General features: G+C 54.5%; 18 protein-coding genes, 1 long non-coding RNA gene and 1 pseudogene across 34 annotated transcripts; 10 read left to right on the top strand and 10 right to left on the bottom strand.

The window, feature by feature from the left end:
- Positions 1-4676: 4676 nt before the first annotated feature.
- EIF4E1B (eukaryotic translation initiation factor 4E family member 1B) lies at positions 4677-6929 on the bottom strand. Its single transcript, XM_005231871.4, has 6 exons — positions 5953-6929; positions 5750-5845; positions 5549-5612; positions 5233-5346; positions 4983-5122; positions 4677-4858 (listed from the first exon to the last, which is right to left on the bottom strand). The coding sequence occupies exons 1-6, from the start codon at positions 6087-6089 to the stop codon at positions 4744-4746; spliced, it is 666 nt and encodes a 221-aa protein (XP_005231928.4). The 5' UTR covers positions 6090-6929; the 3' UTR covers positions 4677-4743.
- A 165-nt stretch (positions 6930-7094) lies between these two features.
- SNCB (synuclein beta) lies at positions 7095-11413 on the top strand. The gene is made up of 6 exons (XM_055813124.1): positions 7095-7245; positions 7384-7511; positions 8997-9035; positions 9384-9502; positions 10339-10428; positions 10658-11413. The coding sequence occupies exons 2-6, from the start codon at positions 7391-7393 to the stop codon at positions 10688-10690; spliced, it is 402 nt and encodes a 133-aa protein (XP_055669099.1). The 5' UTR covers positions 7095-7245; positions 7384-7390; the 3' UTR covers positions 10691-11413.
- A 106-nt stretch (positions 11414-11519) lies between these two features.
- Positions 11520-18581, bottom strand: LOC101916852 (glutamate dehydrogenase 1, mitochondrial-like; annotated as a pseudogene).
- A 3782-nt stretch (positions 18582-22363) lies between these two features.
- Positions 22364-25500, top strand: GPRIN1 (G protein regulated inducer of neurite outgrowth 1). The gene is given in 4 exon segments (XM_055813110.1): positions 22364-22608; positions 23767-23861; positions 24065-25445; positions 25447-25500. Coding segments are annotated over 4 exon segments (1740 nt in total). The 5' UTR covers positions 22364-22383; the 3' UTR covers positions 25486-25500.
- Positions 25501-27611: 2111 nt separating this feature from the next.
- CDHR2 (cadherin related family member 2) lies at positions 27612-38783 on the bottom strand. Of its 3 annotated transcripts, none has more exons than XM_055813193.1 (33): positions 38471-38783; positions 38030-38108; positions 37510-37568; positions 37021-37086; positions 36792-36931; positions 36470-36523; positions 36145-36234; positions 35462-35551; positions 34999-35121; positions 34778-34921; positions 34561-34636; positions 34251-34357; positions 33941-34171; positions 33694-33849; positions 33301-33468; positions 32971-33032; positions 32637-32877; positions 32296-32532; positions 31948-32017; positions 31246-31860; positions 30911-30982; positions 30577-30626; positions 30311-30462; positions 29986-30088; positions 29817-29905; positions 29526-29600; positions 29054-29131; positions 28908-28968; positions 28678-28802; positions 28432-28545; positions 28186-28263; positions 28022-28082; positions 27612-27813 (listed from the first exon to the last, which is right to left on the bottom strand). In XM_055813193.1, exons 3-33 carry the CDS (start codon positions 37553-37555, stop codon positions 27697-27699), a joined length of 3891 nt encoding a protein of 1296 aa, XP_055669168.1. In that variant the 5' UTR covers positions 37556-37568; positions 38030-38108; positions 38471-38783; the 3' UTR covers positions 27612-27696. The 3 variants fall into 3 exon arrangements, with proteins under 3 accessions (XP_055669168.1, XP_055669166.1, XP_055669167.1); XM_055813191.1 differs by having other exon boundaries at positions 27612-27816; XM_055813192.1 differs by lacking the exon at positions 38471-38783 and adding an exon at positions 38293-38419 and having other exon boundaries at positions 27612-27816.
- Positions 38784-48503: 9720 nt separating this feature from the next.
- RNF44 (ring finger protein 44) lies at positions 48504-58129 on the top strand. Its single transcript, XM_055812562.1, is given in 13 exon segments — positions 48504-48812; positions 51857-52037; positions 52429-52645; positions 53172-53339; positions 53522-53572; positions 53574-53699; positions 53897-54058; positions 54140-54196; positions 54198-54265; positions 54433-54520; positions 54649-54770; positions 54886-54985; positions 55097-58129. Coding segments are annotated over 12 exon segments (1329 nt in total). The 5' UTR covers positions 48504-48812; positions 51857-51930; the 3' UTR covers positions 55160-58129.
- A 1220-nt stretch (positions 58130-59349) lies between these two features.
- FAF2 (Fas associated factor family member 2) lies at positions 59350-75795 on the bottom strand. 2 transcript variants are annotated; one of them, XM_005231836.2, is made up of 11 exons: positions 75031-75795; positions 67759-67827; positions 67196-67330; positions 66434-66510; positions 65200-65338; positions 63813-63898; positions 63641-63732; positions 62031-62208; positions 60953-61124; positions 60585-60728; positions 59350-60115 (listed from the first exon to the last, which is right to left on the bottom strand). In XM_005231836.2, the coding sequence occupies exons 1-11, from the start codon at positions 75091-75093 to the stop codon at positions 59933-59935; spliced, it is 1338 nt and encodes a 445-aa protein (XP_005231893.2). In that variant the 5' UTR covers positions 75094-75795; the 3' UTR covers positions 59350-59932. The 2 variants fall into 2 exon arrangements, with proteins under 2 accessions (XP_005231893.2, XP_055667685.1); XM_055811710.1 differs by lacking the exon at positions 75031-75795 and adding an exon at positions 74579-74715.
- A 3-nt stretch (positions 75796-75798) lies between these two features.
- Positions 75799-81424, top strand: CLTB (clathrin light chain B). 2 transcript variants are annotated; one of them, XM_055811711.1, is made up of 6 exons: positions 75799-76122; positions 77765-77811; positions 79102-79219; positions 79523-79634; positions 80531-80584; positions 81066-81424. In XM_055811711.1, the coding sequence occupies exons 1-6, from the start codon at positions 75939-75941 to the stop codon at positions 81235-81237; spliced, it is 687 nt and encodes a 228-aa protein (XP_055667686.1). In that variant the 5' UTR covers positions 75799-75938; the 3' UTR covers positions 81238-81424. The 2 variants fall into 2 exon arrangements, with proteins under 2 accessions (XP_055667686.1, XP_055667687.1); XM_055811712.1 differs by lacking the exon at positions 80531-80584.
- Positions 81425-84851: 3427 nt separating this feature from the next.
- HIGD2A (HIG1 hypoxia inducible domain family member 2A) lies at positions 84852-85665 on the bottom strand. Its single transcript, XM_027778892.2, has 2 exons — positions 85493-85665; positions 84852-85213 (listed from the first exon to the last, which is right to left on the bottom strand). The coding sequence occupies exons 1-2, from the start codon at positions 85605-85607 to the stop codon at positions 85047-85049; spliced, it is 282 nt and encodes a 93-aa protein (XP_027634693.2). The 5' UTR covers positions 85608-85665; the 3' UTR covers positions 84852-85046.
- A 156-nt stretch (positions 85666-85821) lies between these two features.
- NOP16 (NOP16 nucleolar protein) lies at positions 85822-88544 on the top strand. The gene is made up of 5 exons (XM_055811713.1): positions 85822-85981; positions 86159-86273; positions 86952-87021; positions 87743-87849; positions 88110-88544. Exons 1-5 carry the CDS (start codon positions 85875-85877, stop codon positions 88251-88253), a joined length of 543 nt encoding a protein of 180 aa, XP_055667688.1. The 5' UTR covers positions 85822-85874; the 3' UTR covers positions 88254-88544.
- A 281-nt stretch (positions 88545-88825) lies between these two features.
- ARL10 (ADP ribosylation factor like GTPase 10) lies at positions 88826-92378 on the bottom strand. The gene is made up of 4 exons (XM_027778891.2): positions 91532-92378; positions 90764-90926; positions 90392-90567; positions 88826-89939 (listed from the first exon to the last, which is right to left on the bottom strand). The coding sequence occupies exons 1-4, from the start codon at positions 91715-91717 to the stop codon at positions 89763-89765; spliced, it is 702 nt and encodes a 233-aa protein (XP_027634692.2). The 5' UTR covers positions 91718-92378; the 3' UTR covers positions 88826-89762.
- Positions 92379-92563: 185 nt separating this feature from the next.
- Positions 92564-100350, top strand: KIAA1191 (KIAA1191 ortholog). The gene is made up of 7 exons (XM_055812167.1): positions 92564-92723; positions 92805-92995; positions 94318-94444; positions 96119-96243; positions 97507-97613; positions 97939-98075; positions 98537-100350. The coding sequence occupies exons 1-7, from the start codon at positions 92696-92698 to the stop codon at positions 98743-98745; spliced, it is 924 nt and encodes a 307-aa protein (XP_055668142.1). The 5' UTR covers positions 92564-92695; the 3' UTR covers positions 98746-100350.
- A 1820-nt stretch (positions 100351-102170) lies between these two features.
- On the bottom strand, positions 102171-110329 carry SIMC1 (SUMO interacting motifs containing 1). 8 transcript variants are annotated; one of them, XM_055812159.1, is made up of 11 exons: positions 110198-110314; positions 109229-109360; positions 107844-108587; positions 107384-107604; positions 106687-106756; positions 106107-106252; positions 105487-105684; positions 104863-104991; positions 103724-103880; positions 103559-103643; positions 102171-102645 (listed from the first exon to the last, which is right to left on the bottom strand). In XM_055812159.1, exons 1-11 carry the CDS (start codon positions 110264-110266, stop codon positions 102410-102412), a joined length of 2187 nt encoding a protein of 728 aa, XP_055668134.1. In that variant the 5' UTR covers positions 110267-110314; the 3' UTR covers positions 102171-102409. The 8 variants fall into 8 exon arrangements, with proteins under 8 accessions (XP_055668134.1, XP_055668137.1, XP_055668136.1 ...); XM_055812162.1 differs by having other exon boundaries at positions 102171-102630; positions 105487-105666; positions 109229-109363; positions 110198-110307; XM_055812161.1 differs by having other exon boundaries at positions 105487-105666; positions 109229-109363; positions 110198-110307.
- Positions 110330-110362: 33 nt separating this feature from the next.
- On the top strand, positions 110363-113600 carry THOC3 (THO complex subunit 3). The gene is made up of 6 exons (XM_055812166.1): positions 110363-110604; positions 111016-111172; positions 112025-112229; positions 112580-112741; positions 112832-112932; positions 113285-113600. The coding sequence occupies exons 1-6, from the start codon at positions 110422-110424 to the stop codon at positions 113446-113448; spliced, it is 972 nt and encodes a 323-aa protein (XP_055668141.1). The 5' UTR covers positions 110363-110421; the 3' UTR covers positions 113449-113600.
- A 1619-nt stretch (positions 113601-115219) lies between these two features.
- Positions 115220-131526, bottom strand: CPLX2 (complexin 2). 4 transcript variants are annotated; one of them, XM_055813233.1, is made up of 5 exons: positions 131393-131526; positions 126580-126678; positions 117516-117623; positions 116845-117020; positions 115220-116672 (listed from the first exon to the last, which is right to left on the bottom strand). In XM_055813233.1, the coding sequence occupies exons 3-5, from the start codon at positions 117544-117546 to the stop codon at positions 116475-116477; spliced, it is 405 nt and encodes a 134-aa protein (XP_055669208.1). In that variant the 5' UTR covers positions 117547-117623; positions 126580-126678; positions 131393-131526; the 3' UTR covers positions 115220-116474. The 4 variants fall into 4 exon arrangements, with proteins under 4 accessions (XP_055669208.1, XP_005231891.1, XP_055669210.1 ...); XM_005231834.3 differs by lacking the exon at positions 131393-131526 and adding an exon at positions 131194-131287; XM_055813235.1 differs by lacking the exon at positions 126580-126678 and having other exon boundaries at positions 131393-131500.
- Positions 131527-151659: 20133 nt separating this feature from the next.
- On the bottom strand, positions 151660-162573 carry HRH2 (histamine receptor H2). The gene is made up of 3 exons (XM_005231863.4): positions 162435-162573; positions 155154-156680; positions 151660-151805 (listed from the first exon to the last, which is right to left on the bottom strand). Exons 2-3 carry the CDS (start codon positions 156248-156250, stop codon positions 151787-151789), a joined length of 1116 nt encoding a protein of 371 aa, XP_005231920.2. The 5' UTR covers positions 156251-156680; positions 162435-162573; the 3' UTR covers positions 151660-151786.
- A 25783-nt stretch (positions 162574-188356) lies between these two features.
- On the top strand, positions 188357-194124 carry LOC129785050 (uncharacterized). The gene is made up of 3 exons (XR_008748524.1): positions 188357-188627; positions 192702-193391; positions 193867-194124. It is a non-coding gene; the product is annotated as an uncharacterized LOC129785050 (long non-coding RNA).
- Positions 194125-195023: 899 nt separating this feature from the next.
- Positions 195024-200151, bottom strand: SPINK1 (serine peptidase inhibitor Kazal type 1). Its single transcript, XM_013294714.3, has 4 exons — positions 200054-200151; positions 198552-198592; positions 197842-197954; positions 195024-195183 (listed from the first exon to the last, which is right to left on the bottom strand). The coding sequence occupies exons 1-4, from the start codon at positions 200106-200108 to the stop codon at positions 195102-195104; spliced, it is 291 nt and encodes a 96-aa protein (XP_013150168.1). The 5' UTR covers positions 200109-200151; the 3' UTR covers positions 195024-195101.
- Positions 200152-240978: 40827 nt separating this feature from the next.
- Positions 240979-260644, top strand: LOC114010592 (serine protease inhibitor Kazal-type 5-like). Its single transcript, XM_027778867.2, has 12 exons — positions 240979-241168; positions 241674-241740; positions 243404-243531; positions 243704-243755; positions 246058-246188; positions 246785-246866; positions 247387-247454; positions 248322-248412; positions 250148-250275; positions 250643-250706; positions 253812-253864; positions 254319-260644. Exons 1-11 carry the CDS (start codon positions 241050-241052, stop codon positions 253815-253817), a joined length of 936 nt encoding a protein of 311 aa, XP_027634668.1. The 5' UTR covers positions 240979-241049; the 3' UTR covers positions 253818-253864; positions 254319-260644.
- A 92-nt stretch (positions 260645-260736) lies between these two features.
- LOC101910279 (ovoinhibitor-like) lies at positions 260737-271632 on the top strand. 2 transcript variants are annotated; one of them, XM_027778865.2, is made up of 16 exons: positions 260737-260855; positions 261660-261679; positions 262530-262663; positions 262844-262904; positions 263409-263542; positions 263990-264041; positions 265076-265212; positions 265646-265706; positions 266504-266640; positions 267094-267154; positions 268342-268475; positions 268552-268612; positions 269882-270018; positions 270403-270490; positions 270830-270945; positions 271445-271632. In XM_027778865.2, exons 1-16 carry the CDS (start codon positions 260801-260803, stop codon positions 271488-271490), a joined length of 1434 nt encoding a protein of 477 aa, XP_027634666.2. In that variant the 5' UTR covers positions 260737-260800; the 3' UTR covers positions 271491-271632. The 2 variants fall into 2 exon arrangements, with proteins under 2 accessions (XP_027634666.2, XP_027634667.2); XM_027778866.2 differs by having other exon boundaries at positions 270403-270463.
- Positions 271633-271739: the final 107 nt, after the last annotated feature.

Consider the following 271739-nt stretch of genomic DNA (forward strand, 5'->3'; position numbering starts at 1 on the left):
ATCGATGGACGCATCGACCGCCCGGGAAACACCAGCCCTCCCAGCCAGAGATGTGGCACTGGGGTGGGCAATCAGGGAGCCAGGCAGGGAACCAGGTAGGGAGCCTGGCAGCCCTCCCGACCCCACAGCTGGGTGCTGGCGGGGGGGGGGGGGGGGCTGTGGGCTGCAGCATCACCAGCCCACTCCAAGGGAACACCAGGGTTCACAGGGCCAGGAGGGGAAGGACAGGCACCGGTGGCACTGCCTGCTGTGTGCCCTGTGCCCCAGCAGCTCTGGGGATTGCAGCTGCTCCCCCCGAGCCAGGAGAGTGAGCGGTCCCTTTGCCACGCTGGGAGGACCTGGGGGTGTTAATGAAGCCGGGGTGGGGGGGCTCAATTAGCAGCTGTTGGGATGCATCTGTGTTGAGGGAGGTGCAAGCTGGTCCCTTAGAGCTGGCTGCATTGGCCGGTGCAGGCAAGGGACAGGGCTGCACCGTGCCTGTGCTGAAGGCTTGGGGACAGCATGGGCACGGTGCCTGGGAGGGGACAAAACCCTGTGGGCGTGTGCCACACAGACGAGGGGCACCCAGGCCATAGTACAGGGCCAGCAGAGCAAATCCCAAAGGGGTCATGGGCAAGGGACACAGGGCAGGGTGGTGGGGACAGCTCTGCCAGCAGCAGGGCGCTGCCTGCAGCTTGCTACAGCACTGTGCTGCAGCCATACCTGCAGGTCTGATGCCTGCAGGTCTGTGGCCACACATGTCCTGTCCCTGTCCCCATGCCTATCCCTGTCCCCATCCCACCTTCCCACTCCCCTCGCCTGCCTCTGCCAAGCAGGACGTGCCAGTCCGTCCCCGCGGGGAAGGAGAGTGCTCAGCCATGTTGCAGGAGCCTGGTTGTCATCCAGATGAGAACTGACAGCAAGGGGCTCTTCTCAGGTACAGGCTCCCTGCAGCACAGGGCAGGATTTAATGTTCCCTCTCCACCTCCTCTGCTGCTGGCACTGGGGATGGCCCTGCAGGCACTTAACCCCTTCCCGACCGTGCCAACCTCTCCACACAAAGCCCACCATGTCAACCCCACCGTGCAAACCCAGCTGTGCAAACTGTGCTCTGCAGCCCTCTGTGCAAACCAGCTGTCGGAGGGCAGCAGCCCAGCATGGGCAGGCAGCACCAGCCCTGCCATGCCTGCCTGCTCCACACTGCAGGGACAGCAGGCAGGGAACAGGATCAGCAGGCAGAGCCCGAGACCAGGAGCAAGACCCATGGGTGCAGCCCCTCTGCTGCACCCTGCTGTGTCCTGCCTGGTGCGGGAGACCAAGCATGAAGGGGTCCATGGGCCCCTTGCCTCCCACATCTCCCACACTGACTGCTGTCTCCATGGAGGTTGTCATGGGAACGCTGTGCTGTAGGTGCCCCTCACCCTGGGTACCCCTCCTCACACGCCATGCTGATTCTGGATGGAGGACAAGCTCAGCCTGCACCCTCACCAGGGCCTGGCAGGGTGGGCAGAGAAGGCATGGGGCACCTCATGGGGGCTTGTCCCCCCAGGAGTGCTCAGAGGATGCTAGTGGTACCCAGGGATGGAGGTCCCCTGCATGCCCATGTCCCCCCTACCAGGGCCCAGAGCACCCTCATGGCCCCAGGAGGGTGATGGGGCAGGAAGGTGGGCACAGACACCATGGGAACAGTGTGGCGCAGCCCCAGCGCCAGCAGCCGCGCTGCCTGCCCACTCCCACAGTGAGCCAGCGCTGCCTGTTCTTCCCGGCCCACGCGCCAGCCACGGAGCCAGCAGCTCCTTCCCCAGTTACTTCGGGGGATTTTAACCCTGCAGCACCCACTGGTTGCAACGGGATGGGTGTCTGCACCCATCCTGGCACCAGGTGCGTGCCCGGGGAAGGATCTGTCCTTGCTGCCGGAGCTGCCAGAGCCGGTGGCATAGGAAGAGGCTGTGCTGGCAGCCTGCCGAGCTGAGTCGTGGGCCAGCGGCGCCTGGCCCTGGCTGCACGCCAGCTGCCGGCAAGGTGACCCTGCATGGGCACCCAGCACCACATACCTGCACCGCCTGCCTGGAGAAGGGGACACGGGTCACCATCCCTGCACCAGCCCAGCGCCATGCTGCCGTGCCCACCCCTGCTGTGCCCCACAGCGACCCTGGCCCCACATTCCCCATCCCTGCGGTGCCATGCATGTCTCTGACCCCGCATCCTCCCCAGCCCCACATTCCCCATCCCTGTGGTGCCACGTATATCCCTGACCCCGCATCCTCCCCAGCCCCACTGGGTGCCACAGCACCCTGACCTGTATCTCCTGCCCAACGCAACCCCTGGTCCCCCAGCTCTGTCCTTGCCAGCCCTCATGCCTTCACTGCCCCCTGCCCCCACCTGCAGCCCTGCCGCATGTCTGCTGCCATCTGCCTCTCCCTTTTGATTAGTATTAATTTTTAATTATGATTATTGACAGGGCTGCCAGCTTGGCTGCCAGCTGGGACAGCTGCCCAGCGTGAAACAGGCTGGGGGCAGCCCTGGCACTGCTGTGCTCGCTCAGTGGCTCCTGGCAACTGCTGTCCCTATCTGGGGGGTCCCCGAGTGCCTCCCACCCCCCTTTGTCCCCCAAGTAGGGACCCTGAAGTGCAGGAGCTGAGGATGGAGGCCATCATGTCACCAAAGGATGGGCTCTAGGGGGGCACTGCCAGCCCCCCAGCTGGCTGGGCTGCTTTGAGCCCATAAAGCCGTGGAGATAGATGGCCCCTATTACTTTTCCAATCAAACAAAACCCCACCGCGGCTGCACGTGAATGGCAATGAACCTCGGCACTGCGCCACAGCCTCTGCCACCAGCCCCCCTGCCTGCCCCAGGTAACCTTGGCCTCCCGGCATGGCGGGGCACAGGGCACCCCATTGCACCCAGGACGGCAGTGAGGGGACAGGGACAGCATGCCAGCCTGGCCTGGGGGGCAGCCCCCGGTGGGAGCCGGGCCAGGCAGTGGAGCAGGTTGAAGGGACAGAGGGACAGGCAGCCCCCGGCCCTCACCCACTTCACGCTGCCACTGCTGGGGTGGTGGCACAAACAGGTGCCATTAACAGTGCGGTGGATGGGGGGTCCCGGCACCCCACGTGCCTCCAGCCCCCGGCCCCAGCTTCAGCCGGGGCAGCCCGTGCCCCACTCTCTCCTGCCTGCCCCTCTCCGGGGGGTGGGGGCAGCTCTGCGGGCCCACCGCCAGGGCCGGCTGCCAGCGCTGCCGTGCCGAGCTGGCCAAGGCCGGGCGAGCGGCACCATCGCGTGGCGAGGGGCCGGCAGTGCAGGGCGCAGGCAGCGCAGGCAGCGCAGGCAGCGCAGGCAGCGCCCCGCCCGCCTTCTCTCTTCAGTGCCCCCGACCCCCCCCGCCTGCAGACACCTCAGCCGTGCCCCCTCGGTCCTGCTGCCGGCCGTGGGGTGGGTGCTGCCTGCAGCACCCCTGGCCTGGGTGCCCTACAGGGGAGGGCAGCAGGGTCCTGTCCCCTTTGTCCTGCGCAGAAAGGCAGCTCAGGGCCAGCACATGATGCAAGGACATGGGGATGCTGCCTGGCATGCTGCGTGCCAGGGACGAGCTCCCCCCTCCCTGCTCTGGCAGCATCTCTTGGCTGGCACAGGGGGCAACACGGGGTGGTGGAGGGCAGGCAGAGCCCTGGCACAGCTGCCCCTGTGGCCCCAGAGAAGGGCAGCCAAGTCCCAGGGACACAGCTATGTGCAGCCATGGTAGTGGCCCAGAGCACGGCAGGGCTCAGCATCTCCATGAAAGCTGGTGGGGCTTCACTGCAGACAGCCACGGTCCCAGGGTGCCATGGCCACACTGTCAGGAGGTGAGCAGGCACCTCCACCTCAAAAACCTGAATGGAGGAGAGGGGGAGGATGGAAGTCAGACCCAGTGATCAAAAACACAAATAGAAAATTAAAGGACAGGGCATGGGCTGGAGCAGGAAGGAGAGGAGTAAGGGAGCCCTTCTGCAGCCAGTGCCAGGACAGGCAGGAGGGACAACAGGGGGTAAGGGCCATGGAAAGGAGGAACCAGCAAACTCCCAGGGCTCAACGGACTGGGGCTGTGAGCCAGCGGGTCTGATACCAATAAACCCTTGGGAAGCAAATAAGCTTCATACCACCTGGGCTGCAGGTGCCTGTGGCAGGGATGTGAGCAAACAGCATGAGGAGGATGCTGTGCCACAGCCCCAGCACCAACTCTGCGAGGACACTGGGCTGCCCGCAGCTAGGGAGCTGGTCTTCCCAAAAAGGCAGACCCATGTCCCACCAATGTGCAGGGGCTTGGGAAAGATGGGGACCAGCTCCCCAGGCTGAGCTGACCCAGAGAAGTTGGGCTCTGGTACCCCCTTCCCACACCCAGGCTCACAGGGCAGCGAGCTGTGCCCATGCCTGGGCCAGGGGAGGACAGAGCCCAGCATCCTCCTGAGGGCTACCCAGGGCCCCCAGAGCAAAGGGACACCCCCACAGCCCCAGGGAGAGGGGCACTGGGACACACACAGTGCCCCAAGCCCACAGTGATGCCAACTCTGTGCTCCCAGCCCTGTTCACCCAGCAGGTGGGTACAGGATATGGCATTGCATTGTCCCCCCTCCCAGGACCCCCCCCCCCCCCCCCCCCCCCAAGAAAAAGCCAACCCAGGGTGCCAGAACCCTGGCCCAGCCCTGGACACACAGACCATGCTCAGCTGCAGGCATTCATTGTGGAATAGGACAGGAGGACCCTGTGGGCAGTGCCCTGCTCCCCCCACAGTCACACCACAAACTTGGTCTTTGTGAGGGAACTGCTCTTGGTGGCTGTGTCTGCATGGGCCTGGTATCCGATGGACACCTTCTGTGACAAGCCCAGGTGCTCCTTGTAGACACGCCTGGAGGAGGGAAGGGGTTGTGTGAATGGGGCAGCATCACTTCTCCCACAGGGTCCCTGCCCAGGGACTCCAATCCCCCCAAACCTGGCCCTGCGCAGCCCCCCCCGCCCCAAAGCTGCATTACCCGATGTGGGTGACCCCTTCCCGGTTCTCTGCTTCCCGAGTCCAAATGGCTATCTTGTCCCCCTTGGCACGGATGTTGATGACTGCTCCGCACACCTCATCGCTGTACTCGTCAAACATCTCTCCAATGAGGCACAGCAACTGCCGGGAGAAGGGGAGCCCAGGACAGTCCCCACTAGGGCTCAACACTGCGACAGGGGAAGCACCGCTGCCAGGACCCAGCGGGGCAGCCCAAGCAGGACCACACTCACCGTCTCCAGCCAGAAACGGTCCAGCTCGGTGTGCCGCTGCTGCTTGGCCAGGGTGATGAGCCAGCGCCCGCCACGCTTGTTCTGGCTGTCCTCCCACATGGGCTCAATGCCGTCCTAGGGATGGGCAAGGGGATGGTCAGGGGCACCAAGTACCTGGCCAGAGCTAGCTCAGGGAGCTGTGAGCACCCAGCCAGCCTTCCCCTCCCACCCTATGGCCAGGACACCCTGCCAGCCCCACTGGCACCCAGTGTGGCCCCATAATGCTGGGTGCTGCAGGGAGCTCTGAGGAGGGACTGCAGTGGCGGGGGTGTCACACCTTGAAGAGGGAGTAGTCACAGCCAGATGTGAGCTTGCTGGCAAGCTGGATGTGGTTGTACAGCCTGTGCCGGGTGGAGACAAGACACAGAAGCAGGTGAGAAGAGGTGCCTCAGGGACCCCTAAGCACTCTCCTCTAGCCCAGACCCCCTCATCAGGGCCTCTCCAGAGGGAGCATATTGCCCACTTGTGGCTCACTCACGCCCAGAAGTCCTCTACAGTGCTGAACTTGGTGACGAGACGCAGGTTTGCCTGCCACATCTTGCTCTTGTCATTCTTGAAGAACCACAGTGCCCACCTGGGGAGGGGGGATGTCAGCCATGCTGGAGCCCCCATCCAGCCCTGGGACCTCCCTCCCAGCACCAGGAGGGGCTGCCCATGGCCAGACCCCCCGCCCCCCCCTACCTGTTTTGCAGAGGGTGCTTGCCCAGGCTTTCTGCCAGGAGCAGTTCTCGCTGCTGAGCCCTCTGCCGCTGACGCCGCTCATCTTGCCTCCTCTGGGGAAGGAGGGACAGCCCCGAGGAGCCCCACAGGCACTCCATCAGGGAGCCTGCAGCCCCCCAGCCCCCCCCCCGATGACACAGATCCCACAGCTGGGAGCCCCAAGGAGACAGCAGGGCTGCCTAGACTCTGCTGCCAGGTCCAGCCCACAGGGAGAGCACTCACCTGCTCCCCCGTAGCCATCCTGGCTAGCACAGGCTCCCCTGAGCTGCCCTGGCTCTTAAGTGGCCACAGGTGGGCGGGATGAGGCAGCCATCCCAGCTGCAGCTGGTGGGGTGGGAGGGTGGTGTGCTGGGGAGGGGGTACCAGGCCTGCCTCTCCCGGGGAGCAGGGAGATTGGGGGATCCCCCCCTAGGGCAGGGAGCTGGGGGATGAGAGCAGGAGATCAGGGTGGGATGGGATCAGGATGGGGGGCAGGACGAGGTAAGGTGGGGACAATGTGGCATGGAATCAAGATGGTGTGGCACAAGGCACGTATGTGAGATAGCATCGGGATGGGGGTTTGGGATGGGATGTGGTGGAGAGGATGGGATCAGGGTAGGATGGGATGGGAACAACAGGGGATGGGAGTGGAATGGGATGGGGAGAGGGTGGGATGTGATGGGGAGCGGATGGGATCAAAATTGGATGGGGTGGGGACAGGGTGGGATGAGGTGGGAAGAGGCCATGAGGAGGGGATGGGATCAAAATTGGATGGGGACGGGAATAGCGTAGGGACAGGGTAGAACATGGAGGGGACAGAGATGGGGACAGCCTGTAGAGGGGAGAGGATGATATCAGGACGAGATGGGATCAGGATCGGGAGGAGATGGGATGGGGAGAGTGTGGGGTGGGAACGGGACGTGATGGGGACCGGGGCACGACAGCGTGGGAAGGGATCAGGACAGGTGGGGATGGGGAGAAGGCTCGGCGCGATGGGCCCGTCCCGGGGGTGCCGAGCCGTGCGGGCAGGAGCCGGCGCAGGGCCGGGGATGCCGCTGCCGTGCGGGGCGGGGACGGCGGGGCACGGCTCCGCACGGCCCCGCACGGCCGGGACAGCTCAGCCCGGCTCAGCCCGGCGCGGCGCGGTCCCCCCCGCGCATCACGGCGCAGCGCGGCGCAGCGCAGCGCGGCCCCGGCACAGCCGCACTGAGCCCGCCCCGCCGCAGCCCGGCCCGGCCCGGCCCGGCCCGCCCGTCCCCGCCGCCAGCGAGCCAGGTCGGGCGGGCAGCGGGGCCGGGGCCGGGGGCGGGCGGGCGGCGGGGCCGGGGGCGCGGGGATGCGCGGGGCGGGCGGGAGCGGGGCCGGGCCGGGGGGGGCCGGGGCGGGGTGAAGCCGTGCGGCCTCTCCCCGCAGAGCCGCCATGGAGGTGTTCATGAAGGGCTTGTCCAAGGCCAAGGAGGGGGTGGTCGCCGCCGCCGAGAAGACCAAGCAGGGGGTGGCCGAGGCCGCCGAGAAGACCAAGGAGGGGGTCCTCTATGTCGGTAAGGGCCGGCTCGGCCTGCCTGCCCCCTGCCTGCCCCCTGCCTGCCCCCTCCTGCCTCCCGGCTAATCCCTGCCCGTCCCCCTGCATGCCCCGCCGGCCCCTCTGCCTGCCCTTGCCAGCTCCTGCGTTTGCCCTTGCGTCCTCCTGCCCGTCTGCCCGCCGGCCCCCCCGTCCCTGTCCCCGGCCCCGCTCCCCGCCCCCGCCTGTCACTGCCCCACCGGGACCCCCCTGCGGCGGGGTGCCCCGGGGCAGCGGGCCGGTGGCTGCAGTGCTCTGCCCGCGGGGCATCTGCGGGGGGGGGGAGGACTGGGCCCCGCGGGCAGGGGCAGGACCTGGCAAGTCCCCAGGCTGAGGGGATGGCACCCCCGGGGACCGGACCCCCTGGGGCTTCCGGTGGTCTGAGCCCGAGTGCCCCGTGGCTCCCTGCCGGGGATGCTCTGGGGCAGGAGCGTGGAGGGACCATGATGGAGGAGGGGACCGCCGTGCTGGGATGTGCCCGGCTCAGACCAGCGGGGCTGGGGACACGTTTGTTCCCCTTGGAGAGGTCGTGCCCAGGAGCACATCCCACACCGCGGCTCTGCTGGCATCTCCCCTACAGCCAGCCTGGTGGCTGGGGGGTCCCTCTGCGCTGCCCCTCGGGGCTGGGGTCCATTCGGGGCCAAATCCTAGAAGGTGCCGCTGGCAGGGAGGAGGCAGCCCCCGGGCAGGCTGCGTTCTGGGCTGTGGCGTTGGGCTGCTTGGGCAGGGCGCTGTGGCCGCTCCTGCCTGCAGCAGGAGGGAAGGCGCAGGGCTGGGGCTCCATCCTGCTCCGGAGGGCACCAGCTCTGCGGGAGGGCTGAGGCCCTGGAGCTGTTGCCCTGGGTGGTGGTGGTGGGTGCTTGCCCTGGACCCCCACTCTGCCCAGGAGTGCGTGCTCTGGATGGGCATCCAGCGGCTCAAGAAGCTCCCCGAGGCCCCATCCTGCAGGAGCTAGCCAGCCTCTGCTATTCCCCCTGTCGCAGGCACCCTGCACCCATCCCGTGGGGTGTCCTGTCATCTGCGGGTGGTGTTGCTCTGCCTGAAGCAGCCTGGCAGGGTCGGCATGGCCAGCGGCGGCACCTGGCCCCAGGCTGTGCCAGCTGTGGGGCTGCCCGTGCCGTGCTGGCACCAGCTCTGGGTGTGGATGCCAGCTCCCGTGGGAGGCTTTGCTCAGCGGCATGGCCGGTGTTCACCCCGTGGGGCTGTGCCCCAGCATGGCGCTGGGCCCCAGGGTCTCTGCCCTCGTGGCATGTGGTGGTGGCCCCAATGCTGCCCAGCTCGGGCTCCTGCAGGGACCGGAGCCGTGTGGGTGCTTGGCCCCCCAGCTGCCCTGGCGCGGCTGGGCTGGGCCGTGGGCAGGATGTTGCCCCAGCTCACAATGCCCTGCCAGGGTCCCAGGCACAGCGCGTGGCACCGCCTGGCCGCTGGCCCCTCTAACCCCATCTCTGTCTCTTTCTACCCCCAGGGAGTAAAACCCAAGGTGTGGTGCAAGGCGTCACCTCAGGTACGGTTCCCTCCAGCTCCCCACCACCGTACCCCTCTGGCCCCAAGAGTGCTGCGGTGCTAACGAGATCAGAGGCTAATTGAGGGGCTGATGTCACCCAGCCAAAGCCTCTTACATAATAGGGCCCGCAACAAAGGATTTGTGGAGGCTGCTCACACTCCCTGCCCAGCTGCAGAGCAGCATCCTGACCCCCTCCCCTCCCCAGCGCCCTGGCAGGGAGATGGGGAGGGTCTGATCCTGCCCAGCAACAACCTGCTAGCCCCCCGTGTGGCGTGGGGCATGGGGCAGTGGCCGGGCACCCCTCCCTGGCACGGGGGGGGCACTGACAGGCACCCGTGGCTCTTCCAGTGGCTGAGAAAGCGAAGGAGCAGGCGTCCCAGCTGGGCGAAGCTGCGTTCTCGGGCGCTGGCAACATTGCAGCAGCCACTGGGCTGGTGAAGAAGGAGGAGTTCCCTGCGGACCTGAAGGTGAGACACCCCCGCCCCAGGCCACTGCCATGCCCACGGGGAGGCCCACGGGGAGGCTGGGACGTCCCCAGGCTTGGTGGGGAGCCCCTTGGCTACTCCCCAGCCCCATGGGAGGGATCCTGCAGATCCCCAGCTGCCCTGCCTGTGCCCAGGGCAGGGACATGTCGCTGCCCCGAGCGTGCTGGCTGCATGCGTGGCCGCTGCGGACGTGTGCATGCGTGGGCTCCTGCATGGCAGCCTGGAGCGCGGGGCCGCGATGCATCGCTCCAGCAGCTGCGAGGTGACCTGACAGCTGCGGGAGTGGAGGGACGGGGAGGGGCAGCGGGTTCGCATCTCACCGCCCCCATGAGCTGTTGGCTTCCAGCTTAGCCCAAAATAGCATCAGCTGAAGAAATGAGGCCACCGCTGCTGCTGCACGGGGGGGATCGGCTGTCCCCCTTTCCCTCCCGCCAGCCACTCTGCCAGCCCCGGGGAGGGGTTACCCAGCACCGCCCTCCCCAGCTAGGGATGCAGGATGCTCCCACAGGCCTGCCAGCAACTGGAGCCCCCATGTGCCAGCAGCCATGGCCTGCCTGGGGCTGAGGCTGGGAGTGGGGCAGGGATGCGCACACCCACGCTCTGCTCCCACGGACCCCTGCCTGTCATCCCCCAGCTAGGTGGGCTGGTGTGTGGCCAGGGTGCCCACTGGGTCCCACTGGTGCCCCCCACATGGAGCCCCCAGTGTCCTGGGTGTGTTGCTGGTCTCTGCCATGTCCCCCCAGTCTGGCAGGGGCAGGGAATGTGGATGCTTTGTGGGGGGCTGGGTGCGTTGGACTGACCCCCTGGTTCACCCCCAGCCAGAGGAGGTGGCCCAGGAGGCTGTTGAGGAGCCGCTGGTCGAGCCGCTGCTGGAGCCAGAGGGGGAGAACTACGAGGAGCCCCCACAGGTGAGGAGACAGGGGGGCACAGGGCACCACAGAGGGCACGGTGTGCCAGCGCTCAGCGCACCGGTGGCCACTGCTGTCCAGAGCAAAGCCCGGAGCCTACCTGCTCTCAGGTGCCCCATGCACTTAGCCCTGCAGCCTTACAGGCAGGCTGGCATGGGGCTGGGGGGAACAGGGGCTCTGTGCCCCACCTGAGCTCTCTCACTGGCTTTTTTTTCCCCCCATCCCACAGGAGGAATACCAGGAATACGAGCCAGAGGCATAATGGACCCTCGTCCTTGCCTCTTCCACCAGCAGCACAACGAACCGCCGGTAGCTCCCTGCTCCTCCCCAGCCGGCCCTGGCCAGTGCTTGCGTGCCAGGGAGGAGCAGGGGTGCCCCTGCCCCGTTCGCTCACGAGTTCTTCCTCCAGTTCCGTTCCAAGGGACCGTGTCTGTGTCGCTGTACCATGTCTAGCAGTGAGAAAAACCTGCCGTGTCTAAGCCCCCGAGCCCTAGCGTGTGCCCAAGCCGTGGGTGCTGCCTGCAGGGGCTGGTGTGTGTGCGTGCGTGCGTGCGTGCGTCTGTGAAGCCCGGGTTTATCGCTCTGTATCCCTCCCAGCGCCATAAACCCTGGCTGCGTCCTGATGTGTCTGTGTCTGTACAAAGCATGTTTACCTGCTCGCGGGCTGCTGTACATTTTGCTTGCACGCATGTCCCTGTGGTTCTGCTCTGGTCATCGTGGAACTATTTTTTTTTTTATATATATATCTCTATCTATGTGTGGACGGGTCTTTTGCCTTTGTGAACCCTTGGCGCCCAAACCCGCTCCCCAGCCTGCTGGATGGTGACGGTGCCTGCGCCCCCCCTGAGGTCCCATAGTGCCGACGCTGTGTTGTGACGTGGCATGGATATCCCCCCCACCCCCATTGCTGGATGTGCAATACGAGGGCAGCTGCCAGTGACACAGCTGCCCCCGTTTCTGTGAATAAAGCCAACTCTTGTCTGTAGCCCCCTGGTCCTGGTTGTGGGTTCCCTGGGGAGAGGGGTGGTCCTGCGCTTTGGTGACAGGGCTCGTTTGGGAAGAGGAATGAGGGGCTGGGGCAGACTAGTTGGCCCCTTCTGGCTGCGGCAGCGGGCAGGACTGGGTCCTTGTTAGGACAAGATGCCTTCCTGTCTGCTTGCTGCTGTGTCAGCAGCAGGTCACTGTGTCCTGGGCCTCCAGCTGCGCTATAGCTGAGGCTGGGACATGGGCAGTGTCCCTGTGCCACCTGTCTGTGTGCTGGCTGCGGTGCTTTGCATCTGAAGGTGAATGCAGGGGGCCTTTGGGGCTGAGGACCGCAAGCCAGAACAAGGCTAGACATAGTCCTGGGCTTCAGCACGGGTTCCCTGCCAGGAGATGCTGGCTGTGCTAGCAGAGGGGGTTCAGGTGCTGGGCACCGGCTTCCCCCGTCCTCCCTGCAGCAGGATGTGCTGCTGTTCATGAGGCACCTCCCAGAGGTGCACCCTGGTCTTGTGCTAGAAGCGCAGAGCAAAGGGGAGCCTCTCCTCTGCTGTCCCTACTTTCTGATGTAACCTTGCTCCCCTCAGGGGGCCAGGGACATGGCTAGCACCCACAGCTCGCTCGGCTGCAGTGTGACAACCTCAAGGGAAGATGACTGCCACACAGCACTACATGATGTCCACCACAGCAGTGGGTCCTGTGCCCACCCGAGTGCAGTCCTTGGGCCTTCAGCTCCCCCAGGACGGGTCCACCAACCCAGCCTGAGTACCCAGCCAGCCTCTAGCCCCTTGACTGCAGCACAGGCTGGGGTGAGAGGCTGGGCTGAGTCTCCCTCCCATGAATATCAGATTAAATCCCCATCAGTGCTAGCTCACCAGCTTTGCCAGCAAAGAGTGAAGCTGCAGCAGTCAGCATGGACACACAACAGGTTTGCTGATGCCTGCAAATCCCCACCCTGGCTCTGCTGTCTCTGTATGCGCCAGTTGCAGCAGTGCTCGCAGCGCCCAGCGTGTGTTACTAAATGGACCAAGACAGCTGTTCCTGGGGCTGGCTGTGCCATGGGTTGTCCCCTCCTCTACAGCTAATTGCGTTTTCTTCTTCCCTTGTCCAGTTCTGCCAATCATGGGCAAACAGACCCAAACGAGCATCAGCACAGCTTCCCCCAGTGCCCAGGGGGCTGTAAAGGGGCTGGGGCAGAGGGGGTGTGAGGGAAGACAGCCCCCTGCCCAGGAGAGCTCAGAGTCCGGCAGCAGGGAGAGAATGTGCCCAAGCCAACCATTTATACAGACAAGGATGTCCCCTCTGTGCAGCACACAGTGTCCTGAGCACCCCCTGCACTGCAGGACTGTGACCCTCACCGTGCGGCTGGCAGTGATGCCGGGGCAGCCCTACCAGGTGCTGTGTCAGTAGGTGAAGCTGGCCTGGTTGTACACGGTGAGCACCTTCTCCAGAGCACACAGGTAGGCAGCAGTTCTCCGGTCCAGGCCCAGGTTGTACCTTGCAGCCACAGTCATAATTTTCTGGAGAGAGAGGAGAGCTGGTGTGTGCTGGGAGGCTCTGGGGGCAAGGGGGGGGGCGGGCAGAGGACCTAGGGAGGAGGGTGCAGGCAGTGCCACACATGCAAGCACAGGCCAGGACCTGGGAGCACCCAAGAGGGGAGAGGTCACCTCTGCACCAAATGACCAAGGGGACTGTTCTGTAAGACCTGGACCCCCCTACAAGGGGCTCTGGAGATGTTCTCTCACTGCTCCCCCACAGCACTCCCCTGGGAACAGACCCTGCACCCACGGGTGGGCTCCACACACACCACTCTCACTGCTGAGCGTGGCACATAGCCACCTCCGTGAGGGGTGGCATGAAAACCCCCCACCCAGCACTGCACCCCTGGCTCGTGTAAGCAGCCCTGGAAACGGGGCACAGAGGTTGGTGGGAACATGGATTGGTGGGAACAGGGAGTGGGACAGGGACCCAGTAACAACAAGGGATGCTGCTGAGCACGAGGCTTTACCCAAAGTGTGGATATGAAGATGAACCCAGGCCTCAAGCTGACCTGCCAGGAGTAGTGATGGGGTGCTGTGGGTGGGCAACCTTCAAATACAGCCCAGAGCCTCTGCAGTGAGGAAAGGGACCCAAGAGCAGGGATGGGTGGGGAAAGAGCCCTTGGAGGTACCTTGGCTGACTGCTCCATGGTGTAGGCTAGTCCCGAATACACAATGTCCTTCTCTGAGGCAACCTGATGGAAAGAACAAGTAAATCCTTTGTGAGAAGGGCTAGAGGTTGCCCCCCCAAACCCATTTATCAAACACATCCCCTCTGCTTGGTGCAGCAGCACCACAGGTGGTGCAAGCTTGGCTTGCCACCTCTGCAGCTGGTTCCAGGCTCCTAAGGGACTCCCCGAAGCAGCCAGCAGCACCCTCAGATGGTGGGGCTGTACCACCACACATGGCATCTCCACCCCATCCCCTCCATCAGTGGGATAAGAGCATGGGGAGCTTTGTGTGTGACACAAGCTCAGCTTTCAGCACTGGGGCAGCAGACAGGAGCATCTGGGAATGTGAAACAAGTGAGCCAGGACAAACCTCCACAGTTAGAGGCACTTACCGTCACAGGAGACTGGATCCCTGGGGATGGAATGATGGGGATCTCCCCTCTGGCCTTGCCAAACCACTGCTCCAGCTGTGCTGAACTGACTGCAGGAGGTGGTAGCTGGATTCCTACTCGTACTTGAAGCTGAAGCAGCTGTAGCTAACGTGGTTCAGGTTCTTCAGCCACTCAAAGAAGGATGCAGTCACACCACCTGCATTCACATACAAATCCTGCCAAGGGCAGTACACGCTTTTCAGATTTGCAGCTTAGGGTGACCCTGAGAGCCACAGTTGATCTGGAGATCTCTCCTCCTCTACCTTGGGTCCCTCCCCATACCCTTGGGCCAGAGCCCAATGTCCTGAGGTCACTTGGATGGCTGAATCTTAGAGCCACGCTGGCTCTGCAGTGTCACTAAGCAGAGACACCAGCTGCTGTGACTCCCCATGTGATGTGGCAGTTTGCTGTTGGCCCGTCAGCGACCACAGGATATCCTGGTGCTGGCCCGGAGCCCCCTGTTGTTGCTACAGCCAAGAACCAGGAGGGTTCAGGAGGGAAACCAGCACCTGAGGTGCTCAGGACCTGGGGGCAAGGCAGGGAACAGGCCGAGACAGCACCATCAATGCTGCCTGATCCCAGAGCCTGGCAAAGCCCAGCCTGATCCACACCAGTGCAGCTAATGCCATGTGGCCCTACCATCTCCCCATGTGTGTGTGTATGGTCATACCGGGATGACCAGGATGTTTCTTTGCAGGAATATCTCATGTGCTGCTGGTGTAGTGGGGCCATTGGCAGCTTCTGCAATGATCTGAGAGCACAAGCAAAGCAGAGAGGAGACAGGCAGAAGAAACAAAAGAAAAAAGCAGTGACGGGCTGCTTTCCCTGCTGCTGGGATCCTCCCCACCAGGCCAGTTCTGGTGGCAGGGATCTGGGCACTCGCCTCCCTACCAGAGCTGTTCAGGATAAGCAAAAGCTCAGACCTCATGTTTCACACGGAACACTTAACAGGACCGTGACACCTTGGTGGGCACCATGCAGCATCTAGGCACAATTTGAACAATCCTCCTGCACCTCACACTGAGGGGGAGCAGTCAGCTGCCATGGCACGGCACAGGGCAGGGCCATGGGTGTAGCTCAGCCCTTCTTACAGGAACAGATGATTTTGCACTGTCTGCCCCAAAGCGCTTGCCAGCTTGGTACAGCTCCTAATGGCACCCCTGGTTCCTGAGACCTCAAAACCAGTCTCCAAACACAGCAAAATTATACACACAATAGCCAAGGACTTTAGCCTTCTCACTCTCTGCCGTACCAGTGAAGCAGAAAGATGTGTGGAAAGGAAAGGGATGAGCAAAGGCAGGGCCATTCCCGAGGGCACTGTGGGCAGCAGCTCCAGGTGCAGCTTCAGTTCAAAGCCTCTTCCCCGCGGCAGGGAGCTGCGCTGGGGAGCGAGTGCTCGCAGAAAGCGCGGATTGCCGGCTGCAGGCAAGGCTTCAGCTGTGCCGTTTCCAGATTTATTTCTGCCTTGCAGAGAACAGCGGCCGGAACAGCAGGAAACAGGCAGCTGTGGGCAGAGCGGGCAGTGGATTGGGGCAGCAGTGCGTGGCAGAGAGCAGGAGCTCCTGGAGCTACAGCAGGGGGAAGCACCTCACCACAGTTGTGAGCAGGGAAGGGTAGGTCCTTCCTGGGAGAAGAAGGGAAAAGGCATGGCTGGCACCCTCAGAGTCCCAGCGAGCTCCCAGGCTGCTGGGCAAGGCAAAGCTAAGGCGGGCCAGACCCACAGAGCACCCAGAAGTGATGGGGGGTGCACCCACAAGCAGGACCTTCACCACAGGTAACATCACCGCTCTCTGTGGCTGGTTTGGAGGTGACAGAAACGTGAAGTTGTCATTGGGGTCGGCTCTTTCTATCTGGTCTGGCAGAGCCCCCTGTGTTGTGCCACCCCTCCGCTCTGCCAGATGCACAGGTGAAGGTCAGTCGCAGCTTCTATTTTATGAGTGACTGGGTGGCTACAGAGAAGCCTTGAGAGTGAGCAGCACAGTGCCCCTGGGCTGCTGGTTTGAGTTTCTAAGGGATCAGCTCTTAGAAAATGATCCACACACAGCAGGTCTGAAACACTGCTCAAATGAGTGCCAGCTGTCACAGAGTGTGGAGAGCTCTGGGAAGTCATGTCCAGGCAGCACTGCAGGAGCTGAGACTGCAAGCTTTCCTGGAAAGGGGGGGCAGAAAGGTCCTGAGGAATTGTCCTCTTCAAAGCTCTAGCTAGGCTGAGCACTCATCTGCAGCACAAAGGTCTTGCCAGGGAAGCCAGGGCTCAGGCCGATGCAGTCCATGTAGTCTGTGTTGGTGATGTAGTTCTCAATGCCATGCAGGACCCCGTGCCCGGTGGCAGGGTGTCACCTATGGATGCCACCCTGGCTGATGGGCTTTCCTGTCACACGCACCTGGGCATTTATGTCCTGCAAGGCTGGGATGGGAAGAGAGAAGGTTAAGGTCTCATCTGGTGCAAGTCCTCTAGAGAGGACTTTCCCCAAGCCTCAGCTTCCCTCACGCTCCCCTAAGCCACAGCTAAACCTAAAGCAACTTGCTGGCATGGGCCTCTCGGTACAAACCCTCACAGTGCTCATGGCATTCCAGGCTCCAAACCAGCACTTTCAGAGCTCACCCGGTACCCCAGTGTGTGGATGTATGTGTCAGTTATCCAGGACATCTCCCACTACCCAGTACTGACATCAGGGACCAGCACGTCAATCCCAGGCCCTGTGGAGGTAAAAAAATCTGTCAAATCCTGTCTTTGCAATTCAATTGATCTGCTCCAACCAATGGCATGTTACAGCCAGGTGGTTTCAGCAGGCTGGTCATGGCCTTGGGCACACCAGGGAGTCCCTTGACCAAAGTGTGGTGCTGCCCATGTCCCAGGGTGTCCCCAGGTTCTCTCAGGCATGAACAGCTTTGGCTTTCACGGAGTCTTTGCTTTGTCCTTTCCCAATATTTTCAAGTAAAGAGAGAATGTAAAGGTCGTTGCCTTGTGACCAGCACCCACTGAGCTCTCTATCACACACTGAGGCAGGAGAAACTTTCACTCCTCCCTGTGGCTGCGCTCGCTGGTGGGGATGGAGGATAACTCCCAGGTGAGACCCCAGCTCATCAGTAGCTGGGTGGCAGCCTGGGCCAGCCCTGCCATGCTTGGCACTGCACGAGGCTCCCTCTGCTCCAAATTCACAGCACGGGCAGAGCAAAGCAGTGAACGGACAGCAGAGCACAGGGGTGTGAGTGCTGTGGACAGGCAGCGAGGCAGTGGCAGCCTCTGTGCTTGCCCAGCCAGGCAGCTGCTGCCTGCTCCCCTGCCTGCAAGCCACACACCGCTTACAGACCTGGGACAAAACCACCCTCCCCTGTAAATCCCTTCTTGGCCTTTTCTACAGTAAAATGCCTCATTATTTCCTCCAGCTAATGTTCCTGTGCAAGAACAACAAAACACAGCTGTTACTACAGGCCCCAAGAAAAATCACAGAGCCATGGTACAGCATCCGGCAGCTGCCCTGCCCTGCCTGTACAGGGCACACCCTTACGTCTCCAGGGAGTTAATTACAGCAGCTGGGGTCCCTGGGTTGAAAAAAAGAGATGTGTGAACTCCTAGTCCCTTTGCTCACTGCCCTTCCAACCCCTTGGTGATTTGCACCTTCCCCCAGCACAGCAGGCAGCAGCAGGAACGTCTCTACTCCAGGCTCCTTCAGCGTGCCTCTGGTCACATGCACTGACCCATAAACCAGAGTTTGCCACCCCTCTCCCCCCTCCAAGCTGCTTTTCGCAGTTGCTGGGTGAGTGTTACTCACTACAAACGTCTCCCCCCACTTGCCAGAGTGCATTGCTGTGATGCGCACAGAGAGGGAGGGCTGTGCAAATGGAGCGTGAGTTATGGGCTGTCGGCGGGGGAAGGAGAGGAGTGAACTCACCGACTATTTCCTCGGATTGATCCTCACACCCGCCATGGCACCACCAAAAAGAACGTCTGGAAAAGACAGGGTAAGGCAGAAATGTTCTCTGCCAGCTCACCTGCTACAGCAACCGTGACCTTGTTGGTGAATCCAGGCAAGGGGCCACTGCTTCCCCACGCCACACACAGCCCCCCCTGCAACGCCATGCAGCCTCTGCAGAGCAGAGCTGAAGGCAGGACAGGATATAGACCCTGAGCCTGCCACAAACGCCACCAGCCAGAGCTGAATCCATGACAACCCAGGCACAGAGACTGCATCTGAGAAGCACGATGCTTGACGCTCCCTGATTAACACGAACAATCCCAGACTGCCAGTGGTGTATTCTGCAGCCACAGCAAGCCCTGCCCTCGCACATCCGTGCCCAGGGGAACATCCTGCACTTCTAGAGCACTTCTGATTTTCAAAGCATCTAATGAGCTTTTCTGACTCACTGTATCACGGCCCCATCCCATGTCCAAGTCACCACATGCTTTACATTCCCCTTGTACTTACCCACTGCAGCGCATTTGTATGTCATTAATGCAGCCAGGGCTTTTACTTCATTGACACCGATTGAACTGCTGAAACAAACCCCTGGGAAAGGAGAGGAGAAGTGAAGAGTCCCTGCCTTTTTGCCACAAATGGCACAGAGGCACTGTAGGAAAGGCTCTGACTCTTCTGAAACAACAGCATCTAGTTGCAATAGGCGATCAGCATTCAGCTAGACCTGTTTCTCCAGATCGCCACAGAATGGAAAGCAGGTTCCTACCAGCAGACACAGGCCTTTGCTGTGGCGAGAACCTCAAAGAGTGCAGCCGCAGCACAGGTGAAAGCCTCAGGCTAAGGGTGAGGGGACAGGAGGCTGGGACCCCTCAGGCTCAGAACAACTGTTGTTGCTTTGAGGTGTGTTTAGGGCAGCAAGTATATGGTGTTTAGGATAAGGAGATGAATGCACACAGGGGTACCAGCCAGCCACGCTGCTCCTGTGCTCTGCTATGAGCAGCTGGGCTGCAGATCAGGTTGGCAAAGCCACCTGCCTCAGTCATCCTTCATTCTTCTTAGGGATGCATCCATGGATGGCATCCTCCTGGGCACAACTGTATGCATCCCAACCACCACCGTGTTAATGTAGACACCCTCTATGTCAGGCTCCCCATGCCCTGAGCCGGGCGGGGGCAGCCCAGCAGAGCCCCACATGCAAGGCTGGGTAAGGATGGAGAAGCATGTAGTGGGGCTGCAGCTCGCTGCCTCACCCCTTTTGCAGGGCAGGCAGTGCTGGCTGTGCTGGGCATGCCAACCCCACACCACCTCCCAGGCACTGCTGTCCCTGCACAGGGGGAAGGCCACCTCCAGGACATGGCTGCAGCACTGGATGGTCTCCAGGAGCCCTTGCACCCAGGGCAGCCCACCCCGCTGGGCTGCTCCCACCTCCACCATGGACAGCTAGGAGGCATCGGGGCTGCCCGCTGCCAGGCTGGCCGTGCCCTAGCACTGCCCCACCACTGCCATGGTGCCCCCGCGGCCCAGCCACCGCCCTGCTGACCCTAACGTGGCTGCCCCCATCCGCCACCCTGGCAGCAGCCAATAAGACCTGCCCTGGGTGGCTGAAGGCACTCCCTTCAGCAAATGGCTCTCTGATTGGCTGATCCCCACGCAGATGGCCATGAGGGGGCGCTGTGGAGAGTGGGCTGGGCGGGGTGGGTACTTCAGGGCTCTTCTGATTGGCTGATTCTCTGGCCAATGAGAGGTGGGAAGATGGGGCTGGGGTCTGCGCAGGGAGAAGATGGACCAAAGGGGCGAGGCCAGCTCCGGGGTGTGGCCAGCCGGGACATGGTGTGGGGTCAGGGGCACCAGCTGGGGCCATGGGGCTGTGGGGTGCCCATCCTGCTCCCGGGGCCTGCACAGCCCCACACTGCCATCCCAGCAGTGGGGACTGTGCCTCCCTGTGTCCCTGTCCTTGGCTGTGCCCCCCCGCTGGCCCCGGGGCCAGGTCCTTGCCTGTACCCAGGGGCATCCAGGGCAATGTGCTCAGCCTCAGGGCTGTGGTGCCCTCCCTCCCTGCAGGGCTGGGGCAGGCCAACCCCAGCCATGGGCTGTGTTTTGGGGCACCCAGGGCAGAGGGTACTGGCAGGGATCAGGTCCCCTCCCCAGCACCTCTGTGCCAAGGCCGCTGGGGAGGCAGCACTATTTTTAGGGTGCTCAGTGCCTTTGGATCTCCAGGTAACCAAGTCATCCCAAAGCACTGGCAGCTCTGGGCACGCTGAGGATCCTCCTGCTGGCAGCGCTTCCCCTGGAAAGGGGAGCCTGGGGGGCAGCATGGGATGTGCAGCTTTGGTCTGCCATGGGATCCTGGTGCCTCTGGGCATCCCCTGCCGCTCCCATTTGCCAGCACCCCATCAGCTCCGGAGTGGCCTCCAGGCCTGCAATTAATGTGGGCAGCCGCGCGTGAAGATGGCGTGGCTGCGAGTGGCCATGAAAAACCCATCGCCTTCCTGCCGGGCAGCCCCGGAGGGGACACGTTCCCCTGCCAGGCGCTGTGGGCTGCGTGCCACCACACAACCGGGCACCAGCCGGCCAGCCGGCACGGAACCAGGCCTGGGCCACGCTGTGTGCCGGCTGCATGTACCTGCTTGCACCAGCGTGTGCAGGCGCCGGCAGCATGCTGGTGGCTGTGGGGGAGCCCACCGTGTTCACGTGGCGCTGCCCGTGCCGGCGTGGGAGGTGGGCCGTGGCGCCGAGGGAGGGGGCTGCCATGCTACCTGTGCCGGCAGCCCCCTCCACCAAGGGAGAATGCGCTTTTCAGGCAGCTGCCTGAGTCCTCGCGCGCTGGTAGCGCGGGAGTGTGTTGCCAAGGCAATGGGGACCATTTTACTCATCCTCCTCGCTATTGTTCTCCTGCCAGCCCCGAGGTGCCCAGGCAGGGAGAAGAGGAGGCGGAGGCAGCTGGCCTGGGATGAAGGCTGCCTGTGGGACAGGGAAGGATGCTCCCTGTGACCCCCCCAGCCAGCCCTGGTGGGGATGGGGACTTGCTGGGTGCTGAGATGCCAATGGGAATGGGGAGAGTGGCTGCCAGCAGAGCTGAGAGCAGCAGGTGGAAGCAAATGCCAGCAGGATGTGACCCCACAGCTCCCTGTAGCCCCCTGCCCTGCGGCAAAGTCCCAGCCAGGGGATGGGGGGCAGTTTGGTCTCCTCCTCTGCCAGGACTTGATCCTGCCCATGTTGTCCCTTATCCCTCCCAGGGTCTGTGCCCAGGCTTGAGTCTGATCCCACACAGGGCAGCATGGGATGTAAACCCATACTGATGCCCCACACTGCGCTTCCCCATGCTGCAGATGGGCAACTGGGCCCAGTCAATGCTGTGGGACTGGGATGAGCACACAGGACCATGGGCAGGGACAAGCACCTTGAGGGGGGGACACGTTGATGGGTGCAGCAATACACCCCCACACCATCCACCGTGGCCACACGTTGGGGTGCCCAGCAGTGAGATGGGGGTGCCCTGCTCTGCCCTGGCGTGGGGGGGGAAGACAAGGCTTTTTATTATATTTCCATATCCTGCCTCCCTATTTTTAGCCTTCGGGGTTTTGTTCCAGCCTGGCTGTTTACTGGAAGGAGCATTTCCAACCTCCCTTGTCTCCAAGCAACCAGGTGTGTGTCAGCTCCCATTGTGCTGGCCTCACCCTATAGATCTATAGGGTCCATGTGTGTGTGCCAATGTTAGCCCCAAGACGGGGAACCCCATCTTGGGGTTAATGCTAGCACCCCCCGCCCTGCCCCTATAGATTTGTAGCTCCTGCCCCAATGCTGACATCCCCAGGGCAGGGAGGGGATCCTGACCCTATAGGGTGAGGAGGGGCAGCTGGGGGGGTTTCAGGGGGGTGCTGGAGGGTTTGGGGGGGGGATGCAGGCAAGGCAAGCAGGCCGCCTTCCCCCCCGCAGCGCGAGCGGGAATGCGTGGGAAGGAGTTAGACAAAGCCTGAGCCCGGGAGCAGAGGCAGGCGCTGCCAGGAGGGAGACGGGGACGTTCTCCCCTCCCCGTCCCCCCCCACCCTTGGGCGAGGGGTACGCGGGAGCCCACCTCCATCCCTGCCGTGGTGGCACGTCGTCCCTGTCCCTCGGGCTGGTGGGGGTGCAGCCCCCCCCGGTGATGCCTGGGAGGGAAGCGGCCGTCTCCATCACCAGGTAGGAGAGGGACCGGGCTCTGTGTCGCTGTCACACCCGCCCACGGGACCCACGCTAAGGGCTGAGGACCCCTTGACCGGGCCGGTGCCGACCATGTGCCCTGCTGTGGCCCGGCGCACCGGGGGGTGTCGGGGTGACCGTCCCCGGGGGATACGGGGCGGGATGCTAGTGGGTGATGGGTGCTCCCAGGGCGGGCCGGCGGGGTGACACCGATGGCACCGGGGGGTGTGGGGGAGGTATGCCGGGACCCCACGCTCCCCGCGGCAGCCGGCCCTCCCTCGCCTCCCCACCGCTGCCCGGGGGCGCCGGGGCGGGCGGCAGCCGGGGGGAGCGGCCCGGGGCGCGGTACCGCCCCCGCCGCCACCGCCCCACGCATGCTCGCCGCCGCTGCCGCCGCCGCGCCGGAGCCGAGCGGAGCGGGACGGGACGGGGCGGGAGCGGACTGGAGGACCCGCCGCCGCAGGTAACGGCGGCCCCGGGGCGCACGTGGCGGGGCTCGGCCGGGCACTGCGGCCGCCGCCCGCCCGGTACCGGCACCCCCGGGGCGGGGGGCGGCTATGGCGGCGGCACGGGCCCCGGGGCGGGGGCGGCCTCCCCCGGGCTGGGGCTGCCGCGGGGGCGGCTTTGTCCGGGACCCGGCCGGGGAAGCGGGGCCGGGGCGTGCACACGCGTGTTCGTGCGTGCGGGTGTGCCCGTAGCCATGTGCTGGCGTGTGCACGCCTGTGCGTGTGCACGTGCCTGTGCCTGTGCACACGCGTGTCTGTGCGTGTGCACGTGCCGGTGCGTGTGCACACGCGTGTCTGCACACGCGCGTGCCGGGGTTCGCAGCTCCTCCGTGGAGCAACAGCACCGGGGCAGCACCCCAGCCCCCGGGCCGGGCACCCCAGCCCCCCCGCAGGACGTGGGGTGCTGTCAGGGCGGGGGGGGGCTGTGGGGCGGTGCGGCCCCCCCGGGAACGGGGTGCTGCGTGGGAAGATGGGGGCGGGGGGCTCACAGCCTCCGGGCCCCAGCGCTGCCGGCGGGAGTGGGTGCCAGCCTGGTCCCCGCTCCTGCCTCTTCCCTTGGCGGGGACTGACTCGGTGCCAGCCATGTCTGCTCGGCTCTGCCTGCCGTGGGACCCACGAGTGGCCGTGGCCGGAGGTGTGGGACACATGTGCTCCCAGCTCCGGAGGGACTCAGAGCACTGGCAGAGCTGGGGGCTTCCTGCCATGCTCCTGCTGCCGGGCTGCCCCACGGGGCTGGGTAGGGTTTGGGGCCACTTGGGTGACACCAGCCTGTGTCCCCCTGCTGTGGCGGGGTGCCTGCCTGCAGCCAGCTCCACATGGTGTGGCTGGGAGCTCAACACACCCTGACATGGGGCGTAGGCGCCTAGCCGGGTTCCCACGGCCGGGGGACACATCACTGCCAGCTCTGGGATGCTGGTCCCAGTGAGCACAGGGAAGGGTTTCGGCTGCCCCGCACCCCTGCCGTGCCCTGCAGCCCCCCCGACGCCCATGGGCCTGGCTGGCTCTCACCCCGCACTGTGCCCAGCTCCTCACTGGCAGGTGGGGGTGCTGAGCCCACTCTCCAGGCTCTCAGCCTTGTGCCCAGGGCTATACTTCAGCTGCTGCTCTCTCCACAGGGCTGCCCGGACCACTTCCCCCGGCTCCAGCAGCTGCAGCAGCGCCTGGAACCTGCTCCCGGTCTGGCTGTGCCGGGGGAAGGCTGGCTTTTACGGTAGGTAACCGATGCTGTTCCTCCCTTCCCGTGGGGCTGGGCACTGGGTGCCACCACGCTGGCTGTACAGGGGCTGGTGGATGCTCTGGGTGGCCACCCAACCTGTTGTCATGGGTGGCATGGAAAAAAAATACTTGGCAACTGAGGGGGGCTGGGAGTCTGTGCGCTGCTCCCCTCTCACTGCCCTGTCCGCTCTCTTGCAGACCTGTGGCGGGACTAGCATGGGAGAAGCCCTCCCTGGGCATGGGCAGCGCTAAGGAGCCTGAGGGGCTGCGGCTACTGAGCCGCCAGGCTGGAGCTGAGGACACCTGCGAGCCTGGTGCCAGCTCCCCTGGCTGCCCACCTGCTGGCGAGTGCCTGCCCGGCTCCGGCTGTGCCGTGGGGGGCCGTGCCATGAGGACCTGCTGCGTGGCTGAGCCGGAGGCCCAGGGCACCACGGCTGGCCCAGCAGCAGAGAAGAAGGTGCCATCACCGACGGGACTGGCTCCCAGCACGCTTCTCCCAGATGACAATGTGGAGCCGAGCGTGACGGCAGCAACAGGGAGCTGTGGGGGACCAAGTGGCCCTGTGCTTGCCTGTGGTCCCATGGGCATGGGGGTCCCTGGCACCCAGAAGGACAACGTGGCCCCTGCTCCCACCCTGCCCGAGCCCTGCCTCAAGGCACCCAGCGAGGACATGGGGAACGCGCCAGGTCCTGCCAAACACGTGGCGTTCTTGGAGCCTGCCGCAGGTGCCAGAGCAGCTGAGCTTCCAAGCCAGGAGCAGCCCCAGGGTGGTGCAGGGACATCGTTGGGTGCTGTGCCCCAGCTGAGGGGCGACGAGGCTCCCGAGCAGCCCCAGGGGGACATGGAGGACCCACCCAGCGCCGGCACTGTGGCGAGTGGCGGCCGGAGCGAGGCAGGGCCGAGCCCCACCGCCCTGGGCCAGGGCAGGGCTGAGGGGAGCCCAGCCCAGGCTGTGGGCGCCGGGAGCAGCCAGCAGCCCCAGGCAGCCAAGCTGCTCTGCGAGTCCTACTCCTTTGAGGTGACCCCACCGCAGGACGCCGGGACACAGGACATGGGGACGCAAGTGGACAGCCGGGCGTCCCTGGTGTCGGTGGCTTTGAGCCCCATGAGCCCCCCCGGCGGTGCTGCTGCCTTCACCTTCCCCAAGAGGGAGCTGGGCTCTGCTGTCGCCCCACGCCTGGAGCCCTCCAAGAAGGACGCAGAGATGCAGGTGTCCATGCCCGTGGAGACCCGCTCGGTGGCCACTGGGCCCATGACACCAGTAGCCAAGTCCCCGCAAGCCTCATACCCTGAGGTGCATGTGAAGGGGACGGTGGCAGAGGAGGCTCCAGAGCCCATCCGGGAGGTGAGCTGGGATGAGAAGGGGATGACGTGGGAGGTGTATGGGGCCTCCATGGAGGTGGAGGTGCTGGGCATGGCCATCCAGAAGCACCTGGAGAAGCAGATCGAGGAGCATGGGCGGCAGGTGGTGATGACCCCGCAGAGCACCCGCACCGGCTCTGTCAAGGGAGCCCCCCGCAAAGGCGAGGCCAAGAGGCAGCCCAGCGTCTTCCGCGCTCTGCTGCAAAATGTCCGGCGGCCCCCGGTGCTGCTCCCGCGCCGGCCCCGCCATGGAGTGAGTCGCTGCCTGTGCCGGTGGGGTGGGGGTGTCACTGGGCTTCTTGGGGAGGTGGGGAGGGGGCCTTGCCCCGGCGTCCTGAGACACCTGCTACCAGTGTGCAGGGCTCCTGGGGCTGGGGCGGTGACGGAGCACAGCACGCTGGGGCAAGGCATGTCCTTGCTGGGGGTCCCCCTGCCAGCCCAGGGTCCCTCCTGCCAGCCTAGCCCTGTGGAGGTGCCCTGGGACGTGAGGCTGGTACCCTGTCTGTGCTTGGTGGCTTTTTCCAGTGCAAGGAAGCATGTGGCTCCTTCCAGCTGGAGGCAGCTGCTCCCGGGCATCTCTTGCTGGTGGCACAGGTCCGGAGGTGGCTCAGGGTGGGCACGGGTAGGTCACTGCTGGCTGTCCTGAACTCTGACCTCGCTCAAACGCCAGGCAGCAGCATTGCTCCCCATGCTGGAGAGATGCTGGTGCATTGCCGTGCCACCGCTTTGCCTGCCCAGGGCTCTGCCATGCTCTGAGCAGCCCACGGCCACGCACGCGCAGGTCCCCATGGCTGCGCAGGGCAGGGACGTTCAGCCCAGCCCGCTACAGCCCTGTTCTCTCTGCCCCGCTGCCGTGCCATGGGTGCCCCGGAGCTGGGAGGATGTGGCCACGTGGGCCACCAGGACAGATCTCAAATGGGAAAGACTGGGGCCACGCTTGTGGTGGAGAGCTGCTCGTTCCTGTCACCGTGGCTGGAGGCGCTTGTGGAGACTGTCCCCGTGGCCCCCAGCTCCCCCTACCCGGGAGCAGCCACCAGAGCCCAGGGCAGACTCTTACCACAGCTGGCAGTGGAGATGAAGCCTGCCCTGCCACTGGGCACGTCCAGCCACCTCGGTGCCAGAGAGCCCCCACGCACCGGGGATGTGGGTGCGTGTCCCGACATGGGTCCTTCCAGCCCGCTGACTGCTCTCCTCTGACAGCAGCCCGGGATGCAGCTGCAAAGCGCTACCACTTTTTACAGCAGGGGTTTTACAGGGTGGGGGGAGGGGGGCTTTTATCGAACTGTGTTTGCATTTTTGGAGCTTTTTAAGAGACACTTTCAGCCGTGCACATCCTACCTGGAGCCACCTCCTCCCTGGTGGCCTGCAGGGCCGTGACCCTCTTTTCAAACATTTTTCCTACGTTGCCTGCACCCTGTAAGGCTGGAGAGAATTGGGAGTGAAGGGCTGGCATGCAGCGGGGTGAGCATCCCTGTGGCCAGCAGCACTGCTGCATCCTGCCAAAACGTGGGTCCTGGCCTCTCCAGCCTGGCCCCATGCAGAGGACCGGCCCCATGCAGAGGACCAGCCCCACAGTGCCACAGCGAGCAGGGGCCCAGGCCTGTGCCCAGTGCCTGATAGAGGGATGCAAACAGGTGATGCTTGGGGAGCTGCACCATCCCCTCTGGGCAGAGGTGCAGTAGGGCTCGAGGTGCTGCGGTCACCAGTGCAGCCGCCTCCCCTGCCTAAGGGGCAAGTCTTGCCCCACCCCCACCCCCCCAAATCCCCGTTGTACATCCTGGGCTGTCTCTTGCCCTGTGGGGGGCTGCGAAGGGCTCGCTGAAGCCGACAGCCAGTGCGGTGGCCAGTGCCTGCTCTGTGCTGCAGCACTCGCCCGGAGCTGGCTCTGCTCAGTGCCTTGGGGTGCTCAAGGGGTGCCGTGGCCACTTGGGGAAGACCTGGGGGCACCCCGCTGCTACCCTGCCCTGGGCTGTCTCACACCTCCAGCCCCACACTGTCGAGCTCCAGCCCACCGGTGCTGAGGCGTCATCACCTACTTCTTTTTTTTCCCTCTTCATTTCTTTTTTGGGGGTGTCAGGGAGGAAGGGGGTGGGAGGACCAACCTGTCAATGTGGATGTTGGGTAATAAAACCTTGCACAAACCTCTGCACTGGGCTGCCTGCACCTCCCTCCCCTGAGTCTGAGCAGGGTTAGTGGACAGTGGGACAGCCCAGGGAAGGGTCCTGGGGACAAGAAGCCAGGCTGAACCCCATGGTGGCACTCGCCTGCCCTCTGGCACCAGCCTGGCCTGAAACTGGCACCTTGTGCTGGGAGGGATGACTCCAAGCTGGCTGAGCCCCCAGGCAGATGGGCTGATGGCTACAGGACACCATGACCCCTGTGGGACAGATTTATTGCCAGCCTCTGAACACATCATCAAAGTAGCTGCCCGAGTCCTGCTCTGGCCCTGCTGCACCCCTTGTGCCTGCTCACAAGTCCGTGGTGGTGAAGGTAATGTTGGTGTATGCTGTTTTGGTGGGCTCCTTCAGGTTCAGGGCGGCCACCAGCACCTCCTTGTCAGTGGGTTCCTTCAGCTGCGCTTCGTCCTGCTGCAGGGGGAGAGCATGGTCAGAGGGGATGGGGACAGAGATGGGGGACAGGGATATTCCTGTCCTTCCCAGGAGCTGAGGGCTGTCAAGGGGATGGGGTGGAAGGGACACAAAGTGTCCAGGAGCCCAGAGACCACAGCAGAGAGGATGTGGCATGCAGTGGCAGGACTCCCTGCTGGGCATCAGCAGCTCTTTGCAAACTTACCTTGGCACTGATGTTGTCATCCCTGGGTGCGTTTACTGTGTTTTCATCCAGGGAATTCACGCTGGAGAGCAGAGGATGGGGGGTAGAAGAGGGTCCAAGCACTGGCAGAGTGGGTATGGAGGGTGATGGCCCCCTGGTCTTTGGGACCTGACTGCAGAGCTTACCTGGTCACAGAGCTGGAGTCCTCGTGGAAGCCGAGGTCGTGGGAGGGATCGAGCGAGAGGTTCAGCATGGGGTTGGCCCTGGCCAGGGATGGGTGGCAGGTGAGTGACCATCCCATGGGGCTGCAGGGGTAGCCTCGGGCAGCCATGTCCCCCGGGCATGAGGGGTGTGATAGCAAGCCCTGCAGCCCCTGGGGGGGGGGACGTGCCTGGGCTCCTCCCTTCTGCCGCAGGGAGCCCCCCACTCACCCCTCTGCGTTGTACTGGTTGGTGCCAGGGATGCCGGCTCCCTGCTGGGCAGTGGCAGGGCTGTATGTTGTGGCCACCTTCAGAGCTTTCATCGCACTCAGCTTCCTCTTGTAGCTGCAAAGCCCCAGGAATGCGGTGGGTGGGAAGGGCAGGGGGAGCTGGGCCATGCGATGGGGCAGGCAGGAGGGGGATGGAGGGTGGGTCTGTGTCTGGGGGGACCGGTGAGGATGAGGGCAGTGCAGTTACCTCCTGGTAGTGAGAACCAAGACCAGGGTCATGATGAGGATGAAGACGAGCAGGAACACTGCCAGTCCTGCGATGATACCAATGAACTCTGTCTCCCTGGTGGGCTTTGCCACCTCGCCGGGGCCCTGGCACAGAGCAGGGGTGAGGGCACAGCCCCAGCCAGGAGACTCCCCTCCCCCCAGCCCCACATTGGAGCCCTCTCCCTGTGCCCCTTGCCCAGCCCCACTCACGATGACAGCCAGGCCCAAGTTCACCAGCTCAGCCAGGACCAGCGGGTCAGACTGTATGAGCCTGCCAAGGAAAGTGGAGGCATGAGCGGCAGCGCCAGTGCGGGCACGTGGCAGTGCCTGTGCATGGCCCCCGTCCCAGCACACACATGCTCAGCTGGTTGACGTCCAGGGCAGTGCCATTGCTGTAGACGAAGTATGCCTCCATCACCGACTTGGCTTCCACCCTGTGGGATCAAAGAGATGGGGTGAGCAGGTTGCGGTGGTGCAGCTGGAAAGCAGCTGCACCCCCTGCAGCCCCCAGCTGTGGTGGGGACCTGCCTGCCCTGTCCCATCCATGGGATGGGGGCACCCTCCCTCCATTGCCAAACCACCTGGCTCCTGCCCTACTCCCCACAGCTCCTCCTGGGAGGTGGGAGAGGCAGGTCCCACCACCCACCATGCCCAGTGGTGGTGCCAGGAGCAGGGCGTGGGTGCCATACTGTTCTGGCTGTGGCGGTTGCCCTTCTCGGTGTACAGGTCTTGCCTGTACACCTTGTACGTGGTGCCCTGCCCCTGGGTGATCCCCCCGCAATGCCACCAGCGCATCTCCTTCCCCACCACCTGCAGAGCCCAACTCACTGGGAGGTGCGGGTGTCCTCCATGCTCCGGATGGCCACCACGTAGACCCCTGCCTTGGTCGCAGTGGTCAGTGCCCTAGGAACAGGAGGGATAGAGGGAGGCTGGGCCTGGCATCCTGCTGCTGTGCCCATGGGTGTAGAAAGCAGCTGGACCCCCTGCAACCCCCAGCTGTGGTGGGGACCTGCCTCCCCTGTCCCATCCATGGTTCATGAAGCTGGGAGACACGGCCACCGTGCTTGTGTCCCCTGCTGCGCAGCCGTGCACCCCCAGCCCCGGCCTGGCAGCCCTTACACTTTGATCTTTTCAGAGTTACTCTGGACTTGATCCACTGCTGCCAGAAACTGGAGGCGAACACGGTAGCTCTGATCCACTGTGAAGATCTGCATGTGGAAAGCGGGAGTGAGTGGGGCTGGGCAGGGTGCAGCGTGTCCCCAGATGGGGGGATGGGGGTGACACTCACATTCAGCGTGGTCTGTGCTCTGTGCACTGGTGCCTCACAGTCCTGAGCTTCCACTGTCACCTGGTACTGCCCCTTCAGCGAGCCATCGAGGTTGCTGGCCACCCTGCAAGGACAGGAACATCAACAATTCCACTGGGCTGCACAGGATGTCCCCAGGATGGCACTGCCATCCCCCAAGCTCCACCCTGCCACCATGCCCAGGGCAGGACCCCAGGATAGCTTTGTCCCCTCTCCAGCCTGTGCTGGCCCTGCCTGAACGTCTGCCTCCCAGCAGGCAGGAGCCGAGCTGCTCTCCCCCAGCCCTGGCCTGGACCCATGGCCTCACTGGATGCTCCCGATGTAGCCGTCCTGCTCGGGCTTTGGCACCACCTTGAAGAGGTTCTCAAAGGGCCGGCTGGCCCCATTGCCCTCCACGAGCACCACGCTGACGATGGAGAAGGTGATGGTTCCTTTGAGCCCTGAGTCAGCGTCCGTGGCCTGCAGGGACAAAGTGTGGCAGGAGCACAGATGGGAAGAGCCACCACCTGCCCACGGTGCAGACAGGCAAGCCCAGCTCCGCAGACAGACAGACACATGCACACAGCTCCTCACCTTCACGGTAGCCACTTGAAGGTCCACGGGAGAGATTTCAGGGACAACCACTGCCGGGGAAAGACAGGCGGATAGCCTGGTCATGCTGGTGTGCAGCCAGGCTTGCTGCAGACCCCATGCCCATGCAGCCCCAGGGCTCAGCAGAGCTCCGAGCATCCCCCCACTGCCCTCAGCCCCACAGCCTTCATGGAAAGCATGGAGTAACCCCAGCCTGGCCCCTGCACCTCTCACAGCCCTGTCCTGGCTGGGGAAGGTCCCCACTGCTGAGCAGTGTGGCAGAGCATATGCGGGTGCAGAGAGGAGCCCACAGGACACACCAACCCCAGCTGCTCACCAAAGGTCTCCGAGATGGGCAGGAAGAGCGGCGTGTTGTCATTCACATCAGTGATGAGGATCTGCAGGGTTTCTGCAAATGCCCCAAAAGCAGAGCTCCAGTCACCAACAGAGCAGCCCTGCAGCACCCTCCTCCGCTTCCCATGGGAGCCCTGTCCTAGCAGGCACAGGTGTCTGGTGGCAGGGACCAAAAGTGCTGGGGGCACCCTCCCTCCATTGCCAAACCACCTGGCTCCTGCCCTACTCCCCACAGCTCCTCCTGGGAGGTGGGAAAGGCAGGTCCCACCACCCATCACGCCCAGTGGTGGTGGCAGGAGCAGGGAGTGGGTGTCATACCGTTCTGGCTGTAGCGGTTGCCCTTCTCAGTGTACAAATCTTCAGCCCGCAGCGTGAGCACCACCCTGTCACACAACTCATAGTCAATGTCCAAGCTGTTCACCAGCACCGAGCCATTGGGTGCCAGCACAAACCAGTCCCAGCACACCTCCCCAGCGCTGCTCGCCCCCTTGAAGCAGGCAACTGCCAGCTTCTTGAAGACCAGCGAGTGGTTGGTGTCTGGGTCAGAGACGAGCAGTGTGTGGACCAGACCCTGCTGCGTGCCGTTCTCGCTCACGCGTACATCCTGCAGCGAGGGCAGCAGGACAGTGGGGGGCTCGTCATTGATGTCTAGGATGTGGACCACCACCGAGACGTTGGCCTTGTCCCCCACATTGTCCGCAGCTGTGTTCTCTGCCAGCACCACCAAGGAGAAGGACTTCTGCTGCAGGGTGTCATAGTCCAGGGACATGTCAGGGTCTACGGACAGCTGCCCGCTGTAGTGCCCTGGCCCCAGGGAGGACGAGCGGATCAAGAAATTGCTGGAACCACTGCCCCTCTGAAGTAGGAAGGAAATGCGGGAATTTATCTCTGTTCGGTCGGCATCTGTGGCCTCCACCTCACCCACGAGGGATCCTGCAGATGGAGACAGACACTCAGCAGCCAGCAGGCACTGACTCTGGACCACTGCTGGTCCCATGAGCCTGGCCACGCAACTTCTACCTGGAGAGTCTTCAAAGACTGAGAAATTATAGGACTGGCTGAGGAACACGGGTGCATTGTCATTCATGTCCTGCAGAAGACAAAGCACACGGTTATAGCTGCTCCAGGAAACAGGGTCCCCAAGAGCTGGCTGGGGACAGGAGTATGGGCACCTGTCTGCCCACGGGCAGGAGGCACACAAACCCTCTCCTGCCTCCCTGGATCAGCTATTTCACCTGCCCTCACAGAGAGCCTGGGGACACGGTGCCTGTGCCACGGCCAGGGATCCCACATTCCCTCCCTGCCCGTTCATCCCGTCTCCAAGCCCTTGCCTGCCCCAGTGTGTCCCCGCTTGTGCCCAAGGCTCACCCCCACAGTGATGGTGACGTTCACTGAGGTGGTGTGCTGCGGCACGCCGTGGTCGTACACCTCCACCGTCACAACCATCTGCCCCCGCGCATCTTCCAAGGCCTCGCGGTCCAGCGGCTCCTTGCTGTGCATCTCACCTGTGGCCGCATTGATGGTGAAGTTGTCACTGAACGGTCCTGGCAAGATCTTGAAGCCTAATTTGCTGTTGTTATTGCCAGGCTCGTCGTTGTCAATGGCCTGAAAAGGTCAGCAGTTGGAATGGGGCTGTCTGGCACCTTGGGGACAATCTCTGCTCCTCTCCGACAACCCCCATCATCCCCTCCACTTCCATTGGTGCACACCTGGATCTGCGTTCTGACGTTCTGCCCCTCTTCCACTGAGATGAAGTAGGAGCCGGTGATGATGGGTGCTATGTCATTGTCATCCAGCACAGTGATCTCCAGCACTGTGGTGCCCACTAGGTTGCCCCCATCCTTGGCCTGGAGGTTGGCGTAGTAGATGGAACGAGTCTCCCGGTCCAGCAAGCTCCCATTCTGCACCAGCAGTGCCCCAGTCGTGGTGTTCACCATGAAGATTTTACGGCTACAGCATACACAGAACCGTCACTGGCGCTCAGGCCTGGAGCCCCCTCGCCAGGATGATGCCCCAGTCATGGATGGCTGTGCCCCTACGTACATGTTCTCTGGGAGCAGCTGGTAGGTGATCTGGCCCCAGGCACCACTGTCCGGATCATAGGCCTAAAAAAGAGAAGGAAGCATCTGGTCAATTTGTTTCAGCCCCCAGAGCAGTGATGATTCTGGGGCACTGGCTGCTGGCAGTGAGCACCCCAAAAACATGGCCCTGATGGGCACGAGGTCCCACACCCTGTGGGCCCACTGTCACTGTCTCCTTTCTGTGTGCATGGAGAGACCAGTGCCCTCAACACAAACTGCACTAGCAGCCAGGGGTGCCCAGCGTCCTGCTTGGGGGATGTAAACTGTGGCTGCTCCCTGCCCAGCGCCTGACCGTGATGTTTAGGGAGATGATGGTGCCAGCAGGGCTGTTCTCCATCACGCTCAGGCTGTAGGTGCTCTGGGGGAACTCAGGGATGTGGTCATTGCTGTCAGTGATGCTGATGGTCACGGTGGCTGTGGAGCAGCAGTTTGTGGGGTTCCCTGTGTCATTAGCAACGATCTGCAGGACAGAGAAGCGACAGTGTCTCCCATGGTTCCCCAAACATGAGAAAGAGACTTTTCACACTCCAGCCCAGCCCCCATGCACCAAACAAGTTGCCAGGGCAAAGGCGTGTTCTGCTTTGGCTTCTGAATCCTGCAGGAGAAGGGCTATGTGTCCCCTGTACCCTGGCATATGCAGGGAGCTGGGACTGTCCCCATGGCAAGCCAGCACTACAGGTCCCACCTGCACCACCATGAAATGGCTTATCTCGTAGTCCACAGAAGACGGGTCTTGCACCAGCAGCTGGACCTCCCCTGTGCCCACGATCTTTGTGGGGGAGACAGTGAAGGCGCTGGCATTCGGGCCCTGCAGGTACAGCCCATAATTGCTGTTGATGCTCTGCCAGGGAGAGAAACGCAGGAATGAGGGTGGGTAGTCCAGGCAGGACAGACACCTGCACCCTGGCCCAGGTCCCTGGGCAGGCTGCCACCTTGTCCGGGTCATGGGCAACGATGCTGAGGTTGGACACGGGCAGTCTGGAGGAGGAGTGCTCTATGATGTTGCCCCTGAAGTTGTTCTGGGCACCAGTGGAGAAGTTGCAGCTGGGGAGGGAGCAGTGGTAGAATTGGGGCTTGTTGTCATTGACATCGGTCACCATGACTGTCACCAGGGTGCTGGCCTGGGCCACCTTGAGGTGGATGTCCAGCTTCTTCTCACGTGCCTGGACAGGAGGAGAAAGCAGGTTGGAGGGGCTCGGGGAGAGGATGAAGATGGGGTTCCCCTTGCTGCCTCCTACTCACCACGACTTCCAGCAGCACTTCCTCGCCTGGCAGCTGCTCACGGTCCAGGGACCCGCTCACAGTGATGATGCCCGTTGTGTCATTGATAGCAAAGGGAATGCTGGCATCTAGGGCAAGGGGACAGCAGGAACCAGCTGCAGTCACCGAGAAACGCAGGCCTGGCCCTCTCTCTGCCAGAAAGGCAGGCTGGCGGCACCTGGGAGCCCAGAACCAGTCTCTGTGGTGCCCCTTGCTGCCTGATAACCCTGCCTACCCATCCCCCCCTGCTGCTGCTCACCCCCTGCCCATCCTGCCCTGCCCCATCACTCACTGGTGATGCTGTAGGAGATTTCATCATTCACCCCTGTGTCTCTGTCCATAGCGGTGACGGTCAGCACAGTGGTGCCCTGCAGGGACATGGCCATCAGGGCAGGACCTAGGATGTCTCCAGCAGCACCCATGCCTGGTGGTCCGGCACCCTGGGGTGTCAGAGCCCCCAGGGAGGGCCAGGGGTAGGGACATGCCACTGGGGTAGGTGGGCTCCTTACCAGGGCACAGTTCTCGGGCACAGAGCCGGAGTAGGGCTCATTGAGAAACCGTGGGTCCAGGTTGGGCAGGTCACGAATAGTCAGGGTCAGGTAGGTTGAGCTCTTCTGGAAGATCAACTCATTGTGCAGCATGCCCCCGCTGTCCTGGGGAGCAGAGTACCTGTTAGTCCCACAGCCCCCTTACCTGGCAGTCCCGCTCCCCCAGCCCAGCTGGCCCCCACCATGGCGAGGATCTTGAGCTGGTAGAAGGTGTTCTTGGCATAGTCCAGTGAGCCATTGAGCATCACACTCCCGTTGGACAGGATGTAGAAGAGCTGTTGATTCTTCATGCTGTCTGGGATCACCTGAGCAGGGGACATCAATTCATCACCCTGCCACCAAGGCAGGGAGCAGAGGTCCCCCAGCAGAGACGGGAGCTAAACCCCCACCCTTCTGCCGAGCTTGGCCCACGGACCGTGGGGACCCCCTATCACCTGGCTCATCCCCAGTTTGCAACTGTTCAGCACCTTGCACCCACCGCCCAGCGGGTGCAGAGCCAGCCCTCCTGACCCAACACGTACCCCTGCTCCTGCAGAGCCACGGGGCTGCCCCTGTCCGGGTCCCCCAGCACCTCTGTCCCACAGGGGTGGCTCAGGGGTGGCTTTGGGGTATGGCATGCCCCACTCTGCAATGAACTGTGCTCACCTCCTCGATGCTGTAGCTGACTTTGGAGGCGTTCCCTGTGTCGCTGTCATTGGCAAACACGGTGTAGATGGTGCTGTTGGGTTTCATGTTCTGGGCACACAGGAGGGTGGTTGTGGCATCACCCAGGAGAGCAGGGGGGTTGGTGCTGGGCCAGGCCCCTGACAGTCCTCCTGTGGGGTGGTCTGGCCCCACAGGGTTCCAGGGGCTGCCCAGTGCATCCCCACGCAGGAATGAGCTACTGCCCTTGCTCATGCTAGGCACGATCCCCCCTGCCACTCTCCCTGGGAGCAGAGCCTGCCCCCCAGCCCTGGGGGGGAGCTGGGATCAGCCCCACTCCCTGTCTGCACCCTGATCCTGCCTCACCCTGGCGTGGGCTGAGCGGCAGCTTGGGCACTCCCTGGTCAGAAACTCATCACAAGGGCAGAGTCCCATCCATGTGTCAGCGCCTTGGACTGTCACAGAGGCACCTGCCGGGAACTGCCCCGGCATGGAGCGCTCCCAGGTCAGCCGTGCGGGCTGCACCATTGCCCCATGCCCATGCCCACCATCACCACACACCCAGGTGTGGGGGTCACCCCCTTCCTGGTGCACTGTTGTCCTGCTACCAGCACACTCATGCCACAGGAGCCACCCAGCACCCCTATCCTGCTGCCCACAGGGGCCAGGAGGTCCCAGGGAGGTACCTCGGGGATGGATGTTTCATACGGCAGGTGCTGGAAGACCGGGGCGTTGTCATTACGGTCCTCCACGATGATTGTGAGTTTTCTGGAGACCTACCAGGGAGGACATGTGATGGGTGTGGGAGATGGTGCCTGGCAGAGTTGGGTGCAGTTTTGGCACCCTGTGGCCACCATGGCTCCGGAGCCAGCCAGCATCACCCACCCCTGGGCAAAGCCCACCTCCAACGCCCTTCCCTACCGAGCCTCATCCACAGTCCCACCGAGACCCTGCTCCCTTCCCTGTTCCCATCACCCACTTCAGCCACCCAGCCCATGCCCCAGCACTCACTGCATCGTTCATCCCATCAGACACCCTGACGGTGATGGTGAGCCTGGCATGGAGCTGGGGGAACACAAGGCAGGACTTGGTCAGGCCAGGTGAAGCTTAGTCCTTGGGCAGTTAAGCCTCAGTGCCCTCCCACATACCATCCCTGGGTGGGATGCTTCTCCCAAATGGCTTTCCCCCCACCAGAGCTGGGCTCCAGGGCCAGGGGGTGACCCACAGTAGCACTGTGAGCAGCTCTCCCACAGGGCTCGTGGCTCTGCCCTCTGTCCTCACCACCACAGGCTGCCCAGCTCAGGCAGGGACATCTGCCCTGGTCTCCTCTTACCTCACGGTCCAGGGTGTTCCTCAGCATCACGTTGCCTGTCTGGGCATCAACAGAGAAGTAGAAGGCCTCTGGCCCACTGATGCTGTAGGTGAGTGGGTCCCCGTCTATGTCAGTAGCTGTCAGCTGGAAAGCATGCTGGCCTGGGGGCACAGGCAGTGTCAGCCCCTGCCCAAGGACCCCCGGCCACTCCTCCTGCACCCCAGAGCTTCTGCGAGACTTCCCCACTCACCCAGCTCCAGGTCCTCAGGCACGTAGACAAAGGTCATGTTGAAGAAGGGAGCTGCGTTGCCTGAAACTACAAGGAGATGGGCTGAGCACCACCCCTGCACCGAGCTCCACCAGCACCCTGCACCCAGAAGCACCTACTGAGCTCCAACCCCAGCTCCCAGCTGTGGATTTGGTCTCCAGGTGAGGCAGGTGAACGAACCAGCCCTCACTTTCCCCGTGATCATCCCACACCTCCCACCTCCAGACCTCCAGCTGGAGGACAACTCCAGCTGCAGCACCCATGCCAGATGTGATCCACACTGCGGAGCCGCCTGCCTGCTCTGCCTGCCCTGGAGCAGCAAGGCTGTCATTGGGTCACCAAGGTGCCATTGGGGTGGGCAGCTGTTTTGGGGGTCCTAGCTGTCCTCAGGGAATTCAGAATGAATGCTGGGGGCTGAAAGCCTCCAAAGCCTCCCATCCACCCGTGCCAGCTGTCGAGCAAAGTCCTCACCTGTCACCAGGAGGAAGGGGAGCAGCACCAGTGAGTTCCATGCCATCCTGCCTGCACGCCTGTAGGAGAACAAGCACCTGAGGCTGACGGCTGCCTGCTGCCACCAGCCACCCCACATCCCTTCTGGGGGATGGCACAGGAGGAGCTGTGGGGGGGACAGTCCCCTCTGCTGAGCCAGGCTGGTGAGCAAGCACCAGGCTTTGTGCCACATCACCGAGCACAGGCTTCTTGGGGACGTGGCACAGGGGGACAGGGTTGGCCTCCAGGTGCCGGAGATCATAGGGGTGCTTGGGGACCCCAGGAGCCTCTTCTGGGCATGGCTGGAGGCTCCATTGTTTGGGCTCAACTGGGCCTCTCCAAGCAGCGCTTGGAGCCCAAGAGCAATCCATGACATCATGGTGGTGTCCCCCTCCTCATGTCACGGCCTGTGGGCAGCCCGACAGCCAACAGACACCCCCACCTCCCTCCAAGATGGACCCCAATGCCCATAGGGGCCAGGGCAGGGGCCGACATCCCTTACCTGTGGCTGCGTCACTTGGGATGCTGCTGGGCGGGCTGCTCTGCGCTCGCACCCTGACACCACCAGAGACCTTTGCCTCCTGCAGTAAACACATTCATCAATTATTAACTGCAATTAAGGGGTGAGAGATACCTCCCTCATCTTCCTTATTCCTTGTGTTCATCCCCCAGCTCCTGCCCAGTCCAGCTCGACGCTCGGTCCCCAGCCCCAGCCCCCCAGGTCCCCACACTGGGTGCCTTCCCCCATGATTCAGCCACCCCAACCTGCACCCATGGGACTCCGGCTCCCAGGAGGGATGCAGAGCCTGCAGGGATGCAGAGGGATCTTGAACCGCCCCAGGGGACTGGAGAGGGGCTGGGGAAATGCCCCACAGCCCCTGGGCTGGGGACACCAGGGTCCCACCGGGACAGGGGGTGGGCACCAACCCCGTGGTGCAGCTACCTGCGTGGGTGCCTGGGGCCCTCTGCACCCCTCTGCCACCCGCTCCCCTCTGCAGGGGCTTGGACCAGCCTCCCTGACCTACTTGGGACACACTGGGGACAAGGGTGGATTGTGCAGCTCCATTCAGGCAGAAGAAGGATGGGAGGTGGCGGGCGGTGAGAGGGGCATGGCCAGCCCTGGGCCTGTGGGACCCCCACCTCTGTGGCATCGGGCTCCCTTCACCCCTGTTCCCTGGGGAACCCACGGGGTCTGGATGGCCGGGAAGCTCTGGGATTCCCCCAGCCACCCACCCTGCTCCGAGGTCCCCATCTCACTGCACACCTGGGTCAGGGAGCCTGCAGAGAAGGGGCTACAGGGGCCCAGCCTGGGAGATCCCCCTCAGCAAGCCCCTCCAGGGCTGGTCGAGGACCCCCCCCAGCCCATGCAAAAGCTGCCTCGGGACACCCCCACAGACACCCCATGGGCTGCCTGGGGGTACTCCTGGAGACCCCTGGGCTGGCCCAGGATTAACCCGCTGAGCCCCCCGGGGCTGGTGCTGGACACCCCTCTACAAACTGCCTGTGGCTGTCCCGGAACGCCCCACTCCTCCGAAGGGCTGGCCCGGGATATCTTCCCCAGCACAGCCCCGGTCCGGCTTTGGTGTGCGCTGCCACTCGGAGCATTACGGCCGGAGCGCCCTACAGCGCGGTTTGGGTGGCGCCGCGCTTGGGCATAGTACGGCGGGAGGGGAGCGGGCGCGCCCATCGGCGCGGCGCGGGGTGGTGGTGGTGGCGCGGCCGGTTCCATCGGGGCGGCGGGCGCAGGGGCGCCATGAGGCGGGGCTGAGGCCGGGCCGAGGCCGGAGCGGGAGCGGCACCGGGACGGACACCGAGCCCGGCGGGCCCGGCCGCCGCGCCATGCGAGCGGGCTGAGCGGCAGGCAGGGCCGGGGCAGGCACCGAGCGGCCCGCGAGCGCTGGGGGCGCGCCTCCGGTAGGTACGGGGCGCGGCGGCGGCCGCGGGCCTGGGCTGCGCGGGGCAGGGCCGGTGCACCGGGAAAAGGCGGCGGGCTGGGCCCGGGGCTTGGGGAAGGAGGTAGGGAGAGCCCGTGCAGCGGGGTGGGGAGGCCGGCCCCGGGGCAGCGGGGAGGGCGGCAGGCAGAGCCCGTGCAGGGCGCAGGCCGGGCCCGGTGCTCGGGGGACGGATGCGCGGGCCGGCGAAGCCCGGTGCGACGGACGAAGAAGCAAGCGGGGCCCGGTGCGCGGCGGGGGGCAGCCGGGCCGGGCCGGGGTGGCTCGGAGGGGGCGGATGGCCGGGCAGGCGGGGGGGGGCGCGGCGTACCGGGGCCGGGGCCGAGCGCAGGGCCCGGTGCGCGGGGGCGGGGGCTGCGCTGAGTGCCGGGGCTCGGGGGAGGTGGCCGCAGAGGGCAGCGGGGCCCGGTGCACCGGCAGCCGCACGCCGGTGGGAGGAGCCCCCGGTTCTCGGGGAGCCCTTCGGGGGCGGGGGGCCCGCGGTGGCGCTGCCTGGGGCACCGGCCGGAGCCCTGCCGCCCCCGGGGCCTCCCTGGCAGCGCGGGGGCTGCCCCGGTCGGAGCGCCTCCTCGGGGGGCTCCCGCGGCCCCGGCTGGGCGTGAGCCGGTGGCTCCTGCCGAGGCCGCTGCTGCGCCCCCGCCTCGCCGGGCACCCCGCGGTGCTGCGGCCGCCGCTGCCGGAGCCCCCGGGCCCTGCTGCCCGACCCGGGGTCGGTGAGCGGGGCCCGGCTGAGGGCGAGCCCCCGGCGTGTGCGAGGGGAGCGGATGGAAAGCGGCAAAACTCTTCAGAAAGTTGTGAGTGGGGGAGAGGTAGGAGACAAATAAGCCCCAAGGGACGGGTGGGGTGGTGGCGGCTCCCGGGGCAGCGGGACGGGCCGTGGCACCGACCCTGCGGTGAGTGCGGGTGGTGCGTGGCGCCCGTGGCAGCCCTGTCCCGCAGAGGGTGCGTGGCGCCGGGCTGCGGGCAGCTGGGGCGTGCTCCATCCAGGTGGGATGTGCTCCAGGACTTGCTTTCCTGGGCGGGAGCTCAGCCCCGTGGGCAGCCCGAGGCCCCACGGGTGCTGTCCTGTCCCTCCACACGGGGACAGCCCCTCTTCCTGCGAGGCGCGGTTTTGCGCTGACATCTCGGCCCCAAGCTCGGTGCTGGTCCTGTGCTCCAGCCCAGCTGGCTGAGCCTGCCTGCAGATGTGGAGCTTGGCCCCGTGCTCGTCTCTTTGCCACCCTGTGTCACTGCCTCGCTCGGTCCCTCTGCCACCTGCACCCATTTCTGCTCCGCTGCCTGCACCCCAGGCCCCCTGCGCAGGGCAGGCCGTGCCCGGGGAGGTGTGCGGGGCTCTGCGGGGTGGGCAGCTCAGTCCCTGAGGCCGGGAGCCCGGGGAGGAGGAGCGGGCGCCGGCCTCGCTGGCTGTCAGAGGGGAGCGGGCTGCGTCTGATGTCACTGCGGTGCATGGTGGGTAATTATGCACGTTGCAATGAAAATAATAAGGCCGGCTCCATAGCGGTGTCTAAAAATACTGCTAATGCAGAGTGCCTGCTGGGTGCCTTTGTTTGTCACCTTTGGGTGTTTGCTTTGAGGCTGGCCAGGCAGTGGGAGCCGCGCTCTGCGGTGTCACGCCCCTTGGGCAGTGGGTTTGGTTTAGCAGGTGAGCCGCAGCCCCTCCGCACCCCTCTGTGCCCCTCTGCATCGGGTGGCGGTGCCAGTAGAGCCAGGGCAGGTGTTGGCATGGGAGGTGAGGCAGGAGTCACCTGGGTGCTTTTGGGAGGTTCTGGTGTCACCCTCCCTGCACACAGCCATGCAGGGACGGGGCTTTGTCCCCCCAGAGCTTGCTTGGAGCTGAGCACTCTGGCTGGCAGCTATTCCTGTGTCCCAGTGACGTACCCCTGGTAGGTACCAGTATGCTGGCCTGCCTGCAGGCAGGTTGGTGGAGATTGCAGTTTGGGCCCAGGCCTGTGGTCTGTCCATCACTGGCATTGTGTGGCTGGGGCTGCCTCCACGGTGTGTCCTGGCACCGGCAGGATGGGGACTGTGGCATCTTGCTGCTTTCTGGCTGAGCAAAGGCAGGAGGGAGGGATGTGTGTCTGAAGCAGAGGGAAACGGTGTGATAGGTGCTGGGTGGCACCTGGGTGCTGGCCCAGGGCAAGGACTGCCCAGTGTGCTGATCCATGGGCAGGCAGGTGCTCTGCCTGTCCACTGTCTGTGCGGCTCTCGCTGCTGCTGTGGTCCCTCCATCTGCTGCCAGGAGCTCCCCGCCGCAGCAGAGGGAGAGGCTTGCAGGGGTGGCGAGAACCATCTGGAGCCCCAGCTGCTCCAGCCACCGGCCTGGCACGTTGGCTGGGGGAAGGCGGCATGTGGCAGGGCAGCAGTGGAGGGCTGGGAAGGGCAGGAAATGGTGAGCCTGTGTGCTCAGGTCTCTGGGACAAGTCTTTTCTGCTTTGTGCGCAGGGAGGTTGGAGTAGTGGCGGCTGTTCTTGGTTCCTGGCTGGTGCTTGAGAAGGGCCCTGGCCCCAGTCATCAGCTGTGAGAGCTGAGTCTCGTCCTTCTTCACCTTGGAGTGAGTGGAGAGGCGTCACCCTGCCTCTGTGCTTGCTGAGCTGCCTCACCTTTAGGGTGTTGGGGCCCCGTGCTGGGCCCTCCCTTCACTGGAGGGGGAGCATCACTGCTGCCTCTACTAAATCTGACCTCGGAAGCCATGCATGGCAGTGATGTTCCCTTGAGTGGTGAAACGCGCTGTCCCTACCTGCCATGTTGTGTGGCTCCCCTTTGGTGAGCGAGGAACAAAGAACGGGGAGAGGAGACTGCGAATCCCCATTGATTTGCACCATGGAAGCTGCCCGCTGTGTGTTTATGTCTGCCTGCCTGGGACCGTGGCTCTGCGAGGGGAATTGATCAAGCTGTAAAACCCAGAGCCAGCTAATGAAATAGGGACTATAGATTTTTATTTTAAATGGAAGAGAGTTTAGGGGAGATTTAATTATCCCTGTTTTATGGACCTGTTAGAGGAATGAAATAACAGCTGGCAGGTAGGGCCTGGGGCTTCAGCTCACAGCATTTCTTCCAGGTGTCTGCAGAGCTGGTGAAGTCCTGCCACCCCAGAGCAGCAGCGGTGAGTGAAGCTGCTTGGAGCAGAGCAGGACAGGGCGAAGTCCTGCTTGTCCTGCCAGGTCTTCCTGCTTCCCCTGTGGGAGTATCTGTGCTGAAATAGCAGAGGGGCTGGCCCTGGGGAGGTGGGCTCCCAGCCTGAACAGGGGCTGGTGTAAGAAGAGCTCTCCAGGGGCTTGGTGTGGGGCTGTCCTCACACTGGTGGACACCAGAGAGTTCAGGAGCCCTGTGCTTGCTGGACTGCCTCCCTCCAGGTGTCATTTCCCTGGGCCTGTGGGCACTGAGCTCTCACTGAAGCCTGTGTACCTGCGCAGAGCGTGTGGGGTTTGTAAATGAGAGCTGCAGAGCGCTGGGATTTGCTGGGCTTAGCTGTGTGTCGGACACAAGCTGTAACGCTGTCACTACAGCCACTCCTACTGTGTGCATCCACTTCAACATCACGTGAGGCCAGCCGCGGGCACGGCTGGGGAGGTGGTGGTGAGGCAGCCAGCGGTGAGCAGCGCTGTGCTGATTTTCAGCAGAAAAGCATGGAGCTTTTGGGTGCTTATGGTTTTTCATCTCTGAATTGAGGAGCCAGTGCACAGCATTTTCCCACCATCCCCTGGCTCCCTGATCAGGGTGAGCTGGAGAAACGTGGTTTGTCACCTGTCCTGTACAGGTGAATAGTTGACCAAGGGGTTTGTGTACCTGCCAGGCAGGCACAGTCCATGCCAGTCTGATGTCTCCAGAGGCTGCTAAAATGTCTGAGAAAGCTGCTGGTGCTGGGGAGTCCTCCCACAGGCCCTCTGACATTGGCGTGGCAGGAACTCGGGAGAGCCAGGCCCTGAGTCCTGTGGTCACGGAGCTGCGTGAAGATGTTGCATGGCTCCCTGAGACAGGTCGGTTCTGGAGGGGAGCAGTATGGATCCATGCTGTCAGCTTGCAAGGGTGCTGGGGGAAGCCAGCCTGCCAACTCCCTGGGCAGCAGAGCCACCCCAGGGCGCGTATCCTTTCCTCCTTCACTCTTGTACCTGGCGAGTCCTCAGCATTTCAGGGCAGGAGCCGTTTCCTGGAGAGCACAAGCAGCTCATGGGGGCCTGTGTCCAATACGAGATGTCTGGGTTTTCTGGAGCGGGGTGGTTTGGGAAGGCTTTCCTGGCTTTTGCTGTGTGCATGGCAGAGGGCGAGGTGAGCAGTGTCCCCAGCAAGCAGCAGTCATGACAGGCCTTGGGAATATTATTTTCCAGCTGCAGCCCAGTCCCTGGAGACCTGGCCTCGCTGGCTGCAGAGCTATAGCTGTGGTCTTTCCTTGGCTACCCTGGAAAGCAGGATGAGGGAGCTCAGCTCGACCGTGCAGAATGGAGGGCTGGCCTGTGGTGCTGTGTGTTAGGAGCTGCTTTCCTCTCTGTTGAGCCTGTGTTGTGGTGACCCAGGGCTCTGTTGCCTCCTGGGGAGGGATGGCCCGTGCTCTGGCCCTTCCTCCCCCCAGCCTGGCAGTGCTGAGCTGCGGTCCCCTCCAGCAGGTTGTCTTTTCCCTGCTGTGCTGGTGGGGCTCCCTGACTGCTTTTGCATTTTGAGCCAAATGTCTTAGTTGCTTTTCTCTCCGTGCCTGCGCTTTGGGAGAGCGGTGAACAATAAAAATCCGTCGGCGAGAGCCATAGCAGAGGTCAGCCGGCTCCTGTGCCCCAGGCTGCTCTGTTGTCACCGCACAGTCGCGCTTTGTGCACAGGGGCTGTCAGCTTTGAAGTCGTGTTTTTGCTCTTAAAACCATCCCCAGGCGCTGGTGTGGGGTTCTCTGAGTGATGTACTGGGGAGGTATTGCAGCAAGCTGCCTTTACACTTAAGGCAGTGGTCGCTGCCTGTTTCGGTGCATCTTGTAAGCAGCCTCTTGGCAAATTTTAAATCAAGGACAAAAGAGGGTAAATGGTTGCTGAAAATCCTGAGTTTCTCTGAGCTTCTTTCTGAAAATGATCATTGTAGGTTGTTGGTGTCCCTGCAGGCTTCTTAAAATGCAAAACAAAACACCCAGCCCAACTTCCTGACTGTCACTAGCGCTTTCAAGAGACGCTTCGTTTTGCTGAGCGGTAACGAAATTGCTCTTTGCTGTCCACCAGCTTCTGGCTCTGCCCGTATCCTTTTGCTGGAGCTGCAACACCAGACAAAGCCGCTCTGCCTGAGCCCAGCCGGGAGCAGTGGGGAAGGTGTCTGGAGCCCAGCCTCTCCTGCCCTTGGCTGCTCACTTGGCAGACACTATTAACACTGTCCGCAGCATGTAGACAGCAGGCTGGACTCGGAGGGATGCTTGAGGAGAGGTGGAGGTGAGCTGGGGACTCCCAGGGACACTGGGGATGGGGAGGCGGGCTGAATCCCTGCTTCGTGGGCTGGCTCTGCCTGAGGAGAGATTGGGTCTGTTTTAGGAAAGAGCTGTCTGAAAGAACTAAAATGTGAAGGGTAGAGGAGTACAGAGTCCTGAACCACAGTGCCTCATGGTAGAAAGGAAGTGGAGGACCAGGGAGGCTGCCTGGGCAGCAGGTTGGGGACAGATGGGGTGACATTGGCTTTTCTCCCCTCACCCACGTGCAACTGAGCTGTGGAACTAGCTGCAGCAGGATGCCAGGACAGACACAGGTGAGCGTGGTTCAGCATGCTTCTGGCCGGGGAAGAAGAGTCCACCCAGCAGAGCAGAGGACACAACCCATTGCTTGATGCCACTGAGCTACAGAGGTACCTGAGCTGGACCCGGCTGCTGCACCAGCAGCCTTCTGGTCATGCTATTCAGGTTGTGCTGGTGTTTCTAGGACAAACAAAGGAAGGTGGAGATATCTCTGCAGATTATTTACCCTGTCCTGAAGGAAATGAAGGCTTGTGCAAGGTTACTGTTTATTTGTGAGTTGTCTTCTCTCTGCTTTGAACTTGCTGGATGGTGTCAGTTGTGGTAGGGGTCAAGTGTGGTAGCTGTCTCAAAGGTCTTGGCTTGCTACAGGCTTTGGCTCTCGGTGAGGAAGATGCTGCTAGTTCTCCATCTGCAGTGCAGCTCAGCTGTGCTACTAGACATCAGAGAATCCACATGGGAGAGATCGACAGGAAACTGAGCGTTATCAGTTCCGCTGCCTGTGCAGCTACTCGCTCCTCATGTTAGCATCCTCCACGTGTGTGTGTGGCTGGAGGCGTTTGACGGGAGTGCTGTCAGTCTGGGGGTGTGAGTGGGTGTTGCGTGATCGCGGCAGAGGCGTCCTGCCTCCGCTCCCAGCGAACTTGGCTCCACTGGGGTATGCAGAGCAGGGAGGGAGCTTGTCCCCCCGTCTACCCAGCGGAGAAGCACTTCACCCTGCGGTGGCTGCTGATGTTGGGGTGTCCCATGTCCCCTGGTGTTTGTGTCAGGCTTTGGGTAGAGAGGGGACACTCCTGCTGCCCTCCTGCAGTCTGGGAGCTTCTGGGTACTTAGTGCTGGTTTCTTCTCACTTGTTTTCCAGGTACTGGGGAGGGGAGAAAAGGGTGTAGGACCTCTTCCTCTCCCCAGACTTGGGGGAGAGGCCAGGGAGAGTGTGGGGACAAGCTGCTGGCACAGTGGGTGCTGGGGAGAGGGCAGGGTAGAGCATACCTCCAGTGGGAGACGCGCTCACACCACTCGAATCACCCCAGCTAATCTGGTGACAGACCTGACCTATATATGGGGCAAGGGAGGCGGCCCGTCTGTGGCAGCAGATGGTGTCTTAAAGAGCCTGGGCTCGGGGAGGCTTTGGTTCTGCCGGTCCCTGGCTCTCTTGAGGGACGTGATGGGCTGCCTGCTGGCTGCAGAGTAGATGGGTTCAGCCTGAGTAGCCCCCACAGGTAGAGCTTTCTAAGGCTGCTGCCTGGCACGTGGGGTTCCTGCTTACGTGGCGTGTCACAGATCCCTTGTCCTGGCCTAGAAGCACTGACCAGTGCTGCTGTCCATGGCCAGCCTTGCTGTAGCACCAGAGAGGGTGTCACTTGGGCTCCTCACATGGCCCTTCCAGGCAGAGCTCCGAGGCTGGGGCAGTGTGATGTTGGTGGCGGTGTGTGTGGCTGTGGTCCTGAGACGGCACAGGGCAGGTGTGGGCTGAGCCGCTTCCATGTGCTCTAACCCTGTGGCTGGATGTGCCTCATGGATGTGCGTGGATGTCCTCACAGGAGCTGGCTAGGCGGGCTCAGCACGGCTGTATATGGCGTGGCTGGACGTGGCTCTGCCACAGAAACAGTCCAGCCTGACTGGGCGGGGAGCATGACCAGTGCCTCACTGGTAAGCCATGCTCCATTGATGGCTTCTCCTGATGCTGTCCTGAGGACATCAATAGCTGCTGGCCATGGAGGAGCTGGTGATGCTGGAGCGGGTCCGAAGGGAGTGTCTGCACTGATCTCCACCATCTGTGGCCTCTGCCTGCTGTCGGTGCTCTGCCCAGGATCAGACTGTGTCCTGGCAGCCTTGTAAAGGTGCGGTGCTGCCTCTGCCTGCAAACAGTGACAAGGTCAAAGTGCAGAGTGCTGTTTTCCTCCTCTTCCCTCTAGTCCCCAGCTCTTGAAGCGAAGAGGCCATAGTGGAGCAGACCTTGAGGGGTGATCATTCAGATCTGAGCTGATGATTCACACCTTTGGCTGTTTCCTTCAAACGTGTTTGTCTGAGCACATGGCTCTGACCCTGTCATAGGGGTCTGCCATGCTGCTTTCTAGTCCTGTGTGTCCCCTGCCATGGGGACAGAAGCAGCTGGCTGTGGTGCCATTGACAGCTGTGGCAGAAGGAGCTTGCCCCAGGATGCTCCATGTCCCAGGGGGTCCTCGAGGCTGGTGCAGTTCGTCCTGTGCACTGGGATTCAGAGGTGAGAGCTGGTGAACTGGCCTTGAGAGGGGCCTGGAGGGGGCTGGGGCAAAACTGAATCCAACCGCTCGTTGCAATGATGAGCCTACTGAATCATTAAATCATTGCCACCGCTCTGAGGTTTCCTTTGAAAGGGGTGATGTTACAAATTAATCAGCTCCCTTTTGGTTGTCAGCACTTTAAAGCCCAGCTGTCAGGGGAGGGCTGGTTTACAGGCATTACATCAGGGCTGCCGGGTGGCTGACTCGCCTACCTGGGAATTTCTAAGTGTGCCTTGTAACCCGGGGAAGTTTGGCTTGGCTGCAGCATCTGGCTCTCAGCAGAGCCGCCGCGATGCGCTCTCTGGAGCACGGAGGTTTGACTGGTGCGGCCGGGGGCATGCGGGGGGCCGGCGGCACAGCCTCCCCGTGGCAGCGGCCAGCCGGGCGGCTTGCTCAGCAGACCTGCAGGCGGTGCTCCGAGGAGTTGCTGCTCCTTGTTGAGCCGAGGGGAGAGAGCTGGAGGCTTTTCTGAAGGAAAAGGGGCTTTTCCGGTGCCTGGAAGCTGGAACTGGGTAGAGATGCCCGGGGGGAGCCGCGTGTGCCCGGCAGGCCGCCGGTGCGGGCACAGGGCTCGGTCTTTGGGAGCCGGAGGGGAGCGGCTTCTCCATCCTGCCGCCCCTGCCCGGGAGGGCGGCGGGGAGCCCCATGCTCCTGCCGTCGCCTCCCCCCGCCCGGGCCTTCCGCCCACCTGGCAGCCAGAGCGCGGTGCCGGGGGCCGGCCGGGAGCGCACGGCGCTGCCGGCCCGCCGGAGTCACGTAGCTGCCAGCCCGTGGGGCCGGGAGCGGCGGGCGAGGCGCCCTCGGCGCGGCCCCGCGGGAGCCCGTCGCGGCGGGGTGCGGCGGCGCGGCCGGTACCGGGCCCGGGCCGTTGCTAGGACACGGCCCGCGGAGCCCGGCGCTGCCCCGCGTGGCGGCCCGGCCCCGCGCCTCCAAGATGGCTGCGGAGCGTGACACGCCTGGTCACGTGGGGCGCGCGCGCGCCGCACCGCTCCCCCCCCCCCCCCCCCCCCCCCCCCCCCGCCCGCCGCGCGCGCCCCCGGGGCCTCCGAGTGTTGTGACTCTTGTCCGGTGCGTCCCGCCGCCGCCGGTTCTTAAAGGGGCAGGCACCCCCCCTGCGCCCCATCCCCCCCCGGCCCGGCGGCGGCTGCCCTGGCCCGCCGTGGCCGCCCGGCCGCCCCGCGCCGCGGAAAACAAAGAGGCACCGGAAACAGCGGCGGCGGAGAGGGGGCCGGCCCGGCGGGGGGCGGGAGGCGGGAGGGAGGGCCGGCGGCGGGCGGGCGGAGGGGCAGGCCCGGGCCCGGCGTCGGCGAACAAAGAGCGGCGGGAGGGGGCGGGGGTGCCGCAGCGGCACCGGAGCGGCGGCCCAGGCCATCGGTGCAGGTAGGTGCGGGCGGGGGGGCAGGGGGGAGCGGGGGCCGCTCCCCGGACCCCCGGCGGCACCTGCCCCGGGCAACGGTGGCGGCGGCGGCGGGGCCCGGCGGCCGCCTTTGTTATTGCTTTTGTTTGGCGCCGAGCACATGGCCCCGGAGCGGCCGCTCTTAAAGCCACAGCTCCGCGCCCGGCACCAGCACCGGCGGGGCTCCGCTGCCGCGGCGGGGGGCGCGGGCTGCCGGCCGGGCGGCGCACCCCCGGGGCTGAAGGCTGGGGTGCGCTCCTGGGGTGCTGCGAGGTGGGGTGCCCCGCCGGGGCGCTCCGGGATGTGCCGCCCGCCCCGCCGCCGTCCCCGAGACCCCAGGGGCTGGGCTGGGGTTTGGGGTCGGGGTCGGCGGGGCGGCTTCCGAAGAGGCTGCCGGTGTGGTGGGGCCAGGGGTGACCCCGCTCCCGGGGGGAGTTGGCGGCGTTCGCGATGGGAACGGCGGGGAAGGGGCTGCGGGGGAGTCCGGGGTGCCGGGACGGAGCCGGTGACGGGTGGCACGGTGGTCGCAGGACCCCCGGAGAGGCGACGGCGGGCGGGCGGCTCCCCCGGCAGCCCCGGAGCCCGGCGCTGCCCGAGCAGATGGCACCGGGCGTGAGCGCTGGCGCGCTGCTAACTTTGTTCTCGGCGGGGCCCGGGAGCCGCCTCGCCCCCCGCCCCACCGAGGGGCTGCGGGGCCCGGGGTCCCCTTTGCTGCGGGGCGGCGGTGGCCTCCGCAGGGTCACGGTGACCCTGCCCGGGGTGGTCGCTGGCTCCCAGCCACGGGTGTGCGGGAGGGAGCCGGGTGTGCCTGCGTGGGACAGGAGGGTGGGTGCCTTGGGCGGGGGTTCCCGGTTGTGGCAGGGACGGGGGGCCATGCCAGCCCTGCGCCCCTCGGTCACCGCTGTCCCGGTGACTTGGGGACATCCTGCCTGCGGGAGATGTGTCCTGGGAGCCAGGGCAGCCGCCCTGCTCCGGGGGTCCTGCCACCAGGTGAGCCCCTGCGTGGATTTAGTGTCCCTGTGTGGAGGCGCTCCCTGTCCCCGAGCCCATCGCTGGGGTGTCTCGGCTGGAAGGTGCCCGTCAGGTCACGCAGGGCCTTTGTACCGCGTGTGCTCGGAACTGGAAGCAGCAACACCTCGGGGAGACTCCTGGGGAGCGGGGTTAGACCTGGGCCCCTGCGGCAGCCTGGTTCGCAGCCCCCCGGCAGGGTGCCTGGCACCTGGCACGAGGCTTGGGGACAGCATAAAACACCTGTGGGGCAAACCCCTGTCCTTGAGCACGGCCCCTTCCCCAGCGGCAGCCACAGACAGGCTCCTGGGGGGGGCCTCAGCTTGTGGCTTTTGGTTGTTAGTTTTTTGGTTTTTTTTTTTTCTTTTTCCCCTGAAACAGAGAGTAATTTGCTTTCAGCACTCAGAACGGTATAGAGATGGGGGTGAGGTTAAGAAGAGACTGGTGTGTGGCACAGGGCTTGCCCCAGTGACTTCCCGCATGAGTTGGTGATGCCTGTCACCCCAGGTGTGATATTGTAGCTTCGCTCTGCTGGTGTGAGACACCCCACCACCATCACCCATCTTCTCCTGGGGCTGAGCAGTGCTCCCTGGGCTCGGGGTGCCCTTCACGGCCCCAGCGTGCCTCTGCTATGAGCATGGAGGAGAAGGGTTGCAGAAGGATCTGTGTTGGGCGGGTGCACCACCAGCCTGCAGGCAAGCTGGATTTAAGGGCACGTGGGGTGCAGTGCCAAGGCCATGGCTACTCCCACTTGCTGGCCTTGGCTGTGGAGGCCGAGGGAGGCTGGCAGAGGAGCCTGCTGGGCAGTGGGAGGGTGCCCAGTGGAGGCCTCTCGGAGGGGGTTTGGACCCACATGGAGCCAGGGAAAGGCCCCTTTGGGACCAGGGGAACCAGAGCCTGGGGAAAAAGTAGCCCTGTGTGCAGATGCCTCCTCTGCAAAGTTCCAAGCTTCACTGGGGCTGTGCGGCTGAACTGTGTGGTGGGAGGGGGGCTCTGGCGTGGGGACACCACCCTGGGTGCAGGAAGGGAGGTGGGGCAGGGTCCGCATGGGCTGTGTTCCCACTGACCCCCCCTCCCTGCCTGTGGAGGTGGATGGCAGAGTGGAGCTGCCTGCCCGGCTTCAGCTGCAGCCCACGCATGTCCCCCTCTCCACGGGGATGTGCAGTTTCGCCCTGTGTGTGGCAGGGAGTTGACACACACAGACTGAGCCAGAGCAGGGCCGTGAGCTGCCGTGTCCCCTGCCAGTCCCCTGTGCCTGTCACCGGGGCAGCAGCATTGGTCCAGAGTAGGATGTGAAGGAGCCCGGCAAGAGAGAGCAGCCCCTAGAGCAGCACTGGAGCCTGTCTCGGCCAAGGACACACTGGACCACCCCCCGGTTCAGGCTCCCTGTTGGCCAGTGAGCAGCCTGGGGTGCTGCCGCAGCCACGGGGCCCTTCGCTGCTTGCTTTTTTTCTCTGTGCCAAAAACAAGTGCTTCTCTCTCATTTGGTGTCTGTGTCTTCCATGGGGAGGTGGCTCTGGCCATGCAGTGGAGGGACAGTAACTGGGCAACTGTGGGGGGTGAATGGGCTCTTCCTAGCCCCCGCTGCCCCCCCCCCAGAGACGCATTCGGCTCCAGGAGGTGGGGTGGGCACAGGTCTAGGTCCCAGAGCAGCAAGAGCTCCAGTCATTTGCATTACCATCCCTGAGGGGAGGGAGCAGCAGGCTGAGCTGTGCAGGGACAGTGGCTCTGGGGTGGCTCAGTCACTTGTGTGGTGTGGGTGGCAGGGCTCCCAGTGCGGAGGGGGCAGGAGCAGGAGCCAGGTGGGCTGCATCCCCCTCAGCTTGTCCACGCATGCAGTGGCTGCCCCAGCGTTGCCCTGTGCCTCTGTTCCCTTTCCTCTTCCCAAAGCAGGTGGTGGGGAAGTGGGCGGGGGGGGGGGGTTGCTGCTCGGACCTGGGGTGTGGGGAGGATCTGGGGCTTCTGCAGCCCTGCACAGCCCCAGGGGTCAGAGTGCTGTGACCCGCTGTCCTTCTCGCAGCATCCAAGGTGCTGGTGTCTTGCCCTACCTGGAGCCTGAGGTCCCGTGTGCCCATCCGCCTCCCGACGTCACCAATGCGACCATGGGAACTGGCAGTGAATAGGCGGCCGCCCTCTGCCCCTTTTAACCAGCGCCGTTTCTCGGGGGGACCCTGCAGCAGCCCCGACCATCTCCAGCGAAGGTACGGGGTGCAGGGTGGTGCGACGCCCTGTCACCCATGGTGTGTGGGCACGGTTCCGTGGTCCTGCTGCAGCAAGGCAGCGGCGCCTGGGGGGAGATCGCGGCAGGGAAGCACGTCCACCTGGCCCAGCCGATGGGTCCCCAGGGAGCTGGGGTCCCTTTTATCCCTTTTGTGCTGAGGACATGGCGAGGGGGGCATGTGCAGGGTGAGCAGAGGAGCTTTTTGGAGCTCCACAGGCAGACGAGGAGCCTGGCCTGGCACAACGCCCTGAGCATCTTGCTCCGGCAGCCGGGCTGGCACTGACCTGCCCACAGCCACCCTGCCCGGGGCTGTGGTGCCCCTGGCCAGGGGGTCACTCCTGCTCTGTTTCTCTCCTGCGGTGGCCCCGCAGCCCCCCTGCCAGGCGTCAGTGGGGACGACGCGACCGACCTCTGGCAACTCTGCTGGGCCAGGATGAGCCCCAGCTGCACCCTGCCTTCCCCCAGCAGCCGCACATCCCTGTAGATGAGCCCCGTGCCTACGCTCTCCCCAGCACGCCGCCACGAATGCTTCACCCAGCCGCTCACCCACCCCACCAGAACCCATTCATGGTGGATCTGCATGACCAGGTAGGTGCCGTAGCCCTCAGCCCCAGTGCTAAGGGGAGACCTTATGGTGACTCCACGCTGGTGTCTGGGGCAGCGGTCCTAAGACATGTCCCTGGGTCCCCTCTGACCAGTTGATTGCTGCTGGGAACACCCAACCCTGAGGCTGCTGGTGCTCTTGCCTGCTGAGCACTTAAACTCTGGGGTCCCCCTGCCACCTTGGGTGTGCCCAGGGCGGTCCCTGCTCCCAGGGGCTGGGGACAGTCCCCTCTTAGGGTTGTTCATATCAGAATGGTCACCATCATCTGCGGTGGCAGTCCTGGGTTAGAGGCTGTGCCAGCCTGTCTGTGGGGAGCGAAGAGGGGTCCAAAACCCACCTCAAACCCAGGCTGCACTCAGCCCCTCTCCTCTGGCTACACCCGTGGAACGGAGGTGCCGGGTGGTTGTGTCCCAGCGCTGGGTGCTCAGCACCCTGCTGCCACCCCCGCTGGGATGGGGACAGCTCAGTTGGATCTGTACCCTGACTGTGCCTTTGGCCCCTTGTCCTCAGGTGCACCAGGGACCTGTCCCTCTCTCCTATACGGTTACCACCGTCACGACGCAAGGCTTCCCCATCCACGCCGGCCAGCACATCCCTGGGTGCAGCACCCAGCAGCTCCCAGCATGCTCAGTGATGTTCAGTGGACAGCACTACCCGCTCTGCTGCCTCCCGCCCCCGGTGAGTCATGGCAGGGGACACCCACAGGGGATCTCTGGGGCCAGCCTGGGCTGTGGTGCCTGGAGGTTGTGTGGGTACCCAGCCGGGGCACAGGGTCTGTTGGAGGCCCTGGGGAGGGGGCAGGTGTGTAGCCATGCCCACAGCAGGTGTCTGACCCCTGTTTTTCTCTCTCACCCCCACAGCTGATCCAGGCATGTGCCATGCAACAGCTTCCCGTCTCCTACCAGACGTTCCCCCCCCATCATCTCCAGCGACCACTACATCCTGCACCCTCCGCCGCCGCCAGTGCCCCCACACCAGCCGCCCCACATGGCCCCCCTGGGGCAGTTTGTACCTCTCCAAGCCCAGCATCCGCGCATGGTGAGTTGGGGTGGGGGTGCAGGCTGGGGACACTCCGTACCCTGTGGCCCAACGAAGACCACCTTGGGGTCTTCTGCAGTCCCTGTGGGTCTCAGCTGGGGGTGATGGGTGGGATGCCCAGGGTGCCTTTATCCTGCTAGTGTCGGGGGCGGGGGGGTGTAATTTGGGACGCCCCTTCCAGCCTGTTTCCCCTACAGCCTCTGCAGAGGATAGACAATGACGTGGACCTGCGAGGGGAGCAGCACCCCATTGCGGGCTTCACGTACCCCCCGTCCCACCACGCTCCCACGCTGTCCCCCTCTGTGCCGCTGCATTACCTCCCCCACGACCCACTGCACCAAGAACTGCCATTTGGCGTGGTGAGTCCCTGTCTTGTGGAGGGGTGAGGGGGACACACCATGGGGCTGGCACAGCTCTGAGTGCCCCATCTCTCCCTGCAGCCATACCCCCACATGATGCCCCGGCGGCTGAACACCCAGCGGTACCGGCTGCAGCAGGCGCTGCCCCCCCCCGCCCCCCCCGCCGCCGCCCCCCCCGTACTACCCGAGCTTCCTGCCCTACTTCCTGTGAGTACTGGGGTGAGGGTACGGTGGGATGTGTGGGGTGGGGGTGACGCTGCGGATGGGGACGCGGCAGCCTGGCCTCTGCACAGGTGACTCCATCCCCCTAGGGATGCCAGGGTGGAGGTTGGGTTTTGCCGCCCCACGCTGACCACCCCGTCCTTCCCTGCCAGCTCTATGCTTCCTGTGTCGCCGACAGCCGTGGGGCCCACGATCAGCCTAGACCTGGACGTGGATGATGTGGAGATGGAGAATTACGAGGTGTGTCAGCTCTGCTTCCTGCGGGGTGATGGGACAGCGGAGCTGGGGAAGGTTGGGGATGGCTCTGCGAGGGTGGGTGCTGTGCCGGGGCACGAGCTGAGCTGAGCCGGCCTCTGCGTCTCCTTCAGGCGCTGCTGAACCTGGCCGAGCGGCTGGGGGAGGCCAAGCCGCGGGGACTCACCAAAGCAGACATCGAGCACCTCCCGTCCTACCGCTTCAACCCTGAGAGCCACCAGTCTGAGCAGACCCTGTGAGTGAGCCGAGGGCACAGATGGGGTGTCTGGTGGGGGAGCATGGGTGTGCCTGGCAGGGGGCTGGGGGCCGGGGCCGTGTGGCAGGGACATACTGATGGCTGCCTCCCCCAGGTGCGTCGTGTGCTTCAGCGACTTCGAGGCCCGGCAGCTTCTCCGCGTCCTGCCCTGCAACCACGAGTTCCACGCTAAGTGTGTCGACAAATGGTTAAAGGTACTGCCTGTGCTTCTCGGGTGCTGCGGGTGCAGATAGCTGCCTTTCGGCTGGCCTTGGTGCCATGGGGTGCCTGCTCACTTGCCCCTGTCTCTCCCTCCTCACCCGCAGGCAAACCGCACGTGCCCCATCTGCCGGGCAGACGCGTCGGAGGTGCAGCGGGAGGCGGACTGAGGCTGGCAGGCGCTGTGCCGCACAATTCGTTAGAGGATGAGGACACGCCGGGCCAGGGGCGGGGGCCGCTGCCCGCTGCTAGGGCCTGACCCTGCGCTTACCCCTCCTCCCCAAAGCCTCTCCTCGGATGTGGTGAGCATTGAGCAGTCCGGGCTCCCGGCCAGCCCTCCTCCTCCCCGCCGGGGCACGGACTCGACCCGGACGCCTGCCCGCTGCGCTCCCAGGGCCCCGAATCGTGTTGTGCTGGAGGCGGGAGGCACGTGGCCGTGCCCTCCCGTGCTCCAAAGACGCTGTTGTTCCTCCATCACTTTCCAGGTCTTTGTACTCTGCTAGGGAATTAGTGTTTTTTCCCTTTGTCACTCACTTTTTTTGGTTTTTTGTGGTAGGGTTCCCTCCCCTCCACCTCCGTTTCCTTTTCCATCACGTTTTTTGGTTCTGTGGCCGTTTGACCCAGTGATGTGCGGGCGGCTCCTCCCCTCGGCATTGCTTGCGGAGGATGCGGGGAGGAGAGAGGAGGGAGCGCTGCAGGTTTGGTGCCGGCAGCACCCTGAGCCGGGCAGCCGGAGGAGGTGGCTGGCAGAGCGTGGCCAAGGTGGGACACCAGCAGCCCCGCAGCGTGGCCGGAGCAGGAACGCCTCCAGCCCCGCTCCCGCACGCAGCCCGGCGCAGCCCCTCTCCCACCTCAGCTGCCCTGGGGAGCCCCGGAGGGTCCTGGCTGATTGGGGTCTTTCGCCGGTGGGAGGCCGGTGCTGGCACGGCCCCGGCCCCTCTCCCTGTTCATTCCCCATGGCCGGCCAGCACAGCGACCAGGACTGGGCCTGTGTGGCATCCCGCGAGGCAGCCAGGGCCTGGGGCAGGGGGGGGGGACCTGGCAGCCGTGGGCATGCAGTGTCCCCAGTGTGCCGCCTGGCCCCGGCTCCCGCTGTTGTTTCTCTGTCCCACCGCCATAAATCAAAATGGCCCCACGCCCCCGTCCTGCTGGCTGGACGGCACGGTGTGCTGGGCAGCGGGGGCCGTCTGGGCTGCGGTGGGTGCCCCCGGCCCCGCAGCAAGGGGGGGTGTTTATCTGTAACCTCATGGTGTATTTTCAGTGCTGCCCCGGCTGGCGCGGGGGGAGCTGTGAGTAGCCCCTGCCGCCGTATCCTCCCGGCCGCACGGGGCTGGCCGGGCGGGTGCCCCGTTGGTGCAGGCCCGGGGAGAGAAGCCACCGTCGCCCGGCTCCAGCAATCCCGCGTGGCCGTTGTTTTGCATGATTAATTAGCGAGGAGGGTGACGGGAGGCGGTGGCAGGCGGTGGCGGAGGGTAGCGGTGAGAGGCCCACCCTCCCCTCGCGGTGCGCGTTGCCGACGCCTGGGAGCCTCCGAGCGCGGACGCCAGCCCTATGTAAATGTTCACAAATATGCATGCATGTCTGACCAGCTTGGAACGTGGTCTTGGCTACGTCTAGCCGGCTGTGGGGTGAGGGGGGGTGGGGAGAGGGGTTTTCGTGCTCAGCTGATACTGCCATGCACTGTACTGCACATGTCCGCAACGCCACAGCAGGACCGTGAGACTTTCAGGGCCGTCCCCGTGGGGTCTGCGCCCCTCCGAGCGGGAGGCGGCGGCATGGGGGGCGCCCGCGGTGGCGGCGTGTGCAAGGGGACGGGGTGGGAAGGGGGGGCCGCTCCCCGCGGGGCGGGGGGCAGGCGGCGGGGCTGGCCCCCGGCATGGCCTTGGCCGCCTCGTCGGGGCTGGGTGTGAGGCGAGGGGCCGCGCCCAGCAGGTGGGTGGGCGGGACGGTTCTCCCTGCGCTGCCACGCCATAGGCCCGGGGAGCAGTGCCCGTCACTGCGCCGCTGAGGTAGGCCTGCTCCTGATTGGCAGAGGGCTGCGCGCCGCCTCCGCCAATCGCAGGCCACTCGCAGCACACTGGTGGGCTGGGCCCAGTCTCTACCCAGCCAGTCAGCTGCGCGGGGTCAGCGAGCGGCGTGTCGCTATTGGCTGGCTCCCCCTTGCCTCCCTTTTCACAGCCTCCCCGGCGGCCGCCCTCCGGTGCAAAATGTTGAGGCCGAGGGCCCTGGCCCGGCACCACCAGCTCCGCCGTGGCGTGGGCGCTGGCACCGCTGGGCTCGGTGCCCCTTGGGCAGGACCCCGGCCCCCTCCCCGTCCCTCACTCAGTGACAGATAACCAAAGGAGTCCCCGTGCCGCGCGGCGGCCTCGCGCCCCCGGAGACGCCCCCCTCCTCCCCTCCCGCCCTCGCGGTGCCCAGGGAGCCAGGAAAGCCTTACGGTCCTTTGACGGCGACTCGAAAGCTCACAGCTCGTGTGCTGCAGAATTTATTCCAATGAGCAGCTAAAAGTATCATTTAAAAAAAAATAACAAAAAGAAAAAATTACAAAAAAAATACTAAAAAACAATTATTTAGGGTGTTTGTGATTGCTGACTGCGCTGTAGATACCACTGTTTACCAATGATTTCCTGTGGTGGGATAGTGGACTGTTTACTGTTCTATTATACCAGTCCCTGGGCCCTCCGGTGGGACCCCCGCGGCCCCCGCGGCTCCCCGGAAGGTGCTAGGACGTGTGTTCTGTGTTAGAAAGTTTTTATATATATATATATATATATATAAATATATATATATAATTTTTTTTGCTCTGTTACTTGCACATTTTACAGTTACCTCATTTTTCCCATGTATGTATTTGAAAAAAGGCTAATATATAGAAAAAAAAAGGTTCTTAAAGCTCTAAAAGTGTTTGTTTTTTTTCCATTCCATTGGAATCATATTGGTTTTGTAGCATTTAACATAACTAGTATGTTGTATTATATATATGTGTATTATACTGATTGAAATTTTTAACAGATTTGTACTTTTTTTAAAATGAAAGTTGCTAGTTCTGCTTGACCAAGTAGTGCAATCATTATTTTTTTTAATGTTGTGGCTGATTTTGAGAGGGATATTCACTAATAAATGTATGATGTATACCAACACGCTGTGCCCCGGCTCTTGTCTCGGCCGTGGCTTGAGGGGGGCTGGGGGAGCCCGGCCCAGCCCTGCAGGGTCCCCCGGGGCGGCGGAGGCCAGGCCAACACGGTGGTCAGGGATGGGGGTCCCGAGGCAGTCACCGAGCAGGTGGAGGGAGGGTGCAGAGCCCCCCAGAGACGGGGCTCGTATGAGAGGCCAGGGGAGCCCAAGGGTGGGAGCAAGAGGGGTCTGTGACCCAGCACCACAGCCCCCCTCGTTCCCACGTGGAGATCTGTCACAGCTCGCACGGAGATGGAAAGTCCTCCCACTGCCATCCTGGGACAAGCGCATCTTCCTGGCTGGCTCCAGCAACACCAGGGGGGAGCAGCTTCCACTCTGGCAGCCCACCCCCAAGCATGCCCGCAGCAATCCCTGCGCTCCCTGCTGGGTGGGAAACCAGCCCAGCCCTGCCGGCCCCAGCACCCCAACAGCCACGTGCCCAGCACTTCTGGCTGAGCGGGGCAGACACGTTGCCCCCGCTGGAGCTCTGGCAGCCAAGGCTGGTAGCAAGGGTGCTGCCCCAGAGGGCTCTATGGCCAGAAAGGAAACAGCTCCTGCTTTGGGAGGAAAATGGTCAGTTCTCCGTTAAAAAGCCATGCCAGGCCCCAGAGCCACCAGGAGAGATGGCTGGTTTACTGCAGGTTGCAGGCCTCAGAAATGGGGGTGGAGAGACCTCCCTGCTCCCTCCAGGCACACGCACAGTTACCTGTCCAGAACAGGCAACCAGCAGGTAGAAAAGGAACAGGAACCACTTTCCTCTTGGAGCAGGAGCTGACAGGACCGCTCCACTGCTGTGACCAAGACTCTGGTGGGAGCAAAAGCCCCGAGGCTTACACCCCCCCTCACAAGTGGGGTTTTTTTCCCACCTCTAACTTGATCTAGGAGGGCTGACACAGCCCTCGAGCCAAGGAAGAGCCATCTCCCTCCCACCCAGCCTCAGCTCATGGCTCATGCCACAGGCAGGCAGCACTGTGGCTGCAGCTGTGCTGCCTGCCCCCATGGCACACGCTCCTGTTTGTGTCACACCAGCAGCTCTGCTGGCACAACATTACCAGTTCAAGGCCAGGAGTTAAGCGTGCCCGCCGTGCTGCAAGCAGCAACCTATTGTAGAGCCACAGCAGCTGGAACTCCCTCCCCAGTGCTCGGTTGTGGCAGAGGGCCCGGGCAGAAAGCATTGGCACAGACATGCTAGAGGCAGAGTTTATTATACTACACAGGCTAAGAACCCTGGGCAAGACCCCACACGGGTAAGAATTGAACCAGCTCTTTATCAAAAAGTTAATACTATAGTCAACCCCATTCTCCTTTGGTCATTACAAAGCAAGAGAAATATTAGAAGAAAGATATTTATACACAGAGGGAAGCTGAAGAGATTCTGTCCAGCCCTTCCCTCCCACCCCACTCCCAGCACATTCAGGTGCCTGGTCTTCTGGCTGTCAGGAGCAGCAGAGTATCAAATCTTCACAAGATGTCAGGTTCTTGGGGTTTTATTATTATTGTCGTCAATAAAAGCAATAATTACCGAGAGCTGCCATTCCTGTTCCTCCCCAGGGAGGGCGGAGGGGGCAACGCCAGCTCCCCTCCCTCTCTGCCCTCCAAGTGTAGGGGATGGCTGTGTACATGGGTGTGTGAGGGTGTGCACACACACAGCACAGCTGGCACAGGCGATGTGGTCTCTGATCCCTCATTTGTACGCAGTCTTTTAAAAAAAATATTGTATTATAATAATAATATGAATTTCTTTCCATTCTGTGTATTCTGGAAAAGTGTCAATCGTCCGTGAGGTCCTGCACAAAGAGGACTTCCGTGTGGCTGAGTCCAGCCTCCTGCAGCGTGGGTGGGTTGGGCCACTCCTCTGTGGGGAGGCAGGGCAGGACGCGGCGAGGGAAGTTGGCCTCAATCTGGAACTTTTCAGGGCTTTCTTTCAAGGAGAACAAGAAGTCATGGATCACCTGGGAAAGAAGCACAGAAATAACTGCCAACTGGGGGAGCAATGCCACAGCCAGATTGCATCCATGGCATCTCAGGGGGGACAGGGAGGGGGAGGAGGTTACCAAATTTGCACCATTGCTGCACTGTAGACACATGACAGCCATTTTCTTAGCATACATGAAACTGGACTTGTCACAGAGTACCTGGTTCTTTCTACACCATTATTTAATAAGGAACAACAAGAGTTTCAGCTTTTCAGGAAAAGGGGGGGGAGTTTTTTCCATTTTTTTCTCTAATCTCTCTTCTAAGCTGGTAGAACCAGACCCCATGACACCCTCCTTACCCAGGAACAACTCCACCTGCTAAGGCTCCCGACCAAACATCATCATTTGGCAAAGTCCAATGGAACCAAAGCTTTGCTGAACCACCTGGAGAATCTCTTGATCCTCTTTTACTCTGGGAAGACCATCAGCTCTGACCCAAGCTCACCGTCAATGACTGCGTGAAGTGGAATCGCCGCTCCACTCTGGAATCGTTAGGCAGCTTGAAAATAATCTTAACGCTCTCTGGGTCATCGGGATGTGGTTCGGGAGGAAGGCATTCGGACTTTCGCTCCTTCTCCTCCTGCAGCGTCTGCAAAGTAAGGAGGGACCAGGAGCAACAGGTGTGCACCAAACTGACCTTTATGCCTGTCCCTTGCGGCACAGCTGCCCCAAGAGGCTCAGAGGAGCCTCAAGTCCCAAGCAAGACAAGCAGCTCAAATCTGACAAGAACGCCCTACTGCAGGCACCGCTCCTACACACTGCGAGCATCCCACAAGGGCACAGCAGCCTCCCCAGCAGTCAGTTTGCTCTCACCTGTCGCCGCCTTTCCTCTGCTAGTTTTTGCTGCTGCACTTCCTCCTCCTTCTTCTTCTTCCTCTCCCGTTCCTCCTTCTTCTTGCGCTCCTTTTCCTGGTCTGCACGCAAGGATGCCAGATATGCCTCATCCTGCTGCTGTCTCAGAACTTGGGTTTGGTTCCTCTCTTCCCTGCAAACATGAGCAGGGAGTGGTCAGGGCTAGTAGGCCCTGCAGTGGGGGCATCAGAGCTGAGGGGACAGGTACAGCCTCAAACTCGTAGAGGCACACACATCAGGTAGTGCCTCATTCAGAGCACCACGAGCCCCTGAAAGGCAAGCCAAGTCTCCGCAGTCCCTAGCACACAAACTTTCCCTAGGCTGAGTGAAAATTAACTGAACACAAGAGACCTCTCACCCACTGCAGCTTGACAGTGGACAGACGGCACATAAGTATGACGCAGAAATCTTGAGCAGTGTTTGAGACTCTCCATAGTTTTATCTCCTTGCACATCAGAAACTGGAGGCATCAAAACATGTTACTGGGTCCCCACCAAGACTGCAGGGCAGAGGAGAGGCCCACAGAAGACGGCACCCTACTTTGGACACACGCTGTTAATCCCTACAGGGTTATCAGAGGCTGGAGCTCACTCTCATGAGGTGTTACCAGAAATACAGTCAGAATTCAGAACAGCCAGCCCAGGCAGCAGCACTTGCTCACTGACTGGCTGCAGACACCAGCTCTCCTCCTGCCTGCAATGCCTTTGCTCCCACTTGGCTCCTACTGGCTATTGTCCAAGCTTTACCTGCAAAGCTCCAGCACGCTAAGGGTGTGCTCCAACTGCAGAAAACAGTAGCACGCTCACACCCACCTTTCAGTAGCGGGCCTGTGTGGGCAACACATCTAGCTCCCTAGCTACAGGGTGGCCTGAATTTATGGACCAATGATCCCACTGGGAAGAGGAGAGCCCATGGGCTGTGCTACAGAATGGGAGATGCTGAGCTACCTGCCTACATGTGGTGTCGAGAGGGAGGAAGGGGGAAGAGCAGAGCCTGCCTCCACAAGGTTTGCGTTAATGGAGCTCAGCTCCCACCATACCTTTCTAGGCGTTCAGACACCAGGTATGTCTGGTTGGCTTCCATGATGAACATCAGTTGATTAATGAGGTCATCAGCCTGGATGAGGCCTTCTAGCCGCCCAACTACTGTCATTCTGCGATCCTTCAGCATAATCACGGCCAGGAATGGGTATGTGTTTTCTCGCAGAGCCTGGGAGACTGGGAAATGGGTACAACATCACGATAACTGCCCTATCCAGAAGGGTCAGCAAGGGGTACAGCAAACACTTTCCATCACCAAGGGCCTAGAAAAGCAGCTTCAACAGCCACTATCTCTTCCAGTGCAGAAAAGTCCCTCAGGCTCCACTTCATCAAACTAAACCCCATAGATTAGCAAAGCGAGGAAGTGGCTCAGTGCATAGAGACCAAGGGGAAAAAAAACAAGCTTTCAAGTAACCAAAAAGGTTCTTTAATGCAAGCAGTAAGTCAACTGCTCTGGGTGTCCATTCAGAATGGGACAAAAAGCCCTGGATTTAAACTGGAAAAAAACCAAAAAAAACCCAAAACACAGGTCAAGCACAGGGAAACACTTGCTGAGATGATTAAGAATGGCCAGACTCTGGAAGATACCATCATGGGGAAGATGGCAGAGTGTCCATCCTGGACCTTTCTGAGCAAAATTATGTTGTCTCTGCCAGAAGGGAATTGAGCAGATCAGGGGCTTTTAAGTTACTGTTCACACATGGCTGCTGACCACCTCTTCCTTAAAACATGCACAGCACATCATGCTATTTGGAGCTATCACTATCAATGGAGCCCTCCAAACTAAATCAGAGCACCCCGTGGATTAAATGAAAGGCAATGATTCTTCCCAGCTCTGCTTTCTAGGATGTGACTATAAAGCATTGCAGCAATGAAGCAGCAGTAAAGAAATGTTTCCGTGGAAAACCATTCTTTCAAGGTGTCTGTAACTGGTAGCTGGATTATGAAGCCAAAACCAACCCAGATTTAGCATCAGAACTCCTAGCCTCTCCTGCCATGAAACAGGAAGGGTCAGAAGTGACACAGGAGCCACGAACAGAACTTTGCAAAAAGGCTCCATTTGCAGCAAAACCCTACCAAAATGCTGGCAGGCCAGGTATCAACAGCTCTGAAAGACAGCACTTCAAAGGACCTCACTGTGGACTTTTGAGGACACAAAGACTGGGTGTGGAATAAAGATGACTCTCTTTGAAAGGGAAAGAATGCACCTAACAAGTCGCTCCTGGCCTCGGGCACAATACAAGCCGGTGTTAAGGGCACAGTGAGTTAGGTACTTTTTTCTGTACTCACGTTTAATCCTCAACACACCCCCAACTCCCATTAACAGCAGACTGAAAGCAGACTGAATGCCCGAAACAAAGAGTGCACAACCAGGGCTGCCCAGAAACATATGAAACAATGGAGGTGAAGAGCAGAAGGTATTTCCCTGGCATCCAAACAGGCTCTGAGATATCACAGGCCAACCAACATGTGTCTCCCCATGCAATCCTGAAGTTCCGCGTCTGCTTGCACAAAACCCAGTGTGTTTCTCACACACATTTTTCAAAGAGCTTTTGGCTTGTTCCAGAGTCGGGAAGGGGTAGGTAAAGCCCAGGAGGGACACACTCACCTCTGTATCCCTCTGGTTTATTGGTTGAGCAAGCCCAGAAGAGCATTCTAGTGTTTATGAGGGTGATCACCTCAGGTACACACAGTGTATTGCTAGGGGATGAGAAGAGATCATGTGAATGAAGCTGCATTTAAAGTACAGAGATAACTATTTGGAAAACTCTCCTACCTACCGGCAGAATTCATCTGTGTCTTGGTGGTCATCTCCATGAAGATAAACCAACAGGAAGCGCAGCTCCCGCTTTGCATCATTCAGTGCCTTGGCATAAGAGCAGAGGAGGTAAAGTTACAGGCAAGGGGAAAGCAGCAGCCACAGCACAATGTTTACCCGGGCCATTCCTCTGCCACCAGCGTGGTTTTAATGAAGGCAGCAGCGGAGGATGAACCTGTCAGACCTTCTGATTACATCCTCATTTAAGAGGGCTACAATGGTGTTCTTTCACATTCCTTTCAGGATGTGGTTTTGAGGGACATCCAGCTCTGAGCAAAGCCAGACAGGCAACTGCACAGATCGACACCCCCCACCCACCTCACCAAACTCAGCTGACAGTGAAGAACTCTCCATCCCTCAAACTCACAGCAGCCAGGGCTAAGCTTTCCACTCTAGCCTGTATAGGACAATCTTCAGACCACAGCAAATGAAAATGCTATTAAAAAGGTAACTTAATAATGCTGCAGTCCTCTCTCAACAAAATACAAGCAAAAAAGCCCCAGCCCCCTTTTTGCATCTACAGTCTCTGGGTTCTATCCACCCAAAATCATTTCTTAACAAGACTAGAGGATAAGTGCACAATAAGCTCCTTGTTTTACTGACACTGGGTTTTGGTAGCCCAACCATTCTGTGGTTATTTAAGTTAGGATTCCAGGCAAGACAGAGAAGCCTAGAAGAACTGTGGAGGCGGTGAGCTCCATTGCCGCGCAGTGTGGAGCAGATACAGACTCCACATTCTTCTCCAGCACTCAGGAAGCAGTGCTGGTCAACTGTCTGCTGGGACGCACTGCAGGAGGCCCTTCCCTTGGCTAGGCTGAGAGAAGCTGCAGAAGAGGCAGCACCCATTGGGATGTCCCTCTTTTACAGAGCGCACCATCAGCCCAAATCTAACACATGGAACTCTCACCTCCCATCATTTCTTCAGGGGCTCCCTCTCTCAATTTTGAAGTCCCACACCAAGTTCTGAAGTTGCATTATACTACAAGCTAAGACAGTCCATCCCGGTTTGGTGAACAGAAGGACAGACTCTGGTATACTGCATCAGTTTATAAAAACAAAGGCAGGATTACGAAGAATAGCTGCTGGCTACAGCACCACACAGACGGCTGAGGAACAGTCAGAGCAGCTTTGCTTTCCAACTCTGCAGGCTTGGCATATCAGCAAACCTGACAGACACTGGTTTTCCAGTACACTTGTTCACTAGCTCTCCATTACCATGTTAGAGAGTTTGGGGACAAATGCCGGGCTTTTAGATTAAAAGTGATTTTGCCAAGTAGGCCCTGATACCATCTGGCAAAATCCCCACTCTCCATCTCCCCAGGATCTATGCACCAACATGTGACACTGACCTGGCTGTAAGTTCCCTGGTAGAAGACAGGGTGTATCCTCCCATATTTTTCCTCAAACATATGAATAAATGAAATAATGTCACCCACTGGGTCAGTGACCCGACTACGAGGATCAGGGCGTATAAAACGCAGAGCAAACCTAGGAAGGAAGCAAAGGACACTGGAAATTCAGCTTACTGACTTTCTGAAGAACAGGTTTTCTTTGCCACAGACAGTCACTGGTATTCATATGACTGAAAAAAGTCACAGCTGAACCCCCTGAACATTTATAATCACAATCTAAACTGCCACCAGCTCCAAACTGGTACCATTGATACAGAAAATCCTCAAGCATCTCATGCCAAGCACCAACAAGTATCTGAATTCTGTGCAGTTAACAGTTTCTACTTCTGAAACATCAGGCATAAGCCACAACAGTATGAGGTTTGAGGAATCTAGTCAAGAGACAGGCTGTTAAAAGCCACAGTTCTGTCCAGGTAACTTTGAAAACTGCTTTTCTGCTAAACAGAACATTACACTAGGAGTCCAATGAAGATGGAAGAAAAAGTCATTTCTCTAAGGCTGAAAAAGCTTAACTGCAAGGCAGATACCAATGTTGTTTACTTCTATTGATGCACAGAAGTTACACTGAACTTTGGAAAAGTCTTTAAGGGGGGAGGGGGGAGGGGAGTAATACAACAAGGGAAACTGCCAAAACAATGCAGATAGCAGGACTGCTGGATATTTATCACCTTTCAACATTGCCTTTTCTCTCTATCAATGTTGTAAGGAGGCAAGATGAACTAGCCTTTTGGGGCAGTAAATGGAGAAAAGCAACAGACAAAGGGGAAAAATCAGACATTTACAGTTTGGGTTTTGCCAAATAACATACAGGGATTAGGGCAGGTTAACCTGTAGCCCAGCCCAATGGGACATGGCTCCAATCAAGCTGTTTGTCCAAGAATACCAGACAGCTCAACACCATTTTGCATCCCCTTAGCACGCACTCAAACTGCGAAGCTGCATGGAGTTAAAACTCCAATGAAGCATTTAATTTACAAGGCCTTTGAGATGCTCTTTTTCCTCATAATAAGATTTTTTTCTTGCTAAACTTTACAAGGCTCTAGATAATGAACATTGAACAAATAAATGGAAAGTTTGCCATTAAAGATTCAAGTGACAGCAGTACAACCAAACCTAAGCTAGTGTGCCTTGACACAGTCAATACATAAGTCAGCACAAAAAAAGTACTTACCTAAATATATCAAGTAATGTGTAATAGGTAAATCGGAATGGAAGCATTATGAAATAGTAACCCCATCCTAATAGGCCCTGTAATTGCAAACAAAGAATTAGAACAGGCCTGCTAAAGCAAAGTGTCCATCACCATCAAGCACACAGGCACACATGGGAGTATCAGTGCTCTAACCACTGCAAAAAAGCTCAGCAGTATTTCATGGCTTCAGACACATCAAATTTAAATGACTAGCACAGTTCATTCAGCATTCAATGTGACACCAGAAAACCAGTGTCACTGACTATTCAAGCAGCAATGCTTTTACTCTGTGCTAATTTTCTTAATGGTACAAAGGGATTAACAGTATTGAGTCCTACAGGTGCTCATGCAAATTTGTTTGCGAGACATTTATGTAAGTAATGGATACTGTATTCAAGTTAACGTACATTTTAAGGGGGCTCTAAAAAATACTATCACTGCCATAAGGAGGGGACAGTCCTTTGTTTCAACTGAACTGATCAAAAAGCTTTACTATGCCACAGCAAGACATTTTATGACACAAAGGCGGCCACCTCATACTGTGAATCACACCATGGAGAAAATATCCCCAGTAGCAACTGAGGCTGAAGGAACAGCTCCTACATTTTGTTTTCAGAAGATAAACTATTTAGAAAGGAGGTAAGAGCATACACAGAAAATAATTCCTTTCCCTGCTTACAAATTCTGTTTTTCACAGAGTCAAGCAAGAAGCAGGACAAAATCTGCTGTAAGGTAACTTGCCCTTGGCTGTGGCCTTGAGACAACGTAGCTGTAGATCCTCTGGTCAGCTGTATTGACCTGCAATGGCCGTGATGGAGGAGGATTAAAGACACTTGGGACACCCTCTTGCTCATTCAGTCGGTCCTGTACAGCTGCCTTTGACACAAAGAGCAAGAAGGGTGACTTCAGACATTTAAGGATACCATCAACTTTTTTTATACTTTGGACACAAACAGTAGGTATTATTTGTCCACAGCCCCACAGCACTAGACAAGCACAACTCATTACAAACCATAACCACCGATACTCTTTTCTGTAAGGAAAGCCTCCTCCACAGCAGCCTGCACACACGCACTGTGGGAAGTTACACAATGCGCCAGTCAAGTGGTTGTTCACAGGCATAACAACTCTGCTGTGTACCTCTGAAACCAGCTCTCCAGATGTATCAAGATACTGTTAGAAAGAGCTATTAGTGTAAATTCAGGAGTTGACAAATTAAATCTGGTAGGGCCCCACCTCCCCACAGAGTACACCATTTAATCCAGGTACTTCGAAATCTCTATAAATCTTATCTGCAGTGGTACCTCTATGTTCCAGTTGTGCTGCTCCAGTGTGTGACGACATTGGTCCATGGACTCTATGCCAGTCAAGTCCTAAAGAAGCAGAATAAAAGTAGATTAGTACCAGGGAAATGCTGTTATTACTATTTTTACTGTTCTTTGCAACACATGAGCACAGACAGGAGTTACCACAATACTCTCTTGAAAGTGCTCTGTCCTCTAAGAGCAGAGCAACCTGAGCCAACCCAAATTCATAAACACACAGGCGGCCTCCAACAGGCCTTTGCACTCTCCTGGCATCAGCCAGCTCTCAGCAGTGCCCAAGGTCTGTTACTGCAGCTGCACTCAGCCCAGTCAAGCATCTAACGTAATACTGCCCACAAGTTCACTCTGAAAGGATATGCCAAGGCAGTGCTCTCAAACATCACCTCAAAGCATCAACTTAAAAGACAGGCAAAGCATTTCTGAAAACACAAGATTACCATTACTTCACCCACTGCAAGCATAAACAGAGACTAAAACCAAAACGAGCCAGGCACTAATAAAGGTAGTGTTTTCCAGCATCATGGGGGATTCTATAGTAAAAAAAAAAATATTCCAGTCCACCACAGACAAGACTCAAAACAGACAGTTCAAACACACCAACAGGCCTCAAAGCCACTGGACCTCACATCAGAGTTTGGGAAGATGTATTTTAACCCCATGCCAATCAGGACTTCTGCACAAGAGATCAAACTATGGTATTTGTTACTGCAGGAAGGTATGTTAGCACCTCTTGAACGGAGACAATTCTTTGTTGACGCGAACATCCCTGTCACTGTGCCACAAACACCTCTCCCCACACCACGCACTGTGAAGCATTTGGACAGACATTTCAGGGTTGTATTACTGCACCTATCACCACGGAGCCAAAACACACACTTCCATAGGAAAGCATAAAGCCACAAATGTGCTGCCGCTGCCCTTTTAACAATCCTTTAAATCAGTTGGTGAAAGATCATTACAGGCGACACCACTAACCGTGCTGGCATTTTCGAAGGAAACTACTGTTATTTTAGAATTAAAAGGACTAAAAAGGGTTTGTTGTTGGTTGTGGGTTTTTTTTTTTTTTGTAACTGGGCTACAGAAAGCCAAAAAACCAGTTATACCTTCAGAAGCAGTTATTTAGCTTGGACCCAAGATGGAAGAAGCAATGACAAAAATCATCACATGCAGTGTAACAAATTAAACAAAAATGCGCTGGTGACATAAGGAAACAGTTGAAATATGGCAAGTTCTCCAGCAAGGTCATTCTTGACAAGAGAACTTCACAGATTCTTAATGCTTCATGTTCCCACCTGGTGGATTTCTCTTCAGACACCTCCCCAGCCAGCTGGTGTAACACTACAGAGGGTGCACCTCCCTTGGTGGCTCGGGGACCAAGCCGAGAAGTGCGGCAGGTGAAGCCTGTTGACCTACACAGGCTGTGTGAACTGAACTACACAAAAGCCTTGCCTGTCTTCTGCCTGCTGGTTCCACACACTCTTCTCTGCAGCACCTGAGATGATCTCAGCCATGCAGGAGTCTGGCAAAGAGCAGGGAACTTTTGCTCCCTGTGTCTGTCATGCAACAAAGCATTGCTTTTCTACAGAAGGCAACCTACAAAGACTGCCAACACAACACAGTGCCTCTATATAAATGCTTGTGCACAGTTTCTATTACACCTTGTGATCCAATCCATTGTTAACAATCCTATTAAATCCTGCTCATCATCTCCCCCATTCCTTGCTTCATTTAAAAGACCCTGAGGCAGTCTTGACAAGCTGACCATTTAAGAATGCACCAAATTGTTTTTTTACTGGAGAAGGATGGTGCATGTATTCCCTTCCCTGCCCCCATTCATGCATTCCACATGCTATTTCCACCCGAGTAACACTGTGGACAAATGCCCTATTCAATCTCCGGGCTCAGTTCAAACTTTTGAGCATTTTTTGGCTTCTTTCTCATGAAGTCTCCACAGGTCTCTACCTTCTCCTCAGTTTACTACGCAAAAATACTTGTTTCATTCTGCTGTACAGAACTGGACTGTTCAAAGCATTGCTGGCATTAACTAGGTAATTGCAGTTGCTCAGTCACTGCCCAGTAGTGTATAAATATTTATTAAAAAGTCTGCAACAAGCCTTGCAAAGGAACACTACAGAAGTGAATTTCATAGATGAAATAAAGCTCTGTGAATTCAGCTGTTGCTGCCAAAAAACTGCTATCAGCTTCACTATTTAGTGTTTTTGTTTAACTTTTAGATACATGCTTCACTGAGTAAAGTTTAGGTTTTGTATTCTGATTTTTTTACCCCAAGCTCCTACAGAATATACTTCATCTTTTAGAAGTACATCTTAACAGGCACCTGCCATTTACTCAATTATTTGATTTTTTTTTTAAACAATGGAGTCACAATGTGCATATTTCAAAGCCTTTAAAGTCTTCTGATCACCATTCCTTAACACCCTGGAAATTCTGCTGGTGTTTGCAAAATTTGCAAGATTCAGAAACTCATTCACACCTTTGTCTCTAAATGCCTGGATTATCGCTCAGCTCTAATAACATGGCTCCATGACTGAACATTCCATCCTTTTTAAATTATGCAAAATGCTTTAGCAGTTTTAGGTCAGAAAGCAGCACTGAAGTAACAGCCATGCAGAACTATCAACAAGCATTTAATGAGCACTGAATCACTGCAGTATTTGCAAAACCTGCCGAGCTCCACCGACACAACTAGGGGCCAGCTATCTTCACCCCTTCCCAACCATCAATACAAGGACAGGCACACTACACCTGTTGGTCAGGCCTCAATCTTCTACAACAGCCCTTCTCCACAGAGGTGGATCTACTTTTTTTCTTAGCATCTTAGTACAGTTGCTCTCAACACAAAATAGCAGTGAAAAACCCACCCCAGCAGCACCATGCCTAGCGCTCCCACCACTCTACTGATCCATGAAGCTGCACAACTAAACACTGCAGGAAAAAGAAATTGCCTCTGTAAAGGCAAGTTTTTTAAATGCTACTCTGATAAAATGCTCTGTAAGACAGACACAGTACAGCTCCAGGATGTTCTGGAGGACACATACGGGTTCAGAACAACTTGCACTCGATGTAAGGAACTGCAGGAAAACAGTTCAACTGTCAGTTTAGATGACACAGATGACACTTGCTGGTAAACACAGATACTGTTCATCATCACTCTCAACAACCATTTAGACTGTTATCTCCGTACCCTCTGTGGCCACCATTTCACCTTAGTCAAAGAAACAGATTAGAAACTTGAAACACCACATCATTTCCACTGCACCAGTTATAGCATTTCTGGTGAATCTCGTGGCTAACTGCAAACTGCATTATTCACGTGTCAGACAAACAAGCATGTTCTCAGTATAGTTAAGGGTAAGAGAACAAACATTATCTTCAAATCAGTCACTAACTGCTAGTTTCCTACTCACTGTAGTTTCTCATTAGCTTTCTCAAAGAGCATCTCTCACACAGACATAGTAAGTAATAAAAAAGAAGGCCCCCTGTAGTTAAAATTAACTCCATTAAACTAGCACCCTCAAACCTTCAAATAAGCATAGATCCAAGCTTAATACAGTGGATAATATTTACAAAAGAAGAAAAAAAATCAAGTACCATGAATGCCAGGGAAGTTCCAACACTGCCTTCTCAAACACCACTCAAAGAGTGCTATCCTAAAATATACTGAAGCTGCTGCTGGATATAATTATTTGCATCTCTCACCTCTGAGACTGATCAGAATGCTAAAATCTTCTCAACACTGAAGTAGTGGAAAGTGCAATTCCAGGATTCAAAAGCAGAAGGAATACCCCTGAGCGGACAAAGGTTGTAACTGGACTTATGAAACCGTTCCCTCTGCAGATACGCTTGTATGTGGAAATGCAGCGTAAGAGACAAATCCACAGAACTGTAACTGGCACTGCTCTTAATTCCCAACCCACTGCCAAATTCCAGAGAATTATGTTTCCAAGGGTAAAGAACATCTGACTTCAAGCAGTAAAAAAAAAAAAAGGCTTTACTGAGATAGTTTCTCTTTGCATATTACAGCAAATGCTTTTATGAGGGTTTTGATCAATACACAATGGAGTAGGAAAGATGCCTGGAGTTTCTTGTTTACTCCTTCCTCTTTAAATCAGAGATGTTTTCAGTCCTGAGCACTTTATTGTCCCCAGTTGAAGTTAGAGATGGTATCGTGAATGCTAACTTTCTTTGCGAATAACACTCCATTACTTTACATTAGCATATTATAACATTAGACATCAGCCCGAGTGTAATGGGCACAGATCAATAACAAGATCCTACAAAAGCTGCTCTGCTGTTTCTTCTGTTTCCCAAATGGAACTGTATCTCCACAGCTTTCTTAAACTGTTCACATCAAATTTCTCTCTACAGATGTCAAGACAGCCAAGTCTTGACAGATGAGAAATTTAGATGCTTTTATTCCTTTACATTAGTCAATGCTTTGGCAGTAAATGGGAAGCTGAAAGCGTGCAAGAGTGCTTTGTTGCTTTTATTTCAAGTTTATCCCAATTATCACTCCATATTGGTACTTTTTTTTTTACTCCATTAACCTGCCATACCAGGGTGGCAGACAACTGTCCCATTCCAGCCCTGTCCTTAGGAAGGAAGCTGATACTTGCACCATTCTGCCAGCAGAGCTGTTTATATGAGCACTGCCAAAACGCTTCAAGCAAACATCAGTGGAATTAATGCAAAGCATGTATTTAAACTGTAACCCTAATGGCCTGGGCCACAAACAGGACAGCAGGCATTCACTTCTACCTTGGAAGAAGCAGTTTCCAGCAGAATTAGGATAAACAGTGTTGGGCAACAGCATCTTCACCCAGAAAAGCTGTTTGTTGGGTGAATGGCATTCTACAGCTCTTGCTTAATGCTTCCTTTCTGGCTCTCCATTTAACTGTTAACACTGAGAGCCTTCTGCTACCACCTACCCCATCTTTGTTATCCCCACTCCCTTCTTTCCTAGTCTGCTCTCCTGCTTTACTCACATTGCAGTGGCATTGCACCTTCTGTGGAAATACAATGCCCTGCTACCACAGAATATTATGGAAATACAATTGCCTTGCCACAGAAATTACTTATGACAGTGCATCACAACAAAAGTGTGAAGTTACCTTTGAAAACCCTTAGATGCTCCCTGCAAAGACAGCAGGAATCCCTGAAAGGTTGACAAGCTAACTAGCAGTGTTCTGCAGTAATCACAATGTAAAAATTATTTTAGTGAGACAGCCATCCTCTCCAAAGGCATCTCCTCTCCAGGAAATGCTATTTAAAAGAGTCCATCTAAAGGAAACAAGGAAAAAAAATCTTTTCCAGGTGGACTGATTTACCTCATTTCATTTCAAAGAAAAAACAGGACTCCACACACCTGAGCCCCTTTCAGCCAGGTGCTAAGTACCAAGGGAGGAGGAATCACCAGTGAAGTCCTTCATTAGCAAAGCTCTGCTGAAAAGCTAATCCCATATACTCCAGGGGACAGAACAATGAGAATCCTGGTATTGAAGCTGCCTGCACTATGGCTTTCACATCAGGCTCTGGGCAGTAGCAGTCTTCAACTGAAAAATTTCTCCCCATTATACTCTAGAGAATATTTTCCTCCACTTTAACCAGGGCTCAACAGGAAGCTGGTCTAAAAACACAAATGCCTCCCTCCCCTTCAGCCCCCAGCCCACTGGCCATGGCAACACCAGGTAGCATTAGGAAACAGGATTCTTCAATTTCACAGCTGCCCACAGAGTTTTGAAAATAGCAACAGGGACACTGATGAGTGCAGCTGGTCCTATCTGTCCAGATTCAGTAGATTAATAAGTACTGCAGTATCTTAGAGCAACAGACTGGGAGCTGGAGGACATATATGCATGCAGCATAAGGCAATGGCTTAAACCTCATATACTTACCAGGGAAATTGTAACATTGCTTTGCCTCCTTTGCCTGTAACTTAAGATTGTCCAAACAGCTTAATTTGCAGCAAAGATTTAGAGGGTTTAGCTGTAAAAAAAGTTTCCTCATAGCTACAGTAATGGAAAAACACTGTTACACATTAATTCAGGACATTGTTGAATCCCCCTGGCTCAGTGGTAAAGGCTTGGCAAGTATTTGTATGGAACAACAAGGAACACCTGCACCTATCTCAGCTGTGGAAGGCAGGGCTGGATACCTATGAAGTTCCTTCAAACCCTATAATTCTACAGTTACATCACACCAAAAAATATGAAGCACAGTCTTAACAACTTAACATGAAGCAACAAAATCAGAAAAAAACCCACCTCTTAAAAGTAAATACTGTATTTGTAAAAGCACTCTGCAATCCCAGGGACACCACATGATGCCCTACAATTCAGAAACAAACCCAAGACACCTGGAGATAATTTTCATTGGCCAGCATGCTTAATTACTTCCCACCGAGCAACCCCAAGTATTTCAACTCTACAGCACTGTGTTCTCCCCAACAAACTACATCACCAGTTTGTTTTTGGTTGGTTTTTTTTTTTTTTAATTTTTCAGCTGCTGCACAGCCCTGAGGCCTTGGCAAACCAAGGGTTAAGTGACCCAGCCCACGTTATGCAGCAGACAGTGAGATTAGATCATTACAATCCCCAGCGGCCTCCCCTCAGTAGGCATTACCAAACCCTGATCATTAGAAACAATTTTCTGAGAAACCACATTCCATAGAAACCCACTGGCTAACCCTCCCATGATGCCAGGAAAGGTTCTCCCGTTCACCACTAACGACAAGAAAGGGAATTTTTCAGATTAGCCAATTAAAACGGCCGGGACTTACCCACGATTTTTTCACGCATGGAGTTAGTGGGGTTTATTCAGCAGTCGCTTCCTGTCTCCCCAATTAGCGATGACAGAACGACATTCCTGATGAAGCACTCGGGCCAGCATAGCACCGGCAGGCCCCTCAGCGAGGCCCCAGCCCGGGCGAGCCCAAGCCCTCCACAGGGGCTTCACTCGCCCCAGTGGGGAGCACCCTTGCCCTCATCGGGGCCGAGACCACGCGGGTCTCTCCTCTCGCCCCCAACTCGGGCCCGGTCCGACACCCCCACATGGCCGGACCCGCTCCAGGAGAGACCAGCCCCAGCTCTCTGCGAGCCTCGTACCGCCCGGCCCGGCACAGGCCGGACAGGACCCCAGCGCCGGCGGAACAAGCCCAATTCAGCCCATTCCGTGCCCGCACGCCGCCTCCATCGCTCCCGCCGGCCGGCACGGACCCCCGCCACACGGCACCTGGAACTGCAGCAGCTTCTCAGTCTGCTCCGCCGTCAGCTCCCGCTCCTCAGGCGCCGCCATTTTGCCGCCGCCTCTGACCCGCCGCTCCGTCACTCTCCGGAACTGACGTCTCCCGCCCGCACTTCCGTCCCGCCTCCCGGGGCGCGCGCGAGGCACCGCTACAACGCCGATGGCCGTTTATCGGCCGCAACCGGAAATGCCTGAGCGCGTCCCGGAGGAAGCCGAAGTGCTCTCGGACTTCTCCGGAAGTGCCCGAAGCTCATCAAGGGGGCTTGCCGCTCTCGGTTGTCCCCGGCGGGCGCACGAACAGTTCCGAAGTGTGCCGAAAGCCGCTCCGACGTTTCCGGAGCTGGCCGGGGAGGGGAGGCTGCCTCTGGCTGTGGGAGCGGGTCCCGCGGGTGGGGGCCTGGGGCCCGAGGCGGGATGTCAAGCCGGGGCCCCTCGGGAGCCGGTTGGGCGCCCGTCACCGCGGCGGCCTGTCAGCCGCCGGGTCGGTTCTGCCCGGGCACCTCCTGTCCCACTGGGTCGCCCGTCCGCCGGCGCTGGCTCCACCCAAGATGGCGGCCGCCAGTCAAGATGGTGGCTGCGAGGGGTCGCTCGCTCCCACCCCGGAGCTACGGGTGCGCGCGTGGGTGGGGACGGCGCCCTGGGGCCGCGGTCCTGCGAGCCCGGCGAGAGGCGGCCGAGCAGCCTCGGCCCCCCATGCCCGCGGTGGCGCCGTGCCCGGCCCGTACCGGTTCCGGGCGGCAGCGGGGAAGCGGGCTGCGGCTCGGCCTGGCGGTGCGCCCGGCGGGGCCGCCCCGCCGCTGATGTCAGCGCGGCCGCCCCGCCCGCCGCCGCAGTGACAGCTCCGCCCGGGCCCAGTCCAGCCCAGCCGGAGTGGGAGCGGGGCGGGCGGGCTGGCCATGGCCGACGACTTCGGCTTCTTTTCCTCGTCCGAGGGGGCCGGCGCCGAGGAGGACCCGGCCGCCGCCTTCCTGGCCCAACAGGAGAGCGAGATCGCGGGCATCGAGAACGACGAGGGCTTCGGGCCGACCGACGGCGAATCGGCCGCCGCCCCGGCCGGGCAGGCGGCCCCGCCGGAAACGGGTGAGCGCCGCGCTGAGCCGGGCGGGCACGGCCAGGGCCGGCGGGGCGCAGGGGGAGCTGCCACCCCCGAGGGCGTCAAGGGCTGCACCCCCCCGTGCCCTGAGGTTGCCCCCAGGCTGCACCCCCCGTGGGACCGGGGTTCCCCCGGGATGTGCACTGTCCCCAGTGAGTGATGGGGTCCATGCTGCACCTGCATGGGTGCAGGTGGTGGGGTTGCCCAGCGGACCAGCCCTGCATCCCAGCAAGGGCTCTCAGGGGCTTGTGCTTGGTCCCAAACCTGTTCGGGTTCCCTTTCAAACCTCAAGATGTGGTGTGAATCTTGAGCTGGGACTTGCCAGCAGCGGGGCAGTTTGTCCCCCATGTGCGCAGGCAGGGTTCCCTGGGTTGGATGGATCCCTGTCTCCATGTCTCGGTGCCCCCAGCTGGGGCAATGTGAGGGGCATCCAGGTGGAGCTGCGGCACAATGACAGCCCTGTCACTGTCCCTGCAGATAGGAAGGCGCTTTGGGGTGCGGAATGGAAAGCATTTCCATTGGGGATGTTGTGGTCCTAGGCCCTGCAGGTAGAAAGTGCTACTCCTGATCTCTTGCCTCCAGTCTGCAGGAGCAGGGCTCAGGGGTCTGCTCTCTGCATGGACATAGGGACGCTGCTGCCACAGTACTCTGGCTCCTTTCCCTAACACAGGCCCACAGGGCTTCCGTGTGCTGACTGCAGAGCAGTGGTTTCACCTCTCTGCACGCAGGGCTGTGGAGGCAGACCCGGGCCCGGAGAGGTGCTGGCAGCCGCAGTGATAAATGCAGTCAGACAGGCTGGAGCTGGGTGTAGCCGGAGCTGCACCGTGGGGGCGAGCGCTGTGGGGACAGCGCTTGCCTGAGCTGCCTGTGCCTGTGGCTAGCTATCTGGTGGAAGCCCTGTGCTTGTCACTGGGAAGCACTCAGGGTCTGGAGTATGCCTCCAAAGCCTCTTCTCTCCTGGCAGCGGAGACCCTGCATGCCGCTGGCATTGTGACCCTGTTGTGCAGCTCTAAGTGTTCTTTGAGGCTGGGAGGCAGATGGGGCTGTACCCCGGCTGTGTATATTGGTGGTGTCTCATTCCGAGCCCTAACTTTGCCGCTCGTCCCAGGGGCATCCCCCCAGGTGAGTTCTTGAGGGCCTCAGTACACATGCACGCCCTCCTCTTCTGTTGGAGCACATTGCAGTGTTTCTGTGGGCCCTGTCCCTGGCATGGTTGCCTTCCCTTTGCAGCCCTGCACTGCTGGGCGCTTGGCCGACTGCTTCTGGGTCAGCTGTCTGTGTCCATCGGCAGCCTCTGCCGGGCCGCTTGGAGGTTGGGGTTGGTTGTTGTGTCTTTAGCACCTGCCTGTGTCCAGCCTTGTGCCTGGAACCATTTCCCTAATCTTCAGATAAGATAAAAAAAACAGTGAAAACACTGAAATGACATAAATGCCCAGAGAGGCTTATCTGGGAGATAAAGAGATGCTGACTGTATCCCACCAAGGACAGGAGACTGTGGGTCCTGGCCCACATATGGGGGTGTGTGCTGGACTCCCAGGAACTGATTTGCTTCAGTTTCATGAACAACAGCCCTTCTGGGATCACCTGTAGCTGACATAGTTGTGTTTCTCTTTCTTCCCTTTTCTTTAGCTGGTTTCCAGAATGGAGGAGCCACTGTCAATGGAGATGTCTTTCAGGTGAGAGCTCAGACCCTTGCCCCAGCCCAGTGGTGCTAAAGGGGGATCGGGTGAGTATGGGGCCAGCACTCCACTGCTCTGCCCCCAGGGTTGACTGGAGTTTACTGTCCAGCTGCAGAACAGCTATGGTGCTCCTGGAAAGGTCTGGGTCTCATGAGGAAGTCCTGGCTGCTCAGTTCTCACCCCTCTTTGAAAAGAAGATTGGTCCCACCTGCCATGACTTGCCCCAAATCTGTTTGCAGGTGGCGTGTGCCCTGAAGGAGTGCCTGCACCCTGACAGCAGATGACAGATCCTCCATTCCCCACAAAAGCCTCCTCTTTCCAGCCTGGGTAGCTCCTGGGCGGCTCTGAGGCAGTCAGGAGCACCTCTTAGCAGAGGCCAGAGCAAAGCTGCTATGGGACACTTGCTTTGCTGACTTGCTAGCATCTCCCATTAAACCCACTTGTCCCATGGCCAAGAGTGTTTTGTGGGGGCCACCCACCTAGGTCTCGGCTCCCCCAAAGCCCAGCTCTGCTGGCTACAGGAGTAGCTGTGTCAGCATCTGGTAAGCCCTTTACCCCACTTGGTGCTCAGCAGTGTGGCATGTGCATTGCCCGTGCCTAGTTTACTGGATGGTAATCACATCAGAAACGGGACAGACTTAATTAGATTGGGGATCTTGGAGGAAAGCCGTAATCCCGTTGCTGAGCTCAGCGTCAGGCTGGGCATCTCAGCCAGCGGAAGGTATTAGGAGGGGTGCTGAGCCAGTGTGGTGCTGGGCCTGGCGGGAGCTGTGGAGGCAGCTGGGCTCGGAGGAGTGAGGGAGGGTCTTGCCTGTGGGCTGGTGTCCAAGCAGAGAGCAGCACCTCCCCTGAGCCCTGCCTCTCGCCTGGGCTCCCCATCTGTTGAGGCTAAGCCTGTGACAGCACTCAGTCCTGGGGCTGCCTCGGCCTGAGTTGGGGCCAGGGAAGCCTGGTGCTGGTGGGAAGCATGTCACAAAGCTTGTGGCCGTCCTCTGCTGTGGGGCTGCCCAGAGGATGTGAGAGGTGTGTTGGCAGTGAGCAGCAAGTCAAGGAGGGGAACGCTGGGAAGTCTTTCTGGGTGACAGGGCCTGGGGCTGGGAGAGCAGCTTGAGCAGCGCTTTGGGGATGCTGCCCCAGATACCCCAGGCTATCACCCCCCCTCTGTCCTATCTTGGCTTGTCTGAACGCTGGGAGTGTGGAGTCCTCCCCTGCTGCCAGTCCTTCAAGGTGGCTGGGCTGGGCTGTGGGAAGAGCTGGTGCTGATGGTGCGGTGCTCATGTCCTGTAGGAGTCCAATGGTCCCACGGATGCCTATGCAGCCATAGCCAAGGCTGACCGGCTGACCCAGGAACCTGAGAGCATCCGCAAGTGGAGGGAGGAGCAGAAGAAGCGCCTGGAAGAGCTGGGTGAGATCCAAGGCTGTGTGTGGCCATGCTCGTAGCACCTTGTGATGTGTCATTTGGAGCCTTTGGGGTCCCTCACCTGGCGGTGACCCTGCTGCATCCCAGAGAGATGTCTTGTGTCCCACGCCATGTGGGTGCCCCTGCCCAAGATGTGCTGTCCTGAGGGCAGTGATGCCTTTCAGACCGTACTAGTCGGGATTGAGAACAGGCCTGGGGGGCTGCAGCTGTCCTGCCTGCTGAGGGACTGCCCAGCAGACCCAGTGGGTGCCAGTCTGGCTGATGGAGTCTATCTTGCTCTGGCCTTAGATGCGGCATCGAAGGTGACTGAGCAGGAATGGCGTGAAAAGGCCAAGAAGGACCTGGAGGAGTGGAACCTGCGTCAGAATGAGCAGATGGAGAAGAACCGGGCAAACAACCGGTATGTTGGGGTCAGTGTGGACACGAGGGTTGTGACGGGAGCTGCTGTGCAGCCAGATCTGCCTTCCTGGGATGTCTGGGGGCCTTTTTTCATAGAATCATAGAATTATTTAGGTTGGAAAAGACCTTTGAGATCATCAAGTCCAACCATTAATGCAGGACTGCCAAGCCCATGTCCCTAAGCACTGCATCTACAGATGCTTTAAACACCTCCAGGGATGATGATTCCATCACCTTCCTGGGTAACCTGTTCCAATGCTTTGTCACCCTTTCTCTGAGAAATTTTTCCTAATATCCAATCTGAACTTCCCCTGGCTTAACTTGAGACTCTTTCCTCTTGTCCTGTCGCTTGTTATCTGGGAGAAGAGACTGACCCCCACATGCCTACAGCCTCCTTTCAGGTAATTGTAGAGAGCAAGAAGATCCCACTTGAGTCTCCTCCAGACTAAATGAGCCCAGTTCCCTCAGCTGCCCCTTATACTTGCTCTCTAGACCCTTCACCAGCTTTGTTGGTCCGCTCTGGACATAATCCAGCGCCTCTATGTCCCTCTTGAAGTGAGGGGCCAGCCCAGCCCTACAAGGATGGAGCTTTGCCAGGCAAGGGGAGAGGTCCCAGGCTTTGGGTGGCTCTGGTGGCTGTGCAGAGCTGCCGTGGCTGTGACCACCCTGGGATCTCCGTGCTTCCTGCCCACCTGTGTGGGCCTCGCATCAGGGCAGGGTTGGGGCACTGTCTGTGCAGCCCGGCTGTCACTGGCAGGTTTTCCTGATGCCATGTATGCGGTGATGAGTGCGTCATGCTCTGTGGGAGGATGCTAACCCCCTTTCTGTTTCTCTCTTTCTAACCCTCTGCCTGCCTGTCCGCTCTGTGCTCTCTCTCTGTCTGTGCCTCGGGGCTAGGATCGCTGACAAAGCCTTTTACCAGCAGCCGGACGCCGATGTGATTGGCTATGTGTATGTGCCTCTTACAGACTGTATCCTGCCCCACAGGGTCTGGGGGTCCTGGCCCCAGCACTGGCTGCCCAGCCAAAGGAAGGGGGTGGATGTGGGAGGTACTAGGCCCTGGTGAGCTCCCAGAGGGAGGATGATGCAGCTGAGCATCTCCAAATGGTGAAGTCTTAGGAGTCAAGTGGAGCTCCTGGAAATGCCCCTGTGGGGCCCCTGGTTGAAGAGGCAAAGCGGTGGGGTCTTGTGCCTTTTGGGAGATGGCTCTGGGAGTGGAGGAGTCTTGGGAGCAGGCAGACACCCCAGTGCCCCTGGATGAATGGTGTCTTGGGCGAGTGCAGCCAACAGCAGCCTTGAGATGGCAGAGGATGCTGAGCTCATCAGCTGGAACAAGGGGCCAGGAAGCGGGGACACAAGGGGTTTCCAGACAGAGGGGGGAGGGTCTCCTTGGAAGCAGTTCTGCCAGTGACAACCCTCAATGTCTCCACAGGGCCTCAGAGGAAGCATTCCTGAAGGAGTCCAAGGAGGAAACCCCAGGCTCCGAGTGGGAGAAGGTGGCCCAGCTCTGTGATTTCAACCCCAAGAGCAGCAAGCAGAGCAAGGATGTCTCGCGGATGCGCTCGGTGCTCATCTCCCTCAAACAGACACCCCTGTCCCGCTAGCTGCTGGCTGGCACGAGTGCAGCAGGGCAAAGCCAGGCTCACAGAGCCGGGTGGCTTCATGGGGCCAGCCCAGGAGGGGCCTCGCCCTGTCTGCCCCCTGCTCCCTGGTGTGCACCTCGGCTGTGCTCGAGTCACTGGTTGTAACTCTCCCCATGGTTTTCCTTTGCTTAAAAGGTGCATCGATCTCTTTTTACACTTATTTATTACTGTGGCATTTCCCCAGGAAGCTACACTGGGTGGCAGAGCTGAGTTAGCTGGGGAGCCCCTGGCCTGGGCTGTGGAGGTTGTTTCCAGGGGCCTGGCTGAGAGAGGGGGAACGCCGCGCCCCGTGTTCCCCACCTCACCCCTATGTTGGGAATAAACCTGCCTGCAACTGTCTTGGCACTGGGCAGCTGCAGGCATGGCAGCCCCGTGTCTGGGCCTGGGTCCTAACCCTGGGGCAGCGATCCTAGTCGGACCCTGGGCTGCTGTCTGCCTTTCCTATGGGGTTTAGGGCAGAGCTGGTGCGGGGCTGGGAGGGTGGAGGAACAGCTCTGACTCAGCTCCACACTGCTAGGTCCTCTGGGGGGTACGGCCGCAGCATGCTGCTGCCAGGCTAGCCGGGACCGAGGAGTGTCAGTGCAGATACCCAGGCTAGGCCAGACTTAAAGTAGTTGCCCCAAGCCCCGCAGAACTCTCCCCAGCCTGACTGTGCATCCCAAAAAGCTGGTAGGGCTCTGGGCAGCAGTTGCAGTGTCCAGTGTCCCATCTGTCCTGTGGGGCCACTGGTGCCTGGCAGCATGGTGGAGCAGGGCACTGGGAAGGGGCCATGGGGTGAGCATACAGGATGTTTTCTGTCCCTCCCCCAAGACCACCAGCAGCTGGGAATGTGAGGTGCTAGGCTCCGTGGGCCCTTGGCTCTGCTCCTTCCTCTGCTCCTAAGATGGGAGATGGAGGCTGTGTGGTTGCAGAGGAGCTAGGAAGGTCCAGCTGCTGTGGGGCAGGTCGAGCCCTTAGCTCCCCAAGGGCCCCGAGCAGGATTGGGCAGAGTTCTGGCACTAGGGCTTGTACTGTCTCTAGAGAGCAACCCAGGCATCTGTCTGCAGCTCTTCTGTGGCTTCTCTCTAGCCCCGGTTGGATTTGCATGCCTAAGGCAGCATGGTGAGATGCCTCAGTCTTGCTCCCCACCCAAGGCACACACTTCCCAGCCCAAACACCAGCTTTCTCTCCTCTGCTTGGCAGGGCCGGCACCAGCCCCTCTGGCTCAGAGGCCCAGCCCTTGAAGCCCACAGACCTCCTGGGTAGCCGGAGAGGGGCAGGCCTGCGCCCACCCTGCTGCGGGGCAGCCTTGAGCTTGTGCCTCAGGTCTGACCTGCCGGGGGCTTGGGAAGGGCTCGCAGCAGCAGGCCAGGGGGATGCGGAGCAGGGCCCACAAAACGTTTGCTTGAGCCCTGCTCAGTGGAAAAGCCAAGTCCGCAGAGCTCTCCTGCCCTGCAGCTATGGCTCCACGAGTCAGGAAGGTCACCTGCCCTGCTGCTGCAGCCCTTGTGTGACCAGGCACCCCTGGCTCTGGGGCATTGGCACGGGACATAGGTGTGGAGGGAGTCACTTGGTGGTGTGTGCTGGCATTGTGCCCCCTTGTCCGTAGGGCTGATCACTCCTACCCTGTCCCCCTACGCTCTGGCATGTGTAGGCAGCTCTGCCGCAGTGCAGACTAGACACCAATGCAGGATAGCAAGAGACCTTCGGACTCAGCTGTCTGCCTCTGCCTTTTACTGTAGAGCAGCAGAAAGCACCTCTGGCTGTTTCCTGGGGGCGGAGAGCCCCCTCGCCCTGTCTCTCCAGCCCCTGCAGGCAGCTAGGCCCCTGGGTCCCCAGCTGCTGTGCACCCCATGTCAGGCAGGGGCAGCCAGCTCCTGGGGAGCCGTGCCCACAGCTGTTCTACATCCCCTCAGCTTTGGTATCTGTGACTGTTCAAATTACCTGTTACAATAAACCTATTACCACCAGTCCTGCAAGGCACTGTTTTCTCTCTGCTTCAGCAACACGCATGTGTTTAGGAAAACCCACAGCTATAAAGCTTCCTGTGGAAAGAATGGGGCTGAAGGAGAACCATGTCCTACAGGAAAAAATAGGAGCAGGGGGAAGGGCCACAGGCTTTGCGTTAGGCCAGAGCAGCAGCAGCGGCAGCAGCATCAGATGGCTCTGCTCTTTGCCCAGGGAGCTGCCCCCCAGCCCACCGTGCCCATCTCCACGCTGCTGGGCACCACACTTGCAGCTCTGCCCCTCAGCAGCCTGTCACACCCCTGCCCCAAGCTGGCCAGGCTGGAAGTGCCATCAAGGCAGCCAAAAGTGGCTGCTTCTGGGAAAGATGTGCCAAGCAGGCACCCAACAAGGGAAGGTGGGCAGGGCCCCGGGCTCCCTGGTGCCAAGGTGGAGCTCACCCTGCTCCGAGCTGGCGATGGCTTGTGCCCCACCCTTGCATCTCAGAAGTCAGCTCTGCTGGGCAAGAGCCTTCCCTCTCTCCTTGCTGAGGCCCGCTGGCACAATTCCCTGGACAGAAGAATCAAAGTGCTTGTTTGCGGGCAGAAGCGGGTTTATCCCTCAGCCTGTCCTCCAGAGAAGCTTGTAAGGCCACAGTGTGCTCAGCAAAGCTGCAAAGCCACTGCAGGCCGGGGGCGCTGGGGTGCAGCACCAACATGGAGACACCCAGAAAGCAATGCCTGGAAACATCCCAGGCATCTCAATGTGAGGATGCACTGCAGCACGGTTAGGGGTGTCTGTGCTCCCTTCCCCTACAGAGATAGGCCCTGCCTACTGGTAGGTACAAACCACTGCAGCAAACAGAGCCAACAGCCCCATGTCCCCCTGGCTCTGTGGCCCTGACACAGAGGAGCACTGCCTCTTCACTCACCAAACACCCCCAGTACGATCTGAACGATCCAACGCCAACTGCAGGAACTGGAGCTACCCATGACAATGTTTGTGGTGACACAGGCAGTGCAGCTGCCTCTGGGAACAGGGCACTTCTCAGTAGCCAGGTCCAGCTCCCATGAAGCTGTGAGCTGCGCAGGAACCGACTCCCCAGCTGGAGCAGCAGTGTGTCCCAGAGAACGCGGCCAGGCCTTGTTCTGGAAATGTGAATTCCTAACTTGTTTTCACAGGGAGTTATATCTCTTGTGTACTGCTTGCATCATCACAGCTCCAAAGCAGCTGTGCCTGCTCCCTTTCCTTCCTACACTGTTTACTGTTCTGGCTTCTCAATGCTCTGCAAGCCAGTATCAGTCAGAATCTTGCTGCAATTCATTTTATTACTCACTGGTTATACCAAACAGATTATATATTCTCCCCAGACAACTCACCTCCTGCTTATGAACTCTGTCCTGCCAGGATCAAGCCATAAACAGACCTGTTCCTGCCTGCTTGGGCTGCTCATTTCTCAAATGCTGGTTCACTGTCCGACTAATGCCACACTTCAGTGCAGACTCTGACACACAGGACACAGTTTTAACAGACTGTGACAGCACCAAGCAGGGACAGGAGGCCTGATGGGAGTGGAGAGCCTCAGTGAGCCCCACCCTCCAGTGTCGTGGGAGCATAAGGTCTCATGGAATCAAAAAATGCCACAGCCCAAATTTCTGGTTAATCACTGAGGTGTATTAGCTGCGCTTCCAGTGCTCTGGAACACAGAGCCTCTCTGGCACTGGCTCCACCAAGACTGCACAACTGTCTCTCATAAAACTGCATCTGCAGCGAGAATCCATCCTGCCAGCTGGGGTACAGGTTGGTAGGTACACACCCGTGGGCCGCAGCTTCTGTCTTGTCCAACTTCACTTTCTAGATTTCATGGCTGTGACCACCATGCCTCCCAGGAGGGCCGCAAAGGTGAAGCCCTGGGCCAGTATACGTGCCCGCATCATCAGCTGAGAACGACGGGTGTTGCCTCTCTGGAAGCTGATCAGTCCGTAGGTCAGGACACCGAGCGTACAGAGGCAGCCTGTGGAGAAGGCCACGGGCACAGCTCAGCGGAGCAGGGCAGCGGCTGCGAGGAACAGCTCCCGCCTCCTTCCCACCTACCCCCCGACCTGAGCGCTGCTGGCTTGTCAGACAGCACCCGCAGCCAGGAGACGTGCCTCCCCAGAGGGCAGCCCCTTGGCTCTGGGCTCAGGAGGGGCCGCCCCACTGCTCACGGCCCTCCCAGTCACCGGGCTTCATCCCTCTGGCCCTTCCCCCCGCCTCAGCGCCCGCACCGGCACTCCCCGCCCGACCCCCTCACCCAGAGGCACCAGGGGGTTCTCGCGGGTCTTGCGCAGGAACTTGTCCCCGAAGCCCTCCTCCGTGAACACCGGCAGCGGGCTGGGCTCCAGCGGCGGGGGAGGCCCGGCCGCCATGCTGCGGCCCGCAGGGAAGGTGACCACCCGCCGCACTCCCCGGCAGCCGTAGCCCGGAAGCGGCTCTCCCGACGGCCAATGGGAACAGCGCTACGGGAAGGCCGCGCGCCCCGCCCCCGCCGCGGGGCATGCTGGGGGATGTAGTCCTCGACGAGTACCCGGCCGGGAGGCTCTGCGGGGGCGGGACTACACTTCCCGTGGTGCCCCGCGGCCCCGCCGCGCGCGGCTCGGCCCGGCGCTCGGTAGCGGCAGCAGCGTGGGGCCGCCATGCCGAAGGCGAAGGGGAAGAACCGGCGGCACAAATACTCCTACAACGTCAATCGCAAGCGGCTCTACCGCAGCGCCCGCCGCCGCGCCGCCCCGCGCATCGCCTGGTGAGAGCTGCGGGGCGGCCACGCGCGGGCCCGGGCTGTGGGCAGGGCGGTAGTGAGCCCGCCGCCGTGAGGCGGGGGGCCGGGTGCTGCATGGCTCGGTGGGCTCTTGGGGGACGATTGTGTGTGCGTGGGGTGGCGGTGGGCGCAGCCCCTGACGGCCGTGCCTGTCCCCCGCAGCTCGCATATCCGCCATGCCTGGGATCCGTCCAAGTCGGTGGCGCAGAACCTGGCCGAGATGGGCCTGGCCGAGGATCCCAACAAGGCCGTCCCCATCCCCAAGAAGAAGCTGCTGGTAAGTGTGGCCGTGCCCCGCTGGGGAAGGGCTAGGGGTTCGGCTGGGGCTGCTCCTTCGTGGGGGACGAAAGGTCAGGCCTCCCCCAGGACACGCAGCCGGGCTGGGGAACAGCAGTGTGGAGAGCAGCCTTGCCTGGGAGCGCGGGGCAGGTGGCCCTGGATCAGCCTCTGTAGGTGGATGGGTTTCTTATCCTTATTGGTATGCTTTTCTTGCCGGGATCCTGGCGTGGGAACAAACTACAATGATACGGAGAAATAATGGACTTTAACGTCAGTCAGTCTCCAGGGACTTGCCAGAGAGGTGGGGTTGGAAATCCGGTGGCTGAGATACTTCTGATAACAAAGCCTCCTCGTGCAGCAGCACCAGCTGGGTCTGCCTGCATTGGTGGGCAGTGCTTCCAGGCAAAAGGTGGCCCTGGGAAACATCACACTTATGAGAAGAACCACGAGTGACCTTGTTTGCCCCTTGTGTTTGTTCATGCAGTATTGTTTGGGCAACAGGCTTTCCCACGAGCTATCTTAGTGGTGCAAATAAGGCTCTGCTTAAGCCGGCTGAGATTTCCTGGTTCTTGCAGCCATTGTATAAGCATTTTGGAGTATTGGGAGCAATGGATTGTGACACAGCTCTCTTTCAAATGGGTTTTTCTTGAGTTACCTTGTCCCTCATTTAACACAGGGGATGGAAGTGGAAAGCGATGGACGGGAACAAGGAAAGAAAATAGTGCGGAAGCCCTACGTGGTGAACGGTCAGTGCTGCTTCTTTCCTCTCCAGGGAGCGCTTCACCACCTCCAGCCCTGGCAGGTTTCCTGCTGAACTGCACCACTGCCATTGGATTGGGGGTTCTTCCAAGGCCCTGTCCGCTATTTTGTCTCTCATCTCTGTGCTGTGCCAGGGGCAGGGAAGGGGGTTACTTATTCTCCAAGCTTGTGGAAGAGTACCCCCCTTGGCAGTCAGCTGGGGGTTCCAGCCAGGCCAGAGCTGAGCCAGGAGCCAGGACAGCAGCTCTGCTGTTCTTGTGTGTCCTCATCAATTTCCTTTTCATTCCTGTGCTGCCTTTTTTGCAGCATTTCCACCTGCAGCCCCAAGAGGGCTCTTGTCACTCTGAAATGGGCTGGCGTGTGGCACCAGGGTGAGAAGAAACTGCGGCTGCAGTACCCTGCGCCTTTTAGTGGTAGGCTGAGCAGCTCTGAACAGTCACCTTCTGCAGCTTGGGCAGAAAGGCTCCACTCCTTGTGGTGTGAGCTGGAAAGGAGTTGCAGCGCAGGCCTGGAGGCCTGCAGCCTATGCGGAGGGCTGTTGTCGTGTTCATTTTCCTACACAATCGTGCTGGGAAGCAGCCCTGTGTGTGCAAGCAGTTGAGCTGTGCTGCAGCAGCCACCAAGCTTGATCTTAGGAAGAGGCTGGGGACCTGTGAGGTGCTGCTTGCTTCCCTCCCCTGCTTCATGGTATCTCTGTCCTCTGCCTAGAGATGGAATATGAGGCCAGTCTACCTGAGAAGAAGTCAAACACGCTCTCACGAGACCTCATTGACTATGTGCGGTACATGATACAGAACCACGGTGAGAACTACAAGGTAAGTACTGGCTGTCCTGGAGTGAGGAGCACCCAGAGCGATTCACTCCAGGATCTTCTGCAGGATGGGAATTGCTCATCCTCTCTCCTGGATTCTGTTTTGCATTCAGCTGATTATTAAGGGGAAGTAGCACTTTGAACCTGGGCCAGATCCCCATCGGAGTCAAGCACTGGCCTGGGCGTGCCTTTGGAGCTTGGCTGGGCTGGTTTAATGTTTACTCTTGGGGCTGCTTCTCTGATTTACCCTCTCCTTTGTCACAGGAAATGGCTCGAGATGAGAAGAACTACTACCAGGATACTCCCAAGCAGATCAAGAGAAAGATCAACGTGTACAAGAATTTCTATCCTGAGGAGTACAAGGATTTCATTGCATCACTCAAGCAGGAAAAGATGGACGTGCAGTGACTGCCCTTTCCTATCAGGTTTACCTGCAAGCACAGGCTTGACGTGACCATTTTCTAAATCGAGCAGGGACTGACAGACAGGTGACAGTTACTTACAGGCTCAGTGCCTTTCAAGTTGAGCTATGCAAAGCTCTGGGGATGGAGGAAGGACCTTTATTAGAGGTAGTTATAACCAGGCATGAAAGACTTGGCTGTGGTTTGTGACATTGGAACTGAATGTGTTGTGCTGCTCCCTTTCTATGTGGTCAGCCCTTCTTTTGCCTTGTTAAAATAAATAACTCCTTCAAGCTGGTGTGAATGTCTGGCTCATGGGCTTTCGCTTGGTGCAGTCCAACTTTGCAGAGCTTCCGGTGCCAACCCGCAGGACATGGGTATTTGGCATGTCACCCTCTGCAGCAACAGGGGTGGGGGCCCACGGGGAGTGGACAGCAGATTTGCGGATTCCCCTGTAGGCAGCAGAGGCCGGAGCAAGGCCACATGCTGCTTCCTTCCCCTGCAAGTGACCTTCCTTCCTGCAGCCTGGGAGACCAGGCTGGGGATCCCTATCCTGGCAAGGAGCTGGAGGGCAGTGCGGAGTGATCAGCCTCTTTTATTGACAAAAGGAAAGAGCTACTGTACAAAAGGTTTCACAGCAGAGACGGGCCAGCAAGTGCCCCCCTTTCCCTGATGTACTCCCAAGCTTCCATGATCGGTTTTCCAGAAACCAGTGCCCTTAGCCTCACCTAGCAGCCTGCAGGCAGGGCTTCCTGTAGTCCCTGAGCCTGGCTCCTTTCCCTTCTCCCTGGGGCAGCTGAGAGGGAGGAGGGCCAGGCAGGGGGACAAATGCCTGCTGAGAGCAGCTCCTACCAAATGGTCTGTCTTTACCCCTGTTCAGGGTGTAGGGCTGGCCAAAACCTGCCTTCATCTTTCCTAAACGGGGTTTTAAATACAGAGTTGGGGGAATTAAGAACCATGCTCACCCCCGCAGGGTGAGGGACAGCCTCAGCTGGTGATTGCAGCCAGTGTGCGCCGTTCTGGTGGGGCAGCAGCGCAGGGCTGTGCCAGCAGTAACTCCTCATGTTTGTCAGGAAGGAGAGCCTACCTCCTGGGATGACGCATCTATGCCAGTGGGTGAGAGGGCTGCCTCACTTGTTCAGCCCCATTCATTTAATATCCTGCACGGCTGCCATGAAGATGTGGGGCTCTGCCCTGTGCTGCACGTTCCCACTCACCAGAAGGTAAGAGCTGTGCTCGTGCTTCCATCCCAAGGGAGATTTCATTCCCAGACTGGAGGAGGTGGTTGCCCTCTCCCTGCAGCAGAGAGCAGAGCCAACTGCTTGTGTTCCCCAAGGGCAGCCGTGCTGCAGCTCAACCCCAAACCATGTGGGGTGGAGCAAACACCCCAGGGCCAGCAGCCTGCTGCCAGCGAGTCCGAGCTCCAGGGCTCCCACCCAGCTGCCTCCATCCTCGCACTGCAGACATGGAAGAGGAGCAGTGCCAGGGGTGGGAGCCCATCTCCTCCCACGCAGGCTCAGGGCTGGGAGAGCAGGGTGATCAGCAGGCTTCTCACGCGGAGGACGCTGGTGGCAGTGCTCAGGCTGGCCCAGGTCGCGCTGGTGGGCAGGAGGAAGAACTCCCGCTGGCCGCTGAGTGTGTGCAGGGCCAGCTCCTCCTGCAGCTCTGCCGCGCTCAGGGCATTGCTCTTATCCTGAGAGGGAGAGAGGCAGCCGCTCAGGAGGGGAGCAGTGCCAGGAGCAGTGCTGCTAGCTGGCAGGAGCCCCGTCCCGCTTGTGCGGTCCTCGCAGGGATCGTGTGCAGGCAGGGCTGCCTTGCTCTTGCACTGGAGTCACTTTGGCACAAGCTAATGGAAAGCAGCACCAGGCATGAGTTGGTCACCTGCCTGGGGAATGTATTTCCCCTTGGGGATTTTGCATGCTGCTGCCTGGGTGCTTTCTTGAAACTTGTTAGCTGGGGCACTGGTAGCAGCAGCCACACCTCCTGATGAAGACTGGAGGAGACAGGCCCCAAGAAATCAGATTTTGCAAGAGCTGGTGGATTTAGGGTATTAGGATTTTGCCTCGGGGGCCCTGTGGAGGAACAGTTTCACTGGAAACAGCCCCGGGGCCAGCTGCAGGGATGGACGAATGGATGGACACCCACCTGCTTGTTGGCCAGCACAACCAGGGGCAGCTGGGGCTCTGCAGCTAGCAGTGCGTGCAGCTCCTGGCGTGCCACCAGCAGGCGTGACCTGTCCACCGAATCCACCACAAACACCAGCACGTGGGCCTGGCTCAGGTAGTGGGGCCAGTACGCCCTCAGGTTCTGGCTGCCACCCACTGTGGAAGACAGGCAGGGTTAGGCACCGGTATGGGGTAAAGCGGAGCTGCTACCTTCCCGTAGCACCCCAGGGAACCAGGCTTCCCATCACCTGGGATGCTCCCGCCACCCAGGATGGTGCTGGCAGGCAGAGCGACCCTCTGGGCTGTGAAGGCTCAGCCCCGGGGGGACACGGTGGGGCCAGGCCAGCCTTACCCTCCAGCAGGTCCATCTCCAGCCCCTCGACACAAAGCTGGGCAGAGTTGAAGCCGTGGGTGGGTGCGATGCGCTCCCTGGCTGTCTGGCTGCAGATGTAGTGCAGGACGCTGCTCTTGCCAGCCCCATCCAGCCCCAGCACCAGCACCTGCCGCCAGTCCAGCTGCGGGGGCACAGGAGGGTGTGGGGTGGGTGGGAGCCGGTGCCAGGACCCACAGCCTCATACTCAGGCAGCTGGGTGAGGGACCACCCTGAAGCAAGGGGTCCTGACAGCACACACACCCCCAGCCCCTGAGCCCTGTCTCCATCCCAGTGGGTTCCTTGGGTGGTCCAGACTGAGGGACCCCTTCCTCAGCAGGATGGGCTGCAGGAGGGTCCCCAAGGGCCATCATCCTGCCTAATATTCTGGAGAATCCAGTCTGACCTGCTCTGGGGGTTCCTGGTATGAGATCCCAGGGGGATCCTGACCCTGCATCCCCTTCCCCAGCCCCACATGATCAGAGGGATCCTGCTGGTGATCGGGAGCCTTCCAGGTCATCCCAGGGGCGATCCCGACCCCCCGCCCATTCCTCAGCTCGACGGTCTCGGGGGAGTGAGGAACCAGGAGGGATCCCGACCCCCTGCCCCATCCCCACCGTGCTGGGCTCGTGGAGGTCCCGGTGAGGGACTCCGGGTATCGGGGCTCCCGGGGAGATCCCGACCCTGTGCCCTTTCACCCCGCGATGGGCCGGGGGTCCCGGCCAGGATCCACGGTCCACCCTCCCTTACCGCGTCGCCGGGGGGAGATCGGTCCCGCAGCTCCTGCAGCTCCCGCTCCCACCAGCCGCTCCAGTCGGTGCCGGTGCCGGTGCCACGGAAGTAGATCTTCCAGGCGATGAAGAGGAGGGAGCCGAGGGCGGCCGCGACGGCTCCCAGGGCCAGCACCAGGTCCCGGAGGGCGCCGGGCGGAGCCATCCGGCGGCGGCACTGACAGCGGCACCGGCAGCGCGCGGCCGCGGCGCAGCTGTGCCCCGCCCCCCGCCAGCTGTGCCCGCGGGCCGAGCGCCAGCGCCAGCTGTGCCCGCCTCTGACGTCAGCGCCGCGCTTAAAGGGGCCGCTCCGACAGCGGGGGGGTGAGGGGGGGAGAGATGGACGGATGGATGGGGAGAGGGAGAAATGGTGGGGAGAAGGGACGCTGGGGAGAGGGAGGAAGAGAGGGAGGGGGCAGCGGGGGCGCTGACACGTGGGCCACCCCTAGGGCCCGCCCCTCCCAGCAGCCTGGCACCCAGCACAGCGGGCGCCCATGGGACTCGGCTGTCCTTAATCCTCCCCGGTGGCTCAAGGCGTCCCTGCCCCGGGCCAGGGCCCCTTCCCTGGAGCCCCCGCGGCCTTGTCTGCGGGGCAGTTGCAGCAGGCTGGGAAGGGCCCCCCAGCCCCGCTGCTGGCGCCATGGGTGGGCCAAGCACCCCTCCACCCCTCCGGCGGGTCGGTGCGCCGTTGGGCAGCGGGTGTGAGCGGGCAGGAGCGGGCGGCGGGTGCTCCTGAGCGGGCAGGGCCGGGCTCGCTGCCCCGGGCAGAACGCCCCACGCCACCGAGGACCCACGCCACCGAGGACCGGCAGGGCCCATCCCCGGCCCGGTTCCGCCACCCCAGGCCCCGCCTCCTGGCACTGGCCCTGCCCCCTGCCCCAGGCCCCGCCCCTCCTCCCGGCACCGCCCTGCCGGGTACCAACTACACGTCCCAGCGTGTCCCGCGCGCCGCGGCCAGCTCTCGCGAGATCTGCGCGCCTATAAGTTCGCCCCCGCGGCACCGCCCCCCGTCGCATCTCCTCTCAGGCGGCGGCGGTGGGAGCCAGCAGGCTCCGCCATGGCACCGCCCGGCCCGCTGCCCCCCGGCCCGCCGCCCCCCGGCCAGCCTCGCTAGCCTTAGCCGAGCCGCTGCGCCGCCGCCGCTATGACTTCGCGGCAGCCGGACGCTCCCGGTAAGGCCCCTCCCGCCCCCGCGCTCCCCGCCGGCCCGGGTAGGCCGCGGCGGCGCTGAGCGCTGCCCTCTCTGTTCGCAGCGCTGGAGCAGGGCGGCGGGGCCCGCCCGGGCAAGATGTCGCTGCCCATCGGCGTGCCGCGGCGGGCCTTCAGCTACGACGACGCTCTGGAGGACACGGCGCCCATGACGCCGCCGCCTGCTGACCTGTGCGCCAACGTCCTCTGGAAGCAGCCGGTCATCCCCGAGCGCAAGTACCAGGAGCTCTCGAAGGTGCGGGCCGGCCGGTTGGCCCGGGGCCTGGGCCTGGCGGGTGTCCCGGTGCCGCTGCAGCCCGGCCCTGGCAGCCCTCCGGTCCGGCTGCTGCTCCCTGCTCCCCGCAGCAGGGACCTGCTGGGCCCCGGAGGAGCTGGGGACAGGGCACGGTTCTGCTGCCAGGCCCTGTTGTGGGAATGCTGCAGTGTGGTTGAGGGAGGCATGCTGTGGGAGCCTCCTCGCTTATGGCAGGTGTGGATGGATGGGAAAAGCTGCAAGCTGTAACCTGGCGTAGTAAAACCAGAGCAAAAGGGTTGACTTAGGCTCGGTGTAAACTCTTTATGATGAGGGTGGTGAGGCACTGGAGCAGACTGTCCAGAGAAGCCATGGATGCCCCATCCCTGGAAGTGTTCAGAGTCACTTGCGATGAAGCTTTGAGCAACCTGGTCTAGTGAAGGGTGTCCCTGCCTGCACCAGGGTGGCTGGACTAGATGACCTTTGAAGGTCCCTTCTGACTCTAACTGTTCTATGGAATGACCGTGGGTATGCTTTGATTGCAAGACCGGCTCTTTCAAACTGAGGCTATTTTCTGAGCTTGAATTGAAGTTAAATGTTGTTGAATGGAAGTAGACAACTCTTGTGTCCATTTGAGTTTAACCTCTACTTTTACCTCACTTTGTTATAAAATCTTTCTTAGGGAAGAAAACCTTAAGTTGTGGTTTGGCACAAAAAGCAAACTGGCCAGTCAGGGAGCAGTAACTTGTGTTTTAGGAGGAGGAAGTCTGTATTTCACAGGATTACTTGTTTTCTAGTGTTTGTCTAGTCCTTTGTTGCTAGGGTCTTGTGATCAGTGGTAGAGATGTGACCACTAGACACACTGAGCAAGAAACTGATAAACGGAATAGGGTGGAAACCAGATCTGAACACCAGTGTCTAATCTGTGTGACTGCCATTCTGTAAATAGTTTGTGTTTCTGAGCTGTCTGTGGAAGAGTTCTTGCTCAGTTGACCTTGAAGTCCAATTTGCAGTTATGAGAACGGAAGTAGATACGTTAGGGTTTCTTTCCTGTTGACCTTTTTGTACTTCGACTGAAAAATTGCTGGCCCTGAGCCTGGTGGGTTTTCAAATGTGGGGTGAAGTTGCTTGTTCGTTGCTAAGAATTATGACGTTCAAGCTCTAAACATTCCTGGGCTGTAGTGAGAACAGTGCATGTGCTTGTTCCATGGGATGAAGGATAGCTGCTGGAGCACCTTGGCCTTGTCTCATTTGAGTAGTTAAGAGATGTGTCCTGTGATGAGATACTTTCTCATCTTAAACTGTACCCTGCTTCTTCTCCACAGGTTGAGGAGGGAGATGCCGACATGAATGCACCTGTCATAACTCCGTCATCATCCACTGAAAGTGTGAACAAGGTGCCTGTGGTGAAGGCCAAGGCCACTCATATCATCATGAACTCTCTCATTACAAGTAAGAGCTCTCATCTCTAATGTGGTGGCTAATGAGGTGTGGGCACATGAGTGTGCTGGCTTGCTAATGCCTCAGGGTAACTACCGGAGTTCCTGGATGGTTTGTGGATTCAGACCTACTTTGCTCTTGAGCTGTGTGAGGGTTCTTTGGAGGATGCTTCTAGAAGGAAGCAAGGAACTAGGGAATAGATCACATCTGACTGCCTCTGTGTTTCCAGGTGCTGGAGGTGGGTGATGAGGAAGGAGTGCAGGGTACATTATCTCCTGACAGGAGACTGCTGCAGTCCATGCCACCTTGTTGCTGGAGTGCAGAGGTGGCAGCTGCTGCTACTTCATGTTTGCTTATTAACTTGCTATTTCTGAATGACAGGTAAAGCTCTAAAATTAACCAAAGCAGTCTGGAGAGCTGACATACTGTGCTAATGGAGCACTTGCTAGCATTTATGTTAATAGCAGCAGCAGCTGCTGTCTTGCTAACAGTAACACTTAATTAAAAAAAAAACAAACCTCAAGTCATGATGCTTTAAAATCAAATTAGGTCAGTTATGTTTGTGGAGAAGACGTGCCCATTTGCAACAGGAAGAATTATTCATGTGTTAATCTGTTCCTGCTGCCTTTTCTTTTAGCAGCTGGGATCTGAGCTTTGTCTTTTCCTCCAAGCTGTGCATCCAGAGAGGTCTAGATCTTCAGACGAGCATTTTGGAATAGCTATACGTTTGAACTTGTTTCAGTCTTGGCTCAGAAATAACCAGTGCATCAGAAAAGAACATCCAGAATGTGGACTTTCTGGAAAGCATCTCCTGTTGTAGTCTAATGATAAAATGCTAATCTAGTTAAAACCATGATGGCCTAAAAATGTTTTTGTGCAGTAAATAAGCAGCACCATTCTATACCTCCCAGGAAGAACATTCAGTCAAAAGTTGGAAATAAACAAAGGTCCTCTAGATTTCTCATACATACAGTGCTATCCTTGCAAGTGATACTGACATGGGAAGTGTTACCTGTTTTAAAAAATACATTGGGCTTTTCTAGTAATCTTTCTGTGCTCTAATTAATTTTGACTTTTTTCTTATTCCATGAGGGAGTGAGCATCTTATGCTGGGAAGGGGCAGGGGTTGTGCATGGGAAGTACTTACATCTTTCAGAACTGAAGTTGATATCAGTGTATGGGATGTTGGCTCTGTATTTGGCTGAACAAGCTTTTTACCTAAACTAGAATCACTGGGAGTCTTTACTGCTCGTTCTGTAAGGCTGTGATTGTCAAATCAGCTAGCGTGGGCAGTCTTTCAGAAGACTTAATTTTTTTGTTGTTGTTGGCCAAAAAAACTCCCTTGAATCTAGGTGGCCACTTAAAATGTCCAGCCTATTGGGGTCTCCTAGATTTAGGAAACTGTGATTAGGAGTGATGTAGCTTCTTGGCTGAGCTGGGCTTAATGGCAAGTGTTGCATTTGTAATACGTCTAGTGATTTGGGGCAAATAGCTGTTCATCTGGCTTCACCCTATGACTCGGCATAGTTTTCAGATCTCATTAGCTTCATCTTGCTGCCTCTGTCAACTCATCACAACATGTATGTATGAATGATGAAAAAGCCTTGCATTTGGTTGCTTAACTTTGTTTGCTAGAACTGCTTGTGGTGGCATTTGTGTGTGAATATGTGCTCTTGTCCATTCCAGAGCAGACTCAGGAGAGCATTCAGCGCTTCGAGCAGCAGGCAGGGCTGAGAGATGCTGGCTACACTCCCCACAAAGGCCTCACTACTGAGGAGACCAAGTATCACAGAGTGGCTGAGGCAGTCCACGTAAGGCTTGTTTTGCATTGGCTTTTTTCATGTAGGTTGTGTACTAGTTTAACTGGCGACATAACTTTTGGAGCATGTTGCTAGGACTCTCCTTAAACTGCTTTCTTTGAAGGCTTTTAGCTCATTGTGTAAAAATTACCCACATATATTTTAAAGTTAGCATTAGCCTTTATAGTTTTGAAACTGAAAATCTATCATCCCACAGTCATGTCAATCACAGTTGTCTTTCCAAGTGAGCTTACACAGGCTCTGGTTTCTTGCTGTACCTTTGAATGGTGCCCTGCAGTTGACTGTTGTAACTGTTTGTCTGGAGAGAACTTGTAAACTGTGCATTTCTGATGGGGAAGTTAGCAGATGAGATTGGGCTTGCCTCGTACTGGAAATAAAGACAAAGGTCTTGAACCAGCATATTTCTGATGAGCTCAGTTGCCCACAGTAACCTTGTATTTGGAGTTTAATAGTGAACTTGCCAAGTGTACTCCCACAAGGTCAAAGTTTCAGTAACAGTCTTGGTGAATTGCGTTAGTGTGGCTTGGGCAGCCACAGGAAGCTTTCTGAGAAGGTGCCTGTGTAGCTGGTGTTTGAACTGTAACTGCCCTCAAGTGACTTCTTCAAAGTTCAGTTTGTGCTGTCTGACTTTTAATAACCTGGTTCACATACACCCGATTCCTGTTCATTTTATGGCCAGGGGTAGTCTTCACTTGCAGTTCATCTCAGAGTGGTGCTGCCATACTTTTGTATGTGGATTACTTCTCAAGGTCTAGTACTCCTAGACCTTGTACCTTCTGTGTGAGGTCTGGTCTCACCCTTACTAGAGAACTTGAGGTTCCAAAAAGCTTTGTTGCTCTGAAAAGTGCTGGAGACAAATGCTTGCTGTGGCATTTTGACTTACTAGGTAGCTGAACAGATGCATAAGCTAGCTCTGCTACGTCTGCAGCATCCCTGTGAATCTGGTATGGAAACAGTGCATTACTGTTGGGTAGTGAATTTGAATTGCAGTGTGAGCAATAGGTGTTATTTTACTTCTAGCCTGGAGAATGTGTCTGGAGTATAGTGGACTTCTAAAATGCTTATCTGATGTGGAAAGAAAGGGGTGTATGCAAGTATTGTAATACAGGGTATAGCTTTAGGTGAAGTGACACTTAAATCCTTATCACCTGTGATATAAACAATTGCCTAATTTTGACAATAAAACTGGCTGTTTGTTCCTTATGTCTTGTATTTAAGCTCTGTTGCTTCTGTTTCTCTTGCCTCTCCTAACAGAAGCTAAAAATGCAGACTGGAGAGATGACAAAAGATGACAGACAAACTTCTTCTGCTCAGTCTACTCCAAGCAGCACTCCCCACGCTTCTCCCAAGCATAAAAACAGGTACTCTGTTCCTGGCAGACACTGCCTCCGTTAGTTTCCTACAGGCTGCTGAGGTGGGAGCTGCTACAAATAACTTTCGTATCCAGTGAGGGATTGTCTAAGGGATGAAATTCAGAGCCTGCTGTGGATTGGTGTTGGACAGATCCAAATGCTGAAAGATTGTGCAACTTGGGCATACATATCTTCCTTTTGGGTTGTAACAAACCTATTCAAATTGTTTAAATTGCCCCCCTGATAACCACATGTAAAGTTCCTGGCATGGTGGGGCCACTTGAAGTATTTCATTCTCGTGCTCTGTACATCTCTATTATTTTTTTTTCTGTAGGGGCTGGTTTAGTCAGGGATCCTCTACTTCTATCACTGGCCCAGACTTTGGCATAGAAGCTGGTGGGGACAAATTGCCATCTGAAAGATGGAGCTTTTTTGGACCCAAAGCCATCCAGAAATCTGCCAATGATCCAGGTATGTTGCCTAAAATCTCCTGCCCTGCAAGATCTAGGGGAGACCTGTCATACAACAGACTTGCTAGATATTTCTGGAGCCTTATCCTGCTTGTCTTGTTACTTTCTAGGACCACCTTGTGAATGTGTGCTATTCATCTTTCTGTGCCTGAATATAAAGCAGTTAGGTAAAACCTATGCCAAGGATCTGAAAGTAGAAATAACTTGCACTGAGCTGCAGTAAAAGAGCAGGGTGTGAAGGTGACACTTTTTACTCTTCCTCTGATGTTTGGTGGAACCAGAACTGGAAGTGCCAGCCACTGATGTGGAATATACTTTTGATGACATGAAGCTGCTGGGTCTTGTGTGGGATTTCTGCAGTGTCAGGCATCTGTGACACTGCTTACTCCTGGCGGCAGTGGGAAAAAAAGCACTTGGCTAATTTTTCTAGCTCTTACTTCCTGTGATTTTTTTTTTTATCAGGAGGATTTACCATCCAATCGTATAAGGGTGCCCAGAAGCCATCCCCAATGGAGCTGATGCGTGCTCAGGCTACTAGGATGCCAGAGGATCCAGTTACCTTCAAGCCACCCAAAATGGACATTCCAGTCACAGAAGGGAGGAAACAATCTCCACGTTCCCATAATATCAAACCTCGGGATCTAAATGTGCTCACTCCCACCGGGTTCTAGGAAGAATGCTTCTGGTGTCTTTAGCAGGCTACAGGGTGTCTTAGGCTCTGCTTCTCTGTCCCATTGTGCTGCAGTAAAATATGGAAGTCTCCCTTCCAGCTCTTCATCTCAGAAAAGGAAACTGTTGTGACTGTCCTCCTAAAGCCAATCTTGGAAAATCTCCTGCACTAGTACTAAACCAATGTAAACCGTCCTGTCTGCTCTATCCCTACCAGTTAGGTCTGCTAGGCTGCACTAGATGTGCTTCCTTGTATACTACACCACCATAAAACCTTGAACCACGTTTTGTGGGACAGGACTGCATGTCATGTGCAAGCAGGCTGGCTTGTCTACCTGTAGTCTGGTTCTCTTGTCCTGCTCAGTGCTGAAGTACCCTCAGGAAGACAGTGATTATGTCTGGCATATACAGAACACCAGCAGAAAATGATGAAAACAAGCAAGGACTGAAAACTGGACTCTTAACTGCCAGAAGGAAGCTGTTCTGCAAATGGGGTGGGTCAGTTTTAAATGTGGCACTCCCTTACTGTCCAGTGTGACCTTATAGTTTGACACCTAGTACTTTGTTCTTGGAATTTTTTTTACAGGAAAAGTGAGCAGTGACCATTCTAAGATACTTTTAATGAAAGGCAGGGAGCAGAATCTAATGGGGTTTGGCAGTAATGAGGAAGAACGTCTTTTCCAGCTCCTTATGTTCCTCCAAAAAGATTGAAATGACCGGAGCTGGTGTAGCTTGAACCAAGTAATCATCCTCTTTTTTTTCTGTAAAACAACACTGCCCTACCTTCTCCTGGACAACAGGCTTACAGATGTTCTGGCACCCTGGGTGTTGCCTGATTTGTGGGGTTTTTTTCCTATCATCCTGTATGAAGTTTTAGATGTCAGGGGCACTTCTCAGTAGGGTTTTTTGTTTCGTCAGCATTAAAGGCATTTTGCAGGTCTGGGGGAGGACTGAGGACAGATCAAGGCTAAACATTCCTTCCTGCTATGATACAGATGTATGTAACTTTTGGCCTAGTTCAGAACTGGTTATTGGGAACAGCTAACACCTGCTTTCATGAAAAGTGGAAGGAACCCCTGGCTACCTTCTAATCCCTTAAGCATTATAGACAGTGTTGCTCTGCAGTCTTCACCTGTCCTGTAGCAAACCGGTCTCTCTCTTGATCTCATGATTGTGTTGCAGAGCTCCCTCAGCCAGCAGCAGGCTTTGTGTGGTGCAAAGTGGCAGCAGCAGCCTGGCATCTGGTACTGGAAGCTCCTCTGTTGCCAGGACATTACACAGGAGTTACTTAACAGCTGGTAACTGTTGAGCTCTGGAGTTTCTGCTGCCTTAAACATTCCTCCTGGCGAGAGAGGCAGGGTTGGCTCACTTGGCTAGCTGCTGTCCCCTCTGAAGAAACATGTTTTGTGGCTCTGCTTCCTCTCAAGCTTCAACAGCACTGCCAATGATGTGTTTAAAGTCTCCCACCCAACCAATTCTCAGTCACTACTCATTTGCACCTTGGCAATCAGTCTCTCATTTGACATTAATTTATTTGTCTGTATTCATGTCTGTGTGATTATTTTTTTGTTTGTTTGTTACTGGAAAATAAAATCCTTGTGAATGGAGGTCCTTGGTGTGTGTTAGCGCTGGCAAAGCACCTGTGGCAGAAATGTGGTGCTGTCCACTGAGTCAAGGTTCTGCCTAGTAAGGCTCTGGCAGCACTTGCAGTAGGATGAAATGTTTGCTTTGTAAAACTCCCTTTTGACAGGGGGAAATAGGTTTAAATCCAGACTTAGCCCTGTCCTGGGGCTTGTGCAGGTGAAACTAAACATGGAAGTCTTTTATGTTTTCTTGAGCTGTTCAAATGGTGATTCTTCATGTTGCAGAGATTGTGTGCTGTGTTTGCACCTGTACTATGTAGGAGCCAGGCTGGTATTTGCCTAGAGGTGCCCAGCTCTGTGGTGTGACCATCTCAGCTTTGCTGCCCTCTGAAAAGTTCTGGTTTGAGTGCTGTTACAGTATTTGTAGCTGTGAAAGTACTGCTGATAGAGCATGTGTTTCTCCTGTGCTGGGAATGTCTGAGCTGAATGCTGGTGTTTCCTGTGCTCCTAGAGTGTTAGCAGAAATAAAAGTGATTAAATAGATCCTGAATCACCCAGGTATTTCTGGTAGAGGCTGCTCCAGGGCTCTGTTACATAGGCTAATATCACAGTTTAGTTTGGGAAGGCTGGGGTTTTAACTGTGTCCTCTCAGAATATCATACTACTTTCTGTATTTTTACTTCAACACTGTTCTTGGGGATATGACCAACATATTGAAAAATATCATCCATAATTACAGCCCTCTTGTTGGAATGCTGATTCTTGTCTAATTATGGAAGTCTAATCCAGTTAGGTTCTTTTAACTGGAAAATACGCCTGAATGAACATACCATGCAGGAAGAGCAGCTTTCTAGAGCAGGGAGCACTTAAGGTTTTGCACTGTTGGGAATACTTCTGGCTACTACTCCCAAAACATTATTTCACTGTCCCCTGGATGGCTTATCCCTGGATTAGAGGGGCAATGCCATGTGAATGGTTAGTTTGTTCTGCACCTGGCAGTTGAAAAGTGGCTTCCTAAAGAACAAGGAGCAGATGTGAGCCCCAAGTCAGACCCTTTCAAGCAGTTCTGGGCTAACTAAAGCCAGTCTTTTGGGTGAGGCCCTGCTGTGTAGCAGGCACCACATCTTCAGTGTGTGCAGTGCTAATACCAGGACTACTGCATTCCTGGCTCTGCCTGTGCCGCCTGGTACTCCTAGGCTCTGCTTTCCTCATTAGGACACTGCCAAGGGTCCCCTGTCAGGGGGGGCAGCTAAAGGAGGCAGCTACAGGAGCATCTCCTGCTCCCAACCTCTGTTGCTGCTTGCTGAACTGTCTGAGGAGAGCTTCTGTAGGAATGCCCAATTGCTCTCTGACCTCAGCTGCGATTTGAGTGGATGGCAGTGGATTTTAATTCAATTTTCATCTCCATAATGTGCATGCTTGCCTGGACTGCAGACACTTCAGTGCTGGAAGAGAGAGGCACAGCCTTTTCAGCTGATGCTGCTATTCAGTCCTCCCTCTTGACATGCTAATCACCTTGGGCAAATTCATGTAGTTTGATTTGATTTGAAGCAGAAATGTTCCTTTCCTGAGGACTGACCAGCATGGCTTAGGGATCTCTGCACTGTGAATGCCCTCACTGCATCCCACATCTGGGTTGTTAGTGTTTTGGTGTTTGGGGTTTTTTTTTGTGTTAAGGATTATAATATCATCCTTAATATTGAACAGGTATTTTGGCATTTTGTTTGCTGTGCAAACTGCTGTCAAGAGTTTGTGGCTGCATCAGTCTAATGTCCCAAGGTACAAGCTGATGGAGCTCTGCACTTCCTTTGGGCAGGGCTGGCACCAAGATGGAAGAGTCCCAATAAATACAAAAATAATTTATTTTTTTAAAAATGTACAAAGTACCTAATAAAACTAGGATGAGGCAAGTTTGAGAGGAAGTGCTGAGACCATGTAAACCAGACATTTTTCCAAAGAAATGTATAAACAAACCCACGTGATGCGTGACACCTGAGACTGCAGCAGGAGATGGGAGTTTTGATCCGGTTTTATAGAGGAAACATAAAATTCTTTGCGTCTCCTGCTGCAGTGGTGGTCTCAATCAGGTAGCAGTGACAATGAGGAACAACTCCCGAAGCATGCACAATTTCTCTGTGATCTGCAGGGGAAAAGGCTGCCCCAGGACCTGCTGCATTCGGCTGATGGAGTCCTCTATTTTCAGTTGGATGTCCAGATGGCTGATGTCATCACCATCCTGGAGCTTGGGCTTGGCTTTCTGAATGACCAAATCCATCCGTTCGTTGAGTGAGCTCCGCAAGTGCTCTGCAAGAGGAAATGCTGGTGGGGAGAGGCAATGTATAATGGGCTGCCTGACCCGTACTGGGCAGACTGCAGCATCCTGCAGGCAGCACAGTGCTGTGGTGGAGGAACAGCTGGGAACTGTGCTCATCTTCTCATGGTTATCCTTGATGCTTCTGCACAAGACTAGCCTGGTGTAAGGAACTGTCCCCTCCCAGAGCTCAGTCTGCATCTGGAAAGAGCCCAAGAAGTGGGGACGGGGCAGGGCTTGTAGTATCCTTTTCTCCTGTGCTAGTGCCAGACTGAATAGCTGTCCAGCTGCAAAGGAGAGTCTCCAAAGAGCTTAACAACTGTAATCATCTAGGGCTTCAGGGAGAAAAAAACTCTATGCACATGTGATGGTGGGTTCCTAAGAGCCTTAACCCTAAGCTAAAGCAGCTGAAGTTGGAAAAAGACTTTAGGAATTTGAGGAGTTTTGTCCTGGGGTCAGAAATGCTGCTCCTTTCATGGCTACTGTGGGTGGTGCTCTCTGCCCAGTTTACTAAGTACGGAATATGTCCTGGCTTTACCATCTCTTTGCCTTAGGCTTTTCCTCCTAAACCACCCTATTCTTCCACTCAGACTAAGTGTGTGCAACTTAGACAACAGTGGGTACAGAGCACCCCCTTGTGTACTTCCCAGTGCTGGAGTTGATCCTTTAGGAAGCAGACTATTTCTTAGAGGCTAAACTTGACAAAGCAATTTGGGTGCTCTGCTTGGGGCAACACGACTTCTTTACTCTGACTTCTGGGAATAATTACTAGCATGGATGGAGGCACATTATCTTTCTAAGACTCAGTGTCTTAGCTGTGAGCTCAAGAGTGATGAGAAGAGAGGAGAAAGAGTACTTTGGCTGTTCCACTGCAGCCTCTTGATGAGATTGTGTCTATTAAGGCCAGAACAGGCTACGTACCCAGTACCACATTTTGGTAGCTCTGGAGCAGCAAACTCAAGTACTGCAGCATCTCATCCCATCTTTGCCACGTTGCTGTATCATCCTATGACAGGATACAATATTTGGTTATTAGAAGAGGTTTTCTCAGGAGAAAACAAAATGAAGGGAGGTTGGACTTCATACCTCGTATTTCAGCAGCACAGAGAAGTGGTTCAGAAAATACAGGATCTTGGCCAGAGACAAGGGCAAGGTTGTGGGTACATCACAACTATGCTGGAACACAAGTTCTAGTAGTCTGCAGCGCAGGAGCTGGCTCTCCATGGTGTTAAAGAAAGCTTCCCTGGAAGACAAAAGGGATTTACTTTGGGGGAGACAGCACAGCTTGACCAGGAACAACTGCTCCAGTATGCTCCCGGTGTCCCATTGGTGCTGATCTGGTACAGATGTGGGGTGACTGCCGGGGCTGCCCAGCAGTGCACTGGAAGGAAAACCACCAGATGTGATAGGGAGACCTTTGTTCTGCAGCTTGGCCATGGGCATGTTTTTGTCCTTAGGCCTGACCCGCGGCAATTTGGGGTCAGTATGGTCTGTCAAGCAAGCTTAGCTGCTTCACTTCACCCTGCCCAGCCGCCTGTGTAGAAGTTACCCATTCCTGCTGACTCGCAGGGAGCACAGCCAAGCAAGTGTGAAGTGGGGTCAGCAGCCAGATGGATCTAGGATATATCCTAGGAGCGATAGCTTGGTTAGATTCAGTTTGGCTTGATCAGACCTGGTGTGCTCAGAGACCCTGCTAAAAGGGTCTAAAAGAGCTGCCTGCTGGGGCTTGCCAACACAGGTTTGAAATGTCTGCAGGTCTGGTGCTCTCATGTCTACACTAGAGCCAGTCAGGCCCTTGTCCTTTGGCTTCAGATACTGCATTTCTTAGAGAAGCACACAAAACGCTGTCAAGGCAAAGCTGTAAGAACTGCATTGTATTTCTGATGAGCTACCCCATTGCTCCTGGGAATCAGTGATGTATTTACCAGTACCTGACTGTGCTGATGCAGAGTGCTGCATTTCAGACCCTCTTTACAGTTCTAAGGTCCTGCAACTTTTAAAAAGAGGGAGAATCATGTTCTTGGCAACACACCAGCTGAGTAGATGTATTCAACTGGTGATGTTTTATCTCCATGGGAGATACAGCCATACTCTTACTGGATGGGCCATAAATGAGCTTGTCTTTCTCTACCCTGTGGGACTTTATGCATCCAGACTTGGATGTAAATTGGGAGTAAGACTATTGCTCACACAGGCGGATGCTGCCTTGCACATGTTTGTCTCACCTTTGGCTCCGCAGGGGAATATGCAGTATAAACGGGAATATCACATCTGCGATCTTACAGGAGCTGCAGTTGGGAGATTTGTCCACTTCCACTGCAATGGACAACATCCGCTGGAGCAGGAGCATCACCCTAGGTTAAAGACACAGTCAGCACTACGAGATACTACCCCTCGGCTTGCAAAGTAAAGCAGTGGGGATGGCACCTAGTTCAGCCTCATGCCTTGCAGTGAGGGACACAGGGGAATGTAGCAGGCTACATTTAGTGCCTCTTGATGGCTTTTGAATCTGAAGCTCTTTGAAGCAGAGCTAATCCCCAGGTGGGCCCTCGGGAGGTCTCGGCAGCTGTACTGAGTGGTGGTGGAGCAGCTTGGGACAGCCTGAGCTGTGGGCAAAAAGCTCCAGCCTTACGCTATGTGCAAGCGCAGGATGCTTACTGAGCTGATTTCCCACCAGGTAAGGAAGTCTCTTGCTCACCAAGTCTATGGACACCCCAAAGGAGAACCAGCAAAACTGGTCACAGGTACAGCCTGGCTCCCCTGACTTGAGAGACTCTGGCTTGGGTGCTGGCTTCCTGACTTGGGCCCCAGGATAATGCCAGCAGGTAGACAGGACTTCTGGGGCTTACTTCTGAGCGAAGAAAGTTGGTGGAGCCACCTCTGCCTGGTCAGTGCTGGCCAGCCATGGTGCAGATGAACTGTGTTCAGTCTTTGCTTCTGCTGAAGAGGATGTAGTTTCTTGCGGCTGCTCTTGTGCCTGGAAGAACCCAGCTCCTGTAACTGCTGCGACCAACCATTTGACCACCTCCCTGGGACAGAAACAGGAACTTCAGTGGGAATAAGCCCGGTCTTGCTGCATTATGACTAGGTAGACTTGGAGCTTGAAGAAAGACCCCAAGGATGAAGAATATATCCCACCTGCTTGGACAGGTTAGGGAGTAGTTCTACTGAGCAGCAGATTTACATGCTTGTCAACAGGACTGCCACCTCAGTCCTGTCCTGAGCAATGCAAATCCAATCTCATTCCTGGGAAAAGCCCACTAGGTTGTGGCTGGAAATGCCTTGCACATCATCTCTGGTGGTTTGCTTCTGTAAACCTGCCATGGTTCTTTATACTTGGGCCTTACAATTCCCTCTGGCTCCCAAGCTTGTTTCCTGGAAAGTCTGACCTGGAATCTTAACAACTGTTCCCCGAGCCCCTGCCTCTAGGCATCTGGTTCAGAATAAGGGAGGAGGAGGCATCCCTTACTTGATATTGTTGAAGCACGTGTCACACGAAAGCACTTTCTTGGCAATCGACTTCTGCAGCAGGCGCAACCTCAGGTTCTCCTGGAAGTCATCCTCCAGGGTCTGCACCACATACTGCAGGAAAAGGAGCCAGCCAGGGGGCTTCTCCTGAGGGCAGATGGAAATGGTATGAGCCTGGTGGAACCACAGGGTGAGTTGCTCCAGGGAATTCGGCTGTCTTGGGAATGGGCTGATGTACCTCAGGACTAACTCCAGGAGGGTCTGCCTGGCTCAAGCAACGTCCTAAGGGCATTGCTGGACCTGTTCTACCATTGCACTACGGCTGTGACCCACAGAGGCTTTATCCTTTGCTGTGCCTTCTTCAGATGGGACAACCTGCCTACAGCTGTGCAGCAGGTAAGGGAGCACTGCAGGATACTCAACTGGTATTTACTGCCCTCAGTGACTGCAATAAAACTGCATGTTGGACTGGCCCATACTGCAGCAAAGCAGAGCCACGTGAGGCTCTGGGGCAACGCTTATCCTCAGGCGCCACGTACTGGATGATCCCTGCCTGATGTGACACATGCGGTGCCAAATACCTGGTCTTCCATAATGTATTTCAGCAGCGTCCAGTCCCATCCCACTGTGGCGGTGTTGGCTGGATGGAGCCTGCAAGGACAGCACTGTCCATTTGTGCTGAACTGCCCAACCATCTGCCTGGAGGCACAGCAGCCCCCGGCCCTTCCCCAGCCCTTCCCACCCCCATTTGTTCAGGGACCTTCCCTGCCTTCTCCTCTCCAGCTTCACCCTCTCCCTTTCTCCTCCCATGACCACGTTCATTTTTTGTAAGCACCTGACTGGGGCTGTACTCCATGGAAAAGCCCAGGACTCTTGGGCCTGTGGCATCACCAAACATTGTGCCCCTCTATGGGAACCCTGAGGGCAGTGGGGAAACTGCTCCAATCGCCTCCAGACAGCGGCCCCTGCTGCAGCCCAGGGAAGACATTTCTGCCATGTCACAGCAGTGAAGAAGGCGCTCTACGCTTCAGGAGGAAGGCAAACACGATCCTCTGTCACAGAGGGCTCCCCGGTGTCACAGGCTGTCCCTGACCCACTCTCAGACAGCCAGGGGTGTGCCTGTGCTGATAACAGGAGGCAGGAGGATCATCCTGGGTTATAGGGGAAATAGCTCCCTGTTCTGTGGGTGATGACCACGGAGAATATAACCTTTATGCTGAGCAGGCCCCCAGGAGCACCTAGCCAGTCCCAGGGCACCACGGCAAAGGGAACACGTACATTTGGATTTTCATCAGCAGCATGTAGGTGTCCTTCAGGATCTCCTCTTCTTGAGGGTCCAACAGGATCTGTCTGATCAGATGGGAGACGATTTCTTTGGGGGGACAGTGTTGGCGGGAGACGAAGTCACTCAGGAAATGCAAGGTGCCCTCCAGGAAGTTCTCCTCCATGGTGGTGTGCACCATGCTCAGCTTCCCGCTGGGGATGAGCTCAGGTTTCCACTGCGTACAAGGCAAGGCAATGGATAAAAGCCAGTTCCCCCCAACACAAAGGAACCCAGCTGTGATGTAGGCCCCACCGTGAAGGGAACTGCAATAACCAGAGATCCCAAATGCCTGGCAAAGCTCCCCTCAAAAGGGGAAGCAGAGCAGGAGCTGCCCCTGCTCCATCCTCTACCACAGGGGCTGCTCTGAGCAGGCTCCGGCTGGGCTTGGCAGCAGCTGCTCTAAACCCTGTTTACCTGCTGTGTTTCCCTGTCGGATGCTATGCCTTGGAGGAAGAGGTGCTGGACTCCACTCCTCCTGAAACACTGCAGTTTGTTCAGCCAGGCCTTGCTGTCAGCCTTGGTCCTGTCTGGCATCACTTGCTCGATTGCTTTGTGTGGTGATAAGTCACCTGCTCCCAGAAAAGGCCCCTGCGCCTTCCCTGGGGTTGTGGGGATGGCTGGGGCAGGGCTCAGTCTCGAGGGGAGCTCCCTTTGCTGGCACAGGTGGGGAGTCTCTTCCTCTGGGCCACCGGCTTTCCAGCTGCTGCTGCTGTCCAAGCTGGAGGGGGACAGAGACAGCAGGTCTGAGTCCAGCTGCATGCTAGCCAGGGAGCCCAAGTCACTGTTAAAAGTGGTAGTGCTGCAGTCCTTCTCCAGGCTGCAAGAGGAGCCGTGGTGGCTGGAGGTGATAGAGAGACAGCTCCATCTCTCTGTGCTTTCTGCTGTGTCCGTGATGGCACTGGGCTCTGCAGGAGAACTGTGCCAGGGTGCTGCTGGGCTCGGCCCCGCTGTTGCCTCTGTTTCTTGCGTGGTGGTGGAGCACAGCTGTGGGTGGGACATGTGTGCTGCCAGGGCAGCAGGCACCTGCTTGTGGTCCTGGTCAGCCCCGCCAGTGGTGTGTGGAGGGCTGCAAGTGTCCTCTGTCAGGTCAATGATGGTAAGAGTGCTCCAGGGCACCTGTTCTCTGCTTACATCCTCACAGGTCAGATCAATGATCTCCTGTAGGGACAGAGGGGACAGCACTGTCAGCGATGGCAGCCTCAGTCCTCCACTGCCAGGGACCTCTGCCATACCGGCACCGTTGCCCCAGCTCAGGAAGAGAAACCAGAGGCAAAGACCCCACCGCCTGGCCGAAGGGGACAGGGCAGCCTGCGGGGCAGTGGCACCGAGCTCTGGTGTCAACCTCCCCCAGTAACATGGCAGAGCCCCAGCCTGACCCAGGCTCTTCTTCCCTGCTCCTGGCAGAAAGAAACCCCCCTGCTCCCCCCAGGGCTCCTTATGGCAAACGCGTGCATCCTCCCCTCCAAACACCTCTCACATTATCCCAGAGTGAGCCTGGCTGCCTGCTCACCTCCCTCCCGGGATGGGGAAATGCCAGCCCTGCTGGGGTGCCCGGGGAGGGCACGGGGAATGCAGCGAGTGCTCCTGTCCCCCATCCCCAGGGGCTCCTGCTCAGCGCTGGCAGGAGCAGTGCAGGATCCAAACCTCAGCACCACCCCTGCAGCGTGACCTCACCCGCTACAGAGACAGAAGTGGTGGGCAACAGAGCTACCATCACATCTGTGGCACCAAGCCAGAGCTACAGCAGCCTTGAGACTCCGGGGATGGATTCCCACCCAGGACCTGCTGGGCCACAGCACCTGGAGCTCCAGGGACCGGCCGTCGGAGGGGCAGCAGGAGCAGGTGGGGGAGGCGGCTGTGCCCGCGCCGCTGGCAGGCGAGGCACGGCGCTTCCCCGGACCTGGACGTGCCTGGGAGGGGTCAGAGCCTGTCTGCTGTTGGAAAAAAAACCACCCTCAGCATCTCAAAGTGGGAACATGTTTTGCGGGCAGTTTAAACCCAGTTTTTTCCCCTGACTCAGACCTGCTGCCTTTCCCAAGGAGGGGCCGCAGGTGGCCTCGGGAAGAGGTGAAACCCAGCAGGCCCGGCGTGCTGCGGTGGAGCCGCGGAGGGACAGGGTGGCCGTGGCCCCCGCCAGCCCTGCCGCACCGGACACCGCGGAGCTGTCGGCGTCTGACCCCACACCGGGCCCGGGGCCTGCGGCAGCCGGTGGCGCGGTCAGCGCGCTGCCCCGTGCCCAGGGCCCTGCCTGGCCGCACCTCCCGCCCTGAGCCGCCGCCCCGGCCCGCTGTCCCCGCCTGCGGGGTGGCCCAGGTGACAGGATGGCGGCCGCCCCGCCACGGCCCGGGGCTAGAGCCGGCGGGGTGCCCGGGGGCTGAGCCCTGGAACGCGCCTGGAGGCGCGGCTGAGGGAACCGGGCCTCCCCATGGCTGCGGGCCGGGGCCTTCCCGGGGGGACGCGACCGAGGGGGCTGGGACCCCCGGGGTGACACGGCTGGGGACCGGGCCCCAGCTGGCGGGAGGTGGCCGAGGCCTGGGAGGCGGGGGAGGGGCGGTCCTCGGGGGATGCGAGGCCCGTGACCGAGGGGACCGGGCTCCCCGGGGACGCGCGGCGGGGCACGCCTCTCCACGGCCCCTGACGCTTCCTGACCTCCCGCGGCTCCCGTCCCGCCCGCGGCGGAAGCGCCGCCATGTTTGTGAGGGGCAGCGGCGCCGCTGCGGCGGGAGGCCCGGCCCGGCCCCGCCCCGCCCCACGGGCCGCCGACTCACCACGGGGAGCGGCGGCGGGCGGCTGCTCTCCGAGTCCGAGTCGCTAATGACGATGACGCTGTCGGCCATTTTGGCAGCGGGCGGCGGCTCCACCCCCCGCGGGCCGGCGGCGGCAGCGCTGGGGCCTCGGGCCGGGCCCGGCCGAGGCGGGCGGCGGAAGCTGCGTCAGCCGCGGCGGCGGGGCGGGGCGGCGGCGGGCCCGGTGACGGCGCGGCGCCGCCGCCATGGCGCTGTCGCCCTACGTGCAGGCCATGCAGGAGCTGTTCCGCGCCAACACGCGGAGCCGCGAGTTCCCGGCGCACGGCGCCAAGGTGCACTCGGTGGCCTGGAGCTGCTGCGGCCGCCGCCTCGCCTCCGGCTCCTTCGACAAGACCGCCAGCGTCTTCCTGCTGGAGAAGGACCGGCTGGTGAGCTCCTCCGGCACCGGGCGGGCGGGCCGCCGCCGGTGGGTACCGGACCCAGGGCCACCTGGTAGCGGGGCAGCCCGGCAGCCCTCGGGCCGGCACCGGTGGTTGGGGCCGGTACCGGGGACCCCGCCTGGGACGGGTGTCTCACACCGGGACTGGGCCCCGGTGGTGGGTTCCAGGCTTGGAAGCGGGTATGGGGTCCGTGCCGGGAGGGGGCCGGGGCCAGAGTCGGGGGCTGGAGCTGGTGCCCGGTTGGGGCGGCGGCAGGGTCCCTCCGGCTGTGGCGGGGGAGCGCGGCTGAAATAGCGCTGGGGCTATTGGGCTGTATGGGTGCAGCATACTGGGATCCGGGGCAGGAGCAGGAGCTGAGCCAGCCTCATCCTCCCATCAATGGCTGTCCTCTCCCTCCAGGTGAAGGAGAACAACTACCGAGGTCACGGGGACAGCGTGGATCAGCTCTGCTGGCATCCCAGCAACCCTGACCTCTTCGTCACAGCATCCGGGGACAAAACTATCCGCATCTGGGATGTCCGCACCACCAAGTGCATTGCCACTGTCAATACCAAAGGTGAGTCCCTACTGTTGGGTCCCGGCAGAACTTCGGCTGCGCTGGACCTGTCTGCAGTGGTACCGTGCTTTGGATGCGTCTTGTGGGTATTGGCAATCGGGGCATCTTTGCTGACTGCTTTTATCTTTGCGTTGCATTCATCCATAAGGAGCAGCAGTGAACATGAGGGCTGATTTACTCTGGGGTCAGGACTGGAGAAACTACTGAAATACAATGCTGGCTGTTAAAATGTCCTGTGTACTTGTCTCTCAAGTCTGTGGGCTGTGAGGCTGGAGACTGAGGAAAGGCACATCTGCAGAGAGGCATGATAGAAGTAAAAGTCTGAACAGATTCAGGAAAAAGTTACTTGAATTTGTGTACTGGTTAACTCTGATACCATCTCTGTTCTTGGAAATCTCCGATTTTGAGTTGCCAGGGCTGGAAATGGCATTGTAAGATAGCATAACTGCAATCTGCCTTGTTGCATCATAGGTATTTTTTGTGGGCTTCCACTTTTTCTGGATCTTGAGGATCACTGGATTCGGAGGATATTTGAGTGGACCTTGTTTGGTGGTTGCTCTGGTCCCATCTTGGCTGAAATGGGAAGGGCAGCGATGTAGTCTTGTTGGCTTGAAGCTGCAGTTCTGTTAAGTTTGATTGTCAAGAACTATACATACTTGCTGGACAGCTACTGTATAGGGTTTGTGTGTTGGAGTGCAGACCTGGCAGTTTGTTTCCCGTTTGGGAGTGATTTGGAGTTAGTGGAGCAGGTTATGGCCTTAGATCAGGAATAAAAGCTGCCTGTCTGCTTAACTCATGGCTGTTGTGGATTGTTGTGTGGAAATGGGGCCTGCTGCTTTTCTGTCCCTCCAGGGGAGAACATCAACATCTGTTGGAGCCCTGATGGACAGACCATTGCAGTGGGGAACAAGGATGATGTGGTAACTTTCATTGATGCCAAGACGCATCGCTCCAAAGCTGAGGAACAGTTCAAGTTTGAGGTGAATGAGATCTCCTGGAACAATGATAATAACATGTTCTTCCTCACTAACGGGAATGGCTGCATCAACATTCTCAGGTAGGTGCCTGTGGTGGCTGGTGGGCAGGGTAGCTGGGCTGGCTGCCGCAGACATCAGTCTGCAAGTCCTTCTGCTGCTTTTGGGGAACGCAAGTTCCCCACCCCAGTGATTCCCAACCCTTTGGTTGGAACACACTTGCCTGGAGCTGTGGTTGCCTCAGTTCTGGGCTGGGCTTCCCAAGAGTGACCCTGATGCTCTGCCTCGTTCACTCGGCACTCCAGGTTTCCAAGAGTGTGGCCTTGGACCAGTTGGTTTGCTTACAGTCCCGGTGTGCCTCATGCCAGCCCTGCTTGTAGACGAGCCCTATGCTTCTCTCACTGCTTCCTGCCCTCTCCCTTGATCTCTGCAGCTACCCAGAGCTGAAGCCTATTCAGTCCATCAACGCCCATCCTTCAAACTGCATCTGCATCAAGTTTGATCCCATGGGGAAGTACTTTGCTACGGGCAGTGCTGACGCGTTAGTCAGCCTCTGGGATGTGGATGAACTGGTGTGTGTGAGGTGCTTCTCGAGGTAGGTGGTGCTGTCCAGAAGCTGTTTGCCTCCCCTCTCTAGTGAGGGTGAGGCAGGTGGCTCACCGTGTGGTTCACTCTGTTGCTGCAGGCTTGACTGGCCTGTGCGGACACTGAGCTTTAGCCATGATGGCAAGATGCTGGCATCGGCATCAGAAGATCACTTCATTGACATTGCAGAGGTGGAGACAGGTAACAGTTTCCTTTTGGGAAACAGCAAGGGGGGAATGGGATGGAGAAGTGCTGGTGGAGCTGGGGTGGCGCTGGGGGAATCGGTCTGCTGCTGAAGAGCCTGGCTGCGTAGAGCAGAGCGCCGTGAGGGGGAGCCTCTGCCTCGTTGGTGTGTGGTAGACATGCACGTCATGTCTGTGCCTTGTCGCCAGGTGATTAAAAGGCGCCGAAGCAGTGTTTGTTCCTCCTCTGAAGCAGTGTTTGTTCCTCCTCTGCCTTGCGCGGGAGAGAAGAAGCAGGTGCTTGGCTCTGGGGCAGCGTGCAGCGGAGGGCCAGAGGCTCTCCAGGCTGACGTGGCCCCTTTTCCATGCAGGAGAGAAGCTCTGGGAGGTGCAGTGTGAGTCCCCCACCTTCACAGTGGCCTGGCACCCGAAGAGGCCGCTGCTGGCCTTCGCCTGTGACGACAAAGATGGCAAATACGACAGCAGCCGGGAGGCAGGCACCGTCAAGCTCTTTGGGCTCCCCAATGACTCCTAATGAAACCGTGCCGGGGGAGGCAATGCCTGCCTGCTCTCACGGGGATGGGAGAGTGCTTAGTTAGTGTAGGTTGGGGTGAGGAGATTGCCCCCCTCCTTGCCTGGTTGGCAGTGCTGCCACCTTTGGCTCAGCTCTGTGTGTACTGCTCTCGGGAACATTTGTAAAAAAGCAGCTTGTGTGCTGGGGAGGACAGGGGGGATGCTAGCAGGGCCCCCTTCGCCACCCAAGGGCTGCCGCCTCCTGTCTGGGGTGTGGGGGGCTTGTTCCACAGGCAAGTGGCCAAAGAAAGTCAGTCACTGAAGGTGACTGCTGAGGACCCTCCTTGTGAGAGAAGCTCTGCTCTGGCCAGGCTCCCCAGCAGTGATAAGCCGTGACTGTCCCCTTGCCCCCAGCGGCCTGCTGGTATGGGCGGCCCTGGGAGCAAAGCCTGCCCCTTCCCCTACCAGTGTCCCTTCCTTGCACTGGGGCAGTAAGGGGAGGGTAAGGGAATGCAAGTTAGGGGATGTTTCCCCAGCTGGGGCATTTATTTTTTTTTTGTACATGTGGTGGTTTTTTCTAATTTTGATAAATCCTCTTCCATAACGAAGGTGCCTGTGGCTGCTTTGGGGGCAGAAGTAGGGGAGAAAGCGGGTGCTGAGCTGCTGTCCTGGGAGCTCCTCTCCCTTCCCCTTGGCCGTGGCAAGGCCCTGACTAAGGGGTCTGTGTTGCGGGGCTGCCCCCGCTGTCCCCGCTGTCCCTGTCTCCTGTCCTGCGCTGTCACCCCGCCAGGGGGCGCTGCGCCCCCACACTGGGGACAGGCGACAGCAAGGACACTGCACAGAGGATGGGGACAGCCGCAGGGACCTGTCCCAGTCCTGTAACCCTGCTCCTTCTGGCAGCATCCTGGATGGATGGAGCAGGGCCGAGGCCCCAGAAGAAGATGCTGCCTGTTCCATGCCACGGTCACCAGCCCTGGGCAAAGCCCTTCCCTGTACCCCTGCCAGGGGTGACAAGGAGTGCCTGCCCCATCCCTGCTCCCTAGGAGAGCTGTGGGGCTGTCTTCCCACCTGTTCCCTGTGCCAGCACGCTGGGTCGCAGGGGAGATGGTTGCTGCAGAGGAGGTGCAGGCACAGCCTGCCTGTGATGGAGACCTTGCCTGCAAGATCTCTATCATTTCCTACCCTAATATTTTCTTCTGACACGAGCTTTTCCAGGTGGCTGCTCTGCTGATGCCGCCTGGGTAACGCCTGAGCTGTTTGCTGGTAAATGATGGCAAATCAGTCGAAGCTGAGGCTGGCTCCGGACAGAGGCTGTGCCACATCTGAGCACTGCCAGGGGCCCTGCCTTGCTGGGGGGCATGAGGTGCCCGATTGCCCAGGCCCTGCCTGTAGCCTTGTGCCCGTGTCCCACAAGAAACAGCCCTTGTACCCCAGGGTCAAGTCATCCTGTGAGGAGAGTCCCAGAGTCAGGGGGGAAGGGCCAGAAGCTCCTGTGCCATGTCTGTGGGACGGGGGTCCCACCAGTACCCATCCCTTTTACCTTGTCCCCAGCCCTGGAGAGGGCACCTGCAGGGTGGGCATGGGTGTGTGGGGAGGCAGCTGGACTGAGCAGGGCTCTGGGAGCCGTGTGTGGCTTCTCTCCACCTGTGGCTGGGCTTGAGTGCTGCCCAGGCTGGGCCCTGTGGCCTCTCCTTAAGTGATGAACTGCCAGGTCTCAGCTCTGGAGGGGAGATGGAGGGGCAAGGGAGCTGGTGTGGGGGCCCGGGGAAGCAATGGCTGAGCAGAGGCTGGAGCAATGTACAAATCCCTTTATTTTATTAGTTTGTCAAAGACTAGTTCGAGCAGGATGGTCACAGCATGTCTGTGGGGCCCCGAGCTGCCCGCCGCCTCCCAGGGAAGCCCCTGGTGAGCAGCTGGGGGCTGTGGCAGAGGAAGCACGGGGAAGAGGGAGCACGGTGCGGCAAGGGACGGACGGGGATGAGGGCATGCCCCCACGTCCCCCCGTTGGGGTGCAAGCAGCAGCTCCTGGGACATGCCCGGGCTGCTTGCCCAGGGATACCTTCCCAGGCCCCGGGGACCCGTGTGTGTCCAGCGTTGGGTGGGGGGCAGCCGGGCACTCCCAGCCCAGGACTGGCCCGGCAGCCCTCAGCCCCGTGCTGGCTTTATTGCAGGGGGCAGAGTGGGGGGCCCCGGCAGTGCGGCGGGGGCTCTCGGCTCAGCGCTGCGGGTGGCCCCAGGGACAGCAGGGACTCGGGGAGCGGGTGGGGAGTGTGAGCAGCGGACACGAGGACGCATGGAGCGACGGGGCGCACCCTGGCACAGAGACACTAATGCGAGAACGGGGGCCAGTGGGGCTGAGACACAGACGAGCGAGCGGTGGGGATGGTGGGGACGGGGTGGGGGGGACGAGGCAGGGGGGTCCCTGCCCCGCACGTGCCTTTGTACACGGTCGGCGGAGCGCGGTGCCCGCTCCTCCCGGTGCTGAAGTATTGCAGTCTAACTGATATGGCTTTAACTATGGGGCCAGAGATGCGGGGAGGGGGGTCCCCTCCAACCCCCCGATGCTGGGGCACACCGAGCAGCCCCGGGGGACCCCCGTTCCCGGGACCGGGGATGGGGGAGCTGCGGGCAGGGCGCCTGGCTTTGTGCTTTGGGCTTGGCCCAGGGCGGGACAGGGCAGGGGGATGGCAGTGCTGGGGACGAGGGCAGGCAAGCGAAAGCCTGCCGGGGTCCCCTGGGAGGGCAGGAGGGGCAGGGCAGGGGGCACAGGGAGCCACCCCGGGGGAGCCGGTAGGGCCTGGGGTGCCCCCAGCCTGCCACGAGGTTACATCAGTGCATTTGGTCCCTGTTCACCCTGTCCAGCCAGGGCCGCTCCCCTTTGGCACGGCGTGGTGGGGGGGCCCTGCCTAGACGGGACGGGGCAAAGGGGGAAAGGAATGGGGAGGGGGTGCAGGGACACCCCCCCCCGGGGCCAAGGGAACTGATGGAGGGGTTGGAGGGGAGAGGGCGCCCGTGCCCCAACACCCCATGGCAGGGTCGGCGGTGTTGTTACTTCTTGAACATATCCTGCAGCGGGCCAGGCAGGTACTTGAGGACGGTGTCCAGGATGCTCTCCTCCTCCTCCTCGTCCTCGTCCCCGCAGCCCGCCGGGATCGCCTTCTTGGGGCGCGTCAGGCTGCCCTCACACGGCTGCTCCAGTGCAGCTTTCTCCTCTGCTTCCTTCTCCTCCTTCTTCTTCAGCCCGTACTGCAAGGACACAGTTCCTCAGCAGGGCAGGTGGTGGGCACTGCCCATGCTCTGCCCTGTGCCCATCACCACCGCCTCAGGCCACCTTCCTCCCTGGCCATGCTGGCTCCCCGTCCCAGCCCTACCCCGGCTGCTGTGGGTAGGGGTGGGTGCAGGGGAGATGTGTGCCCACCTTGTCACGGATCTGCTGCCGGACTTTCTCCCGCTCAGCTTCCATGCGGGCGTGCTTGGCTTTCCGCTCCTCCTCCTGTTGGCGCAGGGCCTCCTGCCTCTCCTCCTCCTTCTTCTGCGCATCGGGGTCTTTCTCCTCCTCACCCCCCAGCATCTTTCCCATGTCCTTGGTGGCCCCTGCACAGCACAAGACCATTGGCTGGTCCCCAAGGGGTGCTGCAGCCCAGCGCCTGCTCCCCAAACCCCTGCAGAGGTAGGGAGGGCATGGAGCCCCCCAGCAAGGATGACCCAGGACATCCTCAGGGCCACCCGTGCCAGAGTTGGCTGCACACAGGCTCTGGAGGCTGCGGAGATGGGGAGTGCTGCAGGTTGGCTGTGCTGCCCTAGTTTGGCGTCAGTCGGGGGAGACACCAGCAGCTCTTTCGTTGCTGGCACCCAGGGGACCCGCCAGGGAATCCCACTTAGCAGCGGGAGAGCTGGGATTCCCCAGCCAGGCGCTGCTGGTGCTGGGAACAGGAGCCCCGGAGGGCTCCGGCAGCAGCTCCCTGCTGCTGGTGGCTCTCCCCGCAGCTCTGTACCCCTGCCATGTCCCTCCCAGCATGCTCCCTGGGGTGTGGAAGCCAGAATCACTCCCGGAGGGGGGGACCCTGAGGGGGGACAGCATCCACTCACCGCCCAGCGCTTGCTTCATGACAAAGTCCATGGTGCCGGTGTGTGCGTGCGGCTAGGCCAGTGCCCAGCGCTCATCCACTGCTGTCCGGGCTTGCCGACCAGCGCCACCTGCGTGGGCAGAGGGACACGGTCAGGGGTGCAGTGCTCAGGGTCCCCACCACCCAGGCATGAGGGATGGACTCCGCATCTCCAGCCCCAAATGCTTTCCAGGATGGGCAGAGGGAGCTTTTGGGGTCTGCAGGCAGAGGGTGGACAGATCTGCCTGGTGGCAGTGCCTGCTCCCCCCGGCCCCCTCCTCACATCCCTGCTGGCCTTGGGGACTTGTGGAGGGTCTGAGGCAGGGACTCTCCACCTCAGCACTGCCTCAGTGGGGCAGCAGGAGCCAGGGAGCCCTGGGGTGCTGCCTGGGGGCTGGCAGGATGGGGACCCACCATGCCACCACCTGCTGTGGGCCAGGACAACAGACCCTGCCTGGGGATGCCAGCGCAACACAACCGGACACGGGGTGCTGCATGTGTGCGCATGTGTCTATGGCAATGCATGTGCTCTGCAGAGGGATGGAGCAGAGGCTGTTGGCAGGTTGTGACAGTGTTTGGGGGCTGTCAGGGTTGCAAGCAGCAGCCTGTGACTCTGGGTGTGATCCCTGCGGGTGCTGGAGATGGTGTGTGACGCTGTGCAGGGACACTGCATGTGCAGGACGGTCTGTGCATGCGTGTGCTGTGTTTGCGTGCGGGGTGTGTGCGAGCTGCATGTGCAAGCTGTGTTTGGTCAAGAGGTGTGTTTGCGGGTGGCTGCAGGCTGTGTCTGCAGGGGGGAAGTAGGGGGGGTACACACCCATCTGTATATAAGTTTGTGGGGCTGCAAGCTGCATGTGCCCACACAGCGTGCGGGCTTGCAGCCTGTTTGCAAGCTTTGAGCGTGCGTGCGTGAGTTTCAGGGTTTGCAAGCTCTGCGGATGTGTGTGCAAGGGCTTGCATGGGCGAGTGTGTGCATACAGGTCTGCAGGCTGCGTTTGTGCGCCCTGTGTGTGTTTGTGCTGCATGTACGTGTTTGCACACTGTGTGAAGGGGTTGCAGGCTCTGTGTGTGGGGGGGGGCTGTATGTGCAGGTCCGTGGGTTTGCAGGCTGGATGGGGGGGGGGGGGGGGGGCTGTGTGCACACAAATTTGCAGACTGTGCCGCGTGTGTGTATGTGTGGGGGTGTTGCAGGCTGTTGGCATGCTCTGTGTGTGTATGCATGTGGCGGATTGCAGGCGGGGTGTGTGTGTGGGGGGGTGTGTGTGCCTGTGCCCCCTGCATGCCCTGTGTGTGCGTGTGGGGTTGCAGGCTGCGCTCACAGCCTGGGTGTGCAGTTTGCAGCGGGTAGGTGTATGTGTGCGTGTGCGTGCGTGTGCACTCACCCAGTGGGTGCCGCAGCCTCGAGGATGCCCCCACCCCAGCTCCCCGAGACCCCGCAGTGGGCTGTGGGAGGCACCACGAACGAGGACACGGGGAAGTTTGTTGTTCCCAGCCCTGTGGCACCTCGTGGCACCTGGCGGGGGGGGGGGGGGGGGGGGGGGGCGGGGGGAGGGCTCCAGACAGTACCGTGCTGAGCCCCGGGGATGCAGGGGGAGCTTGGGGTACACCGGAGATGCGGGAACACCGGGGGAGGCTGGGACATTGGGACCGCAGGGAGGGTGCAGGGGACACCAGGGCCGTTGGGACACGGGGGGCACCGGAATACCGGAGCCGCGGGGGGGGACGACGGACACCGTGGGAGGGGTGCAGGTTCACGAGCAGACGGGGGGGCACTGGCAGGCGCCGGGACCCCGGAGCCGCACGGGCTGCAGCGACGCAGGGGACACGGGGGGGCGCCGGGAAGGCGGGGGACAGCGGGGACACGGGACGTAGGGGACACCCGGCATGCGGGGGACACCGGCACCGCAGGGGGGTGCGGAACCCGGGGGACGCACCGCAGGTTTGGGGGGGGTGCGCCGGCAAGGAAGACGCGGGGGGACCCGGAACGAGGGACACGCAACGGCGGCGCAGGGGACAGCGGGGGACGCGGCGGAGAGGGGGGGGGCGCAGGGACACAGGGAGGGCGGGAGCCGCGGAGGGGGGGGGGGGGGGGGGGGGTCGCGCAGGGGACGCGGTGCCGCGGGGACCCGCCGCCCCCCCGGTGGATGCGGCGCGGGGCCCCGCCCGCCGCCCGGGGCCGCCCGGTGCCGCAGCGGCGGCGCTGTCCCTTCAGCACCGGCGCGGCACTCACCGGCTCCGCCGCCGCTCTCCGCTGCCGCCGCTCCGCCCTCCCGCCCCGCCCCGCCGCGGCCCGGCCCCTGCCCGCCCCCGGCGGCACGCGTGGGCCCGCCCGGGGCGACTCCCCCCGCCCCGGCACAGCGCGGCCCGGCCCCCCGCGGCGGGGGTACGCGGGACAGACCCTCGCCCTCCGCGAAACGCCGCACGACCCCCGGGGAAACATCCCGCGGCCCGGCGGGGCCTCCGGGAGCCCCGCACCGCTCCCGCACCGCTCCCCAGAATGCAGACGGGCCCCCCCCCCGACGACCCCCCTCCCCCGACGACACCCCCCCCCCGACGACCCCCCCCCAGCGGGGAGTGCGTTCTGCTCGAGGTCAATGATTCACCTCCGCGGCAATTAATGGGGGGAAACGAGGCATTAATCAGCCGGAGCTGCCCCCCGCCCCAGTCTGCCCCCCATGCTCCCTCCCCCAGCACCCCCAGCCGCAGAACCCCGTCCCCCTCCACAGTGCAGGGTGGCTGCGGGAGTTTAATTAAAGTCCCTGATAAATCATCACACACACCCCCCAACAGCCACCACTTGGAGGCCCCAGTTTTGGATTTTTGGTGCTGCTCCCCCGGGGGTGTCCCAAAGTGGGGCGGGGGGGCTGTATGGTGGCATCCAGGCTGTGATGCCCACAGAGCTCAGGACCCCCTTCAGCAGGGGATCCTCGGGCAGGGAATGGGGGGGCACTACCCTGCCCGCCCCCCTGCACCTGCCTAAAGGGAGACAGGCTCCTGCAGCCCCTCCTGTGTCCCCCCCGGCTGTGTGACAGGGCTCCCCCAGGTCTCCCATCCTCATCCCAGTGCAAGGAGAGGTGCTGGGGACAGGCATGTGCCCCACTGCCAACCCTGCCACTCCGCAGAGGTGCAGCCGGCGCCTCCTAATTAATCCAGCCCTGGGTTATTAGAAATAAGACGAGCCCTTTGCAAATCAGATTAGCAGCGCTCTGAGCCAGGCTGGTGTTTAATGGTGAGGCTCTGGAGGAGCAGCCCTGTGGGGAATCTCACAGCTACAGCCCAGAAAAGTGCTGGAGAGGGTCTGGGTGCGGGGTCGTTTGAGGGACCACCCGCCTCCACGTGTGGGAGGTTGCGGGGAGCTGGGACAGGCTGCAGCTGCCCCCACAAACCCGACAGTGCGGGCTGTGGAGATGCTGTCGGTGCTGCTGGGCACTGCCGGTGCTGCTGCTGGGAGGATGGGGCAATGCAGGATGGGGGGCAGCAGGGGGGAGCTATCCTGCAGCTGGGGGGGGGCACAAAACCAGCACACAAGTGCCAGCCCAGCACCTGCACAAGGATGCAGCACCGACAGACCCACGTGTGTGTACCCGCTGTCGGCTCCTGCCCTGCGCACAGCTGCTGCCACAAACAGGTCCCAGCATGGGGACACCACCACATCAAGGACATGGCCCTCTTGTTCACCTCCTTGCACTTGCTCCCCAAAGTACTCCCTGGAGCACCCCATCTCTGCCCGCCCTGAGCCCTCAGCCTCCTTCCACCATGGCGTTGACCACCAACTCCTTTTTCCACCTCCATGGAAAAAAATGCCTCCTGCCCTCGTGCCCAGTCCGGCTCTGCCCCTCTGCTGCTGGTGGGACAGGCGTGTGGGCAGCAGGACAGGCCTGCGCTTGGCCCGTCCATCTGTCCATCCGTCCATCCGTCCTGCAGCAGCCCTGCTCCGGGCACTGACGTCAGCGCTCCCGGCAGCCGGGCGGTGGGCGGGCAGCACCGCTCCTATTGTATTAAAAATAATACAGCAGAGCACAAATTCATTACAGATAAGTGTGACAGCCAGGAGGAATTAACAAGCCCGTCTCTCAGCGCCTGACAAACGCCTCCTTTTGTTCCTGGGATGGGTCCTTGAGTCTTTCAATCTTTGGAGATGCCTCGGCTCATTAAGCACATCCTCCCCCAGTAGCTCCCAGTGTGCCCAGGGATTGCTCCCAGTAAGAGCTGTGGCCAAGCTAACAGGCCGTCCCTTGTGCCAGCGCCCAGTGCTAAGCTGGGCATGCCCTCCTTGGGGCTCAGTGGCCTGGAGTGCTGTCCCCAAGCGTGGGGTGGCTGGGGGGAGGTGGGCGAAGCAGCCCCCGTCCCTGCTGCCACGGGAAGCATGAGGCTGACGTGAGCTGTGGCCAGCCGCCCTGGCACTCCAGCTGCTGGTGCCGGCAGCGTGACCACAGCTGATGGGCTGGCGAGTGCCCAACTCTGCCCTGTCAGCTGCGATCCCATGGGAAGGGCAGACGGGGGCTCATCACCAGCCCTGGGCATTGCTTCCATCCTCCTGCCCTGCGCACCCCTGTGGACACCCCTGCTCCTGGGATGGGGATGGGCCCAGGGGATCCCTGCAGTCCTTAGAGCCCAGGTGGCTCTGGCAGGTGTTTGGAAGATGCTCCCAGTGCTGGGAGACTGCTTGTGCCCAGCATGGACACTCCTCAGGCACAGCTGTCCCCCTGGCGTCATCCTGGGCAGTGTCACCTGCTGGGTGGCTGCCTGGAGCTGCTGGGGGAGACAGGATGGGAGGGATGGGGGGGCAGCACTATGGCCAGATGGAGGAGGAAGCTCTCAGTGCTGCCAAGTCCTGCAAGTCGCCTCCGTGCCGGCTTGCGGGGGCAGCGCGGCATGGACGGAGCCAGTGCGGGTGCCAGGGCCCCGGCAGTGCCTGTCCTGCTCCCCACTGGCACCCGGGGAAAGGGCACGGGACTGATTGTCACTGCCACATCAAAGCCTTGAGTGGCACCTGCCTGCCCCACTGCCAGCATCATCCCCAGGCCCCACAGCCGCACAGGGACCCTGCAAGGTCACAGCCTCTGCAGGCTCTTGCAAGGCTCCTGGGCAAGGGAAGCAGCTGCCCGAATACCTGCACCCATCCCTGCAGCACCGCCAGCCCAGCCTGCTGCCACCCATTAGCACAGGGCAGCTGTTTCACTTATCCACCCCCCATCTCCGCAGAAAATAATTATTGGTCCTTCTCATCGCACCAAGGGATTAAAAGTGGTTAACTCCATTTCCAAAGGCTTTGTTATGTTGGTTTTCCCTCAGCTGCCGCACAAGGCGATTTCCACAGTGCCACTTAGGCAGCTTTTATCAGGTTGTCTTCTGGAGGTAATTGGGTTTTTCAGGAGCCTGTTTAAAATTCGTAACCCAGCCTCTTAAACAAAACAAAAACAGCATCGGGGAGAAGGGGAAAAGGCAGCACAAAACATGTAGCAGCTGCAGCCTCTGAAGAGCAGCGTGGTCCCTTGGGGCTGGCACCTGGCAGGGACAGGGACAGGGACAGGCTGCAGCCGGACCCTCCAGCACAGTGGCTGAGCACAGGCTGCAGAGACAGCCCCTGCCACCCCTGCTGTCCCTCCCGCCGGTGACAACATGCCAGGCAAGGGGGACCCAGGGTCACTCCGTTATGCCGTGCTCAGTGCAAGCGTGTGGTGCTCAGAGCTGCCTGTGTCCAGCCCCTGGTGATGCTGGGGCCACTGCTCTGCCCCCACAGCAGGTCACAGCCCCCAAGCACACGTGGGTGCCCCCCCAGCACCCACTCCCTCATTATCCCCTCCATGCCAGGCATGGGGTGTGAACGCAGGTCTCACCCTGTGGCTGGCATGGGAGTGCCCCATGAGCCAGGGCTGGCAGGGAGGGAGGTGGGCTTGTGCCGTGGCTTGAGCCCAGCTCTGCCGCGATGCTCTGCTCTGTGGGAGCAGCACGGGGGCGGGGAGCTGGGGGTGGCAGGGCTCCTTGAGCACACCAGAGATGGACAGAGAAACCAGGCCAAATATGCCCGTGGAGCCTCCCTCACAGGGTGGCTTCTGCTGGCCCCATACCCTGAGGGTGTCCCTGGCTCCGGGCTTTGCTGGCCGGGCAGGGGAGGCTCCTACCTGCTGCCCTCTGTGTGCCCTGCTCTGCACGGGCACAGCAAAGCACCCCTGCAGACAGAGGGGCTCCGGGCTGATGCTGCGGCTTTTTCTGCTCTCCTGCATCACTATCATGGGTCCGCCTGCATCAATAACACAACACAGCCCCGCTGGCATCAGTATTGCAGACCCATCTGTATCACTACCACGGCCCCGTCAGCATTGCTCCCACAGACTCATCCGCCTGCTCCTGCCTGTGGGGTGGGGGGGCACCCTGGGCACCCCCAGCCTGTCCCTGCCCAGCTCCGTGCCACGGGGCGCAGCGTGGGCCAGGGAGTGGGTGGTGGGGAGCTGCTGCAGCAGATGGCTGGTGGGGCTGGATCACGGCACCACGCGCAATGAGGGATGTGTGCGTCCCCCAGGAGGGCATCTTGCAGGAGCTGGGTTTAAACGGGTGCCTGCAGGTCCCCAGCACACACTTGCTGGCTCTGGGCACGGCAGCCAGCATGCCAGCCGGGGTGGCTGTGGCTGCAGGAGGGGTGAGGCGAGGATTGGACCGAGCTCACATCTTCCAGCTGTTCCCAGCATGGTGGTGTCCCAGGAGGATGCCAGAGAGGGAGGGGTGCTCCCAGAGCTGCTCGGCCCTCCAGAGCTCCCCAAAAAGACCATCTATGCCTACATTCGTACAAGAGAGAGTGACGCAGGGGCTGAATCTCCCAGTGAGAGCACCCAAGGGGACAGCGACTCAGCCTCAGGCTCCAGCTAAGCATCCAGTGTGGCTGGGATGTCAGTCACTGAGTGACCAAGTGTCCTGGCTTCGCCATCACTGCTTTGTGCCCTGTGATGGCCAGCCCCAGTTTCAGGGCCACCCAGAGCCCCAAGGTGTCCACATTCCATGAGCACCAGGGGATACTGGGATGGACCCCGCCGGTCAAGTGCTGCAGTCCCAGCAGCTCCTGACTCCCGGCGTGCATCCAGTGCCTCTGTGCCATGCATTATTAAACAGAGGCACTGCAGCCCCTCGCTGTTTATCCTGGCATGGCTGTGCGGGGAGCGGGATGAGGGAGCCACAGTGGCTCACCGCAGTCTCAGCTGGAAGATTTAGGCTCGCTGTGGGTCTGGCTGATTCCCCAAACAGGTTTATGAGCCCTGGGGTTAGTCATCCAGCCGCTTCCCACCTTCCCACCCCATGCAGGATGGATCCCAACTCCCTATAAAAACCCACTGTGCATTCAGCCTCGGTGCTATCACCTGCATTAGCTTTCTCCTGCCCAGACATCAGGTCCTTACACCATTTACATCCCAACTGCTGTACATAAAGCCACACTTGCACTGAGTCCACCCTATCAATATTTATGGCAGGCACGCACACCTGCACAGCTCTGCAGGGGCCAGTACAGAGGGGGGCTGGTGCAGAGTGGAGCTGGGAGCAGCATGCCAGGGACTGCCTGGGGAGCAGACAAAAGCCCTGCCAAGCTCCTGTGCTGCCTCCCCATCCCTCCCCATCACCCCAGCCACCGCCTTTAGGGAAGGAGCCAGTCTGTGCACATACTGATTTCCATCCCCGCCGCCCTGGCAGGGACATGCAGGGCCTGTGCAGGCACAAACGACAGAGGTGGCTGGGACTGTGGATGCCCAAGGGGCCCCTCCTGGCTCTGTGTCAGGATGGGATTTGAGCACCTGCTCCCTGCAGAAAGCCTCAGAGGGGTTATACCCACCCTCATTTCACCACTGGGGGAAAGGCATGAAGGACAAGGGAACCATTAGCTCAAGACTACGCTTCTAGATCACAGCAGAGCAGCAGCAGCCCCTGTTCCCTCTCCAGTCAAAGTGCCCTCAAAAATGAGACCCTGGGTGCTGCACCCCAGGTGTTCAGCCTCGTGCTGATACAGGTGTTGGTCTTGCAAAGATCCTGCAAGATCTTTGGGGCTCCTGGAGGAGAGCAGAGAGCCTAGGGTGCTTTAACCCCTGCTGCACCACCAGGGCTGGGGAGCAGGAGGAAGAGAGGAGTGTGGATGCTGTCACGGCTGGTCCTGCTCTACCCGAACTCCCAGCCTGGCTCTGGGACAGCATCTGCCTTCCTGGGGGAGAAAGGCCCATCGCACCCCATCAGAGAGGAGGTTTGGGAGATAAGGTGCCCCGTGCCCCAGGCAACAGAACTGGCTGAGGGCCACAGCACTGGGGACACCCTGTCATCCGACAGCAGCAGATGGCTGCATGGTGGGGGGCTCTGTGGCAGCATGGGGGGGACATCTGGGTGTCTGGGGGCCAGCCAAGCTGCAGCTCGGTGGGAGCAGGATAAGCTTGTGCTGCCCTGGCTCAGGGCACTGGGGGGGGTGAGACCCCCACACTAGGGAGCAGCTGGGATGGGTGGGGGGCTCGCTGCCCACCCTGGCTGAGACCTCCCCCAGCCTGCCTGCACTTGGGGTTTCCGCTGCAGCGTGACGCTGGACAGGCACGGCGCCACTCCAAGAGCTGCTGGGGCTCTGGCCAGAAAATTCATTCTTGGCTGCTTTCAGTGGGGTTTGGCTCGTACCTTTCCCATCTGGGGGCTTTCAAAGGCAAAAAAAAAAAAAAAAAGAAAAAAAAGAAAAAAAAAAAACCCCAACCCTGGCCCTGTGCCAGCTCCACAGTCACCATCACCTGCCATGGTCCCCAGGCAGGACTGTGCACAGCATCCGCCTCAGAGCCTGAGCTGTTCCCCACTCCTGTGGCCTCAGCCTGTTCCTGAGCTGGTCCAAATGCCTCTTGCCCTGAACCAGGGTCTTGCCAGGATGCCCATGATGGACCCCCAATCCTGGGGGCTTGACTGTCCACTGAGGCAGCCCCAGGTGGTACCTCTGCACCTCCCCATCCATCTCATGGCTTCACTGTGCCCCCTACACTGTGGGGAGCGATATGGCCCCCCAGGAGCTGTGGCGGCGGAGCTGTGGCAGCGTTGCCTACCTTGGTGTGTGCAGTGCTGGGTGTCTGCAGGCTTCGGCACCTAACGCAGGGGGACGAGGACCTCGTGGGGACAGCTGGGCATCGCAGGGAGAGTAGGGCCTGCAGGAGACACCGACAGCAAGAGGATCAGCTCTATGGTGGGGCCCCAGGACCGGAGAGGGTGGACAAAACAGAATCACTTGATGGGTGATGGATGGAACACACCACTGCTTGCTGCCCTCTCCCCCCAGCTAGGAAAGGCCAGGGTGGGTCTATGCACTCTCCCGCATCCTGACCTCCAAGGGTGGCAGAAACCTGATGGCAAGAGCCACCATCTTCTCACAGGTGGGAGCCCAGCAGGGTGTGCAGAGGGTGACAGGCTGCAGGAGGTGGCAGCCCATCAGGGTCTTTGCTCCTCTTCTGGATCAGGGACACCACCTCTGCTGCTGGCAGAGGGCTCCTGGCCATCTCTGCAGACACCCGGCAGTTTGTATGCCGTTATTAAATATTTAGAGGGCTCTCAACTCTTTGAGGTTTTAAAATTTCACATTAACTCTGCCTTCCTCAACTTGCAGACGATGAATTTCTTTTTTAGAGAACATAATGGCAAGTTAAAACAAGCTACCAAACAAAAGCCCTTGCTCAGACCTTGCAATTTGGGAAAGCCTGGCCCCACTCTGGGCTCCCCACTTCTGCCAGACCTTGGGAAGCTTCTGCCCAGGGATCTTGTCCCTTCCCTGAATGTCCTTCTTTAGATGCCTCTCTGATGCTCCAGAAGATGCAGGGGGGGTGCTACTGGGGAGTGCTGGCCCAAGCATATGCTGTGCAGAGACCCAGGTACGAGTGTGCTGGGTACCACGCTGGCAGTTTCTGGCACGGTCTGTCCCCGCGGTGCAGCTGGTGCCACTGCGACGGGTGCTATGAGAGTGTTTTGTGCTCTGTGACTTGAGGAGCAGGTTCCTGGGGAAGCTACAAATTCACCCTGACTTTGAGCAAAGGCTTTTCCTCCACCCTGGGGAAGGAGGGAGGCTTTGGCAAATTGGAGATAAATATGTGACCCAAGGGAGCTGGGGGAAACACAGGCAAACAGTGACGCTGGAGAAGCAGGGGCTGGGATGGATGGAGCCTGCATTTTTAAAAGCATTGCAGAGCAGAGATGACTGGTCCTAGCCCCGGGGGCAGGAGACAATGCCAGCCCCTGGGCACAGTGCTGGGTTTGGGGAGGGTGCAGGCTCACCCTGGGGACCCTGAGCTCTGGGGGCTGTGGGAAAGGGGCAGAGGGTCCCCACTGGGGACCCTCGAGGAGACTCCAGAACAGCGCCTGCTTCCCTGGAAAATGCAGTGCTAAAAGCTCAGCCTGGAAAGGGCTCAGCAGCAGTGTGAAGGTGACCTTTGCTGGGGACAACCGCTGTCTCCTCCGGGCTGTGGGAAGGCTTGGGAGCAGGGTAAGACAGGCTGCAGAGTGTTGCAGGGATATGTGCCTGGGGGTGGCTGGTTTCCAGACAGCTCAGTGCCAAGGAGAAGGGCTGGGCTGAGGCTTGATCAGTCCCCTGCTTTGTTGGCCATGGCCTGGGGTGTAAATCAGCTGTTCTTTGCTGAAACCCCCGAGGGTGGGAAAAGCAGGGCTCCCCTGCTCAGGTACCTGAGAGGATGCAGAGGATCCTGGGATGTGCTGCTCAGATCCCTGCAGGGTTGGTTTTTTTTTCTGGCCCAGAGCAAAGTGGCTTTTTTTCCATGCTTTTGCAATGGGCAGAGCCTGCCAGTACCATGAAGATGCATCTCACCTGGACAGCTGCATTAGCTCAGTCTGTCTGTCCAGGCAACCAGACACCAACCACAGCCAAAAGTGGAGGGTAAGGAAGAGCAGGGCAGGATGATGGTGCCAGGACACCCCCAGCTCTGGGGACTGTGGTGCCTCCAGGCATTGGCAGGGATGCTTTATCCAGCTGAGGTCTGGACACAAGGCACAGTATTCAGGGAAAACTTAATGCTCAAGATGAGACCATTAACAAGTCCACAGCTCTTCTGCTTTGGTGCCTCCAGCTCTTGACACCCTGCTTTTATAGCTGAGCTTGTCCAAAAATCTGCAGAGGAAGGTGGGCTGGGGAAGGGGAGCAGTGGGGTGCACGGGCTGTGAAACACTGGGCCACATCTCAAAGTGTTTCTCCTGCCTAAGGGAGATGCTCTTGTGACCTGCCTCAGGGCTGGCATCAGCTTTGTGTCCAGGCACCGGCGGGAGAGGGAAGGCTCAGAGCCATGATGCTTGGGGAAAATATCTGCAAACAGGACTCGGTGCCAGCAGTGCACTGTCCTGGCTCTCACACAGGGATGCAAAGGGCTCGGGGTTCCATGCTGCACTGGGCAGCCCCCAGAGGCATATCCCTGTTGGGGTCCTGCACCTGAGCCAACCTGCCTTGCCTTCAAAAAGCAGACCCTCAGCCTCAAAAATCTCAACACCTCTTGCAGACTTCACCTTCCCACGGGCTGGGGCAGGTCTAGGTCACCCCATCATGGGGCTCTGGGATTTGGCTGAGATGAGCAATGTTTCTGAACCTCTGGTGACTGTTACAGCAGGAGCTGGTGGCACCAGCTAGGGAGGGATGGATCCGCTGACCTGGCTGCTTACAGGGGGAGCAGGCACCCGTGGTGCAGAGTGGCATGGAAAAGGTGACAGTGGCTCCTGGCTAGTCACTGGGTGACCTAGCATGACAGGAGAGCCTGGAGGCATGGCCCAGAGAGCCCACGGCTGGCCAAGGCAGACGGTCTGGGTCTCTGCAGCCAGGAAGGCTCTGTGGAGCCTGGAGAGGCGGAGGGAAAAGCTCCTGGGACGAGTGAGCAGAGAGCGCTCACGCGAGAGCAGCCCGCAGGAGCGCAGCTTGTTTACCCTGGCTGAGCAGGCCTGATTGCTCTCTATAAATACACCCAGCGAGTAAACACCAGGGAGGGAGAAGGATCATTTAAACTCGAGGATGATGCTGGCATAAGAACAAATGGGGAAGTCTGGCCATGAATGTGCGGAGGCTGTGGGCGACAGCAGAGATCCTCTGGCTGCTGGGAAGGTCCTGCTCTGGGCAGGGACATCCAGCCCTGGCTGTTCCAGCAGCACATGATGCCCGAGGGCTTGGACTTGGTGCTGGTGGGAAAGGCGGCAGCCTGGGCTGCAGTGACTATGCCCACCTCCCAGACCAGACCTCTGGAGCACCAGGCCATAGTGGTGAGAACAGAACTCTGCCATGCTGCCAGTGGTCACCATCTCTTCCCTGGAGGGTTTCCCTGCAGTACCGGACCTCTGCCAGGACCTCTCAGCCCTGGTACTTAAACTGTGCTGGGCAACTCAGCGTGGCTCCCCTTGGCTCCTGACACAGCTCCCCTCGGCTCCGACACAGCTCCTGCCAAGGAGCACCGGGCCTGGTGGGCTGTGCCTGGCAGAACCTCTGCAGAAACCCGGGGAAGAGCCAGAGTGTGAACCACAATCACCCTCCAGCCCTACAGAGGTGTTCATAGACCTGTCTGGATGGGGTCGTTTCAATACTAATGTTATCATGCGAGGCAATAAAAGAAACAAACACTCAGCCCATAGCCAAGGGAGACATAGAGACATTTTTCTGTGCCAGTGTGTCTCAGCTGAGCTGTCTGCAGTTTCCCCAGCATGGTGAGGGTTGGCCACCCATAGCAATGCTGCCAGCCAGGGGCTGAGCTCCTTGTTTTCCCTGGCCATGCTCCTGGCAACCCTCTGGGTCCTGCGACTTCAGGAGGACAAGGGCAGTTTTGGCAGGGAGGACACCTCTCTGCACCCTGAGCGCAGCTTACCCTTCCTCACCCTCTCTTTGCCAACCTGGCATCTTGGCTTGACTTGAATTGCTCCAGCTCCTTCACCAACCTCGGCCAGCAGCTGCCACCACCTGCAGAGCTCGGCTGGATGCACGGAGAAGCCCTGAGCCATCAGCCCTGTCCTGAGCAAAGGTGCCAGCCCTGCTTTTCTGCTCTGACTCACTGCACTGCCTGCCTCAGGCAGCAGCTGCCCGGTCACGGTTGTGCCATGCGGGTAGCAGTGCCATTGCGTGTTGCCAGGCCTGGATCACGGCAGCCACATGCCCCATGTGCTGCAGCCATGGCACTGGGGGCACGGTGGGGACAGGGGCTGGAGCATGGGGCATGGGAGGGATCTCGCAGGGAAAATACAGTGGGCAGAGAAGTTGGAGCACGGGGAACTGGGGACTATGCGGCTGGAATGCTCCACGAGTGGTTGGACTTAGCTGGAGAAGAGCAGGAGGGAGGAGGGAGCCGGTGATGGGGTGGCGTGGGAAGACCCTGGCGGGTACCACGAGCTCCCCACAGCAGAAGGCTGCGCGGAGCCTCCCCGGGTGCAGGCAGGGATGGTGGGGGGAGCAGGTGGCCTCCGCCCCCTGCCCACGGCCCCGCTCTGCAGACCCCCCCCCGCAGGGGATCGCCAGGCACGGAGGGGCTGGAGGGGGGGATGCAAAGCCTAGTCCGAGCGTGACAGCCCTTCTCCTGCCACCCCTCCACACCGGCATCCCCCCCGCCCCCCAGCTCCGCGGAAGGGCGGTCCGGGGGCGCGCCGCTCAGCCCCGCATCCTGCACCCGCAGCCCGCACCTGCATCCTGCATCCCGCACCTGCATCCTTCCGCGCATCCCGCACCTCATGCCGCATCCCGCATCCCCGCGGCCGCCGCCCCGTTACATAAGCCGGCGGCCCCGGGAGGCTCGGCGGGCCGATCCCCGTGCCCGTGCCCGGCCCCCCCCGGGCTCTGCGGCACGGCGGGCCCGCCCCCGGCCCCGGCCCCGGCACGGCACGGCCCGGCCCCGCACCCACCTGCCTGGGCTCGGCGCGGCTCCGGTCCGCCCCGTCCGCCCCCGGCGCAGGGAAGGAGCCGCCGCCGGAAGGGAGGCGGGAGCCGTAGCGGTACGGGGGGGCCCCGGTGCTGGCTCCCCCTCCGCCGCACGGCCTCCCGGGCGGGGCCGGCTCCGTGCCCGCCTCCGGCCCGCCCCGCGCCCCCGGCGGCAGCCCCCGGCCCCGGCCGCGCCGCAGGCAGCTCCTCTCCGGTATCCAGGCGATTGCCCCCCTGCACCTAGCTGCCCCGTTCCGTACCCCGCGGTTGCCCCCCCGCTAGCCAGCCAGCCTCTCCGGTACCCGGCTATGCGCCCCCCCAACCAGCAATTGCCCCGCAGTGCGCGGGCATCCCTCCCGGTACCGGGCTATGCCCCTGTGTCCCAGCAGCGGCATCACCAGCGCCTGTACAGCCACATTCCGGTACCCGGCCGTGCCTCCCGTTATCTCCCTATTTCTTGGCCACCCCCATTTCCCCAGTAATCATCGATTCCCCCCAGCACCTGGCCATCCCTCCCGAACCACCATCCAGCAATTCCCTCCAGTATTCACCCTCCTGCCCCAGGGCCCTGCACTTCTCTCCCTCAGTCACTGCTTCTTGTCCCATGGCACTGCCAGCCCCCCCGGAGGAGGGGTCTCCAGGCAGGACATCTCTGGGTCTCTTGAGATGCCAGAAGTGGTCCCCAAATCAGAGACCTCCCCTTGCACCTGACAAAGCCCTTGCCCAGCCTCTCTTGTGGGGTGTCCTGAGGATGGGGGGTGACAAAGAGCTGGAGCCTACTGGGCTCCACAGGGCTCACAGAGAAGCTGCGGGGAGCAGTGCAGATGGGGGGGGGGCTGGAGACGGGGTCTGCGCCGGGCACTGCAGAGCCTCGGGACAGGGGTGTGGGCAGGCTGGCTGGGTGCTGCTGCATGGAGCAAGGAATGGCAGGAGGGAGCAGGGCAAAGAGCAGGAACTTGTCCCCAGCAGTTTTAAGCAGCTAAAACCCCAGTTCAGGGTCTGGTCCTTGGTGCAGAGCATGGCCAAGAGGATTCCTGAGAGCCCCGCTGGCCTGAGGGACTGGGACTCATCCTTCCGCTGCCCAACCCCTCTCCGCAACCGGCTGCCCTTTGCTTCCTTGGCGGGCAGGCAAAGCGCTCCTTTCCCTGGGTTTTGCTTTGGGTTTGTAGGTGCGTGGAACAGCTTCCACCGAGCTTCCCCAGGGTTGCTCTGGGGTTGGTGCTTTCTGGGGTTGGCTCCTCGCTTTGCAACTTGTCTTTGCAATTGGTTCGGCCATCGGGATCTCTGATCGCCCTCTGAAAAACGAGGTCCTGCCTCTCCATCCTAAAAAGAGGGTGCAGGACGGCTGTGACTTAGTGCCTGAGAGGGGCTCAGCAGCATGGCCCTGGAGGAGCTTGCTGCTCAAGTTTTCCACCCCAGAGAGTCCCTCCTCTGCCAGGCATCATGGCAGGTGGGATGCAGGTCAGCCGGGTGCCACCTCCATGGTCAGCCCTCCCTGCTCCCTGCTGTGCTGCTTGTCACATCGCACAGCAGCTCACTGCACCACTCATTCTTGCAGGGCTGCTGCGGGATGGAGAAGCTGATGAATAAATCAATCCCCCTCAGTGCTGAGGCAGCAAAACTTGGATGTGAGCAGAGGAGCAGCGCCGAGGCTGGCGGCCTGATGGCTGGGGTGACACCATTTGTGAATTCCCCCCATGCAGCTGCTGCAGGCAGAGCTGCCTGCAGCCAAGTGGGCAGCACTGATTGCCTTCTTGCCATGTTTTATTTATCAAAGCATATGCAGGCTTGCTGTCCTGCATTCTTCCCAGGTTCTCCTGCCTGGAAATGGGAGCAGCGGGTTGGAGAGGGGCTGTCGGGTGCTGGTAGCTCGTCCTGCCCTTTGCAGGGCAGCGGCACTTTCGCCCTCCTGCAGTGGGCTTCTGCAAGCTGTTGGCATTGCCCTGCCATGTGGCTGTCACTCAGCCACCACTGTGGAGAGGAGATGGGGTCTCTTACTGTGAGCAAAAGGACAGCGCTGTGTGAATGACCTTTCCTGAGCTCAGGGAGCAATTTTAAGGAGCAGTCAGGCTTTCGCTGCTCCTTCTGTGCTTTGCCAAGAGCAGCAGTATCCCAGGCTGATGCCAGATGCTGGAGGAGGCTGTTGTGATGCTCCCATGCCTGACAGAGGCTGTTTTTGACCTGGCCCTGGCTGAACTGCAGCTGTGCCCACCATCACTTGCCTCATCCTGGCCCCCACTCGCTTTCCTCCATCGCCTCCAGCTGCCTGTGCCAGAGGAGAGGGAGCTGCAGGGTGCGTTTCTGCTGCCTCGCTGCTAATAAATAAGCCCCAGTAATGAGTTGGGCTCTGGCGTATGGGCAGGTAGTAGCAATAATCCCCCAATTAAGTGGACGAGGCAGACAGTTAAGTGCAGAAAACCACAAATACATAATAAGGAGAATAATTTAGGAGCAGGGAGGAGCTGGTGGCTGGGTCCCTCAGCCTTTCCCCTGGCGGCCGGCAGGGCCAGGAGCACTCTGGGAAGTGTAGTTCTACCTTCCCTGCTGAAATCCTCTTCTGGAGGGATGGAAATCTCTGATTTTCACCCTGTTCCTCCTGTTGTTGCCAGGGCTGGGTATCTTGTGAAGCACCAGGGCAGCCGGCCCTGGGGATGGGAGCGGGCTAGGAGCACGGCTCCGGTGGGAGCCTGTGTGCGCAGGGCATCCCTGGCTAAGAAGGGAGCCCACAGGCTCTGACACTGAGGAAGCCCTACCTGCCACCCCATTCCTCAGCGAAGGGTCCCTGGGGCTGTCTCCATGCCATCAGCGTGGGAGCCGAGGGGACAGAGAGGCTCTGGCCGTGGGATGGCTGCTTTGCCTGCTCACCCCTGCCATGCACGAGTGAGCATCCCTGCTCTTCTGCCTCCTATGGATGGAAATAGAGCTCGGAGAGCCCAGCAAAGGATGCACCCATGCAGAAGCCATGGTGGATAGATGGCATGTCACAGGCTTCCTCCTGGAACCCTGGATGGACACACAAACCACAGTGAGAGCAAGAGCAAGTGCCTACCTGGCACTATCGATTGCAGCCGTGCGCTGTGTGTGCCTTGTTGAACTCACAGGGACAATCCAGAATAATTTTTCCCCCCAGACTTCATCCTGCTAATGGGAACCACTGGCCCTGTCATTTCCCTGGAGTGGCCGGGAGGAGCTGGCCATGGGATGGCTGGAGCAAGACTTGCTTTTCCTTTGCATTTGCAGGACTATAGTCTCCAAGGGCCACAGTGCATACCGCAGACTGGAGTTTTTCAGCCAGGCACTGAGGAGCCAGTGCCTCAGCCGAGGCCACAGGGACAGCTGATGCTGGACCCTGGCTGGGGATGCTGGCCTTGGGGAGCTGCAATTAGTCATAAAAACACACTTCAAAGCAAAGGTCTGTGGGTTTGTGCTGTGCAGGAAATTTGCTCTCTGTCATGACAGGTTTCACCCTTTGGCAGTGGCTGCGTTGCGCGCAATGCAGGAGGAGATGCTCAGCTCCTCAGCTCTACCTGTGCCACCACAGGTGCCTGGGAGGACATACCCGCTATGAGTGGGTGGGAGAGGGAAGCCCGTGGTGCCAGGGGCTGGGCTGCAGTGCCAGGGGACACAGTCCCATCCTGCCTGGTGGCAGTGCTGCTGACAATGCCATCCCGGGGATTTTTCCTGTGCTGGCAGTGGGAGGGGGGGAACGACAACGACTCAAGACAAGCATAATAATCCCCACGTGAAGTATAAGAAAAGAAGCTATTTCAGTATTACCTCCTCCGCCTGGTGAGCCCATAGCCAGGCCCTTATCAGGAGAGGGAAGGCAGGCAGATAAATCAGCCATTCCCATTAGGCAGATGAGCTTAACCCTCACGTGACACCAAACCTTGTGTGAAAAGGTGCCAGTTTCTGGTGAGAAGGTGACGGAGGGGATTCTGGGGGCAGCCAGGATGGAGACTGCCCATGGTCCTGCCAGTGGCCAAACATGGGCAGTGAGTAGATGGGACCCCTGCCAGGAATTTCTCAGGGACAGCAGCAGTTCCTGGGGATTTTAATTTCTGCTTTTGTGCAGGCAGTACCTGGGAGCTGAACTCCTCCAGGGGAGGAGGGGGGAAAAAAAAAGAATGAAGGGAAATCAAAGACATCAGGGCTTTGATGCTTTTCCCTTTGAACCCAGGGACTTGCAGAGCTGAGTGGTTATGGGCTTTGGTGTGATGGCAGGGTCCTGCTGTGGGATGGAGCACGGACCAGGGTCCCTTCATTCCATTTGCATTTGGGAAAGCCAAACTGGGCCCCCATGTGCCTGCTGTCCCGTTCTGGAGGGCAGGCACTGCCCTTCATGGCAGGCTGCAGAAGATCAATATGTTTTTGAAGGCAAACGAGAGTTTTTGCCCTGAAACAGCATGGGCACCTGCTTCGAATGCTAAGCAGCTCCTTGGAAGGCAGTTTCAAAGCACAAAAGGCAGCAGGATGTGGGAGCAGAGAGCTCAGCCCCCTCCTATGGCCCCCAGGGACCACACTGTCCCTTCCTGAAAGTCACAACAGAGAATTAAATATGCAGGAAAAAAGCCCCTAAGGAGTCTGGCCCATGGGCCTGGGGGTCCAAGTGGTGGCATCCCCCCTTGGGAGGTCATTGTCTGTTTTGTGGTGGCCATGGTGGCATCTGCTGCTTGGGGGGCAGTGCTGCCAGATCCACTCTAGAAGGCTCATTCGGGGGGGCTGCAGCAGTGACTTTATTTTGCAGGCAGCTGCTGCCAGTGGGACCCATTGCACTAGTGGGAGAGCAAGCAGATAAGTGCAGGGGACCAGTCCCAGGGATGTCACCAGCTGTAGGCTCCCCAGCCTTGCTGCTGGCTGAGCCTGCACAGGGCAGAGCATTTTTGGGGTCTTCTGGCTGCTTTGCACCAGCTGCCCCCAAACTCCTGCAGCTTTGGCCCCAGCCTGAGTCCCCACATGGGGGTGGCACAACAGCATCTCCCGCACCCCCAGACTGCCACCCCATGCCCGGGGGTTTGCTGGGCAGGGGTCGGGACAGCAAAGTCAGCCCTGGAGTGCTCTCTACATAGATCCTCCCACCTGCCTCTGCCAGCTAATGGAGGTGATTTTCACCTCCTTTCATCTGGAAAACCAGCAGCAAAAATCATATAACAACTTCCCTGGCAGCAGGAGAGGTGAAGAGACGTGCTTGTACATTCACCGCAGGTGGCTCTCCATGCTGCTTGTCAGGGGAGGATCACTCTTGCTCAGGATGCGGAGCAGCAACTGGGCACCCTGATCCCCCACGTCACACCTAGCTGGTCACAGGGATGTGCAATCACCCACCCTCAGCTGCTGCTTCTCCTCTGCTCTTCCACATGCCTTTCCTGTGAGAGATGATGGGCAATGCAAAAACAGCCCAGCATCGTTCTTGAACTGCAAACATCCCAGCTGAGGGGAAAGAGGCCAGGGTGGTGCGTCCACAGGGATCCTCCCATACCGTGCCCGAGCACAGCCTCTTCCCATGGTAGAGATGCCTGGGAAAATCCAGCAATGGTAGTGCCTCCAGCTGTGGACGGGAGCGTCACCACGGTGAGGTGGATTCTGATATGGGCTCCTTGGGAGCCACTGTAATCTCATTCCAGGAGCAAATCACATTCCCAGCAGCCAAGGACATGTTTGGTCTTAATAAAAATGGTAATTCCCAGAAGACTGAGTTGGGAACAGGGAGAGTAGTTGTCGCTTCCCCTTGCAAGCCCTTGCCGGTGCCCGCGGGGAGCATGGCAGTGTCAGAAGAGGCAGAGGGCTGTGCCAAAGGATGCGGCTCCGGCTGGAAAGCAGGAGCATGGGGAGCTGCTGTAAAATCCCGGCTCCTCACATCCTCCAGGGTCTGGCCTCAGCTCCCTGACTGCCCGTTCCCTGCCCCAATGCTCGCCTGAGCCGCTCAGGCCTGAAAGCCAGAACTGTTTGTTTGCAGTTTCCTAGGAGAGAAATCACATTAAAAAAATTAATTACACACCTGACAACAAAATCTGGCTGCTCAAGTGCACATCAGGGATAAATGGTGTGCTCCAAATTAGACAATTTACAGCTTGGGTAAGTAATGAAGGAACCCAGCCGGGTGTGAAAGCAGAGGGGGAGAATGACCTTGGGGGGGCACAGGGCTTTCCTCTCCTGCCCCCCCCTAGTCACCCAGCCCCTCCATCCCTCTGACCCCCTCTTCATTGCCACTTGCTGAGAAACCCCAGTTTGCTCAGCACAGGTGGCTGGAGCACCTCCTTGTGGCCCCAAGCTAGGGAGTTCATCAGGGATTTTGGGGTGAGTTTGAGCCTTTTTAGAGCTTGGAGATGAGAATAGCCTCAGAGAATGGGGCAGATGGGGCAGGTAATGGAGCAGATGGATGTGCTGTGCATCCAGGGCGAAAGGGGCTGTGTGGGCCTCGCTACCCCTATGGAATCCTGGTGAGCAAGGGTGTCTGGCATGGGGGGGGCCCACTGCACCCTGGCCCCCGTGGCATCCCCCAGCCCATGCTGGCCTCTGCAGTCCTCCGCTGCGAGGTGCGTGGGAGGGCTGGCAGCACGCTGCTGAGGAATGGGCAGCTCTCCAGGCTCGCCAGAGAGAAGAAAATAATTTTCTTTGCCTTATTTTTCCCTTTACAGTGTCCCAGCCAGGTCTGCAAGTGTAGGGATTTAAAGGGGCTGTGCCCTGGTGCCATCGCCCTGGGTTAGTGGCAGTGGGAATGGTCGATGTGCTGGATCCGTGTGGCAGAGCTGAGCTCTCCTTCATGCATGGGCTGGTGGCTGTGGGTGACTCCTGGCTTGCCTGTGGAGAGGGACCAGCTATGGGGACTGTTGCTGCCCTGGGCACTCTCCTGGGCAAAGCTAGTGTGTGGGCAGCAGCCGCGAGAGGCAAGGAGATGCCCTGTCCCCCTCGCACTGCCCACAGGGGAGCTCGGAGAACAGCAGCACCCCAGGAGACCGTAGGAATGGACCCCCCCTTCACCCACACCCCGTCCCGGTCCCCCCCCGTGTGCTGCCCACCGGCTCCAGCAAGGGGCAGGATCCCCCCAAGCTCCCCAGGATGCTGGCATGTGGTGGCGCGCAGGGCTGGGACCAGCCTCCCTTCTCCCCTCTCTGCTCGACTCCCACCTCTGCTCAGAGCCGCCTCGGAAACCAGCCAGCTAATGATGCGAGATGCGGAGCAGATGGGGGACCTGACGCTATACTCCCCAGCAGCGGATTAAGCATGCAAATGGATGTATAGCGACGCGGTGTCTCTTGGCCTGTATCCTTTCCACCCCCACCACACGTATGGCATTTCAATTGGCAGCCCCCAGGCCCCTCGCTTGCAGCACCCCCGGGCCTGGCCTGGAGCCACACATGAAGGACAAGGACGGACAGACAGACAAGGGCTGGGGACGGTCCATGCAGCCCTGCCTGCATGTGGGATGGGCTCTGGTTTGCAAAAGCTCCTTGAATCGTAAATCCCCCTCTGCCGTGTCCCGGCAAGACAGTAGCAGGATGAACTGCATTTGCTGCATCATTTCCTCTGCCCCTTCTTGTGCTCCTTTTGCAGCTATGGTGGGTGCTGCTGCCCCATGCCCCATTTCCAGGGCAGATGCTGTGCAGAGGGGTGGGAGCAGGACTGGGACAAGGGACTCAGGTGCTGCACTTGTCCGGCTGTGTTGGTCTTGGGGGCATGGCTAGGCGCTGCAGTGGGGAAGCTCTGGACTGCTGGCAGAGCTGCTCGTGCACTGGGGAACACCAAGAGATAGCTGTTTAGCTCCTGCAACACCCGTGACCACTTCTTGGCCTCAGAAAGGCTGCAAAATGTGAGCTGACAGAGGCAGGATGGTCTGCCTGAGTCCTACTCCATCTCAAAAACCTGTGGAGAGTTGGAAGGTGCAGGGAGGGTTGGGCTTCATGCTGCCCAACCCCACCATGTGCCCTGGGGTGACTGGGGCAGCCTCTGGAGGGGACCAGTTCAGCTGGGAGTGGGAGCAGAAAGGATGCTCTGGTTCAGCCCAGCCCTGCAGTCATAAAACCAGCCTCCCCCTAAAAAGATGCAAAGTTTCCCCTTTCTGACATGGGAATGAAACTGCCTTCACTTGCAGCATTGCTCCTTCAGACCATCTCTGCCACCGCAGCACAGCACAGTGCAATGCCGTTATCTCTAATGCCTGGGAGCGGGGAACAGATTAATATTCATCACAAGGGAGCGGAGCATATGGAATATGAATAATGCTAATTGTGTCTGTATAGATTTAGCGTAAGAAGCTTCCATGCATTAAGAAAGGAGGGAATTAGTCGTTCTCCGAACCATTTCAGACTCATTTGTGGCAAAGGAGTGCCTGCCTGCCTGCAGGTTTTAGGACGGGGGTGAGGATAAAACTTATGTCCTGTGCCTGAGCGCAGGAGAGGCTCGGGGATGCAGGGCAGCTGTGCAGGTGGGTGCATATACCCTCTGCCTCTCAAAAAGCTGGGTGGTGGAGCAAATTCAGTCTCCGCAGATGTCAAGGAGGAAGAAGGGCTGCCTGCAGATACGTGAGCCCTGCTGCTGTGGGCTGCTGTGGCTGGAGAGCCCCCAAGCTGCCTGCACTGGAGGCAGCTCTGAGCCTGCCCTGCCTGGGCTGGTTTTCTATGCACATGACCCCACTGGGTTCCCAGTCCCTGGGGCCAAGGTGCAGCAGTGCAGGGCTGGCAGATGCATCGTGCTCTCACCTGGGTGAGTTTACCTGCACCTAGGTGTAGGCAGCTGCTACGCATGGCAGGGAGGGAGCTGGCAGGGGTGGCCTGTGTGCAGGGGGCTGGAGTGGTTAATGAGGTGCCAGGGGCAAGAAAACTTCATGCCTTAAACATTCACCCCCTTTGCCTTCTGGGGAAGTGGGTTGGTGCCCTGTTTTAATCGAATCAGCTCATGGCTTTAATAAGGTGAAGATGAGAAGGCTCATTTGCTTGACTGGGCAGTGGAGGCAGGTGGGCAGAGCAGCTGGGTGCCGCGGGGCCAGGGCTTTGGCAGACCCCTCCCCTGGCCCAGGCGAGCATGTCCTCTCCTTGTCTGGCATGGGCTGACACGAGGCAGTGTCACCTTGGTCATGGGGGACCCAGGAGGTGGAGTGGGACCTACCGCCTCCCTGCACTAAGCTTCCCCCTGTGCCCCAGTGCTGCAGTGGGGGGTGTAGGCTGGACACCCCTCTTCTGCCATGCTCTCCAGTGATGGCCCTGTGGCAGAGGGGAGTTTGAGAAGGGCTGAGGTCATCCCCCTCCTGAGGGCTAGAGCCGGCCAGGGAGGTTTTGCAGCCACAGGAGAAGATGGAAAACACCTGGGGTCTGGCTGCTCCCCAAGAGCACCCCTGGCATCCCTGCAGCTGCAGGGTGAGGAGCGCTCCATACCTTTCCCCAGGCTCTCTGGGGCCAGCAGCTACAATTGTCTCAGGCTTGACCATTGGCCTCTTTTTTTTTCCCTCCCCTCCCAAAGAACGTGGGATTCCTCTTTTTGCACTTTGATCTCTCCAATTTTTAGCTCATTCTGGCTGCCTTATAGGCACTAATCCCTCTGCAGGCATTGGGGAGAATCCACCTACACTCCATGCAGTCTTAAGTCTTATTGTGTAAACAAAATCTCAAACACAAAATCCCTAATCCTTAATGGTTGAAGCCTCTGATACCTAAGGTCAGTGCCATGTTTGCTCCCATCTTCAACCTCAGCCTGGATTAAACATCCATGCATGTTTTTAACCTTGGGTTTTTCCTTTCTTCCCGGCGGTCCACGCCGGTGAGCCGCCCCCAGCCCCCTCCCCGCTCCATTGCATTTGTTCAGCTTAGGGGATCAAACTGGGTGACATTTGGAATTGGGATATTTAAAATGCAAATCTCCCCTCGACAGATAAGTGGAATTTGCTCCCTCTTATGAAGGGAACCTCTGGGGAGAACCGAGAGCTGCAACCGGCCCGCTCTGAATATGAAATCCAGCCGGGGGTGGGGAATCACTGCCTCCCCCCCAGCCCAGCCCTTCCGGGCAAACACTCCTGCCATAACCATCCTCATCTCTGCGAAGGTTTCCGAATTCCCCCCAAACACAGCGGAGAGGTAAGAGCTGCGGGGCCAGCAGGGAAACCTGCGGCGTTTCTGGGTTACAGCCAGGGAGGGAGAAATCTTGGTGACCGCTGGTGTAATCCCAGAATTGATGTTTTCTTCCTTTGCACTCGGGGTGCTGCTGATGTATCGTTGTCTCTCCCTCCCAGCTCAGAAATTAAAGCTTTCGCCACTTTTTTTTTTTTTTTTTGCTGCAGAGGAACAAACGTGTGCCTGAGAGAGAGATTTACACTTTGCTTTTCCTTTTGGAAATGGAGAGTGATTTTCCAGCGACTGCAGAAGCTGGGCCTGTCCTGACACATTGAGATAGGCTGTTGAGGGCTGGAGAAGGAGCCCCCCACCTGCCCCCCTCCCAGCCTGCCTGCAGCAAACCGGGTGGGTTTACACCCCAAAGGGTTTGGCTGAGAGAAGCTGCGGTCCTGCGTTGCCTCCTCTCCCCTCCCTTAGGTGCTCATCCTTGTGCTCCCCACGCCTGCCCACCCCCCCCTGACCGTTAGTGCAGGCTCTAGGCTGAGCTGATTCACCTCCTGGCATGCCTGCGCTTGAAAACTGCTTAAACCCCGCGAAGGGAGGAGAACCAGAGCATCTTTAGGGAAAAACACTCGATTTGCTGCCAGCCCCATGCAGGATGTGACTGCACACACCAGACTGCAGCTGGTTTAGGGGATGGGGAGGGCTCAGGGGGTCGGGGGATAAACTGCAGCAGGGCTGGGATGGAGAGGAGCAGCACCTGGTGGGAAAGCCCTGGGAAAGCTGGGGGTGTGGGGGGGGAGTCAGTAGCCCTGCAGCCATGCACAGGCAGCAGCTTCTTCCCTGCCCGCTCTCAGCATCCCACTCACCCAGCAACAATTTAAGGGGAAAATCATAAACCAGAAAAAGTTCAGCTGGCTCTTTGAGCTGGTCCCAGGCTTCTGCACTGTCTGGGGGCATCCTGCAAACCACGATGTACCAAGGAATATCTGGAGCCTCATAAATATACTCTGGGAATGGAGGAAAAAGGGATTTGAATTTCAACTTTGATGCATAATGTGCTTTCTCTAAAAAACCAGCCTTCTTGGCAGGGACTAGACAACTTCCCACTAAATCTCCTGGAGGAGCACGTTGCCAGTTGCAGAGATAAAACCTCAATGAAACACAATTAGCTTCTACTTGGACTAGCCAAATTTGCCTCTCTCCTCCCATCTGGCTACCCCGGCCCGGCAGTGGGATGGGGACCACTCAGTGCCAACCCCCTGTGTCCCCAACCCTGCTGGGAGTGCGACAGCTCTGCCCGAGGGGGAGGATAACCCTCTTTTCACGGTTAAGGGGAACCGACGTGTGATGAATACATGAAAGCTGGAGCGCTGCAGGGCAGCCCCTGCCATCTCACCCAGAACAGCGGCTCATCACGGCTGGTTTGCTGTGGTTCTCTGTGGTTTGGAGGCTGGTAGGGAGCCTGGGGCAGAGTCCCCATGTTGTCCCCTATGGTCCAGCCAGTTCAGGGTCAGGGCATGGCACTGCTGCCTCCTTTCCCTGCTCAGTCCCAAAGCAGGGAGAAGGGGATAGAGGGGACCTGCCCACAGTGAAGGTTGCTGAGAGATTTTTTCTTTAGGCAGGAATATTTTGAATATTGATTTTTTTTTAAGGCTTATAAGTTGGGATGTTGTCTTGGAGTTTTTAGGCTTAAGCATTACTCATGGTGGGAATGTCTCACCCCTGTTTGCCCATGACTCCCCTAGTATTGCACTGAGCCCAGACATATGTCAGCCTCTCTTGTGTCCCAGGCACATTTTCTGGGCAGGGTCCTGCCTCCAGGCTGGGTCATGATGCCTCAGAGCCAGATGGGCAGGGAGAGAGTGCAGAGGAGGTGGGAAAAATTTCTTGGAGCCATCCCAGGGAAGGGGAGCGCTCCCCCAGCCCTGCTGCATCTGCCCTGCTGGGGAGCGGCTGCCAGAGGGACCAAGAGATGTTGGCAGAGCTCTGAGGGGAAACCAGCCTGTTAATTAAGAGCTTAATTACCCAATAAAAACCGGTGGACTTAGTTCAACCTTGAAGCAGGCCAAGCCAGGGAAGTGCCCTCAGGGAGGGACAGGGGAGGTGAGCCGAGGGTACTCTTTGCTTTCTGCAGTATTTGAAAGTATCTGCAAGATTTATACACGGAGAGAACAGAGCCCTGCAGCCCTCTTGGTACCTGTCCTTGTTGTCCCCAAGGTGTCCCCTTCTGCCCTCACTGCTGTCCCCCATGTCAGTCCCATCAATCTGCTCATAGGTGCTGATATTTGTCTCGTGCCCGGGGAAAGGGGCTATGGCCCCACTGCTGCACTCGGGGGTTATGGGGTGCCAGGCTCTCCTGCAGAACGGGACAGCTGCACGTCAGCCTGGGGAATGAGGATGAATGACCCAAACAGCCCGGAGTCGGTGCAGCCTTGGGACATGGTGCCAGTGGGAGGACATGGCATGGGGACCATTTGTCCCTCCGGCAATATGACATACCCTGGGGAAGGGGTGGCCTGTGGGGTGGGCGTTTCTGCTAGTGGAGGAGGGAAAGGAGTTTGTGAGCTGGAAAGGGAGAAGGATTTCTTTGGCGTGGTGCATTTTGCTGCAGAAAGGTGGTTTCATCTCCAAGGGTAAGGGAAATGAAACAGAAAAATGCCTCCTATTAAGCAAAAGGGATGGAAAACCCTGCGTAATACTGCTGTCTGCAGGGGCTTCTTGCTCTGTATTTGCATCCAGTGTGGCCTGGCGCCAGTGCCCAGAGGGAGCTGTGCTATGGCGAGACCCGTGCGGCGCGCTGCTGCAGGAGACTGGCCAGATGGGACAAACTCCCAAGCCCACAGTCCTGGTGGGGACAGCTGCATTTATCACCTACCCCATGGATAATAGGCAGTGCCCAGAGAGAGGGCAGGCAGTGCCCCTCCGTGCAGATCCCTGTGATTCCCCGAGCAGGTCCCATAAGGAGATAGGGATCCCCATGGTGTGGGATGAGTAAGAGCATAAGGAGCTGCTGGAGGGAGTTCAGTCAAAGCCCATAGCCAAGTGCTGAGGGTCTCCTGAGTGCTGGGACATGGGCAGTGCCAGTGCATCCTCTCACCCTGCCTGCATCTGCGTGACCCCAAGGAACAGCACCCATCAGAGACCCTGATACTGGCAAGCACTGCGAGCCCAGGCAGGGCACAGCTGCAGGTGTTCATCAGGGGATGCTCTTTCCTCCCTCTTTGCTGTTAGTTTTTTTAAAAGCCCAAGTAGTCATGATGGGTGTGTAGCAGGAAGAACAACATTCGCTCCGGAGCTTTCCTGAGTAATTCATCCTCTGAGAAATTAATTATCAGCGCTAGCGCTGCGTTTAATCAGAATCAGTCCCTGTGTGCCTGGGGTTGGAGGGCGCTGCTGCCTCTGCCTCCATTGGCTCTGGGTTCCTGCTGGCAGGGAGGAGAGCTGTGGCTGTTACTGAAATGGGAGCTGGAAGCAGGGAGAGCAGATCAGGCTGGGAGTCTGTGGCCCCAGCAGGTGTGCAAACACCACAGAGGTGGCAGCACCCTGCCAGCCCTGCCTGGGGTGGGTGGGTGGGCTGCGACAGGGTGGCTCCACTTTTGGGGACAGCTGACACCCACAGGGGAGTCCCAGCGTGCCCATTGGGCTGGGAGCAGGAATATAGCCCAGGGGATGGTGGCCTGTGACCAAGACCCCATCCTGCATCGGGGACAGCAAACCCACATGGGCAGCGTGCACATGCGTGTGTGTGCATGTGCCTGTGTGCAACACGCCAGGAAGGTGGATGTTGCAACGTTTGTTTGCTGGAGGGGACACGGGGGCATCTGTTCCAGCAGAGCTGCCTCTGGCATCCGTCTCTCTGACAAATGGTGTTTGGTTTGGCGGTAGAGCCTTAATGAAAGTGGTGCCGGCTGCAGGCGCGGCAAGGGGAGTGCCTCCTTGAAGGACACTCTGGGGGAGAAAGGAGAAAAAAGGACAAAAAGATGTTGGACATGGCCCTTGGTGATGGCCAGATGGCTCCCTTGCAGGACCTGTGCCTCGCTGCCTGGCTGGGGGCACCTGGCTCTCCACAGCCAGCCCTGTGCAATGGGGTCTGGGCCACTGGGAGAAGGTGCATTACTGGTGGGGGAGAGAGTCTGGGGGTCCCCTTCAGCCTCTTTTCTGGGTGTGAGAAGGTGCTGGCTGGTGTGCAGGGTCAGACTGGTGCTGGGCGGGTGTTGTGGGGCCGTGCAGACCCCAAGCCAGAGGGCAGCAAGCTGGGGCACTGCCTGCGTGCAGCATGGTCCGCCACCACCCTGGGCTGCAGGTCTTGGGCTGTCTAGGGCGATGCTCTCCGGACACATCTCTGTTATGCAGTACTGGCAGCTTGAAGCTGGTACAGGAGAGCCACCCTGCTGCCTGGGGGACACCGACCTTGGGGCCAGCAGGACCTCAGCTAAGGGTAGACCTTCTGGAGATGGGGGGTGATGGGCGTTTTTGGGGTCCTCTGGGACTGCTGCCCCCGGGGGAGCCGAAGGTCCCTTGATCTGGGGACATGTTTCTGTCATACTTGTGCCCTCTAGTGGCTTTGTCCCCTCTCTGGTCCCATGGCCACCATCCCAGTGCCACGACCACACTCCTGGTTCCATGGTCACCATCCCGCGATGGCCAGGGTCAGCCTGTCTGAGTGCCTGTGGCACTGCCAGCCTTGGCACTCATGGGCAGTGGGGAAATGCCAGGCGAGAAGGGCTTGGATCAGGCCAGGAGGGCACCTTGTCACCGCATGCTGCCGTCCCCACGGTCATCTTCAGGCTGGAAGGGAGCGCTTCTCCTTGATTTCAAGATAGTTTGGCATGAAAATGTATTTTTTAGATCTGGGGGAAAGCAATGGATCCCAAAACCCTTCCAGAGGCTTGCATCCCCAGCCAAAACTGTTGGGTGAGTGACCGCAAAATGCATTTTATTCCAGAAAACCATATCTTGAGATTTCTAACACAAACTTTGCTATTTTTTGACTGCTTGAGGCTGTTTGCTAGCTTTCTGTCTCCTCTGTGTTTAATCACCTGACAGCCTGAAAAAAAACTCAACACACTTTTTTCTCATTCTACTGATGTTTCTCTTTTATCTAAAAGAAATAAACTGCTCCTTTGCCTCCGGCCCATGGTGGTCACCGCTTCTCAGCTGCGCTCCTCAGGGAGCAGACGCTTGGATGCTCTGCAGCTGCTCCAAGCCTCCCATGTGCCTCTCCCCTTCCCCACGTGTCCTCTCTGCATGTTCTTGGACCCTACCCAGAGCTGTGGCAAAGATGGGAAAGGTGGTTTGGTGGGAGAAGCCCTGCCAGGCACTGAGGGTCCCCAAGGGTGGCTGGTGGAACAGGGTGAGGATAGGGTCCCATATATCAGGGCAGCGTGAGCTCCTGTGTCCCCCACAGGGACAGGGGGATGGGGTTGTCCCTGTGCACTTGGCAGGCGTCCCTGTCTGTGCTCCCACCGCTAGCGGGGGAATATTTCCTATCTGAGAAAGCAGATGTTGGTTAGGAGCTTCCTAAGCAGTTTCTCTTCCCTCCCAGAACTCCTGCTTGGAAAGAGAATTAAGTTCTCTTTTGTTGTCAGTTTAGTGGAGAACAAAACCAAATGTCACCTGGAGAAGTTCCTGCTGCTGCACCCCCAGGAGCTGGAACTGCTGCCCCAGGGCTGGGATTAGTGCATCACTGAGAAAGCCCCTATGGTCAATGGTCCCTGGGGGGATCGGGTAGATGATTGATGCTGGGATTAGCTTGTAGGGTGGCTGCAGTGACAGCAGTGACCTGAAGAAGCAGTTTCATGCTGCCTGTGCCTGCACTGAGCCAACCCATTCCCATGGCCTCCAGACCCGTCCACGCACTGAGTGCTGTAAGGCCTCTGCCGGCCTGGTGAGGGGCTCGGGGGCAGCAGCACTGCAGCCAGGAACTGCCACAGATGTTCTGCATTTTGGATTTTGCCCCCTTCCAGCCTCATTAGTATCAAAATTAAAAGCAAGTGTTTGTGAATTGGTAGCTGTTCTCCAAGACCCTAATTAGCAAATCTCTTCATCCCCGGGGCTGCAATCTAATAATCAAAAAAAAAAAACAACCAACCAACACCCAAACAAGCCCCAAACCTTGTTTGATGGATCGGGAGTGCTACTGGAACAGTCGGAAGCAGCTCTTCCTGCTTAGTACGGTAATTAAACACTTCAATTGCAATTATTTTTGCAATTAGATAAGTCTCTAATTGTTATCATAGGTGGCAGGGGTTTGGGTGTGTGTTTGCCAGTTCTTCCTCCCTGAGCTGGAGCAAAGCGTGGATGCTACGGGCGATGCAAGGCCTGCTCCCGCCTGCCTCGTCTGTTTGGGAATCTGCGTGTGGCAGCGGGACTTGCTTCCCGCCTCCCTGCGAAGGAGCTGATGAGGTAACTTCTCCTGCCGTGGGTGCTCACCCCAGGGGTCTCGCAGCTCCCTGGCCCCAGGTCACATCAGGGAGGGCCGGGGAGGGGATGGTGCCTACCGGGGCATCGCCTTGCTGTGGGTCCTTCCCTGCCTGCCGAGGCGTTGGTGGGGGGTCCGGGCCGGGTGCTGTGGGGCACCGGGGCTGCAGCCCACCCCCCAGCCCTCGGAAGCCATTTGGTCGTTGCAGCCGCGGAGGGGCTCCGTCCGCAGGGGTGCAATCGGCGGGGGCTGGAGCCAAGCGCCGTGGCTGCTCGGGGGGCGCGGTGTGCCGCGCGGGGGCAGCCCTGCCCGAAGCCGCGGGTGTTTCGGGGCACCGGGCGCGGTGCGCGGGTGGGTGCAGCCCGGCGGGCCCCCGGCAGCAAGCAGGGGGAGCTCCGAGCCTGCGCTGCCGCCGCCGGCCCCGGCTGCTCGGGGGCCGGTGGAACGGCAGCGCCGCTGCGGGGACCCCCGCGCCCCCGGGTCCGGGCGCCCACCGGGGCGTGTCGGGCTCCCCGGGCTGGCTCCGTGCAGGGGGCCCCTGCCAGGCTCCCCCGCCAGCCGGGAGACCCGCAGGGGTGTCCCGGGGCAGCTGGAGGGGCACCTAGACCGAGCTCTACGCTGGCCACGTTCCCCTCCTCGGGGCAGAGCCCCGGCACACATGAAACCAGTTGGCCGGGGGGCCCAGCACCCTCCCTTCCCGGGGGGATCCTGCAAACAGGGGTCTGCCTGTCCCCCGCTGCGCCCTGGGGATGCTGTGGGGTGCAGAATGAGCGCTCTGTGCCCGGGGTGATGGGCGTCAGGGTTATCCCAGCGGTCCTCGCTGCTTGCTGCCCCCTTCTTCCCATCGTCTCGGGGACTGGGTTGGGAATCATCTAGCTGGTCCCACGGGGCAAGGGGCTCTCTGGTGGAGGGGTGCCAGCCCGGCCCAGGGCAGCTACAACCTGTGTCCTGGGGGCTTGTGCTGTGTGTGTCAAGGCTGTCCCAGTAGAGGTCTGGGGATGGGACAGCAGGGCACAGAGGGACAGGGGGGCTCTTTCCAGGACAGAGCACACCCAAAGAAATCAATCATCTCATTTTCCCTCTGTGTTAAATAGACTTTTATACTGTTGATGACTTCTGTGCAGGCTCTGTGCAGAAACAACCTGCTTTGGCAGTCTTGGTGGTGAGCTGCCAAGGAGGGCAGAGCCTGGGGACAGATCCCTGCTGCTTCATGTCTCTCCAGGGCCTCTCTCCTTCTTGTGGTGGGGCTGAGTCAGAGGTGTGAAGCTGGGACAGCCCCAGTGATGCCAAAAACCTCACAATGTCAGAGACAGTTTTGCCTTGGCACTGGTGCTGCAGGACTGAGCGTCCTGTACATGGACATATGGCACTCGTGGCAGCCAACATCCATCATGTGTAGCCCTCCTGCCACATTACGCCCCCACCCCGGACCCCTGTCCCCTCCGAGGGGTGGATACATCCCTTGGACAGAGTACCAGGAAAGGTAGTACCTGTGTTCACCTTTTCTGTCCTAGGCTAGTCTGTCTGGCACAAAGACCTCAGCCACAGCCCCTTTTTCCCCCTGCCCTGTGCCCTCTCAGCCTGATGCACTGCCCTGGGGAAGGCTTCCTCATCCTGGCCCTGCCAGGGGCACGTGCTGGCTCCTGACCCAGCTCTTCAGGTAGCACTGCCTGCTGGTGTGGGGCTTGATGCTGGAGGTGTCACGGCTCTGATGGGGCAGGCGAGAGGCTCTTCTGCAGCTCCTCTGGGGGCTCTTCCAACACACCACCCTCCTGGGAAGAAACTTGGGCAGGCAAAGGCCTCTCCAGCAGTGTTTGGGGATGGAGCAAATGCTGCATGCCAGAGCAGGGATCCTGTAGAAGAACAGAGAGGGGGTTCAATGGCTTTGCAGGGTGCAGGTGGGTCCCTCCCCTCCCCACCGTTTCTGCTCCCCAGCATAAGGGATGCTGCATTAAGCACCTGCTGTGCCTGGGATGGACTGTGGTGTGGTGCTGTGAGGATGCTCTCAGCAGAGCATGGCTATATGCCAAGTACTGACATTTGGGCAGAACTGAGCAGGCTCATGTCACCCCATGACCCATCATCAGACATCCCTCTGAGTAATATCACTTTGTGGCTTTCTCTACCTGCTCTTCACATCCGCTTGGGCCAGCCAGCAGCGGTGAGGTTGTCACCTCTGCAAATAGCTTGATAAAAGTTGGTGTCCTGGGGTTGGCAGTGCTTTGCTCCTGGGTGCTCCATCTCCCATGGCCCCTCTCCCTGCCATTGCATGTGGATCAGGGACTCTTTTCTGCGAGTTTCCCACCTGAGGTGACATTTCCTGTCCCCACCCACATGGTGCAGAGAGGAAACCTGTGGCAAGACCAGGACCTCAGATCTCATGCAAACCTCCCCCAGACTGACTTTGCTTCATTCTGCTGATTAGATTAGGGGATTGCTGGTAATTTGCCTTTACCTCATGGAAATTAAATGTGTTTGGGACCATAGGCACAGCACAGAGAGTGGAAAGCATGAAGCAGAAGAACTAGAATTGGTGTCCCCTCCAGCCTTGCTGCTGGGCAATGACAACAGCAGAGATGACTCTGCCTTGTGGGACTTGCACTGCTGGGGGGTGAGCACCTTGTCTGCCCTGGGGAAGTTCACTGTGAGCTGTTATGCCCTCCAGGCTCAGGGTTTTGTGCTGCTCCCTCCAGTGGGACAGTGCTGGTGATGCCACCCCAGGGAGTAGCCTCTGCACCGCGACCTCCCCCGCTGAGCAATGCTTGTGCTTTGCTGTGTCGCATCGAGGGACTTGGCAGCCCAGCAGGGCCTGATGGGGTCAGCGAGGACCTTGCTGCCTGCCCTGCTTCTGCCACCTTGTTCTTCAAACTTCTTGTTCTCTTCCTGCTGATGGGCAATGGCATTTCCCGGTTGATTGATGGGGAGTCCTTCTAAGAGGTGCAGGCTGATGCTGTGTCCCTAGCCAAAGGGCCCTGCACTCTCCTGCAGTAGTCCCAGCTGCTTGTGTGAGCACGCAACACCAGCTCTCGCCATCACCATGACCTTGTTTAAGGTTAGAAGTGTTCAGTGTGCAGCAGGGACAAATGTGCCTAGCTTTCAGCACGTGGGTGACCGTATTTTTGCCCTGCCAGAGCACAATTGATATGGGAGAGCCCAGGTTATCAGCATGCAGCATTGGAGGGAGAGCATGTGGAGGTCAGGGTGACCTTGCCTGGCTTTTTCTGAGAAGGGCTGCAGAAAGTGGCTCTCTGCATGACAGCTCATCCCCATGCATGACAGCTATTCCCTCCAGCCCAGCACCACTGGGAAAGAGTGGCAAGGTCTGGTGCAGCATCAGCCCCTTACCCTGGGAGCCCTGCCAGCATCCCCGCAAAAGCTGCTGGCAATTTATGTGCAGCCGATGTAGGTTTGCATGAAAATGAAGCATGCTGGAAATCCACGGTCTGAACGCAGCTGCCTCTGCAGCATGTGGAGAGACAGGCAGGATGCAGACACGTTCCAGAGCATGGCAGGGTGGGTGTGTAAGCCCACACCTCCAGGGCAGGTGGGGGGTGCACAGCTCTGTGTACCTCCCCTGGGCTTGGGGCTGGGTTTGGAGAACGAATGATGCTGGAGAGAGGAGTGAGGATGCACCTCTGATGGTATCACCCTCTGCGCCAAGTACCATAGGGATGGGACGGCTGGGCCAGGGAAAATGCAGCAGGTGCCACAGCAGGGAGAGCTCCCCCTCCCCTTGTTTGCACCCAGTGACCCTGGTCCCATACTCACCCTGCAGCCCTCGCCTCTGCCGTTGAGTTTCTCCCTGAGGAAAACTGAGTGTTGTCCTTTCAGTCCCACAGGATTTTGGAAGAGGGCATCCAGGAGCTGAAGGCTGGGAGACGTGGGTCCTAGGGCAGCGGGCTGGTTGAGGCTCATGGGAAAGCTCTGGTGCTGGAAAGGGTTAAATTGCACATGAAGACAGAAGGAAAAGAGAGAAAAAGAGACCAGGTGATCAGTGCCAGCCTGGTCAAGCTGGGCTGTGCTCTGTGGAACACCAGGTACTGCCTGCCTGGTGTCTGTCCCCCGGGGCTGGTGGCTGGGGCAGGCACGTTGTGACAGGGATCCTTTCCTACGGGAACTGGCTTCTCCCTGCCCATATATTGTGGCCACGGTCCTGCCCCAAGCTGCCCTGAGCACAGCTGATGTGTGCAACAGGGTGATCTGAAGCCACTCGCTCAGCTCCACTATTTTCTGCCTGATACTTCCCCGTCAGTGCTGAACGCTCCTTCTCTTGGGCTTTCAACCTCTCTGGCCCTCAGGGACTGGTCTCACAACCTACAGCTGTGCCCTGTGCTCGGCATGCTCCTCTTCAGAGTCCTGTCCCGCTGCAATGAGGCAGGTTCCTGAGGTCCATCACATGCTGGGTGTACAAGTAGTGCTTTCCTGTACTGGTTTTGTGTGAGTTGCCTTGCCTTTTGGGTGCCTGGTGGGGAGACAGAAGCAGCTGTCCCTGCTTGGCCCTGCACTCTCCATCCTACCGGGTCCTCACCCGTGGAAATGTCTCCAGCCCTTTAACAGCGGTAGTGCTCGTGTGGCTTTTTGATTTCCAAAGCAGTGATGACTCTGACTCCCTGTCCCTGCTCCTGACACCCCTGAGACTGGCTGCACTTCTCCAGTGATCCCACTCTTTGCTGGTCTTTTCTCTATGCCTCATAACAGGAAAACCATTGCTGTTAAGGTTCGCTATACTGCCCGTTGCCCTTTCCCCTGAATGACCCTGTGGAGCTGCTCTGAGCAGAGCTCTTCTGAACTCTGGTTCTTCTTATTTGGGGGGGCTGTGAGTTTGTGGGGTGATTTGTGTTGGTCTTTTTCTGTTAAAGTGGCCAGGGCAGATGGCTGGAAAGACTTCACAGAAGGGAAGAAGGGAGAGGAACCAGCTTGGTTTGTGCTTAGGGTGAAAGTGGCTGCCAGGCTTTTGGTGTGCAGGTAAATCCTGTGCCCACCTGTCTTGTGTGGTATTAGTTGATGCAGATCATCTGCCAACAGCAGACATTTATGCATCTGCCTATGGAAAAAAGGGGTTGGATGGGGCTCCACGCAACCCTTGCCACATCATTTCTGTGGAAGGGAGTAGACTAAGAAGAGAAGCAGAGAAAGTGAAAGAAGTAACTGATCATCCACTGCTTGAGCAACTCTTATCCGATTGTGAGCAGAAACCACAGCAGTAGTTTGTAGTACAAGGAGGTTTCTGAATTTAGAAAGGTCAAGAAACATCCCCATGCTTGAGTCTTCTGCTCACTTCCCCACTGTTCCTGTGCCTCATGCATATCTGCACTGTTGTAGCACCAGCTGCTGCTTGCCTTCTTTCCTCCAACCTCCTGCATCTTTGGGAGCAAATCCGGCTGGGCAGCTCATTGAGGTTGATTTTAGTGGTGGGGGAGCTTCACACTGCAGGGTTGAGGATGGTCTGGGGCCATGTGCTGGGTTCCCTGTGCTGGGGCTTTTGTTGGCACCAGGCACCCACATGCTGAAATTTTGGGGACGGAGGTCCCTTGGCTGCTGCTGACCCCAGCACAGGCTTTAGATGCAACTCCTGTAACAGAATCAAGCCCTTCAGGGAACCAGGGGAAGGATCTCATCTCCTGGGAAAGCCAGGAGGTCAGTGGGACCTCTGCCCAGGGAACAGAAACCCATTTTTCTTGCCCTTTTCTTTCCCTCGTCATTATTCTCCCTTGGTGATAAGGCTGCAGAGCCCTGGTGCGTGGGCTCCTGGTTTCCCCAGGAGCTGCACTTTTGCGTGAGGAACCACCACCACTCTTTCTTTGTCTCTGTATGTTTGCAGAAGCATCTCTATCACACCAGGCACATGCTTTCCATATGTTTTTATATACACCCTGCAACTATGTTTACCAAATGCTACATCTCTGCAATCTTTATTAGTTCCTTGGAAACCGAAAAGGCACCCCTAGGAGCTGCTTTCTTGTACTTGTTTGCACTCATCCATCTCTCTGTCTCCTGAGGCAGACTCCCCTGCCCCAGGCTGCCCCTCTACCTTGGGTAAAGTCACATCTGAGCCCCAGGGGAGGCACGATGTCAGCTGAGCCTGTTGGATGGCTCTGCCATTTGGTTCACCTCCCTATGTTCTCCTTTTGGTGGCTTGAGACCGTGTTTCTGGGACAGGAGCAAGGGCACGTGCTGCAGGAGAGCATGAGCGTGGTTTCTTTGCTGGTACACTGGGGAAGCAGAGTCAAAGGACTCCTTATCTATGGATGGAAAGTTTCTGGGCTGCTTATCAGGTGCTGCCAAAAGTTAGATTAAAGTCTTTTGAGCGGGGGTTTGCACAGTGGCATTCTCCTTATGCTCAGGTGGGCAAATGCCTCTGAATGAGGCAGTGCGCAAGTGGCCCAGCCCTGCAGGGATGTGCGTGCCCAGGGAGGGGACTGGTGCCACAGCCTGTCACAGAGTTTGCCCATCCTGCTCCCTCGCTGCACCTGCACTCTTCTGGGGTCCTGGCCCCTGTGACACGCTTGGGGTGATGCTGAGGGAATCTTTGGCTCTAACTTTATGTGGGTACTTGTGTTTCTAAAAACATTTACCAAGCTTATTTTGGTTATTCTTGCTCTTTTCCAGAGATGGGAATGGAACTTGCTGTTGGCTGAATTCATGCTGATGCAAACTGACAGCCGAAACGCTGAGGGTGCGTGGTGCGGCTGGGAAGGGAACACTGAGCCACTCTGCAGGGAGCTGGGGACCCTGGTCTTGGCTCCTGCAGGGACTGGACTTGCAGTCTGACTGTGGGTGCCCCAGGGATAACACCCTGTTTCCCTCTCCTGTGACAGGTGGTCACTTTTCCTGAGCCCCCCGCAGCTCTGCTGCGTGCCCAGGCTTTGCTGGCCGCCCACCACTGCAGAGCAGGACATGTCCTGTTTTTGGAAACAGCCACAGCTAACAGCTGCACCCTGTTCTGTACAGCAAATTCTGATGGCAAATCTGTCCCCAGTACCCGGCAAAGCCAGGGGTATTTTGTACTCCCTGTGAACAGGTGGTGACTGCAGGGCTGGCCCAGCCACGTGTGAAGCTGGAGCTGTGCTGCCAGCATGGAGAGATGCGAGCTGGGTGCCTGCTGCTGGGGATGAATTTTTGAGTGGCTGCAAAGAAGAGTTGCCTGGGCAAGCATCTCCTGCTGGGGCATCGGCTTGTTGCTTAAAAGCTCTTCTGGACAACATGGGGTCCCCACCTCTGCCTTCCTCTCTGGGGATGGACCTACCATCAAAGCCCCACATGCAAGAAGGCTCTTACCTCTTGAGGGCTCCACCGGTCAGCAAGATCCCGTTCCTCATCTCCAGTTTCAGGGGTTTACCCTCCTGCCTGTCCTGGCCCTGCCTGCAGCTCCTGCCCTTGGAGTGAGCCTTCTGGAGGGTAGGCAGGCGGGAACTCCTGGGGCCCCCTGTCCTCCAGCAGTGCAGCAAGTGCTGGTAGGCCACTCGGAAATCCCTGTTGAGTGTTCCGTAGAGGATGGGGTTCAGGGCTGAGTTGGCGTAGCCCAGCCAGAGGACAATGGACATAGCTGTGCCTTCCACCCTGCTGTCCCCCCACATCCCCCGGTATGTGAACACAGTGAAATAGGGGAACCAGCACACAATGAACGCTCCTAACACCACTGCCAGTGTCATGGTGGCTTTGTGCTCTTTCACCATGGGTGGCATGGGGGTGTTGCTGCTGCAGCACCATGTGTGGTTTATCCTCTTGGCTTGCTCCCTCGCTATCTTCAGTATCCGGTAGTAGGTGATACACATGATGACCAAAGGGATGTAGAAGGTGAGCAAGGCGTCCACTAGCCCATACACCGGGTTCACCTCCAGCCTGCACTCATTGTTGCAGTTGGGGACTGTGTTTTGGACTGCTGTCCCATTGGTGTTCCAGCCCAGGTGGATGGGTAGGAAGGAGACCATCAGCGAAACAGTCCAGATAACAGCCAAACCCACAGCCACCCGGGAAGGAGTGACCAGCTGGCTGTAGCGGAGTGGGGTGGTGATGGCAAAGTAGCGGTCCAGGCTGATCATGAAGAGGTTGAGGATGGAAGCTGTGCACAGCATGACGTCCAGGCTGGTATAGATGTTGCACAAAGTGCTGCCAAAGGGCCACTCTTTGGCAAGTTCATAGAAGGCAGAGAACGGCAGCACCAGGAGGCCCAGCAGCAGGTCAGTGATGGCCAAGGAGACGATGATGCAGTTTGTCAAGCTGCGGAGCCGGCGATCGAAGGTGACAGCCAGGCAGACGATGATGTTGCCGGAGAGAGTGACCACAATGAGGACAGCAAGGCAGGACCCAACCAGCAACTGCAGGGGGAAGTCCATCCTTTTTTGAGAGCTTGTATGGTTGTAACACGGATCCATAGTGCAGTTGCATGGATGGAGCAGTCTTGCTCTTACCAGTTCCAAAGTTACTTGCAGTAAGCCTCTACCAGGCAGCCCTAGAGCCCTTTCCAAAGTGACCTTGGGCTTACAGTGACCTTGGAGAACACTGCAGAGTCACTTCATGTATTCAGCCTTGTGTGTTAGGAATGACACTGTTCAGAGAAAGATGTGGCCCTGTGACTGACTTGTACCCATTGGTCCTGTCTGGAAGCTCAGTGCTGGAGCCAATTCCCTGTGGCAGCTGCCGGTGGGTCTCAGCTGCTCCCTTTTCCTCTCTTGCCTTCTCCTTTCCTCTGAGCGACCACAGGGTTAGGTCCCAGGGGGTCTCACGTGCTCTGCATGCTTGGTTGATGACAGTGGTCAGCGGTGCTTCAGCAGGGGCAGAGCTCTGCCACCTTCTGAGGACAACCTGCAAAGAAAGCACCAACTCAGAGCTGCAGTAGGCAAAGGTCCTTGGAGCTGCCCCTCAAACCCCTCCAAAAACAGGGTGTCTGCACCTCCCTGGATGCTCCAGCCCACTTAAACCTGAATTGGAAAGTCCCTTAGCAGCCAGGCCTCCTCCAGTGCCCACGTAACAGGGATGTTGGGAGAAGGGCAGGGATTATAGGGGCATGGACTTCCTGCAGGCTTACAATAAAAATGACAGGGAGGATATGAGAAAAGAGTTTTCCTGAGAAAGCAATGTGCTTTTCTTACGCAATCTAGCAAGATTAATCATGACTACGTAATTTCGGAAGCTCAGCTGTGGCCATAAATCTCATTAAACTTTGCCTTTGTATCCACACTTTGCAGCGCCCCATGCCTTGTGTTGGTCCTTGCTGTCAGCAGCCACGCTGGCTCCTGCAGCTGGAAGAGGGAATCTTTGCTCTGCTCAGGGCCCTGGGAGGAAAGGGGAACCCATCTGTCAGTAGTGCAGTGTCCTGGGGCACAGGTAGCTGGAAAGGGCTCTGACAACTTCATCAGTCCCGCTCCCGGTAGATGAAGGGCAGCATGGAGGTTTGTTTTACAGGGAGAATTTGGATGGAGCTGCTCCTGCCATGGACAGGGGCACAGAATGGAGAACATTCCTTGTAGACTTACTTTTTATAACTGTTTTCTGTCTGGATGTAAAAAAACCAAAAAGTCATATTTTGCAAGGGCAGAAGCAACACAGAAGACCCCTCTAACCTCCAAAAGAGCTTTTAGATGCTGATTACAGTGATCTCCAGGACCGCACTGCTTTTAGATTCAAAGGGGCCTCGGTTCCTGTGTGCTTGCAAGCAACACCCGTGTTGGGAAGGCACCTAAAGGGAAACTGAGGCACTGCAGGGACAAGAGAGAGGAGGCTGAGGAGCCCAACTGCCTGTGCTGCCCTATGCGCTTCCCAGGTGAGGTGATGGGTCTCCCCATCCTCCCTGCTGTGCTGGGCCCCATGGGTGGCACAGAACCCAGCTCCCCAGGCTCTCCCCAGCCCATGGAGTGGCAGTGAAGCTCTCCTTGGTGGTGCGCAGGCTTGTGCAGGAGGAACGTAGAGCTGATTCTCTGCAGGCTGTGGAGATGGAGCAAACACTAGAAATTCCAGAAAAGGAAAAGGTCCAGCCTTGGCAGAGAACAGCGGTGAGATTTTAAAGTTAAACTCACCCTGCAAGAGCAAGATAACAATGTAGAGTGGGCTGAAATACTCCTCAGATGATTTATGTCTTTGGTTCAAGGTTAAAGGCACAGGAGCCAAGGGAGCAAGCACACTGAGGAGACTGCATGAGTAAATAACCACTGATTGCCAGGAGCCGTATGGGGGGGAGCTGGGGACTGGACCTGTGAGATTAGAGATGATACCTGCAGCCCTGCTGCTTCTAAAGGAATTGAAAGTGAATGACAAGTGATGAACCAGCCTGCGAGAAGCCTTCTGCTGAGCAGAGCAAACTCATTGCCATACAGGGGGTCCTGTGAATTTAGGTGCTGAGCTTAAGGCTGTCGGGAGAGTGCTGTGATGCTTTCTGCTGCAGCAGCAGCATGTGGAGCGGTTCCTCACCTCCTGCTGCAGCGCAGGCTTTGCCATGGAAAGCTCTTTGTTCGCGCACAAAAGGAGTGTGGAACAAGCTGAGTGCTGCCTGCCCGCTGACGGCAATGACGAGAACAGGTTGTTCTCGGAGAAGGGTATTTCCAAGTGACAGGGATGTTTTTTCATTGCTCCCAACATGTGGAAATGGCAGGATAAATTATAGGGGGAGTAGCACACTTAGAAAATGCTGTGGGTGGATCGCAGCCTCCTACGTGGCTGCTTCTCCACACATCAACAACCTGCTCTTGCCACCAGCTGTCTCAGCTCACGTGGGCTCTGCTGGTGGGTCCCAGCTCCGGGCACATCAGGGCACTCGGCACCCATCACCGTGCAGGCAGCCCCCCGTGCAGCCCTGCGCTGCGGACCGGGCCAGAAGTAGTTTTGTTTCTTACTGCTTTTTCTAATTAGCTCAAGGCAAGAAATTGGCACTTTTTTGGTTTTTGGAGTAGAAAGTATTTCCAAGTGAGATATGGAGCCATGGGCTGAGCTGTGGAAAGAAGCAGCAGGGGCCTTCACAGGAAGGGGCAGAGGTGTCCCCGTCCTTGCAGAGGAGCCCAGGGATATTCCCTGAAATATTCCCAGCAATATTCCATTTATTCAGCAGCTCTCAGGGCCTGGGCCTGGGCACCCTTTTGCACCCACATGTGCAGTGACACACAAAGGCTGCAGGGCTCGGCTGCCTGCAAACCCCTGGGACTCTTCTCCATGGGACAGGGCAGCACTGCTGCCTGCCAGCTTGGATGGGGGAGGTTGCAACCCCAGCTGCAAGTTTGAGAGACTCTCCCCTAACCTTTGGCCAAATTATCTCAAGTAAATGTTCCCCCATGTGATCACAGCCTCCAGACATGGCTTTGCAGGAAAAGCAGGCTCGGGGGCTATGGGGTCAGCCCGCTGCCATCACAGGCAGTCCCCAGGGCAATGCACCCAGCTTGGGGCTCTCTCCTGGAGCACCAGCCTTCTGGGACTCCACATCTGCCCCTGGTTTTCTGCCCAGGTCACTCGCAGCCACCTTTAATACCATATCCTGTGTCCTCTGCTCCTGTTGTGTTTTGGCAGAGTGAGTTCATCTCCTCCTTGATTTACTAGCAGAGCAGCTGTTTCCCACGGAAGCCTTTCTAGCAGTAGCCTGAATAAATGATACCCTTCCAGCCCTGTCTTACCAGGCAGCTTTTAAGTTTATCTGATTATCCTCATCATCACAGCCTGGACCTGTTCCTGGTTCAAAATCACCCTCCTGACAGTGATGGACCAGAGCAGGACATTTCTTCTGGGTCATCCTTCTAGTGCCTTTTCCAGCGGCGCTGGTGCTCTGATGGACGCTCTCTCTGCTGTGAAGACTTGTCAGGTTGCATTTGTTTTGCTGCAGTCATCCTGGGGTTCCCTAAAAGCTGGATATTTTTCCTATTGTGTTTACAGCTGCTTAGAGTGGCAGGTTTTGCTGTTAGTCCCTAAGCACATGAACTTGTGCCAGCCTGTTGTGTTTCTGTCGATCTTTGGATCCCCTGGTTCTTTTCCTGTAGTACTTAGTCCCTTGTCCAGTTCAAAACTTCTCCCAAGTTTTTCACTGGTACGTTTTCTTAGAGAAACTCCTGTTTTCTGAGCCAAGATCATTAATGAAAACTATTAAATAAAATTTCTGTAGGTTAATCTTTAAGGAACTCTATTAACAGCCTTCTCTGGAGCATTAATGATCCTTCTGTTGTAATGTACTGTCATGTCCCCATTAGCCTCCTTACAATTCTCATAGTAATTCCTGCCTTCTCTTGCCTGAATACATACTTTCCGCTCTGTTGCAGCCCATGTTACATTTGATCCGCTGTTTTCCCATTTAAAATGGCAATTAGCTCCTCTGGGGAGGGGGCTGTGATTCATCCATGGGAAATTGCATTTTACCCTTTTATTCCTCCTCCCCATCTTTCAGCATCTTTTCCATCAGCATCATTTATTCCAGCACTTTGTGCACTTTTGCAGCAAGACTAATGGGATGCAGCACCCGCTCCAGCAGCCTAGGTAATACATTTGCTGTTCTCCATTCATGTGCTTCTAGTTCTGGCATAATAGGTTTGTTTAAAATCTGTTAAAAGCCTAGGTACATGGCGACTATGAGCGTATACATGGGTGGAAAGGAGCACTTGGCAAGCACCTGAATGTGGCAGCCTGTTTTTGGGAAACATTTCCCACTACCTGAAAGGTCACTGACAGCGATGGCTGGGGGCTCAGGAGAAGCTCTGCATGAAGCCTTTTAGCTCTGTCCTGGGGACAGGATGGATCTGCTCTGAGATAGACCTGAAATGTCACTCTGCCTCCTGTGTCAGCTTCTTTCCAAGAAAAGTGCTGGCAGAAGTCACTTAGGAGCAAAGCAAATTCCCTGGCCCTGCAGAGCTTGCAGCAGAGTGTCACGGCTTCTTCTAAAATTATGTTCAAGTACTTCCAGAGATTAAACATCTGGGCATGCTGTGAGAGGTACTTCAGCCGAGGCTGTGAGATGGGCAGGAGGATTGGGATTTCCTCTGGTCTGAAAGAGGTTGTTTGAGGATGGTGAGGAGCGGGCAGGGCTGGAGCTGCAGGGACCCTGGCAACGGGCTGTTTCGATCCCCTGGTAGAGCCATGAGCCTGCCTTAGCACGGGGCAAGACCAGTTGTGCCAGAGTTGGGGCTTGAAGGTGATGTGAGAGGGGACAAATGTGAGAGTGGTGCAGAAACTAGCTTGCTCTGCTGTCCGTGGAGGTTTTTGGTGAGGTTATGGGGTTGTTTCTAGTTTATGAGCAGCCTCTCTGGAAGGGCTGTGTTTCTGCCCATGCTTCCCATGTGGTGCTGCACCCCATAGCATCCCCCAGCACGCCTCGGCCCCTGCGCTTGGTGAGTCCCACTGCTGGAGCTCTTGCTCCCTTGTTTCCATCTCTTCCTTGCAATTGCTCACCTACCCTCTGCTCCCTTGGCAGGGCTATTGGGTGTGCTGCTTGTGGGTGGTCACCCATCCAAGGTGCCCTGTGCCCTCATTTGGGTGGGAAGACAGCTCACCCAGTGATCTTACAGCTGGGCAAAGACAGCTGCAGTGTCATTTTTGCAGAGCCCCTTCGCAATTGGGGCTGTGGAGGAACACCAGGACCCTGCCTGGCTGCATCCCCAGACACTTTTGGACTTGCTCCTTGGTCTCTTCTGAAGCCTGGTGCTCTCTCTGTCCCATCCCAGACTGAACCCTGACTGATACAGAGCAGCAATTAATGCCTCCTGTGTGAGCAGAGGGGCTGAGGGGAGCAGGGCACAATTCCCATCAGGGCCGTCAGCCCTCCATCACGTTCCCTAGGAAAATAAGGGCTCTGTGGGTAAGGGGGAGTTCAGGACCCCTGAAAGCAGAAGACCTGGAGAGGTATGTGGAAACCAGCTGAGCAGTCAGCATTTCAAAAGTTTGCTGTGCAGAGGGTGCCCAGGAAGGGTGAAACTGAAAACAGAGGTGCTGGTCTCATGGGCGTGCTTGGAGCTGCGTGAGTTCCCAGCAAAAGTTGCAAGGTTCAGCCCGGTGCCAAAGCCTGTTCCAGCTGGGGGACAGCAGACACTGCATACCCCTGGGGACCACCCACCCCTCCTGTGCCAGTGCTACAGCCCAGCTTGGGACTACTCTGCCCCACAGAGCCAACTGTGCCCCCAGATGGGTAAACCCCTGCTCCAGCAGATGCCCACCAGCTGCTGGGGTGTGGAGGGCTGGCTGGAGGGGCTGGGGTGCTCAGAGAAAGGGCTCCGGCAACTCACTGCAAGGCGATGGCTTTGCAGCAAACCTCGTGGGGAGGCTGCTTGGGCAGAGATGCTTCACACACGCAGATGTCTGTGCCCTGGGCACACTTCACCCACATCCTCCCTCTGACCCTGATGTTCTTGGCTCCTGTGGTACCCACCAGCAACAGCCAGCAAGAGTCCCCAAATAGGCTTCTGCTCCAGGCAAAGCAGAATGATGGTGGTGCAAGGGTCTGATGAGTGACATTCTCTTGCTCTGACCGGTGTGACCCATTCCAGGGTGCTTAGCACACCCCAGCCTCAGTGAGGACCCACCAACCCCTTTGAGACCTCAACTAGAAAGTGATTTACCAGCCTAACAACAAACGGAAAAGTAAGGCTAAAGCTTTACCTGGGAAAGGTGCTGCTTTCCCACGTCCCTGAGCAGGCGGGAGCCCTCGGCGGCTGCGCTGCTCCAACTTTCCCCCGGCATGCACGGCTCAGTTTGTGAAGGCAGAAGTGTGTGCGGCGAGCGGATCCGCGGCTGCCTCCTTTCCTCTCCTCCCTCCTTCCCTCCCTCCTCGTGTACCAATATCCAGGCAGCGCCGTGACTACAACGTAAGTCAGACCACAAGTGGGTGGGATCAGAGCTGTGAACTCAGACACTGCGGTTATCATCCGGCAAATTTGAAATGCTGAAAGTGAGCGGTGCGCGGGGCATGTGGTGTGTCAGGCTCCACTGAGCTGTGCCAGGCACGGAGAGGACTGTGGAATGCCCACTGTCTCCTGCTGCCGCTTCCTTGCATGCTACTGCAACCTTCCTGGCTAATGCCACAGTTTCAGGGCCTTTTCTGCTTGCTTGCCATGTGTAAAGCCTTCCTCCCGAATGGTGCTCTGCTGCTTGCATGACTTACCTGCCGCCGGGAGGTCTGATGCTCTTGCTTGCTCCCAGTGCAAACCTGGCTTTGCAGTTGGTGTGAGCTCCCTGACAGCAGGCACAGCTCCAGCCTGAGATGGCTCGGAGACCGCTGGGAGGATCAAGGCTGTGGGGTTCCATTGGGGAGAGATAAGGAAAAAGTGGGCAGTGGCTGAGAAGCAGCAGGAGGAAACTGGAGCCCAGCCAGTGCTGGGGTGCAAGTTTGCTCTTTGTGCATCTCAAGGTGGCAGGAGGAGCCTGTGCCGACATGCTGGGGGTTCTGCATGACAGCAGGGAGAGGCTTTGTGCGCTCCAGGTCAGTGGCAAGGATGCTCCAAGCTGGGCATCTTTCCTGCAAGGCTGCACTTGCCTCTGCTGAAAATTGTCCCCTGCACATTTGATGGCAGGAACCTCAAATGACAAACAGGCAGTGACAGTCTTTCGTGTCTCTCAAATCTTTCACCTGTGGGTTTCAAAGCACTGTGCGGATATCAGCTGCTGGGCCAGCTGTGTGAGGACCTGTTTCCCCTTTTAAGCTATCCCTCTTCAGCTCGGCAGGTCCCAGGCTGTTAGCAGAGCTCCAGCAGAGCTTGGCCACCCCTCTGGGTCTGCACAGCCTGGGGAGGGAAGTGCCGGCAGTGATGCACTGTGAGTGAGGTGCTTCAGTCCCGACCAGCTACTTCTCAGTCCCCCAAGCAAATAGCTAGGGAGGGACTTATTATAGCCTGAACGTGGCCCTGGGCTCCCCAGGCTGGAAGGAGACAGATCCTGCTGCTCCCCCAGTGCCCTGCGCTGGGAATGGAGAGCACGCCCCATCCTCCATCTCTGCCAAACGGGGATACCAGCAGCACTGGCACACAGACCAAAATGCCTTTGATGTGTTTATCTCTGTAGACCAAAGCATAGATCTATCTTTAATAAGCTTATGATCTGCTGGAGCTGGAGAGTTTTCCCGCTGATTGGCAGCCCTGTGATGTGTCTGGGTGGCAGAGCCATGGACTGGCTGCTGGAAGCTTCTCAAGTGGCTGGTGTGTGCAGCGTGTGGCTGTGGAGGGATCCCTCCTGCAAAACAAGATGCAAATCTGCTCAGGAATGTCTGCATCAGCTAAAGTTGCTGGGGTGTTGATTTATCCCTGGGCCCCTTGCTTGGCTCTGCTCTAGGAGGGATCTTTCGTCTGGAAGTCTCAGGATGGGAAGGGGCCTGTAGGGGTAAAGGGCTCTGGTTATGAGGGCAGGACCCCCTCTCCAGCCCCCTTGCCCTAAGCCCTCTCAATAAAAGGTCCCTGCTGCCTGGGGGGCAGGATAGCCCCACGGGGCAGACTCTGAGCTCGGTGTGCTCCATCTTTCCGACACCTCAGCGGAGCTTTGGGGGTTCAAAATCTCACCCGGCTTCATCAGCCCCACAGGCAGCCAGCAGAGAGGAACAGATGCACCGTCCTGACGATGCCACCTCCCCCAGCCACTGAGACCAGCACCCTGAACCATGCCACCCAGCAGCCAGAGACTGGGCTGGTGGCTGGAGCTGGGGCCAAGCTGCCGTGCCTGCCCCAGGGCTGGATCCCTTGGCCCCAGGGCTGGATCCCTTGCCCCCAGCTCTGCAGATGGGTGCTGGGCATGCAGTGGCAGAGAAGCTTTGGACTTGCAGGGGTGTCTGGGTCATGGGGAAGCCCACCACTTTTGCAAACTCCTGAGTACAGGAGATCCTCAAAATCTGACTTTGTGCAATGGCTGGGTGACTATGGAGCTTCTGAGGGGCCGCATGGGCTGGCATACTAGAACGGAGTTAACCGGAGAACATAGCGCTGGAGGTGTGAGAAGTACAGCCTGCGCAGACCATGCAGTGAGGCGCAGGGAAGCAGCCAGACCTAGAGCCAAAGGGAGCCATGCCGGGACACTCCCGCCAGCACGGATTGCTGTGCACTGCACACCTGTAGAAGCAACCTGAGAAGTGGCAGATGTAATACCTGCAGCGGCTGTGGCTGGAAGATGTCAGGACCCATCGTGTGTGCCTGGGCAGCACAGCCACTTTGGCCAGGCTCAGCGGGCTGCATGGGGCAGGCGGCAGAGACACTCGTAAAGTGGGACATTCCCCAGGTGGGCTGTGCTGAGCTGCAGAGTGAGTAATGAGTCATGAAATGGCAAGGAGAGGTCTTCTGACGTCCTTTCTCTGTGTCTGTGTGTAAAGCAGCAGTTACTAAAGGCTCCAGCAATGCTGGGAGCTGGGAAAGTGCAAGAGAAGTCAGGGAAAGTCTGGGACTCCAGGAATAGGGATGTGAGATTTGGCAAACATGGGAGCTCCTGAAAAGCCTCAGATGGTGAAGTTACGCCTGGAAGGTGGCAGCCAACCTGGGAGATGACATATGGCAGCTCAGCTCTGAGAGGGGCTCAGAGGTGCAGCTCTGTGCTGCTCTCCCCAGCCAGGGCTGGGTTTGGAAAAGCCAAAGGAGGGGGAAGAAGGGTAGAAAAAGACCCAGAAAACAAAGCATCTGGGTGCAGGCTGAGAGGAGCCAGCGGGGTGTCCCATTGGGTTTCAGAGACATTCATGTGAACTCTGGATGAAGATCCTGAATTAGGGAAATGGGATGACTTCTGGGTGGTTTTCTCTGGAAAAATCAAAACTAAAAAAGCCACGGAAAGGTCCTGACCACATCACAGTGCTGCCCTTCCTGGCTAGATGGGAGAGGCCAGTGTCTTACTTAAATCATCTGAACACTTTAATTTCCAGTGAATTATATATGTAGTGAAAATACAGAAGAGACCTTTCTGATGCGTTGATATGCTTTTTTTTTTTTTTTTTTTTTTTTTTTTTTTTTTTTTAATAAAAGTACTTCCCAGTGGAACGCTGTCCTGGACAAAATGGTAAATTGTGACAAATCTTTGATAATCCCTACCAGGGGCTGTGTAAACCAGAACATACTTGTGGGAAATAAATATTGCAAGGAAAGGACATGTAAAACAGCTGCAGTGAGGCCAACACAGGGGCTGGGCAGCTGTGCAAGGAGCCACTCCTGCCTGCAGACCAGCAGGAGACCCTCACTGCGCTGCCCCTGAGCTCCAGAGCAACACGCTGCTTGCATATATATTTTTGGCATGCTGTAAATCTTGACTATTCCAGGAATATCTCTGTCCAAAGGCACTTTTCCTGTACTGGGACACATGTACAGAAGAAAAGGCTGCTTGGACCTTTCCCACCCCCTTGGTTGTTGCAGCGCTGATTGCAGAGAGGCTTAGCAGGATCCCATCTGCTGTGATACGGTGTCAGACTACAGACACAGCCTGTGACATACTCCTTAAGCTTCTCTTAGCACAGAGAGAGGATGTTAGATGTTTATTTCCAGGTTGCCGGCCTATTTGTTTTATATAAAGCTCTCCAACTCTATCAAGGACTAGTTAGGACACGCTAGTGCAGACCAACTTCAGGCAGCTGAAGGCTCAACATGTTTTCCAGTGTGTCCAAGGGCCAAGGAGCGCCCTCGATTCACTTGAACACAGCTGCTCACAAGTCTAACTGTGCTAGGGAGAAAGCAGCTTGTATGACACGAGTACGGGGTTTTTCATCTCTCTGATGCACTGTCAAGAGAAAAAGAAAGGCTGAGGTCTGTGGGGGGAGGTGACAGTCATTCCCCCCAGACCACAAGGCTGGGAGGAGAGCGGGAGCCTTGGCACAGTGTGCACCCAGCCACCGGGGTGCATGAGGCATCCCCAGGAAGGGAGCAACCAGCTACTGCTCCGACGAGTGGGTCTTTTATGGGATTTAGCATTAATCCTACCAAATGCAATTGTGCATGTCCTTGTTTTCCAGATAAATATTTAATCCCCTCCAAACACTGCTGAGATCATGGCCTGGCTGATATCTTGTGGCAGCAGGTTAATTTGGGGCTGTGCAAAGCTGTTGCCCTCTCTGGGTGTGGAGAAGGCCGAGCTGTGCATTGCTTTTGGTCCAGGAGCGGTGTGGGAGGATAGGATGATCTGGGTTGCAACCCTGCTCAGACCCCTCCCACCATTTCTGGGCCCTCTGTCAGGAAGGGCAGCCAATTTCTATGGGAATGAGCTGTCTGCTTTTACCTTGGGACCAGTGAACTCTGGTCTGAGGCTGTTTGGGTGGTTTGGGACCTCTCAGGGCTGGAAGCTGGCTCCTGCCCCATCGCTTTGCAGGGAAGGATTGCCTGCTTGAGTCCCAGGTCCTTCTGAAGCATTTCCCTCTGAAGCTGGCAGGAGGTTGTGCTGCTGGGCACGGGGCAGGAACGAAAGGATTAACAAAACGCTCCCCTGCAGCGAGACAGCCATGGGGCTGGCAAGGAGCATGGAGCTCAGAGCATGGAGCTGGACGCGGGCATTGCCCAGGCAGGCTGCCGGCTGCTGCTGCCAGCTCACACCCTGCCTGGGCCCCGCGCTGTGCCCTGCCTGCCCTGCCAGCACGGGCAGACGGGGCACAGGGACGCCCTGCGAGGACTGAGAGTTGCAGAGGGACCACAAAGCCAGTGTGGTGCTGAGCTGCTCCCAGCACAAGATGAAGAGCTGAGCGCTGGTGTGGATGCGTGGCGCCAGCAGGTCTCTGCACGCAGACCCCAACATGAAGTTCACTTCATTGGTGGCTTCTTGCCGTGGTGTGGGCAAGCTCAGGCCAGGACAGAGGCTGTGACACCCTCCCTGCAAGGTGCTGTTCCTCTGGGCCAGACCGCTGTGACCTCCATCTCATAGGGCAACGGAGCTGGGGAAGGGTCTGGAGCATAAGACTTAGGAGCAGCGGCTGAGGGAGCTGGGGTTCTTTAATCTGGAGAGGAAAAGGCTCGGGGGGACCTTATTGCTCTTGATAGCTGGCTGACAGGGACTGTAGGTAGGGGGGGTTGGTCTCTTCCCCCAGGTAACAAGCGACAGGACAAGAGGAAACGGCCTCAAGTTACACCAGAAGAGATTTAGATCGGATATTAGGAAAACTGCTTCACTGAAAGGATGGTCAAGCATTGGAACAGGCTGCCCAGGGAGGTGGTGGAATCATCATCCCTGGAGGTGTTTAAATGTGTAAATGCGGTGCTTAGGGACATGGTTTAGTGATGGACTTGGTATTCCTGGGTTAATGGTTGGACTTTATGATCTCAAAGGTCTTTTCCAACCTAAATGATTCTATGTTTCTATGTCTCACTGTGGGTAACTTTGTGCCAACGGGCTGGCTGTGTAATGTTGCTCCCTGGTTTGTAATGCACTGCAGCTGCATGCGGGAGGAGGTAAAGAAGTAGATCTTTCTGCCCTGACCCACAGTGTGAACATCTTCTGCTGCAGGTGGGACTTCTCACAGTCCCAGGCTTGATCCTGGCTGATACCAGCCTCTCCCTTGTCTCCTGTGTACAGGAGAACCTGGAGCATCTACCAGGGTGAGCAAAGGCAACTACGACCTTCCTTTTCATGGAGGTTTTTCTGGCTGAAAAGCTCCAAGGATGAGGAGCATATGTGATAGAGGCCTGGAGGACATGTCCTCTGAGAAAAAAATGGCAGGACTTTGAAGAAGCAGAGGTCATAACCTGCATATATTTCCAGTTTCGTCACAGGGAAGGACCGAGTAGTCCCTCAAGAGCTCCCTACCCCTGAGAGGAGAAGTAGCAGCCAAGGGCTTAGACTGCAAACACTAAAATTAATTGAGATTTACATCATACGGATAGTCACACACTGGAAGGGATTTCTTAAGGGAGTTTAGGTTGGAAAGTCCCAAAATCAGCATGGAGTTGGAGCACCTGGCCAGAGGCATCACTAGCAGCAGCCACCCCAGCACTTGTGCATTGCTATGTACCATGAGCTTCTGGGAACCGTCAACGTGGGAATGGCCATAGCGGCTCAGAGCAAAAGACTTGCCATCTAATAATAATCACCTATGAAAAAAAATAAAAGCAGGCTGTGAAATGTGACTGGAGCCTTCCCTCTGCAAACCACAAGCTGAGGCTTGTGACGGGCACTTGGTGACAGCCGTGTTGATGGAGGAGGAGGAGCAGATACTGCTGTGCCCAGGGTAGGCTCGCCCCAGGTGGACTGGTCATACCCGTCCTACCTTGTGTGGGAAACATGAGGGCCAGTGTTGTGAGGCGCCAAATTTCCAAATATAAATTCCACTCCCTCCCCCTGCCCTCCCCCCAATCCTGTCCCTTAAGAAGCTTGGAATGAGGCCAAAAATGTAGGGCTGGAATCTCTCTCCAGACAATTAATTATTGCAGAGAGACAATTTGTTAAGCAAGAGAGGCTTTTAATTTGTAAGAGCTCGTCTATTCTTATTGTATCTTTTAAACTGAAGGAAGCAGAGTTGATCAAAATAGACTTCAAATAGAAGATTTTGATTTAGAGACTATGTTCAATGCACCGACAAAAATAGGAAACAGCTCTCTCAGAAGAGCACGCTCCCCCCAAAACCCGGCTGGAGTCTGCAGGGAGTGCTCCAGAACAGCTCAAAGCATTACAAAACCACTCAGAAATCTTTTAGTGAGCTTCAGCTGGACTTTCTCAGGACAGGCAGGACTGTCCCCGTTGCTGATTGCTGCCCAGGCGCTGGTTCCCTGTCTGCAGGGCTCTCCCTGGTGCAGCATGGGGTGTCTGAGGGGAGGCAGGGGATGGGGTTTGGGGGAGCCCAAAGTAACCTTTGCAGCCTTGCAGGAGGTGATGGGATCAGAGCTGTGGTCTTCTGCCCCTTGGGAAGACTCGTCGAGTTTAGGTGATACAAGGGACGGGGCAGTTGCAAGGGGTCCTGGCCAGGTGGCCAAGCCAAGTCCTGCAGCCCAGTGAAGCTTCTGCACTCCCCTTGTCCCAAGCTACGTGTACCCTACAGCAGGACCTGAACTGCAAGGCAGGTCGTGAAAAAAAGTGGAAGAGAGCCACAGTGGGCCTGGGAAGGGCTGTAAGGGTGTCATCCCACACCCAGCATCTTTCCTGCTTGGTGCTGGGACAGGACTGGCACAGCCCCTGTGCCCAAATGAGCAACGGTGTTGCCACTGGTGGGTGAGCTGGGGCTGTGGCAGCACAGGGACCTGCCCAGAGAACACGTGCAGTTTAGCATCTTTTCATCAGAAAACACGAGTTCTTCAAAGCTGCCAGTAGGCACAGAAGAGGATACGTTTTGACCAGTCTCCTTATTACACTTGTTCTTTTGAAGTATCTATATTTAGAAATCTTTGTGAAGTCTCACATTGACACTTTTCAAAGGAGAATGGTTCGGGTTTTGCTTTGAAACAACTTATTTAGAAATTTGTGCTCATCTGCAGCATAACAAGTAGGTTGGGCTGTAGAAAAGGTTGGAAACCAAGGTGAGATGACCCTTTCTGTCATTGCTCTGGACTCTTCACTTGCAAAATACGTTGAGATCCCAACTTTTTGCTCAATTCAAGCTGGGATTTACTCTCTCTTAAGTCTGTACATGGATGCCGTTTCTTATCTAGTTGAAAAGCTGCATGAAACAGCCACTAACTGGAAATAAAATGTTGCTTTCCGTAAAAGACGAGGGACTCTTCCCCAAACGAGGCATTGCTCCCTGAAGACTGCATGTCTGTTGAGAAGGAGCTTGCTGTAAAAATTGGATCAGCTGGCTGGAGGAGAGGAGCCAGCCCGTGGGCAATTCAGTTGGAAGCAGAATCAACTCTGTTTGCTTCAGTTTAAAAAGTAATAATCTATAATGAAGTGAAAGCAAAAGGGAAAATGGGTAGAAATTGAATTAGAGCTGTGGTTGTTCCAGTACTCCCCTGTGGCCCTCTGCAAGCTAAGCCCCCCCCAGACCCAGCCTGCTTCTCAGCCATCTCCAAAGCCTGGAGAGGCATCAGTAGGTGCAATGGGGCAATTCGTGTTTAGGGGTGCCAGCTCCTTGGAAGGAGGGTGAGAAATTCAAAGGTAAATCACTTTACATAAACAAACTGACACAGCTGCTGGGCTATGCAGCAAGAGCCTGTTAGTGATGGGAGCTGCGTGTGCTGGCTCTGCATGGCAGCATTAGATTAGCATAGCTGATTAGGCATGTTGCAGGCTCGACTTTCTGCTTAGCAGAGCTGGGGATTTTCCTAGAAATGTCTAGAAATCAGATGGGAAGTCGAGCGCTTCAGTTACAAGAAGGAGAATTGCCACTTACACGTATGCCGTAGGCAGGCAGGAGCTGAAGGGAATGAGATGTTCCTCCAGTATTTTTGGCTGGGACCAAAGCTTGTCCCAAGTCGTGAAGCTGGCATATTCACACAGCGATACGTGAAGACTCTTGCTTCTGGATCTCCATTTACCTGGGACATTTCAGGTCTGGGAGCACAGACCTGTTTTTAAGCTGTGATCATACAGATTTTAAGTTGTAGCCCTGCCAGCCTGGGAGCTGGGCACTGGTGCAGATCGCCTTGAAACCCATGGGCCAGTCGCCGTCCCCCCAGGCTATCAGGCATTTAGTGGTGTGGTGCTCCAGCAAACACTTTGCTGCAGTTGAGGTAGATTAGATCTCCATTCCTCCCATGTACAGCGGCAGTATCTTATCTGCCAGCATTATCAGGCTGTCTGGCATCCTTGGGGCCATGGAAAACAGGCTGATATGCTCCAGGCTCCAGCTCCCCCTTCCCTTGGACTTTGCTCCATACCTGGCACGTGACATGGGACACCTGAATGGTCTGCAGTTGGCGGAGTGCCATTTTCCCCTCTTTTAAGTTGAGGTGCTGTGTTTTCTGTTCTCCTTTCCCTATGCTTGGTGAACGTGTTGATGGGCAGGTTTCAGTGTCAGGCGCTCAGCGCAGGGGGCTGGGAACCCGCCGTGCCCATGACGTGAGCTTGCTGCCCTGACTTTTGATCTGAAGGGGTGTGACATTTCCACGGTCATCTCCTCATTCCTGTTATCCTCATGCCCTTTGCACACTGACAGGACGTTGGAAAGAGGATGCATTAGTTTTGGATCACACTTGGACCAACTTTAATCTGTACGCCATCCTCTCTGTACAGCATTCTTTCCTGATTCAAAAGGAATTCAATCCATTTCTTCTTTCCTTCTTTTCCTCTGATGTATATGGCTAAAACTTCTCTTGTTATTTTTCCTGCCATCTGCTGCAAGAGACAATTCAGCCTGACCTTTGCCAGTTCCTACTTTATGTCTTGGGTGTTTCAAGACATAGGGGTAGGCTGCCTTTTTCCTTTGCAGTGCAATCCTTTTTCCCCATTCCTTATCAGCTTTCTTTGTCCTTTTATGTAGTTATTTCCTTGGCCAGCACAAAAGCCCTTTCTGGGCTTGAAATACATGTTCCTGAGATCAAAGGTGCAAAACCACTAAAGAAGACTCCAAGCCATTGCTGTGTACAAGTCCCCAGACCCACCGCCCAGCAGGTTTTATATTTAGGGACGGGTACGCGGCGGAGTCCATCAGGAGAGCAGCCAGCAGTGTGGGGCTGGGCTGGGGCTGGGTGGCCCAGTAGCAGCGTGGTGGTGGAAGAAGGACCACAAGGAAGGAACTTCCTCACTCCCAAGGGTCAAGATAAGAAATGGTCCCAGCGGTTTATTTTTTATCTAGAGCTTTTCTATTTCTGGGCCACCACCATCTACTGAGCACTATTCAGAGCCACAGCTTGGTGGCTGTTCTGCTCCAGTCCCTCTGCAAGTTTTGCCCTCTTTTACATTGAAGGGGGAAATGGAAAGAAATATCACCTGCCTTTCCTTGTACTGCTTTGTTTCCAAGCAGGGAAATTTAATGTGAAAATCAGCTATGGCCATCATGCAGGGCAGAAAAAGAGCATGAGAGCTGTGCAGGATCTGGGGCTCGTGGGCCCCAGAGGATTCATTAGGGATGGAGTGATAATGGAAGGCTGAAGGCAGCTGGACAGTACTGGTTTTTTTTTTTCATTTGGCCTGGTGCCCCCCCCTCCACCCCCTCACCACCACCCCCCCCCCCCAAAAAAAAAAAAAAGGAAAAAAGGAAAAAAGAATGGCCAAAGCTTTTGTCCAAACACCACCACAGTTTTGGGAAGGCCAGCCCTGGGATTTGGAGCTGTGTCCTACCCAGTTTGTTAGTGTCTCTCCTGGCCCTGGTGCCCCGGGAAGGACCAGGGTTGCAGAGCTCCTCCAGCTGCATGGTCCTGCCACCCTGCAGCAGCTGTCGTCCCACCGGCTGTGCCCGTGCTGCCTCCGCTTTGGCTGTCATGGGAGCTGTTACAGGGCAGCTGCTTGTGCCCTGCTGTGCAATGCTCCGCTCAGCTACTTGCTAGCTCCTGGCTGGCTGCTCATGATGGGCGAGACACTTGTCATTCCTGTACTGGAGGCTAAACCCATCCTTACTGCAATGGAGGGATTTGCATAGCATACACTGGATCCCAGCCAGAAGGCTTTGCAAGAAAAGCAAACAGCTGCTTCTTCCCTCCCATGTCCTATGACTCTTTCACAGCTTTGGGCATTGCCAGGGACAATTTCATTTTGGCCTATATCACCTGGAGCAAACTTCTGGTTCTGGTCTTTCTGCTTCATGTCCCTGCATTGTCTCTCACCTCATCAGGCAGCCCTCGTCCTTCAAAGCCCAGCTTAAAAATACCCCCATGCTGTTGTACGGAACCACTGCTGTGAAGTTGCACCCTGAGAAACCTGTAACTGGTGCCGCCCTGATGTGACGGAGCAGCTGGTCCTGAGCATTGTGCTCCCGGCCCTCCTGTTTCTCCACCTCTGCAAAGACAAGTGACATCCCTTGGCATCTTTGGCTTTGCTGCCTGCACATAAACTCCTGTTCCCAGCCCTCCTCGTGGGAACTGGTGGCTTTGACTCTTGCCCCATTGCCAAGGTCTGTCTGACTTGGCACAAGGATCCTGGAGCAGAAATTGCTGGATTTCTGCAGGGTAGGAGACATTCTCCATCTGCCTGGGATCAGGAGAAACATCCACAGAGACCAAAGGCTGCTCCAGCAGACAAGTCTTTTACGTTGCTGCCAACACAACTGTTTTTCTAAGTCATAACTGTTACCAGAAATTTGTGGAGCCAAGACCTGCTATTTCTTTGCTTCTAAACAAAACAAACCCTAGTTTGCTTTCTGCCAGGGAGAAAAGCTCTTGTCTCAGAGAATAAACCCTGGCAGAAAAAGAACAGGCTGTCATTTCCTCTCTCATTCAGTAATGATAAATCTGGGGAGAAGGGAATTACCTTACAGGAGTAGGGAGATGGGGGCACAGCCTGGGCATGGTTTAGTTTGCATGGGGAAGCCTTATCTGTACTTGCAAGATGGTTTAAGCATCTTTCCAACTGGATCATTCTTTGGAAGTGGTAGGGTTCCTTCTTCCTGGTGCCTTAGGCACTGCGAGCAGCATGACGAGCTCGATGCCGCGTCGTCTTTGCAGCTCAGCAAAACCATCATGCATAAAATCCCCAGGTAATTCACCCTGAGTGGGTTTCTGTGATTTGCTGACATTCCTCATAAACTGAAATGAACATAAAAGAAATGAATGCAGAGTTGTTAATTTGGAAACCCATTTTGAATAACTCCTTAATGATGTCGTAACGGTTAGCAGGGAGCCCTGGTGATAAATAATAGTTACTGAAATCCTGAATTGGCTATAAATTGGCATGAAGCAGTGGAATCCCCTGCGTGGGGCTCAGCTCAGTGAGTTACTCTCACTACACTCAGCAGCAGCTGCAGGTGAAGACAGAGGTAGTTTTAGCTGTATGAGGTCGTAGTAGCAGATGTCCTGACATACGTAAACTAGAAGATCATATGCATCCTCAAATGTGAGCTCTGCTTTACATCGCTTATTGCTTCTGGGAGCTGCAGGGTTTTACACCAGCAAATTATCTGCCTCCCTTCTCTGCCAAGCACTCCTCCTTTTAGCTGCCTGGTGTAATTGCATATAAACTGGGAATATCCCAAAGGGATCATTACCTTTCTGCACAACTGCTTTCCTTATTCACATTTCACATCATCACCTGCAGGCATCCCTGAGACCAAGCACTGTTCCCTTGCAGGGCAGGGTGGTTCACACAAATCTGCAGCAGTAGTGGGCAGAGAGCTTCTGTGCCCAGGGCCGGATGGGATGATGTGGTCTGAGACCCCTTCGGTGGTACCCAGGGTGGTGGGGGTAAGATTTCCTCATGGACAACCCACTTTCCTTCCTGGCAGCTCACCTTCCCCAACATCTCTGTGATGTTTGGTCCCGGAGAAGGGAATGTGGCATCTCCTTTCCAAGATGCTCTGGATGGATCAGCAGAATGACCGTGCATTGGGAGTGTGGCAGCAGCTTCTCCCTCCCACAAGCCTGAGGCTGACTTGGCAGGACTGCTTGGTGAGCATAAGTCACCAAGCTGGATCCACCTTCCAGCACCATGGCCTGATGTATAACAGCACCTTGGAGGCTGAAAGATGTGTAAGGAAATGCTGATGGTGAGAGCAAAGCTTGGACGCAGGCTTTCTCTGCTGAACATGACTGCTTTTTGGAAGCCATGAGGCTGAGCTGTAATGAAGATGAAATTAAAGTTTCTTTTCATGACATTTTGTCTTCCAAAACAGCTGCTGCTGCTTGTAGGTGGCTGTGATTGCAGCAACACCTTCATGGTGTACAGCGTTTGGTTGTCAAGAGGGGAAATGGTGCTGCTAACATTGCAAGTTTTATTGATTTGGGTGGTTAAGGCACGACTCAGCCAACAGCCTGTGGAGCCGGTCCCAGAGGTAGCTTCCACCGGCACCATCTTGCAAAGCAATTGCAGAAGCAAACTGCGATTCTTTGTAACCACAAATTCTGGAGGGTACATCTTTGTCTTTCACAACCTTGTGACCACAGCAGTTGGTTGTTACATGGACTGGGAACAAATCAGAGCTCAGAGGACCGCTCAGCTTTTCAGGTACTGATCTGGCACTCACCCCCAAGAGCTAAGGCTTTCTGTTGGGTTTCCTCCATCTGTGGCACCTCAGGCAGACCCATCCACTGAGGTGGCAGAGACCTGCTTCTGCTTATTTGAAAAGAAAATTGTTGTACAGATTGTGAACTGGGCAGCTGGACCACCAAATGAAGGCAGTTTGTCTGGCACAGACATATGGAAGATCTTACCTGACTGTGTACGTGCTTGAGAAAGATATACAGCAGTTCAGTGTTTCCTTTGGTTAAGGATGTTCTGAATTTTCCAAGTGCTTTCATTTATTGTGGCATCCTGATTGTGTGAGTTTTGCCCCCATTTTACTAAGTATTACTAGCTGTGGCAAACATAGCTAAGATCCCTTAGATGTAAGTTTTCTCGACATCGAGTTATTTCCAAGAGTTATTTAAATCTCACAGTTTTTTTCCCCTCTTGCTCCTCATCAGAGGCTGTGATTTATGACATGCATTTGTATACTTTTAGATGTCCCTTCTGCATGATAAATACCATTGAAATATGTCACCGTAAGTGACTCCAGGGAGGTTAGCTCTGCTTGAGGCATGCAGCTTTTGGCTGTATGTCCTTTGAAAGGCATGACATGTTTAAGAAATGTCTCATGTTAGACAAACTATTTGCAGGGTGAAGACATCGAGCAGCAGCCAGTGATGAATGTTTTGTACATCAGAAGATTTAAAGCTTGTTTTCATCCTTCCTGACTCATGGCCAGCTTGTCCCGAGCCTGGCTCAGGGCTTGCTGCCTTGTCTTCTGAGTGCATCTCGCTCCAGTCACTGTGGCAGGCGGCTGGCGATCCCTGGCTCTCAGAAGACCAAGGGCAGCATGCTACTGTCAACTCAAAATGACTCGATAGCTGTTACTCAGAGCAGAAAGCTCAATGAGATATCGGGATGGACCTCCTCTGACTGGAAGATTTTATAAGGGAATGCAGGGTGGGTCCACTCATCTGGGACTTTGGTTTCCATAAGCTCAAAACAAGCTCAAAGCTAGCTAGGAAAGCTGCAGCTGTGATTTTAAGCAGCTTGACCTTTCTAAATACTTCTCTTCCTTGAGCTGGGGTTGGAAGACAGCTTTCCAAGCCAGAAGGCTGATGTCAGGATTGCTTCATTCAGCAACGTTGGGTAAGGCTAATAAGGATCCCTAAGAGCTTGCTAATAGCTCCAATTAGCCTGCAGCTGATGCTTCATAAGTGGTTCTCTTTCCTCCTCCACCCCTTCCTTGCAGCTATTTCCTGGTGGAGTTTAGGAAGGTGAGGTGGATTAATGCTGCTTTGGGAGACAGTCAAGTCCCAGCTGTGAAATCACATTTTCCTCTTGGCTTTTTTGCAGTGGATCTGGCAGGGATTTCTCAGGGCAGCCATCTGCTTCTGCCTGGACTGAGCCAAGGTGCGGATGATGCATCTGTCTTGTTGGTGTATTGCTGGGAATAAGCCTAATTTGGGAGTTTGATAGACCAGAGGTAGAATGAAAATGCAGCTTTGAAGAGCTACTTGCACTTGCTGCTGGGACCTTTCCTGGTTGATAGAGGGTGAGCAAGCTGTTTCCTCAAATACATGGGCAAGAGAAACTGCGATAAAAGGGTTTGAAGGAGTTCATGTTAAAAAAAAGAAAGCTTTGCTGTAGTTTGCTTTATGGTTTTTTTCGGTTTTGTTTCCCCTCCCGTTTCTTTTTTTAACCTTGAGTACTTCCTGCAGCAGGAGAGCCTTGCATGTCAAGACTTTAGCTTTCTTGTGGCACATGAGATTTTTAAGCTGTTTTTTTTTTTTTTAATTTTTTTTTTAATGGGCCAAGGAGCCTGACAGTGAAAGATCATGGGGTGCCTGGTGCTGTGCAGAGCAGGTGCTCAGGGACCTATCACTGTTCAACATCCATTCCTCAGCTATCTGTCAATGTAGGAACGCAGGGGTCCCCTGGTCCAGGTCTGGGGGTCACATCATCAAAACCATGCCGTGGTGCTCCAGGCCTTGCCTCGGAACATTGTGTGCTGCATTTCTCATCCTGATCCTCTGTTTACAGACACTGAATTTTTTCTGCCTGTGAGCTGGCCTGAGCTGCAGAATCGCGCGGGCTCCTACAGCAGCACTGTGGAAAACACTATTCACTGCGTTGTAGAGCGAGGTGGGTTGTAAAACGTTTGCAGAGTCTGAGGCAGCAATGCCACGGGGCTCTGCTGTTTCTTGGCTTGAGGATCCTAGTTCTGGCTCTTTTTTCCCTACACCTTCGATTACAGTTCCTATAACACATCCGAACAACCTGCTGTGCGACCTTCTTCCCCAGGGATTCATGGGGATATTTTGAAAGCATCTTTACTCTAAGCCCCCACAAAAACCAAACATACTTTGGAATAAAGCACCCAAGCAGATGACTTGGAAATGTCTCGCATAGCGCTGGCGTTGTGTGCAGGCATATGTCACCTGATTCTGTTGACTTAAAAGCAAGTAAGCACAGTGATTGTGTTAGCAGATCTTGTTTCCTTCTTACAGAGATAAAAGAAAGGAGCAGGCTGCTTTCTTGTGGGAAAGAGCTTTTTGAGAGATGTGCTCATTGAAAGCTCTTATGGAAATAAACCAAACATCCACAGCTGGGAGAGGTATTAAAAACTGTCCCTCCCACAGCCCTGAACAGTCACTGTGAAGCAGGGATTTGTTCTCTGTGTCTTGAGCTGGGGGGTGCAACCTCCCTATAGGTTATGTCTCAGGGAGGGAACCACTGCATTGCACAGAAAAACTGAGCTCTTGAGCAGGGGCCACAGCATGTGCTGCAGTGCTTTCAGACATGTGCTGAGGGTAGGGGAAGCAGAGTTTAAGATGAGCATCTAGGGGCCTCTGTGGTAGTACTGTGCAGCAAGATGTAGGTGTGAGGCTGGTGAGCTGCTCTTAGCTGGTTGAGCTGCAGCTGTGACGTTTCTGGGTATTAGAGGGCTGGGGAACCTGTTTTCACTCTCTTTACTGAAGTGATGCTACTGTTGGTCTGTGCTGGGGGCTGAATGGCCCTGGGGCTGAGCTAGCCCAGCTATTTGTGTGTATGGAGCGGGGTGGGTTGGCAGGCAGCGATGGCTTGATGCAGCACTGGTGCTCTGCTCCCTGTGAGCCATTTGTGAGAGCGTGGTGTTATTTCCACTTCAACATCTCCCTGGGGTGTGAGTGATTCCAAAAAGTGTTTCTGAAGGCCCAAGGGAAGTTTGCAAGGAGGGGGGTGGCTGTCCATCCAAGTGGACAGTGCTTTTGGGCAGGGATTTGGTCACATCAAGGACTAACACGAGACAAACATTCTTCTGCAGCAGCAAAGCTAGGAGCATTGGGATTACTTCACTTCCCAGAGGAAAGCTGAGTTTCTCTGGCAATCAAGGGAAAAACATGCCTTGAAATATGACCAAACTCCTGGCACTTTGTGTGCTGGTGATGGCACTGCTGAATGCAACAGAGATGAGCATGCGCTATTCCCGATAACCCTTCCCAAACGCTCTTGGATGGGTTTTGGTGGTGTTCAAGTCTTGTGGAGCTCATCAAACGCTGTGTTAGTGCCTGGAAGTGACGGACGATATTCAGAAACTTGGTGAGGGCTTCCTGTGCTTCCTGGAAGCCGTGCTGTCACTACCCTGTGCTGAGGGGCTGCGGTTCCTGGCTGCTCGAGGAGGTGCAGAGCTTACAGCTAATCCTCACCCTGCCAGTGCTGGGGAAGTGTGCAGATTCTGGCTATGATGTTCAGGCAGCTTCTTTTTGGCACCCTCTGCCTGGATTTGGCAGGCAGTGGGACTTTGTGACGTTTGGTCCTTGTCCCCAGGAGCATGGAGGGGTCTAAAACCCCCTGGCCTCATGCTGTGACTGTGGTGAAACTGAGAAAGTGGCTTGTGCTGTACTAGTCCAGAAAGATGAATGCTTGCTTCTGTATTTCGCACCAAAGAAACTGTTGGGGGCACGATTGATAGAATTGCTGTACTGACTCTAGGTGAAAAAAAAAAAAAAAAAGCAATAAACCACAAAGCAAAACAAGCAAGTTGAGACACAAAAAGGATGAAGCTTTTTAAAGGGAAAAAAAGAGCCCTGGGTGTGCTGAGAGCCACATGCTGGCTCCGGGGGTCTAGACTTGTGCAGTCGGGAGAGGCAAAGCTACCAAGACCATAGTTGTCTGTTCTGGGGGTTTCTAAGCCAGGTTCACATGTTCCTGGCAAACCAGTGTCTTTTATGTTGTAGGCCAGATGCTGGTGACACAAGCTGGGAGGTGAATATCTGGCTCTTGAATGTAACTAATATTAAAAAAAATCATGTTTGGGAGCCTCTGTGCTCTTTGGAAAAAGCAGAACAGCTCCTGAATGGGTGCCACAGGGCACATCCTGGCAGTGCAGGCAGGCGATCCTCCCTCCTGGCTGGCCAGCCCCATGGGCAGGGGTCAGCTCTTGCAGGGAGACACTTCTCTGCTCCTTGATAACACCATCTGGTCCCCTTCAGTGCTGTGCATGCTCCAGGTGCAGCCTGGGGTGCATGCATCTCCTGCTTCCCCAGGCCTTTCTGCAGCACTTCAGTGTTCCCCAGGCTCCCTCGTGCTGGAGGAGGCCAGGGTGGAGGCAGGGACATTTATGTGACAGCTGCTGGCAGCCTTCTGCAAGGCACCCTGCGTGCAAGGCGCTGCAGCAACCCAGCCCATGTTTCCCTCTCAGAGCCCTCCATCCTCCTGCCTCCAGAGCCGTTTCACCCAGCTTTTTGCTTCCACTGCCAAGAAGGCTGTGCACAGAGGAAGGCGCTGGTCAGTGGTTGCTGCTTTGAGACCCTGTGAGGTTCTGTGTGGTCTTTTTGGGCCCTTCTGCCTTGATTTTCTAGGACTCTCAAATCTTCTGCCTTAAGGAAACTTAGTAGCTTTAGAAATGGTCCTTCACCCAATTCCTTGCACAACACTGCGGCAGCAAAGAACCGTCTTGCTCTGGCCTTCCCCATTCAGCCACCCTAGGAAGGTTTGGGAGGTTTGGCAGTGCATCTTGTGATGGACAATTTTGGTGTTTGATTGCACCATCTGTTTTCCCTCTCAGCTAATGTTTGCTTGAAGGCTCTTAAGATGCAAACAAGGCCAAACCGCACGAATCTGGAGCAAGGCACACAAAAAAGGGCTGTGAGAGCTGGTTTGAGGATTATCTCGTTGTTCCACCTTCTTCGATGCAAGTTCACGAAGCATGAAATGCCACGCACAGATGGTTAGAGTGCCTGAAGAGCTGCCTTGTGTGTGCAGAGCAAATGCTTTCAAGAGTGTCCTGGAATGTTTAGAAATAGAGCATTCGTGAGGACTGTATTGTGGCAGAGCAGTGGAGGAGATGGAGCACCTTCTGGTAGGATGTCTAGGATGTGTCCAGTGAAATGGCAGGAAGCATCCCATTATAAAGTTCCTGGGAATTCCTTGAAAAGAAAATCCTGCAAACTCTTGGCTGATTCAGAGGAACTATTTCCTTTAAAGGAATCTAGGATGTTTTGTTCTTTATTTGAGTTTCAAAACTTTTCATCTACATCTAAGATAAATCTTAATTTGTATGATTGGTGAAATATATGGCAGAATAATTTTGAAATGGAAAACTGATAGGGAAAATTCACTTTTACAAACAAATTTCTGGAGAAGAAAATCAGAAATTTCAAGAAAAGTCTTCAAAATCAAAACATTTCTATAGAGAAATTCTGTTTCACAGAACAGCTTTCCAGAACAGCTTTCCCTGCAGAAAGCTGTGCAGCTGAGGAGTTCCTAGGAAGGGGTGTGTGAAGCAGGCAGAGGGACCCTTGGAAGGAGATGCTTTTATTGACACATGTCAACTGAACTGACACAAATCATGGCCCTACATTTTGCACCCCAAAAACCCTCCCTGCCCTTTTTGGAGATTCAGGGTGTCTTTGTACATGCATTCAGGAGACTGGAAACAGCCAGAGAGCAGCAGCAACCAGGCAATGTGGGTTGGATGAATTTTCAGCCGTTGTTTAAATGTCACTTTGTCAAAATCCCTTCGGACGCTTTTGCTTTGTAGCTCGGATGCTGCCCTTGTGCAGGAAGGCTGGGCGCCTCCGGAGCTGCTCGCAGCGGGGTCTGATATTAGAGGTGATGTCTGTTTTGCCTGGCACCAGCCAAGCCTGTCTGATTATTTGGAGGAGAATTGGATGGCAGTGCTGAGCGATAGCTATTAAACAGGGCACCTGTGGATCCTACTCAGTATGCCTGTGTGCTGCAAGCCTGTACAGGTTTCCACAGTGTCTAGCACCAGCAGGCAATGTTGGTGTCATACCTTGGACAACATAATTAGTGTCACACCCCACTCTCCTATCTCAGTGTGATTTGCTGCCAGTGTTGTACTAGCAAAAGTGGCGGGGGAAAAAAAAAAAAAGCCATGTTTCCAGTGTACAGATAGCAACAGATATGTTTGTTATGGCAGTTGTAGCTGGTGTAATCTTGGTTGTTAGACAGCTTTAAGTGGGATTTAAAACAGTCAAAGATGCCAAAACAAATAGGAATGAGATAGATGGTCTATTAGGCACAGCTTGTTTGAATCACTCAGTGCAGGAAGACTTTTACCTGGTTTGTGATGCACTGGCAGGGCTAAATGAGAGGAAAAAGGGGTATGGCCCCAGTGGGACACGCCACCAAGGAGTGGGCCAAGGCTAGGTTTCAAGTATAGCACCAGGCAAAGCTTTTAAAGCAGCTGTACTTGCTCAGTGCTTCCTTGGCTGTTGGGCTTGGGCTTCACCCTGCTCAGTGCCTTGCACGGAGGGAAGATTCGGCACTGTGCTCCAAGCCTGGAGTCCAGACAGGTTCTCACCCGCCCATCTGATGAGCTAGAGAAACAGGTTCCCAAGGACTGGTCGTTACACTTTTATCTTTGATTGCTTAGTTGATTTTGATGTTTTTCCAGAGCAGGACCTGATTTTTTTTTTTTCCCCCGATCGTTTTAATCCAAAGCTGGTGTAAAGTGTTGGTAAGGAACCAAGGAGGTACATTGACCCTTCAGCTCCAGCCTGGGCTACCAAGATCCCCAAGCTTCCAGGGCACATGTTCATTTCCAGCAACTGCCGTTTAACGCTTGGGCCACTGGACCTGAGATGCTATTCAACAGCTTCCAGGTGTGTGGACCTATTGTACCAGCAGCTTCTGTCAACTGTATCGCATTTCTCACTTGAAGTCCCAGTGTGAACCCCAGTGAGAGGACATGTGGGGGCTGGGAGAGGGCTCACAGCAAAGCAAAGCCAGAGGCAGGTAATGCGTGGCCAGGACACGTGTGCTGCTGGTGAAAGGACAAGTATATCTCCTGTTCCAGTAAATGTGGCACATCTTTGTGCCTTTTCTCAGAGCAGAAACCCCTTTCCCATCCCCAGCAGTGACCTTTGACGTTCAATGGAAAACTGTAATTGCATAAACTGATGATTTGCAGAGCATGAGCTTTCCCAAGGCTGGTGTTTGTCAGTGACAGGTAGATGAGGAAAACAGAAGCTTCAGGGCCAGCTGGTGTTTGTATTTTTAAGTCAGTCTGCTGCTGGTAAAGCTCTAATTGACCAAACTCTGCCCTGGGAGTCCTGGCTGTGCGAGACTGCTGCCTCCTTACAGCCGTCGCTTGCCTCAACTTTCACCAGTCAGCTGGAGGCATTTTCTCTCATACTCTCTTTTTGCTAGTTTTATTTCTGTCCATGTAATTACTTTTTCACTTAATTCCTAAAGAGAAAAGAAACAAACCCAAGGAACTTGGATGGAAAGATAGATGAAGAGCTTCTTCTGTACTGGAGATCATCAGGAATTAATTTTTGACATCCTCGCCTTAGTGCAGTCCAGACTTCATTAATGCATTTGTAAAACTACTCCTGGCAGTCAAGCATGCAGTGGAATAATTTGCCTCTCCCTGTAGATTGCACTGGTGTCTGCCTCTGGGTTTGGCTGGTCTCATTTAGAAACTTGTTTGTGTTTAGAGGTTTGTGTTGCTTGTTGCTGCATGGAAGGGGCTCTTTGTACTATCCTTTGCATAGCAAATTGGCTTACGCTTTCAGCAGGGCATACAGCAACAAACTGGCTGAGGTGGCAGTGAGTCCCTGCTGCGATTTGTTGAATAGATGAAGAAACAGAGTGGGAAGATGATGGGACAGTGCTCGTGGCCATGAAAATTGGATCTGAGCTTGGTGCTTGAGTCTAGCATAAAGAAAAAGATCTTGGCCACAGAGGTAAATGGATGGAGCTGGGCGCGCAGCCATCCCTACCCTTAAACAGGCTGTGCATCCCCCTCTGAGGACCTGTATCTCCCTTGTGTGTGTGATGTGGTGCTGTGTTTACTTAAGGGCACCCGGAGCCTTATGTGATGATTTCAGATCTCCATCAGCCAAACAAACAAGCTGAAGTTACAGCAAACTACCTGTGATGGGCTGACCCGAGGAAAACATGTCTCTGCAAATGTCTGGTGCTGAGCGCCGTGTGGGCTGCCCCAGGAAGCAGCTGGGTGGGAGCTACACCAACATGCATTTTAATTTTGCTTTCATTAGAAAAGGTGGGAGCCTGTTAGGCTGCAGCGAGACTGGCAAGATGAGCCAATCGTAATAAACACTTCCAGGAATTTAGCTCTTTGCTGTCTCTTGAATGGATAAGTGCATGCTGCAGGTCTGCTGGAAATCAGCCTGCAGTGGCTTTGGTGGGGTGGGCAATTACCTGCTAGCATTACACTGCAGGAAAACTCAGTCTAGCTTTGCTAAACACAACAAACAACACAGGGCATGACACACGTATCGTGGGGTGGACGTGATGGGCAACTGATCTAATATGCTGCTGGAAACTTGCATTTTGGCCTGGGTGCAAGCCTTGGTGTTAACCCTTCCATATATGTGCTGGGAAAGCATGAACTGCTTCCTCCGGTGTAAGTGCGAGTCCCGCAGTATTAGATGTGGCATTATTCTCACTTACATGCACATAATTATATGTAGCAACTTCTTTTAAATAGTTTGAGGCTATGTAATGACTGTAATTAGGCTGCCATATACAACATAAAAAGGAAAAAATCCCCCAAACACAGAACTCATTGAGCCAGGCCCTTATTAGTAAGAGAGGAAAGTTTAAAAAACCTGAACGTTTATTATGTGCTTTATGAAAACCAATGGCTCAGCACCAGCTGTCCCTTCCCATGTGTTTTGACACCCCCAGATATGCTTCGTGATGCAGAGGTACTGGGGGTGCAGCCATCCCCTCCTGCTTGCCCTCTCTTGCTCTGGAGTGATGCTGCAGTAGCCACGGGACCTTGCAGAGAAGCTGGCCTGGGTGAGCTCTGCTAAAAGCCAGACAACTCCTCCTGAGCTCAAGTTTTTCTGCAGAGCAGGTTCACTGCTTTGTCCAAAAAGAAGCAGTAAACTCCCTGTGCGTTGGTATAGGAGCCCACAAAAGTGAAGAAAGGCAAAGGCTCTTGCACCAGCAAAGCCCAGCTTGTCCCACTTCCCTCCTATGGAGCACCACGCTAGCACTAATCCACGTGTGGCAGCCAGCCCAGGCTTTAGCAAGCCATGACTGCTGTGCTGGGTTCTGCTTAGCAGGTTCCCATAGCACTGCCCTCCCTAGGCATCCTCACCTCCTCTGCTCTTGCTGCCACCTGGCCTTCCTGAGTGACCTGGGGAGACTGCTGGGTGCTAACGAGAAGCTTCATCCCTGTTTTGGCTCCCAGGCCCGCAATGGAAACATTGGCGTGAGTGAATCTCTAAGTAAACATCCAGGCACTGGAGGAAGGGAAAGGGTAAAAACTCTGAATGATGACTGAAATGTCAGACGTTCATTATTAAGTCAGTCGAGATGTTGACAGCTAAGCTCATTAAAAGCATTCTTGATCAAAAAAGCCAAAGGCAAACCTGATTCTTAAATATCCCAGTTGTTCTTTCTGGCCTAGTTTTTAAAAACTTAAGAAGGAAATGAAATTTTAGAAAATATTTACAGAGACGAGAATGGCAGGATTTCACCACGGCCGGTGACTTCGCAGATCCGCGGGTGGCAAGGACAGCAATTAAAGCGCAGGAGGGCGAACGAGTTCTCACATCTCCTTTGCGGAGATATTGGCAGTCTTAGAAGTTGACGTGTGTGTTGTATTAGGGCTGGAAGAGCAAGAAGTCACCAGGTCTTTGAGGAGCTCTGAAGGCTTTCAGGATGTTAAAGGAGTAGTTGTGAGCGAGGCCAAGGTTTGACAGACTTTGCTGGGAGCTATAAGGGTGAAATGATCGGTGCTGTGTTGTGTGGCAGTGAAGCAGAAATGCCAAAGGACTGCTCTGAATAATGCATGGTCTTTGTGGGTCAAAGTCTCCTATGAGAAAGCTGGTAGAAAAGGCTCAGTGGAGCTTACCCTAAGCATCAGACATATATTTCAGGTTTGGATTAGGGTAAGAATAGAGGACAGCAGTAGGAACAGGGAGAAGCAGAGAAAATCTGACCTAGCAGGAGAGATCGAAAGAAAGAAAACTGTTTACTGAAGATTGAGGCAAAACAGGGTAAGCGTGAAGCTCTTAAAATGTGTAAAAAAAAGCTACTGAAAAGAGGAAGAAAATGCTTTTTTCTCTCTGTCTCTCATGGCTAGGAGAAGATGTCGTGAGCATAAGCCAAACCAGAAAGACACAGTTGCTGGGAAATGGTTTCCTGGGGAAGTTGTAGAAATTCCATTACTGGAAACCTTTGAAATGAAACTGGAAAAACACCTGATCCAGCTGGTTATGCTTTGAGCTCCTTAGGCTCCTTCAAGCTTTAATTTTTATGAGTGCATTAACTTGTGGTTATTACCGTGATATTAGAGAGATGGCACAGCTGCTGATGGCATTTTGAAAGGATTCAACTGCAGAGCTGCAGAGTCAGACGCTGCCAGAACCAGCTCCAAGGGCAAAGTCTTGAGCTGAGACCACAGGCTTTGGTGGCCGAGTTTGGATTAGAAAACGTAAACTGTGAACAGAGAAAAGTAACTCTTGATGTTTAATTAGGTTCCCTGTAAATGAGCAGGAGCACACCAGACACTTCACTGGTTTCCCCATGGAAAACCAGCGGCACAGAGGGATTTTTCTGACTCCCAGGTGCAGGAAGGGTGGCAGAGTGTGACCGAGACCTCCAGCCCACCTGATGTGATCGAGATGGGTTGCCGGGGTCAGTTAAGCTCCTGTGTATCCAGCCATGTAGATGGGGATGTGACCCACCGCCAGACAGCAGCTCCCTGCTGAGATAACTCCTGCCTGGCTCTGCTGATGGGGACATGGTCCGCCTGAGTCCTCAGGTGGGACCTGAGGCTGTGCAGGCGGTGCAAGGCCCTCAGATCTGCCAGAACTACCCCAGGAGCCTAATTTTGAGGTCGGATCAAGGGACCTGGCAGCATGCAAGTGGAGAGCAGTCCCTTGTGTGGCAGTTCACGTATCCACACCTCTCATGTTGATGGTGCCCCTGCGATCTGCAGAGCTGCGCTCTTCAGATGAAGGCCATATTGTGCTGGAAGCACAGTGCTTGGCTAGATGGACCTTTGGGGCTAGAACAGCCATTCCTATGTATTCATTGAAATGTCATTGATTTTTCTAAAGAATTATTTCCCCCTTGATGGTCTAGAAATAAAACCTCTTGCTCCGATTGGTGCAACAACCTCATGATTTCTGTTTATTGACAAGGCGGTTTTCACAATCTGTCTCAACATGGGCAAGTTATTCTTCAACATGCTCAACTGGAGAAAGAGAAAATTACATTTCTTTACCTCCCACTGCTTCCTGTTACATTTCTCCTCCCGGCTCTCCAGAGGCAGGTGGTGGTGCAAGGTCCCATCTACAGGCCTGTCCAGCAAGTTACCCAGCACCAGGTTTTCACAGGTATGTCTCCTCTTGATGTGGGCAATGCCCAGTTAGGCATATTGCCAGGCTGCAAGTTTGCAGTGATATTTTTAGTTTTCCTCTGAGGTTCCTTTTTGTCTCTAGCCTTATCTTGGCTGAAGCAAAACAGCTTGTGTGGCTACTCTTTGTGCCCCAGACTGATTTCTGGCTCGTTTGTCATGGTGCAGCCAAATGTGTGCAAAGCAAGCAAGGACACAGAATTGTGCATGCAAAAACTTTTGCGCAGAGTGTGTGTCTCAGGTTGGTGACCTGGAATCGAGGGCTTGCTCAAAGGATTCCGCAAACTCAAATGCTTTGAATAGCAGCAGCAAAGAGGAGAGTGTGGAAGCTGGTATAATGACCCCACAGGTGTATGACAGCATGTTGGTTGGGCTATCTGAGGCTCATGTGACAAAGGTGCTTCCAGCTTCCACTTTGGTTAGGACCCTTCGGGCCATTACATATATATTAGATGCTATTATATATACAGCTCAGGATTTCGGATGAGGAAGGCTCCATAGGTTTCAGAATTGTAACCACGCTGTTTCCAGCACACGCAGTCTCCAGCTGCAATACTTCAAGATGTGGCTCTGGAGCTCGTTTCCTTTGTTTGCATTTCAGTGGGTCATCCTGGCAGTGTTTTGCAGGAACAACTAAGAATTACGGGCTTAGATTAGCTGCAAGATCCTGAAAGTGATGCATTGCGTCACTTGTGGTGGCTGTACATACCTACTTCCCGCATTAACAGGAACTGGTTTGCATGGGAAAGTGCTTCTGCTGTTGGGACTGGTTGCTGGGGGTTGCTTTGCTCTCATGAGCCCTATTTCTGAGAGTGGCAGTTCAACTATGCAACTCTAAATATATGTTTCCTTGTCCAGATGTCTTATTTAGGCCAAAGCCCGCACTTTGCCTGTAAGAGCTGGAAAAGCACGGACCCGCCTTTGCAGTCAATTAACTGCCTCCAGGGCACGAATTATCTTTAAAAGGAGTTGGATTGGGATAGGGAACATGTGTCAGCGCTGGAACGAGAAGATGCCTGTCTGCCCTGGTGCCTAAAGAGGTGAACTTTTTTTTAATTGCTTTTTGGAAAGTTAATTGTAACCAGGTAGCTGCTTTCCTTTGCCAAGAACTTGGGGATATTTGTGGCTCTGGAGTAAGAAGGAGCAGCAGAAACAACGGGGCACTCATCGGGACCGAACCAGTTTATGCTTAATCTTTCAAACAGTTTTTCCAGAGAAACACCTTGGCCTTGAACTCTATCTTAGTTTATTTGCTGTACTCACCTCTTGCACTGTCAGGCAAACTGAAAAGCCCAGACTTGTTAGCGACTGTTTCTGAGCACCAGAATGAGAACCTCTTGTTGAACTGGGTGGCTGAGCTCAGGGCATTGGGGTGCTCAGTGGCCACGGAAGGGTTAGGGGGCAGAAATATCGGGCTCTGCCCCAGGCTGTTCTACTTGGTTTGTCTTAAGACACAATAGCCTGGCCTCCCTGGAGCTTTCCACACAGGGTGAACATGTGTGCTGTCCCCTAAAACATCCCATCCATAGTAGCAGGGCAAGAGCTACACTCCCCTCCTGCCCTGCGCTTCATCTGCTCGGGTTCTGCTGCCAGCTGGAGGAAAGGAGCTGAGCCCTGCTGCAGAGGGCTGCGTTGATGCAGGCGCAGTGTCCCAAACCAGTCAGGAGAGGAACATCTGGCCAGCCCCTTACTCTCGGTAATGTGCACTGAACAATCCCTTTGGTTAACAAATCCCTGGGTGCTTGTGACCAGGAGCAGGGTGAGGAAAGAGGAGTAATTCCTGCCCAAGCATCAGAGCAGCCAGAAATGCTTTCAGCCCAATAGCCACTGCAGCGATGCTGCTGCAGCTACCTTTAGTGTCTTGCTGGGGCTGGATCCAAAGCCCCGCTGTACCCACTGGTTTTGGCACACTTTGAATCAGGTGTTTGTGCCATTTCACTACCATATGCATTAGCTCATCCACTGCCTTTGAGCCAGCACATGGCCATTGGTGCAAGGACTGTGGGATGTCTTTCTCTGCTCCAGTCGTACCTTGCCTACTGCTTCAGTCCTGCCTCAGCTCCTTCTTCCCCACTGTGTTTCACCCCCTGATGGGCCCAACTTGAGGTGTCCTGGCTTTTGCTTTCAGGACTTGGCATCCTGCTGCTGGACTTGTACACCTCCGGCGCCCGTGAGGACATTGGTGGGGGACACGGTGCCCCAGAGTGTGCTATAGGTTGTATAGGGAAGGCTGCCATTTCCCTTCCCCTGCATGGATGCTGGCTTCAGAAAAAAGGGCTGATACAGGGACTCTGATTAACGCATCAGATTATAGTCCCTGAGACTGATGCCACCTGCAAACTGGACACTTGCGCTGACCAGTCTTTGTGGCTTCAAGCCACATTAGCACCATCTGCCAGCAAAGGAGAGCTTCCCAGCACCCCACAAAGCAGGTACGGGGGTGGATCTTCACATGCTTTCCTGCCAGGGTGTGCCAGGAAAGACCTGACCTTCTCCCAGAGACCAGCAGCCCCTATTGCACTTTAAGCTGCACATGTGATTTTCTGTTTGTGGCATCCTTTTGCAACTAGGAAATCTCTTAAGTTTTTGGAAAGACCCTGCAATCCAGCCTCACTGAGCTGTGCTACAGCAACAGGTTGTTGCTCTGGCATAGGTGAAGGACAGGACCTCTGCCTGGGGGCTTTCCTGGAGTTGTGCTGCTTAGCTGGAAGGAAGCAGGACTTGTCAGCATTGCATCTACCCGCAGTACTAGTGCCGACTGCGGCACCAGGAGGTCTCTGACAGTGTGCAGAGCACAAGGAATCCAGCGTCCACATGCCAGCACCGTGTGGAGCTGGCGCTTGCAGCCCCTCCTGTCCCTTGCTTCAAGCGGAGTGTGCCTGATGCAGGATGAAGGCCAGAAAACTACTGTAGAAACATTGGCAGGGCTGCCTTGCTGGCTGCAGAGCGCTTTGGATGCTCCTGATTCTCTGGAAGCTTGCTTTTTTTGATAGAGAGAAATACAAACTATTACTGTCATTTGACTTGTCTATAATGGCTCAGAGACATTAGAAAGCAAAAGTTGAGATCTTGCTTCAGATTTGCAGCTCTTGTTGTGGCTATTTGCTTCACGTCTGTGGTTATCATGGTGCTTTCAGCCCACCAGTGAAAGAGTCCGCTTATTTAGTAATGATCCTGCTGCAGCCCCGCTAAGCGCTATGGACAGTCTGTCTGTGTCAGTGCAGAGCCGCTTCCAGCTCATTCCCATACATTTTCCAAGGACAGCTTTTCCCCTAGGTAGCCTGAGCTCTGGTTTAGATGAAAGGAAATTTGCAGTTTAAAAGCATCCTTCCATTCCAGCAAGACTTTGCTTTGCAGAGATTTAACACTATCATTTCCTACTCAGATGGGACCAATTGGTATTTCTTTCTCCAGCCTCAAGCTTGGCAGCATAAACCTCTAATATAGCGGTGCTGCTGTGCTGTGCAGGGCAACTGTCTCGAGATCTGCGATGATAAAACTGTTTGCATTTGCTGCCACTCATGACATCTCTTGTTGAGGTTGTCACGACAGCCGCGCTGAAGTGGTTATGTCGGTCTGGTGTGCAGGTCTGACCCATGAAGGAGAGCAGGCTCTGGATCTCTGCTGTGCCCTGGGCATGGGGACACCGCTGTCTGCACCCTTGGCACAAGGCCAGATCCAGGAGGTGGCACGTGGCAGCATCATAGCGCACACGGAGAGTTTCGCTGGCAGCAGGCGGGTTCCCATGGGGTAGCTGCAAAGGGAAGCGCTCTCTGCCAACTGGACAGACTGGGTTTAATTCAGGTCTCCCCAAAAAAAAGACTCCTGGAACTGAACATGCCCCATGGAAAGTGCTGTCTGGCAGCTGCAGCAAATCTGAGGAAGGCTCTACTTATTTTCAGACTAGAAAAACAAATCTGATGTTGAAAAATATGTCTCAAATAGAAGCTGCCTTAATGGAGCAAGGCCAGGCAAGGCTGCAATGGGGCAAAGGTGGTGTCAGTGCTGCGTCTTCTGAACAGGCTTGAGAACAGGAATGCTTGAAACTGCCAGAAATCCAGAGCTTCTCAGCGGTGGTCTTCATGTCACTAAAGCCCCTTGGTCCAGTTTTAATCCTGACTTTGGAGTCTGCTATCATGACATTATAAAGTCAAATGCCACCAGCAATGGAAACAGATAATCCCTCCCAGACAGCAGCTTCAGTAAAGTGTTCCAGGAGGTGGAGGGGGAAGGGCTTCCCCGGCTGAATTTTACCAGAACTTTTACTGGCAGGAAACTCTCGATTTTGAAAGAAACATGGTTTTCTGATCAGAGAATGCTCCCCTGGGCCATCTGTCCTTAGCTGTCTGGTTTTCATCAGCCTTGTGACATTCCTGAGGCTTGGCAGTAGTGAGGGCTGCTTTGGAGGCACTGAGCAGGATGCAGTCCCGCTTTGACAAGCTTCCACCCGAACAGCATATCCTGGCACAGGAGTGCAGGAGAGATGCCCCCTGGATAGCCGGAGGAAGGAGAGGAGGGGAAGCATTGCCAGCTGCAAACTGCCTGCACGTCCCATGGATGTGCTGGTGCTCCCCAGGGCAGGCGGGCTGGGAGCTGGCATGGGGCTGGGCCGTGCGGGTATCTTGCTCTCTGCGGAGCCCCGGCTGCTGCAATCAACACAGTTATTTTTGGCATTTCCCCCCTTGTCATTCAAACACTTGTTATTCTGAGCAGTGCGGTGGTGGGGGCAGGCATCACGTTCCTCCGTGCCTGTGCTTCCCCAGGCAGTAAATGCTGAGCCCCACTGTCTGTACCATCCTTCGGGGTCCTCCTTGCTTGCCATGTGCCTGCAAACCCCCTGGCCTTTCCCACTACCCTGGCTGATCCCTCGGAGAGGAGCCAGAAGGGAAGGAGGAGGGATGCGGATGGCTGAGCCCTTTCTGTGTTTTGGCAAGTCCTGTTTTTTCCCAGTGGCGTAATTTAAAATGTGTTCAGGGCTCTCCCAAACACCCACCACCAGAAGCGCTGCCCTTAGAAGATGGCCTGAAAGGCTGCAGCTATTTCGACAAAGAAAAGAAGAATTGAAGCCATTATCCTTCCTCCTGTCACTTTCCCTTTTGCCCTATCCCTGCCAGATCTCCGGCACTGGAAGAAGCATCACATAGGCACAGGGAAGGATGCTGGTGTCTCAGAAAAGTCGTGCTGGCTGCTGGCAAGATGACTGCGGGCGATCAGACAGCGGAGGAGCAGCTGAGATGAAGTGCTCCCCTCAGCTTCAGGAAAGAATGTTTATGGGGGCAGAAGACTCACTTTTGAGGATGATTTTCCCATGAACAAAACTAAACCCAGTCTAGGGGTCAGTAAAACACCTTCGCACCTGCTAAAGCTTCCTCAGATTTGCACTTGTTCAAGCCAAAACTGGAATATGGACAGGAACCGTTCCCTCCTGGAAACTTGTTGCTGGTTCTGTTTCATGTGTGTCTGCTGCACAGTACCTACAGGGTGGCCCTTGACCTGCTGCTTCCAGTAATCTCAAGCCTGACAGGGACCTTGCTGTGGGACGGATGTAGCTGACATTTAGCAGGAATGCTAGTTCTCATCAGAACAGTGCCTGGGGAGATGAAGCCTGCGCTCAACCATCCAGCTGACGTGACCTGCTGTTTTGCAAGCTCAGTCAGCACCTCATTTCATCAATGAGATGCTCTTGGCTAATGCTAGGTCATGTTTCCCTGAAATGGCGTGGGCAGGAAAGATGTTCTGCTTGGCATAAAGTGGCCTCAGTGCAATCTCTCCAGCATTCTTCTGGGTGGAAGAAACCAGCTTGGGTGAGTTTGGAGCTAAGCTGGGTTTTGCCACACCACAAAGTCCAAGAGCACTGGGTGAACAGTATGAGGAAGCTCAGCCTCCTCTCCTGCCAGCCCCAGTTGCAGAGACCTCGCCAGGTAAAAGCTGTGCTCAGTTTCTCGTGTTGCAGCAGAATCGGGAATATCCCAGCTGCGGGAAGCATACTTCCAGGATCCCTGGTACAAAGATGTCAAGGCAATTTTACAGTCCCAAGCCTATTTGGGGCTACTACCTGTAGTGCATTAATTTTATATATGGGCAAAATGAATAGTTTTCCATCTGTCCCTCGACCGCAGACAGATTTGCTGGCACATCTGGGGGGGGGGGGGGGGGGCTGTGCTGCCTGCGCCCTTCCCCCCCCCCCCCCCCCCCAGCTGTATCTGGTTGCTTTTGAAACTTCAAGCGAGCGCCAGTGCTTTCCCTCACCTTGATCATGCATTTTTTTTGGTGTTTCAGCCACTTCTTCAAGGAACGTAAAGAGAACTCAAGCACGTCTTTTGAATTACGGTGAAGTTCAGGATTTGCTAAAGGTTTGCCCGAAATACAAACAGCCGTTTACCCAAGGGCTGCAATTCACGGGGGGCACCGGGAGGGTTCAGCCCCCAGCCCCAGCCGCTCCGTCCCCGGCTGGTTTGAGGTTCCCCATGACAGTCCCTGGGCACCACAGCGGGGAGCCCCCGTCCCGGGGAGGGGGGCGGCAGGGCCAGGCAGGCACATCCCTCCGGCGGCTCTGGGGCCCCCCGTGTCCCTGCAGCCCCCGGCCGGAGCAGGAGGTCGCTGCAAGCCTCGCCGCGGGGGTCAGGGCCGGGGCCGGGGGGGGCGCTGAGCGCCGGGGCTGACCGTCCCCCGCGGCTCCCAGCCCCGCTGCGGGAGTGCGCTGCCCCGGGGGCTCGGGGCGCCCGGCGCCGCCTCCCCGCGGCCCGGCCGGGCCGCCGCGGGCTCCGCTCCCGCCGCGGCGGCGCAACAGCGCCCTCCAGCGCCCAAACCGCCTCCTGGATCCGGCCGGGGACCCGCAGCTGTATCCCGCTGCGCCGGGCGCCGCACCGCCCGCCCCGGGGCCGGGGCACGGCTGGGGGCCAGCAGCAAAGCTCACCTTTGCTAGAAGCGGAAAAAAAAAATTGTCTGGAGAAACGGAGCTTTCTTTTTATTTTTCCGAGGCACTGGGTAGCTGTGACCCGCTGGGTGAGGCTGGTGGCTCTGGGTGTGTGGGGACCGTGTGTGATGGGAAGTGGCATATGGACAGGCTGGAGATGGGTCAGCGTTGAGATGACTTGTTGGACTCTTCCTCCTGGCAAAGGCCCTGGAGCAAGGGCTTTAATGCCCTGTATTTAATGAACGTAATTACAAGTCATGGGAATGCTAAGTTCTGTTACTTGGAGGCTGGAAGTTTAGAGAAGGAAAACAGAATTCGTAATGCAAAAAGAGCTGCCTTGTTATGCCAGAGCCTGGCTGCCTCTTGGGCATGTCCTAGCCTTGTCCCCGGGGCTCTGTCAGTAATAGGCTCGCAGCTCTTTAAGGACATCACCAGAACAAACCATATTTTTCAGAAAGGTATTTTAAATGTCAGGGAAAGGGGTCTGCTGTGTGTGTAAGAAATCCCAGTGCAAGACATGGCAATGCTTCCATTTTATTAGGATCTTCTATAGGTGACAAATGGATTTGTGCTATCTTCTCCAGAACGGTTGCACCTTTTAGTTTTGAGCGGAGTTGGAGCGTGGAGAGGGCTTTTGGCACATACCCCTGTTCTTTATGCGCACGTTAGTGTTTCTTTGCCTGGAAGAGACGTTAAAAATGCTAGAGGATGCCCTCAGGTCCCTGATACATAGAAGAGCCTGGCTCAGAGGACAAAGAAAGAAAGAAAGGAAAATACTGCTTAAATCATCATTTAACTGTTATGCACAGTAAGTAAGGCCATGTATTCTGACAGGGAGTTCAGGGTTATCATGGACATGTGTTAATTAGTTCCAATAAGCTCAAGAGCTGCTGCTTCCTGACACCTCTTGGCAGAATAATTCACCTCTGTGCTATAGGACGGCACCAAGACACCTCTAATGCCTGTCTGGCTGCTGATGATAAAGGTTATGACTTTGTTTTGTAGGTTTTTTACAGACAAATGCCTGCCATCATGTCTTGCTTGGGCTTGGACGTGCCCACAGCCTCCCCTCCTGATTGTTTCTGCAGCAAAAGCGACGAAAATATTAAAAAGGCACCTGCAGAAAATTATTGTTATTATTTTTTGCCCAGTAGTGGACTTAATTACTCCAAATTGTTCCATTTTCATATAGAATCGTGATGTTCTCATCTTTGGAAAGACAAACCCATTTCTCAGGTGCATAGAGAAATGCTGGCAAAATTATTTTCAAGCTGTTTTGCATTTTGCAAAAAGCGTCTTGCACGCTGGTCACAGTGAGGTGACCAAGGGTGACAAGTGAGACACTGCTGCCGCAAGGACCGGCCACATGCTCTCACAGGAGTTATTCCCAGACTCCTTGCAGGCCTCCAGCTCTTGTCAGACTGGTTACACACACAAAACTGCAAATGACACTTCATCCTGCCTCTTGGCTACCTGACTTTTCCCCATGGACCAAAGCTTTATAGACGAGGACATGCCGTTTATCTCTCCCCTGAGCCATTTGGCACCGGGCATTTCCAGCGTCCTGATGCCTGGCCCAGATTGCCTTGACCGGGAGAACAAATGGCTGTTGTTCCTAACCCCAAAACTTCTTCGCTTGGGAATGCTACAGGGAAGCTGCAAGGCTCAGGGCTTTGACCCGCAGGAGCAGCACGTTTCCAGTTGCAGCTGCTGAGACCTTGGGTGAAGGGGCGTTTGAAGATGTCCAGGATTGCATTGCCTGTCAGTGCAGGGTGGATACCAGCACCAGCTTCTCATCCATCCCTTCCCTCCCTTGATTCCTGGCTGGCTCTGCATACACCACTGGCTCAGTCTTCTTTTTGTTACCCCAAGCTTTCCTTCTTGTGACCACTGAGGTCTTCCATCCCCTCCAAAGCCGTGCTCCACACTGGGGTGAATGTAGCATCCTGGATGCCACTTTGCTCCCTGCGCAGCTGGCTTTGAAGCCTTGCTCGCTCTCTTTACCCTGCTCTTGGTTCATGGCCAAAGCCCTAACGATGTTGTGTCTGACGAACCTCCCACCCCCATCTGTTGCACAATATAGCCGACAGCTGGTGCTGGGCTGCTGGCTTCCAGCATGGTCATTACCACCCTGCCATGCTGTGCTGGGTCATTAACCATGGCGCCTTCGTTCGGGAGATCCTACTCAGCATGTCTCTGCCTGACTGCATCATCTTCAGCCTTAAAACGTAAAACCAGCATTTGAGCAGGCCAGGAGCAGAATATAGGGCAGTGGTCTGGGTTAATGAAGGAAAGAGGCGACAACCAGACCAACAGTTCTTGTCCAGGCTGTTCTTCCTGGTGGTCTGGATTCTTGTTCCTTGTTACTGTAGATTTAGCCGGAAGGAAATGCTCCTAAAAGCAGGATTTGGCTCCACAAGCCCATTCATCCAGGGACAGAAAAGCTGGAATCTGACCTTCTGTTAGAGATGTCTCTGTGGATGGCAGATGGGTATGTGAGCCTGATCACCCAAAGCCCCTGCTGTCATCAGGTGAAACCAAGGGTGAAGCTCCTTTAGCCCCACAGATGGGGGCATCTGGCTACAGATAAGACTCAATCTTCCCAACAGAGATTTTCGAACTACCTAATAGCATTGAGTGGGAAGTAATTCCTTCACTTGTGTGACACAGAGTGCTTCCAATGTATAAATATACTCGAAATTACCTAGGGCCCAAGCCAGATGAAATGAATCAAGTCTTGCCAGAGATGTCTCTAGCATTTGGACCTGGCCTTCTGCTAAGACAGTGCAATCTGGCACCAGCATAGATTAAATATAAGGCTCGTTCTTAAAAATACCCAGAGCAAATTGTATCCTCTCATATGCTGAGAAGACAGAAAGCAGAGCTCAGCTATAAATTGCTGGAGTGAAAACCTGTAGTTTTTTCTCAGCTACCACACATCTGAGGTCACCTGGAAAAATATTTTTCTGCCTGCATGCTAGATCTGGGCAGACTTTGAGGACTTTGCCATTTGTCTGAGTTCCTGGACACCCGCCAGCATAGTCCGAGCAATGGCTGCAGCTTGGCAGCTGCAGGTGTAGGGAGATTTTGGCCGTGCAGTCCCTGCTTGTAGGCAGTTTGTGCACACAATGGACCTATTTTGCAGACGGAGTCCACATGCTCAGAGCAGCAGCTGCAGCAGCTGTGCGGGAAGCCAGATTCATGCCAGATGTCCTGGGCTCACGGCCCATGCTCCATCCAGCTGCACGCAAAACAGCTTTCTTTCTAGGAAATCCCAGATACATGTAGTAGCCCTCATCTGCGTGATAATTAGACTTGCAGGAGGTCCCCATACTCACAGGTTCTGAAAGCACAACAGGCACTCATTGCCGTATAGGAGGTTGTCTGTGCCACAGACGGGGTCAAAGATCTTTGTACAACCTTTTCCTAGGTCGTAATTGCCACAAGCTGCCTGGAGACACAAAAAGGTAATGCTGAAAATGTTAAACATGCTTTCAATTTACCAAAGGTGCTTTGCAGTCACAGGGGGGTATGTATTTTATATATCTTGATAACCCATCCCAGCTTGCTCAGGGCTCTGCTATGAACTCTCAGAAACACTGGGACCACCTGTCACCATGCAGTCCCTTGGCCAGCTGAACTCTACTTGGCACTGCTGCGCACCCTCAGGAGTTACAAAATTAAGTAATGCTCCACGGGCAGTACCTGATCATGTTCTTCCTACTTTTTATTTTTATGCCACCATATTTTTATTTTTAAGCCAGAGAGTAAGGGGAGCTTTCATCTCCTTGGCAGGTAACAGCAGTATTCAGCTCTTTGTTAAGTTTTCCTCCCCTGAGTGTGGGGGAATGCAGTGGGAAACCAGTATTGTCACTGGATTTTGCTGTGGTGCAGCAGGTGCAAGGAGGTTCCCAGGCAGTGGCACCTTTGGGCTGCCAACCCAGCAGCTTCACTGTGTCTAGCAATGCTGGCTCCCTAGCGTATGGGCTAGGGCTGTCTCACTAAAGCTGGGCATACCCCCGTGCTACACATAACCAGGAGCCTTCACCTCTGTTCCTTTGCCAGCAGCTCCATCCGCTTCAGCGCTTCCTAGAGAAAGAGTGGAGGGAGAGAGAAAAAGTCTTAGCACCCATCACTCGGGCTGGTTTCAAGGGGGACGTAGTAACGATGCTTTAGGCTGAGGACCGTATATCTTCACTCAAACACCTTTGTCTCAGCAAATGATTTCTTCCCTTGGATCTCCCCCATTTCGCAGCCAGGTCCCTCCCTGCTGCATCTGCCCCTTTTCCCCAGCAGAAACACTGTCAAGGCCAGATGTACTTCTAGTGACTTTCCCTGCCAGCTGCAGGGGAGCAAAGGTGGCTGTTGTTATCTCTTGTTACCCATTCATAGGTAAATGAGAAACTCCTGTCGATGCTGGACTGGTGCTGGGGTAAATCCAGGGTGATTTTTCTCATGTCAGTGGGTTTGTACCACAAGGAAGCAGAGGAAAAGATAAGTTGCTGAAGGTCTCTACTAGAATGAGAAATGGTTGGACCCCGAGGTCTCACACCAAGTGGGAGCAAGCTGCGACTTTGGTGGGCTTCTGCATGAAGAAGCTGGCCCTGAGCTGACAGCTGGGATCACATGCATGGAACATGAGGTGGATATATTTTGAAAAACAATCTGAATTTGTTTGGCAAAAGGCAGTACTGGGAAGACCTTGGGTTGCTTACAGAACCAGAAGTCATCTACGTAGAGGATTTAGACTACACCTACATTAACAACCAGTGTGGCCCCTAAGCAGTGGGTCTGTAGAGTGAAATGGTTTGGTGCTGAGGACCTGATAGCCACACCGTTTAATGTTTCAGGGATTTTACTTTGGATTAGCACCGGTCCAGACCCAGGAACTGTAGCTCACGATACATGCTCAGTTCATCTGAAATGAGTCCAGATTTTGTGCTCAGACAGCTCTGCAATGGCAGCTGCCGCACAGTAAATAGGATGATGGAGAACTTGTTTCAGAAGCACCCTCCTGTTTGGAATGAACCCACTAGTGCAGAAATCCCAGGGGAACAGGACCTGAAGAGCAGCAACAGCTCATGTTCTCATCCCTCTGCACCATATGGGATTTTGAAAACACAGCTGGCTTAAACATTGACTTTGGTGGGGCGAGCTGCATTTTCGCTTGCATAGATGCATTTCCTGCCCCTTGGGTTTGCTTTTTTAAAACTGGAATAGCACCTCTGCACTCTAAAAGAATCGTACCGTCCTAGAAATCACCAGCTCCAGCCTGAATCCTAGCCCTGAAGGGATAGTCTCAGCCCAGCAAGTCTGCTCGCTGTTGGGAGCAGGTGCCATGCACCCTTTTAAAGCCTGTGCTTTAGGCTTGCTCACAGACCACTGGTTTAATGCACGCTGGCCCCTGCAGCATTCTCTGATATTCCCTGCCCAGGGCCACAGCAAGGTCCCAGCACCAGCTGGCCTCTTCCCAGGCTTACCTTCCCCGCAACGGACCTGGGAGCTTTAGCCAGGAGAAGAAATGGCTCCTAAGCAAAATGTCGCACTCACCTTGGTAGCAGCAGTGTGCCAGGGAGAGGAGCAGGAAAACACCAGTTGCCTTCATGGTCAAGGTAATGCTTTACTGGGGACAGCAAGAAGGAAACGGGACACTTTCAGGCTTTCAGAGTTCCCGTCTCCCGACAGTCTGTGCTGGGACCTTTATAGCTTTCCCCATCTCTGGCACCACGTTGCATGGCCAGCTCCACCCCATAGTCTTGTGATGACAACATTCAAAGTACAGGGACAGCACCAGGTGGCAAATGGCTCATTGGTGTGCGCAAGGATGAAAGCCTTTCTGAAGCCAATGGAGGTAATGATCCTTATCGCTGGCGAGGACTGGAGCTGCATCTCAGGTGTGAGAAACAGCCTTGGGTCTGCACTGCAAGTGGGGAAAAAGTGACTTTGTACAAGAAGCAGATTGGAGAAATAGGCAGGACAGCAAGGGAAATACATGTGTTAGCACGAGTAGTGTGGCTTTGATTAATGACCCTGCCACTGCCGCTGGCAGGGCTCTGGGTGAAGATGGCTTTAGTCTGCACACGCCTTTCCTGGCATGATCTGCAGAGATGGGGTGTCACAGCGTCCCTTCCCTCCCCAGACAGCTAGGGACAGCAGCAAGAACTGCTGCTGCAGAGCAGAGAGCTTGGATGTGCCTTGGGCTCGCCTGTGGCTGCACATTCCGTGCTGCTGTTTTGACTGCACATCTCTGATTGCAGGCAGGCAGCTGAAACGAACTTGTTGGGTCGGATGCTGCTCCTTTCCCCTCTCCCCGGCTGTGGTTTGGAGTAAACCCTGGAGATTTTCTATGTTTACTCCACCAATGGTGCATTGTGGAGAGTGGATCAGTCCCTTGGGTATTAGAAGGATTAATTAATGTTTCTAAAGCACTTTGATATCTCAGCCATAAATCACTGGAGAAGTGCAAAGCAAATTATTACTAATGGGGGCTTATGACTCAAAGTCAGATTTTTAATTAGCTGAAAAGGAAAAAGTCAATGCCAAGAGCAATTCAAGGAGCTGTTTGTGAGACAGAACTCTCAGCTCAGTCAGCAGCTGCTCCACTGTCCAAGGGAGACCCCGGTCTGAATGCGGCTCTGGAGGATGCTTATCCCTGCCATAAACACATCCTTGTGAGTTTGCTTCAGTGGTGATGGAAAGTTTCCCCACTCTCATCTGGGCTTCCCTCTGCTCTCCCTGGGGTGACCTGCAACATGAGGCTGAAAGAACTGCTCTTAATGGCATCTGTTGTTTTATTAACTCAGAGACTAAAGCCAGCTTTCGGTATAACCCGCTCAGCAGCTGTACATAGCTGGGCTGGGTGTTGCTGGACCTCTGTGAGCAAGCAGAAATCCTTTAGCATGCCTGGCACCAAGATTCACGTGGTGTTATTGCCCTCTGAGGAGCAAGGGAGGGAGGTATGATCGTTTATAGCTGAAGGAGGTTAATCTTGATCCAGCACTGTTCCCTGTTACTCCTCTAACACACGTGCCAGGTTTGCAGCCTGAGTAAAGCCAAGAAGTGCCAATAGGTGCTTTGGTCTCACTTCCCAAAGCTGGAAGGGGACTTAGCAAGGGCACTGATGGTTATGCACCAGGGCAACTGTGGAAAAGATTTTCCTCTTCAATCTGTAACACATATAAATAGAGCGGTGCTGACAAGAGTTTCTCTGATTACCCTTGTTTGGGATGTGCCCACTCCTGGTAAAACACATTTATTTGCACATTTTTCAGTTTAGAGGTCCTTGCTGTAGCCAGGAAATGTGATAGTTTTTGATTGTCCAGAAACAGAAACGTCTTTCCTCAGATTCCTTGGAAACATCCAGGCACATTTCCAAACTTGAGTTTGATGGGTAAATCCTCAGTGGTTACGAGAGCTGCTCTGAAGATGGGAACTGTGGTTGGCTCCTGGGACGTTTCAAGTGTGTATAATGCCATGGTTTTCTCCTTCCATTCCTCCACAAGTTGGAGGCATCAAAGCAGAAACAAGCCACTGATCTCCTCCGGCCTCCTGGACACTTCTCTTTTCATCCTCTTATTGCTCAGGCTCCTGATACATTTGCATGGATTTAAGTTCGTGTTCCTAACCCCTCCCAAAGCTGTATGAGATTAAGTACTTCACTACTGAAGCAGGTTGAAGAAACTCCAGATTATGCAATACAGTGGACTGAACTTAATCATTCCACAACAAATTGAGCCAAACCAACTGATTCAAGAACAGTTGCCTCTGCCAAAAGAAGAATCCAACATAGGCTGCTAGCTACTGCAGCTGAAAAGCAGTCACAGTAGGTTTTAAATGCAGTTTTTCTGTTAGCAATTGCTTTTCCTTTCCAAGTGCCTCTACTGACATCTGTGTGTTTATGACATGCCTTCAGAAACGTGGGATTTCAGGGCTCCTCTCTCCTGATTGACATCTTTTCTATATCCTTCAGGAAAATCAAACAGAAATGCTTGGGGCTTATGTGACTGGGAAGGAATGAAAAAGAGCTGCAAACTGCTATTGCGCTGGGTGCTCCTGGTAGAAGGAGCAGGGAGATGTCTTCAGCAGTGTAGGCTTTCTCAGGATGTGTCACCTTGTCAGAGCAGTGTGTTCCTCCAAACACATCAGCTGGAGGAGTAGAGAAAAATGAGTCAGGCAGCTCTGCCAGCCGTGCAGTGTAACTCACCGAGCAAGGCACCCATCATGGAGAAATGGAGAGGACATGCAGACCCCAAAGCAGGTGCTGGTGTGGTATAGCTTCCCCTTGGTTGCCTTGCTGGGTGATGGCCACCACACACAGTGTGGGATGGAAGACCTCGGCAATTACTGATGGTGTCTTCTGGCTTTTGGAAGGCACTTGGTGGGGAAATTGGTGCCACACAAGGAATGTGGGGCAGGGGCGTTGGGTAAGGAGATACGCTGAACCAGCAGGTCTTTCTCTAGGTGGGTCAGCAGGAAGAGGTGATTCTCCTTCAGCAAGTTGAATGTCTGCATCACCTTTCAGCAAATCTGAGCACTTTCAAGTTACTTTTTTTTTAATAGTTAAGTGTTGCAAAGGAATCAAAAAATTGCATTGCAGGAGAAAGAAAAATTTGCGAACCTACCTACTTCCCTGTGGTGGCCCATCCATGACAGGCTGGAAGAGCACTTGTTGTACCACGGCTGGAATTTGGTTTTTGTGAAGTCTTGATGTACAGTGAAAAGCCACCAGTGCCCCAGGGAAATTGCAACAGAGTCACCAGCAAAAGCATTCAAAGATCACAAACCAGACCCAGATGATCATGAATCACAGCTTAGAAACCGCAAACGGTTCTTAAGCCTCTTCAAAATAATGGCATTTACCAACAGGCTCGTTTGGGGTGGTTCACATTTTCCAGCCTTGCTCTGAACCCAAGGGACAGAACGGGCTAAAGCAAGAGCAGAGCTCCTCGTGCAGTGCCGGCGCCCCGGAGCTGGGGTGATAACAGGGAGCTGTTGTGACACACGGCACAAATTCATGCTTGAGGGTGGTGCTGGGGCTGTGTGGGAGCTCTAGTGCTGTGGAGTGCAGGTGAGGGGTGACCCCTTGGCCCCTTCCCAACAGTGTCCCAATTGCTGCCGCCAAGGAGTGGCTGCGCAGCCAAGACCCACACCACGGCTCTGTGCTGGTGGCATCCCTGAGCCTTGGTCCCTTGGTGGAGGTCATGGGGACATTCCTTGGGATACATGAAGGGAAGGCACCTTCTGGCGACCTACGGGAGGACCCTCAGTGTTCAGGATGGTCAAGGCAGGTAGGGAGTTTGCTGCTGCCCTGCAATGGGTGGGATGAGTGAAGTTTGGAGAAAGGCTGATGCAAATATGAAGCCCAGGGGTGTCACAAAAGACAGTTCCTAAGATGCTCAAAGCTCTCTAGGGTCCAAAGAGCTGCTTCTGTTGGATTTAAAAGCTAAACATCTCTAAAGTTCTGTTACCTGCTGGGTTTGCTAGGCCTGGGGCTTGTAGGTGTACCGAGGATCTTGCTTACGGTATCCAAGATGTTTTTGAAAACAGTCTGTACAGAAAGTGCAGAAGAGCAAGCCCCATGCAGTGGTGTGCCCATGGAGAGGAGAAGACTGTACATGCAGAAGCCCACAGGGGGAACTGCAAGTCGCCTGGAGGAAGGGGGATGGTGCAGCTGGATCCGTTCTGGCATGGGAGACAGACCAAGCCATTTTGCATCAGCAAGGTGAGAGCTAGCCGATGTGCAGTGATTAGCTGCTCTTGTATCCAGGGGATACTGCTCAAACACTGATTTTTTTCCTACAGTAAAAAAAAATCAACCATAATTTGGTCCATAGTGATTTTTGTCTTGAATTCTCTCCCATTAATGCTGAGAAAGCTATTTTGTTGCTCTGGGTGCATGGAAGATATTGAACACTCTGACAGTTTAGGAAAAAGGGTTCTGTGAGTGACTGCTGTGAAAATATCACTTATTTTCTCCAGCTATAGGAGAGTCTTTGGAGCCCAGGACAGTATATCAGTTTTTCTCTTCCGTCCTGGAAATGTTGCCGCTGGGGTCCCTCATTTCTGGGTAGGGGGCTGAACGTAGCTACAGGGGAAAATTAACAAATTATAATTTCTACTTTAATAAAACTTGTGTTTGTTATCCTTCAGCAAGGGCCGTGCATCCATGATAGCAAACTTTGGAAAACTGCAAGCATCAGCAGCTTTGCCTGAGGATGAGTATTGCTGACAACAGTGTCTGAAGACAAAGGCATCACATAAATCATGGCTTGTTGGGTTGTTCAGAAGAGGCCATGCCTGAATGCCAACCAAATGCTTCCTGAGCAGGATGAACATGCTGGGGACAGGCGATGTGCTTGTAAGGATTACTGGCTGAAATTGGCTGGGGTGCAATTGCACAGCTCCCTGGAGTGGGGTGAAGTTCCCAGCCCAGCTCCTGACCCATTTGCCTGTGCTATCCCACCACTGCAGTGACACCAAACCACATGGATCCAGTCCACGGAAAACTTTCCTTCTCCTGCTGTGGCTTACTGGGTGATGGCACATGGCTGGTGGGAATACCTCTGGGCTGTGGTCAGCTCTGGTCACAGCGGTGGCCTCAGGGCTCTGTCGCTTGCAGATGGGACAGCTGCTGCCACCGTCCACCCAGGAGTGGTCCCAGGTCAGGAACAGTGCAGGGGGTGCTGGCTCCTGGCAAGACTTTCTCCCCTGATGGCCTGTGCCCCTCTTCTTGGCTCCCACGCAGGATCTCCATGGGATGCAGAGGCAGTGGCAGCACGTGGGGTCTGTCACCCAGGAGCTGAAACATGGAGCTGTGCTCTTCTTGCCTTCCCTGGCATTACCGGAGAAAAAGCATCGTTTTTCCCACTCCTACAGAAAATGCCAAAAGCAAAGAATTCCTTCATAAAATTGCTTCTTTATTAAATCCTATCTGCCTCCCGCCTCCACATCTGACTGCCCCTGCGGCTGCCAGATTGATCCAGGGCAGAGTGATTAAGCGCTATGGCTGATAATTGGGCAAGCAATTTTCAGTTTCCTCCAGCAAGGCTCTCACCTTTTCTCTGAACCAGAAGCAGCACCCCCTGCCCACTCTCTCTTTCACAAAGCCGAACAAGATGGGAAGCATATGGTATATACCTTCCTTTCAGGTCACAGGCTCCTGGAGGATGATCTGGTTTAATCTGACCCTCTGCATAGCTCAGGCCAGCTGTGTCCCTGCTCCCCAGGGCCACCCACATCTTTTGTCCAGGACTGGACCTTGCTTTGGAGCCTGCGTGGGTAACTGAACACAGAGCTCTGTTTTAGAGCTAATTTAGAGGTATTAACCCCTCTTGATAAGGATCCTTGGTCTCTACTGCCCTGTCCTGTTTGCATAAAAGATCCTGTCTGCCCACAGCTATCATTGCCTTTGGGTCCCCTTTCCCCCAGGTGAATTTGAAGTGATTATACGTGAAAACTGACTCTTTAGAAAGCTGGGTGACGTCCAGGTGAACTCTGGGCACGTTGGCCTGGATGCAGAGCTGCTGCAAGCCGGTGAAGAGCTGGCTGGGTCACCAGAGTCCTCCCAGAGCTGCCCAGAAGGTTGGGAGGTAGCAGAGAGAAGCTGCAGGAAGGGTCATCTCAACTGGGTAGTAGGAAAAAACTTTCACCATGAAGATGGCCAAACACTGTTGCTGGACCAAAAAGGCTGTGGAGTCCTTGTCCTTGCAGAGGGTCATAAGATGACTGAATGAGCTGATATTTTCCACAGAAGCTTTCAGAAATGGGCAGAGAAGCAACAGCCTGTCCCCTCCGTGGTCCTCAACTAACCCGATGTCCCCAAGACTAGGAGCTTTTTAAGATGAGGTCTGACACACAGAATATTTTCACATTTTTTCTTAATTTCTTGAAAATGTTTTGTCAGAGGTTTTGTCAAGTTTTTATAATACTTTCCATTGCTTTGTAATGCAGTTGATAAACAAGCAAAAAAAAAAATATTGTAAATTACTTTCATCACAACCCCAGAGAGATTTGGCATTTCTAGCTACTCCTGTGAGTTCCATTGGCACTGCTAAGGGCTATTGATATATGGTTTGCTCCTGGACTCAGAAAAACACTATTGTACTTCTGATTTCAATGAAATATGTGGCTAGAGGAGGCTGAAATGCTTATGTCCATCCCACTGTACCGTTTTGGACAATTAGAGGAGATGAGGCATTTCCAGCAGAGAGCTCTCAGCCTCCTTAGCTCCATTGGAAAAACTGGCTATTAAAAAAACCAGAAAGGTGTGGAAAGGAAGGGAAAAGTAATGCAAACTATGAAATCAGGCTTTCATTTCTAACATTTCTTCTTGCTGTTAGCTATGCAGGGATTTTAAAATGAGAAACGTACTTTTTTCCCAGAACGATAGAAGTGAGCTTTTGGGAGGAAAAAGGAAAAAAAAAAAAAGGTAGTGGACACGGGCTAGAGCTGGTCATGTTTCTGTGGCTGGATTCTGATCCTGAATGTACCAAAAAGGGGAGAGAAAAGCTCAGCAGTCACTGGAAACACTGAGCCCATTTCCAGAGATGGATTTTCCTTGAAGCTGCGCTGCCACGAAGCACCATGAGACCCATGTTAGTTCAGAAGTTCATTCATAAATTTGAAATTTATTCTTGGCGAGTTCTTACCCTGCCAGCATCTAGTGCTACGCCTGCTTGCTTTAGCCATAACAAATGTATGCTTATTATCATTGTGTTAATTGTTCGTATCTGCTCTCCGGTGTGGAAAAGCAATACTCCCTGACTCCGCCTGTGTGTCAACATGCCACACACCTGTCTGAATAAAATCTCCCCAAAGCTGATAAATGATGGTTAAACACTGCTGATAAACTTCAGCTAACTGCTGTTGACCCTTGGGTTGGGCTGAGATTAGATAAGGCCCAATTAACTCTTTCTGCCTTTCCTAAGGACTGCTCAAGCTCAAGGACAGACCTTGAAAGTTTAAGGCAGTTAAAATAGGGACACTGTGATGCTTTGGCCTTAGCTGATGGCTGATGTTTATTGTCCCTACAAAACCATGCTTCGTTTTGAGCGCTGAGAGCCGCTGCCAGGACAACAGACATGAAGTGCTGGGGGAAGGAAGCTGGGGTATAAGAGCATCGGCACCAGCAGCGCTGCCGTGAAAGGCGATGCTGAGGGCATTGTCAGCAGCTCCGTGTGCTTTCAGCTTTGGTCAATGGCCTTGATTAAAGAAGGATTTTGTCTTTGATTTAGGGAGCCTTTGAACATAGTGGCTAAACATCTCCTTTCAATCAAGGGTTTTCCTTTTGATTTCTGCATGTAGTCAGCTCCCTATGTCCCTTGGTGAGCTTTGCAATTGAATCGCTTCCCTAATAAATGTGACGTTATTTTTGATTCCTTGCACGTTTTCAGCCTGGTTGTGAAAGCGAGGTGCTTTGCAGCTAAAGCACTGTCCGGCCCATCAGGGATATGAGGAGCCGTCCTTTTGCTCTGGTAATGGAGATGAAATATTCCATTGCCGAACCTCCTTTCCCCAAGCAGCTTTTAGCTTGTTTTTTTTTTTTTTTTTCTTTTTTTTTTTCCCCCGAGGAAATAGCTGCCAAAGCCTGTGGCTGCTGTCTGCAGTATGCTTTTCCTTCTTATCCTTATTCATCCCTGCCAAGATCCTCTTTTCTTCATTCCTTCCCATTTTCTGAGCTTCTGGAAGCCCCTGGCCCATAGTTTCAAACCCCACTTAGCAAGAAACTTGGGTTTCCTGCTAAAAACCAGCTGATATTCCCATGTTATTCTGTGGTTTCGGTAGGAAATATTCAGAGATGTTGCATCCTGAATTTTTTCCTCTGTGTTTTTTGGAAGAAGAAATCCAGCCTGCTTCCAAGCTCAAGGCAGCCTTGCAATGCCTGGACTTGGGGAAGCTCTCCTCCAGCACTGAGATGGTTGCCAGGAGCAGACAGTGACAGGCATGTTGGAGGCAGCTGATGATGCTGATCACGCTGTTCTGCATCTGCCTGTTTAGCTGAGACATCCCTGAGCTTTATGCTTTGCTGTTCTTCTACTCAGGCTGAACTGCAGAGCCACAGAACTTGGGTGCAGAGATGCGTAGTGGTGAGAGGTCAGGCTCTCCCTAAGTACCCACCAATATTATGTGGAGGGTGATCAGATGCTACTGGAAAGGGGCTGGACAGCCTGGGGTGCAGCTGCCTTGCAGAGCACAGGAGGGAGCGTGCACCAGGTGCCCACGTCCCTGAGCCCGAGTATCTGTGCTGCCACACTTGCCGTGTCAGCCTCTTACCCAGCTGGGGCCTCAGATCAAGAGACCTCTCCCTGCTCATCTCCATCGAGGTGCAGACACGGATCAGGCACAGATGCAGCTGCTACAAGTCCTTTTTACTCTGGGAACCACAGTTCCACCTGCTGGAACTGTCACCTGTTGTCTCATTTTTGCATTTTGTGCCCTGCTGACATTCATGTCCTTTCACTGGATCTGGCATTTTGGCAGTTAGGAGCAGCCTCTCTCACTGGATCCAGGCTTTGCCATTTCCAGGATCCTATAAATTCAGCTTTCATCCATACAGAGCCCTGGGATTTTTATGGATGTGGATGCATAAATGATAATTAAAGCTTCTACATAAACACTCAGCGTCGGCCAAGAGCATAAGTCATAAATAATTATCATGTTGCCGAGCTTTGTACTTATGATGCTGTATTATTTTAAACTAGAATTAATATTATGAGACTTAGAAAGTCAGCAGTGGACTGGAGAAGTAAAAATCTTGGAGGAGGTCTCTGGGCCCCTTCTGAGGACAGGGTGATGGACCAGGTGACACTGTGCTTTCAGGGATACTGCTTTTATGCTCTTCAATTATACTAATATTTAAATTGGGGATTAAAACATTGCTGACACCTAGGAGATTTACTGCGTGTACTTTATTGGGACGCAGGTCTTGCTCTGACTGAAGCCTCAGGATTGCCCATGCACTTGAGCCAAGGAACACACAGTGTTTTACTGTGTTCGTGTACTTAACGTTGCCTATGTGTGTTCTTTGCTAAAAAACAGGGGAAGCATTCTCTATCGAAATTGTTCTGACATCCCTCAGACTTCCAGGGCCAAGTGTGGGGCTGGCCTCACCCGTGCCTCCAGTCAGGTGAGCCCTTGCAGGGAGCTGGGAACCAGCTTAGAGATTCCCTGCTCTCCATAGCCAGCGCCCCAGCGGCGTGTCATGAGCCCCTTGCCCACCCTCACTGGCACCAGGGGTTCCCACACAGCCCTTCCCACAGCCCCAGCACCACCCTCAAGCATGAATTTGTGCCGTGTGTCACAACAGCTCCCTGTTATCACCCCAGCTCCGGGGCGCCGGCACTGCACGAGGAGCTCTGCTCTTGCTTTAGCCCGTTCTGTCCCTTGGGTTCAGAGCAAGGCTGGAAAATGTGAACCACCCCAAACGAGCCTGTTGGTAAATGCCATTATTTTGAAGAGGCTTAAGAACCGTTTGCGGTTTCTAAGCTGTGATTCATGATCATCTGGGTCTGGTTTGTGATCTTTGAATGCTTTTGCTGGTGACTCTGTTGCAATTTCCCTGGGGCACTGGTGGAGCACGCTGCTTCTTGCCTCTCTCTGGACTTCTAAACATTCAAGGCCTTGACAAAAGTAAATCCTAGCCCTCTTCTGAGGACCCAGGCAGCTTTCTGCTGTGCAGATCCCTCCCTTGCTGGAGAGGGACTGCAGGCACCAACCTCAGCGTGTCCCACTGGCTGCCCTTTTATCCCGCTTTTGGTTTTGCACAGTGGCTGCTGCACACAGCATGCACCTCTCGGTGTAGTGCAGCAAGACCCACCAAGGTGAGACCCCGCAGCTCCCAGCTGCTGCTGCTCTGCTCCTTGGCCAGACGTATGCTCTACTTCTCCATGGACTGGAGCCCTGGGAATACCCGTCTGGTTTTGTCCAGTATTTCACCCACAGCAGGGAAGAGGACACTGACAGCCCAGCACTGGACCTGGGAGCCTCCAGCTCCTACCAAACTGCGTGGAGCCCCTTGTCTGGCCCTGGAGGAAATACTCAGCCAGAGATCCCTGGTTCTTGCTTGGGGATGATGTATGGACTGGTAAATTCAACAATTCATGGGACTGGTGGCTAAAAGGAGCCCCTGGCAGAGCGGGGAAAGGCTTATCACTTGAGGGACATCTGCTTAGGCTGTGGGTCATCTTTCTACTGCTTACAGAAGAAGTTTAAATAAAAGATTCAGTGCCTCCCCACCCCTCAGCTGGAAGAAGAACATCTGCTAAATGCTGTTAATGTTAAAAGCCCTCAGTTAGGAAGAACACTAAGGGACAACACAGGACACCAGAAAGCTGCTCTGTAGCTAAAATAACCACCGTGAAGTGCTGCGGTTACGAAGTGAGGCGGTGATGCTCCTTCCCTGGCTGCAAGCAGGGACCCCGCCACTTGCTGGGGAGGCTGGGGCAGAGGACTGGGAACATCCCAGGGTGCTGATGGCTGGGATGGGTCTTGGCAGAGCCTCCCTGCACACCGGGGCTAGGCTGCCATGGGCAGGTCCTGCACACGAGCCCAGCTAAAGAGAACTTCAGCTTCCGATACAAGTGCTCCGCTCTTTCCCGTGTATGCTGCGGGACGGTTGGGTTTTTTTCTGTACAGGCATAGAAAAAGAGCTGCTTCAAGATGGTTTATGCAGACCCTATAACTGGTGTTCAGAGGCAGCTGAGCTCTCCCTTGTGCAAAGAGCAGGGCTGCGGCAGGGGCAGGCTGGAAAGAAATTGGCTCCGTCTGGGCCAAATTCTGATCAGAGAGGGGAAGGAGGAGAAGGAGGAGGCTTGCAGAAAGACAACCCATTTTCCCCCTTGGGAATAAAGCTTCTGGCATCACCTGCTGCTTATCTTGCTGCAGTGACATGTAGTTTCTTTCCAGGCCTAAAGAGCACAACCCTGACTCCAACAGGGGCTTAATTGCTATTAATCCTGTTAATTGAATTTGGTTCTCCTGTGCCACTTAGCACTCTGACTGAAGGAGGGAAATTGAAAATAAAAAGACTGGGAAACAAGCTCAGCTGATCCAAGGCATGTGACTCCTCCTGATATGATAAATAAGTGCCCCCCCCAGATCTGGGGGGAGGCTGGTTGGTCTGGGTAAGCAGTGGTGGGATTATGTTGGGAAGTGCCTTGGGTGCTGCACTGGGAAGAAGAGGATCCTGCTGTGATAGGGCTTTGAAGGATCTGCAGGCTGAATGGGAGTTTTTATACTGAGCCGAATTTCAGGTAATGATGAGACCTGGGGCAGCAGGGGGCTAAGTATACTCTCAGGGATTGCCCTGCTTTTTATTTGAAAGCTGCTGTGTGATTTATGATAGGTTTTTTTCTGTTTCAAAACTGTATGTTTGGGAGGAATGGGCAGCAAAGGTCGCTTTTTAATAGGCTGTTCCCCCTCCAGGGTGGACCTCTCAGAGGACCAAGCTCTCCCGTCAGAGATGTGTCTGCATCTGCCTCTGCTCAGGGGCAGGCAGGTTGTTGGTGTGTGCCGGGCTTACGAGGAGCCCTGCTGTGCTGGCACCTGCATGGCTTTCTGTACTTGCCAAAAAAACTCCCACAGCAAGAGAGCCAGAGCGGGCTTTTTAGAAACGGGTCATTCTTACTTTTTGTGTTGGTAGTATTTTTGTTAGAAAAGGATTTTGAGAAGGGGCTTTGTGGGTGACGGGCTCCATTCCCTCTTTACAAACTAACTTTGTTAAATCTCTGTATTGTTTAGAGGTTTTATTCCTTCTCTGGCATAGCCAGGGTCTGGCTGAACGTTAGATGACTGGGTAACAGTGGAAAGGTTTGGATGCTGTCTTCCTGATTTCTGGAGTGAGGCCTGCATCTTAATTAAATCCTTGGGCATCCCTTCCATGGAGTCAGGGCGCTGCAACACTGCTGTGTTACGTGCAAACCAACCATGGGTATATAAGGTGGTGGGTTTTGGTTGGGGTTTTGTTGGGGGTTTTTTTGAGAGGATTTCTTGGGTTTTAGCTCTTGCCCTGTGCGTGTTCCTGTGAGCTGATGATCGTTGCCAGACTGCAGAAGAGGTAAAGTCGGGTGTGTTTGGGGGAGTGCTGCCAAATAACAGCATGGAAAGGTCTTTAGCAAAGATCACGTAAGCCTAAATAGGAGATCTGTGGTGAGTCAGAGGTTTAATTTAATTAGTTCTAAAATTAGAATAGAGTTTCTGTAAGGGGAAGGCAGGGCAGGAGGAGGGAAGATTTGGGGTTATGCTTTATAAGTAAGAATTGAGTAGTACGAGCTGGGGCTGTTTATACAGACTGATAGCAGTGTCCTGTGGCCTTTAATATATCTAATAAGCATGTTTTATACACAAATTAGTGTGCACAGTTCAGTATTGCCATTCATTGTATAAAGGCTAGCCAATTAATTTCTGGGTTTGCTTCCATGTGAGAACGATGCTCTCTTTTTTTGTCTTTTATCTCTTTAAAGTTTCTACAGAAAAGAATATTGCCTTTTAACATGTGCGTATTATCTAGTACCTGGCACAATGGCACTGGGGCTTGTAGTGACTGCTGCAGGGTAAATAATTGGTAATAACAGCAGTTCATATATAAAGAGTATGCAAACACTCTTATTTCTGGAGATTTTTCCCTTTAACTTGAACTTCACTTGGTAAACTGGGTTAAGCATCCAGCCTAGTGAATTCTTTGACCTCTCTTTCAGTTCTCTTTGGTCAAGGAACAAAGACGTGACCTAAGGATCTTGGTGGTCAGTTAATGGAAGAGGAAATTTAGGCTTGGAAATGGTTTAGGAAGTAGATTACTTGAGGAGGAAGACTCCACCTTCCAAACATTTTAAACTGAAGAAGAGCAAGTTAAAGGCTTATGGATTTGGGAATGTGATAAAGAGTTCACCCATCCATTAAGAAACTTCTTACAATGAATGTCAAGGGCATTCCCAGTTCCTGAAGGCCCCAGAGTCCTGATTAACTTGGTGGCTTTGCTTTGTGTTTTGATTCTGGTTTGGGCCATGCTGCAAATCCTTCCTGGAGGGGTTCATAGAGGATTTGCAAGGGTGTTGCATCACTAGGGAGTCAAGCTAAACCCCACAGCCATTATCTGAGGCCTTTTGGGTCTCTGGGCATGCAGTCTGTTTGCAGTATTCAAATGCACATCTAATTATGGTATATGAACAGGGTGGGGTGGTCCTCCTGCTCATCCCAAGGTGTTTCTGAGCAGCTTGGGCTCCTTTCCATGCCCCCCAAAAGTGGTGAGATGTTCAGGAGGGGAATAGATGATGGCAATGCTCAAGAAAGATATGCCAGAAAGAGGTTTTCAGCTGGGGAGGAAGATCAAAGCGCACACAGAAACTGTTCCTTGCTGTATTCCAGCACAGGTCACTATCTCTTCCTCCTTGCCTTGAAGAATAGTCTTGGCATGTGGTGTCAAACCCCATGCTGCACTGATGGCCACGGCCAGAGAGTGGGTTAGCCAGCAGCTTGGCGTCTGTCCCACACAACCACATGGAATGGGGGAATGGCCCTATGAGCAGTCAAGAATATTGTACAGAATTACTGCTGCTTTTGGGGTCTGACTAGCATGTGAGGTATAACTGGTGAGCTGGGAGGGTGCCCTGGGCCCCAGCAGGAGGGATAGGATGGGGACTGGGTGTCAGCAGGTGGCACTGTCTGCTGTCACAGTCCTGGGGCTCCACTGCACCTTGGGGTGCTCCTGTGGGAGCCCCACCACTGCCTCCCCAGGTCCCTTCCCAGCCACCTTGTAGGCACAGGTGGGACACCCTTGCAGGGGTGGGCAAATCTGGCTTCTTAAGGTTCTACTGTGACTTAAGGTCTGTGCTTAGCAATAAATTCAAGGCACATTATATGTGCCATTTTAAACAGGTGTTCAGAGTGATTCTTGATGCTAAGAAAAGCCTTTCCCTTGGGATGGCACTGTACCTGTAATAGAAGTAAGGCTTCTACCCCCACTGCCTCTAATAACTGCAGTTAGAGAATAGCATTTCATCTGCCTGAAATTCTCCTGCTGCTTCAATGAGACGCTGGACTGATTTCAGCTCTTGCCAGTATCGATCTGACGTTGCAGAGTGTTGTTTAAAGGCTGCCCCTTTCCATCCAAAAGGCTTTGGGATCTCTAAATCTTCACAGGGTTTAGTGAGCAAATTGGGACCTCAGGATGAATGGTAATGAATAACTGTCAGCAGTTAGTGCTGAGCCACAGCCATTGGAAAAGAGAAAAATGAACCAATGCTTCCTTGTAAACCCTGCAATTGTGGGTTCTCCCTGCCACTGGTGCGGTGGAGCAGGAGTCCCACTGGGTCAGTGGTGTTGCAAAAGCAAAGGGACTTTCACTTGTGTGCCCTGAGGAGCCCTGGGGACAGAAGCTGCTACTGAACTGAAAGGGAGCTGGGAGCAACCTCCCAGTCCTGCCTGGTCCATCACGGGAAGAGTGGGAGTGCTCCTGCACCTCAGATGGTCCCTTCTCCCAAGTGAGTAGTTTCATCCATGAAAAGGCTGTAACAAACGCAGCCACCGCTGATGGTGGGGTCTGGTGTGCAACCTGTCCTTGTGCGGGTGTGGACCCTGCTTTTCCTCTCCACAGCTCGCTGTGTCTTTGGGCTGTTAGGGACCAGGGTGTTTCCTTCCCTCCCTCTGAGCACACCTGGGTGCCCTTGCATGGGAGCTCTGCCCACCTGCCTGCTGGCTGAGGGAGGAGCGCAGCCTGTGTCTTCCACAAAGAAATAGTCGTTTTGGGTGGCAAAATACTTTTTTGGCTGGTGACACCTTGGAGGTACATGATGGATCTGGTGAATGTGGCCGCTGTCTGTTTGTTGGCAGTTTGAGAGAGCCCTGACTGATGTAAAGGGTGGCTGAGGGGGACACCTTGAGTGAGCTGCCACCATGCTGGCTTCCTGCAGTCTCCCTGTTGAAGACTGTCTCCTTGACCTTACTGATGCCTCCAAGGGTTGTGGCATGCCCTAAACCAAGCTCTGTGCAAGCTGGAGGGAACAAGTGTGATTTCAAGTGCAGAATGAGCTGGAATATTCTGCCTCAGTCCTTGGCAAAAGCCAAGTGCTGCCAGTAGCTCATGTCTTATTTCTTCTGTCTGTCTAGCTTCAGTCACATCAAATTTTTTCCCCCATACTCTGGCACCATCTCTGCTGGCCTCTGCTCTTTATTGCAACATGTAGGACTTTTAACGAGCCTGCTAAACACTTATTGCGTGTGCCCCTGGTTTTCCAGCTGGTCCTGGTGGCTGTGTTGGTGGCCTGCTGTCTTGCTTGTCTTGGATCATCTTCCTTCCAGGTCATTGACTGATGATGAACAGAAAGGGCTCAAGAAGCCAAGTCATATGGAGCAAGGAGAAAAACAAAGGTGCTGGGTGACAGCCCTGTTCAGGTGGCTATGACTGCTGCTGCAGCGTTGCAGAGTGGCACCTCATGCATTCCTCTGGTGGCCCCAGCCTGGGGCTGGGAGTCAAGTGCAGTCAGCTGGGAGTCAGCTAGGCATGGCCTTGGGAGAGGCACTTAACTCTCTCCTTCTCACTGATGGGGAAATGGATAAAAATAAAGATGCTCACCTCCCTCTGAGGGTGGTGAGAGGATTAATTGGTTAATGTTTGTGAAGTGCTTTGAAGTTGAAATAGGGCAGATGAGTGCTAACCTGGATTGCAAAAGCTAGATGTGTCATGTGGAGGTAAAGGCTGTGCTGAGGAGGCACTGTGAGCCTTAAATCCTCCGTCCTTCAGAAGTCAGGTGCCTCACAGGTTGACCTGTGCTCAGAGCAGCCAAACACAGGGATTAGAGAGAATGGCAATTGCAACACCAAGACCTTTCCCTTCCCATTAAGTCCTGGGCCAGCCTGTGTCCCTGCTCGCAGGGACAGGCTGCCAAGGTGCAGGTCAGCTCTCGCTGTGGTGGTGGCAGCATCTCATCCTCCCCCTCCTTGGGACAGAGCTGTGTGGGCAAGGACTGGCGTGTTCTGTGACAAGTGAAATCTGGTTCCGGGTTCAGCGTAGGGGAGACCAGAGCTAGAGGAGGGTTGAGCAATGCAGGCTCCCTCCTGGGGGTGAGCGTGAGAACTAGCACACCCTAAGCAAGAATGTGTTTGGTGACCTGGGTATAAGCCATGGCGGGTGGGGGTGGTGCTACTGGAGCTGTGTTTAGCCTGGGTGTGTGTCCACCCACTGATGGTTGCTCAACAGGGTGAAGGAGGAGGAGGCAATGTTTGCTTGGCTGCTCATGGTGTTGGGTACCTGCTGGGAGTTGAGCCCAGTGGGGAGTCCTGGCTGTGATGGGATGCCCCCTCCATAGGGAAAGGGGAGCTGCCATGGGGTGGCCAGTGCTCTGGGTTTGGGACAGAGTGCTCCTGGGGTCTGTGCGCCAGCTCTTAGGATGAGCCCTCCACTGCCATGCGTTGTGGTGCATTGTCTATGTACTGCAGCGTGTCCACAGTGGAAGAAGATGGGGTGTCAAAAACCATTTTCTCTTCCTGAAGTAGTGGACAGGGCATGACTTTGTCCTGCAGGATGAGGAGCTGTGACAGAAGCTGTCACCCCCGATGCTGTCCTAAATGAGACCAGACTTTCATTCTGGAAGGACAGAGCATGCGGAGGTGGGTCAACATTTACCTGCTACTGTTTGTGGACCCTCTTGTCTACCTCCCATGGCACAAAGTTACTGGGGGACTGCTGGATGTGGGAATGTGCAAGTCTGGCCTCTGTCATCCCATTTCTCCATTGTTCATGGTCCCTAGCAAGCAGACCGCCTTCATGGTCCTTCTGATTTTGTCCCTCTCATGATGCAGGGAGAACTGGAGATGGCTCTGGGTAGGGAAAGCTGGGCTAGCAAATATGGAGGCAGCCACGGGGGCAGTGAGCTGTATGAGCCTGGCTTCAAACCAGCATCAGGAGCTGCTCAGAGCTATGCCTGGCTGCTGGGTGGGTTGGTCACTTGTGTGCATCCACACTCATGTCAGCAACAGCAGAAATGTTTGTCTTGGACTCTCTTCGTTTTAGTACCTGGGATTCTCCTTCTCTGTACCTCATGGGACTGGCTTTCCAAGGTCTGGGGTCAGCATGTGGTACTGGGATGGCTGAACTTGTGGACCTCCAATGGGCGTTTGGGACAAAGCAAGGGAAGACCAGACCTAGAGCCACCTGACCCTGTGGCAGCCCAGAGCTGAGCTGCAGCCCTGCAGCATTTGGCAGTATCTGGGCAGCCAGACCCTCCTGGAGCAGGCTGGGCTTTGGCAAGGAGATCAAGGGATTTGAGTGGGAGATGATGGGGAGCCTCCTAGGGAGGAGCAGCCTGTTGGGGAAGGCTGGGGTGGAAAGGTGGAGTCTGGAGGAGGGTGCAGGTATCTTTCACTTTCCTTAGCTGCTTCTGCAAATGTGGGACTGCGAGCCAGGAGGCAGCACTGCAGACAGTGCCCTGGTCCTTGTAGGGAGCCTGCTGTGGTCCCCATCCCTGCCTTGTGGGGCTGTTTGCCTGCCACCTGCTCCTTGGCACAGGTGGTGCATGCTGCTTGGTGGGTATAGCTGTGGCTGCTCTGCACCACTCCTTTCCTCTGGGAAGGATCAAACTGCTGCTGCAGCCTGTCATCCAAATGCCTCCAAGTGGGGAAGAGCCTGGGGACCTGGTTTACAAGGGTCAGACAGATGTAAATAGCTTTTGTACAAAGATTTCTGCTCCACTTGCCCCATCCCAAATGCTATAGCAGCCCCTGAGGAGGTTTCTTTTTGCTTTGGTTACTGTACCCTGCTGAGGACTCAGCCCACACAGCCAGTTTGGGCTCTCCAAGGTTTCTTCAAGAAAGCAGCCAAATGTTTGTTTTATGGACACCCTCATAACACATATGGGTTTTCCAAGGAACAGCCAAAGGCGGCGGGGGGGAGGGGGGAACTATGAGGAGCTCTTCATCTGGGTTAACTCATGCTTGTTGCTTCAGATGGGTTTATTATTCATCATGTACCCATCACTGCCTGAGGCCTGTTTGGCTCCATGCTCAAGAAAGTTTTTTTTCTTCTTTTTTTTTCTTAAACCACATCACTGCAGTGCTGCTGAGCACTTGTTTGCTGTTGCCATAAGTGCCTTCACTCCAAACTCTGGGACGTGGCAGGAGATAACTAACTCCTTCCTCCTTTTCTGTAGAAAATGGTTTTGTTCCTGGACAGCCCTACCACACCCAGCCAGAGGAATGCTTCCTCCCAGCAGGAAAACTGTAGTGCCAAGTTAAATGGCATGCAAATATGGTGGCCTCATTAGTGGGCCTTTACTGCTGCGAGCAAAGGGGAAGAGGGGGAGGTTAAAGTCCTGAGCACCAGTTGGATGGAGGGTGATTAAGAGAGCAAAATGAATCCTGTTTGAAATTGGGGATTTCCACTGGAATGACAGCTCTGCTTTCTGTCCCTTCTGTGAATAAGGGTGCTCACGTGTGGGCACTGCACGTTCCCTCTGTAACCTGGAGAGCCATCTTCTCTGGAGGTCCATGGTGCCAGTGATGGCAATGCTGGCTAAGGATATGCTGCTCTGAAACTGGTAGTGCCATTAGGGCAGTCCCACCATGCCTACTTAGAGAAAATCCCCAGAACCACTTCTTGGGCTTTATTTTTGGTGTCAGCAAGTCCTGTAGAAGCAAAACCCAGTGGTCACGTTCTAGGCCCGGGAGAGCCGGACCTGCAGAGATGATGCTCTTGGGGAGAGTGGGCAGGGGCAGAAAGGACTTAAGGCTTCCTGGGAAGCAGTGACATCTAATCTGCTGTTGTGCAATCTGAGCTGTATTAGAATTATACTTTTTGGCCTGGGAATTTCCATCATTGAAAGCTTCTTGTAACAGGAATTACATTTGGTGAAGAGGGACGAAAATGCCTCTGCAGCAGGGTGAAATGGCTGCGCAATGTAAGCTCTCCCTCACCTCCCAAACCTTAGTGCTGTTATTGTAGACCTTGGCAGGTGAGTTCAGGGAGATGATGGGGTGCAGTGGGCTGAACCTCAGGCTCAGCTCCAGGGAAGGTGAAGAGTGTCTTGCCCTAACCTCTGGCTCGTTCAGTGCCCAGCGAGTGGCAAATTTTTCCTTTCTCCATAACCCAGCCGATAAGCAACAGACACTACTCCCAGGTCAGCCTCCTCAGGCTGTTGGAAAAATGATTCCATTGGTGTAAGCCCTTAGGAGGTGATAGGCAGCTACACAAGTGGCAGGTCTAGGTATGCTGTAATGGAAGGGCAGCAGCTGGGGCTCTGGGTGCAGTTAGGAGGAAAGTTGATCGGATAGCACATCCCCAACCGTTACTGTGGGAGGGATCGCTTCATTCCCAAGGTAAGTCCTAAAATGGAAGTCAAGGGAGTAAGGTAGTAGCAAAACCATGCTTTGGGGGATGTGAGGTCCTGGGCGAGGACAGAGCAGTCTGCTGACAAAACACAGGTTGCTTATTTTCTTGCCACTAAAATCCTTATATCTCCTGCTTGCTGAGTGTGCCCTGTTGTCTACAACATAAATGACCCAGTTTGAATGGACTAGTTCGATCTGAGCTGTGCTGATGAAACAACATAAAAAAAATATCTCAGACTGTGCAAAGCATCTTTTCACTTACTTGGGAAGTTATCACTTAATATGGGAAGTGCTGAGGCTAGAAGTGAAAAATGAAGCTCATGATAGAGAAGTCAAGTTCATGGATGTCCTGAAGGTACTCGAGCATTTTAAGACTTGTTTTTTATTTAGGGCAGGGGCATGGACTTTCCCACATTTCTCTGGTTTTCCTCTTATTTTTTTTATACTTTTGAGAGCTGTCTCTAGCCTTGCTTATTAATTCTTTTGCTGCAGTGGTGCCACAGGGAGCCACTGCCGCTGGCATGACGAGCTTTCAGTCTAATTTGAAACAAGATGTAACAAGGGAACACAATCCAGAGTGGGAGGCAGAGGGTGTAATGAGATCCCAGGTTTGATAGCCTGCATGTTGCACAACGTTGTGTGTTTGAGCACCTTGTTTGCAAACCTCGGGTCCCTTTTTGTAAGTTTTAGGGAGCAATATCAACCTGAAGGTCAAGATTAAGATGTGAAGAATAACAGTGTTGGTTCCAGTTGGCCCTGAGCTATTAATTTTCTTGTATTTTTGGAGATGGAGAAACTTGGTAGAGGTGTTTTTTTTAGACCTGGTGCACAAAGGGTTCAGTGGTGACGCCTGTGGGAGAAGTTACCAAAAGAACTTCAAAGGTTCCTGTTGCGGCTGAAGCAGTAACACAATATGATGCAAAACTGAACAAGAGCAGCCAAAGCAGGGGGCCGCAGCTCTGGGGAAATTTAAAGGTGAGGAGGGCAATGCATTGGTTTTAATGGGAACATGGGGAGTTATTAAAGGAAGGATGAGGGATCAGCAAGGATGGAGCTCATCAGCTGCCTTTAAAATGTAGGACGTGGGAAAACTGGGGGAAATGTGTTGGCGTGCATCCCAGGCTGCACCGATTTATTTTTAAACAGGGAATCTATCATTATGAGATGCAAAGACTTACAGCAGCTGTTCTCTGTGCAGGGATGTGAAAGTCCTTGGGCATCCTGGGAGCGAAGTGAAAGTGGATCTCCCCTCTCACTTGTTATTCCGCCACGGTAAAAGCTGATCAGCCCCTCCCTGACAAAAGTGAAGTGCTGAGTATTTCCCCTTGATTTATCCCTTTAATGATTAGCTTCCCTCTGCCTTTGCAGCATCTTCTGGTTCAAAATATCTGCAATCACCCTGGTACTGGGGATTTGGCTGTGCTGTTGTGACTCCTGTAGCTTGACGGCATCAGTTCAAGGCAGCCAGCCAGCCGAAAGGACCTTGTTAGCTTGGTCCGTGTTTATCTGGAAGTACGGGTGGCTTTGGGAGCCACGTTGCCCTTGCACACAGGTTTCTTTGGGCTCCGTGCTTCAGTTCATAAATGTCTAAAGGTAGGAGTGACATTGCAGGAGGTAAAGGGTCCTTTGAGGGGAGGAAGCCGCTCAAGTCTGTCTGTGGAGACCTGGCATGGGGAGATCTGATGGGCTTTGGGGTCACACCTGCATATCTCTTACCAACTTTGGTGCAAGACGGGCTGGAGCTCAGACAAGCAAAGCATGTGGTGGTTCATTGCCTGCAGACAGAAGGAGCTCTGCGGGGAGAAGAGACCCTGTCACTGGTGCTGCCTTGGCTCCCAAGTGCCGGTCCATCAGCAGCTCATGTGGATGTCAGGGTTCAGCTCTCCCAGGCACCAGGCAAAGGGATTATTTCTACCACACATAAAAAGATTGCAGGCTTTGGTATCTGCTTTGAGGTTCTCGCTGCCAGGCTTAGTAAAGAGGCTTAGGAGTGCTCAAACCAGAGGAATAAATCTGCTGCACCTCTTATCAAAAATAATGCACGGTAGGCTTCAAAGGAAGAAGGAAATCTTTGTTTTGTAGCCGGCTTATGTGTCTGGTCTGAGCGATTCTCAACCTTGTCTCTTTACACTAGCGTAACAGTCAGTGGGAAAATAAATAGAAACAGATATGTCTAGGAATAGATCTGGCAAGTGGGTGGGACACCTCCAATGCTGGGGAGATTCTTCAAAGAGAGGAAATGTTGTCTCCACCTGGGCTGCTGCTGCGGGCTGCCGAGGGGCAGGGCTGTGGCTCACTGGGATTGCACGCGGCTGCCTGAGGGTGATTTTTATGGAGCAATCATGGTAATTAGCAAGCACAAGTTTTTCCACGTACCAAACATTGTCGAGGGCAGTAATTCAGCCCCATGCTTGTTATTGTAGTGAGTGTTGGGCAGGAGTGTCCTGGGAATTTGTCGCATCCCAAGGGGGGGAGCCCATCAAAGTGTCCTCAACTTGCTGATGTTGGCTTGCCACCCTGAAACAAAGGGCTGATGAAATAGCATTAGCCAAGCTGGTCACTAATGAGGGCAAAGGAACATCTGGAGCCAGGATTTGTTTATAGCTCTTTGTTTTGTCATTGTTAGGGAGACAGAAGAGGAAGTATCACTCAGAATATAAATCATGACATCCAAACAAAGGACTGACATCTGGGTGTGATTTTGGATTTCATGTCCTAGGAATCTCCTCAGGGTTAAAGCCCAAAATTTTAGCCCAATATGTTTGCAATCCATCCTGTTTTCAAGAAGGTTTGGTGTCACTTCAGGACAGGCACAAAGAGGCAGTCCAGATCTCCAGACCAGAACTGGCATGTGCTGAGACCTGAGAATGTCCATGTCAGCTCTGAGAGCCTGCACCAGTTTGGGATAAGTCCTGTACCTGGGTCCTGGATCTGACCATGGTTGGCTGTGGATGTTGAGTGGGAATAAACAGGGCAAGCACAAAATTCTCCTGTGATAAAGCTTCATGTGGCTTATGGACTTGTCAGCCAGAGGCTGCATCTCCATAATCATGTTTAATAACCACTGATGGACCAGTCTGTGAATTTGTTTAATTGACTTTTGACTCCTTGATGTGTTTGGCATCCACAACATCCTGGGGCGATGAGTTCCACAATGCAATTAGATTGTATGGGGAGGGGAAAACAAACTTCCTTTTGTTTGTTTAAATCTACTATATGATAGTTTATTTAGTATCCCTTAATTCTAGCACTATGAGTAATCCTGAACTACATCTACTGTTAATTTTCTCTGGGTCACTCCTGATTTTGTGGACTGTCATAACCATACATCCCTCTGTAGCTTGTTTTCCACTGTAGGAGTTGCTGTGAGTTTAGATAAAAACCTTTCCTATTTCTGCTCCTCTCCATGGCCAGGAGAGGGGTGCTTTGTGCCCTCTCTAGCTCCTACATCCCTGTCCTGATGATGCCGAGGAAGGCCACAGCTTGCAGAGTGATGCAGCTGCGCAGCAGCATGATAGAAATAACTTTTTTTTATCCTCTCTCCATTTCTTAACAGTTCCTATCAGGCGTTAAACCTTTCTGATTGCTGCTTAACAATGAGATGACATTTATTTGTGACCTTACCCACAATGTCTCCATAATACACCCCCTGACAGTGGTTGCTAATGTAAAGCTGTAATATGCAGGTATAGTATAGCTAGCCTTTTCCCCTGTCTACGTTTTTCAATACTTACACTTGCCTGCCACTTTCTTGTCCAGCCACTGCGTTATGAGTGACTTGTACTTTTCTCTCAGTTCACTCGAAGCTTTGAACTCTTCTGAATCATTCCATTTGTCCCTTTGCTAATTGCCTTTTCAGAGTAATTTATAAAATGCTGAGCTGCGAAGATTCCTGTTGGGTCTCGCTTCCACTGGGAGAGCTGACCTTTTATTACAGTTTCCACTTGTAACCACTTCTAACTCAAAGAAGTGGCTCTTCGTGCTACCTTACGTTCTTCAGAAGCCTTTAGAGGAGGGATCATGAAATGAGTTCATTAGAAACAAAAGTTCATTGTGTCAAGCAGTGCTGCTGCTTGCCCATGCTTGGGGGAACTCTGATGGACCGATGAGACAGGACTTGCCACCCCGAAACCTGTGATGAGTTTTCCCCCGTCTGTCACCTGCCTCTGTTTACTTCATTACCCAAAAGCACAGTACCGAGCTTCAGCTGGGTGATTGCATGTTTGAGCCCCTTCGGCGCTGCTGGGGGGACTTAATCCCTGACTGTGGCTCTGTTACCAGGATTTATCAGTTTATTATTGTGAATAAGAGTTAATTTAGCTTTTCTACTATAGTGTAATGTTCCTTGGAGGTTCCCTTAGCCCTGTGATCATGGGCTCTTCAATGTGTTTTGTTAGTGCCTGTGACTTGGAAAATCCTGCTCGGAATCCTTGGTGTATTTTGGCACAGTTGCAGATTTTACATTTTAGACTTTGTTTTTACATTTTCATTATTTGGACAGTGCTGCTACTTACAAAGCCTCATTTTACTGTTAATTGTCCCATGCTGACTTTTTTCTAATTTTGTTCCCTTAAAAGATACACGTTTACTCTAATGATTTCTTCAAATGGTCTTCCCACCTCCTGGGTGTGTTTCTCCTTACTGGCTTTCACTTTTTAATTTTCTTTGAACAAGCGTCTGTGGTGTTAGGCAGCTGCCTCTTTAAGTTAGACTTACGGTAGCAGGTCTGCAAGGCTGCTTTCAAGTTTGTCAGTTTTAAGGTGTGAAGAGCCACTGGCACTATACTTGAAATCAAATCCAATAGTTCCTGGGTGCTGCTCAGTGTGTGCTTAAGAAAACTCTGCTTCAGAGGTCGGAGAGTACTTCTGGAGGGAGTGGTGGCTTCCCATCTTCAATGTAGACATCTTCCATCCTATCAGTTACCCCATCTATACAGGGAGATGAACATCTTCCATCACTTGTGCTTGTGTCCTCTTATCCATCACAGCCTCACTCATCTCCCTTAAGGTTTTGCAGTCCTTGCCCTGTTCTGGATGGGTGGATGATGAAGTAACTCTAATACTATAATGTCTGGGCATGGGACTGCAATCCTAGGGACTGTGGGACTTGTTGATACAGTTAAGTTGGTTGTGCTTTTTGATAAGCTCTCATTAATGTATGCCTTAATGCCCAGCTCCTTGATGCTCAGCTCCTCCACCTGCACAGCCTACTTTCATTCCTGTATAATTTGTACCTGCTCATTACCGTGTCCTGCTGCTTATCTTCCCTCCACCAGGTTTCTGAGGTGCTGCTTCTGTTAATAGCCCCATCTGAAACCAGGGCACTGCTGTTCATTCACCTTGCTTTTTAGACCTTTGCTTGGATAGAAATGCATACATAGTGTCTTGTTCTGTTCTCTCCCTCTCTCCACAGGCCTGAGGGATGTCTGCTGGGGCTGCAGTCTGCTGTTTCCTCCCTGACTGTTTTTGGCTTCTCTCCTATCCTTTTATTCAAGGATAAAAAAAATCTTCATGACTTCTCCACTGGAGACTGCATTTTTCCAAACCACATGTCTTGTCAAACTGTTGGCTTTCCTACAACATTTAGTTTAAAAGAACTTCTTTATGTGCCAGTAGCCTTGAACTATTTTTATTTGGGTTTAGTACTTGGATCGTTACTGTATAGGCTCTACCTATTCAAGCCTGTCTTTAAGGCACTATACTCTGAACCTTGCAATGACTCTGGATTTCATTATAGTGCACTGGGAGAAACGTTTGTGAGTGTGTTACTGAGTTGGTCCTGGCCTTCAGCCTGGCAGCTACTAGCTAAATCTTGCCTTCAAGATTGTTCTCTCCATCCTGTGTTGGTGGTGACCATGTGGACCACACCATGAGTTCTTCCCCAGCTCAGAGTAGGGGGCAGTCCAGATGTGAGACCACCCTGTTAGCATCCAGCAGGCAATTGATGTTCTGGTCCTCACTCATCTGTTTCCATTGCACTAACCTCTTTCATTCTATTGACAGAATTCACTGTTTTTAGGGGGATACTCTTAGTATGAGAGAATACATTTCCCTCCTCAGATGATTGGTGGTATGTGGTGTTTTTTGTTTTTTTTGGAGATCCTGGTCTGCATGAGTGCTCTGTACTGTTTTTGCATGCATCACTGCTATCTCTCTGGACCCAGCAGACCTTTGGTTTGGTTGTTTTCGGTACAAGGCTTGGTGCTTTCTTTGAGGTCCATGGGTACTCTTCATAATGTGCAGACTTAGGGCTGGTCACAGGCAGATCGCTTAACACATGTGCACAAAGCTGTCCAGCTGTGCACGTGCAACAAGTCTGATGCAGCTCAAATCCTCCGTGCTGATCCCTTGCTCAGGCCTTGTGATCCCATTAAGAAAAACTGAATGGGGTGATCATCTGAAAAGGGTCTTCAGACATCCACTGCACAAGGACAGAGTAAATTACCTTGAACAGTACCATAATCAGGTGTAAATACTTACATTTTTTAATCAGGATTTCTACAACTTTTCAAGGCTTTTGCTTTTTGAGAGGTCTTCTAGATATCTAGCAAGAAGCTACAGGGGTGTCTTCCATTCCTGAGCAAAACTTTTATGTTTGTCCTGTTGCTCGGTGCAAGGCGAATTCATGTTCTGTCACGCAGTGATTCAAACTCCCCTCCATTAGATTCTTGCCACCAATTCAGGATCCCTTGTGTAGAATGTGCTGTGAATTCTGGGCAATTCCACTAAATCATGTAGTCTAGACATCCCATACAAGCCTGAAACATAACCCCATGCAAAGCAAGTGTTCATTTTTAATGTGTTTGGGGTATTGCAGTGATTTGCATCATTTTGAAATGAGATGTTTTGATTTTTTTGTGTGTGAAATGTGGAGTATAGAAAAGCTCAAGAATGAAGCAAAATATCTTACTTATCTTGAAATTTTTAAACTCCCCTCAATTTTTGTGCTTTGTTTTTGTTTTTTTTTCCTGGAATTGCGAGCAGAAAGTTGGTGCTAACACCACTATAATAATGGTGTGGTGTATCCATGTTCAGTTAAAAGATAATATAACAAAAGTCATCCAGGTTTCTTGGTAAATGAGACTCTTTATTATTTGTTTGTTATTAATTAAATCTCCAGCCTGAAGATATGCCAATTATCTTAGATGTCAGTCTAATCTCTAGGAGACCATCTTCAAAAGCATGTGGGGAAAAAGCCTAGGGCATATGGATATGGTATTTTTCAATTTTTATTTCATGCCATACCTTAAAAACAAATAATAAATTCAATTTAACTGCTTCCTTTTGTAAACCTGCTGATGGGTGTAGCTCCTAGAGTGGGATTTAACCCAGTTAGCTGCAGCCAGAGGATTGTTTTGACTTAATTTTTGTTTCACTCAGAGAGAGCAGTGATTTATTGTTTTCTTTAACCTTTTTCTTTCTGCTTTTGGATTCCTCTGGATGTCTCCCAGGGAAGGTGTAATTCCTTTAAAAAAAAAAAATATCCAAGCAAGTATATTTTTTACATAGCTGATAGAAACTGCTTTTCTTTGTTACCTGTCACAAACCATGTAGCAGCAGTCCAGAGATTCCCAGAGACTCATGGATTTGGGGCAGAAATACACTGGATGAAATTGTTTTGACAAAACATTCAGACTAGACTGAAAATTTGCCAGTGATGTGGAATGCCCTTGACTGCTCTCCTCCTGCACAGACCCAGGCACTGTTAAACGATCACCCCTTGTTTCCAGCCTTATGTTAGTTAGTTGTGGCTTCTAGCCTTTGGATCCTGTTATTCCTCTGCCAGACTGAGGAGCCCATTAACTGTGATAGGCCAATCAAACATGTCCTAATTGATCTACTGATGTGGTTACTAGTGATGACAGGCAGATGAACTTGATGACCCAGGAGGTCCTTTCCACTTCTGTGTTCCTTGAAGATAGTGGAGTGTTAATGCCAGAGTGAATCACAGGTATTAGCTGTCCTACACCTTTGGAAGCAAGCTCCATGGCATCTCCAATGACTGTGACTAACAAAGCAAAGTGTATCCCCTAAAGTCAGCCCATGGGACCAAACATGCACGACGGTGAATACAAGAAGAAAATAGCATTTGGACGCTGATAGAATTGTATGCTGCATCTGGTCCTGAGCCAGTGATGGATGGACAGACCCTCTGGACAGACAGTAACTCACACAAGGATGAACCTCTGGAGTGAAGGCAGCTGAGATCAAGTGCACATGTAATGGATTCAGAAGGGAGAGAAAGGAAAAGGACTCTGCAAATGCAGGAGACCTACCTTGCTACAAGCGAGGGCTAATTGACATGAAGGGGGGCTACCTGAGGCACCAGCTTGGTCCCTGCTCCCCAGCCCCAGGGCTCTGTCTGTCGCTGAGCAACCTGTTTCAGTGCCGCAAAGGGCAGGTCTCCTTTATGGCTCACACTGTATGTAAAGTGTGTTGTACAGACATACTTGTGTGCAACAGCTGGTGTACAGCATCCTCAGCTCCATGATCAGCTCCCACAAAAGGTTCAAATGCAAGTGTGTATGCAAACTTACTAAATCCTATCCAGAAGGCTCCATTCCTGTAGCCCAGGTGTTGGATTGTTGCCATATTTTCAGCTGGAAAACAAAGAGTGAGTACAGTCCCAGCCCCGGTAGGGATCACAGGCTGGGAGATCCTAGCAGTCCACCAGCAAAGGCAGTATTTGGTCTTGCACCACCATGGACAAACACTTGGAGTATGTACAGCCCAGATGTCAGATCCTTTAGGACAAGGTGAACACCAACAGGAGCTGGGCTCCTTTGCTGCACGCTGCCTATTTGAAGTTTTATTGGTTTTACCCTTCTGCCAGGCACTGACTGGTGATGAAAAGGGCTAGATTGTGATCTGTGTGTTCCTTGAAAAAAAATGAAATAGCACTGATTTGGGTCTTTCCCTGGCCTCGTTTCAGTTCTGGGATGCTGCTGGTGTCTGCCACGTGCCACTCCCACTAGCCAATTTGCTAATCAATCACTGCTGGTGAACATCTGCTTGCTACTGCTGTCATTAGGTATTAGTTAGCTGATCTGCTCCACCATTAGACTGGTGACCTGGCTGCAACAGGATGCTTATTAAGTTGGATGTGGGTGCACAGGCTAGTGTGTTGTGGGAAACTGTTATTAAATGCAAGTGAAAAGCCACAGGTAGTTAAATGTAACCAGGTAAACCTCAGGGCTTCCCATGGTGAGCACATTCCTGCTGCAGGGATAACAGAGCACTGTGTGTGCATGGGTGCCTATAGAAAAGGCATGTTTTATAACAGTCCTTGAGGAAACAGGTTGGCTTAAATGTGTGCTGAATTCCTATGAAGCGCATTGAAGTGCTTGAGAAGCAGACAAAAGAACTCTGAGGACAGTTTGCAGTGGATGAGGGAATGCTCCAGACAGCACCAAACAGGGTGAAAGAGACCAAAAGACCCACAGACTCCTTGGGAAAGGTTCTTTCCCCCTCTTTGATAGAGGCTGAGTGGGAGTCCAGTGAAATACAAAACAAAAAGGGGAGCCAACAGCATAGGTGCAGTCGCTGGTGATATAGAGAAGCAAGATGGCTTGCTCCTTCCTTCTCTCTTCTCTAGAAAAAAAGCTGGAAAAAAAGACTGGGATTGCCATGGCAATCAGCCGTGCCTGCTGGAGATGCTGGAAGGTGCCTTTAGCTGAGCAGATCACAGACCAGTGAGGCTGGTTTAGCACTTTGGGAGGCATGATCCACGTCTGTAGGGAAGAAGTCCAGAGGCGGGCCACACTCATGGGGTGGGAAGGACCTGGAGCATGTTCTCCTGGGCATCTGGGCATGGTGTGTGCCAGCTCACGGGCCATGTGGACAGATGCTTGATGGGGGGTTTCTTCAGCCTTTGTGCAGTTCAGAGCACAGCCAGAGTGGTGTCTTCTCAATTCAGCATGAGCAGAGTTGCTGGTGTCTGTCTGGAAGGTGATGTGTAGACAAGTCCTGGCATCAGACACTAAAGAGGGTTTTGCTGTGGGACGCTAATGTCAGAAGTCTTCTCTTTGTGTGTAAGGGAAGCCATGCTAGCTGGAATTTGTCATGGTGTCCTAGTACTGTTGCCAGAAAGGGCCTGGCAAACTCTCCTGCCAGAGCATAGGGATTGTTAGTTCAGTAGCAAGTATATTATCTGAAAATCAGGTACAAACTTGCAAGGCATTTGATGACTGCAGACTTGCATTCTGGAGTATTTGGCCACAGTGCAGAGCAGCAGACTCCAGGGTTACGCATTGAATGCCTGCCTGAAACTTGGGGTTTCGTACCTGAGTGGAGACAGCTGAGCAGTGAGGTCTGAATCGAGGTGGTTTCTTTAAGCGTGTTAGACCTAAAGCAATTCCTTCTGATCCTGATGTATTTCTGGTGACTCTTGTCCCCTCTGAATCATCAAGGGCTGTGCCATTATCTTTGACAAGGCTGAACTGTTCCTTTAGCTACCAGAGTGATGCTGTTGAAGGTAACGATGATGTTTGACAGCATGCCTCCCTTTCCTTAGAAAGATGTTTAAAATGTCTTACCTCTCATATAAAGGGACAAGTCTCCTCTTCCCCGGTAATTTCCACATCATCAGCACATTGTGGAAAGGTTGTACAGTGGCTGGAAAGTAATAGCTACAGGTGCCTTGAAGATGTTCCATAGCTTTCAATTAAAAAATTGGGTGGGTTGGCCAAATGCAAATATTTGTCGGTTGTATGCTGACCCCTAAATTTGGGGTATGTGGAAGGAGAAACAGAAGGTTATGGAAAATCCATAGCTCTTACGCAAACATTCTGCTTTCATTTGTAGTTACTTATTTATTTTTTATTTTTTTTTTTTAGTGAAAAGCTGATAGTTTTCTTTGGCAACTAGTCCCAGTCACTTGCAGTTCTAGTCCTAATCCATGGCAGCAGATGCCTCTAGTGACAACCCTGTGGTCTTCTTTCAGATACATGCACAGAAATGCCTTATTCTGTGCCCTGTAGAAGGTAAACAGAGAAATCTGGGCTCCAGTCTTCCCATACGTTCCTCCAGAGGAATGGCTGGTGCCTTGAGGGATCGCATGCATGGCTAATGGTACCTGCCATCAGGCTGGCTGTGGGGATAGGGTAGAGATCAGAGTTTCACAGTGCAATTAGCAGAGAGGGGCGGGGTGATACTACAAGAGCAACCAACACCCACATGGGGCATGTTTTTGGCCTCCTGCTGTCACTGGCACTTAGGCCACCACACCCTGCAGCCAGTTCTGACACTATAGAGCCTTTGCGACCGATAAAACATAAATAGTAATTTTGCAGAGGGGAAAAACACTATGTTCCTGTCCCTTGTTGTTCAGGTGGGGATGGTGGGTGTTGAGGGTGGCTGGGTGACACGAAGGGCTCAGCCCTCACTGTGGGGCAGGTTGTGGTACCCCTCGTTGGAGCGGCGCTTGCAGGGTCCAGCTGGCAGTGTGGGATGGGGCAGTGTTACCCAAGCGGGTCATCTTGTGCTGTGTAATCCTTAGTGCACTGTGGCCATGGGCTCTCCAGGCACTCCTTCTGGCTGTCCACAGGAAAATCATCACAGGACAGATTTTTCTTCCCCTGTTGAAATTCTGCTGTTTCAGTAGCCCAGTGACAGTCATTGTCTCTCGTTTCCATACACAAGTTGAAGCCAGAGTCAGAAAAAATTTCTGCTTTGTTCCCAGACAATGGGGCTATGTTTCTTTCACATGATGACTCCGGCTTTTCAGTCCGTGTGCCACGCTTTGCCTCTCGCTGTGGCCCATGGCTGGTGCTCAGCAGAGGCTGGAAAATACCCACAGTGAATCCAGGTGGTTGTGCAACGCTGCACATGAAGTGGAATTCCTTTCTAACCCCTGCGGGCGATCAGTTTACGCCCTAAATGATGAGCTATTGATTACCCTTATCTAAGCTACAAATACTGTTAATGGCAGTGAAATTGGCTAGCTCTGGTAAGGTCCATCAAAGCGCAAATCATGGTGGCCTCCTGAGGCTGCAAGTCCTTTGCAGCTCCATGGGACGTGGTGGTGCTTTGCCATGGGAAATCCTTTCACTGTGCAGATGTTACTTGCTGAGGCCTTGTAGATCAAAATCCAGCTCCCTCCATCTCCAGCCTAACAGTTTTCAACGAGCTAATACTGCCCTGGAAAGCGTTGACAGTAGGAATGGCAGGCTGCTTCCTCAGAGCCGGCAGGGAGAGCTCATTTCTTCGATGCTGGATCTCCCTCTGAATGCAGAGGCTGGTTCCAGCATTTCCAACCCCACATGGCATTGGTTATGGCTTGGGGAGCAGCTTTGCTCTCCCAGCGAGTGCAGTTTCCCAGGGCAGCTTCATTCTTCTGTGAACAAATGTCGTTAAGCTGCAGGGAGGCTCCTGGCTGGAAGGTGGGACCTTTCCATGGCCAGACTGAGACTGGTGAGTGGAATGAGACTGGGTGGTGTGTTAGACACTTGGATCTCTCCCCTGGATTCCTCTGTCTTACATTTCACATCTAGAAAAAGATAAGTATATATTAAAGAAATCTAATCCAGCAGTAAGCTGCTTGTATTGTACCCTTCAGCCTGATGGAAGGGAAGAAGAATTGATGAGCTGATCAGTTTTCAAGGCCAGGAGAGATCAATAGGACCAGCCAGTCTGGTGTGCTTTGCAAATCAGACCATAGAGGATACTATTGATTCCTGTACCAGGCCTGCCTGAGGGATAGCAGTGTTGTTTTGACTTGTGGGAGGATGTCTCGCACCACAGGGATGAGTTCCAGTATTGAGACCAGGGATGAATAGACTGAAATAGGTGTGACCCAGAGGGTAACGTGGCCTTCAGCATCTTAATGTATCCATTTGTGAAATGCAAATAATGACAGGGGAACCCTGTAGAGTTTCATTAATCCTTTGAAGATGGCATGTGTTGCATGCTGTTATTGTGATCTCCCAAAGCTGGTCTCATCCCTGCCTTTTGGACATACACCTCTTGCTGTTGCTCACTTCCTGATTAATTTCCCCCTCCTCCCTGGCACTGTCAAGCTAAGTCAGCAGTGGCAAAGGGCCTGTCCAGGACAGTCAGCCACATGTCATGGTGGCTCATGGCCTAGGAAGGGTTGCAAAGGTGAGTCCCATGCTCTGGTTCAAGCACAGGGTGCTGGAAACTGCTGTCATTGCATTACAGATGTGACAAGGAGACCCAGGACCTTTCTGCACTGGAGGATGTACAGATGTCATGTGAGACAGTTCATAACCCAAGATACTTTTTGTGATGTTTAGATCAGAGCTAAAGAATGGATTTGGTCAGGAAAAGAAACTTGGTGGCAGGGCAGTGCATCACCCATGTGACACTGGGTCCAGAGAAGGATGCAGTAGATGCTGGATCTGGGGGAAGTTGTTAGATGCTCTCAGGGTGTGGAGATTTGCAAGGTGACTGATCCAAGTTAAGTTTATCCATGTTCTTTCCTTTGGTGCACTAAGTGCACTCGGCGCAGGTTTTTATTTTTTCCAAGTGTTTTATTTTTCAGTGAAGTCTTGTTGCCATGTACCAGACATGTTGCTGAAATGCTTTTTGCTGAGGCTCCGTGTGCTCTAGGACGCACAGGACTTGCTGTGCACCTGGTTCTCAGAGGTGGATGAAATCAGGAAATTCCTGTCATTCTTCTCCTGGCCTGTAGCAGCTCACCTCCTTGGTGAGCTGCCAGGGAGAGGGAATAACGCACCAGGATGCTGAGAGTTAACACACTGCTGCTGCATTTGCAGTGATGCAGCCAGGTGGCGTGAAGAGTCAGCTGCTGGGCTGTGTTGCATACCTAACTCCACAGGTGGGAAGAGAGCAGCCTCTTGGGCAGGATTTTTCATTGGGTCAGACTGGTGGAGCTCTGCTTTGGGCTCAGGAAGCTTGCTCTGACTGGAGGGGAAGGACTGTGGTGAGACCTTGGGTACCTGCAGTGATGATGGGATTTCAGGATGACCAAGTCTTGTTTCCCTGGAGATCTGGGCAGCACTCACCTGAGAGCTGCAGCAGCAGTAGGTATGAACAGGGGAGCTCTCAGATGCGTGGCTATTGCAGTCCAGAAACTCAAACTCATTTCCATTAGCTTGGGGCTAACTGGTTTGTTGGCTGACCAGCAACTGGGTTTTGGTCACAGAAGAGGGTGCAAACAGAAGAGCTTTGTTCAGTGTCCTAAACCTTGTTCTTGCAGGGGATGTGTGCAGGTGAGGTTCCTCCCAAGCTGTGCTTAGGAGGTGGGTGAGACTTGTAGCTGGCCTTGCAGCAGAGTCTAGCCCAGGGTGGGTACGTGGTTGGGTGTCTCTGCAGGGTGGGAAGACATCTGGATGTGGTGGTTGCCAGCAGAGATGAGTCCTTTTCCAAGGCACTAGGCAAGATGTGCAGAACAGACCTTCTCTGTAGGCAACACTTAATGCAGATGCAGCACTTGCAATGTTAATGTGGCAACACGATAATCTTCCCTTGATATTTCTTATTTGACAGCTGCGCATGAGCCCAAAGTGAGCTGCAAGGGGCTGCTTGCTCTGAACCTGAAGTGTTAATAATACTGAGACTGATTAAAAATGGGTAAGTGTCTTTGAAGTCCCTGCATTTTGAAATGTCTCACTTTGGAGGTGTAACTCATGAAACACTGCTGAAGTTGAGAGCTCTGCGCTCTGCTTTGGGTATGAAGCAAAATACCATCTGCCCTGAGTTTCCTTTGTTAGATATGCCAAACAACTGTGCTGCTTTTTAGCCCTGGGAATCTCTCGGTTATGGGAGGGGTGTAGCGATCAGCTGGAAAAGAGGAGTTTGAATATTTCAGAGAATTAAAGTGTTAAGCAGGGTGCTGATGGGGTTCCTCTGAGGGGGAGGAGAGATGGTGGGGGGGTAAAAAGTGTCAGTCAGGACAGAAAAGGACAGCTACTGTGGGAATACAGGTGTGTCTAGTTTTATTAGAAATACGTGTCATCTAATTTTCCTGCTAATGTTGTTATCCACTGGCTATGAAGGTGTTTACTCCTCTGGAAGAGGAGAGCAGGGGATGGGACCTAGTCTCGAAGGCTGCTGTGCTGGTGTGAACAGGGCACCTGGAGAGATGGCAGAGCACAAACGGCCAGGAGAGCATATGCTGGGTCCTGTGAGGCTGTGAAGGTTGGGGTGGTATGAGCCTGGCTGGCTCTCAGGAAGAAGAGCGAGCAGTGCTGGCAGCACAAATACAAGAATGTGTTGGTTCTCCAGTCTGGCCTAAGGAATCAGGAGCGACGTTGGGTAAAGCAGCCTGTTCCTTGTTGAGAACCATGTTGACGATACCAAAGCCATAGCACTGATTGTAGAGATGTGAGTTTTCCAGTGGGAAAAATAAAAAAAGGGAAACGGTGTCGTGAAGGGGACTGCCCCTGGCAGCGGTGCCAAAATAGGAGATACGGGGGCTGCAAATCCTTGTCGGGGCTCACTTGGTCCCGCTGTGGTGGCTGTGGAAACGGACCCAAAACACTGCCTTGCTCTGGGGTAAGAATGGAGCTCCGTGTCTCCACGTGGAGCTTGCCACAGCTCATGCTTTCAGGCATTGAGGGCAACCACAGAGCTGCTTGGGCTGGAGACTGGCATTTAAACAACAAAGAGCTACCAAAGCAGGGATGGCTTTAAAAAAAAAACACCCAGCCAACCAAAACCCCCTCAGTCAATCACCGCACCCCCCACCCCACCCCCCCCCCCCCCCCCCAAAAAAAAACAAAACCCAACCACTTACACTGCCTATTCTTGTCAAAGGAGACTTTTCCTTGACAAAACCATCGCTAGGTGATGATAAACACATTAAAAGGAGGTGATCCCACCTGTGGAACACTGCCATGTCACTAAAGGAAGGAAAAATGATTTTCTGAGTGGACAAGAAATCTCATTTTTATGTGTCTATAGATAGATTCCTATGCAGGCATAGCCTCTGAAGGAGTGAAATGTGGGAACACCAGAAAGTTGGAGAATTATCATGGGAAAGGGAGTGTAAGTATGTTCATCGCTAATTGGGGTGTGAGTCATTCAGCTGTTTATTGGACTCCCTTCCCCATTCTCCTTGGGACCTTGAAGAGGGAAGAGGCAAATGTCCTCTGTGGCTCTGCACTGCCTACTATGGGGCTGGCCCAGCTTGGTGGTTGTAGGACTTTGTACCTAGGACTCCTCACAGCCTCTTGTGTTTCCACCTGACTGGAGTTTGCCTAGATTTCATGCTATGCTCCCATTTCCCCCCTGCATTTTCCTAGTTGCTCCTCCATAATTGCTTTTATCCTGTTTCCTGTTTTTTCTAGCAGAATGTTGTGGAAAATGGACCCAGTGAGAGCTGTCCTACCAGGTATAACATCATTATATGCTGTTTACTTTTTCAAAACTTTAACTGAGCCTTTAACTGTGATATCTCTTCTTGCTTTCAGCTGCTTTTCTCAGTGGCATATTGCTTTTCAGCTGTTTGGCATCATTTTAAAATTAAGATTAGCAAGGTACTGTACCAAACCTGTTGCTAAAGCATCAGGATCATCTCTCCTACATATCTGATCCTGCAATACAAACTCCTATGGAAATTAATGGGCTGTCTGGATTCCAGTGGAGGATTGAGACTTTATTGTGTAAATCCATCAATATCGTGTACATCCATCAATAAAGGCAATCAAGTGAGTCAGGCAAGGTTTATGTTTAATACACTTTTGCTGTCATCTGTCATTATTCTGCTCAGGTTTGTGTAACTCAAGTGCACAGGAGCAAATCCTTCAAACCACATGGCTTTGCAGGGTTTTCCCCTTCCCCTGACATCATGTTTCATACCATTGGTGTGGTTTGCTTTTTTTTTAGGAGGTTGTAGTTAAGCAGTAAGAATTGGGAGGGAAATCCTAAATTATTTTTCTTTGTTTTGGGTTTTTTTCTTGTTACTGAATACGGCTTTGGTATCAAGGTGTGTTTGGGCCATTCTGACCTTTTCCCACAGGTTGGTGTGGGTATAACTGGTAAAGAGAGCGCTGCAGTGGTGGGATGATGGGAGGGAGATGTGGTGGTGACAGAGCCTGTCTGTGGTTGGGACACGGGTCAGTCTCTCCTCTTTGGTTGTCTCCACTTCCAGGCTGGGATCTGCTCTCACCTGGCCAGGGCTGATACCCACTGTAGTTCCTTCAGGAATGGGGAGGTTAGCCAGTTGTCTAGGATCAGGGAATTGTTTCACTTTTCTATAGGAATAGAGCTTTTTTGGGAAAAGAAAATTTTAAAACCAAAACCTGTTTAAAAGTGCATCTCCCCCCCTCAAACCCTACTACCTCGTGGCTGACTCACGGGAAGACCCCTCAGTAGCAAAGAACATACTTTGGTTTTGTCCTTCAAATGGATTCACAGTTCTATCCACTTTTAAACTACCATAAGCTTTTTTTGCTTTTCCCATTCCAGATCTTTTCCAGCCTCTCCCTAGGATTGACTGAGATGTGCTATATCAGGTTAGTTCTCTCCCTGTTGGCCTCCCCGCTAATTCCATACCCAAATACACATACAGAAATTATCTCAGGATTCATGGCAACACACAGCTCTTCAGGTCTGCCGCTAACCATCTGTACGACCTCAGGCACTTTACTTCTCGGTTCCAAACTCTGCTGTGAACCTGCACACAATTTTATTTTGAGATGAAAAGGAGCGTTAGGGATGACCACGCGCTAAACCAGGACTTGGCTTTGGCTCCTGTCGTAAACACTAACAACTGTTCTGGTCTGAGAAGTGTGTGGTGGCAGTTTATCACAAGGATTTATACCGAGCTGTGTTGGCCTGTCTGGCCAAATACATAAGTCACACAAAAGTATGTTTTCTTCCTCAGATGGTGCTGACCTGCCCCTCTGGACAGCTGCAGCCTGCTTGTGTGTGCTCCAGCCCCTCTGCTCTGATCTGCTCTACTCATTTATCCACCTGTTTCAAACCTTGCAAATGACTTTCCTCTCCAAATTCTCCTCTCTTCACTGGAGAACAACGCACACAGCTTCTTCCCACGTAAATTACATTCCAACACTTTGATGTCATCTTTATTTTCCTCTCTTGAGTCTCCTGAGAAACTCTGCACAGATGACAACCTTTTTTTTTTTTTTAAATCTTTTTCTTTGGGGGACACCTGAGCAGGGCTACTTTGCTAGACCCTTTAGCATCATTAACAACACGTGTCGTGAGCAGTGACCTGCTCAAAGAGCAGTGTCTATATGGTCTGCCAGGTCCTGTGTGGGCTGAGAAAAGGTTTTTTCCAATAACATTGTAATGTCTTCTGAAGACAACGGAGAGACAGGGGAGGGATGAGGATTTGGCAGTATAATTTTATAATTAGCACAGCTGCTATTTGAACTGTAGCATTGAACTCAAAGAATTTTAACAAGGCCTCCAGCTTGATGTTTTTCAACCTTGCCTGAACGCTTACCACTTAGGTTCATACTGAGGTGCTTTAATAAAAGCAGATGGACTTCCAGAGGTCTTGAGTGACCTGGACCTCCTGTTGTCTCGGCTGGAGCCAAGTTATTTTAATAACACTTTCAGCTATTTTTTTGAGATATGAAAGGGTATTAGTGGTGTGCCAGCTGGCGTACCTCTGTTTTACAAACAGCCCTGAAGATGGCAAGAACTCTTCTGGCTGTGTGGGGAGGCTGAAATGATATCTCTAATTCTCTTACCTTGACAAAACGCAGGGAGTGACTCAAGTGTGTCCCATCCTTATGGAAATTAATTGTGTTAATGGGATCATTAGAACTTAGAGCTACTGTCATCAAACTGGTTTTTGCAGCTAATGATGGTTCTTGGGATGATTATGTCATAATGAAGGCGGAGAATCTGGTCATCTATATATATGTGATCTGACCTGAGCCCTTTCTTTGGGTTTCATTGAGCAATGCACCAATAGAGTCAACGTAGGCAAACAGCTGCCACCCTCACCATGAAAATAGAAGGTGCTTCGGTGGTCCTTGCTCTGGCATTTTTCTGCTTCTTCTCAGGTTAGTAACTTCTGATGTTCTCCATGTCGAAATCTGGGACTGACAGAGGATACAGCCTGGGATCTCCCATAAAGATGGTGAAACAGACTATTAGAGAGCCCTTGTTCTTTAAAAAGCCTAGTGGCATAACCAGACAATAATTTTTTTTTTTTTACTGTACTACTCGTATTTGTTTGATACAGCACGTTCTTGGTAATGGCCTTTTTTCTTGCATGTGAAAATGGTGAAGTTCTACAGATAGGTGAAAGTGTCTATTTTTAGTAGAGCTAACTGTTTAAGAACAAATGGAATAACCACAATCCCTGTCGTTTAAGTGGAGGAATACAAATTTCTAATCAGACTAAATTTTTGTATAAAAAGCTTGACTTTGAACAAAAGTGTAATATAGTTTTTGGTGAATTCAGAAAAATAAGAATTTCTTGTCACCACTTGCTGAGGAATGCATTTCCTATGGCTGCAGCAGAGAGACTTCAGCAGGAGTGTAGGCCTGATGCAATGGGCTTTCACTTTACTGCCTATTTCTATTGAAAAAGAGCTAATGGAGGATTTCTTGATGGTTCCCTGTGATGCTACTGTTGATGCAAGAGAAAAGGATGAAACTTACTATACCAGCTCTAAGTGGCTTAGTAGAAACAAACTCCTATCAGCTACCCGCCTGCTGACTCATTATTAATTTGGTAATTTATGTGCAGTACCACAAATAGAATGGAATGGGCCTTGAAAAGGAATTTGTAGTTTTGGACAAACAGTGATATGGCCTAGCTCTGGTATCCCAGTTGTAAGTGAAGATGAAGGAAAGCCAAAAATATTTGCGTAAGGTTTGATGCAACTACTAAGACAGTTGGGTAAAATAATGGAGAAACAGTTAATGAACCATCCGTGGAGCTTGGGTTTTAAGCCTGTGAAAAGTAACACAGTAAAGGAGGGCACAAAGATGTAAAAAATAGATGTGCTTTTGCATTTGAATAACAAAAAGTGCAATGTTCCAGAAAATCTCTAATGCCCGGTCCTTTCTATCAGTGTACAATAGCGCATTGGAGTAGCTTTTATCTAGAGGTATTTGGGTGGATTAGGAAATGGCATCAAGTATTTTGATTAAATGCTTTTGATTTAAAATTTCCCTTCAAAGATTTTGTATGGTTTCATTGTTGATTTTTCTGTCACAGACGTTGCCAGCCAAGCATCGATTAAGGCGAGTCCAACCTTTTCTATTCTGTTTCTCCTTTTGTTGTGCCAACTGCACTGCTTAATGCATGCTCTGAGCAAAGTCGTTTAGATGGACTATACTTGGCTATCATAATGCCTTTTCAGCGGTGGAATAAGCAGTTAATTTCTCCATGTTTAAAGACAATACTTTTGTAATACAGCAACGGCTCTAGCTGACAGTGCATGTTTGGTGCACCGTGCTGAGCACATATCTGAACAGCTCTGGGCTGGAAATCTCATGAGCTGAAGTCAGAAATGGCATGAATTATATTTCTAATGATATTTCAGGATTGTGCTTCTGATCCAGCAGAAACCCCTGCTTCTGATAATTCCCGAGTTCGATAATGAAAAGAATTAAAGCGAGTCCTTTGTGTCTCAGAAAATTATTTGATTCAATGACTGAGAAACCAGCTGTTCACGTTTTAATCAAACACGCTTGTCTCTCCTTAGTAAAAACCCATTTGGAAAACATAGTAGCCAAAAATAAATGGTTCATTGATTCTCCCAAGTCTGCGTTTCAGCCACCCAGCAGAAGGGGCAGCTGGTTGCTGCAGCATTACACGGTATTACTGCGCTGCTTCCTCAGAGGGTTGTTCTTTTTTGGACTTCTGTCTTGCACCTGAATCGCTCTTCAGTCACTCTTGTCGATTCATTATGCTTGCATCCCACTGGCACTTCTATGGCTGTATTTTCTGCTCTTGACTAACTTTATGACATGGAGTCCTCCCCTGCAGCGGGTAGCAATTTGCAGCTGTATGCAAATTAAATATGTATTCCTTTTCCTGTGAATAATGGCCCTCGCAACGGGTTTTGAACTTTCTCGTTATCTTTTCTGCCTCGGGAGCTGTGAGCAGGACTCTGGGTGCAGCCTGCACCACGCGTGGTGTGTGGCAAGGGATGGGGATGAGGGGGGTGGTAGCTCCAGGCCTGGTGTGAACAAATTTGTTATTGAGAGCTCGTAGCCCACCCAAAAATGCTTAAATGTGAATTAACTATTCTCAGGATCTCAATGACCTCTGAGGGAGCTTCCCATGACTGTTCTCCTCTGCTTTTCAGAATGAGTGCATGAAAATTTGGTCACTTCTGCGCAGCGGGAAGTTCTCCTGTCCCACCAACAAGGAGCCGGTCAGCAGCCCAGATGGCAAAGCAGACCTCAACAAGTGCCTGATGTGCCAAAGGCTGCTGTGAGTACTGGCCACGTGCTGGCTCCAGTGGCCATCCTGCCATCCTGCCAGCCTGCAGCATGTTGCATCTTCCTGTAGTGATGAGGGGGGCTCTGGTGTACAAGCATAGTCCTGGGACACACAGACCAGCTGGCAGCTCTTCAGGAAACCTATGAACTCAGTAGCTCTCTCCAGCTCACCACTTGTGGGAGAGAAACCACAGGGTGTGAGGAGCAAATCCAGGGTGAAAACATGCATGGATTTAGTTTCTTGTTTTCGTAGATGGTGTTTAATAAGATGGAAACACCTGGATGTTAGGCAGAGAGAAAGGATAGCAAAATGCCCCAATGCGGAGGTCTGGTCCCTCTGATGTCCCACTGAGCTGGAGCCCCAGTGCTGGTCCGTCCCGCTGCCTTGCGCAACGGGGAGGTGGGGTTGGCAGGACTGGCCTTTAATCACTAGCTATTTTGGTTTTACATCCGACGATTGCACGCTGCTCCGTCACTCATGCCTCCCTTTCTTGCAGGGAGAGAGACTCAAAAAACAAAGGGAGTGGTGGAGAGGTGATCAGGAACGTGAACTCCTTGGGAGAGGTGAGGTGAAACGTTGCTACTGAAGCCAGCTTTATTGGTGCACCAGGAGCAGCATGATGCGGTGGCACTGCATCTTCTGCCTCTGACACCCATTTGCCGAGTGTGTCTCCTTGTTGGTGGCGTGGGAATCTGGCTTGGTTGATGGGGAACGGTCCTGCCGTGGGAGCAGGACACGTGTGCTCTGCCTCGGGAGGAGGATCGAAAGGAGTGTGAGGCTTTGTGCCATCCACGAGCACAAAAGAAACCAGCACTCCTCCTCCTCACAGCTCCTCCCAGGCAATCTAGTCCCTGTCCGGCAATTACTGATACGGCGTATATGGTCTGTGCCTGACCCAGAGTATAGGTTGCGGAAGATACCTGACTGTTTATAAGGCACCCTTGGCATCTGACAAATAATTAATAGCAATGATGGTGCATGTGAGCGCTGACTAGGGCAGGGTGTGGGAGCAGGCTGGCTCTAATTGTCCCTTGTTTATCTCGTTGATGCACCTGGCTAGTTCTTTTTACCCATAGCTGTTTTTCTAGATAGCAGGTCTTTATGGGGAGGGAGTTGTTTTTTTGAGCTTTGGGTTTTTATCCTAGATAGGAGTGAATTGGCTTCCATCAGATAGTGTCGGTTGCATTGATTTTTTTTTTTTTTTTTTCCCTCTTTTTCTAGTTAAGCAGGGTAGCTTTCTAGGTCTTGTGTGTCTGGGTAATTTAAAGGTTTTGTAAAGTATATCTGTGCTAAAGGAGATCTTCTTTAAACACCTGACTTGCCAATGTGTGGTCCTGAAGGCAGAAGGACAGTTTCACAGTGTCAGGAAGAGACCTACATTGAATTTCTTTATTCAGCCATATATTTTCTGTCTGGCTTTTGGCAAGTAATTTTCTAGCTTGACTTCCCTATCGGGGCGCGGGGGAGAATGTATTACAAATCACATGACAGATAACCTTAGAAGTGCTGCATAAAAGAACCTAAAGACTTCATATGTAGCACGTGTTTATTATGCTGCAAACCTGCTTGTGTGCCCTGAAAGTTATAGTGAAAGTTATAGGAAAGCTGTTCAGAGGAGTGTAAAGACCAGGCTGAAGGCTTAAGCAGGTCTTGCTACAAAAGACTTTTGTGAAATAGAGTGCTTTGGTTCAATTAATGTGTTAACATTGTGTTAAGTGGAAGGTAAAAATGCCCACCTCTTATGCTAGCATACCTGGAAATGTGAGGTGTGCAAGGATTTCTATTTTTTTTTATGCCTCCAGCTTCATCTTTTTACTGTGTATGGATTTTCAAATTCTTGGTAGTGTGCTCTCTCACAAGAGATGGGAAAATGAATTATTTCCTCATTCAAAATTCACTAAGAAATTATAGCTTTTATACTTAGAGCAGAGACTAGATCCTTCGGGCAGGCTGTTGCATGTCTTATCTAATAGAAATAGAAATAAGGCTGCCCTGGATGCAAAAGAGAAATCTGCTCATCTAAACATATCGATTTATTTGGTTTATGTTGCATGCTATAGTTTAAGAGAATGTATCAGGCAGACTGTGGTTTTCCACTGAGTTACGCCTCAAGGAAACAAAATAGGGTTTGAAATGTAATTAATTGGGTGAATAGTTCTTTGTGGATTTGTGGGACGTGTGTCTCTCAGCATATCTATGTCAACCATGCTTTTGGCATTTCCATAGGATGAGTGCCGTGAGTTTCGGGATTTGTTCAAGAAAGGGAAACTTTCCTGCACAAGAGAAAATGACCCTGTCCGGGATTCCTCTGGGAAGCAGCACAGCAATAAGTGCATCATGTGTGCAGAGAAGTTGTGAGTACATCAAAAAACACCTTTTCTGTTGAGAAAGTGGCTGCTGGAGTGACCTGGCTGCCGATGCCAGCGGACAGGATTGCTCACCCCTCTTGCAGCCGATGGCGGGGGGGAAACCTCTCGCTCCCTGGAGCACCGTGGTATTCACTTTCTCATCTTGCTTCTCTTCCAGCAAAAGGGAGAATGAGCGGAAGTTATCTAAGAACAGACAAGGAAAAGATAAGGTGAGATTAAAGTATTAGGCCGGTCAATATAAAACTTTATTGGATTTTCACCTGAGATAGAGAAAGGGCAACATTATTCTACTCAGTTGCTCTGTCTCCATTGATTTAATTTTGAGATCCACTTCCCTTTCCCTCATTATTTCTTCATGCTCTTGAATCCCCCAAGTGAACAACTGTGTGCCTGAACGTTATGGTCTGTCCCACTGACCTGTGGACCTAGGGACAGGCAAATCTCATCCTAATAAGAAACTGGGTGTGCTCTGCTGTCCTGAAACCTGGTGGAGAGATCAGGGCTGCTGTGGGTGCTAATTAGATGAAAAAGAAAAATCCGGGTTAAAAGCTTTAAATCTGAACTCTGCAAAGCTCAAGAGATTATTGTGTTCTGTGAGGAGAGCTCAGCTCTGTGCTATCTCCATGGGCCAGCGGCTCAGTTTTAGTTTTTGTTGGGAACCTTGTTCTCACAGAGCTGCCATTCGCCACCTTCGCCCTGCCACCCTGCAGCCACCATGTCCCTGTGCACTGATGCTTTGCTGGCAGAAGCAGCTCTGTAAGTGGAGAGAAAAAGCACTTTCCAACATTTACCTTTTAATTTCTGCTATGGTAGGGGCTGCTGCGGTCCCCTTAAGCCTCAGTCTTGGGGATAATCCTGTTTCACTGTTTTTCCAAACAACTTTGGCAGAAAAAAATGGAAGCATAAGTGAAATTTGCTGATGGCAAAGCTGGGAGGCACTATCAGCAGAGGAGGATCAGCACATCACTCAGGACTAATTGGATAGCGCTGAGGCCTGGAGTAATAGAAACAAGATAAAATGTAATAACAGTGCAAGATCACACAGTCAGTGATTAACAAGGATTCCTGCTTGTCAGTTAGAAGTGACAAAGGACAAGAAAGCCCTGCATTTACTAGCGGGTCAGGGATACGACAGGCCATGAAAAGGCAAATGCAAGTTTTAGATGTACTCAGTGAGGTTTTTGCAGCAGAGGTCGGGAAGTTAACAGAGCTCCAGAAATGCTAGTTCAAAGGGAGACTGTTTGAGAGAGGCTATTAGGGAAAAGCAGATCTGTCTTGGAGGTGGATGACCAGGGTGCTGAGCTGGGCTGGTCCCAGGGAACAAGGCACAGAGGGGCTGGGAGAGCTTGCTGGGGGACAAAAACATTGCCTGAACTGCACAGAGGTGTGAGCACGCACTGGTGATGGGGTGAAGCAGTGAGGCTTTCGGGGAGTCCCTCTGAAGCGGGGTGCGACACTTATTTCTGATGGGAGCAACGCAATGTGGTTGTTTGTCACAGCAGGTGCAGGCTCATCCTGTGCCAGACCATATATCTCCTACCGGTGGCTAGTTTGGCTCTAGGGAAATGGGGCTTCATTCTCTGAGTGTTTTGCTAGTATTAGTCCAGTAGGAAAGCTGAGGCGCCCTGGATGGGATGCAGGACATGATGCTAGGGAAATTCTCCCCTAGCAGAGAGGATGGGGTGATGGAAACTTCTGAACAAACCAAAGGATGAGATCAATGACCTGCTAAGGACCTTAATGCAAGCTAGCAAAAACTTCCCTATTGTGAAATGGGCAGAAAATTGCAAATGTTACCCTGTATTTTTTACAAATAGGTTTTAAGTGGGATACAGTTACTTATCCTCTCTACTTGCTGTTTGGAATCGGCTATTGCAGTGTCTGAATTAGTTGAAATTAGGGGGATTGAATGTTTACATCCATGTTACATAACAGAGGCAAATTAACGTGGTTTCTGTACAGCAATTTTGAACAGGGAACAAATTAATCATTCACTCTGCAAACAACCTTCCGCTGCTCGTGGACCATTAAGTATGTTTGTATTGTGCTTTTATGTTTTAACTGCTGCTTCTTGATTGACGTGTGCCAAACTGTGGCTGGTTTGGGGGATGCTGCTTGTTTTGTAAATTAAATTATTATCTGAGCTACAATCTGGGAAAAGGCTGTAGCTCTGTATTAAGGAAGTGGGAGGGACTTCATTACTGTATCAGTCACATCATTGGCATGCTTTGGATAGCCCAACAAGGAGAATAATAATTAGCTGGACTATGCTAGAAAACTCCCAGCATGTGCTATGCAGGCAGAAGGACCCATAATTTTTGTGACTCACTCCTCTGTTTATATACGAAGTGGCTGGAACTGCACGCCCTCTTCTCTCGCCCACACCCAGGCTCTCCTGTGATGCATTTGTGATGGTTTAATATGATCCTGTCAGGAAACTCCAAGTTTCTAAGAATCAGATCAACAAGGTGAGGAGGACAGGGTGCCCTAACTGTTGCTTTCCTTCCACAGGACGACTGCAGTGAGTATCGCTCCCAGTTTGAAGCTGGTGGCCGACTGTCCTGCACGAGGGAGAATGACCCTGTCCGGGATTCCTCTGGCAAGCAGCACACCAACAAATGTCTCATGTGCGCTGAGAAGTTGTAAGTACAGCTTCCTTTGAGCAACAACAGCAAAGAGGGAAATCTCCAGCTGCAAAACTGCAGCTTCTGCCTGTGAAGCTGCTCTGGGCGATGCCTGGGAGAGTCCTGAATCCCAGTGGCCCTCCAAGAGATGCTCTGGCAGTAGGGCTCCAGCCATTGCCCCTCTTCCCACTTCCCTTTCAACGCAAAGGGCCCAGGGGCAGGTGAGAAGCAGCGTGGAGTAGAGGAGGAGAAGCAAGGCTGATAGAGAGCAACCCCCTTCCTGGGGGACTGTCGGGCGCTGGCAGCTCCTGAGGAGTTTCCCACACGTGTACTTTGCCTTCCAGATGCTCTCTCTCTACTCCCATAGAGCATATGCAGAAGCAGCCCTGATATGAAAGCAGCCACCTGGATCCAGGATGTAGCGTACAGTGGGAATGGTGAGGAGAAGGGAGAAGGCTTAGGGGTGGGAATTAGGAACAGGACCACCAGGAACAGGGACTGTGGATGGGGAGGTGGTGCCTAACGACACGATGCTGGCTTACAGGGCAGCCCTGGGTACTGGCAGCACTCGCATTGCCATAGCACTTCGTTTTCCTCCTCTCCCTTTCTTCCAGCAAAAAAGAAGCCCAAAGAGGAGGTCAGTCTGGTGGAACTGCCCAGCGCAACAAACCGCTTGCTTCAAAGGGTACAAATCAGGTGAGATGGAGCTCAGAGTGTGCCCTGAGCTCAGAGAAAGGGGGCTGGTGACAGTCTGTGGGATCCTGATGGCCAGGTACTGTTTGTGGTCAGCCTGGGGTGACCATGGTGCTTGGGATGCTGAAGCCAGTTAATGATGGGGGGGGGAAGCAGATTGTATTGCAAAACCTCTCTCATTTGTGGGATGGACCTGTGTGTGAGCGTACAAAGTGGGCACGTTTGAACCTGACAGAACATCTCCTTTCGTTTTCCTGGTGGTGTGATGCTATATGAGAGATAAGGGGCAGGTTCAGACTCCCCACAGTCCTGTAAGCCCTCAGATGATAACATTTGGTGGGTATTAAAACCAATGAGCGGGTATGGAGCAAGCATCAAACCTGCTTCCCTAAGAACAGCCCTGTAATTCTCTGGGTCTGGGAGAAGAGGGGAGGACAGGAGCTGATTTAGATTGCTGCTGCTTTGGTTGTATAAAAGTTGTTTCTATGTTTGGTTGTTGAATGTGATCCTGCCCCTTTTGCAGAAGAACTGCGGTGGTTCAGGGTCACAGCAGGGTGTGAATGAGAGACGTCCCTTCTCTTCAAGCAGAGGGTGAGTTCAGCAGCACCTGGGGTGGCACTGTCCCCCGACCGCCCCACCAGCCCTGGCACTGGTTTATGACCCTTCCACCAATGTTTTTTCCTAGAGGTGGTTAGGAGGTTAGTCAGAGCAGGAATGGTTCAGTTGCACACAAGTGACACTGGGATGGAGAATTGAATGTTGTGGTGTTTGGTGCTCAGTGCAGCACTTCTCCCCACTGGCTAAGCTGGTGATGGGGAAGAGACACATGGAGCGGGGCACATTGCTCATGCAACGCTTGCTCCTTTTTGGTCTCGACTTTGCTGTGTACAAAGCAGCAGCAATTGCTGTGCTCAAAATCCCTCTCAGGATACCTTTGCCCAGCAAATCCTGCCTCCTGGCAAGGCACAAGTGTCTGCCTGGCCCTGGCTTATCCTCACCTGCTGGCTTGGAGGCAGTATCTGGTGCACCATGTGTTTTTTGGGTGCAGGTTAGACACTCCTGTTTGTTTTATAGCTGCTGGACCTGAGCAGGACTCAGCTGCTGCTTTTTCAGAGCCTTTGCTGGGAAGCTGTGAGACTTCTTGCTTTTGGCTGGTTCAGTCCTTTTATCTCCCTATCTACTATGTGATGCCAACAGGCACAGGTGCAGAGCCCTGGGGTGGTGATGCATTTGAGCTGAGCACAGGGCAAGGTTTGTCCCACTGTCACCTGTCCCCCCATTAACGGGTGACTGGGGGGCTTCCTGCCTGTTCCTGTCCTGGTGGGTGGGTGGATGCTGTAGTGCAAGCAGCTCCCTGAGAGCTGTGGGGGTCTGCAAGGAGGGTGGGCTCACACTAAGCTCCCCCTGTTTTGGAGGGGTGGTGTGATGAGCTGCCTCTCTGCTTTCTCTCCCTGCCAGCCCACAAGGAAATGTGGCTCAGAGTGGTCGGAACTGCAACCCAGCACCTGGCCGTAAGACACAGAGCAAAGACACAGACTCCTACCAGCTGGTAAGCCCACCTCCTGCATCTCAGATGGCAGTTGCATGGGCAGGAATGGGGACTTCTCCTGCGGGATGCTCTTCTGCTGGTGTTGAGCCCCCACCAGCTCCGTGTGTTTCTGTGGGGATGGAGGGACCATACTACAAACTGCCTCAGCTTTTTCTGAAGCCTTTAGCACTGGCTACTTTTGGAAAAGGGATGTTTGAGTTAAAAGTCCTGGTAGGTTGTTCAGGTACAGCAATTTTGATGCATTCCAGAGGAAGCATTAGGCACAATAGCGCCAGTCTGCTTCAGGGCTTAGTGGTATTTCCTGGTAGCACCGGAGGAGGAGTGGATGCTGGTGAGCTTGACTGATGAGAGGTGGTTCAGAGAAAATCTGCTCCTCTCCTCTTTCCAGGACCACCTGTGAGTTTTGTCACAGGCAATTCCTCAGAGCCAAAGGAGCGGTGGCACTGACTGTTGGGACCTGTGATGTGGGACTTCCAGTGGGGTGGCTGCCTGCCCTGGGCAGCAGTGCAGGCACATGGGTCGTGCTGCAGGCAGCAATGTCTGGTGCGTAGGAAGGCATCTAGCAGAGAATTGCAAAAGTCAGCATTGTCTGCTTTCATGTCATCGGTAATTACCTAGATGAGGGAGGAAGCAGCATATTAATAAAATTAGCAAGTGATGTTTAACCAGCAGGTGCTACCACAGCACCCCAATGTCACTGTACCCCCTGTGCCACCTGGCATGAGACCTTCCTTCCCTGTGGTGCTTCCTGCCCTGTAGTGCTGTTGATAAACCATCGTTCTGTGTAAAATGCTGCATCTCCAGGTGGGACAGGAGGCAGAATGTCATCTCCAGCCCAGCTGCAGCTCTCCTCAGGTTACACCGTTTGCAGTTGTTACAACATGTTTTGTAGCACCTGGAGAAGGGGATGGGAGCCCCTTAGTCACTCCTTTGTCTCCATCATTTTTTAAACACCGGGAGCTGAGGTGGGTGGCCAGGCTGAGGAAGGGGCTGTGTGTGCCAGGGAACAAACTGTGGTATCTCTGACCTCTGCTGTTTGAAATTTGCTATGGCTCTGCAAACAGCTGCCCTGGTGTGCTTGTAGGGTGGGGACCTAAGTGCAAAAGGTTTTTCGGGGTGCCCAGAGGTCACTCCGTGTGCTGTGAGCTTGTCCTGGCTGTATCATATGTGGTTTGTTAGGAAAGCTGTGTCTACACGTTCCCGTTCTCATGTTTGAGAGGAAACAAGGCACCCTTAATGAGTTATATATGTTTGTGTCTCTTAACTTAGCGGGTGTCAGAAGCTGTGCTGTGTGTTGCACAGCCCTCAGGCAGTGGGGGTCTGCGGGGAAACTGCTTTTTCCTTAACTTTGGTCAACGGGCTTCATCTTCATTCTCCAAGATAAAATGGAATCGAAGCCCTGATAAGGAGGACTAGGGATCGATAGCAGAAGTTTTCATCCTCTTGTGGATCATCCTTGGTGAGAGAAATACACCTGCCCTGGACCAAGGTGGATCAGATGAGTGGGTCTGCGCCTGGCAGTGGGGCAGGGAAGGATCTGTCCCCAAAGCCTGGCTGGCCAGTCCAACAAGAGACACTACCTCTTTACAAGCCCAGCCTTGCTGGAGGTGTGGTGGACGTGCTGCAGGGCAGAGGGGCCCCCATGACAAGGCTTCGTTTGTAAGCACATGTAAGTCATGTCAAGGAGGGTCTTGCAAGTGAAATAGCACCAAATGTAACTTCTTTCTCTCTTCAGCTGGACTGTGATCGAATTCTGCACGGGGTAAAGGGTGGAAGGATTTTCTGCAGTGAATCCTCACAACCAGTCTGTGGCACTGATGGGAAAACGTACAAAAATGAATGTGACTTGTGTTCAGCTGCCATGTGAGTAGGCGGAGAGATTTCAGTAATACAGGGTCACCCACCATTCCTGAGTGTCTTTTGCAGCACAGTGTTTGTTTTGATATATCATGACTCACTATCAAGTATGTCCTTGGTGCCTTGCTGTTAAGCAAACATAGATCAAAATTCCTGAGATTAATCTGATGACAGCTAATTAAGATACACAAGTTTCTAGAGTCCCCTATTCCCTTTCTGCCCAATCATAAGATTGTTTGGGGAGTAATAAATGCCATCATATTGGAAGTAGTATCAAAGTATTAAGGAATTCACAGAGGACTGTCATGCTGATGGCAGAGTGCTTTAGCACTGCAAGCGAATAATAAGCAGCGTCTTGTCCTCCTTTTTGCAGGAGAGCTTCAAACTACATCACGGTAAACTACCGAGGTGAATGCCGAAAGCCTGCCCCTGAAGTGGTAAGCAGCACGGCACGGCTGGGCTGGGGAAACATCAGTCTTTTTCCCTTCCCTTTGTGAAACTCCCCTGTCAGCACCATCTCGGTTCGGGGGTCCTGATCCAGGCAGCTGCAACGGAGAGTGAAAAATGAATAGATGGCCATCAGTCACCAGCTGCCCTGCTGTGCTCGTCGGCAGCAGCTGGGGGTCAGCACCTGGACCCTGCAGGCAGGTTAACTAACAGGTTAATTGAACGAACAGGTGAATGCAACTAATGAGTTAAAGCCAGGCTCTGCAGGTGCTTTTCAGCCGGGAGGCACGGTGTGCTCTGGTCCTGTTAGGGTCCTCTTGGGGGGTCCTTCAGGCTAGGAGGGCTCGGTTGTACTGCAGGCTAGGAGGGAAGAGGGCTATTGGAGCCCCCATCTCCTCTGTTTTGTTTGCTGTTTTTTTTCCTTTTTCCCCTGAAATGGGGTGTCGCTGAGAGGTGGAGAAAACATCCACCTGAAGTGCCTCTTGGCTGCGTGTAGCATCTCATTTCTCACTCCAAGTGCATGCTGGAGAGCCAGCCTGGCCCCAGCAGCTGCAGCAGGATCATTAGAGCCCCAGGAGTGGGATGCTTGTGGTCCAGGTGTTTAAATAAATGTTCGGGCTTGGATTTAATATATAACTTGGGCATGGTCTCCATGTTTTACCTAGGCTGTATGGTAGGAGTGTGACACATCTGGGAAAACCTCTGGCTTTCCTCCTGAGACTTTGGTGAGGCCAGGAAGACCAGAACTGCATAAACGGCTCATTTCCTAAAGAATATCCAGGGAGATGGCTCGGAAATGAAAAATATTCACCAGCTGGCATACTTTTGGCAAAGGTCTTGAGCCTTGACATCTTGTGTGATCCCACGTAGCAGATGGGTTAAACATTTCTCAGTTGTGGTTTGTCTTTCCAGCAGTGGAAGCTCAGCAGTCTCCAGCACTTTGGTTTGCTGCCAGGGTCTCCCAGTTTGGGTCTCTTGAGTGCATGGGATGCCCTGTAGCACTCAGGGAGGGATGTCTTCTATATTGGTGTGAAGTCTTGAGGAACTGAATATTCATCCCCAGGGAAATAGTGAGATTTGCTCCTGCTCCAAACCTGGAGAGAATCAAAATATTGAACCAGCTAAAGAGAAGGTCTGTAAAGTTTCAGGTGGGAGCTTTGGCTTCTGAACGTGGATTTGCTATCAGTGTATTTGTAGGCAATTAAGAGCTTTTCTGTGGGACAGCTGTCATGTCATGCCTTCCTGTGTTCAGTGCCAGGTTGCCAGCAGATGTCCAAAACACTAAAAAATAAACATCCCAGCTCCTTTTCCTGTCTTCTGTAAAGCAGCAGAGTGCTCTCAACTTTGCTTGAAGTTAAAGAAACCGTAGTGCAGAAAGAACTAATTTTGCCTGTGATTATACTGGAGGCTTTCACATCACAACAGTGATGGAGCCACTGTTGGCTTGTATATTCTGGGAGCACAGGGAAACCAGGCACTACAAAATCCTGTGGTGACTCTGCTCATGCTGCCCAAGGCAGATGAGATTGGGTATACCATGGAAAGTGAGACATAGAGAGGATTCCCACAAAACTGTTCCCAGTCTGGAATTCCTTACTTTTTTTGTGTTTTACCAAGCTGCTACAGCTCTCCAGCCTTTGCAATTAGAGGAGTATGCCATTTACTGAAAGTCAGACAGCTCGTAGCTATGTTAAGTATTCCAAGGAGAGTTGCATGCAATTAAAAGGGAAAGCGATAAGCTTTTTCCTTAGGGCAAAAAAAAGCTAAACATAAACCCCCACGCACAATGATTTATTCTTTATTTATGTATATTATGTCACCAGAAGAATCAGACTGGAAATTTATGGAAGCTTATGAACAATGTACAGAGCAATGTTATTTTCAGTACTGAAGTTCATGGTCATTTGTGGTCTAATGAATTCTTCTTTTTGCTGAAGATTCAGACACTCAGTATATGCTACTGAAATGCAGAGGAGACCAGCTCTAGCAGTGCTTTTGGCATCAGAAATGGTTTTGGACATTTGCACTGTGCGGAATGAAAATGCAAAGGCCTGTCTTTAAGCTTTGGAGGAAGACAAAAAATTGTTGCCCCAAAATGTAATATTTTCTTGAGTTGTATTTTGAGATTATCCAGGCAGAGTGCTGGGTTGCCTGACAAAATGTGTGTCCAAGCTGCCTCATGCTTTTGCAGCCCAATGTCTGCAGCCAATCCTCCCTGCCAAGCTCCTACTGCATTTCTAGGTGTTTCTGGCAACTCTCCCTGCCTGGTGACCAGATTGCCATCAGGGAAGGATGTTTGTAGGAAGGGATAGGAGCTGTATGGTTTGAGAGAGATAGGACACTAAAGGGTGTATCTGTGGACTACTCTGGTGGGAAAACCTTGCTGCAGAGAGAGTCTGTCCACAGCATTTTGGCTCACCACCTTACCTAGGAGAATCTGTGCTGTGAGCAACTTGCTTTGATCCTGTTGTGCTTTACTGAAGATAAATACAGGTCTGGCTCCTGGTTATCTTTTTCAGTAAGCTAGCTGGCCGGTAGGTCCTGCAATGCTGTCATATGGATGAATTAATTGTGGGTCTCTCCAGCACATTTCACTTTTAATGCTGCATATCTTGCAGTTCCTTTACTTGTTCAAAGATTTGTCCACAGATCATCTGTGTGGTAGTCACCGGTCTGCTCACGTTAATGCATAGGTCAGGGGAGAACGGGAATATCCAGTTTCTTTCTTTTTCTTGCTTTTTTTTTTTAAATCTGTTTCTTAACAAACAGACAACTCCCAGGTTTGCAATAGGCAAGTCCTGTTTTTTTTTACAATGCTCTTTATTTTGTCATGCTGCTTCTTAAGGTGGTGGATGGATGAAAAAGAACAAAAAGCAGGACCTTTCCCAGTTAGGTAGTAGGTGTGGAAATCACCTAGCTTCAGGCTAAAATTAGTCTTTCTTAGGCTGGCAGTGACCTAACCTGCCTGCCCTGGTGCCAGGCTTCTCTGCAGTTCTTTCTTGTGGCCGTGGAGCTGGCCCGAGGGGCTGTCAGCCAGTGTCACACAGCAGTGGTCATGCTTGGAGATGGACTAATTTTTTGCTCTTTCCTTCTAGAAGTAATGGAGTTCAGACTGCCAGCAAACACCAGGGATCAGCTGTGACCAAAGGTACAGAGAGAGGGGCAGTGATTTACCCCCTTGGCCAGCCTGTCCCCTGGACGTTGCCTTGCACAAGGGTTGGAGTGTCCAGCCTTGCCTGGACATGCTGCAGGGCTGGGGCAATGGGCTCTGCATCGTGCTTTTCCCTCTCACTGCAGCCAGGGGATGGTGGGGCTGAGCCTGCGGGAATGGGCAAACATTCTAGTGCCTGTGGTGGCGGGCTCTGCCCTTTCCTTTTCCCCTAGCTCTGTTTTTTCAGCCAAGCTGTCCCCGTGGAGTGGGGAGGATGCTAGCAGACCAGTGTGCTGCCTGTCCCCCACGGCAGGGGTGGCCCCGAGCCCCTACAGAGCATGTGAACATCCCAGCTTTGAGGTTTCCTCACAGCCCTTTCATGTCCCTTTGCTTTCTGGGAATATAGTAACGAACTGTCTTCCCCCCCCCCCCCCCCCCCCCCCCCCCCCAGTTTCCCTAGGGCAAGTAAAGGAAGAGTTGATGTTGAGCATCAGGGGAGCTGCTGAGTCCCCAGCACTGCCAGAGCTGCCTTCATCCCCTTCTGCAGCGAACGGGCCCGTCCTTGCTCAGGTGGAGGGCGAAGGGCTGTGGGCACCCGGCTGGGTGTCTTCCCAGGTCTGGCCCATGCCTACCATTGCGGTTTCTGCCGCCTCGCTGTGTCTTAATGTGCTTTACAATAAAGATAACTCAGCAGCTTCATGTCACTTTTCTTCACTGAGCCTCGCAGGAAGGACCCATGAGTCCCCACTCTGGCTTTGCAGTGCCTGCCCTTCAGGCAGTAAGCAAGCACAGATGCCCCTGGGGTGCACCAGCTGCTGTAAATACCGGGCAAAGTTGTTGAACCCAGGGTGGAAAAGCATATCTGGGGTTTTGTGAGGAGGGACCGGGGTCAGGTTCTTCCTGACTCTTTGTGAGGTCTTGGGTCCATCGCTTCACCACTCATTCAGCCCTTTTCTCTTGCCTGTAAAATGGACATTAAAAGATGCTTACCTACCTCAGAGGGTTGTTCTGAGATTTGATTGGTATACATTTGGAAACCCACAGAGGAAAACTGGTTTTAAAGCACCCCACATACTGGGCTGGTAGTTTGGCTGTTGCAGTAAGTGCCCTCTTCCAGGCTCTGCAGCTGAGGCACTGGGAAATCCAGACCACTTCATTTTGAGCAGCTGTGGGAGGCAGATACCATCTAACATCACTGATCAAGGTGTGTGTGGAGCCCTGCCAAGCCAGAAAGATCTCTGGGATCTGGAGATGTGAATTTGGCTAGCAGTATTTCTGTCTCTGAGAGGGCAGAAGTGCTGATGGCATCCTTGGGGCAGAACTGGCCAAGCAGGAAGCTCAGCCATCTTTGGTGGCCCATGGACCTTTGCCATGTGCTTCTGGGTCACCCTTCTGCCTTGGCCTGAACTTCCTTCCCTGCACAAGGGTTCAGCCAGTGCCCATCTTGGGAGCCACCTTCTGAAGGGAGGGTTACTTTTTCGGGGGGTCCTGGTACTGGGGGAGATGGAGAAGCGAGCACTGGCACAGGTTGCCCAGCAAGGTTGTGGAGTCTCCATCCTTGGAGATACTCAAAAGCCACCTGGCCACCATCCTGGGCAGCCAGCACTAGGTGGCCCTGCTTTGAGCAGGGGGTTGGACCAGATGACCACCAGCGGTCCCTGCCAACCTCAGCCCTTCTGTGACTGTGTGTGTTGAATGGCTTGAGCTATTTAAGGAAAAGTGATGATGTTTTGTGATTGCACTGATTTACAGACAGTTCTGATCCATCCATAGAATGAAACCATTTTCAGATGAAGCCAGGTCTTTAAGCCAAGGGCTCCCCTGGCTCGTTGCAGGCAATGTGTCTGAGAACAGGGTGGGATTTGCAAAGCAGGAGCCTGTGATGGTGTGTTAACAGAAACCTGCTGGCAGGTTGCACGCACTTTCTGTACTTTCTTTTATAGCTGTTACTTAAAGCAAATATGTTCTTTATTTGTATAAACATTATTGCAGGACATTTCCAGAAGACCTTGAGTGAACATACACAATGTTTGAGTCCATTTTAGCTGTGACCTGATCTGTAAACACTTTCTGTTGCAGATAAGGCTGAAGTGACTTTCAGATTTTGGCAGGATTTTACCTAATACCAATTAATTTCACTCGCATCAAAGAAATAGATTTTTTTTTTCCCAATTAAGTTATCAAATCCTTTTCTTCTGCTGTAGTTAATGAGAATTGATTTTAAACTCTCAAAATGCTTACGCATTTTATTTCTGCTGATAATAACAAAATCCAATTTTATTATCAGCTAACTGACATGAGTAGTTAATATTTTGTATGCTGATTTTTAACGTGAACAAATAGTATGATTTAGAAATAAATTATGACTGCCTATTTCTAGGTGGAAAATCCCCCCACCAAGTACAGTCATGCAGGGTGAAAGTTGCCAGTTTGGTCCTGGTTAGCTGTTTTGGGGGATGCAAAGTCTGTCTGCCTTTGAGCTGTGATGAAACAAGTAAATTCTTGAATGTTATTTATGCAGCTTGAGAGTGATGAATATCACACAGTAAAAATGTTCTCTGATGATGTCTTCTCACTGATTCTAGCCAAAATCATGTGCAAGGGCATCTACATGAGTTCAGAAAAGTAGTGCACAATTTGTGACTTTCAATAAATTCTTGCAAATGAAAATCAGTGTACTTGAAAGCTATTATGTTTTGTAGTGATTTCAAGTATTTAAGTTTTGAAATAATCACCCATAAAACCTGCATTAACAGTGCTCCAAGAGCAATGAACTGATGAAGACAGTGCCCCAGTAGCCTCTTCTGTCAGTATTTGAACACCACCTGAATTTCTCCTGCTGCCAGCAGAAACTATCACCCACAAAAATCACAGCTGGCAATAAGGGATCGTTAATCAGATTCCAAACCTGTCTGCCAAGAAGGTGCAGGACAGTGACTTGCTAAAACCTCCTGGGCTGTGGTGAACAGCCCTGCCAGAGGCAGCGATGCTGACTCCCTTCTGTGCTCAGCACCGTGCCCGGTCAGTCCTTTCTTGCTTTCAACCCCCTTTTGCAGATCGCTCCAAGGGGTCGCCGATGGTGTCTGTCCTGAGCAGCGCTGCGTGCGCTGGAACTCTGCCTGAGTGATGCCAGGTGTTATTTCTGCAAGGCTGCTGGGGAGAAGGAAACAAAGGCTCAAGAGGTTTTGGGGATTTATTGCCCTTTCTGTTACGTTTGCTCTTGGTTACCCTTTGTGGTGCCCTCTAACACAGTAATGAGGCCAAAACAGTCCTCTACAAAATTGGAAAGGTACCAGCACTCTAGGGATTCTTCAGTTTGCTGTAAATTACACTTTATAAAGGGTGTCTCTTGCCAATATCCACAGACCCCATGTGGTTCACAGCAGTTTCTGAGGTTTTACAGAGCTGGTGTGATGAATTGACAGCTTCGGTCTCCAGGTCTTGCAACACAGTTGGGTTTTGAGTTACACTGCTCTCTGCAGGAAACTTGAGTCTCTTGCCTTTTTTTTTAATTATTATTATTTTTCATAAAAGGTTTCAGGTACTTATGCAATTCTTCAGGGCATGCAGATGCTGCTGTTGGTGTATAGTGAGGACTATTGACTCTGGCAGATGCCTCAGCAGACCTTGAACTCTCCGTGGTGTTTCTCACTCCCCTACAGTCTGTCCTTGTGGAGCCTGGTAGCTCTGCCCACCACCTCTCTGCTGCTCTCGCAGCCACCACGGAGGGAGACCCCATGCATGGCAGCATGGTGTGCTGCAGCCAGGGGACCTCTTGCAGTCTGCCACAGTAGACGGTGCTAGAAATCCTGCAGTTTAGGGGCATCTGCTTCTCCAAGGACTGAGTCAGTCATGACATGGAGAGCCTGATGCCATTTGTGCAGTGAAGCCCCTCTGGATCTGCTTCAACGCTCTCTTTTCTGGCTTCCCCTACATCCCTGTGATTCTTAGTCCCACCAAGCAACAGCTGCATATGGGTACCTAGGGATTTCAGCATGATTTGCTTTGATTATCACAACTTCTACTCCACGGCCCATCTGCTTTTATCCTGGGGACGGGTGAATGGGCCTCTCTCTTTCCTCTTTTTAGGGCTCCTGTTTGGCATCTCTTCACACATCTGTCTTCCTGCAAGGGTCTTGCTACCACAGGGACCTCTTGTCCAGGCCATTTCCTTGGGATCTCCCTGCTCCAGTCTGCTGCAGGAGTCCTCCTGCTGCCCAGCCTGCCCACCAGGACTGCAACACGAGAATTTTCAATGTTTTCCCCTGCATAAAGGTATGAGCAACTCCACTCGAATTGTTTACTGAAAATAGTAAGATGTTAATGCAACTACTTGCAAATGAAAAATCCAGTTCCTTGATGCTGAAGCTCCCAAGAGAAACAGTTTAGCGTTAGGTGTAGTAACAACTGCACACTTGGTTTGAGGATAGGAAGCGTGGACAATTTCTGCATATATTTCTGAAAAAATGGGTGAGTTGGCTTTACTGCCTGCTGGCCTCCAAGTGTTTGCTTCCTTTCTTGGCCCATGTCAGTGACATTCTGCAGAAATGGTGACAGACAATTCACATCTGGGACTAGAGGTAACCTGGAGAGGCAGCAGAAGAAAAGAGCAGAGTGCTCGTGTCCAGGGCTGCTCGGCCAGGTGGGCTTTGCAAACCCTCCCTCTCCTGGCATGCCTCACAAAGGGAAAATAAACAGGTAGATGTCAACACAATGTGGCTGCAAGTGGTGGTTGCACAAACACAAGGGTGTAAACACACAAGAACAACCAAAGGTCTCCTCCTGCAGCTCCATGTCTACCCTGGGTGGGATGTGCTGCACCTTCGGCTGTGGTCCTGAAAGGCTCTGTCCTGGTGGACAAACAGCTGGTGGAAAAAACTTTACTGAATCACTTTCTGTGAAGCAGGTGGCTCGCTGGTAGGGTCACAACATGGATCTTCCTTGTGCACAGGACAGGAGCCCAAAGCTGAGCACTATGTGCCTTGGCTGATGTGGGGGACAGCAGACATGTGCTATAGCTGTGGTGTTGTCTTCCAGATCCCAGTTCCTTCTCTAGATCCTTGACAGGTGTTTGCTGTTCTTTCCCTTTAATCTGTCTCCTATTGCAAGCTAGTCCCCAAATGCAGAATTGAGAATTGCTTTGATCCTGACAGAACATGCTGAGTCAACCTATTTTAACTGTAGATTTGGTTTGCAAATAATATCTCCTTTCTGATGAGATTCAGGTGTCATCTCTGTGGACATTGGCAGGAATTTCCTTGACCATGACAGCTTTTACAGAGGCTGGCAATTAAGTTGTCAAGATAAATTTTCCTCTGCCAGGAAGCATTAACTGATGCTAGTCTTGGCTGGAATGAGCCCTGAGAGGTGGATATTGTAATCAAGATGAACGAGGTCCTTGTCGCTGAGGCCTGCACTGACCTAAAGGTTTGGAGTCCTTGACATTTGGTAGAACTGGGATAAAAGACAGGGCAGGAGACATTGGGGCTGAATATCAGGGAGCAAGGATGAAAACAAGATATATGACTAGAGATCTGTCTAATGTCATTAGAGATTAATGCAGCTGGAAATGCTTGGGGAGACTTCAGCTTTGCAGATGCAAACTGCAAACTACTAATATTAGCAGAGCTCCTGGGTATGAGAGCAAAGAGAATTTTCCATTAGGTAATCCCCCAAATCATGTTGTTTTGGATTTGCTTTTCAAGTGAGAAAGATGTTGGAGATGTCCTTCTCTTAGAAAATAAAACTCAGATGATTCAACACGAGCTTGCTCTGTTTAAATTATGTCAAAAATAGATCTGCAAGTAAGGATTTTGATTACCAAGTACAGAATTTGAAAGATGAAATGTTAGTGAGAAATTTGGAGAACTTAGGATCCCAATTGGGAAGACTGGCATTGAGAGCAATCCAAAGAATTGCCAGAAGTTTCCTTAAACGATGGGCAAAATAAGTGCTCAGGACCAATCTAAGCTCTGTTGCCTTAATAGTGGGCAAACCTTCAGGAGAAATTTGAAGAAAACTAAAGATATCAAGTATAAAGGGGTAACGCACAGAGTGAATTTTCAGGAAGAAAACCATGTGTGGGCAAATATCAATCTTCGCCAAGTTGGCTGACTTCCTAGTTAAAGGAAGTACAGTACATCTAGTCTATGCAGGCATCACAAGGGTTGGCCTGATGCCATATGGGATGGTGTCACTTGGGCTTGGCGAGGTGGGTCAGGAACTGGCCATGAAGGGTGTGGTAGCAGATGAACACTGGGTACCATGGGAGTTAACAGTGAACAGCCAAAAAGATGGATTTTAGGACTAAACAATATTTTTGCTCTTTCCTGTAGTACAGAAAAAGTTGACAAGTGGATCAGTGCACTGCTGAGATTTTTTAAAATGGGAGAAGAGCAGAATTTCTCCCGCAGAGCACAGGGTGACCTTCTGGGCTGAAATTACCTGGGCTCAAACTGGGATGAAATACAGCAGTGAAGAGTACAAAATCATGCTCTGAGGTTAAATAACGAGGGGTTTGGCTATCGGCTGGCAGCTCAGATGACAAGTGTAGAGGAGGAGAAAGACCTAATTACAGCGACCCAGTCGCAGGGTAGATGTGAACCTGTGACGCGCCACAGCCGTGAGAGGGGCAGCCCAGGGTTGGGGCAGATCCACCCAGGAGGAGAGGGGTCCTGGCATGCTCCGCACTTCCCTCCAGCCACACAAAAGGCCCCTTCCTGGCATACACACCCGTGTCAATCATTACCTAGAAATCTAGAGCTGGGTAAATTTATTTTTGGCTTTGACTGTTGATGACAGGCTTGGAACGTTACCTAATAAGGTGGGACCACTGGATTTTGTGGTGAGCTATATATTCCTGCCCCTACCTGCAATCTTCCTCTCCCTCACAGAGAGCTTGCAGGCTGCGCTGGAGTGGTACCTCTGTCTGCCATGAAGATAACAGAGGTTTTTGTGAAGGCGGCTCTCGCCCTTTGCTGCTGCTTAGGTGAGTGTTTCCTGGGTATTGCAGAGATGGATCTAGCTGAATGAGAACAGAATTTTAATTTCAGTAAAAGTATTTGGGTCTCGTAGTGTGGAGAAAAGTCTTATTCCATGAAGAAATATTCTTCCTGAGAGAGTGTAGCAAAAAATTAGACTTCAAGACTGAGGTTTCAGCAAACCACAATACAGATGACCGTTTTCATCATCTTCATTTGTAGGAGCAAATCTCTGAAGGAGCAGTCCTAGCGCAGGGCAGGAGCTTACACATGGGACTACTGTGTATAAGGGCAAAGTAAAACTGTTAGAAATGGCATCATTTTCCATGTGAGCAATACAAATGCAAACTTCAACCTCTAGGATTGCTCTGTGAGTTTACTGTGCTGTTCCTGGTAACTGAGAAGGATGTGTTTGGTGATGGAGGGTGTCAGTGGTCAACAGTCATCTTAAACACGCATGTCCAAACTTCTGAAAGTCAAACATAAAGTCTCTTAGAAGAGGTTAAAATCCAAGAGTACTGAATTGAAAGTACCTGTGTTGCTTCCCTGTAACATCTCAGGGATGGATTAATATATGTGCTCTCTTCTGTTTTATGTCCCCTCAAAAGTGCAATGAAACTTTATACTTTTAATACACCCAATGACCATTTAATGGCATCATGTAAAACTCCATGTTTTCCTAAACCAAATAAATTAGTCAACAACAGTCATGGAATTTAACAGTTTCATGAAAAGATTTACATATACCTATTCCGCATATCAATAATCTGATTTATTTTTTTTTCTTTTCTGTCTCCATTTTTTTCTTTCAGGTACTGCCTTTGGAGTTGAGGTGAGCTACAGATCTATTTATTCTGTTCAGTTCCAGGTTTCTGGTAGAGTGGAAACAGTATGTAATTACCTGATGAGGAAGTGGATTAAATCTAATGAAAGCTTGGCTGTTCAAATAATATTTGTCAGTGCATGACTGAAGGATATTGCAAATTTCACGAGAAAGTAGAATTTCCCTCATTTTTTACAATACTTTCAATTCATTAAATAAAATGAAGAAAGCGAAAAGTAATTATACAGTCCTATTATATTAACTCTTAGACACAATTTAGTTACTCCAAGCAAAAGGCTGTCGGTTACCTCCTCCTGAGGAATACTGTTTTAAGATGATATGCTCGAAAGCATCAAAAACTGTGATTTTGATAATTTTGTCTACACAGTAAGACACACAGGACTATATTCCTTGCACAGGTTTTCCCATACCTATGTCACAGAGAGGAAAACAGCAGGGTCTGTGTGACGGATTTGTCTGCAGGTTCTTCCCACGCAGTTACGAGGCTCCTGTAACTCACCGGAGACTGCAGCATGATTTGAAACGAGCACACGTTGAGCTGAGGGGCTCTGGTATACAGCCGGGCTCCCAATTACCGGTTGCCTTCATTAGGCAGCGTCTCACCCACAGCAATCCTTCCTCTGTGCCATGCCTCCCCCGGACCCTGGCAGGAAAATGTAATCAGAAACTTCTGTAGGGAAGATTCACTCCTGTCTGCCTGAGCAGATTCAGAATAACACTTCTCATTTACCTCCCGGCAGAAGCTGCAGGCGCTGTGGCTGCGGTGCTGGGAGGCTGCTGGGGGGGGGTCTTTCCAGGAGGAGCCGATGCTGGGGCTGATTCTGTGCTGATTTTGCAGGTTGATTGCAGCCAATATCCCAGCATCAGCAAGGATGGGACGGTCTTGATAGCTTGCCCAAGGAACTTAAAGCCAGTCTGTGGCACTGACGGCGTCACGTACAGCAACGACTGTGGGATCTGCTTCCATAACAAGTGAGTACGGCTGGAAACCTGGCAGAAGCCTCAGGGCAAGGGGTTCAAGGTAAGGGTGGCAGCTTCATCCCCAAGGATGGATGGGGCGGAGGAGCATACGAGTTAGCTGGGCGCTGACACCACTGGCCTCGAGGCGATGCTGTTGTCTGCGATCCCTGACGTGGGTCTGCTCTCTTCTAGGCAACACAGGGCCAGTGTGGAGAAGGCACATGATGGCGAATGCAAGCTGAAACCTATTGCGGTAAGGCAAAGTCCGTGGAAGACTTCAGCTGGCTGTAAAAGGGGACGGTTCAAGCACCACACGAGCAGAAAACAGAACGTGCACAGGTGGTCTGCGCAGCCCAAATGGAATTGAAATCTGATGATAACCAAAGTTGAGAGAATTTTTATGGGCTGATACCATGTCTTTGTGCCTTTCTACTTCAGACTTCTAGCCTCTTTAATTGGGAATAAAATGAGAATGTTGTGTTGGCTGAAGGCTGGATCTCACCACCTAGGTAGCTCCAGCAGGATCTTATGAAGGACCTCACAAAACTCAAATCACAGTCTTTCTTGCTGTGCTATTTTTTTTCAGCAGAAGACAGTTCCCACAGAACCGACTTTGGCTTCCGCTTTTGATAGCGGAGTTAGTTTGATGCTGAATTTGTTCCCAAAGGCTGAGGGAGAGTAAGCAGACTGCATAGGAGTGTTAGGTCTTTATATTGAAAATATCGGGGATTTTCTCTCTATTCCTCTATTTTCACAGGTTGATTGCACTACATACCGATCAACTGTAGTAGGTGATCACGTCCTGGTAGCATGCCCAAGGATACTGAAACCAGTCTGTGGCTCAGATAGCTTAACTTACGACAATGAATGTGGGATCTGTGCCTATAATGCGTAAGTCTTGTGCATAGAACACTCTTCTGGATCATTAACAATAGTTCAGGCTCTCAGAAACATTTCTATAATAACACTAGTCCTTCTTAAGGCAGGTATCTTGTAACTCTTAAGGCTGCTTGTAATTGTCCAGCCGATCTGAGTTTTCTTCCCTGCTTTCTGTCTGTGCTCACCAGGGGAATCACAAAAGAACCAGAGGACAACCCAGAGCAGAGTCACAAACAAATCAAAGTGTTACTTGTAACACCTAATTACTCCCCACACTTGATTACCACGTGATACAGAAATACCCTGCGTTTGCTGCTACCATCTGCAGGGTGCATTCAGACAAGTCAAGCAGCCGTAGTGTCCCACCAGGGTGGGACCTTGCTTTCTCCCCGCAGTGCCAGAGTGTAACAGGAAAAGTTATTCTCAAGGCTTCCTAACCAAAGCGTTTCTTTCTTGCAGAGAACATCACACCAACGTTAGCAAAATGCATGATGGAGAATGTAAGGAGACTGTAAGTGCAATAGAAGTCAAAATTCCACTTCTTAAGGCTGTTCATAGAACCCTGAGAACCCCACAGATTTCCCTAGGGAACTGCGAGAGGACCATATGGCAAAGCTGATGAGGGTCCCCGTCCACGCTTTGCTTTCCTGCACAGTGAGGGTGGGTTTTGCACCCTCCCCGCTCCAAAGAGCGGGTCACCCCATGCATACCACAGCAAGCCGATGAAGGAGGCAAGAGATGGGTATGAAATGAGAAGCTGCAGTGAGTCAGTGCTGCAGAGCCCACTTCCCTACGTCCTAAGCTGGTTTTTGTACCCGGGGAAGGGGACGCCCAAGATTTTACTTGCCAACATGCTGTGCAAGTTGGCAGTTTTCTCTTTGGAGGTCACAAGTGTTTCCACCCTTTGCAACAGGGATTCCAAATTCCCATGCTGGTGCTTTCACAGACAGTGAGACTCATGAGAGCACTAAGCATACATATTCATAGAGAACAGTTTATTGTATATTTGTATGAGGCCAGCAGTCTGGTGCTTCAGGAAAAGAAGCTTCTATATTTCAGCACCAAAATTCTGGGACGTAGAAAGTCCGTTCTCCAGCTGATAGATAATAATTTTTTCCTCTATGCTTTCAAACTCAGTGCTTAACTGCAGGGTATCTAAGTAATAAGTAATCACAGAGCTGGAGAAGTGGGGAGAAAACCAGCACAAACAAGCACAGTATTAGCCAGATTTCCAGCTGATGAAAAATGTTTCCCACTAAATTGAAGACTTTTTTTTTTTTATTGAGAATGGGCCCAGAATTTTTGTATATGTTCTTCTGCCTCAAGGACCCCTTCTTCAAGACAGTCCTTTTTTTTGACTCCTAGAGAAGTAGGATAATATTCAGAAAGTTCATTTCTGATTGAAGATTTAACTTCAGTATATCAGGGCTTTGTCCTCTTGCAGAAACAGTGGAGGCTGGGATACAGAATGGTACAGAAAGGTTTTGCATCAACTTTTCTTGCATAGCAAGGGCTCCACTAAAGCTAATTCTTCTTATTTGACAGTTTGACTGCAATAAGTACCAAACAACAACCACTAAAGATGGCAAAGTATTAGTATCCTGTCCAAGGGACCTGAATCCTGTTTGTGGCACAGATGGCGTTACATATGATAATGAATGTGGGATCTGTGCCCACAACGGGTAAGTCCCATACGTAGAGCACTCCTCCTAAGTAACCAGCAATGCTTTGCAGTCCTCAGAACCATCCTTCTGCATTTCTGCTTATGCCTATTTCTTCAAGTCCCTTAGAAACTGGGTTGGTTTTGGATTTACCCCGAGTTTCCTTCTGATACCTTCTTTGTGCTCATGAGAGGAAACATTGAAGAGTCAGATGACAGCTCCTTGGAGTAGTCTGTGGGCTAGGCAGTGACTGAGCAGAGGAAGGAATAATTAAGAATATTACTTTAAATTGCATGTTATCATGAGATGTGATGAACTTGTTAATGAGTGAAGTAATGTAGCTATTCTGATAGACTCTTCCAGAGTCTGAAGCCATGGCTTGCTTCATTTTGCACGTGACTGTGACCAAAAGTCAAGCATTTAGTTCCTCACCTTTATTGTTTCCCTCTTCCAGAGAACACAGGACCCATGTTAGCAAAAAACACAATGGAAAATGCAAACAGGAGACTTCCAAGGTAAGTATTCAATATAAAGCATATTTCTCCTCTTAGCTGCATCAACTGAAAGGTTCCCTGAGGCTACATCTACTTTGAAAGTCAGCTGGCCTGAAGCCTGGCTTTCTCCACGTCTATTAAGTCTGGTCAGTCCCTTGTGTTGAGGATGCCTACAAATCCCATCTGTCCTGAGGCGGGTGTCCTCTGGGCCCTCCTTGCCTGCACAGTCCTGGCAGATGGGCTGCATGGAGCTAGGCACAGAGTTTTCATTACAAATTCCCACCTACACCAACCCTTGGGGCGGGGATATATTCTGGTGTATGGAGCACTCCAGAAATTTTGATCTGAGTCTATCAGCCAAGAAGTCCCAGAGCTGGTGTCTAGGGCATGCCAACACATGCAGTGGAAGTCAGTCAGTCTGGGCTTAGATCTTCCTTTGAGGATGCTCTTCAAATGCATTGTCAGCGAAGTCTAAATTCCTTCCCTATTTTGGTGTTTTGTTTATAGCTATACTGCAGAATGAAGAAGGGACTATGTTTTTCTCTTTTATTTTGCTTTTCTGACATATCTTGCATTTGGCATTGACCAAGCTACTTACCCTAGTGATTTGGCATTTCACAAACGATGTGGTGCTGTGCAGTTCCCTCTGTGCACGAGAGGAATCATGCAGAACTGACTCACCCTGGTTTTGAGAGAACCGAGTCGTAGCACCAGTGTTGTCTCAGCATCCCAGTGTAAAAGACATGGCAGAAGGTTACTCTGGGGTTTTTCTTACAGAACAAGGACTTCCCCAGGTTTGACACTCCTGCTTTTTGTAGATTGATTGCAGTCAATACCCATCACAAATTATGAAGGGTGGCAAATCCTACATGCCCTGTCCAAGGATCCTGCTCCCAGTCTGCGGTACAGATGGATTTACTTACGACAACGAATGTAGCATCTGTGCCCATAACCTGTAAGTACTGCGTAGGACTCTCTTTTGGAGTGACTAGCCATAGTTAGTGCTCCAGATGGCTTTTCTTTTGATGCCAAGATGTATGTATGTCTTTTTCTCTTTCAACCTCCTCGAGCCCCTATCACCTCGATTTTGTTCCCTGATGCTCTGTCTGTGCTCCTCGGGGGAACTGTGGGAGAGCCAGCTCTCAGTCAGAGCACACCACGAGGGCTGTGGTATTTGGGCAGAGGAAAGAGCAGATGGGGCTGTTGCATAGCACACAGTGAGGAGACCTGATAGGTTCATTACTGCTTAGGATTACACTTGCTAATGACCGGGAGAAGCTGGTTCTTTAGGCAATCAGATGTCTCCCTTACCATGTATATTTGCTATGAGTTTGATTTGCTTTCGGTGGCACCTGGGTGTCACAGGGCTTAGCCAGTGAGCACCCTAATGCCAGCCTCTCTCTTTCAGAAAACATGGGACACATGTTGAGAAAAGCCATGAGGGAAGATGCAAGGAAGAAAGTACTCCTGTAAGTATAACCAGCTATAAAATAAGTGCTATCTCCTACTCTCTCCATTCTCCAGGAAGACCCTGGCTGAGTTCAGTGCACCTGCTGGACTCCTGGATGCATGGAGAGGGGTGACGTACAGGGTTCGTGCTGGTGCTGTCATTCTCCCTAGCTGCTCACAGCGGCTGCAGCCGATGTGCTGTACATGAGGGCAAGAAAAAAGGGGAACAGGCTGGGACTTCAGAGGCAAAGTGTCCCAGTACTGCAGATCTCTGAACAGAAATCATCAGAGGCAGCCCAAGAGCCATGCAGCCCATTTTAGCACAGCAGGAGAGGAAGACAGAAGACTGTGTTAGATGTCTGTATATCCATTCAGTGCTAAGATTTCCATTGCACTAGACAGGCAGGTAAAAAAATCCCTGTGCTCTGGTCAGCCAGGAAAAATCTGCTGTCAGGTATGCATACAGGAATAGCTTTATTATCCTCCACAGTAACAATATGTGCTGATAATACCTCAACACATTTATTCTGCTTATGCAAAGCAGCTCTAAAGCACCAAAAATAATTTCATGCATCCCGAGGGACTGCAATCTATTTTCTATAGTAAAGACACATTGTTAAAATGCTGTCTTTGCTTTAATTTGCTCTTGGACCATGTGGGAAATATGGATAATAAGAGACACTGCACTGGGGAAGCTAAGCAAAATGACAGTGAAGTGTCAGTGATGTTAGTGTAGGCTGACTTCTAATAGGTGCATGTCTATTTATCCTCAAATACTGAAACTGTTAGATTTTATATATTGTAAATATTTTTGCAAAAGGAGCTGGTGAAACAGTTCTTGCTGCTGTTAAGAAAAAGCTGAAACAAAATCTCAGATTTAGTTAACTATGACAAGCTGGACTTAATGTCGAACACTTTAAATCAGACTCCTTGGGTTAAAGGCTTGTTTTAAAACTTGCATATGTACTACCCTAGGAGAATAATCCTTTTGGCCAGTTGTTCCTTTCTTTCCTCTGTTAGCAGACAATACCAAATCCAACTACAATTACTCAACTAATTTCTAACAGGAGATTAAACCTAAAAACCCCTCTGATTTTCTGCTTGGCAGAAGCCTTTAAAATCTGGAGGATCAGGGTGGGCAGACTGCAGATGAGGCACTCTGCCACCTCCCAGCAACTGACCCAGCACTGTTATTTTATCCCCCTAGGTTGACTGCAGTGCCTACCTGAGCAATACCCAAACCAGTGAAGCTATCACAGCCTGCCCCTTCATCCTGCGTGAGATCTGTGGGACAGATGGGGTCACCTACAGCAACGACTGTGCGCTCTGTGCCCATAACATGTAAGCCCTGGAGGTCACCCCTTGAGAGCTCACCAGTTACTTGTTGAGCATTTTTAAACTCTGCTTTCTCTTCCAGCGAACGCGGAACCAGCGTTGCCAAGAAGCATGATGGGAAGTGCATAGAAGAAGTTTCCCAAGTAAGTGAAACCTAAAGAAAAATAAAGGCTTGAGCTGACCGCATAATTGAACAAGCGCTTTTGGTGGTGTAACCTCCACCAAGGGTCATGCCTTGTGTAGTCCTTCCTTCTGAGGCTGAGTATCATCCTCCCAGCAGCGGGAATATTGGGCACTTTCTGGATGCAGTCAGGAAAAGAAAGAGGAGAGGACAGGAGAGGAATGAGTTATGAGACAGGTGACATAAATGATTTAAGGCTTTACAAGCAGAAATCCCTTTCCCACAGCAGTCTGTCATAGCTGCCGCAGAAACTTAGCAGTCTGTTTTGGCAACATGGGAAGGGGATGCAGAAGACCCAGGGTACCCGCTGCCTTCTGGACACTTGCATTTTACAAAAAGGATGTTTCAAGTCTTAGAAAATTGCCTGTGTTTTGAATGCTGATACTTAATGAATCCCTCCCCTAATGAGGGGGTTCAAACCCCTCTCTGGTTTTTTTGTAAATGCAATGTAATCTAATGTATGCCAACAATGAATCTTGTAAAAATACCAGATTAACTGTATTTGGCCAGCTCTAAACTATTTACACTCACCGGGGAACAGAAGAACAAAGCCATCTCATTAGCATGTGTTTGAAAGAGTCAACATCCCGAGTCAGATATTTTGTTTCTATACAAACAAACTACGAAATGTCATTCCTTTGTTGCCTGAGTACGCTCTGTGCTCAGACCTGGTGAGATACATAAATCAGGGAGGAAGAGCTCACCACGGTGGAGAAACTGGGAGTGCTCAAATGCAAGACCAGTTCTTCAACTGGTGTAAATCAGCTTCAACTGCTGTCAGTCCTACTGGCAGATTTCAACACTCCGAACCGTCCCTTTGCAACAAAAGACCTGTCAGCACATCTCCCCTCCATTCTTGTGGGCCATGAAAAACACCTTGGTCACAGTTGGCCCTCTTGCAAGAAGTGCATAAATCACGCCATTTTGATTTGCAGATTATTTTTAAGCTGTGTTTTGTAATATCCCGGTAGGTTCTGCAAGGTATAGGGGCATCATGATGAATACAAGGCTGAATGAGTAATGTCTGCCTTCAAGCCTTGATTCAGACTTCTCTAACATAAGGCTATGAAAGGAAATTGCTAGTTTCCCCTGAAGAATGAGTTAATATATAACCATAATTTGTCCTATGGCAGATCCTAACAGGTAGAGGCGTAAGTGTATGTGTGTGTGCCCGGGTGCCCTTGCACAGAGCAGAGCCTGTGCCAGAGCTTTTGTCATCTTTGTTCCCTAGCTCAACTGCAGCCAGTACCCAGTCTCCACGCTGGAGGATGGCAAACAGCTGATGGCCTGCACAATGATCTACAATCCCGTCTGTGGTACCGACGGTGTCACTTACGCCAGCGAGTGTACCCTGTGTGCCCACAACCTGTAAGTACTTGTCCTTCTCCCTGGGGGATTTGCAGTGGTGGTGGTTGGATCCATGAGTGCCAAGTAATGTGCAAGGGCGGTCTCTGAAAGCCTGTACTGTATAGGTCCTGTCTGTCTTTCCAAGCTTTCTTGCTTGCCCTGGTTGCTGTTTGACATGGGCATTCAACCCCAGAACCCCACAAAATGGGAAGGCATCAACTGGCGAGAGTGTTATTCCAAAAGACATGTGCCTGGTCCATAAGGACATGTTCTTGTTAGTGCTGTGCGGGCAATGCTGAGCTCGTTTGTCTGAAAATCTGTGCACTACGTGGGAGCAAGGTTTGCTCTTGCACTGTGGTTGTAATGGGGAGGGTTGCGGCTAACTACGGTCTCTCCTTCCTCCAGGGAGTATCGGACCAAGCTTGGCAAAAGAAAGAATGGACGCTGTGAAGACCAGGTTTCAAAAGTGAGTGGGAAAGGATGGGAACAAAAAGTGAGGTCCAGTGTCTGTTACACTCATGGGGGACTGTCCTCTGCTCTGGGTTACAACTGGGGAACCCGGTGGTGTGCAGACCTGAGGAGAACCCTTGGCAATTTCACACTCATCCATAAAACAGCCAACATCCATCTCATTGCTCTGTAACAGGGCAGGAAAAGACATGGCAGTGAGCAGAAACAGTACAAGATCACATCTTCTGTCAGGAGGAAACCTTGATTTCCTTATCATGATGTTACAAAGAGTTTCATTTCTCAGTGGGGTGTCATTCCTTGTGCTCGGGGGACACGGTTTGCTCTCAGGCAGAGAAACTCATGTCTATCTTCTTGTGTGCAGGAGATTTGCAAGGACTTCCAAGAAGTCTCTTCTATATGCTCCTTGGAATATATGCCCCACTGTGGCTCTGATGGCAAAACATACAGCAACAGATGTACTTTCTGCAATGCCTACCTGTATGTACAAGAGTAACCCCCTTCCTTTCATGACCAATTCCTGTACCAATATGAATGCCGAGCTGTTTTCATAATGTCTTGTTGACTAACTGCTTATGGGCATATACTAGACATTCCTGGCGCACGACGACTTGTACAAGTAGATGGTTTTTTTGCATTTTAAGGGAAAATGCAAAGGGCCCATTTCTGTGATCTGTCCATGGCCTCTTGTTTGTTAATGTCAGAGATATTTTACTCATTTTCACCAGTGTGCAATCTGTCCCAAAAGCTCGTGAGGGTATGTGGAAAGTACTGCACTAAACCAACTGCGTTATATCAAATGTGCAAAACCTTTCATCTTTCCTTTCATTACAGTAATGAAAGGGAGTATTTGGGCTTTTGAGACTGTTCTTTATCTTGAGTCAACACTGAGTCAACACTTGGGCCAGTGAAATGAGGAATAGGGCTTCAGCTCTGAATGTGCTCTGTGCCTAATACTTCTCTTTCCTTTTCTCACCAGGAAAAGCAGTAGGACTCTCGACCTCCTGAGTCTGACTGAATGCTAAGTCTGTGCTGGAGTCCAGCCTGGGAAGACAAGCTCCCTTGCATGTGATTTCTCAGGGGCTGATCTTCCCCAGCAACTTTCCTTCAGTTTGTCTCATTTCCTTAGCTCCTGAAACACTTGTTCAATAAACTCACTCGGCAACATTTCTCTGTCTTAATGCCATGTCTCATCCCTTTTGCCCCTTCTCCTCTCTGACACAGTACTTCTAGTGGTGCATATGTATTTTTCTATTGATATTCTGCTCTACCAG

Source organism: Falco peregrinus, chromosome 8, assembly GCF_023634155.1.
Source record: "Falco peregrinus isolate bFalPer1 chromosome 8, bFalPer1.pri, whole genome shotgun sequence".
NCBI classification, from domain to species: domain Eukaryota; kingdom Metazoa; phylum Chordata; class Aves; order Falconiformes; family Falconidae; genus Falco; species Falco peregrinus.

Bases quoted from the DNA above. Each gene is read 5' to 3' on its own strand.
- EIF4E1B (XM_005231871.4), bottom strand. From the start codon at position 6,089: ATGGAGTGCCTGTGGGGCTCCTCGGGGCTGTCCCTCCTTCCCCAGAGG. The intron at 5,613-5,749 runs GTGAGTGAGCCA...CACCCGGCACAG, and splicing joins ACTGTAGAGGACTTCTGGGC to GCTGTACAACCACATCCAGC. The intron at 5,347-5,548 runs GTGTGACACCCC...GCCCATCCCTAG, and splicing joins GTGACTACTCCCTCTTCAAG to GACGGCATTGAGCCCATGTG.
- SNCB (XM_055813124.1), top strand. From the start codon at position 7,391: ATGGAGGTGTTCATGAAGGGCTTGTCCAAGGCCAAGGAGGGGGTGGTC. The intron at 9,036-9,383 runs GTACGGTTCCCT...TGGCTCTTCCAG, and splicing joins GGTGCAAGGCGTCACCTCAG to TGGCTGAGAAAGCGAAGGAG. The intron at 9,503-10,338 runs GTGAGACACCCC...GTTCACCCCCAG, and splicing joins AGTTCCCTGCGGACCTGAAG to CCAGAGGAGGTGGCCCAGGA.
- CDHR2 (XM_055813191.1), bottom strand. From the start codon at position 37,555: ATGGCATGGAACTCACTGGTGCTGCTCCCCTTCCTCCTGGTGACAG. The intron at 30,089-30,310 runs GTGAGGCCATGG...CTGTCCTTGCAG, and splicing joins GGCTACATCGGGAGCATCCA to GGTGGCCAGCAACCTCGATG. The intron at 28,264-28,431 runs GTGAGTGGGGGG...ATCCCTGGCCAG, and splicing joins AACCAGTACAACGCAGAGGG to GGCCAACCCCATGCTGAACC.
- FAF2 (XM_005231836.2), bottom strand. From the start codon at position 75,093: ATGGCGGCGCCTGAGGAGCGGGAGCTGACGGCGGAGCAGACTGAGAAG. The intron at 66,511-67,195 runs GCAAGTTACCTT...TTGCAATTACAG, and splicing joins TCTCAAGGCCACAGCCAAGG to GGCCTATTAGGATGGGGTTA. The intron at 60,729-60,952 runs GTGAGAGCAAAC...CTTACTTTGCAG, and splicing joins CAGAGGAAAGGCGGCGACAG to ACGCTGCAGGAGGAGAAGGA.
- CLTB (XM_055811711.1), top strand. From the start codon at position 75,939: ATGGCCGACGACTTCGGCTTCTTTTCCTCGTCCGAGGGGGCCGGCGCC. The intron at 76,123-77,764 runs GTGAGCGCCGCG...CCTTTTCTTTAG, and splicing joins GGCGGCCCCGCCGGAAACGG to CTGGTTTCCAGAATGGAGGA. The intron at 77,812-79,101 runs GTGAGAGCTCAG...CATGTCCTGTAG, and splicing joins TCAATGGAGATGTCTTTCAG to GAGTCCAATGGTCCCACGGA.
- HIGD2A (XM_027778892.2), bottom strand. From the start codon at position 85,607: ATGGCGGCCGGGCCTCCCCCGCCGCTGGAGCCCAGCCCGCTGCCGGTG. The intron at 85,214-85,492 runs GTGAGGGGGTCG...CCTTCTCCACAG, and splicing joins GAACCCCCTGGTGCCTCTGG to GCTGCCTCTGTACGCTCGGT.
- NOP16 (XM_055811713.1), top strand. From the start codon at position 85,875: ATGCCGAAGGCGAAGGGGAAGAACCGGCGGCACAAATACTCCTACAAC. The intron at 85,982-86,158 runs GTGAGAGCTGCG...TGTCCCCCGCAG, and splicing joins GCCGCCCCGCGCATCGCCTG to CTCGCATATCCGCCATGCCT. The intron at 86,274-86,951 runs GTAAGTGTGGCC...CATTTAACACAG, and splicing joins TCCCCAAGAAGAAGCTGCTG to GGGATGGAAGTGGAAAGCGA.
- ARL10 (XM_027778891.2), bottom strand. From the start codon at position 91,717: ATGGCTCCGCCCGGCGCCCTCCGGGACCTGGTGCTGGCCCTGGGAGCC. The intron at 90,927-91,531 runs GTAAGGGAGGGT...GTGCCCCCGCAG, and splicing joins GATCTCCCCCCGGCGACGCG to CTGGACTGGCGGCAGGTGCT. The intron at 90,568-90,763 runs GTAAGGCTGGCC...TGTCTTCCACAG, and splicing joins GGAGATGGACCTGCTGGAGG to TGGGTGGCAGCCAGAACCTG.
- KIAA1191 (XM_055812167.1), top strand. From the start codon at position 92,696: ATGACTTCGCGGCAGCCGGACGCTCCCG. The intron at 92,724-92,804 runs GTAAGGCCCCTC...CTCTGTTCGCAG, and splicing joins GCGGCAGCCGGACGCTCCCG to CGCTGGAGCAGGGCGGCGGG. The intron at 92,996-94,317 runs GTGCGGGCCGGC...TCTTCTCCACAG, and splicing joins AGTACCAGGAGCTCTCGAAG to GTTGAGGAGGGAGATGCCGA.
- SIMC1 (XM_055812158.1), bottom strand. From the start codon at position 110,266: ATGGCCGACAGCGTCATCGTCATTAGCGACTCGGACTCGGAGAGCAGC. The intron at 108,588-109,228 runs GTGCTGTGGCCC...CTGTCCCTACAG, and splicing joins GCCGGTCCCTGGAGCTCCAG to GAGATCATTGATCTGACCTG. The intron at 106,757-107,383 runs GTACGTGTTCCC...CTGTCCTTGCAG, and splicing joins CTGCTGATGAAAATCCAAAT to GCTCCATCCAGCCAACACCG.
- THOC3 (XM_055812166.1), top strand. From the start codon at position 110,422: ATGGCGCTGTCGCCCTACGTGCAGGCCATGCAGGAGCTGTTCCGCGCC. The intron at 111,173-112,024 runs GTGAGTCCCTAC...CTGTCCCTCCAG, and splicing joins TGCCACTGTCAATACCAAAG to GGGAGAACATCAACATCTGT. The intron at 112,933-113,284 runs GTAACAGTTTCC...TTTTCCATGCAG, and splicing joins CATTGCAGAGGTGGAGACAG to GAGAGAAGCTCTGGGAGGTG.
- CPLX2 (XM_055813233.1), bottom strand. From the start codon at position 117,546: ATGGACTTTGTCATGAAGCAAGCGCTGGGCG. The intron at 117,021-117,515 runs GTGAGTGGATGC...TGTGCTGTGCAG, and splicing joins CATGAAGCAAGCGCTGGGCG to GGGCCACCAAGGACATGGGA. The intron at 116,673-116,844 runs GTGGGCACACAT...GTGTCCTTGCAG, and splicing joins GGCAGCAGATCCGTGACAAG to TACGGGCTGAAGAAGAAGGA.
- HRH2 (XM_005231863.4), bottom strand. From the start codon at position 156,250: ATGGATCCGTGTTACAACCATACAAGCTCTCAAAAAAGGATGGACTTC.
- SPINK1 (XM_013294714.3), bottom strand. From the start codon at position 200,108: ATGAAGGCAACTGGTGTTTTCCTGCTCCTCTCCCTGGCACACTGCTGC. The intron at 198,593-200,053 runs GTGAGTGCGACA...CTCTTTCTCTAG, and splicing joins GGCACACTGCTGCTACCAAG to GAAGCGCTGAAGCGGATGGA. The intron at 197,955-198,551 runs GTGAAGGCTCCT...TTGTGTCTCCAG, and splicing joins CTGCTGGCAAAGGAACAGAG to GCAGCTTGTGGCAATTACGA.
- LOC114010592 (XM_027778867.2), top strand. From the start codon at position 241,050: ATGAAAATTTGGTCACTTCTGCGCAGCGGGAAGTTCTCCTGTCCCACC. The intron at 241,741-243,403 runs GTGAGGTGAAAC...GCATTTCCATAG, and splicing joins ACGTGAACTCCTTGGGAGAG to GATGAGTGCCGTGAGTTTCG. The intron at 250,276-250,642 runs GTGAGTAGGCGG...TCCTTTTTGCAG, and splicing joins GACTTGTGTTCAGCTGCCAT to GAGAGCTTCAAACTACATCA.
- LOC101910279 (XM_027778865.2), top strand. From the start codon at position 260,801: ATGAAGATAACAGAGGTTTTTGTGAAGGCGGCTCTCGCCCTTTGCTGC. The intron at 268,476-268,551 runs GTAAGCCCTGGA...TTTCTCTTCCAG, and splicing joins GCGCTCTGTGCCCATAACAT to CGAACGCGGAACCAGCGTTG. The intron at 268,613-269,881 runs GTAAGTGAAACC...TTTGTTCCCTAG, and splicing joins GCATAGAAGAAGTTTCCCAA to CTCAACTGCAGCCAGTACCC.